Source organism: Silurus aristotelis (assembly GCF_946808225.1).
Source record: "Silurus aristotelis genome assembly, chromosome: 20".
NCBI lineage: Eukaryota > Metazoa > Chordata > Actinopteri > Siluriformes > Siluridae > Silurus > Silurus aristotelis.
The window spans coordinates 13028509-13310515 of NC_139593.1; the positions used below are offsets into that span (position 1 = coordinate 13028509).

General features: G+C 38.1%; 12 protein-coding genes and 4 long non-coding RNA genes across 22 annotated transcripts in view; 11 read left to right on the forward strand and 5 right to left on the reverse strand.

The window, feature by feature from the left end:
- The window catches only part of LOC310715855 (helix-loop-helix protein 1-like), a 1803-nt gene extending 994 nt beyond the window's left edge, over positions 1-809 (forward strand). Inside the window, exon 1 of the mRNA XM_083522544.1 lies at positions 1-809. This exon is cut by the window's left edge and continues 994 nt beyond it. The gene's annotated coding sequence lies outside the window, so the exon portion shown is untranslated.
- Positions 810-14742: 13933 nt separating this feature from the next.
- Positions 14743-93422, forward strand: LOC310715726 (vang-like protein 1). Of its 2 annotated transcripts, XM_083522388.1 has the most exons (10): positions 14743-15044; positions 45089-45360; positions 55770-55899; positions 71396-71827; positions 73407-73582; positions 78149-78282; positions 83293-83446; positions 84623-84857; positions 85167-85441; positions 93305-93422. In XM_083522388.1, the coding sequence occupies exons 2-9, from the start codon at positions 45290-45292 to the stop codon at positions 85425-85427; spliced, it is 1593 nt and encodes a 530-aa protein (XP_083378514.1). In that variant the 5' UTR covers positions 14743-15044; positions 45089-45289; the 3' UTR covers positions 85428-85441; positions 93305-93422. The 2 variants fall into 2 exon arrangements, with proteins under 2 accessions (XP_083378514.1, XP_083378513.1); XM_083522387.1 differs by lacking the exon at positions 93305-93422 and having other exon boundaries at positions 14745-15044; positions 85167-90479.
- On the reverse strand, positions 87179-91712 carry LOC310715818. The gene is made up of 2 exons (XR_014530393.1): positions 88989-91712; positions 87179-88915 (listed from the first exon to the last, which is right to left on the reverse strand). It is a non-coding gene; the product is annotated as an uncharacterized lncRNA (long non-coding RNA).
- On the reverse strand, positions 92634-101401 carry LOC310715748 (calsequestrin-2-like). Its single transcript, XM_083522420.1, has 11 exons — positions 100951-101401; positions 100166-100250; positions 99967-100067; positions 98441-98552; positions 96473-96546; positions 96090-96220; positions 95947-95992; positions 95789-95843; positions 95550-95650; positions 95377-95451; positions 92634-93575 (listed from the first exon to the last, which is right to left on the reverse strand). The coding sequence occupies exons 1-11, from the start codon at positions 101185-101187 to the stop codon at positions 93369-93371; spliced, it is 1224 nt and encodes a 407-aa protein (XP_083378546.1). The 5' UTR covers positions 101188-101401; the 3' UTR covers positions 92634-93368.
- Positions 101402-103702: 2301 nt separating this feature from the next.
- Positions 103703-111797, forward strand: poglut1 (protein O-glucosyltransferase 1). Its single transcript, XM_083522424.1, has 11 exons — positions 103703-103847; positions 104248-104338; positions 105681-105824; positions 107066-107201; positions 108004-108125; positions 108782-108841; positions 108938-109037; positions 109119-109177; positions 109351-109518; positions 110428-110484; positions 110563-111797. Exons 1-11 carry the CDS (start codon positions 103775-103777, stop codon positions 110717-110719), a joined length of 1167 nt encoding a protein of 388 aa, XP_083378550.1. The 5' UTR covers positions 103703-103774; the 3' UTR covers positions 110720-111797.
- A 1462-nt stretch (positions 111798-113259) lies between these two features.
- On the forward strand, positions 113260-120518 carry timmdc1 (translocase of inner mitochondrial membrane domain containing 1). Of its 2 annotated transcripts, none has more exons than XM_083522463.1 (8): positions 113260-113536; positions 115049-115315; positions 115796-115961; positions 116623-116711; positions 116841-116908; positions 117787-117865; positions 119916-120026; positions 120121-120518. In XM_083522463.1, exons 2-8 carry the CDS (start codon positions 115074-115076, stop codon positions 120254-120256), a joined length of 891 nt encoding a protein of 296 aa, XP_083378589.1. In that variant the 5' UTR covers positions 113260-113536; positions 115049-115073; the 3' UTR covers positions 120257-120518. The 2 variants fall into 2 exon arrangements, with proteins under 2 accessions (XP_083378589.1, XP_083378588.1); XM_083522462.1 differs by having other exon boundaries at positions 113300-113536; positions 114980-115315.
- A 2170-nt stretch (positions 120519-122688) lies between these two features.
- Positions 122689-140823, forward strand: LOC310715716 (glycerol kinase). 3 transcript variants are annotated; one of them, XM_083522362.1, is made up of 22 exons: positions 122689-122724; positions 123430-123603; positions 124355-124428; positions 125597-125703; positions 126729-126806; positions 126929-127008; positions 128564-128701; positions 129512-129621; positions 129946-130012; positions 130458-130475; positions 131860-131895; positions 132024-132091; positions 133064-133106; positions 133191-133271; positions 133406-133484; positions 134111-134207; positions 134369-134453; positions 134564-134684; positions 135146-135289; positions 135807-135893; positions 136463-136549; positions 139150-140823. In XM_083522362.1, the coding sequence occupies exons 1-22, from the start codon at positions 122704-122706 to the stop codon at positions 139158-139160; spliced, it is 1806 nt and encodes a 601-aa protein (XP_083378488.1). In that variant the 5' UTR covers positions 122689-122703; the 3' UTR covers positions 139161-140823. The 3 variants fall into 3 exon arrangements, with proteins under 3 accessions (XP_083378488.1, XP_083378489.1, XP_083378490.1); XM_083522363.1 differs by lacking the exon at positions 130458-130475; XM_083522364.1 differs by lacking the exons at positions 130458-130475; positions 136463-136549.
- Positions 140824-148791: 7968 nt separating this feature from the next.
- On the forward strand, positions 148792-152645 carry LOC310715783 (nicotinamide N-methyltransferase-like). The gene is made up of 3 exons (XM_083522481.1): positions 148792-149181; positions 149301-149508; positions 151148-152645. Exons 1-3 carry the CDS (start codon positions 149022-149024, stop codon positions 151578-151580), a joined length of 801 nt encoding a protein of 266 aa, XP_083378607.1. The 5' UTR covers positions 148792-149021; the 3' UTR covers positions 151581-152645.
- On the reverse strand, positions 152449-152926 carry LOC310715828. The gene is made up of 2 exons (XR_014530403.1): positions 152690-152926; positions 152449-152604 (listed from the first exon to the last, which is right to left on the reverse strand). It is a non-coding gene; the product is annotated as an uncharacterized lncRNA (long non-coding RNA).
- An 11706-nt stretch (positions 152927-164632) lies between these two features.
- On the forward strand, positions 164633-166165 carry LOC310715848. The gene is made up of 4 exons (XR_014530417.1): positions 164633-164799; positions 164928-164995; positions 165992-166034; positions 166119-166165. It is a non-coding gene; the product is annotated as an uncharacterized lncRNA (long non-coding RNA).
- Positions 166166-173417: 7252 nt separating this feature from the next.
- LOC310715785 (nicotinamide N-methyltransferase-like) lies at positions 173418-182431 on the forward strand. The gene is made up of 3 exons (XM_083522484.1): positions 173418-173821; positions 173962-174169; positions 180601-182431. The coding sequence occupies exons 1-3, from the start codon at positions 173665-173667 to the stop codon at positions 181031-181033; spliced, it is 798 nt and encodes a 265-aa protein (XP_083378610.1). The 5' UTR covers positions 173418-173664; the 3' UTR covers positions 181034-182431.
- LOC310715820 lies at positions 182432-195788 on the reverse strand. Its single transcript, XR_014530395.1, has 2 exons — positions 195664-195788; positions 182432-182948 (listed from the first exon to the last, which is right to left on the reverse strand). It is a non-coding gene; the product is annotated as an uncharacterized lncRNA (long non-coding RNA).
- Positions 195789-197450: 1662 nt separating this feature from the next.
- pwp2h (PWP2 small subunit processome component) lies at positions 197451-219452 on the reverse strand. The gene is made up of 21 exons (XM_083522298.1): positions 219294-219452; positions 218445-218557; positions 217329-217423; positions 217152-217251; positions 216912-217055; positions 215462-215597; positions 214476-214750; positions 213926-214069; positions 213714-213784; positions 212495-212631; positions 212242-212390; positions 211975-212122; positions 211704-211854; positions 210565-210745; positions 204745-204892; positions 204477-204585; positions 203999-204064; positions 203336-203554; positions 198720-198870; positions 198036-198110; positions 197451-197858 (listed from the first exon to the last, which is right to left on the reverse strand). The coding sequence occupies exons 1-21, from the start codon at positions 219309-219311 to the stop codon at positions 197684-197686; spliced, it is 2805 nt and encodes a 934-aa protein (XP_083378424.1). The 5' UTR covers positions 219312-219452; the 3' UTR covers positions 197451-197683.
- Positions 219453-221911: 2459 nt separating this feature from the next.
- On the forward strand, positions 221912-224100 carry LOC310715813 (thymosin beta-11-like). Its single transcript, XM_083522527.1, has 3 exons — positions 221912-222058; positions 222855-222967; positions 223158-224100. Exons 2-3 carry the CDS (start codon positions 222868-222870, stop codon positions 223187-223189), a joined length of 132 nt encoding a protein of 43 aa, XP_083378653.1. The 5' UTR covers positions 221912-222058; positions 222855-222867; the 3' UTR covers positions 223190-224100.
- A 40401-nt stretch (positions 224101-264501) lies between these two features.
- tceanc (transcription elongation factor A N-terminal and central domain containing) lies at positions 264502-271251 on the forward strand. 2 transcript variants are annotated; one of them, XM_083522422.1, is made up of 2 exons: positions 264502-264848; positions 267710-269589. In XM_083522422.1, the coding sequence occupies exons 1-2, from the start codon at positions 264728-264730 to the stop codon at positions 268783-268785; spliced, it is 1197 nt and encodes a 398-aa protein (XP_083378548.1). In that variant the 5' UTR covers positions 264502-264727; the 3' UTR covers positions 268786-269589. The 2 variants fall into 2 exon arrangements, with proteins under 2 accessions (XP_083378548.1, XP_083378549.1); XM_083522423.1 differs by lacking the exon at positions 264502-264848 and adding an exon at positions 267189-267315 and having other exon boundaries at positions 267710-271251.
- A 114-nt stretch (positions 271252-271365) lies between these two features.
- rab9a (RAB9A, member RAS oncogene family) lies at positions 271366-277607 on the forward strand. Of its 2 annotated transcripts, none has more exons than XM_083522506.1 (2): positions 271366-272702; positions 275413-277607. In XM_083522506.1, the coding sequence occupies exon 2, from the start codon at positions 275435-275437 to the stop codon at positions 276041-276043; it is 609 nt and encodes a 202-aa protein (XP_083378632.1). In that variant the 5' UTR covers positions 271366-272702; positions 275413-275434; the 3' UTR covers positions 276044-277607. The 2 variants fall into 2 exon arrangements, with proteins under 2 accessions (XP_083378632.1, XP_083378633.1); XM_083522507.1 differs by lacking the exon at positions 271366-272702 and adding an exon at positions 272753-272909.
- Positions 277608-282007: the final 4400 nt, after the last annotated feature.

The following is a 282007-nucleotide window of genomic DNA, read 5'->3' on the forward strand; positions in this document are numbered from 1 at the left end:
TGGTTTTATAGTCGCAATAGTATTTTTTAATATGTACATTAATGCTGGGTGTTTGTAATGTAGGCTATCTGTGAACGACGTTACCATACAGTATGTGTTAGACTGTGAGGTTCCAATTTTCACACCCATACACCCCCCCCCCCCAACACACACACACACACACACACACACACACACACACACACACACACTCACACACACACACACACACACACACACACACACACACAAATGTTAAAGTTTAAAAAAAAACAAACATGACTGCACTTTTTTTTGGTGTTTATTTATATTTAATATATATATTGTGATGGAAGAAAAGTTTTTTTTGAGATTAGGCTACTCTGAAAAGAAACTTAGAAAATAATAAAATGTCCCCTTTTTGTCAGTCAACTGTAAGTTCTCCAACTCTGAAGTAGTTTGTTGTGAAAGAGTTCAGGCTGCTGTAATAGCTTAAATTAAAAAACAAAAACAAAAACAAATAAAAAAAAACACGTGATGTAATACATTTTCCAGCAGTGATCCCCCTCGTGTGATATAATTACTTAGTGGGAGTGAAGGACTTCCTGATCCGACCAAATATTATAACATCGCAAGGTTTTTATTTGTTGTTTTTTTTTCGTGTTTTTCACGTGTTGCAGTATGAATTGTTTAATTTTCATAATAATACAATATGTTATTTTATAATGGGGAAAAAATACATATCTGCTATCCAAAGAATTCTCGTCTTTTCAGGGTCTTGCCCTTATTGCTTTATGCACATATTTTGTAGTAGAGTTGCCGTGACAGCTGGTTTTTAAGCAAAGAAGAATTTTTTTTCATATTTTACCCGTGGGATGTTTTTTTTTTTTTTTTAATAAAATAATAAGAAGAAAAATAACAAAATGTCTCCTGCATTTTTGTGTGTGCTTAGTAAAAGGAGAAACCACCCAATGGAGTGTGTGCCATGGGTGTCCATTATCACATTTTTCAAGTGCAAAAGTGAATAAAATTGCCAAAAATTTGTGGGTCAATTTATTATTTTTCTGTGCTTCCATGTATGAACGCTGGAGAAATAATTCATCTGCAGACTATAGGCTGCTTTGGTGTTTCTGTTCCAAACCTTTCAAAATATTCACTTTCACAAAACATCAACATGGAATAGAAATGATCATTCATCCAGATTTTGCTTCGTAGTGTGACTTTAATTTATTAGTAATTTTTTTTTTTACCCTGCAAGTGTTTGCTCCTTGTCTTCCTCCCTCTTGGCTGAAAGGCCATTTCCCCAGAGAGGGGGCAGGTGTTACTCCAGACGAGCCAAGACAACCAAATTACTGGCCGTCTGGCACCTCCCGTGGGAAACACACACACACACACACACACACACACACACACACACACACACACACACACACACACACACACACACACACACACACAGGAAGATGGAAATTTATTTGTATAAAAGAGTCCTGTATCATCCATCCTCTAAAATGATTTCTATGATTTAACTGGGCGCTCTATAGAAATAAATGCATTGCACCTACAGCAGTGTTAGGGTACCTTCTGATTGTTTTGATCTTTTGTGAATATGAGGGATGGTAAATATTTGATGCAGGTTATGCAACACGGATGTAAACATGGCGGTGTAATCCTGAGGGAAGCAAGCTTTAAAGGGACAGCACTTTGTCTCAAATTCATGAAGTTTGTGGATATGTTTGAGTTACATAAAATAGAAACTGAAAATTTTAAAACTGAAAAGGTTTGTTGTGTTCACTTATATAGGATTACCCACATCTAAAAAATTTTACATGCTCTAGGAACCTATCAGACTCTCAGGAAAAAAAAAACCCTAGATACATTCAAAACCCTAAAGAACCCGTTCTGAACCAAGAGGCCCAATGGCTTCAAGAATTCCATCTATCAAAACCAATTTTTCATTTCTATTAGAAACTATATAAAGATTTTTAGGACACGTGCAAAAATGTAAGCGAATATTGTAAGCTATATCTATAATCCTCTTGCAGTTATATAGCTACTGTATGCAGAGATAAATTTGGGAAGCTGGAGGTATTTCTGTCCACAAAAAAAGTTTCAGTTTCCCAGGTACCTGGTTTGATCCTGAACTTTAAATCAACTGAACTGAATTAAATTAAATTTCTATAGAGCTTTTAAAAATGGACAAATTGATACCTATAATTTTTTCCAAAATGAGCAAGCTAGACAAAAAAGATGGCAATTAAAAACTTTTATTTATGAATGATTCCCTTCTATAACATATTAGCATGCAGCTGTCTAATCAAGAAGTTCATTTTACTTTTCAATCAATTGTGGCAATTGTAGTCCAAACTCATCACAGTAAACGTGTTGGCATTAATTGTAGTTCAAAGCCATGGTCATGGATTCTAAGCAGTACCATCTACAGTTATCTCCAGATGAACAGGGATGCTGTTCAGAGTTTCACATGTTCTCTGTGTTTCCTCCCAGTTCTCATTGGTTTCCTCCCACTATCATGCAGGCAGGCAGATTGATTAAGCTAAATTGCCCATAGATGTAAATATCCCATCTGGACTGAGGTCTCCCGCTTTGCGCCTGAGGTCCTGGGACTGGAATCCACTGTGACCCTGACCAGAATAAAACAGTTATTGAAGCAACTGAATGAACAGTTACACACTCTTGAACTTTTAATACAACCGCTTAAGAGTTTAATAGTGTTCAGGTCAGGCCATTACATTACAGAGAGTACTCCAATCTTCCTGTAAAGAAATCCCACAGTCTCAGGGCATGTTTAAAGTCGTTGAATAAAATGATTGGAGGGTTTTTGTGTAGTGTATATATATATATATATATATATATATATATATATATATATATATATATATATATATATATATATATATATATATATATATATATATATATATACATATACACAAAAACCCTCCAATCATTTTATTATATTTCTATCTATCTATCTATCTATCTATCTATCTATCTATCTATCTATCTATCTATCTATCTATCTATCTATCTATCTATCTATCTATCTATCTATCGATAGAGAGAGATTTTAGGGCTGTCAAAATAAAACTCTAACGCAAATTATTTTTAACAGCACAAATATTATTAACACGCAATTAATGTAATGTGCATTTCTGTTTGACTTTTTTTATTACAAATATAATTAAACAATATGAAAGAGCCGAATTTAAAACTCCACCTAGTCACTTTTTAATCACTAAACATTTTTACTGCTGCGGCAAGTTTTAAATCAAGCACCAAAATCCGCCATGACGCACACATCCAGCAATTAAAACCGTCCGTGTGGAAACATAGCAAAAAATTTAGTTTGGTGTCCTGATGATTTAAATCATTTAAAACACCATAATTACTTTAAAACAGAAGAAAATTTTGTCTTCATGAGTTTGGTTTCACTAATAATAAACATACATTTGCATAAAGCATCCGTAATTGTCCATGCCCATGTTGAATAGAGTATTAAAAACTTGAAAAAATATTAATTTTAGGTACATTTGATACAGAAAAAAAATGTGTGATTAAGTGACGATTAATTAAGAGTCAACTCTGACAATCATGCAAGTAACTGCGATTAAATATTTTATAAATTGACAGCCCTAATATATAGATATAGATATAGATTTAGATATAAGTATAGATATAGACTTAGATATAGGTACACTATATTGCCAAAAGTTTGCAGATGCCTGGTAAGTACGGTATGTGCTTTTTTAGCAACGTATTCCACATTTAGTCCCATTTTGCTCTTATAATTCCCTCCACTCTTCTGGGAAAATGTTCTACAAGATTTTGGTGTTCTTGTGGTCATTTGTGTTAATCAGCCACAAGGGTGTTAGTAAAGTCAGGTACTGATGTAGGTCAGGTGAGTAGACCTGGGGTGCAGTCAGTGTTCCAATTCATCTCAAAGGTGTTCAATATGGATGAGATCAGAACTCTATAGCAGGGAACTCAAGATCTTCCTCTCCAACCCATGTAAACTATATAAACTTTGTGCACAGGGGCATTGCCATGCTGGAACAGGTTTGGGTTTCCAAAATCAAGTAAATGCAAAATGTTATTATACTGCATCCAAAGACATCCTTTACAAGTGTGTGCAATCAGCTTTGTGGTAACAGTTTAGGAAAGAACCATATATGGAAGGAAAAGTCAGGTGTCCCAATACTTTTGTATATATATTTATATATAATCAAAAGTTCTGCATCATGCAAGCTGAAATGTCCAAGAGTGTAGATAAGCTAACAGACATCAAACTAAAATAATACATTTGTTTATATTTGTTTCCCCAAAACAATTAAACATACAAACAATCAAACAAACGAACAAAGATGATCAAGAACCAATATTCCTTTGTAGCTTTATTTAAATTGTGATTACACACTAACAATCACACACTGATTTACTTGCCTACACAAGGCCACCAGAGAGAGTTTGAGTGTATCTCTGGTAATCCAGGGCTTTACATGCTTTTAACAGGACAGTTCTTTAAAGAAGTTCTCGAAGGATTTAGTCAGCCATGTGCCAATGTGTTTCATTTGTATTTTTTCAGAGACTCTAGAAAGACACAGAGACAGAGGCGCTTTACCAATAAAACAAAGATGTGCTCAACGGAGAGTTCAGAATCTAGACTGGGTTTTTTTTTGGTTGAATGATTCATTTGGAAGAACACCAGTCTTCTGTTTTTTTTAAGTCCACTGCAAAGCAAGCATGTTGCCGATACACTTTCTACATGAGATTTCTAATGAAGGCTACAGTGTGTAGGGATTTTCAAATTAAACCAACCATTACTGAGCATGTCAGGTGAGAAGGAAACACAGAATAATGCAATGTTCCAGTGTTTCTTGAGTTACCCTGAATATCACGTTTTTCAGCATACTTCATATGTCAGCTGAGATAGGTCAAATGTCATAATGTCCCTATATGCAGACACTAGAGAGGTCTGAGGTGACAGACAGCCAATCAGAGGAAAGACGTTGTAAGAGTGTCACCAAAACAGGAATCAGGGTAAGAGTCCACATACTATACTTAGAAAAATGTAAACTTTGTACTGAGTATACAGAGTGTACCACTCTGGCTAATTTCCAATGTTTATGACAGACCCCTTAAACAGATTAAATCAAAATAAAATACACACACTACAATAAAAGCATCCAAAGTTGAATTTTCTATGCTAAATTTCTAATAGTTAGCTAGAGCTAGTTGGTTAGTTTAGTCTCCCGCTGTGAGATACGTATGGAGCTGTTATCGATTTATATAGACACAAGCCTACACAGCAGTAGGGCCACCAAGAGGCTTTAATCTGTTACACAGTATTCAGTAATCCATCTGTCATCAGCAACATTAATGTGCACAATAACAAGAACATAAGCAGATCATTCTATGCTAGGAATCATAAATATTATTTTTAGCATTTGAGTCCCAGACTGTATGTGTTAGATGCACTCCTGTGCAAAAAATGGGGGGAAAAAATTGAAATGGCAACAGTTTACTGGTCAGAAAATTATAAAACAATTAAACAAATGCACTCCTGACACTGCGATGTGTAGGGGGAAAGCTAGGGACAGGGGAATTTCATTATATACTGTAGTGAAAAAATGAAATCCATATGAATCCACAAGCATAAAATCATGATTTGCTTATGTTTTCTATAAAAATTCAGCACATCTGGGATCACAAAATGTATTTTAGCTACTAATCAACTGTGAACACTGAATCTTCTTCCTAAAACAAAAAAGCAGTGTTCAAGTTGACCCACAGGACATAAACATTTAAGGACATTAAAGGGAAGTTTGCTAACCAAAGATCTGTTGTTAAAGCCATTAAAACCGTACATTTAGATTTTATTTCTCCAGAAGTGTGTCATTACACCATTGATGCATTACTATTTATTCAGGAAATAATGTTTAGTGTGTGTTAAACTGTCGGTGGTACAGAAATGAATAGTCTCTGAATGTGTATTAGCTTAGCAATAGTGAAGAACTCAGCAATGGCATTGGGCTGAAATGTTGAACTATTTCAATTATTTGGATCTCCTTTAACTTTGAAGCATTTTCTCGAGGTGAAGATAAGGAAATCGTTTTGCAATTCTTTCTTTGCAAGTCAACATTTAAGCTAAAATAAAAACGGCCCAAGGTCTAACCCAAAACAACAATCAGCATTTTGCACAGTTTTTTGCATTTTGTGTTTTCTTAGCGGTGGATGTACAAAATCCAGTAATGAGTAATAATAAACTATATAATTAAAGCGTGTGTAGAGAATGAATAATGATTACGCAATGACTATAGTGATATACAACTTCTCGTCTGCAGTAATCAATTAGCACTCGAACGTATTTCTTCTTTTATCTGTTAATATGTTCCTCCTCTGGTTTGGCCTTGGTATGGTTAGCCATACATTTATTCCTTCCGTGCCTTCTCTCATCCAACCCAAAGCTCCTGCCAGCTGTAGCCCTGCTGTGGGCAGTAGCAATCTGCCAGTGTGGCCCACATGAGTGTGTATGTGTGTGTGAGAAAGAGCCATATTGCACCTCTTTTCACCATGGATTATGTAATGGCAAAGGCCTACAAGTGACCATATGTCAGAAAGTGTACAGACGGACCCACAACCATAATCACCATTGTCTCTTTTTTTTTTTGCGAGCTACATACTCTCTGTTCATTCAGGTGGACTTGGGCAAAAAACCTGAAATGGGCCAAGAGACACATTTCCCCTTTGTTCCTAAGGGGAGCGTCTTGTCTTCTGGCTAGAGGAGAAAACATGACAACAAGCAGCCATATGTCCACAGGTCTAGAAAAAAGCATCTCAGTGCAAAGGGGAGGACGGGGTGTGGGTTGAGGGGGGGTGAGATGTAGTTCTCCTGTCTGTGTACCTTCATTATAAGTGTGTGCTGTCTTCAATGCCTCTGAACTCCCCTCCCCACCCTGCTTTTTCCTTTTCTCTTGCTCTTCGTAGCCATCAAAGGTGCTTCGTTGTTGTAGAACGTGAGTTCGTACGTGTGTGCGGTGTGCGCCATACAAGCAGCAAGACACAAAGGCAGATCCATGTGTTGAAATGTGGCCCCCGGGATGGACCACATTATGCCTGCCTACTTCACCAGCAGGGACCCAGGCTGGAGCTGGCTCATAGCCCTTTGTCTCCAAACAGATGGAAATAGATTGAGAGGGGTGAGAGGAAGACAGACAGTGAGAGAGGAGAGAGAGAAGAAAGGGAATGTAGAGGGGGAAAAAAGAAAGTCAGTCTGTTCTCATTAACTCGCATATTGAAAGAGGCCGGATAGACTCGGCCTTATTCAGGCTCACGCTCAGACCATCTGTACACACTGGACCCATGCATGCATTAACGCTCACACTCTAAATACACACCACGTTAACAATTCAGCGTAGAGTTTTAATTTACTCTCGCCATTTTTTTTTTTTTTCAAATCTCCTGTTCACTCCATGGGCTTATTAATCTATTATACCTTTTATTTCTGCTAAACAAGTGGAAAAATAAATGTACCTTGAATGGAGACACTGCAGATTGCATAAAAATGACACATACAGGAACAATCGGTCCACAGGGAAGAATTAAAGGATATAACGCAGATCTGAATTACATTTTTTTTTTTTTTTTTTATGTCCATGTTAACTTTCAGGATGGATAAGTTTTTTAGACACTGTCAAAATAAAGTGTTCATGCTTAAAGAAAAGCTCACTATACACTAACAGCTACTCTATTTGCATTATTAAAGGTGCAATGCCAGCAATAATTAGGCAAACAACACCGCGTGGGAGATCGATACGCATGCTAGCAATTCTTCAACTATTTAGAGGACGTTTACAATCCAGCAACGGAGTGCAGTTGAAAAAGCCGTGACCCGGTGCAATCGGTGCATATGTGTGGCCTCTAATTTCTTCCCACTGCCTCTTAATTGTGCGTGGCCCTTTTTGTAAACCTGCGATCCCTAAACTCATAAGACTCGTGTCCTCGGGCAGGGGGAGTCATTCATCTGCCGCGCGCTGATGAATGCGGTGACGTTCAGAGGACGTGCTGAATAGCGGCCATCTGCCCACGCGGACGACGCTCTAATGGAAGGCCCGATTGACGTTGAAACCTGTGGCCTTAAATGCACACGTTCCTCTTTACTCGCGTGACTTTGACTGTGTCGCGATCGCCGATGGCGCGTGATGAACGCATGAGACAGAGAGTTTGCAGTGATAGCAGGCCTCTAAGTTCCACCCCATCTAATAATGACTTTAATCAAGGCACCAGGAAAACACCAGGTTATGCAGAAAAACTCAACTGTGCTGTACAGGAGCTCAAAAATCACTAAATGATCTTAAAATACTTATTGATGATTTAGTCTTATATGGTCTAAAGTTTTTGGATACCTGACCATCACAGTGTTTGCTGTGGGTCTATTTCAGGTTTGAGTCCCTCTTTGCTGGTATATTATTGTACACTTTTTTTTGTCTTTCCACTAGATTTTGAAGCATGGCTTTGTGAGATAAGGAGGGCATTGGTGTCCTCTGTGCTCCTGTACACTTGAGGGTTTTTGCATTTTCTCCACTTCAAATTTGACACACCATGTCTTCACGGAGCTGGACACAGGGGTATTGTTATGCTGAAACAGGTTTGGCTCCAGTGAAGGGAAAAAATATTAATTTTCTATTATACAAAGTCTTTCTATACAATTGTGTGCTTTAACTTTTGGGACAACAAAGTTGAGCACATATGGGTGTGATATTCAAATATCCACAAATCTCTGGCCATAGTGTCTCATTTACATGGAAAAGTACACAAGGTGCACTTTTAAGTAGCTTTTAGCAAAACAGATTAACTTACAAAGCTTTGAGAAATGTATGCTAGTAATCCTTTAGTAAGAATTGTGTACATTAACTGGCAAACCTTTACAACTTGACAGTTCAACATTTGTTCATGTGCTCAGGTTACAGGTTCGAAGTTTGTGTACTTTTACACATTTAAATGTTTTAACTGTGAAAATGTTGCATGCTTTCCCCATATCTAAGTCAGTTAGACTGGAAATTCTGTTGTCTTGATGCTAGTGAGTGTGTGAATGTGTGTGCATGGTGTGTTCAACCCCATGCAGTCAGTGTCCCTGTGCTCCAAATCCACACTGATCCTGACTAGAATAATGCAGTTGAGGAAGACGAATAAATAAATGAATGAATAAACTTGACATTTTCAAGAGAAAGGTACATATCAAAGGAACAAAAATACATGATGCCTAATAGGTAGCAACTTGGCAGCAAGGACAAGTAGCCCTACAATGTATTATGATTAAATATCATCTTACAAAAACACTATTGATTACCACCGTACTAAATACAGTGTCAATACCATGCCAATAAACTGACTTGTACAAGTATTAGCCTTTCTTGTGCTTCATTCTGCTCATTACTTACTTTAAAATGATGATGTGAAAATGATTCCTGAATTTTAATATTAAAACCATGTGATCAAAGTCACATAATGCATGAATCACAGGACAAAATGTGTAGAACATGAGCAAGTTATTAATGACAGAAGGCTTTGTTGAATGTATATAACTAAAAATCTGACAGAAATAAAATATGGTTCCTGATTGCAATTTAAATTTATGTTTGTCACAAGTATGAAACTGTCCAGACAATTATATTGAATACATTTATTCAAATATTATCGCAATATTGTAGGGTACTGGACACAGGTCATTAAACCTCATCACAAACATTTCAAGTTTGGAACAGTGCAGGTCACTGAAACGAGGCCAACCTGCTGGAATGTTCCTGAATTTTTTCTGTAATGATAAGTGTCTTGTGTTTTGATGCGTTCTCATGCTGAAAGACATGTCTCTCCAGGTGATAAACTGTAGCTGTGGAAAAGTAAACTTGACCAGCACTGTGCTGTTCAGACATTCTCCAGGGGATCTTGAAAATAACGGTCTACGGTGTGTCATTTCTATTCACAGCATTTACACCGTAGTGTGTCGTTATGCTATGATGCACTATACTTCCTTTTTAAACAGTGTATTAAAAAATTTCTTCTTTTTTTTTAATGGAACACTGAAACTTGACATGTATGCAGTGCGGTATTTAAATAATACTTTTATTAATTTATCATTAATACATTTATATAAAAGAAGAATATAACTATTAAGCAACTGCAGTATAACATTATGAGCGGTGAAGTGAATAGCACTGATTATCTCTTCATCATGGCACCTGTTAGTGGGTGGGTTATATATTAGGCAGTAAGTGAACATTTTGTTCTCATAGTTGACGTGTTAGAAGCAGGTAAAAATGGGTGAGCATAAGGATTGTAAGCAATTCGACAAATTGTGATGTCTAGACGACTGGGTCTGTATTTAGCTCTTGTGGGATGTTCCTGGTCTGCAGTGGTCAGTATCTATTAAAAGTGGTCCAAGGAAGGAACAGTGGTGAGCCGGTGACAGGGTCATGGGAGGCCCAAGGCTCATTAATGCACGTAGGGAGTGAAGGCAGGCGGTCATAATGTTATGCCTGATCAGTGTATATATATGAAATCAAGTTACAAAAAAATAGTTAGAGATAAGAATCAATGTAGAATCATGTAGAATCCCACAGAAAAACAAACAAACATATACATAGATATAGGTGATCTTATTTTAAATATTAATCCAGTTTGTATGTATGGTTTTTAATACATAACGAGAAACTGTATTTTCCCAGAATGCCTTACTGGCTGTGGTATTGAACTGTAAAATACATTAATTGTTCTCTGCCAGCGTTTATTGTAGAACATACAGAAATTTTTGAAATATGTGCCAACAGAACACCAACACCTGCACACACTGATGCAAAAAACAAACCAAAAACATTTGTCCAGTCAGGTGATGTCTGTTTTTGTTGCTCGAGCTGCTACTTGTTCTTTGCTGATAACATCCTCATCTTTTGTTAAGGTTTTACACCATTTTCATATCAAAATACATCACGCATTAAAGGCTCCCTGTTGCGGTCTTTCACTAGTGCCAATAAAATGAAAGATTTAATACTACTTTTTATTCCTTGTGTATTCACAGTAGTATTAGGGAAAAAATCCAGGATTTTGCATATGAAGGTTGGATTTATCACACGACAGGAAGTCCAAAGAGGTTATTTGCCTGTTTTTTATGAGATTTTACCAGAGGTGGAAAGTAATGAAGTGCAATTACTTTGTTACTGTACTTAAGTAGATTTTTTCCTGTATCAGTATTTTACATCACTTTATTTTTCAGACAACTTTTTACCTTCACTCATTACATTTCATACACAATTACTTTCTACTTCTTACATTTTCAAAACTCATTACTTTAGTTTTAATCTATTTGGTGACATCATCAATATTTTTTCTTTGTCACTGCGCTGCTTTTCCAATCTACCACCGGTGTATCATTTCCAGGCTCTCACAAACCACAGATGTTGGCTAGTTTACAAAGGCAACAACGAGCAATGCAAAAGGCAACAAGAAGTTTGGGGTCAACGTGGATGGGACAGAGGGAGTCAGTGATGTAAACATGACTGAAAACAGAGACCTTCCTGATCACCTGATCATCATCTTTTCTCGGCTTGTGTTCTATATGGTGGTTGTTCAGCCTGTACGCATTCATTAGATAACAACATTTAAAATTATTTTGTATTCATATATTAATATGATATAAGGAGCAGTTATCAGCCTGACATTAAAACATGTAGTAGTAATGACTACTTTTAACTCAATTACAAGTTAGAGGCCATACTTCTTTACTTTAAATTGAGTGAAAAAGTGTAGTCAGTACCTTAACTTTTACCAGTAACATGAGTAAAATGAATTACTTTCTACTTAAAGTAAAGAATGTGTGTACTTTTGCCATCGTTGCATTTTACATTTTAGTAGTTTTACAGAAAACAAAACAGTGTCACTGATTTATTGTGAAGTTGCAGTGCCCTCTATAGGCCACAAAAGGTAAAGACAGTGATATATGGCAATAACGTGGTTTAAACATCACTGTATATAACAAAATAAAAACCTTTGAGAATATATATATATATATTTTTTCAAAATGATAAAAAATAAGTCAGTTCATGATACCTAATCCATATAGTTTGTGTGCAACAGCTGAGAAAAGTTCTGCAATACATACAATTTGCCATAAGGGGGAAGTCTTTCCTGGTCCAAAAAAAAATTGCAGCTTATAAATTGCAGGGTCTGATCAGTAGAAGCTATTTCAAAGTCTGTGTTGAACCGAAGACACGTGTACAAAGCAGCTTGTGTGACAGAGCTACAAAAGCCGGCAGATGAAGAGGGGTCAGGATAGCTTACGCGCTCTAACGGCTTCACCCCAATTATCATCCAACGTCTTCATTACTCCCCGTCTCGTAAAAAAAAAAAAAATAAATAAAGAGCACACTGATTAACTCGACGGTGGTTAATTCAAATGGCCCATCATGTTTGTGTGCCCCTTGAGGGTTGAAGAAAGGAAATGTCATAGGTCATGAACTCAGTACGACCCCGACCTCTTTTAATACCCTGTCATAAATAACACGCATGCAGGATGGGCGCTGTGGAAAGTGGAAGATGCTCGGTCTCCAAAGAAGAGCCTTATGTACTCCACAAAACCACTGACACAGCTTCACCCTGATTTAATCCCTGGCAATAAATAACACATCAGGGGGTCCAAAGGGAAGCCGGATAAACTTTGTTTAGCTTCCATAATAAAAACCCCAAGCGTATAAAGTTTGCATTCATTTCTCATTGGCTTCACTGTTGGAAACGACATCTTAAAATGAATAGGCATTTGATTTCTACGATTTTCTATAGCCAATACTAATGTATCTAATCTCAAATCAGCAAGAAAAGGTCACCAGGGTGGTTAAAGCAGACTGAAATGCAGACAGGTAGGTCTATAAACGTCTCGAGAGATCCCGAAAGATAAAATTATCCACATTCCATTTTTACAGCCCTTTAGGCTTTTAACCCTTTTTTTAAATTCAGTGTATAAACTATGCCTAAACGCCTAAAATGTGCATGATCAGGGCACAGAAAAGCAACACAGCTACAATGATGAGAACATATGGAACAGAACAATGTATATTTAATCAGAACTTCTTTTATTAAAAACATTTATACAGTAGTAGTGTGCTAGGTCTGAGGAGAAAACATGTCAGATACGTGGTTGGAGAATATTGTTTTAATTATTTTTTTCTCCCGTCTGAACCACATACTTTGAAAAAGAAAATTCACCGAAAGTTTCTTTAGTTTGAATTCATGTGTGTGTATATTCCAAAAACCCTGTCCTTCAGTGTAAATGAACCACTCGATGGTCACCACTGAACAGATATTATTCAGGTGGAGGTTGAGTCTGAGTACATTATAAAATGGCTAGATGGCCCTCATTCAAAAATATCTGCTGAGAGTGCCGTCAGTGATGTGCTCAGAATGTGACATTCATGATGGGCTCGAGGGGGATTTAGTCTATACTCAGATATAATATTAATAACTGTACACCTACAAGTAGGTTTAAGAGGGCTGGTGTGCTATCTATCTATCTATCTATCTATCTATCTATCTATCTATCTATCTATCTATCTATCTATCTATCTATCTATCTATCTATCTATCTATCTATCTATCTATCTATCTATCTATCTATCTATCTATCAATTTGTATGTTTATCTGTCTATCTGTCTGCCTGTCCATCTCTCTATCTGTATATCTGTCTGTTTGTTTATCTCTCTGTCTGCCTGCCAGCTGGTGTGCTTGCTATCTATCTATCTATCTATCTATCTATCTATCTATCTATCTATCTATCTATCTATCTATCTATCTATCTATCTATCTATCTATCTATCTATCTATCTATCTATCTATGTCTGTCTGTCTGTCTGTCTGTCTATCTGTATATATGTCTATCTATCTATCTATCTATCTATCTATCTATCTATCTATCTATCTATCTATCTATCTATCTATCTATCTATCTATCTATCTATCTATCTATCTATCTATGTCTGTCTGTCTGTCTGTCTGTCTGTCTGTCTGTCTGTCTGTCTGTCTATCTATCTATCTATCTATCTGAATATATGTCTGTATATATGTCTGTATATATGTCTGTATATATGTCTGTATATATGTCTATCTATCTATCTATCTATCTATCTATCTATCTATCTATCTATCTATCTATCTATCTATCTATCTATCTATCTATCTATCTATCTATCTATCTATCTATCTATCTTTCTATCTATCTATCTATCTATCTATCTATCTATCTATCTATCTATCTATCAATCTATCTATCTATCAATTTGTATGTTTATCTGTTTATCTGTCTGCCTGTCCATCTCTCTATCTGTATATCTGTCTGTTTGTTTATCTCTCTGTCTGCCTGCCAGCTGGTGTGCTTGCTATCTATCTATCTATCTATCTATCTATCTATCTATCTATCTATCTATCTATCTATCTATCTATCTATCTATCTATCTATCTATGTCTGTCTGTCTGTCTATCTCTCTATCTGTATATATGTCTGTATATATGTCTGTCTATCTGTCTATCTATCTATCTATCTATCTATCTATCTATCTATCTATCTATCTATCTATCTATCTATCTATCTATCTATCGCTGTCTGTCTGTCTGTCTGTCTGCCTGTCTCTCTCTCTCTCTCTCTCTCTCTCTCTCTCTCTCTCTCTCTCTCTCTCTCTCTCTCACTCATTTACTCTCTGTGTCTGTAGAAGAACCATGTAGCGTTATAAAGCGTTATAAGGCTGTAGTGGAGGAAGACTCTGTGCCCTGCTCCCCCTGGCGCGTCACCGCTGTATTACACCTTCCTCTCTCTCCCTTCCACACTGAACACTGCCCCCGCTGTTACTCCTAATGTGGAGGAGGAGAGCCCATTCCGCCGCCGGGGCTTCCCAACCGGTGCTCGAACACAGTGCCAGCTGTACCTGGGGATTACCTTCAGTCTAACAGCGTGCTCACATGGCGTGGAGGAGAGACAGAAGAGAGAGAGCGAGAGACGCCCGTGTCAGGATGCCACACTCCGGTAAAGGTGAGTGGATTCTGCGGCTCGTTTCCCCGCGCGCTGTGCCGGAGCGCGTGCTCGACCCGGTAACGCAGGCGGCGGTGTGTTTAGCAACGAGCAGCGCGTGCAGCTTCACCTCCGATCTCCTTATTGTCCATTATCCTTTATGTAATTACACCGACTTTATTCTGATACCGTACAGAACTCCGGCATTATTTCTCCTTCTCCTCCCTCCTCCACTCCACCACCAGCTAGCAATCACGTACACACAAACGGATTAATAATAAACAAGTCGCTGTTGATTGTTTTTGTTTGGTCTGTTTTGCGCTTTTAAACATCTTCAGCGCTGCAGAAGAAGCCGGAGTGGGTTTAATATCAAGAACATCTAAAGACTTCAGAGCAAGTTTTATAAACTGTCCCTGACTTGTAAGACGTTATAGCTGCAGGCCTTTACACCACCTAACACCGCTAGTTTATACACCATGTACTAACAGGTATTAAACTCTCCATAGAAACCCCAGGGAGCTCCTCAAAGCGCCTTCAGGTCTTTACACTTTGTCAACGTCCCCTTCTTCTTCTTCTTCTTCTTCGGGTGTCCTCCGGCGCTTGGCCAGGGTTTTACAGCTCAGTATGTCTTTCACCCCTCTCGCTTTCATTTATACTCACGCTGGTTAGTCCAGAGGTGTGTGTGTGTGTGTGTGTGTGTGTGTGTGTGTTTCTGACTTGGTTTCTGGAGGCCTTGAGGAGACCGCGGAGTTTCCTGCTGCGACCGCCATTGATTTGGAGTCTACAGGTAGAACAGGGAGTTGGCAAAGAGACACACACTGCTGCTGCTCGACTGCTTTTTTTTCTTCTTCTTCTCCTCCTCAACTCATTATGAGAGAGAAAATCCACAACTGTAGAGGTGGAGTGAAATGTGAATCCCTTCAAATATCTTCAAATAGCTGTCAAGGTGCCTCAAAAGTCACTGAGGAGAAAAGGGTCTGGTTTTGGAAGTGACTTCTATTCTTCATCTAGATCAGGAGTCTTCAACTGAACAGCATTGAGGTCCAGTAAATGAACCCTCCTCATCAGCTGAGACAATTATAGACCTAAAAACATGACTTGATGATGTTTGCCAGACTGAAAAAGAATTTTTATTGGACACATGATAAAAGAATACATCAAAGGAAATGCGCCTTTGTTTCTGTTTGAACTGAGATCACAGATCATAAGTAATGACATCACACGTATTGTCGTTACCTGACTGAATGTATCTAATGTTTATTGTTGTTGTCTTCGATACGTCATGTTGCGTTGATAAAATATCAACAGCAAAATCATTCAGAAACACAAACACTATCTTCCCCTATTTTTTAAAATGCCATTGTTTTTTCACTCACTGAAAGTTTCATCTTTTGCACGTTTCTCTCGTCTTCACCGCACGCTCAACTGCACGTCTAAACAGTGAGCATAGTAACTAGGGGACGGGAGAAAAAAAATCGATTCACCGAACTATCGCGATTCTTTTTAAAACGATTTTTGAGATCGATTTGTTTACCTCAGAATCGATATATATTTAAAGATTTTACTTTTCCAGAGAGGTGGTGGGAAGACGTTACCGCTTTTGATCCGACAGAGAGCGAAACGTATTTTGTTGTTGTCTGTATTAGACGACGTCGTATCCGTTTTAAGATGGCGCGAGAAAGCAAAACCATGGCAGAGGAGCAAACCTCTTTGAGAATTGTTTTTGCACCCTCACGTTTTAAATCACAAGTGTGGAAACACTTTGGATTTTACACACTGCCAGAAAGAGCTGCCCTGGACATGACTAAAACGGTATGCCAACTCGGCCATAGTGTTTGCATATTGGGGCAATACCATGCTTTTGAACGGCAAAAAATACCTGCAGCATCTCAACAAACTCTGGATGTGACATTGAGTAAATGACCATGAACTTCGGAGAAGGCAAAACGCATCACAGAGTCGAATGCTCTTTTTCTCTGCAAAGACATTCGTCCTTATAACTACAGAATCGCAATATGTATTGAATCGGCACAAAAGTATCGGGATAGTATTGAATCGCCAAATTAGTGAATCGTCCCAGCCCTAATAGTAACAGTAGTGGGGACCCGTGGCGCCGTAGGACCCAAACATCTCTACTGAGCCCACTTTGATGTGATACAAATTTGGATTTATTAGAAAATAGCGTTTTGCAAATATTAATTTGATTATGTGAAAAGGCTTCGCAGTCCGACCGGGCGCATTTTGCGGTCCGGATTTGGACCGGAGTCCGCCAGTTTGAGACCCCTGATCTAGAAGCACACGGCGTATTCAATCTAAAGCCTTTGAAGACTTGCAAGAAAAAACAATAAGTTCCACGATATCATTGCGTTTGTGTCCTTCATCCTGTCTGAGAAGCTGAAATGGAGTTAATCTCACATGTAAGAAATTGTCAGAAGCTTTAATCATCCAAAGAACCCACAAGAGACTTTGTTTTCAGGTTGCTCCTGTGACTTGTAGTTTGTCTTGTGTGTGATTGGTGGGTCCTTCAAGGAAGAATAGTTGCTTATAGGTGTTAAAGTCATGAGCGGGGAATTGAAGAAAAGTGGGACCACGAGGGCTCAATTTTTACAGGTCGAGTTTTTGAGAAAGTGTACGTTTGTCTATTAAAATCTAATAGAAATATCCAGATTATTAGGGTACCATTTGAGTTCCTCGATTCCACAAGCTACAGTTTTTAAACACACTACATCTGGTCTTGGATACAATTTAGTAGAGATGGTAGGCAAATTACGAAGTAGCACATATCAAATTTGCATAGGGTTAGCCAGCATGATGTGTATTTATATATATATATATATATATAGCTATTAATATATATATTAATAGCTTTCTTCATTTACTTTGAAAAACAAGTCACATAACACACCAGGGACGTGACCTGATTCCCACGGTACTCTCCACGTGTGCACAGGTAAGCAGCGGCCGAGTCTCCAAGGGCATTTGCTCTGCAATGTCTCCCCTCTCAGACGTGCTCGAATGAATAAAGATGAATCTTCGCAACCGTGAAATATTTTATCCTCCAGTCAATCTTGCATTTATCTCTCTTCTCTTTAAAGACCACCTTGTGCATCGTAGCAGACAGCTACCCCCCCCCCCCCCCACACAACTCTCTAAAGGTTTCGTTCCGATATTCGCTTTTGTGGTGAAACACACCCAGGCGACGAAAGAAGAGAGTGAGAAAGAGAGAGATAGAAAGATATCTTCTCTCTTCAGTAGAAAAAAAGGTTTTCCGTCTCGCCACTCAACGAATAATAAAACAGCGTCAATTACGATTTTTTATTTATTTATCGTGTAAGCCACGAATCTGACGGCACAGAGAGCGCGATTATTATAGCTGGTGTTCACAGGGGGATTTGAAAGCACACATTCGGAAAAGTGTGTGTGTAGGTGTGTGTGTGTGTGGATCTCACCTATCTTATTGTGTTGTGAGCTGAACCGTTCTAATCCCTTTTCTTTTAAGAAGTCGAAAAAATTCTTTTTCGTTCTCATGGATAACGAGTTCTCAGAGGAACCTGATTTACAATGCCTGTCTCATATATGTATTTAGAGCGTTAGGCTGGCTTTTCCCACGTTTTCCAGGTTTTCCTCTTAGTAATGATGTAATACTTGGCACACCATTACACTCCTGAATACTAGCACTTATTCCACCTATCATAATTTTGACTCTTTTGATTATTCCTAAATATATACTGCACATGTTTCTGGCCAAAAAGGCAGTAAATACAATTTGGATCCTGGAAGTAATCTTTTAAATATTTTTTTATGCCATCATTTTTTTCTCAATATTGACTTTATTTGATATGTATCAGTGTAGGAATTTGTAATTCATTTATCAATTAGTAATAATTTCATATCTTTTAAACTATTTATTATATAATGGACCAACTTTGTTTTAATCCCGTCTACACTGGCTGTTTTTCCATAAATCAAATCGAATCAAATTTAATTAGTCACATACACATACATACAGAGTACGACATGCAGTGAAATGCTTGTACGACCGTCCAACATTTAAGCATAAAAAAGGAATTGAATTTAAGGAAAATAAATAAATTAAGTAGATTAACAAAAAATAAAAAAATTATAGAAAATAGATGAAAATATATGTACATACATGAATGCGTATGGCAAATATTGGAAGATATTAAAGTGATTTAATGATTTGATGATGTCCTTAAAGTGTTGAAGTGACGGTCCGGGGTTATTTTGCTCGTCTGCAGTAAAATGTCTAAAAAAAACATCCACGTCCTTATAATGCGCAAACGTGAAAACGTAAGAAGCTTTAACGCATGCGAAATCCGTCTCTCGGAAGTCAAGTGCTAGTCGACATTTTGTCCTCTGAGAAAAATGCAATCTGTAGGCTGTACAAAGTGACATTAATCTTTAACAACCCTATCAAACTGGACAGCCGGCACAAAGACTGCAATATAACGTCCACCCTCGCGTCTGTCCTGAGTGCAACGGGTCAGATGACTAAAAATACGACATTGGATTGATTTTTTTCACGCGTGCATTAACACCGAAACGGCGTACTCACAATAGCTCCCAATTTTAGTGAACATGCACACTGAGGAAAAACGTGTTTCTAAATGTAACTGGATTATTGTGGACGTAGCTCTAAAAATCCTTGAATACGTTTACACTGGTCGTTCCAGTGTAGTTAGATGCATGTATAGAATAGCCTTTATTTGTCACATATACTTCACAGCACAGTGAAATTCGTTCTTCGCATATCCCAGCTTGCTCAGAAGTTGGGGTCAGAGCGCAGGGTCGGCCATGATATGGCGCCCCTGGAGCACAGAGGGTTAAGGGCCTTGCTTAAGGGCCCAAGAGTGGCAGCTTGGCAATACCAGGGCTTGAACCCACGACCTTTCGATCAGTAACCCAGCACCTTATCCACTGAGCAACCACTACCCCATGTGATCTGATGGTTACCTTACTTGGGTTTTTCTATTTAATTGTAGTTTTACCAATGCAAATGCATATCTACCTGTTTACCGTTTACCTGTACCAAATGTTTTGTTCAAATCAAATACGATGTACGAGTTCGATGTTCGATGACTTAATGATACTGCATCACCCTTTATTTCTTTTCGATTGCACTGAAAACCCCTTTGCATGGGTAAAAACATGTTACACAGGAACAAAATGCAAACTAAAACAAAACTATTTTCGGCTATTCACATGCTTTTTTGTCTCACAGCACCATCTTTTCTCTTATAGTGTATAACAGCAATGTGATAAATACCGACATTCTCAGATATATTTAAAAAAAATGATGATCAATACTGTGATTGTTTCGATTAGTTTATTGTCTGGGGAACATTTCAAACCTTCTCGATGTCATCAATGTGGCCTCGTGTATCAGGAGTTTTTTAGAAATATAAAGTATTTCAAACTTATATGGACCGATTTCTACATTTAAAAGTTATATCTGTAATCTAGTTCATTTTGTAAACCTAGTTTGGGACAGTGTCTATTACTTTGAATCGAATTGAATGAAATCGAATTGAATTGAAAACAATGGAATTGTTGAGAACCATTTGATTCACTTCAGTTGGTGATTCAGAAGTGTACACCTGAAACCTGAATTTGGTTTCCTCTCTTGTTTCCGTTCACATTAGATTAAAAAGTACATTAGCTTTACGTATTATGTTCCTGGATTTAATTTTTTCAGCCTCTAGGAAAGCTTAGCTATATAAAGTGTGTACAATGGTGTCTCTGAAAATGGAGCCCATTCTCTCTGTTTCTTATTTTCTCTCTTCTCTCTCTCTCTCTCTCTCTCTCTCTCTCTCTCTCTCTCTCTCTCTCTCTCTCTCTCTCTCTCGCTCTCTCTCTCTCTCTCTCTCTTGCTGCCATGCTCTCTTTTCGTTTGTTTGCGGGTTTAGTCTCTGGGACACGCCGGAGCCAAGGAGGGTGTAAGTTTGTGTTGGAGGCGAGCCAGCACCTTTTCCTTTGTGCCCTATAGTAATTTGTCTCTCTTCTCTTTTCACTTTCACTCGCACTCGTCCTACTTCCCGTCTTCAAGTCTCGATTTCATCGACAAAAATCAATATAAGTCTCTTCGATCGTCAGTGCAAAAATCCACACATAAAGGAAGTTCCTTAACATGTCCATCACACACATAAGCTCCCAAGATTAAACTCGAGATGTTCTCGCAGCCAGCTGTGAATAGATCTCTAGTTCTAATGCGGGACACTTTCCCCTGAATACCAAGGCACGGCGAATCGATTGCCCCTTCTGCTGTTGTGCATTTCATCTTCCCTCTCATGCGAGCTAGTTTCTTTTATGGTCCTTTTGTAAGCAGGCGTTCCGCTCAGGGTAGGAAATCACCGCTCGTTTTTGTCCGTTTGTTTACGGAGCTGTTTTGCATATGCTTAATGAGGTGGCACTAACGACCGTGACGCAGACAATTGTTACATCTTCCACTATTATTGTTTGTTTTTGTTGTTTTTTTCTTCTTCTCGCGGGATATTTTTTGCTTCTCTCACACGCACAGTTGTAAGGCAGCGTTGGGACAGGGGGTAAATATCAAATGACTTTCCCTGCCAGCTATTTTGCTTTAACGTCGCCCCCTCGTTTCCGTCATTACAGTTGAGATAAACCGAATGTTTTGTTCCAGACTGAGCTCAGTCAATGTTCTTCAGTCTTTTAATAGGAGAGTTCCTCAGGAGTTTTGGAATGTTTTCAGAAAAGGTGTGGCAGGTGATCATGGGAGGATGTTTATGCAGGGAAGAAGGAAGTGGCAGAACGGATATAAGAAAATAAATGTGGGATTTAGTGAAGCCTGGCAGGTTTCCAACAACATCACAGTGTTGGATTGATAGAACCATTGACTGGATAAGAGTATTTTAGAGGACTTTTTGTCGGTCGTTTCCTCTCAGCCGTGCTACTGTGCAGTAGGTTTGTACTAGCAAGTGTCAGGTGACTCATTTGATTTGTAGATTTTGTGAGCAAGTCGTCATTTGTGGATGTGTATTGTTTTTGTTATGTTAAGAAACAGTAGAAGATATGCTTGTTTTATGGCTGGTAACATTGTTACAATATAAAGTTCAGTGGAAATGGATAAAAATGGTTGCTATATATTACTATATAAATCCATATGTCTTGTCAAGTCAAGTCAAGAAATTTATTGTCATTTCAACCATACATAGCTGATGCAGTACACAGTGAAATGAAACAACGTTCCTCCAGAACCCTGGTGCTACATAAATCAACATAAAGCTACATAACAGAAAACACAGGGCTAAGGACTGGTAAGTGTCCTCGCTTGCTTGTGGTGCTTCCCCAAATTTGTTATCTTTATAGGCACAAAATTGTATAGGATGTCTTGGATGTGGTACCTTCAAATAGTCTATTCACTTTGAATAGGAGACCCAAAACTGTTTTTCTTGAGATCTTAAAGATCTTGGAAACCTTTTGAACATCTTTTGGGATGAATTGTAATGCTGACTGTACCCCAGGTTTCCTCCCCCTACAATATTGTGCCATTGTGGCACAACCTAGTGGAACATCTTCCCAGAAGAGTGGTTTTTGTAACAGCAAATTGAGAACTGCATGTGAAATGGAGCGTTCGAAAAGCACATACAAATCAGTTTTCCACAAACTTTTGTCTATTAAATGTATCTTGTACAAGCTGTAATAACGCTCTAACGTTAATAAACAGTTTTTTAAAATCGAATTTTAGAACTGTCGCACACCCAGGTTTGGCAAAACCTTGTTTTTACAATATTTCGAACATTTCCTGTCTCACTGCATAGACAAGCACTCACACTAATTCACAAATAAATGCTGGTCAGCTTACAATGCACATCTTGGGAATGAAACTAGAGTACCCAGTGGATTCCCTCGAAAACTTCATGCATACAGGGCAGAGACGGAGTACAAACCCACAAAAATTTCCAATTCCAATAAACCACACTATCACTTCTTCCAGATTGTTAACCTTAAGTTAACTGCTTGTAATACAGAACGAATGGGTCAGTGAGCAGCACATGCTGTCAGGGATACTCTGAAATTTTGCCTGCCATGATACATGTAACAGACACTCGCCAGTCGTGGCTTTATTTTTACACGCACATGCTCGCACAATCTCTCTGATTACGCTGCAGTCCGTCTAGTCCTGGAACCGCCCCCACGTTGCCCTTCGACGGTAGACCTGGACACAGAACAGCCAATCACAATCTACTCTTTACATATCACCACAGTACCTTAATGTCATGTTCAACCTGTCTGAATTCTCCTTCAACGCCTGTCAAACTGTAAAAATGTCTCTTATAGCTCCGTCACGATTTGTCATTGGTAAGAAGATTATTGGATTATTTCTGACTGATGATGACGGCTCTTCAACAGACAGCTCCATATTCCTTACAAGAAAAAGTTAGTCCTCCTCGGTCCCCTCCCCCCACAGCAGCAGCGGTCTTTTAGCTTTTATGAGTAGCGGTGTAGCTCGAGGGCACAGGATGATGGTTAGAAGTTTGACGTGACGTTGACGGCCATGTTCATTTGAGACTTTTCATAGTTGTGCCTTCGCAATTTGTAGACTTCAACTCGAACATTTAGACGGGGATTACAGAATTAGTACAGAGACACTGACAATGTGCTGGAGGTTTGGTTTCATAGAGAAATGTGGTTTGCCGAGCGCTGCCTGTAACCGTCTGGTGGTTTTTTTAAATCATGTGTGGGCTGCGAGGCTCCCTGTAATTTCCCATTTATTTGGTATGAATGACAGCAAACTGACTTTTAGTTTAGTATGATGGAGGAGAAAGGATTGAAATATATTTAAGCCACCGATGCCAATCTGTGCTGTGACATAATTTATAATGCAAGCGATATATTGTTTTATGATGCAACTTTCCTCTTACTACCTTTTCCCATAAAGTTATTTATGCTAGCTTGCTGTTCTATGGATTGCACTTTACCAGGAATATTTAAATGATTACATTAGCCAATTTATCGAGACCGGGAACATTACCATGTTTATTTTATTTAGCTAGCTAAAGTTACATAACCGAATGAAAACACATAACTAGCATTGGCTTCATACCTAATTCTCTTGTTTTCTGAGGTGATATGCAGATTGGAGTTTGTTTTTACTACAGTGTTTTGATGTCATGATCAAATTTGCCAGTTGAGGTTTAACAATTAACATCAGCTCTGAACCCTACTTATATGTGTTCACTTTTGCAGAGATTTCTCAGTTAAGCTTTCCCCCCCCAAAAAAAACCTTTGACGGTAATTTCTGGTCATCATTTTAAGCAAAATATTGCCGAAAAATGTAGCTGACATATTTTAATACTATGTGGTCATAGTGTTATGACAGGACCCATTGCTGTAAGCAGGAACAGTAGTGTGCGGTAAACTGTGGTCTAGTTTGTGCTGTTAGCTGGAGTCGTCTTTTTTCTCTAGGTGGTCAGATTAAAAAAAAAAAAAGCTACGTTCACACATCTCGCAGTGGCAAAGAGACCGGAGATCATTCATGGTCAATGACATACGCTGACTTGAGCAACAGATACCATAGGTGACTAAATGTAGGAGTCCAGGGGGGAAAAGTCTTATTTCATTGTGCAACTAATATAAATATATTTTTTTATATCATAATCTAAATATGAAAGCACTTGGTGCAATGGCTGTCAAAAAGAGAGTAAAGACATAGATAAGTTACCACAGCAATAAGTTGTAGGAACTTCAAGTGGTGACTGTGTGAACACAGCATGAGTGATGTCCAGTGGTGGACAGTAAGGAATTAAATAATGCGTTAAATAAAATGCGTTAATAAAAGTAATGCGTTACTGTGCTTGAGCAGCTTTTTGGCGTATCTGTAATTTTCTCAAGTTTTTCCCATAAACTCAACCACATTTCATAAAATCAGTTGTTCCTTTTTATTTATGAGGGGATAAAAACTTAACTGGTCAAGCACACAGCAAGCCACTGATCAGGATTGAGCCTGATTTAAACTTGTTTTGATTGCCGTTCGGCAGTGGCAGATTTAGACAACATGGGCACAGGTCGTCCACCCAAAAAAAAAAAAAAAAAAAAGATTTATTTATTTATTTTTAACCAATCTTTTTCATGTTTCATCAATTGTTATATCATGTCATGTTGAATGAACCTGGTCGGGACTCTGAGAAGTTCCCTCACTCATACACTCAAGTACAGGTGACTTCACCTCAGTTTTCAGGGTTTCCAGTAGGATAACTGACAAGACCTGGAGTGATGTCACATCAGTAAGGAAAACTGAATCCAAATTGAAATTATGGGTGACAAAAAAGGTCTAAACCCTCAGGAGCCCAATTAAAAAAAAAACACGTGCAAAAGATAAAGGTGTGTATGCAGCTCATCTCTCCTTATGAAGATAGTATAAGCTAATGCATTTAATGAAATGTACTAATAGTCATATTATGTATATCATATTATAATATCAGTTAGGTTCTGCTGTTCTACTGTACACCATCATACTGACAACATGACCAGACATATTGACGATCTTGTTTGTGAACAATGACAAAGGGATTTTTTATTCTGATCGGGAATGAGATGTTCATTGACTGAAGATTGTGGACCTTTAAAGAAGTAGATGTCGACCCTGCAAACATCCCGAACCATCTAAAGACGTACCAGTGCCAATTGGATCCCACTTCATGTGGAGTTTTGACATTGGACCTACTTGAGTGTTTAAAGGCTCTGGCATGGAGAAGCTGGTGTTGGATCTGTAATGATCGCAAATGTTGAGCTATTTTATGAGTTGCTCAGTAGCTCCTAGTTTTATAACCACAAATGACTGTAAAAGACTGTAGAAAAAACATTACTCGTAATCTTACACTCCAGTTTGGATGGGTTCCCATTTTGAGTCTGGTTACTCTCAAGGTTTCTTCCTCATTACATCTAAGGGAGTTTTTCCTTGCCACAGTTGCCATGGCTGCTCATCAGGGATAAATACACACCATTCACCTTAACTCTTTCGTTGCTTTCTGTAAAGCTGCTTTGAGACAATGTCTGTTGTGAAAAGCGCCATAGAAATAAACTTGACTTGACTTGATACAAATACTTACTTTTGAGAGAAGGAGAAAAGGATTTTGAGGAAAGTACAGGCTTTTGCAAGAAATCCAATGTTTTGTGCTGTTTGTACAAATTGTTTTGAGAGTGGTTTGAAAATATTAAGGATGATTTGAGAAATTTTTCAAAGCAACTGAGAAAAACTGTAAAAGTCAAATTTAAAAGACATTATAAGGATATAAATGCTGTATGTATCTTATAGCTACAATTAGTCAAGGAGTTGTTTGTTCTTGGTTCTGAAATTGTGCACAATGACGTATTTAATTGCGCAATAAATGCGTTTAGGGTGATATTAACAGTGGTGTGAAAGAGTGTCACACTAATGTTTTAGATCAATAAACTAATTTAAAAATTTCAGAAAAAGATGAAGAACACAAGTGAACACAACATGCAGTTTTTAAAGGAAGGTTTTCATTATTGAGGGAAAACAAAATCCAAAACTACATGAACAAACAAAACAAAAAGTGTTTGCCCCCCTGTTAAAACTGTGGTTTATTACACTTGAGTGTAATAAGTGAAGTAGACCAAAAGATCCTCAAAAGCTAGACAGCATGCCAAGATCCAAAGAAATTCAGAAACAAATGAGAAAGAAAGTAATTGAGATCTATCAGTCTGGAAAAGGTTATAAAAAAATTTCTAAAGCTTTGGGACTCAGTGAGAGCCATTATTCACAAATGGCAAAAACATGGAACAGTGGAGAACCTTCTCAGGAGTGGCCGGCCGACCAAAATTACCCCAAGAGCACAGCGAAGACTCATCCAAGAGGTCACAAAAGATCCCACAACAACATCCAAAAAACTGCAGGCCTCACTTGCCACAGTTAAGGTCAGTGTTCATGACGCCACTGTAAGAAAGAGACTGGGCAAAAATAGTCTGCATAGAAGTGTTCCAAGACTATAAACGCTTCTAAGCAAAAAGAGCATAAAGGCTCATCTCAGTTTTATCAGAAATCCACATCTTATTGATTTCCAAGACTTTTGGGAAAATATTCTGTGGACTGACGAGACAAAAGTTTAACTTTTTGGAAGGTGTGTGTCTCATTAAGTCTGGCGTAAAAAAGTAACACTGCATTTCAAAAAAAGAACATCAGAACAACAGTAAAATATGGTGGTGGTAGTGTGATGGTCTGGGGCTGTTTTGCTGCTTCAGGACCTGGACAACTTGCTGTGATAAATGGAACCATGAGTTCTGCTGTTTACCAAAAAATCCTGAAGGAGAATGTCCAAACATCTGTTCGTGACCTCAAGCTTAAGCGAACTTGGGTTCTGCAGCAGAAAAATGATCAAAAAACACAACAGAAAGTCCACCTATAAATATCTGAAGAAAAACTAATTAAAGACTTTGGAGTGGCCTAGTCAAAGTCCTGACCTGAATCCTATTGAGATGCTGTGGCATGACCTTACAAAGGCGGTTCATGCTGGAAAACCCTCCAGTGTGACTGAATTACAACAATTCTGCATAGATGAGTGGAGCAAAATTCCTCCACAGCGCCGTAACAGACTTATCGCAAACGCTTGATTGCACTTGTTGCTGCTAAGGGTGGTCCAACCAGTTTTTGGGGGCAAACATTTTTTTCACACAGGGCCATGTAGTTTTGGATTTTGTTTTCCGTCAAACAAAATTGTGTTATCACTGAAGCTGAAGCAGAGAGGAGCTTTTCAATGATGAAATTATTTAAAAGGAGGGAGACATGGTTCACCCAGGGCCTCATTCAAGCTAAAACAGCCACTGCTGCTTGGTGGTTACTTACTTACTACATACAGTGTAGTAATGTGGGAGAAATTCCCGGCTCTAACTTACCACAGCACATTAATAAAGTAGCTAAAAAGAATGTTTTGGGCTCATGATAATTTATTAGATATCAATCAGTGTTTGACTCATTAACATCATTCTATTAGTAGATCGGTGTTCTGAGAGTAACATTTAGAGTCTTTTTTACATAAACTGAGTTGATTAAGCAAATATTCTTGTGATAAAAATGATAATAGGAACATTATAGCCGTAATTAAACCTTAGTGCTTAAGTACATTTAATAGCAAATACTTTTGTACTTTTACTCAAGTAAAAGTTTAAAGGGGGCACTTTTACTTTTACCTAAGATTTTACCTATCTCTACATTTACTCAAGTACATGCTATGTGAACGTCGTCCGCCACTGGTGATATTGATTCTCAGTACCTGCAATAACTATTTCGCAAGCTGTAAATGGAGTTTTTGTTTTTTCATGGATCGTTTTGTACAATGAATCATTGTTCTGAAAGGCTGAAAATCATGTTTCAGGCTTTGGAAGTTCTTGTTCAATATAAAGTGACCGGGTTTTTCTCAGGGCAAGAAATTTAATATGACACCTCCTGGGTGCTCCCATTCGTCATAACAAATGGGCTATAACTGTCCCAGGATTTCTACATGATCACTTTCAGTGTGTTATCAATTACAAAGACCTGTCCTCTTGCTATATTTGCTGTGTCCTGCACTCTTTAGTATAATATTGATTATTATATATGGAAATGTGTAATTCGGAACGAGCTGTAAAGTTTAAAACATAGAGAGCGTGCCAAATAAATGCCTGTATTTGTTGCATATGTTCACTCAGACCTGCATAAATTACACTCCGCTGTGATTAACAGTGTGTGGTTGAGCACAGAGGTGAGATTTGATACGGCTGTTTGGGTACCAGTATGAGAGGCACTTAACTCCATCATCAGACACTTAATCCTGACATGTACCCCGGAGGTCCCTCCAAAAAAATAGAAAACACAGATACTTCTTTTTCCAGGTAGTTGTGATGAGCCAAGCTAAACAAGGGTGCCGTGTTGTAGCAGCTTGGGGGTCAAGTGATTTGGTCTGGAGCACAACACTGGTTCGGACCAGTAAGTGCAGTTAAAAATATATGAATTGTGAACAAAGTGAGGCTTGAGTAGGTATGTTTTGTTTTTTTTATATTTAAGATATGCTACTTTGTGGCAAAAAGAAACCATATGAATCACTTTTCTTGAAAAAACTCATCCAACTCAATCTCAAACAGGTAAATGAAAAAAATCATTTCAGAGGATTGGGATGACCAATTCAAATTCTGTGGTTAATGAAGCATTATGTGTGGATTTGAATATTGCTCTACTGGGGCAATAAAATCCACAATGTACAGCATTACATTCATTTACAGCATTAAGACAAATGCCCTTATCCAGAGCAACTTACACTTATATCCTTTATAAGACTGAGCTGTTGAGGGTTAAGGGCCTTGCTCAGGGTACCAGCAGTGGCAGCTTAGTGGAGCTGTGACTTGAACGCATGGTTTTCTGATCAGATGTCCAACATTCCAAACACTATGCAACCACCTCCCTATTCAGATATCCATTCATATATCTATTTCATATATGGCTTCTCTTGCACAGGGTCATGAAGTGTAGCTTAACCATGGGAACTCATAACACACCTTGGATGTCCAGGGTGGACAATTTGGTAAATGCTAATGAGTGTGAAAGGAAACCATCATACCCAGGGGAAACCCCCAAAGTACAAAAAGGACTTAACTCAGTGCACACAGGGTGTAGGCAGGATGTGAGACCCCAAACTTTTAAGTGTGAGGCAAACATGCAACCAACTAAGCCACTGCATCCCCTGACACTGTAGATTTAAGTGCAATTTACAGGCCGCCTGGGGTGCCAGTAAAGTACTGTAAAGTTTACAGTAAAATATCTAACATAGTATAAAATATCATGTAACCATATACATATAAGCTTCTTGGGTTAGTGATTTAAAAGATTTTAAAGTTCAAGCCCCATCACGACTAAGATGCCCCTGAAAGGCAATATTGAAGATGGGCACCGTCACATGACTAGAAATGTGCAATTGTTTACGAAAACGCTGTTTTCAAATTTATCCACTTTGGAAAGCATTTTCAGAAAGCAAAATTTTTGTTAACTAAAAACACCATGGGTGGATGGAAGTCCAATACAGAATTATATGCGTTTTCAAACGTCTCAGCGTGGACATGGCCTTAGAATGAGTGCATTAATAGAAATTGTGCAGCTGCTGCAACCGGGAACAGAGAATTCAGCGCTGTTGTGTAAGGAGTATTAAAGAAGTCATAACACAAGCATTTACGGTTTGTAAATTAGTCACATTTCGGATTTAGCTTTATTTCACACTTTGGATTAGATAAACTAATCCAAACCACAGTAACAGAGTATTAATTACCTACTGCCACTGCAACCATGTGTTCAGCTCTGTGGTTTTCTCTTTCAAGCACAGGACAGGATGAATTTGTGGTTCTGCGTTTGACTGTGTGGTTGCCATATGAATTCCACAATAGATTCGATGGCTATCAAGTGAACGGATTAAATGTCTTTCTGAAAGCATGTCTGTAGCCTCAAGATTGTAGCTGTGCTCAATTGTGTATCTATTTTTTTCTGGTAGCCATAATAATGGTTATTGTCGTCTGATTTTAGGGCAAAGCGGCAAAACATCGTTCTCTGAACCATTTCCGTTCATATTTTCCAGGGTTTCTTCAGAACAGAATAAGAATCAGGTTTATTACAGTAATCCCCCACGCCAAACGAAAAACCGTATAATCGTATTTTATGTATACAGTATTGTACTGTATTAAGATTTTATTTAATATTATTTATAATTTGATTTTGATAAATACATTTTATTATTTCAACATAAAACTCAAAACAATTCCCTATAAGTTGTTTGGTCTATGGTACTATCCGCAAGACACCGGGAAAATCAGCTAAACAAATTAGTTATGTGGCAAATGCAATTACGGGGTAAACCGGGGCACGAGATTCGAACTGCAGTAAAGTGGGCGATTACTGTATTATTGTTGACACCCACAAGGAATTTGGTTTCAACTGGTGAAAATACATACATAAATAACATTATATATTTAGCTTAGACTACACAAGACAATACAGACAATACAAGACAATATAGATTAAATAAGAAAATATAATCTTCCCGTGGGCTCACCACCTGCAGGAGGGACCGTAAGGGACGGTGCTGTGAGGATTGGGCAGCAGTCGAAGGCGGGGGCCTGCTTAGACTGCTGCCCCCGCGACCCGAATTACGGATAAGCAGGAGAAAATTAATGAATGAAGAAAATATAATTAAGATTTTATTCTTTTTTGCTCTACACAATTTCAGTAATCATCATCTGGTCATTACTTAGTTATAGCTAATAGCTTGTTAGGTTTATTTGCTGTCCCATTTATCATTTTGTAAGCATTCCTGATCTTATTATAGTGTTAAGCAAAAAAAGAGCAAAAAGAGCAGCTAGAAGCTACAGCTGACTTGTACCCAGCATAACCAACAAAGCTGGCTACTGAACTGGAAGCGTTACTTTCAACTTTCAAAAGCACCACAGTGCTATGGTCAATTAGTGCTAGTTAGACATTGCAACTGGGCAAAATATATATTACACCCAAGCTCACAAAATGGCTAAATCCTGTTATTTGTGACTTTCCTTGACTAAAAGAAGGGGATGGATGAATGTTGGCACCATCAAATATTGATCTGTTTTGGAAAAAAGCAATGCATGCAAAGCTTTTAATACACAGCCTTTGATTTCTTTTAACCCACTCTGCAGTTGTAAACCTCCTGCTGCAGTTTAATTAATCGAAGCAAACCCACAAATCACACGCCACAGCAGCACTTCGATGTGTAACACCGTCAGACCATCTCATTAATGCGCTCCATTCTGCACAGCTGTGTAGTCTCCACCTTCGGAGTCATTTGTTATTTCTTTTTTTTTTCCTTCAATTTGACTATTTGGACATTGGAGGCTCGCTTTATATCTCCCATGGTTCCAGTCGTTATTAATGATTGGAGTTAATATTTGCATATTCCTTTGAAATATTAAAATATGGGGATGAATTTGGGTTCACTGCTTCCACTCGCTTTAAATCCTTTCCTGAGGGATTCAGCAGGAACTTCTGGTTGAAATTTTAGCTCCAGAAACTTATTCCTAACTATATACATTATATAGACAAAAGTATTGGGACACCAGACTTCTCCAACCATATGTGGTTCTTCCCCACATTGTTACCACAAAGTTGCAGGCACACAATTTGCATGCTCTCCTTGAACTGGGAGAAGCAAACCTGTTCCAGCATGACAAAGACATATCTCCATGAAGATATGGTTTACTTGAGTGAACCTTAACCCTACTGAGTACCTTTGGGATCATTTGGAATGCTGGATGCAACCCAGGCCTCCTTACTCTACATCAGTACCTGACTTTACTAACACTCTTGTGGAAACGAATTTCTTCAAGCACACTCCAAATTCTTCTGGAACAGTTTTGGGTCTCATGGTAGAAGTGAAGGAAAAATGCAATGCTCCTTATATGCAAGGACATCTTGTACAATTATGTGCCTCCAAATTTGTGGTTACAGTTTGGGGAAGAAAAAAATCTGGTTGAAAAACTCAGGTGTTCCAATACGTTTGGCCATATACATAATACATATTATCTGGAGCTGGCAAAATTCTATACAGATTCTGTAATTGAATTGATATGTTATTGTGTCAGGCAGTTATTAGGCATTTCTCATTGTGCATCACAATCATATAATGCACACCAAGCCATGAATTATATCTTAACTCATTTATATAATGTGAAATCAGGACTATAATCAGGTCAGTCATACAGTAAAGATGTAATGAAGCTATATTTCAGTGAGAACATTTTCCAACAATGAGAACATCCTCCAACAATGAGAACATCCTCCAACAATGAGAACATCTTCCAACAATGAGAACATCTTCCAACAATGAGAACATCTTCCAACATGATTTTTTTTTATCTTTTATAAGAAAGGGCATAGATAATAGAATATAACTAATATCTCTGGAAAAAAAGAAGCAGTGTAAACTTTCCACCAAAAATCTATATAAATACACTGCTTTTATCCCGAATTCACATCAGAACGCATTGAGAGACGGACGTGTGGTGATCATTCATCGACTCTGAAGCAAACATTTTACAAAGTACTAAAACAACCGCATGGGATCCTCACTGCACATTAGGATTTATTATTTTTTTTTTATGTGATTTTGTGAGTTTAATGGATTTCGATCGACTTTACTTCTCTCTCCAAGAACAACTTGATAATATCTACGTGCTGTCACTTTTTACACACCTGTCAGAAACACATGGTTCATCAATATGGACTTACTGAGTGATGAGCCATTCCGCGTTCTGTTATTTGACTATAGACCACGTTTTTGTCGATGGTAACTACACATACATTACACAGATTTTTTAAACCAGTAGAAAAATTTGATTGTTAAATACGTACATATTTTGCTACATAACTATTAGGCTTGTATTGATTTTTTTCCCCCAGAAATCAGTGTAGAAGAGAACAAGCATTTCCCCTCTTCTGCTTGAATGAAAAAACAGTGGCAGATACTAATATTGCCAGCTGTACAGTTTGAAACTGTGGCAGTCTTGGAAACTCAGCTGGATGGTGGATGTTTTTAAGCGATTCTGCGCTAGCTTGAGAAATACAACGATAAAAAAGCTATTAAAAAAACAGCAAAACTTGATTTACAGTCGAAGTCTAATGTTCACATAGGCAACATTTTCTTAATGTTCACCCATGATCTTAAAAAGAAAAGTAAAAAAAAGACTAAATTATTCTGTAATGGTTAATAGTTGAAAGCTCTGTTGTTAAAATTTCCGGGTCACTTTTTGTTTTGCATTTGAACCGTAAATACATGATATGTAAGGATGGCAATATTGTTATATAAACAGCGGATCCTCCGCATTTGGCACATGTTTTTATGCTGGATGCCCTTCCTAACGCAACCCTCCCCATTTATCCGGGCTTGGGAGTGGCTGGGGTTGGTTTCCTGAACGGGGACCGAACCCGGGCCGCAGCGATGAGAGTACCGCATCCTAACCACTAGACCACCAGGGAACCTATGGCAATATCGTTATATCACAAACACAAACCCTGAAAATAATTTCTAGCTTACCACATTCTCTGATTTATGATTTTTTTTAAATAAATATAGTTACCTAGCTGTAAATACATGTTTAATGTTGGATAAGTTAAACACACATGACTAGATTTGTCTTTACATCCTCTATTCAGCTTGAAAGAAAGTGTGGAAGCCTGCAAGATAAGAGAAAGGGGCGTGGCTTACAGGAAGGCTTCTCAGTGGCTCAAATGTCTCGATTTATTGGAGAAAATAATGGCGGTTCTTGTTCTTTGGTGTATTTTTGATTGATAACTTGTACAAGTACAGGATGTTTTTGTGCAACGCTCCTTTGACCAGACTGGGAATTTATTATATAATCAGCAATAAACGTTGTTGATTATAGTGGCTGTGTTGTCAAGTGACAAGGGTGACAATATTGTTAGATAATTCGAGTCTAATCCCAACAATCACTGCCCTCTCACCAAATACGCTAACTTATGAACCTAGGTTTGGTGCAAGCAACAGTAAAGAATGAAGCCTGTAAGATCAATGAGACACGGATTACCATGACAACCATGCTGTAAACAGTCTAATAGAGCAAGGAGTATGGGAGCAATATGATGCAAATTATTATCATAATTAACATAATTTTCCCACTAAAGAGCATAATTAAGCTCCTCAACAACTCGCCATGGAAAAACACATTTCCCAGGCCTGTACATGAGAAAATAAAGCTCTGTGTTTCTGACCTGCGGCTGTTCAGAGTGGCTGAGACCAGTGTAATGGGAATCGATATGATCTATCAGAGAGATTTGCTGAAGCGGGAGGCAGAGTGGCAGAATGAATCCACCAATCTCTCCTCCACACATTAACTACTACAGCATCATATCCAACAAGTCACGTTACAGGGAAACGCAATGCACAGGCTTTCCAGACACAGACGGCGCAAATTTGGAAAGCGTTCTTTGTTATGTCTGTGTTGATAGCAATCTCTGTTAGTCTCTCTTTTACAGATGCACTGAGCCACAAATGTAAATACAGCAAAAAGTAAATCAACAAGCTGCCGGTGCTGGAGATACGATACTGTCAGCCTCAAATATTTCATCTGTATCATGTAATGAAAGAGCAGCAAGTTCAAATCCTAAGAATAATTCAATCATAAATATTATTAGACTTTGAAAAGGACAGAGAGCTTTAAAGTGTAAAAAAAAAATAAAAAAGAAATGCCACCAGAAAATGATAATGAATTTTTGTCTAAAAATCTAATAAATAGTAACAATGACAGTAAGAAGATACTATCAGATTTAAAATATATATATATAGACATAATAAAAATGTGAAAAAATTAAGTAATAAAATACTTTAAATAAAAAAAAATTAGGAATTAAAGCTAGTTTAAATTTTATATATATATATATATATATATATATATATATATATATATATATATATATATATATATATATATATATATATATATATACATACAGTATCTCACAAAAGTGAGTACACCCCTCACATTTTAGTGTCTCTTCTCAAGGGACAATACTATAGAAATAAAACTTGAATATATTTTAAAGTAGTCAATGTGCAACTTGTACAGCAGTACAGATTTACTGTCCTCTAAAAATAACTCAACATACAGCCATTATTGTCTAAATAACTAATAACAAATTTGAGTTTGGCATCACTTTAAGTGAACACATTTAAAACTGTGTCCAAATTGACAATATTTTGTGTGAGCAGCAGTGTTATCCTGCACTGCCTCAATCCTCCTGGGCATGAATTCACCAGAGCTGCACAGGTTGTTGCTGGGATCCTCTTTCACTCCTCCATAATGACATCACGTCGCTGCTGGATGTTAGACACATGGAGCTTCTGCACCTTTTGATTTAGGTGCTCAATAAGGTTCCGGTCTGGAGACTGTAGTTTCTCAGTGACAACCAAAAGGGCAGTCTCTGTGGAATGTGGTGCTTTGAAGCCAGACTGATTGGGCTCTTGGAGGTTGTTCTCTGAGAGATAGACACACAGCTGGTTAAAAACAGTGCATTCCAGAGTTTTAGAAAGAAAAGACAAAAGTGATACTGGTCTGTGTTGTTGATGGTTCCAGAGCAAGTTTCTTCAAGATAGGAATACTCTCGCTCACTTAAAGGTAGTTAGATGCTGAGGATCCATTGATGATTGTGGTGATGATTGAGCATAGTGGGATTGGATCCAGCAAGCGGGTGGTGGAATTGCAAGATTGGATTACGTGCAGCACCGCTTCTGGGGAGGGAGTTGAAGGTCTGGCAGATTTCCTCAATCTTCTTATCGTAGGGAGGTTGAAGCAGGTGGAGCAGGACGGTCGAGTAGTGAAGAAAAGATACTGTGGAGCTTACGAGGATTTTCTGATATAAGATTTTCTGAACCATAAGATTCGTATGTGTTTTTTGAACATCCCATTTCCACATTTAGTCTCCATTTTCTGTTATAAGAATCTCCACTCTTGTGGGAAGATGTTCCACTAGATTGTAGAGTGTACTTGTTGAAATTTGTGTGCATTCATGTAGATATGGCCTGCATGTAGATTCGGGTCCAGCTGTTTAAAAGGCAGCACATTCAGTTAGAATGGTGATCAGACTGACTTGAACTACCAATGGATTAAACACACACCTTTCAGCCAATCAGAATAGAGTATTCAGATGTACCATGGTAAAAAAATGTCATGCAACTTTTCTCAGGCTTTGAAGTAAATAGGATTTCAGGGTTTTTTTTTCAGTCACCTTTACAGTGTTACCAGTGTTTTCTTTCTCTCACACACACTTTCACTTTTCACCCATTCTCTTTCTTTTTCCTTCCCTTCCCTTCCTGCACTTTCTCAAAGTCTTGCTCTGTTGGACAAATTAGCAAACACAAGGAAATTCACAAGCCACGTCTTTTTTAATAACCTAATCCTCGACTTTTGTCTCTGCGTGAGGGATATCATCTTACCAAATATTTGTTCTGTGAATCAAGAGAGAAAAAATGTAAAAATACAATGGTAGCAATTGTCATAGCACCGATAATTAGCAACACGAGCTAGGCTCATTATATTGGCAAATACAAAATGGCCGTAGCATCTGCTATCCTCTTATCAGTGGTGTCAGATTCTCCTGTTAAAATATCAGGAGCCACATGGTGCTGCAGTAATGAAGGAGTAATAACCCACTCATTTGTTTTTGTGAATGCAGTGTTATCAGATTAAGCAGCTGTTATTTATAGCATGAGGAGAGAATAGAACTGTTGTTGTCCCCCCAAACATAATGCGTTTACAAGGACCATGTGGTATCTTTTAAAAAATGTGCATACCAGTGATTTCAGTCAGAACAGTGTGCTGGTGGAGAATTCAGGCTGTTTCTTACAAATGATGCTGTTGTCTGTTTAAAAAACAACAACCTGAGATAATATTTTGGTTCAACGTGTTTATTTAAATCAAGCGTCAGCCAGCAAGGATACTATGAGTAAAGAATACAGGCTGATGTTTAAGAGGTGGATAGACACCTTAAAGCACTTTTCAATTTTCATTCAAAGATTCAGCGCAAAAATCTAGAAATAAATATAATGTTAAAAATGTTAAATAAAATCCAGTGCAAAACATCTCAAATTCAATTCAGTGCTAAAATCATTAATAAATTTAGTGCTAAAATGTTATAATTAAATCCAGTGCAAAAATTCTATAACAAAATCTAGAGCAAAAATCCCATAATAAAATTCAGCGCTAAATATCTATAATTAAATTCAGTGCTAAAATCTATAATTAAATCCAGTGCAACAATTCTACTGATAAATCCAGTCCGAAAATTCGATAACTAAATGTAGTGCAATAATATAATATTTACTTCAGTGCTAAAATTAGTAATTATCTACAGTGCTAAAATATATAATTAAATCCAATTCAATATATATATATATATATATATATATATATATATATATATATATATATATATATATATATATATATATATATATATATATATATATATAATTTAATTCAGTGCTAAATATCTATAATTAAATCCAGTGCAACAATTCTATAACTAAATGTAGTGCAATAATATAATATTAACTTCAGTGCTAAAATAATTAAATTCAGCGCTAAATATCTATAATTACATTCAGTGCTAAATATCTATAATTAAATCCAGTGCAACAATTCTATGACTAAATGTAGTGCAATAATTTAATATTAACTTCAGTGCTTAAATCTATAATTATATCCAGTGCAAAAAATCTACAATTATAATCATATACTTTTAAAAATCTATAATGAAATACTTAAAAAAAAATCGTTAATGATATACTTTTAAAAATATATAATTGCATTTAGTGCAAAAATATATAAATAAATCAATTCAGATTTCATCGTACCATCCAACCCTATTCAATGCATAACAGTAAGGAAGATCATAATACACTGTAATAATACAAATGCCTTCATGTTAACTAATGTTAATCGTCAGTATATGCTATAAAAAATTATATTTTCTCTCTCTGTGTGTGTGTGTGTGTGTGTGTGTGTGTGTGTGTGTGTGTGTGTGTGTGTTTGTGTGTGTGTGTGTGATATTTCCGTAGTTGTGAAGTTTGTTGTGTACTATCTCTTCAGGAATGCAGTTATTTTAAGCTCAGACTGTAGAGCAAAGGTGTTGTGTGTGTGTGTGTGTGTGTGTGTGTGTGTGTGTGTGTGTGTGCGCACTTAGTAGTGCTGCTCTCTCTTTCTGTCTCTCTCTCTCTCTCTCTCTTTCTCTCTCTCTCTCTCTCGCTCCCTCTTTCACACACACACCTTAGTAAAATATTACCACACACACACACACACACACACACACACACACACACACACACACACACACACACACACACACACACACACACAAACGTTCACATTGCAGTTTATAAACAAGGCTCAGCTTGTCAGTTCCTGCCTGAACCCTTAATATTTAGGTTTAGATCTCCACATGGAAAGCTGGTTTGCACGTTTCAGTCCCTTCTGCTTTCGATCTTTCCTTCATCTCTTTATAAACAGAAAGTCATTAAAGGCCTTTAAACTCACAGCTGAGCATCTTGAAAAACACCACAGGCCCCTTTGTACGTTTAATTTAAACTGGGTGGTCTGTGGGTTTCCTTTTTGTATGATAATAACGATCATAAAACACACCACAGAGAAGTGGGGTTGTTTCTCGCCACCTCAATCCTACATAGACACACACACATGCACCTCTTGTGGAAAATTGGGCACCTGCGTCACAGACTCTTTCACAATTCAGCAATAATAATGAACATTCCAGCTAGCAATTATAACTATGTCTATTCAGGAAGAGTCTGAGTTCAGTGAATCAACAAGAAATGAAAGAGAAAAAAAGCTGAAATTGTGTGGAGTTATGAAGAAAATTCAAATGGTCTTAACAAATGAGTGACAGATGATCGAACTTCGCACATGAATGCTGTCTGATTAGGATGAATCAAAGTTTAACATCGAAGCCATTAAAAACAATCTGTTCAGAATGAAGCATCTATGAGGAAGTATGTGTTGCCATTGTAGTGTGACTTGGTTCCTGGCTTATATCTGGAGGTTTCAGTGAGATCTGTCACTCTCTCTGTATGTCAGTGACATGATGCTAAGGCATCCAGGTTGATAAGTTGATGCTGTAAAAGTGCTCCTATAGTATTCGTCCCATTCTGGCAATGGTAGATTTTTGTCATAATGTGACCCTGTGCATCATGCTCTATTCATGCTGCCTTTCCAAATACAATGTTATGATTTTCATGTAAAAAGTTAATATTCTGTAAACAGTAAACAGGTGAAAGCCATACTGAGAGATTATTCTCAAGCATCTGGCCAAAATGCATTAAAAAGGTGAAGACGCTGCCATCTAATAGATTATTTTAATGCTAATGTATGGAATAGACATATTTGTCATATCAGTGTTTTGGTTTCTGTGTATGTTGCGTTCATTTGTTATTTGTTTTAAAAATGAAAACAATATAAAGGCTTTTCCTGGCTCGAAATGTAAAATATTTGAAACATTTATAACTTCTTATAATTTTTTTTATTTGATTTAATTGGGTTTGTGATTCTCTTAAATGACTTTTAAAATAACTGGTCATCAGCACATAATATTAATCAGAGACACCAAGGAACTAGCTTGGACAGGTCTGAGATGGGAGACATGGAAGGCAGGGTGAATCCGTTGGGCATTTTTGAGTCGAATAACATTCGGGTAAATGACCTTAGAGATGGGGAAGGGTCCCAGAAATCGTAGGGCAAGCTTATGGCATACGGCCTACGGTAGATTCCGAGAAGATAGCCATACCCTTTGGCTAATCTGGTAGCAGAGCACAGGGTGGCTCCTATGGTTGGCCCAGCGGGCAAAGCTCCGGGAGGCCTTAAGGAGAGCTGTGCGAGCCTTCTCCCAACCATGCCGGCAGCGTCGAAACAGGGATAACACTCAACTTCTTCTGTGATAAATAAAGGTGGCTGGTAGACTGTCTAAAAGGGGATATTCCTGTGGCAGTGGTGGAAAGGGAGTTATGAGCATACTCCACCCACAGCAGCTTGGAAGAACAGGAGGAGGCATCTTTGGAACACAGGACACAGAGTCCGGTCTATAATTCCTGGTTGAGCCTCTACATCTGGCCATTAGTTTGGGGCTGGAAACCAGAGGAGAGGCTGACACAAGGTGCCCAGAAGGGCAAAAGTGCTTCTTTCAAAAGTTGGCAATTAAGTGTATTCCAACTAAAGTAATCCCACCAGACAGTCCTTGAGGTTCTTGTGGCTACAAAGTTATATCCTTCTGGACAGTGGGCCACCAGAATTATGGAAGCTAACTTAGTAAAGACTATCCCCCTGAAGCAGCTTGAATGCCCTATCCATAAGGGGAAGCAGATAATGGTTGTTGATAGTAAAGGCGTTGAGTCCCCCGTAGTCAATGCACGGGTGTAGGGTCTTATTCTCCTTCTCCACAAAATGCACCCAGCTGGGGAGGAAGAAGGACGGATGAGGCCCGCAGGGAGGGACTCTTAAATATACTGCGCCATGGCTTTTCTTTTGGGTTCCGACAGGTGATACCGCCACCAATGTGGGGGTGAAGTTTCCGGTAACAGGTCAGTGGCACAGTTGTAGGGGCCGATGGGGAGGCAAGGATGAGGCCCTAACCTTGCTAAACACTGCCCTTAGTTCGTGATAGGCGGGCATACTCTGTTACCGAGCGACTGCAATTGGAAGCAGAGAGCAGTGACTGAGCTACGGCCTTCCGGGGTGGTGCATGAATCAAATACCTTGCTGATCTCCCTGGAGAAGCTAGTGAAGGAAAGCAGTTGGAAGACTAATTTTCACACCCTGTGGTAGCCCAGTGCCGGTCCTTTTTCAGATAACAGAAAAATTACGTAGGCCAGCGTTTGGGTTCTCTTGGGAGCGATGGCGCGAAGAGAGGGCCCTGTGGAGTCGTCGGCAGAGACGGTGGAGGTGGCGGGATGGGTGTAGCAGCTGTTGCTGCAGCGAGAGGGTGTTCCAAGTGCTCCACCAGAGATCCCTGGGATCTATAGCTCGCCAGATTGTTCTGTCAGTAAATGACAGGCTGAAGGACCCAAATACAGGACATAGACTCATGTATGCATCAAACTGTCTTTAATGAAGGCATGGAGCAGAGTAAAACCGACTGTCAGAAATATTTTAAACACCTCACTTAAAAATCTGAGGACAATATAACAAATAATCCAAAAACCAAACCTCGTGTCAGGGTGGGGCAGAGAAAGAACACAGTTCGGGAAAACAGTTCTTGTATCTGAAAGCCAGAAAACAGAGCAGGAGAGAAGCAGCAATATGAGTCTGAGGGGAAGCGAAAGTTCGGAAAAAAAAGAGATATTAAAAAAACAAGTAAAGTTTCCACAAGGAGAAAAATGGCTGGAAGGTCTCAAACAAAACGGGAATCCGAAGAGACAATCTGGCAAAGGAGTAGAGGAGCCGGCGTTTATTTATACTTGACGAAGATGGCCTCCACGCTGGTTGCTCGATGCTGCCGCAACAGAAGCGGAAGTGAGATTTCCAGAAGCACACACGCCGCTGGCTGACACATATGTAGGATTCATATAATTTTATATATTGTGTAACACCATTCATGATAGATTAAAGTAGAACATAATACATGAGATACCTGATGGTGAGTTATAGAATTAGTTACTATGTGAAAATAGTGTTACATATATTTTAATGTAGAATTTGCCCATAGGACTTTTCTACACTGATACACTTCTAGAGAATAATTTTAGAGGTCAGTCTTGTGCTTATCTTAGGCATCTTTGCTGTTGGATGTAGATCCACCAAATGCATATGAATATACATGTACATTACATGTATATGTAAATGCAGGGGAATGAAATTATTTAAGCTTTTCTTAGAATAGAAGCTAACAATTCAAATAAGATATATTCAAAATGCTATGAGATATCTATTATTGTTTCAAAATACTCTTACATAACATGAATGTAATGGATCCGAAACCAACCTGATCAAATTATATTCACTATTCCCGATTTGCTGCCGGCCTTACAGCTGAAAAAACAAAACACACAAAAAAAAAAACAATAAAACTCTAATTTCAGCAATACTGACTCAGTGACAAGGAAAATTAGCATGAAGCGATTTGAAGATTTTACAAGGTAAGATGTTTTCTATATTTATAAATGATTTACACTTTAACATCAGCTATTTTATTTATTTACATCATTGGTTAGCTTTAATAAAAATCTTAATTTTGCCTTGACTGCAGTTTTGGGCGAATTAACTTAAATAAAAAGTATAAATATACATATAAAAAAAAAAAATATATTTTAAATACATTTTCTCATTATTAGATGCACTGTTGACTCACTACGTGCGTAATGTTTTACAGATTATGTGTTTGTTTTTTAAACTGCTTTGTCATCTCGAGGTACATTTTATTTTGCTAATATGCTAACTCAAACAAACATGAATGCTTTCCAAATGTAAAAGATATACTGTCGCCTTTATGCATCATATTTAAGCAAATTGCCAAAATGTTGGACAAGCCCACTTAATCGATTGTATATAAAAGTTATCCACATTAAAAGGTTTGATTTCATATTAAAACAAATTGTGTTCATGATGTAAAACATCCCTTTTTTATCCATTTTTCATTACAAAAAAATCTAACTATTATCTATTTTTACAAATTCAAAGACCTAATTTGTGTTACACCATTGCACATTTCTGCATTTTAGACTCTGGTTTGGGACAATCACTAAATTACAGTATGTTTTTTCCTTTTTAAATTCTTTTTTTTATTATACTTAACTTGTGGGTTTTTTTGTAAAAGGGTTGATGTCTTTGTTTTTTTTTCTTTGTTTTTTTTTAATACTTTACTTAGATATGTGAGATTTGGGAGTGACATTATTCCAAAATTTTGTACACCAGTTTAGGACAATAAAGCAAATGCAGTGTTTCAAGTTCCAGATCAGGGAAAAGTGCAAATTGATTACCAGACCATGCAATGATGTCACAATATTACTTTGAATATGTGAAAATATCATGTTTATCTGTTGCAATGTTTAAGTTTTGTTGCATTATGTTTAATGCTAGATTTGGTTTCTTGTTGATCCCTGGTACTTGTTGGCACACAGGTTTTACATTTTTTTTTAAAGCAATTGTGAACCAACAATAAATGCTTGAAAATTAAACATGTTTTTGACCATTTATTTAATGTGTTTGATGTGTGTGTGTGTGTGTGTGTGTGTGGGTGTGTGTGTGTGTGTCTGTGTCTGTGTCTGTGTCTGTGTATTATAAATACAAGGACAAACATCTTTTACTCATATATGAACTTGTATTTTATACACATTTATGTGTCATACTGTATATATGTGTATTTGGGAAAATATTTTACATATGTAAAAACGGTCTAAAATATATTTCTATAACTGTAAAATCCAAATGTAAACATATACACAAGGTATGTGCTTTGCATATATTGCTATATATCAGATTTCTGTATGGGGCACTTGCCAAAGTCACACGGATGTTATTTTATTTTAAAATTATGATGAATCCTTACATGATGAAGATTGTAGTTTTTGCTTACCGTGCTGATGTTGTGCCTTCATCTGTGACACCAGTGTGTTTTCATTTCGTGTGCTCGTGCATCACAGTGGTACTTCAATGCGACACAAGCTTCGCTTTGCATAAATTCCAGGTTACAGTTTTCTTTGTTGCGTTTAATATAAAATGCTCCCATGCCTGGATGATTTGGGATGCACGCTTTTTCATGCTGTTGTTTGACCTGTACTGTCCGCCATGTTTGCTAGTGGCTGTGTTATCTTGCTGTCACACTAACCTGTAATGTGAGCAGCCCAAATATTCGATAGTAGATTAGCGAAATTATTCTTTGACAACGAATTTCATTATAAATAAATAAATAACTTGACTGACCTTTAGCTGAATCTAAATCACTAAATAAGATTAGACAGATTGGATATAATGCTCCTTTTCCCAGATCTGCAAATCTGGGAAGAACATTTAGCATTCTTGTTTCAACCTCAATATAACATACTTGAATATTTGATTTGATTTGTGTGTATTAGTTGTAACTCATTAAATATAAAAGAAAGTATTTGCTTTCCATGGTCTAATTCTTAAAGACAAAAGGAACAAGAATGGTTAAATTGTGAAAATGGCTGTTGGATAACTTCATTTTTTACTGTTCTACAGTTTTGGAGCTTGCAACACAGTAGTATTATTTTCCTTTGAATTGGGGGATTGATCTTATTTACTGTATGTATTTATTGATGGAGGTGTGTTTACAAAACGCAGTGTTCTGATTTGCCAAATTTATTTACTGGTAGATCACCCACTTTGGGTTCCTTGGGTTCCTTGTTCCTTTTATGTAATGTAATTTTTATGATGTCAGATATAATCACGTTTAATGCGCTCGCGATTAGAAAAATATAAATTTCATATTCTATTGTTAGCTTGTTCACATTTTTATTTTTATTTAATTTGAATTGTCATTTCAGATTGATGTTTGATGGCTGGGAGCCTAGAGGCTCACATCCAAGATTGACACTCGACAGCGCACGCTCGACACCAATCTCCTGAGTGAGTTCCACCTACTGCCAGATAAAAACACCAACAAGCCCTTGCTACACCTGCCCACCACCAAGCCGAACAACATACAAAACGCCTTCAGCCAATCGCTGGGGCAGGAACGTGTTACCATGGACACCGAGTCCACCTACTCCGGCTACTCGTACCACTCAGGACGGTCGAGAGGATCCCACAGGCACGGGTAAGAAATTAATGCAATCAGATAAAGAAGCTGTTTACTTCATTTGGACTCACTATTTAAACATGTCTCATCATCATGACTAAACAGTTCGAGTTTTTTTGTGAATGTGGAAGCTTCCTACAGGTAATGAAGTTGTAAATGTGTATTTTCTTTTCAAAATGGAAAATCAATTCAAAGCCCAGTTCCAGAAATGTTGGGACTGCAAATTAAATGTTAATAATATAATTAAAAAATATAGAAATGTTAATTTAGGACTAATAGCTATATAGCAAGGTGATTTATAGGATACAAGGAGCCTCTAAGAAAGGTCAAGTCCTTTAGGAGAGAGTTCTGTATAAATCATGACATGAATTTGCCAAGAGACGAGTCAGCGAATTATCCTGAATTTTTAAAATAGCTTTCCCAAAGGCATTAGGATTTTGTGCATTTTACCCTCTGCAGTGAATCCAGTCATATTAGTGTGGTTGAAAGATTGAAAAACACTAATGAATGTACGTCATTACTGATTTTTTTAATTGCACTGCCTTAGAAGGTTTCTGTAATAAATATCATGGTACAGCATTGTGAATATGTGAATACACCTATGTGAATCAGAAGCCATACATCAGCTTCTGTGTGCTTGGTCTAATCTGAGACACATAGCAGCACAGGGCTAGAGTGAAAACTATTGCTGCCATGTTATCTTGGGTCATACAAGAAAATTAACCTGAAAAAACTGTTATCAGCATCAGGTACAAAAGCCAGCCTGGTACCAGACCTGGATCTGGTATTTAGGTGTGTCAGTGCCTATGGATTGGGGAACCTACACATCTGTGAGGGCTGAAGCTGTTGGTGAAACATACAGTATGCTGCCATTCAGATGCTGTCATATCCAGGAGGATGACGGCAAATCGCTTTCTGCTTGCGAAACTTAACAGCGATGTTACTATGATTTAAACATATATAACTATCCCATTTTTGCAGTGTTACAGTTAAAATAAGTGTATAGGGTAATCCCCAAATTGCGATGATACAATCGTAACTTAAAAGTACCATAAGTCGAGACATGGGCTAGCCCACCTAGAAGTCTTAAAGAATGGTGATCGGTATGGGGTAGTATACTAGGTTAGTATAGATTGAAGACCTACCTCTTCCTGAAACACTTAAATTAGCACTTTCCAAGTTTGCTTTGTAGAATTCAAGAGTTATATTTATATTAAGTTTGTATTTTTGCGTACCAGTGTAGATTCATTCATTGCTAGAGACTCAAAGCACTTTTGTACGTCGCTCTGGATAAGGGCGTCTGCTTAATGCCGCAAATGTAAATGTATACTGTAATTTAGTAAAACAGAGCAATTTACACTACGGTACTGTATAAACCTTACAGTATATATGTATGTGGCAAACAGGGTGTGAAAGAAAGATTTTAGTTTTTGGTGACATCGATAAAAAGAAGGGCGACGAGAGCTAAAGTTGGGCTTTGAAACACCAAAAACACAGGAAAAAATACACGCTTTAATACCAAGACAACTAAGCTCTGTCGATCGTCCCAACGTAGCGTACTGTGGGAAAAATCATTTAAATGTGGTAGGAACAATTTAAAATATTTTACTATTTATTTCACTGTCATCATCATAAGGTCAAAAAATCAATTTAAACCATCGTAACTCTGAGACCTACCTGTATATTAAATGGGAAAAAAAAGGTTTTATATAAACTGTATAGGTTTGGGTGATGATATAATTATATACTAATGGGCATGTATACGCATTATATAAAAAACACCACATGAAAATCTTTCAACTATGAAGATTTTAAACATATTTTCACTCAAGACGTATAATACTATTCTTGCAAAGCACTGGATCATGGTCTTTGAATGTCTCTTTTCTTTTCTCCGCCTTTTGTTCTTCCCTGCTGTTCGGCGGGTTAGTTTTCTTTGGGCTATTTACCTTTCAGTGGGTAAATTGTTCTGACTGACAGCTTTGGGAAGTCAGTAGTAGACAGGTGTTGAAGTAATGTGGATACTAATCCTTCCTTTTTTGTATCACTCTGCTCTCTCTCTCTCTCTTTCCCTCTGGGGTCAGTACACCTCTATCTCCATGTCTTTTCTGTCTTTATCCTTGCACTGGCACTTGCACTGCCTTTTAGGCTTTGGAGGCTCGGGGAGATGAATATTTTTTCTCTCTCTCCTTCAAAATGTATTCACCAGATCCCTCTTTGCATTTCCTTGAAGACATTTGCTTTTCCTCAGCAATGGGCAAATCATGAATTTCTTTGCTATGCCACCAGGCAGGTAAAAGCTCCAATGTGCTTCCCAGACTTGTGGTTTGGTTGGCAGCAAAATGACAGGAAGTGGTAGCTAATGCAATATTATAACATGGTGATTTAGCTGGTTAGTTAAGTGCAATGCAGATATAAGAAATAAGCTTATAGTTGTGGTATTAAGTGTCTAATGGAATGTTCTCAGGTTTGTAAGTGTTCCCGCATGTTTTGGATTCGGAGAATATTGACTGTCCCTGCACACTAATTATTCCACATAGTAAAAAAAATGTTTTACAGACAACCATCTCACACATCAGCTAATATATGTGTGGTGCAGCAGGCCATGGAATTCAGAGCAAATAACCTATGCTAAAATTATGCAATCAAGGTGATTCACACGAGTGAAACCCAGTGAGAACCAAATACAAGAGTGACTTGTGAGGGGTTTTTTTACTAGCTGAAAAATACCTGCTTGTGCCCTGGGTGAGAATGTAAAGGACACATTTGTAAAAGGGAACAGTTAGAATAACCTCCAAACTTTTGGGAAGATGTTCCACTAGATTTTGGAGCGTGTTTGTAGAGATTTTTGAGCAGTCAGCCACCAAAGGCATTAGTAAAGTCAGCTACTGATGTAGGGTGAGGAGGTCTGGGGTAAACTCTATAGCAGGCCACTCAACATCTTCCAATTCAACTAATGTAAATACTTTGGTATTTACCAAAACACTTTGGTAATACTTTGTTAGGAACCGCATATGCCTGAAAATGTCATGTCTCCCAATGCTTTTGTCCATATGTCTCTCAATCTCAGTCTAAACTGAGTTTTTTTATTTGATCCAAGTTTTCGGCCAAGCCCAGATCTCAGGGTTTGAAGATATAAGCAGAACTCAGTATGTTTTTTAGTGTTGTTTCTATCATTAAAAGCTCTTCATCATATAATGTGACATAAAAGACGTTATTACAGACTGCTATAGTAGTAAGAAATCCATATAGACTATCAACAACAGTAGAACACACACACACACACATATATATATATATATATCTTTTACCATGCTGGCTGTGAGAACAAAAAAAAATCCCGCTCTGTACAAGACCAAACACAGAATCACTTCAGGGTACTTTTTAAACCTGAAGTTATGAGGTACAGTTGAATATCCGAGCAGCTTATAAATCAGTGTTTGTTTAAAACGAGTTATCCTGGTTTCACCAAGGTGATCGCGAACAACCCCGAGCATTTCAATGACAAATAATTTACTACCTGACCAGAGTCATAAATGCTTTAGTGTGTTATGCGTTGGCATTCTGTGATGCAGCTTTTTAAAGAGTGAGACTTTTTTGATTCGATGCGGAAATAGTTGAAATTGTAGCTGAGACGAGCTGAGTGCTGTTGAAAACTCAAATCTGATTGTTATGGAAGGTGGGCTTTTATTTTTCGGCTAGCAGCACAGGCAGTTTGGGAAGTAACAAACATTAATAACATTATTACAGTATTAATGCGCTTGTGATATTGTATTGCTTTCATATTAACTTGATGCATTGTTGATCACAGAGGCACTTTTAAACTATAATCATTAATGAAATTCTTCAGAAAGCATGCTGTGTTGACTTGTCATGTCTTGTGATCACAGGCCGGTATTATGTTTCGAAAAACAAATGAAACTCTAGTTGCGGTTTGCTAAATATAAGCACGCCCATAGTTAGGTCATTTTGTCCTTTATACTAATGAGGTTCAGGGTCCTGCTAGCTAGCTTGTGTGAAAAATTGGAGCTTTCTGATTTGCCTAATCCTAATTATACGCTTCCCAGAACGAATGAAATATCCCAGTGTCAAAGGCACTAATCTTTCAGGGGCAAAGGGGAGCTTAAAAGTTACACAAACCCGTCTCGCTGGATGGCTGGAAAGATGGCTGGAAAGAAGGACGGCTTCTTTGTAACGGGAAAAAATGCAATGCATAGTGTTGGTGTGTAAGCCTTGCGTTTCTACACGCCTTCTCTTCTATCTGTAATTGCTTTAATTGTCTGACATGTTCGAAAATTTGCCAAGGCAGTTCATCACCTGCACCACAGTCTTTTAGAAACTGTTTACTGTCACGTTCGAGAAGAATTTCAGGTGCTTTTTTGTATAGGAACGAATCAATTATTTGCAGCTTTTGAAATGAAACGTTGATCATTAGGTTGAGTTCTGCCCTATAGTGAACCGGGCCGTATTTTTATATATTCTTAGGTTGTTATAATAGTGTTATCGCAGTACTATGCATAACGCATAGAATTTACCCCGTAATCCTTCTCAGAGATCAGCATGTGCAGGTAGTAATAGAGGCAATAAGAAGCTCTTAACTCTGCAGCAACACAGTAATTTAGTTGAACACTGAGATTCGGCGAGATCAGAACCGCCCGCTCTTTCATTTCCGAGCATTAGCTTGCTTACAATAAGCCTCAGGCATTGTTGGCCTTTTTAGCTAACGGGCAGATCTCTTGGAACAAACTAGTAGTTTTCTTGCTGAAATGCTCAAGTTGGCATGAAAAAAAAAAAAGGAGATTTATGATTTTCTTTTCACTCGACTCCTGGATATGAGTGGAGTTTTATTCACAGTGCTGGCCCAGCGTGAGGGAAAAGCTGGCAGAAGCCCCAAATCCCCACAGGAAACACGTCTACTTTGCTCTAATACCTGTATTTGGAAGCAACACTGGAAGTCAAATGCCATTAATCAAGCCTTACAGCGTCTCCTACTGAATCCAAAATGAGCTAGCTGCTTTCAAGTGCTAATTTATCTGCCACTGTAGCCATCAAGCGACGGCCGGCTTTGGTGCTTGGCGAGGAAAAAATCGATGTAAATGAGCCCAGTAGACTGGATATGTTTTAACACATTCTTAACACTTTTTTTTTTTTCCCCATATGGGATTCCCAGTGTCCTTCATGAATCCCAAGAACTCCAATATAATTGTACAATTTCCACGCTGAAGCGGAAAATTAGTAGAAAAAGAAACAGACACTATAAAAAGTTTGACATTTGTATGTGCTGTATTGAGATTTAGGGAGTTTAATTGTTAAAGGATTCATGTTCATGTTCATAAACATTAGTAAATATGTTTTATATTAATTGGAACAACATAGCATTCTATTCCTGAACTGGAATAGAATCAAACAGGACACATTCTAATGCTTTATATCATTTGTTTGAGAGCTTTTAAGGTTTGGATGAATTGAAAGCAATTCTATTCGAAGTCGCAGTCACTATAAGAACTATAAGAAACCTATAATAGACCTAAACATTAGCTTGATAATGGTGAGTCCCGGGGTCCTATTTCACATTATACATTAGTAAAGGCTTAAACTGTCCCTAAAGATTCAGCCTTAATCTGAAAAGGTTTATGTATTGAAGCCTGTTTTGAGAAGCTGAAAGACCAACATTTGTCCAATTCTGGAATATTACCTGTGTTGTTTTGATAATTATAATCACTACATTGAAACTGATGCTTGTCATGCGTTACTCATCTTGTCTAATCTGTTTTTGGGTTGAGGTGAGTCACTTGGATCACTATAATGTGGTTACGTCCCAGTAAAATAGAAGCATAATTTCTTTTTAGTCACTCACTTTATGTAGGAAAAGGTTTTGGCTTTTGGTCCTCTGAAGTAATAGAAGAGTCTTTCTGTAAACCATCAATAGTGACATGGTATGTTTTAAGAACAGCGGTCTCTAACCTTTTTTGCGCCACGGACCGGTTAAATGTTGGACAATATTTTCACGGGCCGCCCTTTAAGATGTGGCGGATAAATACAACAAAATAAAATGATACGATCGGCATAAAAAACGGTATTTTCTAATTATAATAATAATCGTGAATCTACTGTGTTGTTTTTTGTTCATTTTGCTAGCTTGGGGGTTTCAATTTAGCGGTAATGTATTATGTTACCGGCCGGAGCAGCCCCTTTAAGAAAGTAAGGCAAGCATCTTGACATGCATCAAGAGTGAGTCATAGACAGATGTGGAGGAGAGAATCCGGTAATTTTCCGAAATAAAACATTGTTTAGAATCAGATAATAAATAAAACGGAAATAATGTAAGTTAGGTATTCTTTCTGTGCGGCCCGGTATCAGTTGACCCACGAACCAGTGCCGGTCTGTGGCCCGGGGGTTGGGACCACTGTTTAAGAACAATAGGCCAAGTGGTGAAATTCCAGAGGAGCCCCCTTTGAGGTTTCTTAGTATGAACCTGGAACACCTGCATGTTTTTTTTTTTAACTTTCACTCTTTTCGTTTAATGATTTTAAAATGGCAGAGTGCAAAAGATTTCTGGCTTCGCTCAGGTAGGGGTGTGGAACATTTAACACTCAGGAGACATAACATGTTTATTAGGGCGTTTCCACCAGTTCTAGTTATAACAGGTGCCCTGAATCAAAACAGCACAGGCAGAGCAGTTTATCATGAGCACTTTCATAATCTCATCCAGAGTGTAAAGCAAAAACTTTTTCAGGAAATATAAAGGCAAAGCTCTAAAGCCAAAACTTCAATGGTTGGCATATTGATTACGAGTTGAGGTTAATTCTATAGTATATATTTTGTAATATATTGTTTCAATTCTCAAATCTAATTGGCCAGAAGGGTTTGATTCATTTTCTTTAACAGCAGCTCTGACAGTGGGTCCAGCTGTGAGGTTTATATTATTGATCCCATTCTAACACTCTATGTTATTTTTTACATGGGAATTACTAATTTAGTGTAGTTTTCTGAAGGTAAATGGACAGTTTTTTGGAAGGGGTCTCCTGTGTCACCTGTGTCAGGGAACTTTGTAGCAATCAGAGCTGAAGAACTTCTAACACAGCAAAGTCTTCACAGTGAAGTATTGTGCTTTTTTTTAAGAAAAGTGCTTTTGTGCTTTTGTCTCACAGAAAAGTGTGTAGTGGAGAAGCGATAAGGCAATGATATGATCTGATGTTATTGGGAAATAATCAGTCTTAGGTGTGTGGTTGTGGTGGTGGTGGCGGTGGTGGTTTGGTCTTAACAGAAACTCTTTTATTGTGCATAAGGGTACATTATGCCATCACCTAGCCCAGCATTTGGATGGATTCCTACCTATAAACTTAGATGATATAATGGGACATAAAAAGTCTACACAAATTAAAATTGCAGGTTTTGGTGAAAATAAAACCAACATAAATCAGGTCAAGTTTTTTTTTTCCACAGTGTAAAATTACAACATATAAAAATGACCTGAAAAACAATCAAAAACTTTTTAGGGTTGTTGCACATGTTTGAACACCCCATCAACTAATAATTGGATGGAATTGTTTTTGATTATATGACACCACTCAGTCTTTTTGGGTCTGTCACAGTAGGACATCTTGACTTAGCAAGATCTTCCTACTGCTTTAGGTTATCTCACAGAGCTACGTTTTCTGGATTGGTCATTCAGAAACAGAAACATCTTTTTGGATTTTGGGTGTTATTTTTGGGTAATACATCTGCTCAAAGGTGAATTTCCTTTCCAGCTTTAGCTTCCTAGCAGATGACTTTGCACCAGAATCAAATGATATTTGTAGCCATTCATGATTCACTCCACTTTTAAAAAATGCCTCAGGAATGGCTGAAGAATAGCTGCCCAAATGCATGATGCTGGAATTGGTTTTGTCAGACACATTTTACCACATGGTTTGGTTTTTTTTTAACACATTTTAGTGATGATTAAATAAGCTACAAGCTATATGATTATTTTTAGGTAATCGTTTGGTTAACTGGATCATATTCACATTATACAGATTATAAAATGTATGCAATTAGATATTTTACCTTTTTTCCATTGTTCTTTCCAAAATATTTAGAATTGGTTTTCACAATTCTTATATGTTGTAATTCAACATTAAGGGTGGAAAGTTTCTGACATGATTTATAGTGATTTCCTTATTTTTCACACAAACCTATTATATTACCATTATTCTTCAAAGATCTATTCTATTATGGCAAATAACTTATTAAGGACTTGAGAAAAAAAAAACATTGGAGATAAAATAGTTGCAGCTGTATGATGGTTATGAATGGGGCCTTGGCCCAGTGTACCTCACAGTCAGCACACTTCCTGTTTTCAATATCCATGTGCACATTATGCATCTTACTTAGGGAATGGATGAATTTGAAGTTCTGTGCTGGGGAAAGGGAAGCGGGCGATGGAAATCACAACATTTAAAAGCACAGAGTAAGCAGGATATCCCCTATATACCTTGTTTATTTTTAGGGTTTATATAAAGCAGCCTCAGAATGCTTCCTCACTGTGGGGATTTTCATATTTGTCGTCGTTTTTTTCTATTCTCAGATCAGTCCAACACTCGAGAACGTTTCATTTTGCAAGATTATGCGCCACCACATTATGCAACAAGAAACAAAATGTCCTGACAAGTCCAGCGTCAGACAGGGTTGTGTGAAATTGTCCATTGTTTTCAAAACTGGTAAAAAAATGGTCTGTGGGGAAACACAGTTCTGTGTGTAGTTCAATGGCCTAACCACAGCATTGAGGCAAATAAGTTAATGATTTTTAGTATTCGAATTACTTGAGTTGCTCGAGGAATCGTTTCAGCCCTAGGTGTTTGAGTTCCAGACAGCTAGAACCAGTGACGCCATTTTGTTCTGATCTCCCTCGGTCATCAAGAATCGTGCATTTTGATCTTTGGAATGAATTTTACCCAAAGCTCTTGAGCCACTTCGCCATGATTTGGTGTTACATAATTGGTTGTTCGGATAATTGATTGAAAGAAAAAAAAACAGGCCAGTGGGTGGACCAAACAAATGAGTGAAAATTTGAAAAGAAATGTTTCAACTAGTTTGGCTCCTTTATTGGCTGGTTTGAACAGCTGCTAGCTTTCTGTGTTTCGGTGTCTGTGTGTTTGAACTGATACAGTAAGTGAGTAAATAAATAAATAAATAAATAAATACATACATACATACATATAAAAAGACAACCACTGAGAGATTATGGCTGCGTTGGCTCCCTGAATAGTTTACATTCTTTCTATCATGGCTAAACTATGCAGTGTTTGTGTGGGAATGAAAAAAGACACCGCATGCTATGACAAAGAATCCAATGAAAACCAGACAGCTCTAAACGCTGCTTCAGCCCTTTCGCCATCGTTCCAGTCGCCTTTCTCTATTCACTACAGCGTGATTTCCTCCCAGCCACATCGCCTACACTAAGCATCCACGAAATACGTTAACGTTTCTAACAACAAACGCCTCCTTTTATAACGGCACTGATGATAATTATGTAATCTTACTGCAGTCGACAATTCCAGCAAGTGAACACCGAACAATCACGGCCTTCCGGATTCGTCAGTACGGAATTCAGACCCGCTGTACCATTTTTTACAGAATATGCATTTAATAAAGCACAACAACCAACATGGCTTCTGGTCTTAACATTTTTTTGTATCTGGCTTTACTAACACGCTTGTGGAAAATGTCTCCACAAACATACTCCAAAATCTAGTGGAACATCTTCCTAAATGAATGGAGGTTATTATAACAGCAAATAGGGGCCTAAATGTGTAAACAGGAAAAAAGATGATTTTCAAAAAAGCTGATGTTCTTATAATCTGGTGTCCTCAAAGGTTTGTCCATATTTTGTTCTGTTTACTACCATTTAAGTTTACATTTTCCTCCAGTGAGCAAGAAGGTTCATCAGTTTGTCAGAAAAAGAAACAAGTCACTCTCATGTTTTTAGTTTGTTTGTCACTGCTTAAACTTCACACCGGTGTGAAGCACCTTGATTGCATCAATATATAGAATTTTGCACAACCTGCTGCACCACATACATCAAGGTGTGGGTTTACTAAGAAGATTATTTAGTGTGTACAGTCAGTCATTTTCAGATTGAACCTCCTAACTCATTAGGTGTCCACAATCATTTGTCCAGAAAGTGTAAACTGTGAAGGTTTCCAACCAGTGAGAATCAACCAGTGAGCTCACAAATTAGGGATAAACTTTCTATTATACGGAGCAAACTTTTAAGCACTAAACTTCTACATTCTTTTATTCAACTTTATAACCGCTTTATCTCTGAACAGCTGCTTTGAGATAATGTCCATCGTTAAAAGCGCTATACAAATACCAATGAATATCCTTAACCATTAAATAGATTCACGCATTGTCACACGTTCACATTTTCTTTTTCTTTTCAGGGAGCGCAGCAGAGACCGACACAAGTCTCGCAGTAAAGACAGCAGTCGCTCGGAGAAGTCCGTCACTATCAACGCTCCTCCTGCAGAGCCCCTGCTGGGAGACCAGTCTATGCGAGGAGATGAGACACAGGTAAGCTATACAGTAATCACTGTGGATTTATACCTACAGTCCACATGTTGTACATCAGGGAACTAAAGAAACAAGTTGTTAGATTTACAGTTGTTTATATATAATAGGTGTGTATTGTGTATATTACTATCACAGAATGCCTATCACTTTTCTGTTGTTTTGAGTGGTTTTAAAATCTAGCTTTTAAATGTGAAGTCGAATGCGAGTCATTTAAAAGAGCAGTATTGAGACGCCAAATGTACAGTGCTCCCCTTTACACTTCACTAATGTTTCAGTTTTTGTGGTTTTTTTTTTTTTTTTTTTTTTTTTTTTTTGCAATAATGCAAACGCAAACAGCATCATTGTATTTTAGATCCTCGTGTAAGTTAAATAGTAAATATAAATAAAACACAGTTTCAGGACAATGCTGAGATTAAGCTGTTATATTTTTGGGACTTGAGCTTAAAGACAGACTGAGACTGATTCAGAAAAGGCATGAAGAAAATTTGGTATTTGGCATAAGGGTATAATTTTGTGATTTGTTTTTGTCTCAAACGAGGGAATGAGTATGTGAAGGGAAGCACGAGAGAGCCAAGTGTTCTTTTTTACTTTTTTTCCCAACTTCTTAGATAATTAGTACTGCTCATATAGTTATAATTAGAATCATTACAGGCACAGAGGATTCAGTAGGGTAATGTCACGGCCATCATGTCTTTAACCCTCAACCCCTCCTCTTTCCTCTGTCAGTCCTACTCTCACTCTCACTCTCTCTCATTCTCTCTGTCTCTCTCTGTCTCTCTCTCTCTCTCTGACCTCATTTGCCTTAGCTGCTTGAGTTTTTAAGGTAGTAAGCATACATGCAGTGTAATACTGATGTGTCACTTACTGAGAGTAAATGAATATTTACATCGCTGTGGTGTCTCTGTTTCACACTCAATGTACAGGCTGTAAATAAGTGATAGAGGTCACGCTTCCTCAGTTTGTTTCTTTGTTGGCTTTTAAGTGTTTTTGTAGGTATTTTTTCTTAATTCATTCATTCATTCAATTTGTTGATTCATCCAATCAGCTGCTTGTAGTTTACAAGCTAATACACCTGCTAGTAATAATACTAATACTAATACACCTACTACTAATACTAATACACCTACTACTGATACTAATACACCTACTACTAATACTAATACACCTACTACTAATACTAATACTACTACTACTAATACTAATACACCAACTACTACTAATACTACTAATAATAATAATACTAATACACCTACTACTAATACTAATACACCTACTACTGATACTAATACACCTACTACTAATACTAATACACCTACTACTAATACTAATACACCTACTACTAATACTAATACACCTACTACTGATACTAATACACCTACTACTAATACTAATACACCTACTACTAATACTAATACACCTACTACTGATACTAATACACCTACTACTAATACTAATACACCTACTACTAATACTAATACTACTACTACTAATACTAATACACCAACTACTACTAATACTACTAATAATAATAATACTAATACACCTACTACTAATACTAATACACCTACTACTGATACTAATACACCTACTACTAATACTAATACACCTACTACTAATACTAATACTACTACTACTAATACTAATACACCAACTACTACTAATACTACTAATAATAATAATACTAATACACCTACTACTAATACTAATACACCTACTACTAATACTAATAGTACTACTACTAATACTGATACACCAACTACTACTAATACTACTACTAATAATAATACTAATACACCTACTACTAATACCAATACACCTACTACCAATACCAATACACCTACTACTACTAATATCAATACACTACTACTAATACTAATACACCTACTACTACTACTAATACTTATTCACTACTACTACTACTAATACTAATACACCTAATACTACTACTACTAATACTAGTACTAATACACCTACTACTACTAATATTAATACACTACTACTAATACTAATACACCTACTACTACTACTAATACTTATTCACTACTACTACTACTAATACTAATACACCTAATACTACTACTACTAATACTAGTACTAATACACCTACTACTAATACCAATACCAATACACCTACTACTACTAATATTAATACACTACTACTAATACTAATACACCTACTACTACTACTACTACTAAAACTAATTCACTACTACTACTACTAATACTAATACACCTAATACTACTACTACTAATACTAGTACTAATACACCTACTACTAATACCAATACCAATACACCTACTACTACTAATATTAATACACTACTACTAATACTAATACACCTACTACTACTACTACTACTAATACTAATTCACTACTACTACTACTAATACTAATACACCTAATACTACTACTACTAATACTAGTACTAATACACCTACTACTACTACTAATACACATACTACTACTAATACTAATACTACTAATACTAATACATATACACCTACTACTAATACTAGTACTAGTACACCTACTACTACTACTAATACACCTACTACTACTAATACTAATACACCTACTACTAATACTAGTACTAAAACACCTACTACTACTACTAATACACCTACTACTACTACTAATACACATACTACTACTAATACTAATACTACTAATACTAATACTTATACACCTACTACTAATACTAGTACTAGTACACCTACTACTACTACTAATACACCTACTACTACTAATACTAATACACCTACTACTAATACTAGTACTAATACACCTACTACTAATACTAATACACCTACTACTAATACTAATACTAATATACCTAATACTGCTACTAACACTATTAACCCTACTGCTACTACTAATACTAATATACCTACTACTGCTACTAACACTACTAACCCTACTGCTACTACTAATACCACTACTACTTGTAATAATAATACTGATAATAATTATGTGGAGAGTCAGAAGTGCCTGTAGTAATGCAATGCACATTCACTGTCATGTCCTCATATTGAACAGCTCTAGTATGTGTATTTGTATTAATAATGACGGTCTGTAGCTTGTGTGTGTGTGTGTGTGTGTGTGTGTGTGTGTGTGTGTGTGTGTGTGTGTGTGTGTGTGTGTGTTTGTGTGTGTGTGTGTGTGTGTGTGTGTGTGTGTGTGTGTGCGCGTGTGTGTGTGCGTGTGCGTGCACAGCTGTAGGTCTTCAGCCTGGGACTTGCTCCAAATCTCAAGACACAGGCCATTCAATATTCAATGAATCCTGGTGCTAGATTATTATTTAATTCTATATTGTATATATGAATGCCAAGCAATGCTTGCTTTTAACTTTTATTATATTCATGTTTCTTTACACACACACACACACACACACACACACACACACACACACACACACACACACACACACACAACCTTTTTTTTCCCATTTAAACGGTTTTTTCCACATTTTTTGAAGTTGAACAGAAAAAACGGAAAAAATAAGAAAAAAGTAAGCCACCGTTCTGTTAAAATATGAGTGAGGTTCTGGGAAAGTGTCAAATTTTGAGGAACATATTTTGTCCAATTTCTACAGTTTGTTTTAAAAACTATAAGATCAGACTGATGGAAAGTTTGATGTCTTTTAAATTTGTATCGTGTATGTTTTTTTTTTTTTTTTAGAGAAAACAAATTTTACAATTTGTACAATTTATCTACAAAAATCACAAGCAGTGTGTGTGTGTGTGTGAGTGTGTGTGTGTGTGTGTGTGTGTGTGTGTGTGTGTGTGTGTGTTTGTGTGTGTGTGCACGCATGCCTGTTTTTAAGTCAGCCAGTACACCACTAGAACTTGTATTGTTGACTTAATAAGGATGTCTGCAGACATGAGTCATTCTAGGATGATCATCTGTAAGCAGCAGCTGTTTGTGTAATTCATAGATAATGTCCTGATAGAATTCTGGAAAAAAGAGTTCATATGAGTAAGACGTCTGACGCGTTGGTGTTTGTAACTGAATGTATGAATTATAAGCTCACCGGCAACACCTGTACACATACACATACACATTCAGGTCATGATTTGTGTTCACATTAAAGAACAGAGAGGAGAAAATGGGATTTTAGAGAGTGTGTTAGTGCTTAATGGGTTGGTTTGAGTATTTCAGAGAATGCAGCCTCTGGAGAATAATAGATATAAGGACTGGTTTCTTCGTTTGTTGATGCGGAGGTCAGAAGAGAATGGCCAGCCTGGTTTAACCTGAAAGCATGGTGGATCATGGTTTATAATGATAAAGTATATATATATATATATATATATATATATATATATATATATATATATATATATATATATATATATATATATATATATATATATATATATATATATATATATATAGCCTAGGAAATCTTAAACAATGGTGATCAGTATGGGGTAGTATGCTATAATTACTAATTTAACAAATTACAGTACATACAGTTTGTTGAACAATAATATTTTTACAAATTACAGTACATAATTAAGTAAAGCAGCAATTTATAGTACCTTACAGTGTAAACGACGAGCCCTGGTATATAGTAACAAAAAAGTTACATTTCACATGAAAGTAGCACAAACGTATTTTCTCAGTCTTGAAATCATTTATAGTTTGTAAAGTATAAACTAAGCAGAATTTCTTCATCCTCAGTTTGTGATAAATGGTAAAATCTAAAAATCCATTCTCAAGTGTTATACTGTACAGTTCAAACTCGTGGCGCACAACATGTTGTATAAGGTCAGGCGTCGGGCAGCAGTGACAGCTGCAGCTATCCCACCTCATATTCTCCACATGCAGCATGTCAAACAGACGGAGACTGTAGGCTGTAACTAGGTTGTGTGTTTGTAATTAATGTAGCTAATACAATGTAAAGAGCATTTAACCGGAAGGCAGTCAACTGTGAGAACCTCAAAGATGACATAAGGCTTCCATTCAAATGCTACTCAATCTGTAAGCAAATGTTTAGAGCCAGCACAAAAAAATAAGTTATAAGTAGAAATATACAGAAACAATTATATCAAGATGAAAGCATAAAAATAAGTTATGTGAGACATGAAAAAAAGAAATGTCTGTAGAGTCATTGGAGAAACAAGTGTATTGTATTAAGAGGTAAAGTCTTGGCAACTATAGATATTGCACAGGGTTTTTTTATGATTATATATATATATATATATATATATATTTTTTTTTTTTTTTTTTTAATGCAAATCACCATTTAGTTACGGTACATATAGTTATATAAATTAAAAGTTTCAGGATGAAGCCACTAGAAAATACACTTATCAAGAATAGAAGATCAAGATGTCTTCTTTTATTTGTATTAGTCTGTTAGACAGATTTACTGGAATTTTAGTTTTGGTTTTAGCACAATTACATCAGAATACATTATTGATCCCACAGGGAAAATGTTAGGATCCAGTTGCACACAGTACAATTAAAGTATAATAAAGAAAGAATACAATATAAGAAATTTTAAATGAGACATATACAGTGAGGAATATAAGTATTTGAACACCCTGCTATTTTGCAAGTTCTCCCACTTAGAAATCATGGAGGGGTCTGAAATTGTCATCGTAGGTGCATGTCCACTGTGAGAGACATAATCTAAAAAAAAAAATCCAGAAATAATAATATATGATTTTTAAACTATTTATTTGTATGATACAGCTGCAAATAAGTATTTGAACACCTGTCTATCACCTAGAATTCTGACCCTCAAAGACCTGTTAGTCTGCCTTTAAAATGTCCACCTCCACTACATTTATTATCCTAAATTAAATGCACCTGTTTGAGGTCATTAGCTGCATAAAGACATCTGTCCACCCCATACAATCAGTAAGAATCCAACTACTAACATGGCCAAGACCAAAGAGCTGTCCAAAGACACTAGAGACAAAATTGTACACCTCCACAAGGCTGGAAAGGGCTACGGGGAAATTGCCAAGCAGCTTGGTGAAAAAAGGTCCACTGTTGGAGCAATCATTAGAAAATGGAAGAAGCTAAACATGACTCAATCTCCCTCGGACTGGGGCTCCATGCAAGATCTCACCTCGTGGGGTCTCAATGATCCTAAGGAAGGTGAGAAATCAGCCCAGAACTACACGGGAGGAGCTGGTCAATGACCTGAAAAGAGCTGGGACCACAGTTTCCAAGGTTACTGTTGGTAATACACTAAGACCTCATGGTTTAAAATCATGCATGGCACGGAAGGTTTCCCTGCTTAAACCAGCACATGTCCAGGCACGTCTTAAGTTTGCCAATGACCATTTGGATGATCCAGAGGAGTCATGGGAGAAAGTCATGTGGTCAGATGAGACCAAAATAGAAGAAGAATGATGAGTACCATCCCAAGAACACCATCCCTTCTGTGAAGCATCATGTTTTAGGGGTGTTTTTCTGCACATGGGACAGGGTGACTGCACTGTATTAAGGAGAGGATGACCGGGGCCATGTATTGCGAGATTTTGGGGAACAACCTCCTTCCCTCAGTTAGAGCATTGAAGATGGGTCGAGGCTGGGTCTTCAAACATGACAATAACCCGAAGCACACAGCCAGGATAACCAAGAAGTGGCTCTGTAAGAAGCATATCAAGGTTCTGGCGTGGCCTAGCCAGTCTCCAGACCTAAACCCAATAAAGAATCTTTGGAGGGAGCTCAAACTCTGTGTTACTCAGCGACAGGCCAGAAACCTGACTGATCTAGAGAAGATCTGTGTGGAGGAGTGGGCCAAAATCCCTCCTGCAGTGTGTGCAAACCTGGTGAAAAACAACAGGAAACGTTTGACCTTTGTAATTGCAAACAAAGGCTACTGTACCAAATATTAACATTGACTTTCTCAGGTGTTCAAATACTTATTTGCAGCTGTATCATACAAATAAATAGTTAAAAAATCATACATTGTGATTTCTGTATTTTTTTATTTAGATTATGTCTCTCACAGTGGACATGCACCTACGATGACAATTTCAGACCCCTCCATGATTTCTAAGTGGGAGAACTTGCAAAATAGCAGTGTGTTCAAATACTTATTTTCCTCACTGTATATTGAGTTAAAAATTAAGCATAGATGCTGTACAATCAATGAATTTCCAATCTTATTGAAATATTCTGTATAAAAATGTTTAGCAGCACTGAAACAGATTTTACAAGATATTGCACATGTAATAATTGTGGCACTGAGATTATTGCAAATAAATTGCCCAATATATTTAGTCATTAAGACCTTAAGTGTGGCAAAAAATGAACACAGTGGAGCAGACCCATATTTCCTCTAAGTTTCTTTCCAAGTAATGTATTTTTAAAAATTCATGCTTTTTTTCCCTGTCAGATTTTATGCTTTACATTCATTTTTATTTTCAAAATTCACACAAAGGTGAAACTCATCCATTTATAAGTTGTTTACTGTAACATATTTTTAATATAATATATCACGGTCCAGCCATGTGAGTTTGTAATTTGAAGAGCTATTTCTCAAGAGGTGAAAGGATGGGTTGTACAGTACATATATATGGACACACTCTCACTCACTTTCTTCGCCACTCAGCCATCCCATGTGACCTGTCTACTGAAAGCTCTCGCAGTAACTCACTGCACTGCACTCCTGAAGGCATTACATGATGGGAGTAGTTTTTTTATTCGGACACTAAAACGCATTAAAGGCAGTACTTGCTTCACGAAACACATTTGTCTGGCTGTTACTTTGGAGAGAGGCCGCTCAAAAACAAACAGACAGTGATGGAAAAGCTGATGTTAGAAAGCCAACCTGCAGTGCAGGATCTGAGCTCACCACCATCTGAGCCTCAGGAGGTAGGACCCCTACCCCCAAACACACACACACACACACTCAGTCAGTGCTAGATGTTATCTTCTCATAGGCCGGATCTCTGTGAGGCACATTGGCGCTCTTAGAGAACACAGAGCTCAAACAAGAACAGGTCGTTTTTATGATATGGATGCTCAGAGCTATGAGGTAATTTGGTTTGCCACTGCGTCAGCTGAACATTTCTGAATAACCAGACCTTTGTATTGTAATGCTATGCATAAGGCTTCTTCAGGATTTTTCAGATGCCTCTAAGATTTGTTTGGATTTGTTTTAATTTGTAAGTTTGTTTATTTACTCATGATTTCTCAGTGGTCCAAAAAGATGCATTTGAGATCCTCCATCATCCTCCTATTTTTATTACTTTATTTGTATTTTATTTTTTCTAATTGAAAATGTCTACACTTTATCAAATATATTGACTGTGCATGGATTTCCCATTCTCTTCCCTTTTCACATGTAAATGTATTCCGAACAATGCGAACAAGCTTTTTCCTGCTCGTGTCTGTGGATATGTTTTGTAAAGCAAATTCATGTTTTCCTGCCAGGAATAAAAGCAGCTTCTTTTTTCCGCTTCACTCTTTATTCTTTGTGCTATATATTTATTTATATATATTTATTTTAGGGGTGTACCAATGATACACATATTCGGTACAGGGCTTTCGGCGTACTGAATGCAATCCTTCATACATGCGGAACGCAGAACATAGTTAAAGCCACAGTGACTCTGTACCGGAAATAAGATTTGTTTTGTGCACGCATGAAAACGCTAAAGAATCCATAGCGTTAGCATTAGCCGCTAGCCACTTCCAGGTTAGGGGCTAATGCTAGCGCTATGGATTCTTTAGCGTTTTACGTCCAGCTTCAAGAATTTCTCTTAAAAGGAGAAACTCCTGACAATTCCACATATCGAGGGAGTAAATTATTGAATGATAAAAGGATTGAAGGCATTTGTTAAAGTATGCTGAAATAAGTAGAACAGTTAAGTAGATCATATCTTAAGAAAACAAAATATTAAAAACACACACGCACATCTGTATTACCCGAATGGGGTCTAACAAATGTAAACTATTTCATTGAATTACTCCATTTATTAAATTTTATTGAATCAATTTAATATGTGGCAATTCAATTTATTACTCAATTTAAACAATATAATAAAATCATATTGCATTCATTTGATTTACTATATATTATTTTGTTTAAAATATAAAATATAATTTTATATATTATTTAACCAAGTAGGCAATTTATTTAAACTTGTAAAAAATCTAAACTGTTGTTTACAAATGTTATTAATAATAAACTGCATTAATATAAACAGTTTTATAATTGAACAGAACCTTGGCTTAAAAACTGAGAACCATGAATTTTGTGTACTGTTACACCCCTATTGTGTATATGTGTGTGTGTGTGTGTATATATATATATATATATATATATATATATATATATATATATATATATATATATATATATATATATATATATATATATATATATATAGCTCCTACATTTATTTTTTCTCTCTGTCTTTTTTCTCCTGCTCTTATTTACTCCCATGAGCTTGTGGAGTGCCTGTGTTACACTTTTCAGCAAGTAACTTGTAGTCAGCAGTTTGTGTGTAAGGTTGGGTTGTGTTTTACAGATATTCTTCATTATGACAAGTAAAAAAAAAAAAGGATATCCAAGATACTAATAACACGACGGTTCAAAGTTTGCATCTCTTTTTTGTCTTGATATAAATATTATTTCGTAGCTTGAGAATAGAAATATCTACCTTTTTCTTCTTTATTTGGCTGCTCCCATTAGGGGTCTCCACCGCAGATCATCCGTCGCCATACCCCCCTTTCCTCTACATCTGCCTCTTTCAACCCAACTACCTGCATGTCTTCCCTCACCACATCCATCCTGGTGGCTCCATCCTCAGCATTCTTCTACTGATATACCCCATGTCCCTCCTCTGCACATGTCCAAACCATCTCAATCTCGCCTCCCTCACCTTGTCTCCAAAACGTCCTTCATGCGCTGTCTCAACCTTTTTCATCACCACAAATCATTTCACTGAAAATTAGACATAGAGACTAATATAATAACAACATTAATTCAAAACTGGACCAGATGAACTTGCTTTGTACAGTAAAGAGCTCTTACTGTTCATTTCTGTAGTGGGAGCTAACACGACGTGGTGAAGTTCCTTGTGAGGAGATGTTAATTTAGCATTTTTGAAAGAAGTCTCCACTCTCAGTGCTTGAAGAGCATGAGATAAAACTGTGACTCCTGGTTTTCCGCAATGGGAAACTTGGTCAAATTATATAAAGTGGCTTTGTCATGTTTCCAGCCCTGTTTTGTGATAAATATTTAATTTGCCTCTATGATTTTTTTTGTGTTTGAAGCACTTGAGTTACTCGAAGGAATAGTTTCAGCCCTACACAAAAATAATTTACATTTTGGGTGAAGTCAGTGTTTCCGTGTTGTTTCCGTGTTGACCTCCATTCAGCCTTTCCAGGAGCATTCAAAGAAAACTATCTCTGTAGTCTGACACCTCGCACTGTATCCCATGTCCTCTCAAGGGTTTCCATTTTTGGTGTGTGTGTGTGTGTGTGTGTGTGTGTGTGTGTGTGTGTGTGTGTGTGTGTGTGTGTGTCAAGTCAAGTCAAGTCAAGTCAAGTTTATTTGTATAGCGCTTTTTACAACAGACATTGTCTCAAAACAGCTTTACAGAAACCAACAGTTAAGGTGAATGGTGTGTATTTGTCCCTGATGAGCAGCCATGGCGACTGTGGCAAGGAAAAACTCCCTTAGATGTTATGAGGAAGAAACCTTGAGAGGAACCAGACTCAAAAGGGGAACCCATCCTCATTTGGGTGACATCAAGTGTGTGTGTGTGTGTGTGTGTGTGTGTGTGTGTGCGCGTGCGCGTGCGCGTGCGCGTGTGCGTGTGTCAAAGGATGAGCAACTGGCAGTAATAAATTCACACAATCATAATCATTATCATGCTGTTAATCACTGTCTCACATCTATTTTACGTCGATATTTTTAAAGGGGCTATAATAACTAACCCTGCAGCAGTATAAGACATATTGCAGATTTTCGTCTCGCTCGTGTAGCAAAACATTAGCAGTATTAACTTGTTCCTGAACAGATTTTTCAGCTAATAAAATTTGCATTCATATATAGCTAATAAATGTTTTTGATCAGTATTAGATGAAATGAGTTGAAAAAATTCTCATTTTCTTCATTCTTTTCTGTTACACCCTCTATTCTTAAAAATTCTTTATCTCTCTCATTGTTCCTATCTATTGTCTCTACATTGCCCTCCGGTTAACTAAAGCGCTCAGCCAGTTCGGTGCACGATATCACCCTCTCACTCCCCTCACATCATCGGACACACACTCAAACACCACCGTTCCTCTTGCCTTTGTACATGAGTGTTGTTTTAGGACCACACACACACACACGCACATTGTGATGACACGAAGGCTTTATCTGTACTAATCTAGCGCACGGTTTTTATTTTTGCAGGAGCTTTAAACTGTTAGGTGGACAAACAGTACTTATTCGGTTCTTTTTCAGCTAATCAGGTCTTTTTTAGTTTTGTTTAGCTTCCTTTTTATTATCAGCTCCCATCAGAAAGATTTGATTATACCTTGATGTAAGAAATTTAAAGAATGTGCTTTATAGATTTTTGCAGCTACACCCTAGAATTTATGCAAAATAATTGATTTCATTTATAATTATTGCTGCTATATTTAAAGTACAGTAAAACCCCGTTGGACGAGCATAATTCGTTGTTGATAATTGCTCGTAGGTCCATTTGCTCATACGTTCGAACTAATTTTCCACATAGGAATTAATGTACTGTATTTTTCTGACTATAAGCCGCTACTTTTTTCCCACGTTTTGAACCCCGCAGCTTAAACAACGAAGCGGCTAATTTATTAATTTTCCTGGGTTTTTCCCGGTTTCACAAACTTTAATCCAAAAAACTGAACCCCATAACATAAGACCAATGAAATTTCCGAACGGAAACGAAAAAACGCACCTCACCTGTGTTCTGAGCTGCACGGCATCAGGAGAAAAACTTCCACCGGCACGACGATGCCAAAAGATAAACTCCCGAGAGAAATACAGTAGTTGTAAAAGGAAGGAGAAAGACAGTGAACAATGACTTTCTTGGTAATCTACTGTTTAGATACAAGCCGTTGTAACGCGTTGAGTCTGGGTGAAGGGAGTAACTAACTCCAGTTGCAACAGAAATCATATAAGCACAGACAGGTTTCCAAAACTCGTGCTTTTTTATTTTTCTTGGCAACAGCGTTACGGGTTAGTCAAAGAAACTTAGAAATGAGCATCAGAAAATAATGAGCACATAATCCTCAGTCTCACACACACGCAGTAATACCGGAAGAATGCAGTGACGTGCTGTTCCCAAAATGGCGCTCTGCTCTTAAAGGAGCCACAACATATTTCACCTGTTACACCGTGTAACAGACACTGTCTTTCGGTAAAGCCTGTGTAAAGTTCAATAGTTTCAGTGTAGACCTGCGGCTTATACACAAGGTGCGGCTTATTTATGTTAAAAATAAAAAAAATTCTAAAATTCAGTGGGTGCGGCTTATACAAGGGTGCGCTTTATAGCCTGAAAATTACGGTAAAATCGATTTAATCCGTTCCGAAACCTTATTGGATCACTTATTTCTGCACTTAAAAAGTATTTGTAGCCTATTTTAACAAACAAATACACCACAAATTACCGTAATGTAAACATAATTTAACACTTACCCATGTGCTATTGGTTGATTGCGAGTGTCAGACACGCACCACGCTCGTAACCTTCTTGGTTTCCATGGTAATTCTATTTACTTTCGTTTTCAAAGTAACATCACTGATTTTCTTGGGAGACATTTTTCAAGATTTCTAGTAAAAATATAACACTATAAAAAGTTATGTTTTTGCTGCACTGAACAACGAGAGCGACCGAGTGATACGTCATTAACTAAGCGACTGATCCGACCCTCGGCCGAAAACGGGGAACTGGCAGCGTGGGTTTACCTTCGAAGTTTGCTCGTGAAACAGGGTGAAATCTTGCGAGCGAGGCCGCTTATATCTCCGTTTGCTCTGTATAATAAGTTTTACTGTATAATTAAATAAATGTTAAAAAAATACAACTGCAAGGTGAAAACAAGGTGATACAATTATTATATACGTTTACACGTATTAAAATCCAGGACCTTCCCAGGCTGGTCATTTAATGTTGTCAAAACCTGGTACCATTATTCAGGGTGTTCAACCCCAGTAATAGTTTACGCTCTGTAATACGTAATAGCCGTTTATTTCAAACTTGTTTTCTGTTTTGCAATTTGGTTCAATCAAACAATCATCTGGTCAAAACAAAACTAAAATCATGTTAAAACAAAAATCACAAATTATAGTTTGGTCATCCTTTTCTCGAAAAATCATGTTAAAACAAATGTATTTCACAATTAGTGGTAATGCTAGAAATTTTGAATAAAATTTTACTGAAAAATATTTCTACCAAGGGTGCTATTAAATTTGGAGCTTACTGTACGAAAATTCAGGGTTTGTATCGGCTAGAATCCGGGGACACGAAACGTATCACAATACAGGGGTTGCGGTACGATATTTAGCGATTCATTGCGAAATTGTAAGATATTTTTTTGTGCTACTTATGCTGTTTCACTGCTACTTCAGTCTGGTTAAATGCATACTGAATTGTGTTGAATGTTTGCTAGTTGGATACATACGCCTCCTTTCTTTTGTATGTACAGTAAATGGCGTAAAAAAGCACACACATTAGAACACACACACAAACACACACACACACATACACACACACACACACATTTGTTTTACTGTCCTTGTGAGGAAATTGTATTGATATCCATGTAAAAATTGTCTGAATTTCTAATCCTTGGGGGACATTCGGTCCTTATCAAGATTTAAAAACAGGCCTACACACACACACACACACACACACACACACACACACACACACACAAACACACACGTTACATAATTTATGTGCTCATGTGAAATTGTTCTCTCTGTAAACAAGCTATTGAGTTGTATTATTTACCTCAGAGCTAGAGTGTTAGCCTGAAGCGCTAACCACTTCAAGGTCTGCTATTTTCCAGCCATTTTCTATGATTTTGTTCATTGTGCGATCATTGTGAAGGAAAGTTAACAAACAGCACAATTGTAGATTATTAGTAAAGACTGCCACTTTCATTTGTCTACATTTTGATTTCAGAGTCCTTTATTATCATGATTTGTGTGTGTGTGTGTGTGTGTGTGTGTGTGTGTGGGGGGGGGGGGTGTTCTGTTTTCTCCTATAGCTTTTTACTGAATACATATTTCTGTGTATCACTTAAAAGACTGTGATATAATTTGTGCTGTGAATTGAAAGCTAGTATTAATATGAGTGTTTTACTATGTAGACATCAGTGTTGGGTTTTGATTGCAGTTTAATCAGGTCCTGTTTAGAAAATCTCTAATTTGAAGGCACTCCGCTTGGATCTAATCTGTCTTGGAGGTTGTTTTTTTGTTTCATAATGAAGTGTCAAGATAAAACTAATAAATAACTTAAATGGGCCTGTCAATCAATTAAAATATTTAATCGTAATTAATCGCACGATTGTCAGAGTTAACTCGTGATTAATCGCAACAGATACATTGTAATCTGTTCTAAAGGTACTTTAGATTAATACTTTTCAGGTTTTTATACTCTAATCAGCATGGGCATAGATAAAAGTGATTTATCAGTGAAAACCATACTCAACATAGAGCATGAAGACTAAATATTTATGTAAATGTTTTAAAATCTTTTTTTTTTATTTTTTTTATTACGTAAATCATCAGGACACCAAACTGAACTTTTGCTATGTTTCCACACGGACGGTTTTAATTGCAAGATGTGTGCATCATGATTTTTGGTCTGGGGAATAGGGATATAAGTCTCTATAGTCTCTATAATGTTTTAGTATGTTTTTAGCTCTAGTATGTTTAGAGTGTTGTCTATAACGATTTAAAATTAATTAAAAATTAATCACGCAATAATGAAGTAAGTGCCTTTAAAATGAATTTGAGTTAGCAAATTATTAACGCGTTAATTTTGATAGCCCTAAACTAATATTGAGTTTTAGTGCTACCTCAAGCAAAAAAAAAAAAACAAACAAAAAAAAACTTGTTTGTAGATACATACATGTTTTTTTACATTTAATATGTACATTTTATATGTTTGTACTTATACTTAAACATACTTTAACATTCTTTCACTTTTGCACTGTTATGGTCACTTTGATTTAATACCCTTCTATATTTAGCTTCCCATTTTTGTAATATATATTGCACTTTTGCACTATTATAATAAGTTTATTGTATATTTGTATATTTATGTATTTATATACATTGCTATTTGCACTTCTGGTAAGATGCTAACTGCGTTTTATTGTCCCTGTACTTGTACTCAGCACAATGACAATAAAGTTTAATCTAATCTAATGTAATGTAATCTAATCTAATTTAAACATTAAAAAAAAATGTGCGGCATTGAACGATGAAGGTCGAGGGTATAGAAAGAGAACTTTTTTTCCCCACATTTATCTTTATACCTCTCTTTGCAGGATGACAACTGGGGTGAAACGACCACTGCAATCACAGGCACTTCAGAGCACTCGCTGTCCCAGGAGGACATCGTGCGCATTAGCAAAGACCTGGACGACAGCGTGGGTCTGGACTGTAAACGCTATTTAGTTGTCTCGTTTTCTATCATCTTGAGTCTGCTGGCGCTCCTGACGCCGATCGCGTTCCTCATCCTGCCGCGACTGCTGTGGCCCGATAAGCTGCGTCAGTGCGGCACGGCCTGCGAGGGCCTCTACATCTCGGTAGCATTCAAGCTGCTCATTTTGTTGCTAGCCATGTGGGCGCTGTTTTTCCGTCCATCCAAGGCCACCATGCCCCGCATCTTTGTCTTACGATCCCTTCTGGCCATGCTGGCGTTCCTGCTCGTGCTCTCTTACTGGCTGTTCTATGGAGTGCGCATCTTGGACACACAGGTGAGGCGTGTAAACAATGAAATTCCTATTTGCATACAGTGGACGAAGGGGAAAGGTCACAGAGATCAGAAAGATATGTAGATGTGACTATAGGGAATATTTGTTCATTCTTATCACTCATGGGTACAATGGACAACAAAGGCAGTCCTTTATTGTCACATATAAACATGTTCACAGTGTAAATGACTTTTTTTGTTTGGAAACCATGAAAAGAGCACAGGGTTAACATAGGGTTTGATACGTACCTCGATTTAATTTCACTACAGATAGGGGGAAATGCAAAACATAAAACTGCTTGTTTTTTTGTATTATTATTATTATTGTCATTTATTATTACCATTTGTGAACATCAACAGTTTGCATTTTAAAACGATTTTAAATAAAATGCCTGCTTGGTTAAAATAAAATACAGAAAAAACTAAAATATAAAACAATACACTTTTTATTATCTTGATTATTTAAATAGGCACAAATGTATTTAAATAATAAAATAAAATAAAAACATTTCAAATTTGCAATTAAATCAGTGGAAAAATTTAATTAAATAGTTTACATTTGTTAGACATATAAAAAAAATACAGATGTGTATATTAGTGTCTAATGTCTTTTTTATGTTTAATATTTAAAATTCGAAAGATATTTCTAAAAAATAAGTAACATGGAAGATATATATTCATGGTACCATCAGATGTATTCATTCACTTTATGTGTTTCATTCCTTCCATCCTTCATCCATTCATTCATTTCCTCGTTATGCAGAATTGTCAGAAATCTCTCCTTTTAGGCGAAATTATTGAAGCAGTGCATAAAACGCAAACCAATCCATATCAATAGACTCTAAAAAACAGAGGGGATGACAGGAAGTGGCAGCGATTATGGCCATATTGGGAATTGAGCTCACAATATGAATTTTTTTTATATACAGTTTTTTTCTCGGCACCATATCAACTAAAATAAATTATAAACTTGTAATATATAAATTATAAACTTGGAATAAATATATATATATATATATATATTATAAAACTTACTGAGACTTATTTATGAATTGAAATAAATGGTAATCATGATCTGCTAATTTCTGTAAGGTTTCTTTATCGTTAAAAGCAAAATGCAAATACAATTGAATTCACCAGTGTTATTTGTTAATGGTCATTAAGCAGTGTTTTCCAATATTTTGTTAAATAATAATTTTAATCATTATTGCATTTGGCATTATAAATTTCACTTGCATCACATAAGTCACATAATTTTCAGTATTTTGGCGAGTCATATAATGTGTATTCATAGTAATTTTGCAGTATAATTTATACCAAATTGGATCATAATGTTCAGATTTTAATATGTGGAGGTTTACGGGTGGCTTTATATCGGACACATGTTGCAGTAGTATTACTGTACAAGGTGATTTACAGTGTGCCATTGCAATCCAGTGTCACAGGCACAGGAATCTGTGTCGTGAGCGTATTTTAATTTTAATTACCGTCAGCCAAGAATCACATAATTATCAAATGCGACAAATGTTTATCTGTAGTGCGTTTAGAGTTTTACTATCTTCAAATTCTTCCTGGTTTTCCAGGATGAAGATTATCAAGGAATTGTGCAGTATGCCGTATCCCTGGTGGACGCACTGCTGTTCATCCACTATTTGGCTATAGTGCTGCTGGAGCTGAGACAGCTGCAGTCCTGCTTTTCTCTCTGTGTCACGCGCTCAACAGACGGAGAGACCCGAAATTACAACCTGGGTCAGCTCAGGTGAGTGCTTTTTCTATACAGGATCAACATTTCCCTGGGGAGATGAAAATGTGGTAGCTTTTTTAAGTTCATATCGTTTTGTTTTTCTGAAGCTGAAATGTTAACCAGCTGAACATTGATGCGATACAAAATCCAAGACTCAAATCAGAAGGTGGTGAATGGGCAGCTTTTACAGACATTGTACAGGGTGTAAGTCTGAGGACGTTAAAGACAGCGTTGTTGCTTTGTTTTCTCTTAAAACACAAATGGCCCAAGACCTTCATTTATAAATCCACACACATACATAAGCACACAGAGGCATCCCAGTCATATGCATCCCAGAGAAATGGACCATTAGCAACAGAATAATCATCATGCTTCTTGACATAAATCCTTCCCCTCCCCTTAAAATACTATTTTTAATGCACCAGGCATGCAAAGATATCATGTTCTTTTTAAATCAAAACTGATTGTTCTTAGTTATTTGTTTAATCAGTGATAAATAAGAAAGTATAACAGAAAAGTACACCGTTTGTCTATTCTCCAGAATTCATGGCACAGAGGTAAGCTGCTCACATACAGAGGAACAATAGACGAGTAGATACAGCCGACAGCACCACAGCTCAATAATAATTAGGTTTAGTTTGATTGTCTTGCTCTTCGTAGCAACATGAATATTTAATCAGAGGAACTGTGGTGCTGCTGACCGAGCATGAAACTTTTGCTTGTCTTTCATTGGATACATTGAGGAAGAATAGTTTTTCCAATAAAGGTTACATTTTTCAAGCGTTGTCAGAGCAACTATCTTGTCTCTTGGTCACTCAGTTTTCGTTTCTCTGTACGTTCTAGGGCCGATGTGTACAGTACCTGTGGGTTCGTAAAACTAGCAAGCACATGCTTCAGGCGCATGGCGTGTTTTTAGGAATTAAATGAGCGTCCCTTAAAGCATGACACAAGCTGCTGGGTGGGGCATGTGGCTTAATAGTGAACGCTCGCTGCAGAACACATGGATTTACAAGCGCATACCAGTGCAGTGTTCAATACTGCAAAGGAGATTTGTTTCATCAATGAGAGCAAATGAATGAACCAAAAGAAGGGAAAAAATCAACACCCAAATGCACACCAAACAGGATTGTGTGTTCAGACACAGTGTATATACTGAGTATGTAAAAAAACCCTTAATACACTTTGCATTTACATGTATGGCATTTGGCAGATGCTTTATCCAGAGCAAACTACATGTATCTCATTTATAGAACTGCGTAGCTACAGGGATAAGGGCCTTGTTCTGGGGCCCAGGCTGCTTGGTGTGGCAGGGATTTGAACTCACAACCTATGAATCTACTAAACTACCACTACCATTAGAAGTACAAGTCCACTTGACTGGTGTAAGACCAGCCATCCTGATAACAGGCCATCGGTTATCTTTATACTGAACACAAGACTGTGCCATAGCTAAGTGGTATTTGATGTAGCTGTAGTTGTTCAGGATTGCATAATTATTTTCAGCACTTGTCCTTTAAGCTGTCAGATGTTTTAGTTGTTATTTAACAAACAGTTCGTAACACAGGATTTACTGGCAGAACAAGTTTAAGGCTGATTGCAGCTTATTATCTGAAGACTGGAAGCAGCTGATTTACTGCTTATTATCAAACAGTGTGCTGCCTCAGTGTGGCCTGGAAGTGTGTCTGTGACTAATGCACCATTATCAGTTTGTGCATTTATCTTTCAGTTTATAAAGTAAGATAAAGTTTAATACTGTAGGGATCCACCCAATAGCCCAACGAATCCACTGGGGTGGGTAAAGGCATGCTGCATGTGAGTCTTTTCCCTGCTATAAAAGATTACTCAAATGAATTGCAATTTATTTCATGAATCCAATTTTTGACTAATAACTCTAATCTGACTGCAATTTATATTTAGACATCTAGATTTAGCCACTAGAAATCTGCTGGTCGCAGACGTCGTGCTCTTTGCTCCATCTGTTCATGAGCCTTCTACTCTCCTGGTCATAGATTCGTATGTAACAACAGACAGAAAAAACAGACTACATAGACTACATATCTACTAGATATAAATGATTTCAGGAAATGACAGAATTAATTCAAGAATTTTACATTTATTTGCCAGGAAATAATCAATAAACAAATGTCACATTTAGAACAAATAACAGAAGTAAGTAAGAAAAGGTTACACAATATAATCAACATTAAAAATATATATATATTTTAACAATGCAGTTTATAAAAGAATTGTTTAAGAGACTGTGTGGGAAGTTTTGACTACAAATGCTTCAAGACAAGACAAGACAAGACAAGATAAAACCCTATTAATCCCGAAGGAAATTCTTGTACCAGAGACTGTTCCAACAAAGAATGCAAACAAGTAACAGTTATAGTAAACATATAGTTAAATAAATAATAATAAAAAATAATAATAATAATACCCGAACCACCACAAACACTCTTAAATTCAAAGTAATAAAAGCTTAGCAAAACCTTTGTTGGGACATTAGGCGACTAAAAACCAATTAGCAACCACGCTAGAAACCAACACCTGATAAAGATCTTATTCGGGACATCTCTCAAATCAGTAGGATAGAATTTTCCCCAAACCTGAAATCTTTATTTTAATTCATAAATTCCTAAAAAAATAATAGCTACATTATGCAAGTATAGTAACTACAATTTAAAACTTCAACTTCTAAGTCACCTTTCAATGACCCGGGGAAGGGTGAAAGAGAATGGGTGAAGGGGCAACTGAAAAATAACTTTCTCTTCTCAGATTAAAAAGTTTATTGTTTTGTTGCATAGCAATTCTTCGGGTCTGACTAATGGAGAGATCTGACCATCCTTACAATACAGCATGGTATTTGTCCAAGCACATTGCATCGGATAATCTCCCCAGGGTCCTACACAAACCGGAAACACCCACCTATTCCTTAAGGTCCTCTTAATCTACAGAATCGTGCAAAACAGGAAACAAACGGGAAGCGAAAGAATAAATAATTGTATTACAGTGCGTCTAACAACACGTTTCATCTCGGGATTACGAGGGTTTCATCTAAAAATGCAGAAATTCAGAGCACTGCCAGAAATGAAGAATTAGAAACAACAAAACAAAATATCAGAGACAGGACCAGAGGTATGGCATGGATTGACAATTGGGCAGGAACATGAATCAAAGCTGATATTGGACAGGAGCAGGTCTCTAGGCAGACAAAGGGACAGGAGTTCTAACTTATATTGAGGTGTACCAGGTTGTTAGTGACAATGAAACAAGAGCTTGACACAAGCTAGCATGGAGAATAGCATGAGTCTTACACAGAGGTGAAAAGAGTTATAAAATATGCTACTCAAGTAAAAGTACTGTTACTTCAATACAATTGTACATAAGTACAACTAAAGTTACCAGTCTTAAAGTAAAAGGAAAAAAATAGCTCATTTAAATTGTTTTACTTTTTGGAGTTACTTTTTTTTTTTAACAGCGGGGGTGTTGTTTTTAACTGAAGAAACACCTTTAACAATTAAAGTGCAATAAAAAAAAATCTAATAAAAAACACAGTTTCCTTGAGTCTAATGTGAGTTCGCGAATGAAAGATTCAGAATCCAGACAGCGAGCGCACAAATTAAACAACTTTTGATTTTACGTCATTTCAGATTGTGTCCTTATTGTCCATCTCCATCTTTCTTTCTTGTAAATTTAGCACATCTGTTCTCTGCCCATCGACCAATCAGTGCAATAGTTTCCCCTTGCATTATTTATTTATTCATTTATTTGACTCAGTAACGGATATGATTTAAAATGTAGTTAGGTACAATATTTTAAACAAAACATACTTAAGTAAAGGGAAAATTGCAGATGTAAAAAAAACTTCTTTAAAAAGTGGAACCAAAAACTACTCAATTATGGTAACTCGAGTAAATGTAATCTGTTACTTCCCACCTCTGGTCTTACATTAGTACAGAAGCACATCTAAAGGCTGGTACTTAGCAGGAGCATGAGTCAATCCTGATACTGGCAGGGCCATGGCTCAGAATTGACACTTAAACAGATACATGGTGAATACTTCACACTGCAAACGATGTGTGAGGCAGAAGAATAGCTCCAAGCTCACATTATGTAAAGAATTGCATGGTCTCCTTTTACTCATATCTTCCCCAGTACACCATGAGGGCAGGGTGTTCCTGTTTTTTTTATTAAGACAAGGATGTTCTAATTAAAGTAAATTAAGAACTAAAACAAGAAGCTCTTTGCTGCTGCCAAATAGAAACAAGCCTTAATGAAACTGACGTTATGAAACCTTTCAAAACAGATTTAATCAGGAAATTCTACAAGAATGACAAAGCTAATGCACTGGATACCGTTTTGCTAGTTTTCGCGAGTTTTTCTTTTCTTTACACAGCACACTTTAGAAATCCTTCAACTCGAATGGCTAACATTACTACAATAGCCAGTTAGTATTATCCAAACTAAATCTCAATTGTGTTTGCTCATCCTTCTCCATGTTTATCTTGACTTGGATTTATTTATTTTTTTATCTTTTTCATTATCTAACCCTTATTTATTGTCCTTTTTCCATTCCAGCATCCAGAGAGCAGCTGTGGCAATCTTAGAGAACTACTACAGAGATTTCTCTGTACATAACCCAGCACTGCTCACAGCCTCCAAATCGCGTGCTGCCAAACACCTGGCTGGCCTCAAAGTTTACAACGTAGACGGTGAGTTAACAGCTTTTTTTGTGGCTTTCGAATTGAACCAAAGAGGCCCTTTTAAGAACGTTCACTGGGTTTATGTTCTTTCTGGTTTGGAATGATCTTCTGTGTCGTACTTTATTGTATAACCAGATCATTGTGTTTATTTAAACTGGTATTTAAGCAACGATCAGGCATAACATTACGACCCCCTGCTTGATACCAGTCGAGTATTAGCGGCATTAACTTCTTCAGCAATTTGAGCTATAGAACCCTGTTTGTTGGATCGGAACGCACAAGCCAGACTGCGCTTCCTACGTGCATCAATGAGCCTCGGCCGCCAATGACCCTGTCGCCGGTTCACCACTGTTCCTTCCTTGGAGCACTTTTGATAGATACTGACTACTGTAGACATCCCACAAGAGCTGCAGTTTTGGAGATGCTCTGACCCAGTTGTCTAGACATCACAACGTGGGCCTTGTTGAACTCACTAAAATCCTCACGCTTAATATGTTACACTCAATAAGACTTGCCATGATGGAGAAATAATCAGTGTTACGATCATAATGTTATACCTGATCGGTGTATGTAGAAAATGAAACAGAGCATGGAAGTTAACATGGCTTAATTTTGCCATAAACAGTTTTTCATTCGAGTGCCCATCAGTGAACAGTTAATGACCTTAACAGTGAGGGAACTATAATAAGTGGACATTTTGTGTCACCCAGATGAGAATGGGTTCCTTTTCGAGTCTGGTTCCTCTCATGGTTTCTTCCACAAACATCAGTTTTTCCTTTATCACCACTGGCGTTCTCATTAGGGATAAACTTAAGGGACTCATTTATAAATGTACATTTTATATTTGTAATTTTGTGAAATTGCTTTGGGACAATGTCCATTGTTAGAAGTGCTTTACAAATAAAATTGAGTTACGTTCATGCTAATTATTTGTTTTTCCATATTGCATTTGGCAGGTCTCTTTTCCTGCAGAGTTAGGTTTGCATGCTAGGTTTAGAATTGAAACCATGATGGGAAACTTGATCTACCCATAGTGTTAATTCCAGTACACAGTCAGTCAGTGCTGTTATTTATACTGCTTACATAAAATGTTCTGGTTTGCTGTGCCCCTGCCTCAAAAGAGAGCTTAACAACTAAGCTGAAAGTGTACCTTTGGGATAGTAAGTGAAACTTTTAACTATGTTCACACATTTATGAACACAAACGCACTTTATTGTGAGTCTGACAAGACTGGCACATTTACCACTTAGCACGATCGTTTCAACAACTTTTCCTTTTTGTGTATTTTATCTGCTATAGCATGCTGTATGATCGGCTAGATTTCCCAAAATGTATTAATATTCAAACATCATAGGCTATAGTGCCTGTATAGTCAGTTCCCTCTTTCGTGCCTTTGAGTACAGTTCTATTCAGTGCATGTATAATCATTTTTTGGCCAATCTAACCACTGTGATTTCGATGGACATTGTATTGTGCTTGTTTTTTGTCCTGATATTTTCATATCTTGCATGACTCACAGATTGACTATCTATGAAAGGGTGGCCTTATCAAATATTGAATAGATGTGAATGTATCACTTGTGCTCAGCTCACACGTGCTGTGCTCACTGACGTGGAAACCAGATAGTCTTATTATCCGATGCCAGTTGAAATATTTCAATATACACTGTGTTGTTTGTGATCGCATTTATAATTTTTTTTTATAATGGCACTATAATAAATAACAGTTTGCATCTAATCGAAAAACCTGCTTGGAACCCCACTGTATTATAATAATAATCCTAATATGAATTTATGTGTGAGTTGGGGTTGTGTAAGGCAATCAGATATTTTGCACTCCATAATTTAGCATTCGAGAACTACGTGGGCTTCACTGCGGCTCACTGAAGAGATCGGATTGCTTCTCTTGCTGTTAAAATGCCTCTCTAGAGGATTTCTTTCTCCAAAACATTTAGAAAACCCTTTAATTTTTTTACTGCTTCTAATGTTTAAACACGTCCTTGACCTTAAGCGTTGCATGTTTCGTCTTAAAAAAAAAAGGCCCACGGAGGAAAAAATAAATATCATGGTTCCTGACAGCTTTTTGAACTGAAGCAGAACGCCAGATTCGCATCAGCATTGGTCTTCACAATCGCTTTGATGCTCCACCTGATGGCTTTTATCTGTCGTTCCTTTCGTTTCTTTCTCTTTCAGAATTTCTTTATCTCTCTCTCTCTCTCTCTGTGTGTTTGAGCAAGACGGCAGTTGTGTCGGATCAATAGTTCTCATATGCTTCAGTTCTAGAGTCAGCCCTGGGGAAGTGGAAATCCCCGAACTACTACTCACTGCTGCCTGAGGAAGTGTGTCACGTTCCTACTCTCCTCTCATTTCTTTTTCTCACCACTCTTTTTATTCTAGAAGCACGTTCAAAGCTCGAATCCGGAGAGACAAAAATAATCTTTTATTAAGAATGTGCATAGTTTTAACAGTAATTTTGTATAAATATACGTGTATTTGTTATTTCAGTGTATTTCACTGAAAACTAAACCAGGAATCATGCGTAGTGCTTTTCACAGAAGATGAGGAGCTTCCGTACATTGAAGCGACACCACCGCAAATCAGATTGATCTTCACTGTGTCATGTAATGGAGGACGTGGCGATGCAAGCACAGAACTTTATGGTGCCACGTTAGGAAAAAACCAAATAAAGATTTGTAATACGCTGTTATGATTGTTGCTGGTTAGACTGTACGAACATGCTCACCATGTCACACTCTAGGATCTACGATCTCATAATATCATATGACACTCAAAGACTCATCAATCCGTGACACGTTCAGATCCGCGTTCTCGCTAACGGTAGCTAGCAACAAACAAAAACAATCTGTAGCGCTAATTTTGCTCGTGACGTGTCTCGATAAAAAAAACGTCATACTCTACATTTTCCCTGAGGTAGTGTGAAGCGCTAATTACATCACCAGGTTCGGCTCACTGGCCGCAAATGATCACAACAGCCAATAATCATGTCAAACAAGTGATCAAACACTTTAGGTTTTAGTTTAGGATTATAGGAATCTTTTAGGATTTTCAAAATGTAAAATTCGTAGCCAAAATCACACAGTGTGCACCTGGCTTAAGGCAGTATTTACAGAGCAGATACATTTACAAACAACGGAACAAAGAGACACGGCATCAACAGAAATTTCACAAATACTGGAACTGAAATAGTGCAACACGAAAGGTGAAACCAGAAACAGGCGTGTGTGATTCGTGACACGTGACATGCAGGGGCTGCTGGGAAATGTATCTCCTGTCGTGGTCTTGAGTTTTTTGGCTTAATGAAACCCGCATTATCATCTGCTTATAATCAACCGGATTCCAGTTCCATGCTGGACACCATCTGCTCTCTAACACAACATTCCTACCCAAGAATAACTTTGTTTGGGAGCTAAATCCCAGGGATGGGCAGTATTTTTAATGTATTTCAAATTAGTAATTTTAATATAACAGGATTCTGTCATTTGTAATTGATAGGGTTGACGAAAATGGCTTACTAATTTGTATCAAAATTCTTTAGCGTTTTGTATTTTTGTAGTTTTAAAACGCTGTGACACACTTTGTAAGAAGTCTACATGATGACATCATACAAATGCGGCCTCTGATTGGTGCTTACTCAGCAGTTTACCCATTCTTGTTGAGATGAGAACAGAAAATCGATTCATAGTTACGAAGGCGGTGAAGGTGAGAAACCTGCCAGCTTTCAAATAGGTGTCCAAAGTTTTATAGTTAAATATTTGAACACATAAATTGTACACTTATTGAAGTAGCTGTTTAGTAGGATCAGGATTTTGCATACCATTGCATGAATATGCCTGACATAATATATTATTATATTTACCAATCAAATGATTAATTTGTTAGAACATAAATAAAAATACAGGTGCGTCAGTTGTCTTCTTACAAATGACTTGTTTGTCATTGAGTCAGTGTTGCGACGTAAAGTAGCCCTTCGTCACCAAACACCAAGTTACTAAATTAGGATACAATTATGAGTCATGCGCACACTGTAAAACATTAAGCTGTTGGTTACTTTAAAACTAACCTTCATCTGGGAGATCAGAGGGAAATACCCTGCAGAATCAGCTATGTAGCATTAAAAAACAAACAACTGTAACTATAGGGTCCATATTTTAAAAAGTGCAACATTAATCCTACATTAGTCAGCATTTACATATTCCATTTTTTCAGCGCCAGAAAGTCTCCAGCTGCAGAGTAATTCATACGCAGACATCACTTATAGATGACGCTCAGCCCTCTTTTAACCTACATTACCATTATCTCCAGGAAACGCAGATCCCTGCTGCTGTAACATTGCTTTAATTAGCAAGCATCCAAACAATGTCTTTGATGTCATGGAAGAAGTTTATGAAGACGGACACTTGTGCCGCCCCAGAGACACCGAGATCCAGGGAAAAAGCAGAATAGCTGAATGTTAATGAATCCTGGGCGCGGAAACAGAATTCGGAAAATGTAGATTAGACTTTTAGATTAGGAGGCTGTATCTTCGTGAATGTTTAAATCTATGGAATGTGAGCACTGTTTTCCTTTATGGAAAAAAAAAGTTTCTGTGGTAATGGATGAGTTTTTTAAATAGTTTCCATTGTTTTGTTTTTTATGTACAAGAGGTACAAGATGGTGATCAGATCGCTTTGCCAAGAAACACACTTTCAGCACAGCATTAAGCTGAAAAGTCTGCATCCAGTTTTTGTTGCATTTACTCTCTATGCGATGCCAAGTTTACCACCTCAATCAAATGAAATATACTTTTTAATACTCCTCTATGCTCTAGATTTCATCCCAATATTTAGTTTAGCACAGATTTCAAATAAAACCAGAGATGCTGTCTATTTCATTTATTTAAATAATAATAAGTTCACAGTTACAACCAAAACCATCCGGTCTCAGCCCAGGCCACGGGCTCTTGTTACGGTGGTTTGTTACTAACATTGCATGAGTCTCATAGCTCTGCTGCTGCGTTCAGGTCCCGGAGGCAATAACGCCGCTGCCGCAGGAATCTCTCAGTCCCAGTCTCGCGCCATGATCGCTGCCGCTGCCCGAAGACGAGACTCCAGCCACAACGAGCTGTACTACGAAGAGGCCGAGCATGAGAGGCGTGTCCGTAAACGCAAGTCCAGGTGAGAGATCCAAACCCCAAGGCGTCGCATTTTGCTCTATGTATTAGAAAGTTTCGAGACTAATGGTGCTAATTGAACAGAACAGAACAGAAGGTTCTTTATTTGTCAAATATACATTACAGCACAGTGAAATTCTTTTCTTCGCATATCCCAACTTGTTCAGAAGCTGGGGTCAGAGCGCAGGGTTAGCCATGATACAGCGCCTTAGGGCCTTGCTCAAGGGCCCAAGAGTGGCAGCTTGGCAATACGGGGGCTTGATCCCCAGACCTTATAATCAGTAACTGGTGATATTCTGACCATGTGCGTTACCACGTCTGTGATTTTGTCACGGACAGAACAAATGTGTAATTCTGCAACACTGTGTAACACTGGACAAGGTGTTTTGAGCAGCTTCAAGAGTGGAAGAAAATCACTGGTAGACCACGAGAGATCAGGAAGTCCTTCAACGAGCTCAACCCCTGAACATGTCAAAAGCATTTGCCATCTTGTGCGTTATCCACACAAGTTATTACATTATATTATATTATATTACATTACAATCGGCCATCTCACTTCCGCACCCAGCCTACTCGCCAGATTTGGCTCCTGCCGACTTCGTCCACAAGATCCGGCTCTCATTGCTGAGATTCACCATGAATCACAGAAGGTGGTGCTTGACTTCCAGGACACATTCCAGAAGTGGCAGGACCACTGAGCTGAGCGCTGTATTGCTGTGCTGTGCAACTATTTTGAGGATGATAGTGTGTAAATGAAAATAAATAAAGAACTTTCTCGAGTCGGTCTCAGTATTTTGGATTTTATTCTGCTTGTTATTGACAAAAACAAGTTTAATTTCAATTGAGCAGACATGTGCATCATTGTATACAATGTCTGCACTTGTCTGATTTGTATATCGCAATGAATTAAATGTGATCAGTTGCCCTATTTGTGGCCAAACGCAAGTGATTACACATTAAGTTGGATATTATTTCCAACATACAAGCATGTAATCAAACAAGACAACTGTAACAACAAATGAATCAATGACAGAGGTCACATGATACATGTAAACAAATCTAATCCGCTTTCTTCACTTACAGATTACTATTACTATACTATTACTATACTACAGTTTCCCACACATATTGCCCTATAATAGACATTTTCAGACACACTGGGTTGTTTTTTCTCCTCTAGACTGGTAGTGGCCGTGGAAGAGGCGTTCACACACATCCGGCGCTTGCAGGAAGAAGAACAGAAGAAGTCTCCAGGAGACGTGATGGACCCGCGCGAGGCGGCACAGGCCATCTTCCCTTCCATGGCACGAGCGCTACAGAAATACCTGCGCACCTCACGCCAGCAGCACTGCCACAGCATGGAGAGCATCCAGCAGCACCTGGCTTTCTGTATCACACACAACATGACACCAAAGGTAAAGAGAAACACACACACACACACACACACACACACATATGCACACATAAACACACAAATACCAAACATACAGTGTGAAATATTTAGACTGATACAGTGATGTTAAAGTTAAAAGAGGGAATAGGGACTTTATAAAGGGAAAAGGTAAATGGGGACAGGTGTAGGTGATTAGTAGCAGGGAGAGGTTATGTGAGAGTGTGAGCCTTGGAGGGAGGCGTGGCTTGTGGTTCTCTGACATATATATATGTGCGTGTGTGTGTGTGTGTGTGTGTGGTTTATTTCAAATTGGACCATATTTTTTGCACAGGCGTTTTTGGAGAGCTACCTGACCCCCGGCCCGACGCTGCAGTACGGACGCGAGCGCTGGTTTGGCCGCCAGTGGACACTCATCAGCGAGGCGTCTGTGAACAGCGGCCTCAAGGACGGCATCGTCTTCCTTCTCAAGTGTGTAGACTTTAGCCTCGTGGTCACCACCAAAAAGATCCCCTACATCCGGCTGTCTGAGGAGTTCATCGACCCCAAATCACACAAGTTTGTCCTGCGGCTGCAGTCGGAGACTTCAGTGTAGACCGGCGGCCTGTGGTATTGTCTCTGTTATCGGTCATTCACTATTTTTTTCTGTTATTTGGGGGTTTTCGCAGTTTTATTATGTTGTTTTATATATTATATATTATATATATATATATATATATATATATATATATATATATATATATATATATATATATATATATATATGTCTGTATACCACATATTTGAATATATTTCCTTTTTATTGTCGAATGTTTTTTGGTTAAACTGAATGGACATGTTGATGTTCACAAAGGACATGCAAAAAATACCATGAGGGATAACATGATATAAGGTAAAATGTCCTTTTTCTAAAAAAAACACACAAAAAAAGAGAGAGAGACAATCCAAGAGAAAAGAGGAATAAATACACTTGTAAGCACCCAGTGGACCACTCCTGACCATGGACAAAACAAGACACATTCTTTCTGCTGTTATTCTGCAGCTCTGACAGACCTGTTCAGTCAATGCACTGTAAATCAGAGCTAAAATTCCTCTGGACCAGAACTCCCAGAATGCTCCTCGAGGTGTAAATGACAGCCTTGTTTTTTCTACTGTAAGTGCAAACTAACTCTTGGTGCTCTTTCAAAAAGATGTGGTTTGTATTTCTGCTGAAGATGATCATACGCATCATAATCACGTTTTTTTTTTTTGTTTTGTTTTGTTTGCGACCTCTCTTTTCCCCACACATGCACAATGTACAGATGTGAAGTTTAGGTTTGTATCTATTGGAGTGTATTCAGACAAGTTTTCTATTCAGCCGGTCACAATATATGATTGTAGGTGGTGTGGTGAAAGGAGCGGGTTTGTTTGGTCAGCTTTTAGTTTGATTTGAGTGTGGTGTGAGTTTTAAGTCTGAGATTTCGAATAAAATCCAAAGCTTGGTGTCCAGTGCTGCAAAATCAGGAAGGGGTCTCAAAACCAGGTTAGTTCTGAGTTCAGAAATGATAATACATCATTCACCCTGACTCCTTAAAAGATCATTGACCAGCATTTACAGTCTGATTGAATCATATTGTTGTCTATCAGCATTATCACTGAATTGAGTTCAGATTCAAGAGACATATTATCAAAGGGATACCAGGATTCATATTATTGAAGAGGAACCAAACCGCTAACAATCTGCACCATGGACTTCAGAGACATTCCGACTGACATCAGGAGCAGAGACAGCCAGCTCCTGCTCACTCTCCACTAACTGTCGATGTTAAACATATAGCCAAAGATAAGGACATGACCTGATTTTCTTTATGTGTTTAATAGAGTTTATCGTACGGTTTTTAAAAAAGCACTTAACATGATTGTAGAGGTTATGACTAAACACTAATCACCATGAACTCCATTCAAAAAGTGGTCACTGATAAACAGGGGAAATATAAAATGGAGTCAATATCAAATTCCAGTGCGTTTAATGCATTGTTTGTATAACGTGTTATTCAATGCAGCGTCATGCAATGTGTTATCGGTGGAACAGTGTGAAGAATTCTTGGGATGATAACCATAAAGCGGTTTCTGGTATAAATCGAATATTTATATACACACTGCCGTTCCTTTGTAACCCAGTAGCTATGTTACAGCATTCGATATTCAGATAGAAACATTCATCCCGCTTCATCACTAATGAATACATTTTCCCGTAACAGCAAATCCAAATTATTTCGTTTTTTCTTTCTTTTCTTCTTTTTTTTTTTTTTTTTTACAACACTGTGATCTATTTATATTTTTCTTTTTAAAATAAATACAAACGTGAAAAACAATACAGATGTTACCCGAGCTGAAAAGTTACAGCTGTACAACTGACTGTTATAAAACACTGAAACCGGAGACTCCTTCCGAAAAAGTCTAAGCATCTCCTTAGGAAAAAACTGAGTAGATCGGTTATTACACGCATTTGAAAAAAATCTGTTTATGAAACACCTCTGTAATACTGTGCGAACTGTTCCTATAGCGTCGCTAATGTATTCGATTAAATACAGCCTGTGATTTCTTATTGTCATTGTTATAGAAAATGATTTAAATGACCGATCCGTCACAAGAACTCATCAGGACGTCAGCACATTTATGAATTGAGCACATACTGTAGCAAGAGGGAAGGACCGAGATTTACTCAAATTCTCTAATTTGGAAAATATTCAGATCCTGAAATATTCTTGCCGCCTTTTCAGTGTATCCAAATGAGCTGTTTTTTTGTTGTGTTGTGGTTTAAAGGGATTCACTTCTTCACTTAATACTGGAGTGATTGCATTTGCTGATTACTGAAGCTTCAGCATTGGAATCTGGAAAACGGTGTGTTATTGATTATTCATGAAGCACAACACGTTATTTTGTTCAGATCACTGTTACTGCATGAGTTAATGCCCTTCTTTTGCATAGTTACTGGGTTATTAAAACTGGAGTCACACTTTCTTCTGAAACCTGCGGAGAGGTTTGTGGACACCTGATTATCAGATTCATACGTGCATTCTAAACAGCCCATTCCATATTTCGTCCTTATTTGCTGTTATAAAAAACTTTCACTCTTCTGGGAAGATGTTCCACTAGATTTCTGTGGAGATTTGTGCTCATTCACACACAAGGGCATCAGTATAGTCAGATACTGATGTAGGGTAAAGATCCCTGGGGTGCAGTCAGCGTCCAAATTCATCTTCAATAACAGGCCACTCAAAATTTTCCACTTCAACCTAGTAAATCCATATGTTCATGGAACTGGGTTTGTGCACAGGAGCACTGACGTGCTGAAACAGGTTTGAGTCTCCTAGTTCAATTGAAGTGAAAATTGATTGCCCCATCCAGAGTCTCCAGCGTTGTGGTAACAGTTTGAGAAAGCACCACATATGGGTGGAAAAGTCAGGTGTTCCAATGTTTATATCTATTATATGACACGGCAACTTTTTTAGATGCTGATGTTGTTTATTTTTAAACCTGTGTTGTATACAGCAGGATGTTGTGAGACCTCTGTAATCAGTGTTGCCTTCAATTTGTATTTTCTGAAGAGGTCATGTGGTGATGTATCGATCTTTAATTGGTCTTCACATGAAATGAATTTGCAGGTCAGAATACACTAAACTTGATCTATAAAGTGCATTGTCATGAGAAGCTTCTCAAACAGGAGTCAGTGGAACGAATAGTGTAGTGTGACTACAGCAGCTTACAGAACTGTACCGTAACATGTTGCCCACAACATGATCAGTTTACTGAGGAGGCGACTAAACAGACTGTTACCATGTTTTCTGTACTGTAATTAGGCTGCTCTATTTTATAGAGTATTGTGTAGCAAAAGGCCACACTTCACATTGATATTAGTGTACTATCATCCTTACATACTGTTTACACCCCTGTTTTTTATCATCACATGTTTTAATAACTAATGCTGCTTTCACACAAGGCGTTTTTCTTTCCTAGTAGCCCAAACAATATGGACGCTCCAACCGTAACATGGCTGTTATGCTTCTGCTTCTCTAACTATTCGGAGAGTCAAAGATTGCCCTGAACATTTAAATCACTATGCATTTATTTCATTATTAAAGAGCAGAATACATTTTTATCCATTTATAGTTACAGTTAATGTTATAAAACATCGAGGAAACAAGGCCTCAGGTTTCATTTTGTCACATAAATTAAAACGGTAGTAAAAAAAAATGGAAAACATTCCCTCAGAGACCCTCTTTCTTATTTTCAAGCCTGTTCTGAGCAACTGTGCTTTTTAATCGGATCGTGTCGGCGAGTGAGCACTGTACAAGACCCTGTGTAAAAGCTAAAGCGTATAAGAATGAGTATGTTAATAGAAACTTGAAATTCTGTGTTAATACATGAACATACAAAGATTCAAGATTTCAGGCACTTAGTCCTCCTGATTCGTTTGCACTCGTTTGCGATAAATAAATGAATTTGGCCGTGTTACAGTTGCATTAAAAACACTGTGGCCAAAACGGAGTGGACACATGCTGGAAGCGGATAATTGTACGTCTTTGTATGCTGTAACTGTGAATTTTCCCCATCACTGGAACTAAGAAGTCCAAACCTCTTCCAGCATGACAAAGCCCCTTTGCAGGAAGACATGCTATGCCAAGGTTAAAGTGGTTTCCTCTGGGTGTTTTGCACAGATCCCTGACCTCAACCCCACCGAACACCTTTGACTGTACACCAGGCTTTCCAAGTTGTGACTTCAAATCCCAGCACCACCAAACTGCCACAAACTGGCACAAGGCCCTGAACCCTCAACTGCATCAATGAGATCATTGTAAATCATCTCTGCCAAATACCATAACTATCTAATATCTAATCTAATAGCATAAGAAGTGTGATTGATCAGGTGTTCACATACATTTGGCAATATATCTAATGTGGGTGAAGGTGATCTGAAACGAATTGGCACAGAACTGAGAAAATCTCAGTCCAGATCCTTTGAATCATGCTGCCATATTACTTGCAGCATTCTGACTTACTATTGAGAACGTGCCATAAATGTGTGCTAGCAATCAAGGAAAAAACAACACCAAGTGTGAAAGCAGCTTTCAGCGAATACCATGTGAAGCCTCAAAGAATAATTTCTACAATAACCTGCCCTTAAAAAACAGACATTAACGTTCTCTCGGAGAGATCACTGAAAGCATCGGCCTCCAGCTGGCCTGCTTAATTATTAATTATATCTCCTAATGTCATATTGATTTTTCTCATTTCCTCCTCAGTGAATTTTTTTCCAGCCACTAAAAGAAACTGTGCGAATGTTTTTTTTTGTAGCAGCAACCGATCCTTCTTTGCAAAAAACAAGCATTTTTTTTATATATGATTTTAATGATCACTGGTGTACTTTGTAAGAACCTCTCTCACAATGTGACTGTGCCTCTGGTTTTAACACGGTGTGCTTGTATTTATATTGTATATGTGCATATGAAGTCATTCCTACTAAAAAAAACAACACTTCAGTCACAGCTGACACGCTTCACCCCGTTGCTTTGAAAGCCAACATTTATATACCTGATGCTACATTGTAATAAATGTTTCGAAGCTCACAACACGCATTTGTATGAAATAAACATTTGTATGAACAGCAGGGTTTTAGTGGGTTTTCTTTATCAGTGCGGTCCGAGTTTGAACGAGTCACGCTGGCGTATTAATTTATAGCTATTTAAATAAATTCGCTATAGAAATAAACTTGACTTGACTATTTAACAAACACATCGATACGTGTTCACTGTCTGACCTTTGACTGGGATTGATGGGACGATGTTTTTGCACTAGTTTTTGGTGTGTGCTTGTGGAGATTTGTGCTCATTTAACCACCAGAGTGTTGCTAAAGTCAGGTACTGATGTATCTGAGGCAGTGGTGGATGCAGTAAACAAACCATGTACTGTACTTGAGTTAAAGTAGAGATACACTCGGTCCAATATTACACTGGGTGAAGTGCTCCCTTAAGTAAACTTTCACTTGAGTAAAATGTACTTAAGTATCCAAAGTATTATGATTTATTACGGCTGTAATGTTCCTATTATCATTTTATCACAAGACTCTTGAGTTTATGTGAAAAGACTCTGTTACTCTCAGCACAATAATCTATTAATACAATGATATTAATGAGTCAAACACTAATTGATATCTATTCAAATGATCATGAGCCCAAAACCAAAAGAGTCGTGCAAATAAAACCACGGTTATTTGTTTATTCCTCTCAAAATGTTCTGCTTGCTGCTGAACTGATGCTCAACTGTATGTTTGTGCTAAATAGATACTACCAAGCTGCAATGAAAAACAAATTCAAAGCAAAGTGCGTGCTTTACCCTGATTGGTGGATTGCTGCGTGTTCAACAAGTTTTTATTTGCGCATAATTGAAAAGAAACAGCTGATTTCACAAAATGTATTTGAGTAAAAAGTAAGTTATTTGAAATGTAATGAAGTCAAAGTAAAAGCCCTGGAGTGCAGTCAGCGTTCCCATTCATCCCATAGGTGTTCAATAGGGTTGAGGTCAGATCTCTATAGCAGGCAACTCAAGATATTTCAATCCTTTTTCTTCTTCTTCTTTTTCTTCTTCTTCTTCTTTCAGCTGCTCCCATTAGGGGTCGCCACAGCATCCGTCTCCATACCCCCCTGTCCTCTACATCTGACTCTTTCAAACCAACTACCTGCATGTCTTCCTTCACCACATCCATAACATCCATCCTTGGTCTTCCTCTTTATCTCCTTCCTGGTGGCTCCATCCTCAGCATTCTCCTACCGATATACTCCATGTCCCTCCTCTGCACATGTCCAAACCATCTCAATCTCCCCTCCCTCACCTTGTCTCCAAAACGTTCAACATGCGCCATCTCTCTAATAAACTCATTTCTGTCCATCCTCGTCACTCCCAACGAAAACCTCAACATCTTCAGCTCTGCTACCTCCAGCTCCACCTCCTGTCTTTTACTCAATGCCACTGTCTCTAATCCATACAACATCGCAGGTCTCACCACAGTCCTATAAACTTTCCCTTTCACTCTCGCAGATACTCTTCTATCACAAATCACTCCTGCTATCACTCTTCTCCACTCACTTCACCCTGCCTGCACTCTTTTCTTCACTTCTCTAACACACTCTCCATTACTTTGCACTGTTGAACCCAGGTACCTGAACTCCTCCACCTTCTCCACCTCTTCTCTCTGCAATCACACCACACCACTCCACTGCCCTCCCTCTCATTCACACACATGTATCAAGATTTTTCAATCTAAATAATGTAAATCATATCTCCATGTAGCTGGCTTTGTGCACAGGAGCATTGTCATGCTGGAACATGTTTTGGTCTCCTGATTCAATAAATGAAAAATGTAATGCTATCAAATTCAAAGATGTTTTTTATCATTGTGTTCCACTGTAGTAACAGTTTGGGAAAGAACCACATACAGTACGTCTGAAAAAGTCAGACGTCTCAATATGATGTGTTATTATTTAGACCTGAGGTACAGTTTTTTTTATTCTAAAACTCGTAAAATCAGTGCATCAGCCTCAGTGTGAGATCAACCATTCCCAAAGACTTCATCATACAGTTGATTAGTCGCACGCCTGGCTTTCATGCCATAAATTAGAGACGGGAGGATATTTATGAGGAGATAATGGTGTGTAATTCAGTGCAAAATCTTGTATGAATCATCTTCATCCCCTTTACTTATGCACAGTTAAAGGTTTCTACGGAAGTAGAGATCAAGGATGAGATTCCCACTGCAAAGATCTGCTTTCAGCCCACAGCTTTAATATTATGTTAACATGAAGCTTTTTAGAGGACAGAGTGCATGGAGCATCTAATCACTAGCAGATACCTAATTATAAAAGCCCTGTAGAGATGTTGAAAGCAAGCCTCTCTCACACACACACACACACACACACCAAGACACACACACACTGTTATACTACACGGTGTATTGCTTTATCGGGGTTTTTCTATTTCCAACGAAGAGTTGCTAAGGCTTTTTTGTAAGTGTGTGTTTGTGTGTGTGAGAGAGCATGCTTTACAAAACTACAGATTTTATAAACAAAAAAAAACCCAAAAGCCAAACGATTTCTTTTAGGCATTTGAAATTAGTGTTAGTTTAGATCTAGGTATTAATAGTCAGTACCAAGTTCTTCACAAGGATCTTCAGTATATAGTCGACTTTTTAAATCCTGTTTACATGAAGCATTTTTGAAAGAAGTAGTAGATCTGATACGTCTAACTGATCAGAGTCTAAATTAACAAACATAAACATTTTTAAATATTCTACATTCCCTACAAAACATATAATATAAGTGTATAATATTGTCTCATAAATCATTAATTGTCAGCGGAACTGTATTGTAATTATTGTATTAATTGTTCCTATTATTATTACCTTTAATGAGTGATTTTATTCTACTTGGATTCTAGAAATACTGCAACAGATGTATAAAATCTACTAAGTTGAACTAATCATCAGTGATATATCTGGCAATCAATCGTCATCGTCTTCATTGTCGTCATCACTGTCATCATCATCGTCGTGTTCGCCGTCATCATCATCATCATTTATATCGTCTTCATCAAGGTCATCATCTTCTGTGTTGATCTTCCCTGAGAGGACATCCTCGATCCAGTCCTCCAGCTCCTCAGCAGTGGGCAGAGCCTCGTCGTTACCCATCATCAGCCACACACTGTCTGCCTGTGACACACAAACACACACACAAACACACACACACACAGTTTGATACACAATTCTGAAATAACAAATTTGCTCAATATTTAATTAATGATATTCATTTATATCTAGTCATCTATATTTTAATATTGTCATTTTTTAATTCACACCAATGTAAGTGTGATTTTGTCAGGGAACCACCAGCCACGCCTCCCTCCAAGGCTCTAACTCTCACTCAGCCTCACCCTGCTCTAATCACCTACACCTGTTCCCCATTACCTTTCCCTTTTATAAGGTCCCGATTCCACCTCACTCACGGTCGGATCTACTTGTTGCCATGAGAGATCTACCAGACTTCCTACCACTAGTATTCCCTGTACTTCCATGCTCCTGGCTCCGCTTCAGCAGAAGCACTCAAGATAGGTTTGCCTTTAACTGTTCCCATTGGTGATCTTTCCTAGACTACCCGCATTATGGATTCTACCCGCTCTCCAGTTTGTACATCTCCTCAAGCCTTTGCCTTGTATATGTTCAGACTAAATAAAGACAAGGTGTTTAACCATACTCTGGTTTCCGACTCTTGGTCTATCTGTGACAGATTTAAAAAAAGAATAGCAACAAATATAAATTAGATGCAGCTTACTGGTAAGTGGCGCTATGGTGAGCTATTTTTAGAAAATAATTATTTTTTGTGGTGTCCCCTGGTTTACACATTCAACAAACCATTCAAAACGAAAAAATAATTAATCTTATTGGTAGAAAGTTACTCATTATTTTGAATTTAGTGACAGACTGTGGATTTCTGTTACAATTGAGTTTTTAGGAAACACGTTTTCTAACAGTTGTAGCAATCACCTATAAGGTACATATGAACTGAAAAGGTGGGAAAATGTTCATGTCAGCTGCAAGGATTTCTAGTGTAACTATATTATGTCCCTAAATTTATAGATTAAAGGTATTCTTAGTATGTGACCTAGTGAACCAGATAAAAACTTTAAAGAACTTCAGAACTCTGGATAAGGACATCTTCCAAATGCCATAAAAGCCAATTTCTGTTACTTGTTGACCGGGAATAAACACCAACTGAAAAGCAACACATTACAATTTTAAAAGTAGACTCCATTCAATTGTACCCTGAATGGACAAAGGTTTGTGTGTGGACACCTGACCATAAGATATAAATGTGTTTTCAACATCCTATTCCACATTTAGTTCCCATTTGCTGTTATAATAGCCTCCATTTTTCTAGGAAGATGTTCTGCTAGATGTTAGAGTGTGGTTGTGGAGATTTGTTCTCAGCCACGAGGGTGTTAAGAAAGTCAGGTACTGGTGTAGGGATGAGGAGACCTAAAGTGCAGTTAGCATTCTAATTCAACCGAAAGGTGTTCAATAGGGTTGAGGTCAGAGATCTAGAGAAGGCCATTCAAGAGTTGGGTATGTGCACAGAAGCATTGGTATGTTCAAATTTGTTTGGCCTCCAAATTCTTGTGAAGGGGAAGAATAATGCTATCACATTCAAAAACATTTAATGCAATTGTGTAACTTCAATTTTGTAATAAAGGCTTGTTGTATGTATAATATGTGGAAGAACGACACATGGCTAGAAAAGTGAGGTTTTCCAATACTTTTGTCCATCTCAAACAATGTTCACAAAACAATCTGAGTTTGGGTTTATGGTAGATGTTTGGGTTTATAGTAGCCATGATATCCAGGAGAACCAACCTAAAAAAAATATTCCTTCTTGAGAAATGTCATATTCAGGCATCATGTGTAACTAATGCATCATTTGTATCATGATGAGTCAGCAGAACTGAAGCCAACCTACATCTGTCACGTTGACCACGCCAATCTGAGGTCTGAACAGGTCCACTTTAAAGGTCTTTTCCCAGTAGGCAGTCAACTGTGTGGAGAACAGAAGCAGTCAAAACTCTGGCACATTTGCACTAGTTTTAAAAACATGGACTGCTACTGGGTTGCCAAAGCTTTTAGACATCTCACCAAGGGGAAGTCATCAGGGTCAATCCACATGATACTCAGATCTGGGTTCTTGGTGTTGTCTCTGGCAACATCTTTTAGTATCTCCAAAAATTCATACCCATCTAAAATAAAGAAATATTGGAACGTATTTGAAAGATACTGCCTGCTGAATTTAAGTTCAGTGTCAGATGAAAAGATGTCTCTCCATAATCCTGACAATTGTTTATTTTCTCAGTCATTAAAAAATAGAGCTAATAAACCTGGATCCTCTTCCTCAGCGAAAGCCACAATGTGAATCCCATCCATGTCGTCCTCCTATAAACAGTAGAGTAGAATGTAAATTTCTACGAATAAAATTTTTTTTAAAAAAGAGTATTTTTGGTGACAATCTGAATTTCTAAATTTATGTTCTTCTCACCCAGGTTTCAAACATGTCCTCTGCACGTAGTTTCCTAAGAGTTGGTCTGAGCGGAATGGATTAAATAAACCGAAATATCTGTTATATTAGAAACATTACTGATTTAGTTTCATTGATAAATAATAGTTAAAAATATCTCTTACCTCCGGTGTTGATTGACAAAGTCCACTATCTCGTCCTCTGAATTGGGTTTGCCCGGGATGGTGACTGGCTCGTCCATGAACGGCTCGTAGAAATCCACTTCATTCATTTTAAGAGTCAGCTGCTTAGCCACCTGTAGCAGAGCACCATCATTCAGCACTTCCACACACGCACACTCCAGCTTTTATCCTTAATGAAGTGCTCTGTGAGTGTGGAGTCAATTCTCTTTAAATGCAGGCGGTTCAATTCAATTCTAAAGATGAGCTCACCTCAATAGATGTATAGGGTTGTTTTCACAAAAGAAACCTCTCTATTTGAGATCTTGCCTTGCAGAAAATGAATATCCATCTGTTTCATTAGTGCTTTAGAAGGAGCTGCCACTCACCCCTTTGTCACACGTGGCAAAAAACTTCACGTAGGGCTGAAAACGCTCCGCCGCCCCCTGAAAAGCTTTGTAGTCTGGAAAAAAAGGGGAAGCTTTGGATGAGAAAGGCAGGGAAAAAGTGACAGCCGGAGAACCAGAAAGGCCAGTGCACCCTCATTTTCCAATCCATCAGAAAGTGATAATGTGGAAAACTGGAAGCAGTTATATGCTGTCACAAGCCCACATGTGTAAGGCTGTCATAACAATACAAGGGAAGGTCACAGCAAAGGCCTCTTCAATCTCCTCTACTTGAAATGGGATTTTTAATAAAGGCTCCGGAGCAGTCATAAACGAGATTAAATTTCTCCTCACGCCTTACAGTGGAAAAGCTCTATAATGGCTCCTAAACTATACAGTAAAGTGCATGAGAGTCAGATGGATGGATGGATAGATGGATGGATGGATGGATGGATGGATGGATGGATGGATGGATGGATGGATGGATAGATAGATAGATAGATAGATAGATAGATAGATAGATAGATAGATAGATAGATAGATAGATAGACAGACAGACAGACAGACAGACAGACAGACAGACAGACAGACAGACAGACAGACAGACAGACAGACAGACAGACAGACAGACAGAAGAAAGTATTGAGACACCAGACTTTTTCAGCCATGTGGGGTTTTCCCCAAACTTTTACCACAAAGTTGAAGGCAAAAAACAATCTCTTTGGACATTGTCAAATTAAATTTCCCCTTTTCACTTGAACTAGATGGAAGAAACCTGTTCCAGCATTACAATAACTCTGTACACAATGCAATCTCCATTGAGATATGTTTTTTAAGGGTTGGAGTGAAAGATCTTGAGTGGCCTGCTCTAATGCTCTGACCTCAACCCCAGGCATCCTCACCTTACATCAGTACCTGACTTCACTAATGCCCTTGTAGCTAGTAGAAGAGAAGAAGAGTAAAAGAGTGTCCCACACTGTCCTGTTACTGTCTTTTGACTTGCACTGTTTGCACCAGGTGGCACACAATGCACTTTATGTGGCGAGGACAACTTACTTAGTCCTCAGCTCTGCTTTCTGTTATGTCTGTTGTTTAATGTAGCACCAGGGTTCTGAAGGAACAGTGTCTCATTTCACTGTGTACTGCATTATATGGTTGAAATGACAATGAAAGCTTCTTGACTTGACTTGACTTATGGTCAGGTGTCCACAAACCTTCGTCCATATAGTGTAGATATATTGATACATAAGTAAAGAAATGAACAGGAAAACTATAACCAGAGCATCAAAACAGTGAAAGACAACACCTATAAGTGACAAACATGAGACAGAGTGTGATGCAAGGTGAGTTTTTATACAAGTGCTAATTAGCCAAGAATGTGATGTGCCATGAAACATCGAGGTGCAGTGGCTGATGGGTAGTCATAGCTTTAATCTTGACAGACAGAACGACAGTTGCTATTGTGATTCTTTTTTTTTGTTTGTTTTTAACTCAGATCTGTTATTGACAGCTGCTGAAATCTACATTTTATGTTCTGGCTCTCATCTAGAACCATTCTTCCCCAAATGAATAGCTGGAATTACTGAAATTAAAATACTAACAGAATGCTTTACTGCTCTACTCCATATTCTGGGAAAATGATGAAAAAAAGCCTCTCAGCATTACATTTCACTCACTAAAACATTGTTCACACAGTTATCATTGTTTATCTAGATAATTCATATTTACTTACTAATAATTAACTGTAGTTAGATTATAGATTTGAACAAGAATTCACTGTTTTATTACTGTTATAAATCTTTTAGCATTTACCTATGAAATAACTACAGTTACACTAATAGGAAAACACTGTAAATAATGTACTGTATTGTAGGTACAGGACAGATTTGCTGACTGCTTCTTTACAGGAGTGATTCTACAAGTACTCTTTACTACACATGCTATAGCTTGAGTAGGATTTATAAGGCTCACGTTCGGAATCTTTGCCCTTGAAGTAGCCGATAAGACGGATGTCTTCGTCCATCCTCTCAAAAGCACGCAGCTCCATTGGGTTACTGATGAGCTCCACTGCATCCTCTAGAAGCTACAGTTCAAACACACACAGACACACATAAGTGTGTGTGAGAGAAAAGAGGGAGAGAGAGAGAGAGAGAGAGAGAGAGAGAGAGAGAGAGAGAGAGAGAGAGAGAGAGAGAGAGAGAGAGAGAGAGAGAGAGAGAGAGAGAGAGAAGTTTTGCTGGCTTTACAGTCTCATGTTTAATATTAAGGGGTCAGATCACCTAAGGGTCATTTGGGGTCACTTTATTATGTAATACGCTATTTGGACTATAATTATTTCTATTTGTTGGTATAAGCTTTCATCAAGTCAAACTAAGAAGCCATGGACACACAATAATGTATCTGATTTATTTAAAAGTTTGATTGTATATTATAGCCTTAAGAAAATCTGATCATAGAGGGAAACGTATTAGTGCAAATAGGTGTTATTTATGTTTGGCTATTGATGGCCTTCTTCTTCTTCTTTTGGCTGCTCCCATCAGGGGTCGCCACAGCGGATTCATGCTATAAATCTGCAGTTCTCAATTCTAAATCCTAATTCTAATCCTAAATATGCTTAACCCTTAATTGCTAATAAAAACTAGTTAATTACAAATATCTAAACATAAAACCTCCTCCGATACTCATTATTCCTGTTTCACTTCAGCACTTCTTACCTCCAGGACCATCTCCCTCATATGGAACTGGTTCAGGAGGTTCATGGTATAGCAGGTACAGCATGTCATACTTCCTTAGTGCCTTCTTGTAGTTTCTCTCATTAATGTTTAGCACTCGTTCCTTGCCATCAAAGCTCGGGAATTCCAGACCTTCTTCTGCAGAACTTTCAAAGGGGAGAGTCGCCACAGCGGATCATCCGTCTTCATAATCCCGTCCTCTACATCTGCCTCCTTCAAACTAACTACCTGTATGTCTTCCCTCACCACATTCATGAACCTCCTCTTTGGTTCTCCGCTTTTCCTCCTTCCTGGTGGCTCCATCCTGAGCATTCTTCTACTGATATACCCAGTGTCCCTCCCCATGTCCAAACCATCTCAATCACGCCTTTCTCACTTTGTCTCCAAAACGTCCTACATGTGCTGTCCCTCTAATAAACTCGTTTCTAATCCTTTCCATCCTCATCACTCCCAACAAAAACCTCAACATCTTCAGCTCTGCTACCTCCAGCTCCACCTCCTGTCTTTTACTCAATGTCACTGTCTTGGCCTCATTCTTCTCATTCAGGCAGATCTTTACTCAGACTCTGTCAGGTATGTTCACTAAGTCATCTATTTGATCTGAATTTTTTTTTTTTTACTGCATGTTTGGCCAACGCTACATTACATACTATATAAAATATGCTGGGCACCAGTGCGACTGGTACATCTCTAAAGAAATGATGTCCGCTTGCACCCTCTAATGGTGACACCATGAAATAAATAAGGCTGAATTTTTATACTCACATCTAGCAGGAACTCGACCAAAGTGTCTGCAGAGAGCTCTCCATCAAACTCAATCACACGTTCGTCCTTAAAGACATAGATGCTGCCCTCTTCCTCCAACCCTATAAAAAAAATTAAAGATATACAGTGTACATGGAATCGGTCCTGTGAGCATTTTACCTATTTGTCCATCATTTTTGTCACATGGATTCAACCTTACCAAGCTTCTTGGCCACCTTGGCATCCTTATGAGAATCGACCAATCCAAACCCTATATCTCGGTTCTCCAAGATTTGTGCAGCCAGCTATAAATTACAGAAAAAGAGACAAGATGGATAGAAGGCAGAAAACATGTAGACTTATACTATGCAAGTACACAATTTGAAATCACATGCCATATGTTATAGCTAAACAGAAGGTTATTTATAAGCCTCAGCATTAGTCGATGGCAGTCCGGTTTCAGATTGCCAGATTGACTCCAAATGGAATCACTTACTGGATCAATGATGCTTTACCGAATTATGTGGCTTAGATATAAAATGAGAGGAGACCAATATGAGACCCCTAGAGAAGCTTTGGCTCTTTTTTCAGCTTTGGAATCAGGTCAGTACCTCAAAGTTGCACACCAATTATCCAAGACCTAGAAGATGCTGTGGGCAAACTGTTCACATCCTCAACTGTAAAGGCTTTACAAAAGGTATTTGGAGAAGAGTGTTAATTTTATACTGATCTGAGGTCAGTTTGGTGTTAATTTCACTATTATATAAGTTGCCATATAATGCATTGTCCATTAAGGTTGGAATCTAATCAAAAAATAAAAATAAAATAGTGATATTTATTGACAGCTTAAGAAAAATGTTTGACATGCTATAAATCTGCAGTTCTCAATTACTAAATATGCTTAACACTTAATTGCTAATAAAAAACTAGTGAATATCTATCAATATCTAAACATAAAACCTCCTCTGATACTTATTATTCCTGTTTCACTTTAGCACTTCTTACCTCCAGGACCATCTCCCTCATATGAAACTGCTGCTGGAGCTCCCTGTCAGATGGCAGAGGTTCATGGTAAAGCAGGCACAGCATGTCATACTTCCTTAGTGCCTTCTTGTAGTTTCTCTCGTTAATGTTTAGCACTCGTTCCTTGCCATCAAAGCTCGGGAATTCCAGACCTTCTTCTGCAGAACTTTTGAAGGGAAGAGAAAAACAGGAGAGAAGGACAAGCCAGAGAAAAAACATGTTCCAGAGAACAGATTGTCCAAGCAGGAGGAGAAGATGAGGCAACTAAATAAAAATGCAAATCCTAGAGGGACAATAAGCCTGAAAGAGGTCAACTCCTTGACGTAATGGAAAAAAAGTGAAAGAAAAATAAGTCTGTCCCAAACAGCTGTGGTGAAGCTCTAGCATCGAATCTGATCTTAAGTGAAATAAGAATCTGAGGATGTCACTGCTTTGTCAGATAACTAGACAGATCCCACACAAGTAAGTCCATTCTCCTGGGATTGAAAGTCATTTTAGATGGCCCCCTTGTTTCTAGGATAAATATAGATGACGTACTGATGAAAATGGGGACAGTTGCGAGCGCCACTGGGAATCACTGACACCTCAGACATGAGAGGAGATTAAAGTTTGAAGTTGAATATCATGAGCTATGAGCTAGGACTTTTAACAAAACCAATTGATCAGATCTAGCTTTATTTAGAGCAGCAAAGCAAGAGACCAAGGAGTAACCGCCACCATGCTTTAGTGAGAGGTAGTAGTTTATGGTTATGTGCATTGTAGGGATTTGTGCAAAAGTGTTATCAGACCAGAGGATTTTCCATATTTTGTCCAAGTCTCTAACACTGAGCAACACATTGGAAAAAAGTGATTTAGTGTAGCTTGACATTCTTCTCTATGTGGTCAGGCTACTGATGACCTATAAACAGATCTCTAATCTAAACTTCTACATAGTCTTGACTTTTTACTAACGCATGGCATTTTCTTATACTGTGGCATTCACAGGACTACAATGTTAAATACAAATGAATGATCAGGTTAGGTAATACAAGTTTTTTAAATCATAGATAGTAATACAGTAGTGTGTAATGTTTAATACAATAGCAGTAGCATTTTTGTTAGAGTTGTATTGAATGTTTAGTAAAGTGGTATTTAGTATTAGTACTGTAGTGTGAGGTGTTAAGTTCAGTAGTGTGTTATGTTTACTACAGTAGTAAATAATGTTTGGTACAATTGTGTGTGGTGTTTTGTACAGCAGAATTTAATGTTTAGTACAGTAGTTTGTGGTGTTTAGTACAATAGTAAGTTGTTTAGTTAGTTAGTATTGTGTGGTGCTTAGTTCAGTTGTGTGTAGTATTTAGTACAGCAAAGTGTGATGTTTAAGTAGTATGAGGTGTTTGGTTGAGTAGTGTGAGGTGGTTAGTTCAGTATTGTGTGGTGTTTAGTTCAATAGTGAGAGGGGTTTAGTTTATGAATGTAAAGTGTTTGGTTCAGTAGTATGTGTTGTTTAGTTCAGTAGTGTGAAATGTTTTGTTCAGTATTGTTTGGTGTTTGGTTCAGTAGTGTGAGGTGTGTGGATCAGTAGTTTAAAGTGTTTATTTCAATAGTGTGATGTGTTTAGTTTCAATCATGTGCTGTGTTTCGTTCAGTAGTGTAAGTTGTTTTTTTTCAGTAGTGTGAGGTGTGTGGATCAGTAGTGTAAAGTGTTTATTTCAATAGTGTGATGTGTTTAGTTCAGTAGTGTGCTGTGTTTTGTTCATTAGTGTGCCGTGTTTTGTTCAGTAGTGTGAGGTGTTTAGTTTCTTAGTGTGAGATGTTTTGTTCAGTAGTTTGAGGTGTTTTATTCAGTAGTGTGAGGTGTTTTGTTTAGTAGTGTGAGGTGTGTGAATCAGTAGTGTAAAGTTTTTAGTTTAGTAGTGTGATGTGTTTTGTTTAGAAGTGTGTAGTGTTTTGTTCAGTAGTGTGAGGTGTTTAGTTCAGTAGTGTGAGATGTTTTGTTCAGTAGTTTGAGGTGTTTTATTCAGTAGTGTGAGGTGTTTTGTTTAGTAGTGTGATGTGTTTAGTTCAGTAGCGAGAGGTGTTTTGTTTAGTAGTGTGAGGTGTTTTGTTCAGTAGTATGAGGTGTTTTGTCCAGTAGTGTGAGGTGTTTAGTTCAGTAGTTTGAGGTGTTTTGTTCAGTAGTGTGAGGTGTTTTGTTCAGTTGCGTGAGGTGTTTTGTTCAGTAGTGTGAGGTGTTTAGTTTAGTAGTGTGATGTGTTTTGTTTAGAAGTGTGTGGTGTTTTGTTCAGTAGTGTGAGGTGTTTAGTTCAGTAGTGTGAGATGTTTTGTTCAGTAGTGTAAGGTGTTTAGTTCAGTAGGTTAAGATCTTTAGTTCAGTAGTTTGAGATGTTTTGTTAAGTAGTGTGAGGTGTTTAGTTCAGTAGTGTGAGGCGTTTTGTCCAGTAGTATGTGGTGTTTAGTTTAGTAGTGTGAGGTGTTTTGTCCAGTAGTGTGTGGTGTTTAGTAGTGTAAGGTGTTTTGTTCAGTAGTTTGAGGTGTTTAGTTCAGTAGTGTGAGGTGTTTTGTTCAGTAGTGTGAGGTGTTTTGTTCAGTAGTTTGAGGTGTTTAGTTCAGTAGTTTGAGGTGTTTAGTTCAGTAGTGTGAGGTGTTTCGTTTAGTAGTGTGAGGTGTTTTGTTCAGTAGTTTGAGGTGTTTAGTTCAGTAGTGTGAGGTGTTTCGTTCAGTGCTCTGTGCCTTTAAAGGGACGCTCTGAATGCAGTCAGACCAGACTGGTAGATCACCGAGTGCACGATAAAGTTTCTCAGTCTCAACTAATCTATACATAAAAATGGAGATTCTTTTGCACATACCAGTATTTCTTTTGCTTCTGATTGAACCTGAGATTAGCCTGGCAGATAAAGGTAAAAGTAAAAAAATATATATATCGCAAAATACTAACTTTAAAGATAATCAGGCGTGATTTCGGGTGCTTGATGAAACCAAGCCAAGTGTTCATTCATTAGCGATAACTGTTACTGAAATCCAGATGTCATTATGCTTCCTATACAGATGATCAACATCTAGCATAAAAGATGGGTCATGTCATGTACTGAACTCATTGTGGAAGAGAATTCTGTTTGGGTTTCAGTCGCTGTTTTCTTTTCCTGAAACCCTCTCGAACGATATGAATATGTGGAAAATGTAAAGACTATTAGCTAACAGGTGAAGTTATACATAAGCATTGCTTTATAAGCAGAGGCAGGAACCAAACATGTTCTGTTCCAGATGTGTAAAACTTGAACTTTTCTTATTTCACATCAGGATCAGGATGGCAGAAATATCTCACTCAAATTTCCGAGGCCACCAGAAACTACCAGCCATGCAGCCAGGAGAACTGCAGCTGCCACATCAGGTACACATCTGTGAAAAATAAAAACAGTCCACCATTGGGATAAATAATATTCATCAATATGAGATAATATTCATATCTGAGTCCTGGACTCTGGATTGGGTTCCTGAAATCCTAAAACCACACGTACCTTTTTTCATAAAAAAGGAAATAAAAATAAGTTTAATATAATATGTTATATTTTATCATTCCTTTACCCAGACTCACATTTCTTGGCTTTTAGACTTTTCTTCTTCTTTCTGCTTCTCCCATTAGGGGTCGCCACAGCAGATCTTCCCTCTCCATACCCCTCTGTACTCTACATCTACCTCTTTCAACCCTTTTTTACCTGCATGTCTTCCCTCACCACATCCATAAACCTCCTCCTTGACCTTCCTATTTTCCTCCTTCCTTCAGCATTCTTCTACCGATATACCCCATGTCCCTCCTATGCACATGTCCAGACCATCTCAATCTTGCCTCCCTCACCTTGTCTCCAAAATGTCCTACATGCACTGTCCCTCTAATAAACTTTTTTTTTAATCCTGTTCATTCTCATCACTCCTATCAAAAACCTTAACATCTTCAGCTCTGCTACCTCCAGCTCCCAACGTGCATCAATGAGCCTTGGCCCTCTCGTGAACCTGTCGCCGGTTCACCACTGATCCTTCCTCAGACTACTTTTGATACTGACTACTGAAGACCAGGAACAGCCCACAATAGCTGAATTTTGGAGATGCGTCAAAGTCCTCTAGACATCACAATTTGTTGAACTCGCTTCAAATCCTTACGCTCGCCCATTTATCCTGCTTCTAACATGTCAACATTGAGGACAAAATGTTCTGCCTAATAATATCTCACCCACAAACAGGTGCCATGATGAAGAGATAATCAGTGTTATTCACATCACCCGTTTTAAGGTTATAATGTCATAATGTTATACCTGATTGTGTGTGCGTGCGCAAAGGTTAGATGTCCAAATACTTTTGACCTAAACGTGTAGATTAGTCCTGAATTATAGTAAAAGTTTATATGGCATGTATGACGTGAATATTCATAGCTGTACGCTCACAACTGCTCATAATTTTAGCATGTATTAGTTCTGTTAGATCTTACAGTATATAGTTAGAGACTATAAATATTTTCTAATTTTACTATCGGGTGACACTCAGAAAAGGATGGATTCTCTTTTTTTGAGTATGGTTTCTCTCAAGGTTTTCCTGCTGTCTCATGTCTTCTTGCCACCGTTGCTTTTGACTTGTTCATTAGATATCCAAATCTATTTCTAACAGCATTATAGCAATAATTTCGAATTGCATTTCATATGGATATATACATTTGACACCATACTCTTGCCATTTCCCAGTGTTCTGAAGGAGGACCTGAAGCCGTTTAGCAGCGGCATCACGAAGGAGCTCATTATGGACACAGTTCGCCGTGGTGTGGGCACACATTATCAGATCATCAAACACAAACTATACAGAGAACCAGAGTGTATGTTTCCAGCCAGGTTGGTGCAATATCCTTTTTTATATAATGTCATTTGCCATGACACTCAAAGTTAAACTCATGTGCATCCTGTTTCCACTGATCATCCTTGAGATGTTTCTACATGCTTTGAAGGCACAGACCTGTTTATATATGGTCCCACAGTTAACAGTGCATGTCAGACACAAACCAGGCCATTAAGTTCAAGGAATTGTCTGTAGACCTCTGAGACAGGATTGTGTGTGTGTGTGTGTGTGTGTGTGTGTGTGTGTGTGTGTGTGTGTGTGGCTCATACTGACCACTGAATGTTCAACATGGAACCTCATCGGCTATAAGAAGATCTGTAACACCCTGAAACTTAGTTACTGTACAGTGGCCAGGGTCATACAGAGTTTTACCAACTCGGGTTCCACTCGGAACAGACCTCGCGAAGGTCCATCAAAGAAGTCAAGTCCTGGTGCTGTGCGTCAGGTGCAGAAGCTGCTTTAAAAACGCGCCATCAAGTCGGTTTGCATGGCCTGTGTCCCAGAGGGAAGCCTCTTCTGAAGCTGGCTCACAAAAAAGGTCTCAAAAAGTTTGTTGAAGACCACCTGTCCAACAGCATGAATTACTGGAACCATGTCCTGTGGTCTGATGAGACCAAGATAAACTTGTTGATTTAAAATGCTGACTGCACCCCAGGCCTCCTCATCCCACATCACTACCTGATGTAGTGGAAACTCATTGGTTAAGGTTCTGGGTTACTGATCGGAAGGATGGGGGTTCAAGCTGCCAAGTTGCCTCTCATGGGGCTTGTATTTTGGATGAGACTGCACTCATGACCTCAGCTTTATAACATCATTGGGGTTTGCAAAGTAAGAATTTCACTCTACTGAAATAAACATGTGACAAGTGGCAAGGCCCCTTTACCCCTTCATTATAATACCTTTGTGTCTGAACGAGCTCAGACTGGAGGTTATTATAACAGCAAATTGAGACTAAATGTGGAATGGAAGGTTCACAAGGTGCACATACGAATCTTATGGTCAGGTGTTCACAATTTTTTGTCTGTATCATGTTTTTTTTTTTTTTTTAATTGTGTTAGAATTTTTAACATTATTATAACCTATTGTGAATTATAATTATTTTCTATATTTATTTAGCATATATACATTATATTTAAGATCTTGCAATATCAATATTGCATACTGCGTTATGTCATTTTCTTAATTGTTTTTTCACAATTTGTGAAAAATACCTATAGTTCTTGTCTATTCTTTGCAGATGCAGTGGAGTCGAGCATTTTATCCTAAAAGTGATTGACAGGTTGCCAAATATGGAGATGGTAATAAATGTGCGTGACTATCCTCAGGTGCCATCATGGGTTCAACCTGTGCTTCCTGTTCTCTCCTTCAGCAAGGTGTGTCATGTTGTACAGATTTGCTCTTATGCAAGTTTTATGAGTCTCTGATATACAGTTTAATTATTATAATTATAAACATTTGTTTGTTCATAAGAAACGTTTATCTACATAGTTTTTTGCTTGACCTACAGTACAGACCAAAAGTTTGGACACACCTTCTCATTCAAAGAGTTTTCTTTATTTTCATGACTATGAAAATTGTAGATTTTCTATGAATTAACACATGTGGAATTATATATGGAATTATATACATAACAAAAAAGTGTGAAACAACTGAAAATATGTCATATTGTAGGTTCTTCAAAGTAGCCACCTTTTGCTTTGATTACTGCTTTGCACACTCTTGGCATTCTCTTGATGCCTACTTTGAAGAACCTACGATATGACATATTTTCAGTTCACTTTTTTGTTATGTATATAATTCCACATGTGTTAATTCATAGTTTTGATGCCTTCAGTGTGAATCTACAATTTGAAAATAAAGAAAACTCTTTGAATGAGAAGGTGTGTCCAAACTTTTGGTCTGTACTATATATATATATATATATATATATATATAAACTTTTGGTCTGTACTGTATAATATATATACAGTACAGACCAAAAGTTTGGACACACAAGGTTTGGTCTGTTCTGTATATTAGGACACTCTTAGAGAGTAGGACTGAAATATTTGACAGTAGGAAAACTTAAAAACAAAATCTTGACACTTTTCATTACTCACATTGAACTAAGTTCCACTGAACAGATAATATTACGGTAAGATTAAATGTTTAAAACGCACTGCCGTATGCTTTCAGACTCCAGATTACCACGACATCATGTATCCTGCCTGGACGTTTTGGGAAGGAGGACCTGCGGTCTGGCCCATTTATCCCACCGGATTGGGTCGCTGGGACCTGATGAGAGAAGATCTGAAAAAGTGAGTTCATTAGTGTGTGTAGCAGGAAAGGTTTCTTTCTCTTACACCACCCAAAAGCAGGTTGACGAAGATGGATATGTATAATTGGTGAATGTGGAGGGGGAGATACGAATGTGTAAGAAAATAAGGATAAAGAAAAAAGGATGAGGATACATATGGAAGGATGTATGTGGAAATAAATAGATGAAATAATAGATTAACAGTATATCAATAGAGGAGGATTAGAGGATGTATGGATTGGAACAAATAAGGATGGAAGCAGACGGATTGATATGAGGGTGAGATGAATGAATAAAGGCAAGTATGGAGGACAAAAGACAAAGATGTATTTTTGATTCACAGTGAATGATGCATGGGTAAATATGAATCAATTTGGAGGGATGACAGGATGGATAAATGGTGAATAAGTATATACAGGTGATGAATGGACAGATGGATAGAAAGTAGACAAGCAAAGGTGTGGATGGATGGATGGATGGATGGATGGATGGATGGATGGATGGATGATATATAAATAGACGAATGGTTGTGTATATGTATAGATAATAAAAACAATGAAAGCAAATACAAACACCATTCATACATATAGATATTTAGACACAAATGCAATTTTATTCTAAAGCATTAAACAACTATTTTATCCAAAACTCTCTCAGATCAGCAGCTCGATGGCCATGGAAAAATAAAAGCCCCAAAGGTTACTTCAGAGGCTCCAGGTGAGGCAGATATAAACATGACACCACTTATAGTAGCTCGCTGCTCTTATATGGCGATGCTTTATTAGTGCGTTTCATTTTTCACTCCTTATTCAGGACCAGTCCAGAGAGAGATCCATTGATTCTGCTGTCTAGAGAAGATCCAAGTCTGGTGGATGCAGAGTACACAAAGAACCAGGCGTGGAAATCTGAAAAGGTCTGTCAGTTATATGGTTTTTAATCACAACTGCTGATATCTGTACTGATATTTATTTATTTATTTCCTGTTCTCCTGCAGGACACACTGGGCAGACCCCCAGCCAAAGAAATTCCCCTGGTTGATCACTGTAAATACAAGTCAGTGCACATTTTATTTATATATATATATATATATATATATATATATATATATATATATATATATATATATATATATATATATATATATATATATATATATGATATGAATGAAATGAAGACATAAACAGTAAATACATACTGGATAAGCTTTTTTTCTCTCTTCACATTAGGTACCTTTTTAACTTCCGAGGTGTAGCGGCCAGCTTTCGCTTCAAACACCTGTTTCTCTGTGGCTCACTGGTCTTCCATGTCGGAGAGGAGTGGCTGGAGTTTTTCTATCCTCAGCTCAAACCATGGGTTCACTACATCCCTGTGAAACAGGACCTCTCTGACCTCAGGTGATCCATTCAATTTCATATACAGTACTTTAGGATCAAATTAAAAAGAAATCAATAGGTTTTTAAAAGGGGTATGGGGTGTAGTGCTGCAAAGGGGCAGAACATGTCTGGTAAATTTCCAGGAAACTTTCCAGAGACTTTCCATTGAAACACCATCAAGTTATTAATTTACCAGGAATTTATAGGAATTTATGGGAATAAATTACACATTTTGAAACTGTATCGTATACAAACATAAATATCCACATTTTGCCCGGTCGTAAGCTGTTTTGCATGCAAACTAATACAGATTTTGGTTAAATTGCTAGTATCATTTTGTCGCACAATAGCTTACACAGCACAAGGTAGTTACATTTATGTAATATTTATGTAGTTTATGAGAATTCTTGACATTTTGGACATATTTTGTGTGCAAGATTCAAGAAATTCTCTCTGCTATGTTATGGATGAATACACAGTGCATGTAGGGGGCGTGGCCTTTGTAGCCCTGCAGTTAGTGTGCTCCGTGCATGTGATTTGATGAATGTAGAAATTCAACTGAAATTGCATTAAATGGTTGTTTTAACCAAGATTTTCCTCCACGATTTCTTTTTCAACTTCCCTGTTATTGGCTAATCTGCAATTATGTAAATTCCCAGAAATTCGCATTAATTCCCATGGAAAGTTTCCGGGCTTAAAAATTCCCAGAATTTTGCAATCCTGATGGAATGGGAGGTGGGAAAACCACCAGCACTATTTTGATTTAATACTAATCTTCTAATTAATCAAAAGGTGTTAAATCAAAAGGTAAAAAAACATCAGATCTCGAACAGTCATACGGTATTTTTTTCTGAAAATTGGACAAAATGTAGTTTTCACCTATGCTGCAACTGAACGCTTCGAAACTCTGATTAGTTGATATTTTTTCAGGGAGCTGCTGCACTTCGTCAAGGAAAATGACAACGTGGCAGAGGCCATCGCACTAAGGTATTAATTAATAACGTTAATCCCTGATTGATTACATCTTTGTCATGCAAAATGTCACTGCATGGTGTGTGTCTCCAGGGGCCAGGAGTTCATCGAGGATCACCTTCGTATGGAGGACGTGTCCTGCTACTGGGAGACCCTCCTCACTGACTACACCAAGCTGCTTAAGTTCGAGCCCAAACGCAAATCCAGCTACAACCAGATCACCCAGAAACCAGACAGGTCTGAACTTTGACCTGCACATGATCGTCTAGTGTCTGGAAAACCGTTCGAATTTAGCACTTGTTTCAAAGTAGATCAGGTAGATAGAATAGAGAAAATATGTTTACTATACATTTTGCTTACTTGCCCAATATTAGATTAGATAGGATGCTATTAGATTAATTCAGTAGATTCTGGGTGGTACAAATACTAGTGGTGCAAGTATTTAATTAAAGGCAGCTCTAATGACTCTGTGCACCTTTTTTCATGATTTTCTTCATCTTGTGTTATCCTGTGTCCCAAGACCTTTGGTCAGGTATTGTTTATAAATACAAACGTGTTCGTATTTTTCAGCTCGAACAAAAGCCGAATTGGGAAATAATATTATTAAAGCATCTTGGAAATGTGAAATAATCTTTAGTAATGTTGAATAAATTACATTTTTACTGCAGACATCCTAAAATATTAGCAGCAATTTTTTTTCCCAGTTAATTTACTAAAGCAATCAAAGCAAATTAAAGATGAGCACCGCTTTTTTAATGCCTGTTATAATAATTATTCACGATTCAAGTACATTTACTTCACAAATACCAGGGCATACTGCCCTCTCCTGGTTGATCAGGAAAAACTTATTCTTGCACACATCTACACAGATAAATCTCCTTGTAGATATTTTCCTACTCAGACACTCATGAACAGGTTTCTTTGTGTTCCCCTTCAATATTCGCCATCGTATCGTAGCCAAATTCCTCCCTCCTCGTTGTATATATCTGCATAATCACCAGCAAATCAAGCTCACATGAGTAGTTGAGCTGCTATGTGTATTAGAGACGCATTTAAGAAAATACCATATCTGCAGACAACATTAAGTGCCACTGTAATCTGAATGTGAACATTATTCTGCCATTTATAACATTCCAAGCATCATATCCATGTTCTTCCATTTAGATGATGTGCTATAGAGCCTCGTTGGCACTTCAGTGTTGAATATGTTCTAGTATTCTTTATGTACATCAGCAATAAACGTGTTGGAGTCCAGGGGTTTACGTTGTGCTCCATTTTTGTTATCCAACTGAGTAAAGAAAATGAAAGAGGATATGCAACTATCTTGTGTAGACATACAGTACAGACCAAAAGTTTGGACACACCTTCTCATTCAAAGAGTTTTCTTTATTTTCATGACTATGAAAATTGTTGAGTCACACTGAAGGCATCAAGGGCTATTTGACCAAGAAGGAGAGTGATGGGGTGCTGCGCCAGATGACCTGGCCTCCACAGTCACCGGACCTGAACCCAATCGAGATGGTTTAGGGGTGAGCTGGACCGCAGAGTGAAGGCAAAAGGGCCAACAAGTGCCAAGCATCTCTCGGGGAACTCCTTCAAGACTGTTGGAAGACCATTTCAGGTGACTACCTCTTGAAGCTCATCAAGAGAATGCCAAGAGTGTGCAAAGCAGTAATCAAAGCAAAAGGTGGCTACTTTGAAGAACCTAGAATACAACATTTTTCTGTTGTTTCACACTTTTTTGTTATGTATATAATTCCATATATAATTCCACATGTGTTAATTCATAGTTTTGATGCCTTCAGTGTGAATCTACAATTTTCATAGTCATGAAAATAAAGAAAACTCTTTGAATGAGAAGGTGTGTCCAAACTTTTGGTCTGTACTGTATGTGTGTGGTGTTTTTTTTTTGGTTTTTTTTTATGTTGTTTTTTTATGTTCATCCATCTGCTTTTCAGACCGAATAAATGCTATTTTTCAAATGTTGCGTTTATTGTTTAATTCTTCCAAAAACAGAAATGTAATGCTAATCATATGACTTGAATGTTTTAGCAATTAGTTTGCTGTGATTTTTTTGTTAATACTATAAAAGGTCGCTTTCAAATTTTTTTAAAGGGGAAATTGGGTTATTTCTTTAGATTTTTATATATAATGTCACTTATATTTATATATATATACTGTGTGTGTATATTGTTCTTATATTTATAGGTGCACTAATCGAAATAAAAAACAGTTTAAAGTAAACTGAGAACTTTACACATGTACAAGAAACAAAGTTATACGATTTCATACTTCCTGTATATCTTGAATGACAGGTGTCTCGTCCAATGATCGGTAAGTGTTCCATTCACAAACTATAAATATTTTGTGTTAATTTGTTTTTGCATTTGTTATTTTGTTTTCAGATTTATTCATGTGTTTTCGGATTTGTTGTTTTGTTTTTGGATTTATTTTGTTTTTGCATTTGTTATTTTGTTTTCAGATTTGTCGTTTTTGCATTTGTTGTTTTGTTTTCGGATTTGTTATTTTGCTTTCGGATTTGTTATTTTGTTTTTGCATTTGTTATTTTGTTTTCAGATTTATTCATGTGTTTTTGCATTTGTTATTTTGTTTTCAGATTTATTCATGTGTTTTTGCATTTGTTATTTTGCTTTCGGATTTGTTATTTTGTTTTTGCATTTCTTATTTTGCTTTCGGATTTGTTATTTTGTTTTTGCATTTGTTAATTTGTTTTCTAATTTGTTAATGTGTTTTGCACTTCTCGGCCACCGTACCTTCCACTTCTGCGACATGTAATGCAATCCTGCATCACTCATGCGCCCATTTTTTTTGAAGCAGCTTCTGCACCTGACGCACAGCACGAGAACTCAACTTCTTTGATGGACCCTTGCGAGGTTGTTTCGAGTGGAACCCGTGTTTAAAAACTTCTGTATGACCCTGACCACTGTACTGTAACTCAGTTTCACAAATGTACATGTCCTCCGGCCACTGTGAGGCGCTGTGGGGCGTGTACTTGAAATGAACGCGCTGACATTGAACCGGCTACAGGAGGAACCTCTAACAGCAGGTAAGCAGAGCATCTTAGTCCATTTGAAAGGTTACAGGAATGGTCTGGGATCTTTCACAACATGCAAACACGTGTTAGGAATGTAGTGAAGGCTGAGATTCATCTGCAGCAGCCGGGAGTAGTGCAGGTCTGATCCTCACACATCAACCCAACAGCACGTATATATGTATTTCACAAGCCACTTCTGATCTGAAAATATTGATTAATGTTTAATAATTAAACAAGCAGACATTACACATAAACAAGGTTCTGATTTCAGGCAGCTTTTATTAAAAAGAAAAAAGTACATTCCTGTGTAAATAGGAACTGAACATCTACCTTTACTTCTTAACGATGTCCACACATCTCTGCCCTGCTATTGACTTTATATTAATTCACTGTACATATCTTTGTTTTTATATATATATATATATATATATAAAATCACATGCTGAAAATATGCTATTTATCTGCACTATTTGCACGATTGCTACTTTTTGCACTTTTGGTAGATGCCAAACTGCATTTCGTTGCTGTGTACCCGTACAATGGTCTGTCTGTTTGTCTGTCTAATTGTATGTTTTCTGTCCGTCTTATTGTATGTTTTCTGTCTGTCTGTCTGTCTGTCTAATTGTATGTTTTCTGTCTGTCTGTCCATCCATCTAATTGTATTCTGTCTGTGTGTCCGTCCGTCCCTCTGTCTAATTGTATGTTGTCTGTCTGTCTGTCTGTCCGTCCGTCTAATTGTATGCTGTCTGTCCGTCCCTCTGTCTAATTGTATGTCTGTCTGTCTGTCTGTCTGTCCGTCCGTCTAATTGTATGCTGTCTGTCTGTCCGTCTGTCTATCTGTCTATCTCTCTCTCTCTCTCTCTCTCTCTCTCTCTCTCTCTCTCTCTCTCTCTCTCTCTCTCTTTGCTGTCCAACATTAGAAACTACTGTTCACCTTTCTAACAAAACTCTGATAAGAACTGGTTTTGACAGTAATAGTTTGAAAACAATGCATATAGTCAGTTTTTACTAATTAACTTTTCTTAATTTTCTTTACATGTTTTTCTTGAGTCATGAATAAGAGTACTCAGTGAGTTTACCTGAACATGTTTACACACTGTCATGAAGAACATGAAGGAAGCTATAAAATGTTGCTACAGAGGTTTTGGTGCGATCTAAATTCCCGAATGTGCTTAAAGATTTCCTCTGAGATGTTTTTGTTTATAGTAAGTATGAGTAACATGTGAAAATTGCATTTCTAGTGCATTAGGAGTGTAATATAAATGTAAGAATAGTAATGAAATCCAGCTGCTGTCAAGGCTTTTGCTCACTTTCTCACCTTTGCTTGTTTCTACACGATAATCATTTTTCTATACTTTCTGTACAGGAAGAATCCTTCATCTAAAGCATATATTAAGTTTGAAAAACAACAACACATTTATCATTTCCCTAACTGTCCTTGTCATTTCTTCAAAGGCTGTTTGTTAACATGAGATTGTGGAATACAGGAAACATCCTTACTCTTGGCCACGTGTTTCCCCGCAGTGATTAAACTGCTCGCTAATGCGTAATGCTCCCTTCGGCCAAGTGTACACACACAATTCAGTGTGAAGAGAAAGACAGAAATGAAGATTTCACCAGCCCTCGAGCCGTTCAGACTGGACTGCTGAAGGCACTTCATATGTTCACCCTTCCTCAAGTGCATGCAGCTGTTGATCCACAGTCAGGTCTTCAGTCTTTACCAAAACATGTGGGCAAGCCAGAGTTTCCAGACACAGGATGGGATCGCATTAAAGACCTTTTCAACCAAGGGTTCGTTCCTTTCAGCTTCTTCTGCATGTTATGAGGAGTAATTTAAATTTCTAGTGTCGAACAGGTCATAGTTAATTTGAAGGATAAGGATGCAGACCCAATGCGAATTCGCCCTCATGCACAATGGTTGCACCATCGGCTCCCAAAAATTTGACCTTAGCTACATTTGAAGACTCCTGAATCATCAGGCTGCAGTTTACCATTTAATATAACTGGAAACAACCAACATTACAAATAAACACATGATATCATAGGGCAGTGGTTCAAGTTGATATTAACCTGTTTGGCTGATTATTTTCCCCTGAACCGTTATTAACTTCTTACAAGTCAGTCTACAAAAAATATCAACAAACTTTGTGTTCTTTTAATAATAAGGTCCAGAATAAATGCATGAGCTTTATATTTCTGTATAGCGATGTTTATAAAACTGCAAAGAAGTTGAAGTTTAAAACTGTTCCTTCATCTCCATTTCCCCTCCAGAAATGGACAGATGTACCCAGAAGAAGTGAGGAACGTAGCTAAGAGTGCTCTCACAGCGGCCTTGGTGGGACTGTTGTATGGAGGCCTGCCTGGAGCCCGACATGCACGTGAAAGATTCATCCATCTGAGTCAAGCCGAGATCTACCGCAGCAGAGTGGATGCAGTGGTAAGAGAACAGACAAAAAGACACCTGACTGTAAGGTTGGTGCATGTTTCTGAACATCACATTCCACATTAGGCCCCATTAGCTGTTATTTGTTGTGCTTGTGGAGGTTTGTGCTCATTCAAACACAAGGGTATTTGTGAAGGCAGGTATTGATGTAGGTGTAGGAGAGGAGGTCTGAAGTGCAGTCAGTGTTCCAATTCATCCCAAAGGTGATCAATAGGGTTGAGGTCAGAGCTCTGTAGCAGGCCACTCAAGATCTTTAACTCAAAACCATGCAAACCATATCTTCATTGTGCTGGCGTTGTGCACAGGGGCGTTGTCTTGCTGGAACAGGTTTGGATCTTCTAGTTTGAGTGAAGGCCAAATTGAATGCTACTGCATCCAAAGACATCCTATACAGTTGTGTGTTTAATTTAGTTGTAACAGTTCGAGGAGGAACCACACACGTCTGGAAATGTCGGGTGCCCCAATAATTTATACCCTGTATAGAAAATTTGAGTTACTATTAATAGAATATTAACTCTAATATTAATTCTGTTAACTGTAATAAAGTTCTATTTATAAAAATGACCATGTCAGTGTGTAAACCATGAACCGTGTAACTCAGAAAAACAGACAAATACTTTCTTGTTTCTTGGGTTTTTTCTTCTTCTTTTTTTAGCGTTCGGCTCATAATGCGGCCATCAGGGGCTTTGTGCGATACGGCTGGAGGTGGAGCTGGAGAGTCGCCAGCTTTGTTACAATTTTCAAGTAAGTCCCTAAAATCACACAGACACACACACACACACACACACACACACACACACACAGAGAGAGCTTAATTAAAAAGAAGTGTATCATATGTAGCTGACCTGCTGTCTTTCTGTTTCTTTCTAACAGCACTATCAGTACAGGCATTTCTGTGTACAGGGACAGTAACGCCTTGAGCCATTTCGCCATGGCTGGGGGTAAGTCGCATCTTATTCTGTTTACTGTCCTACGTGCACAATAAGACTGAGAAAATCTCCAACTGTATTTTATTAGCTCTGTACATGTACCTTGCACAATGACAATAAAGTTGAATCTAATTTATCTAATCTAATTGAATGACACCTGTGGTTCTTAAACCTTCTTTTTCAGGAATGTTTTATGGCAAATTTTAAGTAACTATCGAGAAAAGAAAAAAAAAAAAGCCTCCATAATTATTCATAAATATCAGGCGAATCTAGATTATTTAGAAAAACAGCTTGCTATAAATTCAATTCTTTTACATTGATAAAAAAAATGCTGATCATACACTATATTGCCAAAAGTATTGGGTCATCTGGTTTTTTATGTGATTTTTGAGTATTGCATTCCACATTGCGTTTCGATTTGCTCTTATAATTCCCTCCACTCTACTGGGAAGATGTTTCACTAGATTTTGGAGTGTGCTTATGCATTTTTGTGTTCATCAGCCACATGGTTATTACGAAAGTCAGGTACTGTTGTAGGAGAGGTGAGGAGACCTAGGGTGCAGTCAGCATTCCAATTTATCCCAAACGTGTTCAGTAGGGATGAGATCAGAGCTCTATAGAAGACCACTCAAGATCTTGCTCTCCATGGTGTTTCAAGTTCAGGTAAATGCAAAATGTTATTATAGCGCATCTAAAGACAATTGAGTGCCTCCAGCTTTGTGGTAACAGTTTGGAAAAGAACCACATACATCAGGAAAGGTCAGGTGACCCAATACTTTTGGCAATATAGTGTATGTAATATACTGTAATGTACTATTTCTAAGGTACATCAAGGCACACATGTCCCCTGTTTGAGAAAACACTGATGTTTAGGTCTTTTCTCTGTATAGCTGTAACTGGAGGTGTGTTCCGGATGAATCTGGGCCTCAGAGGACTGGTGGCAGGATCGGCTATTGGAGCTGCATTGGGGTGAGTCGAAAAAAAGAGACTATCCCCAATGTGTTTGTAAATGTTGATCAGCCGAATTGTGTTTAGTGTCTTAGAGTTGCTTCTTTTGTTTTGCCCTGAAGCTACAAAGCTGATATATAGATAACAGCTTAGAGGAGGTTTAGGTGCAGTTTTAACATTATTCATTCACTGGGTTGTTCAGGAGCTCAGAAAGACTTACTACTGTGTCTTTTTGTGAAAAATATATATATATATTTTTTTTTAAATGTTTATTACATTGCCAGGCATACTTCAAGATTTTATCATTGGACTGATAGCCACAGTTTCAGAAGTTGCAGAAGTTATTGTACAAGTGATGTCATTACTAATTTAGCCCTAATTGCTGATAAAAAAAAAAAAAAGGCTCACATTTGACACAGGTTTTCATATCCAAGTCATCGAATTCGCACTGATTTATGAGAACAGTCAGTGGTAGAACTGTGTAGAAGACTGTAAAGTAGATGGTGGACCAATGCATCCTGTCCCAGCAGGCTATCCAGCTCCACCATGGAGAGGCGTAGTGTGTTTGCTTGGCATTCACAAAGAGGAGGGTCCACCTGCACCTTGCCACTGTCCCTGGCGTACACGTTGTTTCGAACAGCTTGTCTGCTGCACCATTGTACAGCTCCTGTAGATTTGCTTTCCAGGAGGCAAACCGTAGCTGGGCTCACCTAAAGAGCTCCAACCTCGTGCCTTTTTGATGATTGATACATCTGTCACAATGTTGTCCGAGCGGACCGACGTCTCTGAACACTCCGTTCCACCTGGTTGATCTAACACCAGGGGGCTTGTGGCACCACACTGCAATTCAGGCAGCAAGGAAAGCGTCCTTGATGACTGTCTCATCGCCTTTTGTCTCCAAGAGGCTAGAGCGTTGTCTCTGCCTTCCCAACCCACTTCTGAACATCTCGTAGCTCCAGCTGTAGAATCTAAATGTGCGGTCTTGAGTTCTCCACAGGATTTGCCAATCATTCTACAGCGATGTTCCTGCCCTTTGGGAATTCTCCATTCTCTCTTGACACAGTGACACATCCACCCCTGCCCCCCTTTGTGTGGGGTTTCTATTGGCCAGCTGCTCCCTTCTAGCAACTCTCTCTCACACACACACACACACACACACAGCCAGAGGAACCCATGTGCCATGCAGAAGGCCCAGATCTTTAGGGCAGAACGGCATGAGTGCCTAATCCAACAGCTGCACTGCTTTTTTTAAATTTCCCTGTCAGCTTTGTATTCCAATTCCATCCATCCCTTGATCTCCACATCTCCTCCTTCTGGCACAGTCCATCCAATTTCATTTCATCTCATCTCTAGGTTAGTCCCGAGGACGGGCTCCATCATCCTCCCCTTCATTTGGCTCTGTTTTTCTTATTTCGAGCCGAGACCTTTCCAGTCGTCCTTTCCATCCAGCAGCGCTATCAGGATTAGCACCTCAGACGGCGCTCGGCTCTCTCTCAGTATGCTGGCAGGGCCGGTTTTGGCGTGCTGACTGGCACCTGGAGCGCTGCTTTCTGTGTATGTAAACATCCCCAGTGCCCGGCTAGGTGCAACGAGGCGGGGTGCAAAATCAAACCAGGCAGCTAATCAAATCGGCACATCACGCTCTAAATAGCAGCATGCTGGGAGAATTCTGAGGGTTTTTGGGGTATTTGTGGGGGGGGTAGAAGGTCGGTTGTGGAGTGATGGAGAAGATGGTTTGACATGTGAGTCCTGTATTAGCGTGACTCAATATTCATATTCAACTTAGATCATATATCATGGTTTACAATGACAAATGTAAGAAAAATTATGTTCTCATTGTCCTGCATTATGCAAAATATGTGCTCCAAATCTTAAACATTGTTGTAAAGAAATGCACAAAACATATACAAGCTAACGACTGAGGTTCATAAATGTAAAAGCTTTCGAGTATAGTGACAGTGGAAACAAGAACACCACCCTAGTGGTTTATGAAATGATTGTATGCTTAAGTTTCTGGAGTATTTTAAGGGTGAATTGCTGATTTTAGCTGATAGACTCAGTGTTGTTGCAGTGTGCCTGCTGGGGCGTTAATTGTTGGGCTGCAGAAGCTGGGAGGAGAGACCATGCGTGAAAAGCGACGACGGGAACGAAGAGAACTGTACGAGCTAAGGGTGGCTGAATGGTATGGTTCCTAGCGCTATTATATTAAAATCACGTTGTTCAGTCAAACCTATTTCCAAGAATTTACATTCTTTATTTCGATTGAATTTTTACAGGAACGCACGACTTCAGCTAACGGACAATATAGTTAGTGAATTTAGTGGCCGGGACAAAGACACAGAAGGTGACCTTCAGCGGATCGAAGAACTCCTGAGTCAACCAAGGAACAAAGAATCTGCAGAGGAGTCTTAACCGTTTGAATTATAATGACTGGATATTTCCAATATAACTTCTAATGCTCACAAATTTATGTTGGATCTTCAGATGGAAGATTTATTTACAGGATTTGAGCTTGAAGCTAAAACGGTTGATCGCATACAAACCAGAAACCATGTACAGTAGCACATCATGAGCTGGATGTTTTTGTGATTTGTACAGCAAAGTTCACTTCTGTCTGGTGTTTTACATTGTTCAGACTGTTCATCTACTCATTAAAAAAAAAAAAGGAATGTAAGTCGTTTTTCTGTGTCTTGCTAAATTCGATCGGGAAAGAAAAAAAAAATAGAAAACTTAAAAGAATTGGTAAACCAGAGACCTTTCAATAGTTTGTTTTATTTAATAAGTGGAACACAGACGCACAAAACTCAGTGTGTGTGTGTGAGTGTGTGTGTGAGTGAGATAGTGCTGCGAGCTTGTCACATGCCTTGGCCCCCTTCTGGAAACAAGATTTGAGCAGCTGAGGCTCCTCATTTCAACATGTGGATGAATGCAAACTCAGACCTACAGCACCACCAAGAGAACAAAGTCAGAGTTACATGGGTTTATACATTTAATTTTAAATTCATCTTTTTGTCTTTTACAAGGTTATTAGAATGTCTTTCATACACAAGATTAATAATATCATACTCGCATAGTTGTGGTCAGAGATGGACGTGTATAATATCTATAAAAAATGCCTTTTCATGAAGGAAATTCAAAATAAAGAAAGAATATGAACAACTGAACAATCGCTTGTAATGTTTTACCCTTTTTCTGATTTTAAGTATTCAGGTTTGCTAATTAGCTGCTTGAAACATTTGCTTTTTTTTTTTTTTTTTTTCTCCTCATCTGGATGTGGACAGTGAAATAGCAAACATTATATACATGAATAGTGAGAGCATAAATAAAAATAAATCATGAGCACATATAATTTAGTATTTAAGGCTTCATATTCAAAACATCACAATAATTAAATAATCCACTATTTTTCTAGTATTTTGCTTATCATACTTGGTACATTTTACTATTTCAATATAATAATTGTGTAGTATGTAGGGAGTCAAGCATGAGGTAGCAAAATATAGAAAAAACACTCAATGGCAGGGTGTTTTGATGTATCTATGTATGTGAAGCAGTAAAACAGCACGTGAAAGTTGGTTTGTTTTTGTTTTATTGCACCACCACAAAGCTGACAACCGTTTTTTAATTTACAACACAAAAGATAAATAGATACAACTTTACTATAATTGCATAGTACAATACATTGCATAGTACACAGCAATGAAATGCAGTTTAACATGTAACAAAACTGCAATCAGTTGCACTGTGCAAGTTAACATATATGTATATGTATATATATATATATATATATATATATATATATATATATATATATATATATATATATATATACACACACACACACACACACACAAATATATATATATATATATATATATATATATATATATATATATATATACAGTATATATAAAACAGTATATATAAAAATCTAAAGAAATATAAGGTCTATAAGAAACTATTTTATGTTATGTGCAAGATGTGTGTATGAGATGTATAAATTAACAATATGAGATGAGAACATTGTATGTACAACAGCACAAAAGTTATATATTGTACATATACAAACTTGCTGTTAGAAATGAAAGTGTTTAGATTTTTGAAAAACAAAATACAACGTGTATACTGACTTGCAAGTGGAGGATATCTACTTTAATCTAAAACCAACAACACATGATGAATTAGGATTGAATATAATTTAGTAAACAAAAAAAACAAAACAAAAAAACCCACATTATCTAGCATTGAATTGCACCTTCTTGTTGCAGCTAAAGACAAATTATAAAAAACAAAATGAGTAACTTCTCTCTTATATCTTATGGCTCTTTTGTCACGTGATTCCCATCATTATTGTTACAATATTGTCAAGATAAAGAACAAAAAAAAACCCCAAAAACGAATCAACTGCATTGTGTAGCTTCTATGGGAGTCACGTGATACAAGAACGACCTAAAATGAATGAATCGCTCTATGAGACTACTCGTTCTTCTGAGTGACGTTAAAGAATAAACAGTGCCCCTCGTCTCTCTACAGTCTCACAACCCCCTGCAAATACTGCACATCCTGCACATCTCGTGGTATTATCTCTAAATCTATTTGAAGCTGTAGTACATTATTTATAACCTGTTATTTCACTTTCTACAATCTAATAGAATTTACTTAAAAGTTCGATTTATTATTAGCATAGACGTACAGAATTACTCTACCATCCAAGTGCCATGCACACATCCTCGGTTACCTTAGCAACCAGCCAAACAATGTTAGACGCTTCAATTCTCACCAGACACAAGATAAACATCAACCACATTGTATGACCAAATTGCAACTTTTCTGCTAAGGAATTAATGGTTATTTAATTAATGCTCAGATTGCTGAAGAAGGTAATGTTGTTAATGGGTGAATGGTTCAGGACTGTTTTGGCAGCGGGGGGGGGGGGGGTGTTAATATTAGGCCTGATCAGTGTATATAGTACATAATCTAAGATATGATGTGTTTTTTTATAGTGCAGTTTATTGTCATTGTTTCTAAGAGTTTTATAGTCATTTTATAATGTCTGTGAAACATCTGTTACCACCAGCTTTTACAGCAGCTATACATAATCGTTTCCTCACCTACTCTTTAAAAACAATTTATAGGACCACTGGAACTGTTTTTACTTTTTTACACACAAAGCTTCACCATATAAACACCTAATTTTATATAATGCGCTGTAACTATCTAAAAATTTGTATATTTATATTCAATCTTTTTACAATATTAAAGCAACACTTTCTGACCAATCAGATTGGAGAACTCTGTTGTTTAAACACTATTTATAGGACCACGGGTCCAGTTTTACTTTCTTACACGCAAAGCTTCACCATATAAACACTTAATATTATATAATGCACTGTTTTTATATATAAAAAAAAAACAGTATATTAATATTCAATCTTTTTACAATATTAAAGCAACACCTTCTGACCAATCAGATTCGAGAACTCGGCTGCTGGGGACCAAACCCGGAGCTAACTCATTTGAATAGCCCCGCCTTATACTTCCGCCTTTGTGTGTTTGTGTGTGTGTGTGTGTGTGTGTGTCGTCAGCCGGTTGCTGTACGCATGCGCAGTGCTGCCTGTTACGCTGTGTCAGATTTGAAGCGAGCACTCTTTAGCTGGAATTCTCCAATGAATGGCACGATGGCCGCCTCGTCTGATAGGATCATGCTCGGGCCTCTGGTAGGGGCAATCGATCAAGGCACGAGTTCCACTCGATTCTTAGTAAGTATAGAGTATCTGATCTGTATTCGTAATGGCGTGTTGTGTGTAATCTTTGGCTTCTTTTGGCACGGAGAGTCCTGGGTGTCCTTGTCGGTGTGTAAGCTCAGCTCAGTTCAGCAGGACTACACAACTATGTAGACTGGTTCAGATAGTATACTATACCCTGAACCTCATACCACTGCACCAACGCCTGGGTCTGATTACTAACGCTTCAGCCATTAGTTTTTTTCTAGTTAGGCTTAGTCCTGATCCATGTAGACATCTTTAAAACCAGCACCGACCTTTAGACCTCCTTAGGTGTTATATAACCATTTTAATAATGGACTCCAGGACAGATTCCAGATGCTGCTGTGCATTTAGATAACGTGAATATATATATATATATATATATATATATATATATATATATATTCAATTATGCAACAGCACATGGGCTAGCAGGACACACTGGTCATGTCAATGCCGCCATTCATAGTGAACACAACACAGCAGTAAGAACCGCCCACTCCTCCTGAGATCTTTCAGCATCTCATCTGACACTGCTAAGACTGAGGCTCCTGACCAATGGGGGGGGTAACAGAGAAGATACACTGTGAAAAACTATTCGGGTCATTTCTTGACAAGTTTTGAAAGTTTTAGTAGTGATTGTAATGAAAAAAGAAGAGAAGAAAAAAAAATTTGAAATTCTGATTAACATGTACTGTTTTTACATTATTCAGTGATGTGTGTTTTTAATTTCTTGTTCCTGCAGGTGTTCAATGCAAAAACTGCAGAGCTGCTCAGTCACCATCAGGTCGAGATACAGCAAAGTTTCCCTAAAGAGGGGTGAGTATTGGCACACTGAAACTCACTGCATCTGGTGTCAGCACTGCAGAGACAAAACACAGCTGTAAACAACCTTCAACAGATGTTAGAGGAGTTCTTTAACTGTAGTTGTTGCTATTATTTGTATTAGTTATCACCATATCGGTAAAAAATGCTTCCTCCGTAGAGCTGTATACAGTGGCTGAGAAGTGCAAAACACTAACAGATGCAAAAACAAAATAACAAATCCGAAAACAAAATAACAAATCCGAAAACAAAATAACAAATCCGAAAACAAAATAACAAATCCGAAAACAAAATAACAAATAAAAAACAAAATAACAAATCCGAAAACAAAATAACAAATAAAAAACAAAATAACAAATAAAAAACAAAATAACAAATCCGAAAACAAAATAACAAATAAAAAACAAAATAACAAATGCGAAAACAAAATAACAAATCCGAAAACAAAATAACAAATAAAAAACAAAATAACAAATCCGAAAACAAAATAACAAATAAAAAACAAAATAACAAATGCGAAAACAAAATAACAAATGCGAAAACAAAATAACAAATGCGAAAACAAAATAACAAATGCGAAAACAAAATAACAAATCTGAAAACAAAATAACAAATGCGAAAACAAAATAACAAATGCGAAAACAAAATAACAAATCTGAAAACAAAATAACAAATCTGAAAACACAATTCAGACAAACCGGAAAAGGTAGGTATAGTTTGTAAATGCAACATTTCCCGATCATTGGACGAGACACCTGTCATTTAAGATTTTCAGGAAGTAGAACAGTTTCTCCTTGCTTGTCAATGTTTACTTTTGTTATTATCTTTTATTTAAAGTAAAGTAAGCGGAGAAATTTACACATGTACAAGAAACAAAGTTATAAGATTTAATACTTCCTGTATATCTTGAATATCACAAACTATACCTACCTTTTCCATTTTGTCTGAATTATTCGTGTTTTCGGATTTGTTAGTGTTTTCTAATTTGTTAATTTGTTTTCCGATTTGTTAGTGTTTTGCACTTCTCAACCACCGTAGCTGTCAGACTTTTTGCCTTACTTTAATCAGAGTAATCCAAGTAATTGCAGCTTATCACAGAAACTACAGTTATATCGTTAAGAGCATGGGTTCACTGACATGTGTGCTGATTTCTGTTTTGCAGCTGGGTGGAAGAGGACCCCAAAGAAATCCTGAAATCTGTGTATGAGTGCATGGACCGAACCTGTGAGAAACTCACGCAGCTCAACATCGACATTTCCAACATCAAGGGTATTTTCCATGGGTCTTTTTTTATGGGATTTTTTTATGTGTATGCTGCAAATTATGTATTTACTTTTATTTAGAAATAGTTGCATTGTTAACTTGCTGTATCAGTGTGTACATAATATTTAAAACGGTACAGCCTACATGTTTAAGTTCAAATGATAGCATGATGTTTCCACAGTTTTGTAATAACAAATACTACATTTTTTAAATAGGTTCAAATCATAGGTTGTATAAGTATATCATGGAATTTTGGTCATATTTATAGCTGTGCCATTCCCAAATTTGTAATTCTTCAAGTTTATCAGCTTTAATCAGATTTTATTCATATTTTCTCTCTAACATTGTTTTACGATTACTACTATTATAATTTTATTAGAATGCATAATAATTATAACAATAATAATAATTATTATAATGCATTTTTTTAATCATGGTGTGCAAAGTGATCGCTTTTACATGATCAGAAGTAGCTTCTAAGTAGTTAAACAGTTTTATTTCAACTGTACTGTTGAACTGTTAAAATGCACTCACAAAAAAAAAAAGGCCAGATAAAGTTTTTCCCGTCTCGCGCTGTATAGTTTTGGTGCGCCGTTGTTCATCCTCTTTACCTCTTCTCTCATCAGCACCACGTTTCCTTCTTGCAGAACTGCCACTCACTGGATGTTTTTTGTTTTTCGCACCATTCTGTGCAAACTATAGTGTATTTAAAATTTCCAGGAGTTCAGCTGGTTAAAATATTCAAATCAGTTGGTCAGGTTAGGGGTCAAATTTGACCAAGACTACATTTCTATCACTTCTTCTGACTTTTGTTAAAGAAATGATCTAAAGCTCTTGACTTTCACTGCATGTGCACACGTCTCATGATGCAGCTGTTGTGGGGGTTTTTTTGGCCATTAATTCAAAATCCTGTTTTCAGTTCACATTAAAGCCTTCCCTCATCTTATCCATCTTGCTTGTATGTTGAATGTTGTATGAAATATTTTTTCATTACCAAATTCATAAATGACATTTAAAAAATTTCTCCTTAGCAATTGGCGTGACCAATCAGCGAGAAACCACACTGGTCTGGGACAAAGAAACAGGCGAGCCACTCTACAATGCGATTGGTAAGATCAGATCGGTTTGCTAAAATAATCAATGAATAGCCTTAAAAAAAAAAAAAAAAAAAGATTTGATTTGGTGCTATGAGGTGTACAGTGATGTTAAATACTGGTGTTGATTTGTGCAGTTTGGCTGGACCTTCGCACCCAGTCCACTGTGGAGAGACTCATCAACAACACACCAGGCAGAAACAAAAATCACCTGAAGGTAAAAACAAGTGTTTGAGGTATTAGTGTGAGAGGTGATACTTTGGAGGATATGTTTAGATGAGGATATGAAACAGCTGGACAGACTAAAAAGATTTTTTTTTCCTGTGGGGAAAATATGTTTAAAAATAGTATTTCCATTGCTGGGTTTAGCAGACGTTTTCTATCGCGGAGAAAAAAGTTGGAAAGAACTCGCCTTTTCAACACACACCAGGAGAGAATAAATACACACAGTGTTCGTAATGATTCAAAATGATCAAGAATATTTTTGTATATTTCATATTACTTTATTCCAACTTGTTCTTTCACATTCTTGCTTCTGATTGGTCAGAAACGAATAATTTTGACATTGCATGTTAATGCGCTTGATATAATACATTTTGTAATTATGTCTGGATCGAAGTCAGATAATAGGCACTGCAAAAACATTTAAGTGGGATGTGGTAGCTCAGTGGTTAAGGCTCTGGGTTTAAGATCCAATATTGCCAAACTGCTACTTTCAGGGCCCCTGAGCAAGGCTCTTAACCCTTTGTGCTCCATAGGCACTGTATAATAGCTTATCCTGTGCTCTGACCCAAGCTTCCTGACATAGCTGGGATATGTGAAGAAAGAATTTCACTGTACTTTAAAGTATAGGTGACAAGTATAACGCTTTCTTTCTTTCTTGAGTTCTCAATTGAGACATTTATTTAACATCTATGGGAAAAAATCTCCAGTATCTGCTTATTTAACAGCATGCGCTATTGGAGTGCATTTCTTGCACTTTATCATTAATCAGACACACAGTGTTACGCAGGAGTTCTGAGCACCCTAACATTTTTCAAATGCATTTCATTTTTGGATGTTCATTTTCTTATCACTGCATTGTTGGGGTAAAAAGTTCTGGACATGGCGTTCTCAACAGATATGAAATCTTACTGACTAAATGTTTGTTTGCCATTTAAGAAATTAACATTATTACCTTATAAACCACTTTCCAGTGGATTGAAAAGAAAATTGGCAATGAATGCTGTTATAGATTGATTGCAAAAAAACAGGAGCATGTGTGACTGTCAAACGGTGTGTAAATATTGTCTGATTCGAGACTCGAAAAGAAACACAGTAACCAGTTTCCAACCAGTTACACAATGTGTACCTTTAGACATAGCAGTCTAAAGGTACACATTGTGTAACTGGTTGGCATGTGTACCTTTAGACATAGCAGTCTAAAGGTACACATTGTGTAACTGGTTGGCATGTGTACCTTTAGACATAGCAGTCTAAAGGTACACATTGTGTAACTGGTTGGCATGTGTACCTTTAGACATAGCAGTCTGACACGTTTTAAAAAGCAAAGAGTCGTCACACCGAAAGTTGACATATTTTAATTTATGACAAACGACTGCTCCGTATACTGTAGTAGATAAATTCTCACCATTCTTGAAGGCATCAAATAGCTTTAGAGCATTTTCTTTACATGAGTCTAAGACTTCAGTACAATGTTTTACATTATTACTGTCAACCAGAGAAAAGTGCTTTATCAATCTTATTATTACTTTTATATCTCTTTCCTGCAGCACAAGACCGGTCTTCCCATCAGCACGTACTTCAGTGCGGTAAAACTGCGCTGGTTAATGGACAATGTAGAGGAGGTGCACAAGGCCATGGTTTCACACACAGCAATGTTCGGGACCGTCGACTCCTGGCTGATATGGGTACGTTATGTAGACGTTTATGCAGAACATTAGAAACAAACATAAAGCTAACACTAATAAAATTAGTGTGCTTATTAAATATACTGAAAATATTTCAGAACTGAGATCCTGAATTGCCAATATATGAACAGAAGTGTGCCCTTGTAGTACCCATTTGCTTAATAATAATCTCCACTCTTCTGAGAAGATGTTCCACTATATTTTGGTTGAGGAGATTTGTGCTCATTCAGCCATAAGGGTGTTAGTAAAGGCAGGTACTGATGTAGGGTGAGGAGGTCTGGGGTGCAGTCAGCATTCCAATTCATCCCAAAGGTGTCTAATAGGGTTAAGGTCAGATCTTGATAGCAGGCCATTAAAGATCTTCCACTCCAAACCATATCTTCATTAAGCTGGTTTTATGCACTGGGGTATTGTCATGCTGGAACAGGTTTGAGTGTGCTAGAAAATGTAATGCTACCGCATCCAAAGGCATCCTATAATGCCAGTTTGGGGAAGAACCACATAGCCTGGAAAAGTCAGGTGTCCCAATATGTTTGTATATATAGTGTATGTATTTCTGTAAAGCTGTTAAGTGATGATATATACTGTTAAAAATAAAATGGAACTGAATTAAAAATAAATGTAGTAAATCATTTATATAGACTTATAAAGTTCTGCATGCTTAACGGCATGTATTGCTTTTTAGTCCATTCTACACCATAGAGGTTCCAAAAAAAAAAAAAGATAGATATATTGATTGGAAAGTGTGTTTCCATCTTTCATTATATCAGTAAAACAATAACTAACCTTCATGCACTCGCTATTTCTCAGTGCCTGACCGGTGGGAAGAAGGGAGGAGTCCATGTTACAGATGTGACCAATGCAAGCAGGACCATGCTCTTCAATATACACACTCTGGACTGGGATCCAGACCTCTGCAAGTAATTACTTTTACATTTGGTTTACAAGGTTAATGGAGCTCATATAACATTTAAAAATAAAAAAGGCACAAATAAATATCAACAGCATTTACTATTAAAAATGTGCATATAATTTACACAATCTCTCTTTGACTTTCTCCATATGCATGCACACACACACACACACACACACACACACACACACACACACACACACATACTTAAACATGCAGCTTCTGTTATTGAATGCCACATTTGTGTTTGATGCTAAAATACAGTATGTGAAGTATTTTTACAACTTAATTGTTTGTTAAACTGTTTTGAATTTGAATTATTTTGTTTCAGCTACTTTGGCATACCAATGGAGATTCTGCCCAAAGTGCGGAGCTCCTCAGAAATCTACGGTTTAATGGTAAGATCAGTGGAACAACTTGGTGCCATTTTATAGTGTGCCGTAAATATTTACCCCCCCCCCCCCCCCCTTCTCTTCAAACCTAATCTACACAAAATTGTAAATAATATTGAAATAAGTAAAAATTTCTATAGTTTTTTTTTTTCTTTTTCAAATAAGTCGCGATTTCTTTTCAATGTGAAACCTCTTAAGTTCTGATGTGTAGATTAATGACACCAAAGCACAGTTAAGTAATTTTTCGTTGTAATTCGTAAGCAACTATATCGTTATGATTTTGATTATTTTCCTAATTCTTAAAAAAAGTAATCCACAGTGATGAAAAACTGAAAAATTTAAATGTCTATTATTTGATTAGTAATGAATTCCCATGTGGAAGTTATTTTTTGTTTTTTTATTTATTACAATCAAATCTTTGTGTCTTATCGTCTCTTGGGCTTTCTGATAGAAAATCAGTTCTAGTCTGGTGAGTAGGTTTCGAAATTGTTATTTCTGGGGGAAAATTATGTCTTTTCCCTTTCCCAAGTTGGCTATACCATTCCATCTAGCAGTGCATTTCCAACATGAACACTACACTGACTTGATTTCAGCTCTCAGCTGTAGAAGGGTCCAGAAGTCTGAGTACACAAAAAAATAAATAAATAAATAAACACTTTCTTTATCTTATTATTTAAACTGGTGCAGTTCTGGTCAAAATGATTGATTAATATCTTACAATACTACATCGACTACCTTATATTTTATGCTATTTTTCTGAAAACTACCACAATACAGTATAATAACAAAAACTTCTACAATTCATAAACTTTAAAACCAGTTTGTTCCACATATTGGACTACATGAAACTGTCCAGATCCTCCCAGTATAGGACATGGAGGGAATTTAGCAAATCTTCAAATGCTGGTGCTGTTTAAAAATCATTTGTATCATCCGCAGAACTTCCTAGTTTTTAAAAAAAAAAGTATATTTGTTCAACTATACAGAAAAAAGATATTTATTCAGATTTTATAGCTCACTTAAGTAGCTACATATAGAACATTTAGGGAAATGTGTTTATCAACTCTCCATGAAAATGTTAAATGTAATTTACTTAATAAAAAGTACAATTTGCATACGTAAAAGCAGATTTTTGGTATGTCAGAATTTTGGTGGGAAAAATATAAATTGCAAAAATCTAGAGGAATGTATATGGAATATAGAGGTTTGAGTCAGAAACGAGGTTTGAGTTCATTTCGAAAGTGCAGATGTTTGCAACACGTGAAAATAATACGGATAATTTATATCATACACACGACAACAATATTGACCAGAACTGTTGGACCAGTACGAGTCTTCATTGCTGGCAGGCTCAAGATTTCTCTTTAATAAACTGAATATAACCGGTTGTTGGAAATGTACTGGGTGATTTTATTTTTTATTTTTTTTGTTAAGCGGCACACTGGCTGAATGCCTTCACCTGCTATTAGCCACTACATTCAAAGTTGTATTTTTTTCCCCTAAACAGCACTTGAGGATTTTGTTGCTTTTTCAAGGGCACATTCTGACCCAGTGGCTGTGCTGTGGATCTCTCCTTCATATCTGTGCATGCATATCGTTATTTCTTTCTTTTCACGAAAAACAATTTTTATTTTTTTTGAAAAAGGAAAAACGGAGCTGGTGAATAATGGCATGAGTAAATCACAAAGCCATCACGGAGTATCAAAATGGTTTAAAGTTTGTGGTGGTGGAAGCTTTTTTTTTCATCTTCTACTGAAGAACACTGGGATAAATTCAGACCTTAATATGAATTGGCAGGGAAGTAACCCTGAGTTTACTATGTTGTCATATTTATTTTCTTTTTGCTTTCACAGAACTCTGGTCCCCTCACTGGTATTCCTATATCAGGGGTAAATTGATTGTTTTTATCATATTTGTTGTTAAATATATAAAATATTTTTGTTCATTTGACTTTATATGTTGTTATATGTATTACTATTTAATATCAGCCTGAAGTACTTGTGTTCTCTCCTTGAAGTGTCTTGGGGACCAATCTGCCGCTCTTGTGGGACAGATGTGTTTTCAGGAAGGCCAGGCCAAAAACACGTACGTCTCCTTTTTGTTTTTTTTAACACGCTTACTCATATCAGCTGTACATCATATGACAGTATGTACACATTATTATAAGCATTTGCATTATAAGTACTGGAGATGTTTGAGATTTAGAAAACCCAAGTGTGTCTCTATTTTATGTTGTTATTAGAAATCTAGAGTATAGTGTCATATATTTTTACAACCCCAGAATTAATCATTTTCAGGTTTAGGTGTGTTTTATTCTTCTTATGCCACAGTAATTTTCCAGATTCAAAAATATTTCCCAAATGCATTGTGTTTTTGTTGTTGTTGTTTTTTCTTTCAAAGTAATTTACAGTTCTTTTTACGTACAAATATAAAACCCGACACGTCACAAAGTAACTTTTGTTAAAAGTATGACGTGAGTCATTTCTGTGGTAATCGAGGAATACAACATTTGGGGATATGCTGCTAGAAAAAATTATCAGCATAGTGGTAACAGCAACTCAAACTTTAAACTTTAGGCTGTTTACTACTGTCAATTACTAAAACGTTAATCGTTTTTTAAAACTAAATATATAAAGGTGAGTTATGAGTGTATTAGCTGTACATTGAACAGTTGTTGCTCAGTATTGCTAGATTTTGAGACCTTTTTGTAGACTTCGTACATGATGACCATGTTCGAGGTCATTCTTCTTTTTTTAATTATCATTCTTTTTTTTTTTTACTGGTATACTAACACGTCTTTTCAAAGCATTAAAAAGCCTGTAAATTCACATAGCCAAGAGACCAGGGTCAGTGAGACGTTTGGCATAATCCCCCCCAATCAATCTCAGCAGTTTTATAATTAGAGAGATGATTTGGGGAAATACAACCAAAATAAAAGTGTGCTTGTTGTTCTGGTTATATTTGTACATGCTTATAAATCAGCAGAAATGAAATTATTTTAAAGAGAGAATGAAGAAGGATGAGTATTTTCTCAACCATGTCTCTGTTCTTTATCAGTTACGGAACTGGCTGTTTCCTGCTCAGAAACACAGGACAAAAGGTATTCCTTGTTTCTTATTCACTGATACTTGTAGATGATTAATATACTCTTTCTTTCTAATCTCTCTCTTACTTTGTTCTGCAGCCGGTAATTTCAGATCACGGTCTCTTAACTACAATAGCATATAAACTGGGTCGAGACCAGCCAGCCTGCTACGCATTAGAGGTAACGTTCTTGATTCTGTCCTTAATGCATGTTTCCTATTACATATCTAATGCATTTAAAAAAAATTTAAGAAAGTGAATGAAACAATATCCTTCAGTGCACAAGTGGCTGATTTTAGAATAATTGTTCTTTAGGGTTCGGTTGCTATAGCAGGAGCGGTGGTGCGCTGGTTAAAAGATAACCTCGGGATTATCCAAAGTTCCACAGAGCTCGGTGAGTGATCAGCTGATGAAATAAAAATAGATAGGGGATAAAATATATTAACGATTCACGAGTCACAAATATATGCGGAATACAGCTTGCAGTGAAATGTCAACCCGATCGGCCGCGCAGAAAATTTCGCATTAGATAAAAGCGACTGTAAAAAATTAAAATAGAGAAAATATGGGAAGATATAAGAAAATAAGAAAATAAGATCATGTGAGAAAATTATATGAGATAATGATTCAGTGGTATTTAAAAAGAGCAAATGTATTTTGAGGTGCAATAACGAACCAAAAACCGTAACAGAGTCAATGACAAATTAATAAATACACCATACAGTGAAATTCTTTCTCTGCAATTTCTTCAGCAGCCTGTGGCATTCATAATAATGGATATAAATGAAAACAAAAGATACAAAATACAATTGTGGAAAGAATAGGAATACATGTGCATATATAAATTGTGTACATTTTGCAATATAAACATATGACATATGCAGTACATGTGCAAAGTTTTCAGTCGATATCCATGTTGTTAACACAATACACACAATATTATTGCGCGTTATAGAAGGGAAACGCAGTTTTCTAACCCTAGTCCTGCAGTGCACTATGAAATGTCTCTCTTTTCCACAGAGAAACTGGCGGCTGGTGTTGGAACATCGTACGGCTGCTACTTCGTCCCTGCGTTTTCAGGTCTTTACGCCCCCTATTGGGAACCGAGCGCCAGAGGGCAAGTTACTGTTTCTAAATAATTCAAATAAGCTTGTGATTATGGTATCAACATACTGAACCTTGCAAGCATGAAACATTTAATACCTTTTTATTATATATTATAATTCTTTTACTAGAATAAATGTAAAATTTGCCTTTTGGTTTTGTTTCTCCAAACAGAATCATCTGCGGGTTAACTCAGTTCACAAACAAGAGTCACTTGGCCTTCGCTGCTCTTGAAGCAGTCTGCTTTCAGACACGAGAGGTATCGTCCATGTGTAAAAAAAAATATATAAATTCTCCTGTCATGTTTAGCCACGAATATGAACACTGTTATGAGAAGAACTCTATGGATGACTCGTGTCTGTGGTTCAGATCTTAGATGCAATGAATCAGGACAGTGGGATTCCACTGACTCAGCTCCAGGTGGATGGAGGCATGACCTCCAACAGACTTCTCATGCAGCTCCAGGCAGATATTCTCTGCATTCCAGTTGGTAAGTCATGAAACTGAAACCTTCTTCTGGAGTTTCTATATTACAGGTGTTTTGAAAATCAAAGACAAACCTCTGTGAAAGAGGGGAAATTCCAGATGAGTGAGCTTAATGCTAGGATCAGTAAAGTCTATTGATCTACACTTTATGGAGCAAAAGTTTGTGGACATCTGACCATAAGATTAGTGTGTGCTTTTTGAACATCCCATTCCACATTCAGTCCCAGTTTGCTGTTATAATAACCTCCAATTGTCTGGGAAGATGTTCCACTAGATTTTAAACTGTAGTTGAGGAGATTTTTTTTCTCGTTGAACCACAAGAGCATTCGCAAACTCAGGTACTTATGTAGGAGGCCTCGGGTGCAGTTTTGTCCATATTATCTTTACAGCTGTCTGACTCATCTGTTGCCTTTATTATATTTTGATATGATTTTCTTTCTAAATACACTCTGCGTGTACACACAGTGAAGCCGTCCATGCCGGAGACGACAGCTCTTGGAGCAGCCATGGCAGCAGGAGCAGCAGAGGGGGTCCGAGTGTGGAGTTTGAATCCTGAGGACCTCACTGAGGTCACCTCGGAGAAGTTCGAACCCCAGATCAACCCAGAGGGTAAGACTGCATCAGCACACGTTTATATCTGTTAAACAGGGAGGAAATGTGTAATCAAGACTTCAGGGAGTTTAAATGAATCACACATCAAATCCTTGTTATACTGTCTTTGGAAGTACTTTTTTAAAGTCTAGTATATACAGTGGTGTGAAAAAGTGTTTGCCCCCTTCCTGATTACTTATTTTTTTGCATGTTTGTCACACTTTAATCAGTTTCAGTTCATCAAACTTATTTAAATATGAGTAAAAGATTACACAAGTGAACACAACATGCAGTTTTTAAATGAAGGTTTTTATTATTAAGGGAAAACAATAAGAAGATAAGAAACAAACCAAACATATACACTAGTGTCACAATGATCCAGCCATTGGATTAATAAGAAAAACATTTTTAATAAGTTTTGGCTTTGTCTAGGCAAATCACCTTTTATTTTTAGATTCTTTTTATCATAATTTTTAGTTAGCTAACTTAAGTAGTAATAATAGTGTAGTAATGTGTTTTACTCTTTTTAAACTAGAAAGCGAATTCCGTTATGCTCGTTGGAAAAAAGCCGTCCGGAGATCCATGAACTGGGAGACTACAGAGCCAGTCAACAATGGAAACGGTTTGTGCCTTTTGTAACTTTTTTTTGTTTCTTTTTCTTCACAATCTGGCAGAGATTTTGGATAAACATTTTGGATATAAACTGTCCCATAACATGATCTAATCATTAACATACACTTCAGATAGTTTGCATGGGAAGTTGCAGTCCTTTTAAAGTCACCGGTCTCATGTTGTCATGTGTTTGTTAATTCTAATTACTAAGTAAACATTTGTGTGATTAATTATTTATCCTGGGAAATTAAATTGAAACTAATTATAATCATTAAATCTTTGAACTGAATCAAAATAAAATGAAACAAGCAATGTAGGTGCCCCGCCAATTTTCAGTAAATATGTATAGAAAACTGTCCAAACTAAATGTTTTTAATCAGTAAAACTCATTGCTAAATTTCCAGCCAGATCCTGGTATTAGCTGCTTGAGACTGCAGGAGCATGCAAAAATTTTACTGATGATGCTTGATTCAACCAATCAGTCGTTGCTTATGTGTCTCCTTTCTCTCTCTCTCTCTCTCTGTCTCTCTCTCTTTTTGACATTGCATGAATTGGACCTGGGGTTTGGACAATCTCCAGAGGAATCTAGTATCTTCAATAGTGTCCCCCTGGGCTTTTACATTCTGGGTAGCATGTTTATGTTTATCGGAGCAAAATACATTGCAGGTCAGTGTGTGTTTGACACTGAGAGTGAACAATCTTCTGTGCATGTGCTTCTGCTGCGTTTGGCTAAAGCTTGTAATTCGGAATTTCCGGCCTCTGACTAGGAAAACGCACTTTCAACTTGGGGAAAGTCAGGAAGGTCTTCTTAACCCTTATTTCAGCCCATGATGTTAGTTACAAAAGGCTGCTCAATGCATTAGGAGTAAAGAAAGTTGTAAAGAAAAGTAAAGAAAATCTTTGAGTTGTGCTGTAAGCACAGTATTTACTGTCAAACAGATGTATTTGCTTGTTAAATCTAAATTACTGACTATACAATTCATTAATATTACTTATCACTGGCAGATAGCTAGCTAGCTGTTAATAATAGATGGACCCTGAGGCATGGGAGAATCACTTTATTACATGCGGAGACGGAGGTCGGATACCGATGTAATTACAAGTTTATAACCTATGTCCCCTTTTCAGATTGAAGCCGAAGCAGCACTGAATGCGTACTATGTACAATTTGAATGTTTCGTTTAGCAATTTCAGACGACAGAATTTACAACTAAAGAATACATAAAGGCTAAAGGCGTCTCCTGTTATAAAGACCTGCATTTATCTTTTTTTTTCTTTTCTTTTTTGTAATACACCACTCTAAAACTTTACCCACTGCACATTGCTCACTGCTACTCCCTTAAATGGCTTACTTCATAAAACCATGTCGTAATTCACCAATCAGACCTTAAATTTAAGGAAAGTCTGGGGAAAACTCCTCTTTCTGACTCCTCTAGTCGTGCTGGTTATTCTCTGACCTGATGAGCTGCATTCTGTAAAATAATTGCCATCAAAACCTGTTATTGGTTTAGCCACAAAAAAGGATCTGCTACAGGAGCCATGGATGTTTAGAGTCATTGAACTACAGACAGTTCTGCCTTAATGTTTTTGCAGTTTAGTGCACTAAACAACCTTGACTGTGACTCGTTTGTTTTGGACTAAAGCAGTTTAACTTTTTTTTTTTGCCTCTTGATAGAAGTTTTTATTATCCTGTTTTTTTGGGGTTTTTTTACGGATGTTTGTTACCGTGAAGGTTGTAAATGTTATATAGCCTTATGAACACAATCCTTAAGGACAATGCTAACAAAAAAAACTTGACCATTTATATACAGAATATTGAGAATCACAAATTAACTGGATTTGTCACTTTCTAAATTGCACTATGTAACAGTTTTTTTGAGTTGCTGGGTTGTTAGTGTTCTTTTCCAATTGCTTATACCTCTGAAGTTTAGAAAATGGAAAAAAAAATTATCCCCTCAAACTTTGCTTTTGTAAACAGGACAAATTTGAATTTTTGTATTACTTAAATTCAGAACAAAAAAATATCAAAAATATTATGACCATTGTTCTTTGCCTGCTATAATACTACTACTACTACTTATTATTATTATTATTATAAAAACATTGTTCATAACAATGATCATATTAATACCAATAATAATAATTGTAGAAATCTGTGGAAAAAAAAAATAATAGGTACATTTCAAAATGTTACATTGCGAACATTCAAGATCTATTTTCCTAAACATTTCCAGACTTCTAAAACTTTCCTATTATGTAAACTGTAGTAGTATAAATAGAAAGGCCTTAAGTCCAACTGTTTAGTTTCATCTGCTTGGAAACTTTCAAGACCTCTTTTTTCCCAGGCTGTCTGAGGTAAAAGTCAAAGCATCTGCCTTTGCCACATAAAGAAGCACCCAAAGTGCAAGAAATTCCACAAGAAGCTCTCCAGAAAGGAAAAGCAGCTTGAAACAGCAGTGGTTTAGGGCTTCGAGGCAATCACCAAACTATGTGGTGAAGAAGTAAAGTTGGTGATTTATATGGTTCAGGATGTCTTTCAAAGTCTATACCATACCATATTGAAAAATTCAAAAAGAACTTGTGAACATACTCATGGGAGCAAGGCAAACATTTTTACTATTATATACATATATATATATATATAGACTAGTACTTTTAAAGACAGTATAACAAGGACTTGATTAAAGACTACTTTTGGGGGCTGCTTTATGAAAATACAATGCAATGTTAAACTTTGGGAATCTTTTATAGTCAGTTTTTTTTGCAACTTTAGCCTGATTACATGTTAATTCTGCCAGGTAAATTTCAAAATACAAAAGTTCTGCTGATAGAAGTTAAGTTTGAGGATTAAAAGCCGTTTTGTATATGTTTGAGGAACATTTACTACCCAAGAACAAAAATTGTGTTACTTATAGTATATTGTTTAAATTCTCTTATGTAACCATTTTTTATATGTAAATATTCCTCAATCTTGTTTTCTCATGCTTTCAAATCCTACATAGTATTGCTGATAGCTCATACCAAAAACCACAAGCATAAACATTCTCCAAATATCTGTCTTTGGAGAATGACAGGAAAAAAAACAGGATATTTCTTTTATCTTTAATCACTGCTTTAATTATTTCTCTAAAGCACTGCTTTTCTGTGTTGTTGGCCTGAATGTTTATTGAATTTATTTTCTTGAAGTTTTTGTTTCTAAAATTCTTGCATGCACCTCATTTATTGCCAACAAATTTTTATATTTTTTTCAATATTTCTTTGAACAGGTTACAAGTAGACTTCCTGGATCATCTTCAATGTTAAATAATGAGAGAAAAACGCTGGATTTTAGGTATGTCCTCTACTGTAACGTCACTATTACATTGTTCCAAAATGGACATTCCAGCTGTGGCTGCTAAGTTTACAGCGTCAGTCTCCAGGGAGCTGGGGACAACTCGACCATCTCTCTCTCTACGATCTCTAAACAAAGAATAAAGTTTATTTTGAAATTTTTGTACTTGGTTGCCACTGCGACTGGAACAATTTCTATGAACAAAACGCTTTGTGGCCACCTCTAAAATTGCACAGCACTGTTGTACTTATGAAGGAACATCTGGCAGCCTGAACATCTTTCATCCGACCCAAGCTGGTTCCTGTAGCTACTCCTCTATTACGATCCTATATAGATCATAACATTTTCCATGTGTAGCTCAGTGAGTTTGTCGGACTGTGTTGTAAATCTGACCAACTTTAAATTGTGCCATGTAGTAGCTATTCATTTTGGTTCAGTACTTGTCATGTCATGCATTAGACTGTGCCCATAGCAGTTTACCAGTATATTATATGTGGACAAAATTTTTGGGACACCTGACTTTTCCAGCCTATGTGGTTCTTCCTCAAACTTTTACCACAATATTGGAGGCACACATTTTTATAGGATGTCTTTGGATATGGTAGCATTAAAATTTCCATCTATCTCTTTCACAATTACTATGCACTGTACCAGTGTGAACTCCATTATGATATAGTTTACCTGGGTTGAAGTGGAAGATCTTGAGTAGCGCTCAACCTCAGCCCTATTGAACACATTTGGGATGAAGTGGAATGCTGAATGCACCCTAGGAATCTTCACAAAATCTCCACAAGTAGACTTCAAAAACCAGTGGAACATCTTCTAAGCAGAGCAGAAGTTAATTATAATAGCAAATGAGGACTAAATGTGGAATAGGATGTTCAGAAATTCCATATGAATATTATGGTCATGTGTCCAAAAACCTTTGTCCATATAGTGTATCTCTAAGAAATGAAAGCACTGAGATGGACTGTATTTGGCATTTAAATTTATTTTTTTTTTTTTTATCTTTACTGGGTTCTGTATGGTTGGTGAACAGAATTGTCAGTTACTGTTCTTTTGCTGTGAGATGCCCAATCCAAAATACTGTGGAAGATGAAAAAGCTCAGACTCTGTCTAAACTCTTAAAAGAGTTTCTACTGAAACGTCAAACATCAGTCTGTGTAACAGGACATTGCTGATAGCTGATGGCTATTATTTATAATGTATTTCTAAACAGTGATGTCTCTGACCTAAGGGACTGTGCTTTCCTATAATGCACTGTGCACATGCATCACTTTCAATGCTGAGAATATTGGATGAGAAGCAGCAAAGCGGTTTGCAAAAACCTTTGAGTTGTTGTCTAATCAAATAACCAGACATTGTTACATAATCTGCAGCAGGCCATGTTTGTTTTGTCGATGGTTAATTATTTAGGCACTTATCTCATGGATTACTGGTTATGAACTAGGCTTCCTTAAAAGAAAAAAAAAAACGATCATGATGTTATTTATTTGTGATTAAGTACAAGAATGCTTGTATGTTTGTGTTCGAATCTATGTTTAAAATCTGATGTAAGCTTAAACAGTACCATGTGTGCTAGTACAATTAAATATCGATGAAGAATGAATATTGCAGTGCTCAAACCAAAATTGATGCCATTTGTGCCTCAAATAAAATTGTTATGCATGATTGTAGGACTATATAACACCTACATAAGCTCTTTCTGAAAACTAAAATGAACCCAACATCGAACTTTATTATAGAATGATGTGTCCGGTGTCATTTGCTCTTAAGAAAACTTGAGATAATTATTGTCATGTGACTGTCAAGTGAAACAAGATTGCAAGAAACAAGATGCTGGCGATCACAGCAATGCTATACAATCATGGGTGTTTTTGAGGTCATGTATGTGGAAGATCAAAGACAGCACTTTTCTCAGAGTGTGTTGCACTGCTTTTTGAGGCAACATGAACAGCAGGTTAAAGAGGTGCTTGAAACATTTAGTTTTGAAGGAAGCATGTGCAAGCCATCCACCTTCACAGTTGTTAGCTGATGGATAATATACGAGACCTGGTTAGTGAATGAAAATTGACAGTTGATCAAATTGTGGAGAAAACAATTCTATAAAGTCAGCTATCAGGATGCTGTTCAGTTTACTATTCTTTAACTATTCGGGTGTGGAGCCATTGTGCTTAAGATACTTTGTTGTGAATGATTCATATTCATATTTTCATGAATTCATATAAAATTTTTCTTTCAAATAAGCATTTGATCAAAAAGCCAATGATCTAAATGTAAAATCTGAATAAGCATGATACACCATTTTTAACAAAGCCAACTAGTTAATTGTGTCAATATACATTTTTGTTTATTTTTTTTGTTTGTAAAAGGGACTTTTTAGACATTTTTCGTGTTCAACACATTTATAATATATACATGTTGATTTAAATGTTTTTTTTTTTTTAAATAGGCTTGATTTGACCCATCCACTGTTCTAGCACATAACAGTGGCCAGTGTTATTGAGGTATTTTGTCTCAACCATGCACTTTGCACACATTTGGAACAGACATAGTGTGTACTTACTTGGCTATAACAAATATAGTGTGCTATTAATACTCCATGTACTAGCAGTTATAAAACTGGCTTTAGACTGTGAAAGGTTTAATATATCTTTAATTAGTGAGCAATTGAGCAGAAATGTTGCGTAAGCACATACCAAAATTTGAACAAACAATTTGCGATTTTATAATTGCTGTGTAAACTATTTCAGTGCAGTGATATAAAGTGATCTGTTTATGTGATGCTACGTAACTAATGTAAAGATAAACATTGTAAGTAATTATGTAAGACTGTGTGCTACATGGTACAAGTGCATCATGCATGGTCTAAGATTATAGTGCACAGTGAAGGATTTTTTTTTGTGTGTGTGTGTGTTTTACGTTGGTACAAATTAATAATTTGTAAAAATTTTGCTCTAAATTCCCTCACGTTTAAAACTAAATAAATATTGCTGCAAATTAAAACAATGGACTTGGTTAATGTTCAGTTGTCTTAAAGTCTTTGTTTCAGTTTTTTATATTTAAAACTCTGCAGGAAATCGCATTTTGATATGTATTTGTAGGCAATTGTTATATTGATTTTGTAATGAGGTAACAGAAAATAAATGCATGCATATATATATATATATATATATATATATATATATATATATATATATATATATATATATATACACAGTGAGGAAAGTGAGTATTTAAACACCCTGCTATTTTGCAAGTTCTCCCACTTAGAAATCATGGAGGGGTCTGAAATTGTCATCGTAGGTGCATGTCCACTGTGAGAGACATAATCTAAAAAAAAATATCCAGAAATCACAATGTATGATTTTTTTTACTATTTATTTCAATTTTGTCTCTAGTGTCTTTGGACAGCTCTTTGGTCTTGGCCATGTTAGTAGTTGGATTCTTACTGATTGTATGGGGTGGACAGGTGTCTTTATGCAGCTAATGACCTCAAACAGGTGCATCTAATTTAGGATAATAAATGTAGTGGAGGTGGAGATTTTAAAGGCAGACTAACAGGTCTTTGAGGGTCAGAATTCTAGCTGATAGACAGGTGTTCAAATACTTATTTGCAGCTGTATCATACAAATTAATAGTTTAAAAATCATATATTGTGATTTCAGGATTTTTTTTTTTTAGATTATGTCTCTCACAGTGGACATGCACCTACGATGACAATTTCAGACCCCTCCATGATTTCTAAGGGGGAGAACTTGCAAAATAGCAGTGTGTTCAAATACTTTTTTTCCTCACTGTATATAGATATTTTTCTCACATTTACATGACTATATCTAACATCTATATATCTATATATTTTCTTTATTTGATTTATATATAATAATTGTGCCATGTATTATAACCAATTATAAGTAAACCTACAGGTAAAAATGTCAAACCCATAAAACTAAATTGAATTGTCCCTGAAAGTCCAAATGTAAACATTCTGTGTTACAGTTCTTCAAAAGTAATATTTCAAATGTCTCGGTGTATCTATCCATTCAAATCATATTTCTTTTACAAATGTTAGTAGGCATTGTTGTGAAATATTTTAACAATTCATATGATTTTCTCATTTGCATTTGACTCCTTTAAACACTCTGTTGAAATGGATAAAGTTTACTTTGGTTAAACACTCAATCAGAAATATCCTGTAGATTCCAGTTTCACTTGAAGTAACCCGACTAACATACACTCACTGAACACTTTATTAGAAACAGTATGGTAATACTGGGTACTTCGTTACTGTACTTAAGTAGATTTTTCTGGTATCAGTACTTTACTCCACTATTTATTTTTTAGACAACTTTTTACTTTTACTAATTACATTTTTACACAAATATCTGTACTTTTCACTTCTTACATTTTCAAAACAGACTCGTTACTTTAGTTTTAATCCATTGATTTGGTGAAATTGATTTTGCCGAACAACTGATTTCCTGTTACTGTTCAATCCGCTGGTGTATAAAGTCCTGACTCTCACTCTTTACGAAGATAAGAATCAGCAGGCAGAAGGCAGTAAGAAGTTTGGGGTTGATGTGGATGAGACAGAGGGAGTCAGTGATGTAAACATGACTGAAAACAGACACATTCCTGATCATCATCATCTTTTCTCTGCTTGTGTTCTATATGTGGATCTTCAGCCTGGACACATTCATTAAGTAACAACATTTAAATTAGTTTTGTATTAATATATATATATATATATATATATATATATATATATATATATATATATATATATATATATATATATATATATATATATATGTGTGTGTGTGTGTGTTTGTGTGTGTGTGTGTGTGTGTGTGTATGTATATGAATATTTGGCTGTCAAAATGAAAATTATTTTAAACGGCACAAAATTTTATTAACGCGCTATCAATTCAGCGCACATTTCTGTTTCCCTAAATGTAAATACATAAATAAATAACTAAATAAAAAAAGAGGCGAAATTAAAACCTTTGGTTTTTCCCTCATAATGGCAACACAAACTTAAATTACTGTCTTTAATGATCGTACAGATAAAAACAATACATCATTCAAATCTGTAAAATGTCTATAATTTTATATATATATATATAAGCTTCCTGACTTGACTTGAAAAGGTGCAATCAACAGTGAAGGTGAATGGTGTGTATTTATCCCTGATGAGCAGCCGTAGCGACTGTGGCAAGGAAAAACTCCCTTAGATGTTATGAGAAAGAAACCTTGAGAGGAACCAGACTCAAAAGGGGAACCCATCCTCATTTGGGTGACATCAAGAGTTTGATCATAAATCTTTCAACAATACAGAACACTGGAGAGTGAGAACTAACATGAGTACTGGAGGATAAGATTATAAGTAATGTTCTTCCTACAGTCTTATACAGTCTATATGGTTAGTAGCTCCTAGTTTTATGAGCTTAACATTTGTGATCATCACAGATCCAGCATCAGCTTCTCCACGCCAGAGCCTTTAAACACTCCAGGAGGTCCAATGTTAAAACCACACATGTAGTGGGATCCAATTGGCACTGGTACGTCTCTAGATGGTTCGGGATGTTTGCGAGTTCGGCATCTACTTCTTCAAAGGTCCATATTCTTCATGAGGTGGGAGGTGACTGGAGCTGGCCAAACCTCAGGATGCCTCCGGATGGGGAGGGAAAGAGAAACAGTGGAGAGGAATTAGCATAGCTGCTGTTCATGATATTAACAGCACAAGTTAATAATGTGCATGTGATCAGATGTTCTGGAGCACAAGGTTATGATGTGAGACGTATGTTATGTGTAGGCTTTGCTAAAAAGATATGTTTTTAATCTGCACCTAAACTGGGAGAGTGTGTCTGAACCCCGAACACTGTTAGGAAGACTAATCCAGAGTGTAGGAGCTAAATGTGAAAATGATCTACCGCCTTTAGTGGACTTTGCTATTCTAGGAACTACTAGAAGCCCAGAGTTTTGAGATCTCAGGGAGCGTGACAGATTGTAGCGTGTTAAAAGACTGGAGAGATACATGGAGATAATCCATTTAGTGCTTTATAAGTACATATATATATATATATCACATGCTGTAAATATGATACATGTTTAACACCTCCAAGCTGCCAGTTTTTGGCACCTGAGCAAGCCCTTAACTCACAACTGTTCATTTAGTAAATAAGATCATTAAGAGTCGCTTGGGATAAACACTTCCAACAGGAAGTGGCTATATCTCGCTATCTTTGTCTCTGTGTCTCTTTTAGTAAATGTCTCTGTCTCACTGTATATGTCTCTCTCTTGCTGTCTCTCTATTTGTTTCTCACTCTTTCTAAAGTCTGTGTCTGTGTTTCTTTGTCTTTGTCTCTGTCTTTCCTGCTTATTTACATGTCTAACAAAGTTTTGAAGTAATGCCATTAGCGATCTTTGATGAAAGACTTCCCTGGTTCGATTCTTACCTTTGGTTTCATATTGAACATTATATGAAGTTTTTAAAAACAGAACCATGAAAGGTGTTGGAGATGTAGTTCTTGTACCTGAGTCACTTCTCATAGATTTCGAGTTACTGAGAGAATGAACAGGAAGGAGAAATTTTGACCCTCTAAAATCATGATCTAAGAGAAAACAGTGGTCTCTTAACTATAGAAAACCATGAGTCTAATAAGCAAAACCTTGTTTGCCACCCCTGTGGTAGTGTAGTGGTTAGTGATGCAGTCTCTGCTATCTGACTCACCTGGTTCAATTCCTACCACTTAGCTTTCCTTTAAATTGTTTAAAAAGATTTAATAAAGAACTAAATAGGTCCTAAAAAAAAAAAAAAATCAGGTTCTTGCAGGAGATCCTGTGGCTCAATTGGAAGAGCTTTGCCTCTGTGTTGAGAGGTTGCCGGTTCAAACCCCGGCCAGGGCTCAAAGTTAAGCGTGTGGAAGGTTCCGGTGGCTTTAGTAAGGAAGGTGTCAGAAATGGCTGTGTGGAAGGTTGGCTGTGGGCGGTTTCGGAGGGCGTATCCTGAAGCAGGGGGGCAATATCCGGGCATCTGCCCCCCCAGCGTCTGAGAAGCTGAAAACAGGGGGTTATGAAGCAAAAATGTCCAAAAATGTATCGACTTAGTTTTGCATATATAGGGAAAATTGCTGCCAAAAAACCTATCACCCACACTTTTTCTGAGGCTGTGAAGCAGCAGGTCTTCACAGCCTTTGTTCATAGTCAACCACTCCATTGCTCACCACAGAGTACTTTCCACACAGCTTACCCAGTGCAGGGAGAAGCCAGATTTGAACCAGCAACCTCTGAACTCAGAGGCAAGGCTTTTATCACAAAGCCATCAAGTCCCACAACACACCTTCTTTTTTTGGGGGGTTTATCCTTCGTTTCATGCTCCAAAACAAGAAATTCAGACCAGACAGAAACACAGAAAGCAGGATTCGAACCCTGAACCCCACCAACAGCGAAATACCAGGCTTAACCCACTGAACCATTGGGAAGGACCGGCTGTGCTATTGTTTAGCGGGGTCTATCTTTTCTTTCAAACCATCAACACAAGAATATAATGCTAAAGACAGACATAGCAAGCAAACCCATAACGTGACTAGCAGGGACAAAGCAGGATTCGAAACCTGATTCATACCATTAGCAAGGCACCAGCATTAACCCACTGAACCATCAGGAAGGACAAGCTGGGAAGCTTGTTTAGAGCAGGTCTATCTTTCTTTTTAACCAATCAAAACAAGAATATGAAGATGTAGGAATCAGGAATTTAACCTACCTAATGACTAGCAGACAGAAAGCCAGGTTTGAACCCTGACCACCAACATTAGCAAAGTACCAGCCTTAACCCACTAAGCCATCAGAAAAAAAGAGGATGGGAAGCTTGATTAGAGCAGGTCTATCATTCTTTTCAAACCATCAACACAAGAACTTAACGCTAAAGAAAGATGTAGGAAGCGAATACAGATGTAAGTAGCACAAGTTGAACCCATACTGTAAATAGCAGGAAGAAAGCAGGATTCGAACCCTGATCCTCATCATCAAGTCAAGTCCAGAGGCTTTTATTGTGATTTCTACTATACACAGTGGTACACATTACACAGTAAAAACGAGACAACATTCCTCCAGAACCCTGGTGCTACACTAAACAACAACAAGCTACATAAAGTGCATTGAGTGCAACCTAGTGCAAACAGTGCAGACAAAAAAACAGTACAGACAGACAGTGCAGACAGAAAACACAAGACAACACAAGACAAGACACAAAACCTGAGATAGCACCAACTAGTAAACCTACTGTATACTCTGAATATACAGTACTGTATAAGGAGAAGTGTAAAAACTATACCCGGGACTGAATATAAACAGACACAATGTAGTGCAAAAAACAGCAGCAGTCAAGAGATGCGAAAGACAGCATGTAAACAGTATAGTATAATAACATTATAGTGTAATAAGAAACAGTAAAGGTGCAAAATTTGTTTCATGCCAGCGCAGTAAAAAAGAAGGCATGTAGGACTGGCTTTGAAACCTTATCACCAGCGTGGACTATATTAAGGACCATGTTTAGGCACAAGCCTTAACCCACTGAGCTACCACTGAAGTGCTTTTTTTTTGGTGGAGTTATCTTTCATTAACCAGGAAAATCAAGAAATTCTATCTATCTATCTATCTATCTATCTATCTATCTATCTATCTATCTATCTATCTATCTATCTATCTATCTATCTATCTATCCATCCATCCATCCATCCATCCATCCATCCATCCATCCATCCATCCATCCCTATCTATCTATCTATCTATCTATCTATCTATCTATCTATCTATCTATCTATCTATCTATCTATCTATCTATCTATCTATCTATCTATTTAATATGATGTGAGGTCCAGTTAACAGCTAAAACAGGTAGAAGTAATAACTACTTTTTACTTAAGTACATGTGAGAGCCAAAACTTCTTTACTTTCACTTGAGTAAAAAGGTATAATCAGTACTTCAACTTTTACCCGAGTATTTTGGCTTTGACAAGAGCCAGAGTGTGATGTCTAGACAACTGGGTTTGCATGTCCAATGCAGCAGTTCTTATGAAGTGTTCCCAGTTTTTAAATGGTTCAACGAAGGGCAACTGGTGAACAGGTGATGATCACGTCGTCCAAGGTTTAGTGAAGTGCATGTGGGGCCTGAAGGCCAGTCCCACAGAAGAACACAGTTTTCTGGACATGAGGCTGTGTAGATGAAGAATGTCAATCATCATAAAAATGTACAATGGGCATGTGATTTATTGAGCACTTTTCCATTCAGCAATCGAAGAAGGAAACCTTTTCTGAAGGTGTGATGAATTATGATTTTTTTTTTTACTGCAGTTGGGTGTGTCTGGGTGTGTGTGGGTGTGTGTGTAAGTCATTTATGAGAATTGTGAGAAAGATGCTCTGGGCAATGTTCTACTGGGAAACTGTTGGTCCCCTCATACATAATGAAACTGTTTCAGTCCACATATACATCTTTAAATCAACAGTTTTTCCTAATGGACGTGAACTCTTTCAGAACCCCTGCAGAAATTGCACAGGAATGGTTTGAGGAACTTCTTGACCTGAAGTCCAAGGCACATCATCCGAGCACATCATCCGTGTCTTGATGGGTCAGAGCTGTTTTGGTAACACAAGAGAAACTTTAAAATATGATGCAATGGATTTAATGAGAAGGACATACAAAGAAAACGTTGCAAAATGATTTAGGTTTCGTTTTCGTTTTTACTTCACTCTGAAGAATTGTTTGAACCAGCGAGTCCTTCACTGCTTACTGGAAGAGTTTTCATCATGGCCCAGAGCTCTCATTTCACCGAGGCTGATTACTATCAGGAGCATTTTGACTCGAGAGCCTACGTGAATAGTTTTTATTGTCGCCCAGAAGGTCACGATGACGAGAAGAGTTATCTTACGTGCATTTTGGGTTGCCTGAGCAAAACTTTTTCATCCGGTAAGATCCTTATGATTTTTTATTAAAAAAAATTTTCAAAGCTCTACTGAATTGTTCAGTGTTTGTACATTAGTGACTCATTCATTCTGATTCACGTGTGTCGCGCGCTCACGTCTCAGGTCGGTACAGAGGTCGCAGGTTGATTGAAGTGGGAAGCGGACCGACGCTGCACACCGTAATCAGCGCGTGCGAGTACTTCGACGAGATCGTGCTGTCTGATTATACAGACAGGAATCGAGAAGAACTCGAGAAATGGCTAAGGAACGAGGATGGATGCTTCGACTGGAAGCCAATCTTTGAATATTTCTGTGCAAAGGATGGAAGCAGGTGAGAGTTAAATCAATAAAAGTAAATGCATGCACCATTTCAGATCAATGAATTTTCAATGTGCAATTCACTGGTATTCTTGAGATCAAGATGCTGATGAGCATGCACACCAGCATACCCTAGAGCAGGGGTCACCAACATGATTAAAACAAACATCATGACTTTTTGAAAGAAATTCTGTATCCGTGGCCTACTAAAAGTTACAATAACATGCAAACCCTGCCATTTATATTAGATTTATGCTATTGATTTTGAGACTTGCCCAAACAAAAGGATGTTAATATTCCAAACTGCACTCCTGTAAGGTGATGGTAAGGCTTAAAGGAAAATTTGAATACAAAATTTGTTTCAAAAAGTCATGATGTTTGTTTCATAACCTTAGATGATAGTCTTGAGGAAGTCTACCGATCTCTGTGTAATTGTACAAACTCTTTGCCGAGATTCAATGTCACTTCCTATTCTGCTTTGCAGTCGAATTCTTTAAACCGTCAAAAGCAATGTTTGGATTATCTGCAGGAGGAGAAGCAAAAAAAACTTTGATAAACACCAAGAAAGCAGAAAATCAATTGATGTCTAATAGGTGCACAAGTAGCATTGAACTCAAATCACCAAGAAATCCAAAGTTGTTTGGTTTTGAAATTTATAATTAATGGTTCAGTATTTATGATCATAAAACCAGGCTCAAATTTGAACTTGATTAAATGCACATGGTCCAAATTTAGTCAGGACACTCCTTAGACCTATATAGTGCATAGAGTAATATAGGAACGGAAATAATGCAGACTCTATACAATATAAACAGTACTCAGCTTTCAGGTTAAAATGTCACAATTCAGATGGAGTATTGTTTTCCAATTGTTACTGACTGACAATTACAATAAAGACACTCAAGCACAAATGAGTGAAGTCCAAATATTCTGCATGATTGCCACTTTAATGTTTATTACATTAATTTACCCTCACGGATAATGGACACCCAATATGCCCAGTTCAGAATGGTCAGTGGTGTACACTCATTTGTAATTTCCATGGCTTTCAAAACAATAACCTAAATAAAACTTGTGGCTTTTTAACTACTTGTACCACAACTCATGAACACTAATTAAAAGGTTATTAAATCCAATTTATTTTAATCTTACTTAATTCAATCTTGTTTAATTTAAGTAAATAAGATTTAAAAAGTGTTTAATCACCCTTGTAAAAGTAAACCTCACTAAATAAGGGAACATCTTGCCTCCACAATTAAAAAATTACTTCTCAAACTAACAATATACTAATTAAATTAATAAAAATGTATATAATGTATATAAAAAAAATTACTTATTATAATAAACTAGTTCTAAGAAATAGGAGGGTTCCCTGGTGGTTTAGTGTTTAGGATGCGGCGCTCTCACTGCTGCGGCCTGGGTTCGATTCCCGGTCAGGAAACCAACCCCAGCCACTTTCAGTGCCGGTCCCAAGCCCGGATAAATTGGGGAGGGTTGCGTTAGGAAGGGCATCGTGCCAAAAACGTGCCAAATCAAACATGCGGAGAATCCTCTGTGGCGACCCCTGACAGGAGAAGCCGAAAGAAAGTTAGTTCTAAGAAATAGGAGGATTATGATGAACACTGTATAAAAAATGTCCACTCTTTCCCCAGCTCATCTGATTTGGAAGTGAAACTGAGACAGAGAGTGAAACAAGTGCTAAAATGTAACGTCCTCGCAGAAAACCCTTTCCACCCAGAGTGTGTTGAACCAGCAGATTGCGTAATAACATCCCTGTGTCTCGAGGCGGCGTGTAAAGACCATCAGTCGTACAGAGATGCAGTCGGTAGAGTGGCAAAGCTGCTTCGTCCAGGTGGAGCTCTGGTGATGATTGGGGTTTTAGGAGAAACCTTCTACTCTGTTGATAAAATCCGCTTCTCCTGCCTCCCTCTGAGCAAAGCGAATATTGAAGATGTTCTACGAAACTTAGATGTCACTGTGCAGGAATTTAAAATATTTCCAGCAGAAGATCGTGAAAACAACAAAATTTCCGACTTCGAAGCTTTTTTCTTTCTGGTAGCTCTGAAGTCTACAAAGGCGATATAGGCATGTGATCATAGGCTTGCAGGTTATAAAACATACTGCATTGCTTAACACAAATAATGTCAACTCAGATACTATGAAAATATACATTTAATTATAAGTATATAAAATTAAACCCTTAATCTTTTAGCTTTAAGTAGTGAAATGATAGATTTTTAGTAAGCTTAAATGATGGCACTTGACCAGCATATAATTAACATATATAAGTATGTAAATAGCTCAGTTATTAGCTCATTATTTCCATAAAAATGTTTCTTTTTTTTTTACTTGAAAGAAGCAAGCAAATCCTGTGTTTACTGCACTGAAATTAATGATGTGTAATGATGCTAAGGTGTGCTGAACTGTACATTCAGGTAAAAATTTTGATAAGAAAAAAAAATAATTATCCACTCAATAGTTACAAGTACAGAATAACTAATCTACATATTATTAACATAATGTTTAATAAGATAATTCATTACTTGTAAACAGCAATTTACACTAACCATTAGTCACCGGATCCGGGGCCTATGTGAATATTCGCACATTCATTCCTGCACACTGGAAAAGTTCTGGAGTTCTGGCTGGGATTTACATTTATAGTTAGTTAGCTGAATATGTGTAGAGCAAAACTGATGGAGATATTATGGCTTTTAATAAACACTAATCAAGCATTGAGCTACCGTGTGATGTGATGGCAGCTCTAGTAAAGAGCAATTCCTGCTTCTCAGCTCCACAATATATATAAAATATTTAATAACATGCCTAGTCTGTAGTCATTTAATATGCTGTAATTTGTAACCATGAAATATAACATGTTGTTCAAGCTGATCAACTAGAAATAAGACAAAAATGTTTATAAGATCTATTGCACGTTTTGCATGTTTTTGCATGTTTTTATTTTTCTGCTTGCAGTTTTTATAAAAAATGAATGAAAGTTAAAGCTGAATTTTTGGTAAAATGTGATTAATATGATGTAAAAAGACGATCAGTCACATTGTTTTTATAACATTTACATAATGCAATATCTAACATTTAATAATGCACACTCTTGTAATAATTAATAAAAATAAATAAATAAAACAAAAACTTCCTCAAAATGCTGGTGTTTTTCTGCTTTTGTGAATTACAACGATCAAACACAATCACCTTTTTTGTTTGTTCGTAGAACCTTTTAACTGTTGATACCACAGCTAGAAATGTGCATAAATTATACCATTGTTTAAACCTGGGGTGGACAATTGTTTTTCATTTAACAGGGTAAATTTAAATAATTCTCAGATATTTCTTACAAGACTATAATTTCAGTATTGTCCAAATCAACGAGCATAGTCACTAGGGTAGTTCAGGAACACAAACCAAGAAGTACACTACCCTACATCCACATGATGTAAAAACACTTCTAAATGAATGTTGAGATGAATGAATTGACTTTGTCCCCTTTTTAATTATGTCTTCTTTGTCTTAGTTAGCAAAGCATCGCACAAACACACATATACCCATCCAAGGACACATAAAACTTCAAGATAGAATACAATTAAATGGTCAGTAAGTGGATGTATGATGAACCAGTGACGGAATACAAAGTACACAATGAAAAGTGGAATTGTTATAGTAGATCTCATAAATGCACATAAGGATTTTGGCACTTCAACTGCAATTATGTATGATGTTACGGGTACCGGGTTGTGGCACCTGTAGACAGCTGTAAAAAAACTAAAAAGTGGAGAACAAAAGGATGACACAGAAACTGTGGCTTGCCTTCATTACATTTTTCTCAGTTATGAGAGAAATTTCCGGCGATGCATAGGCAAACTAGTCCCATTGCGGGACAATCTTGAAAAAAAAGATTGTATATTAAAAATAAACTACATAAAAACCAACTAATACACAATGTGGGCACACCTTCGTGGGCATCACACGCTCCCTGACAAAATGGCTCCTGGCATCCCTTTAAACATATTAACCAAACATCTTAAACTGTACTTGAATCATAAACATATAAACGTGTATGGGAATAAGTGAGCAGAAACTGAGTTAAGATAAGTGTGTGACTGTGTTGATGGTTCACCTAATGTTTCATAGGTGAGAAACTTGCCTGCCTTTCACGTGTCGACCTTCTTAGTTCTGGTGGTCTTGCTCAACAAGATGGGTTAGGGGTCGGCTTTCGGTGATGGGCTCCACATACTGGTTGCCTTCATTTTCTTTCATAGGTCTAGTAAGATTATGTAGGACCTTATTAGTGCCTGGGGTAGTTTCACTTTCTGAAGGTGCCAGGATAAAGCTTGGTGAATACTCAGGTACAGTATAAGGTGTGCTACATACAGGTTCTGGAGCTGCACAGAGGTTCCTCTGAGGCGAGGTAGATTTCTCAGGATGAGTAGGAGGCCCTGCCTCCTGTCTCACTGAAGGGGTTCTCAACCAATACCCTGGGTTGTAATCATCATCTGAATCCGAGTTATCATCCTCATTGGTGCCCATTTGTGTGGCTGTTTGATCCCCTTGTCTTACTGTGCAATGATTCTTTCCAGTGATAGGTCTGGTATGAGGTACGGTGATGTTGAGGGGTAAGTCGTTCACCAGCAACAAGAGATTGCGATGCAACGTACGGGTTCTTTCCTGGTCCCCAGTCTCAGGACAGACAATCTAAACAGGATTGTTGGCCAATTGTTGTTTAACACTGTAGACAGTCTTCTCCCAATAGGGTCTTAACTTGCCTGGGCCCCCACGTTCACTGAGATTCCTAACCAGAACCCAATCATCTGGTTGTTAAACCACTTCTTTTGCTTTTCTGTCATAAATGACCTTTCCTCTTGCACTGGACTTCCTGCTGTTTTCACTGGCAATCCGGTAGGCTTCTGACATTCTTTTGACCCATTTTTCGGCATAGCCTCTAGGTGAATATGACTCCTTGTCTTCAGATAACCCAAAGAGTAAGTCAACTGGGAGATGTGGATGACGGCCATAAAGGAGGAAAAAAGGGTGAATAGCCAGTTGATTCATGTCTGGTGCAATTATATGCGTATATAACATGTGGGAGGTGATCCTTTCACCGCAGTTTCTCACTTTCAGTCAGTGTCCTCAACATCTGGATTATGATACGGCGTTGTACTGGAGTGGGCTACTCCCGACAGTTGCTGTAACGGTTGGAACAGTTTATTCTTGAACTCACGACCTTGGTCATGATGCAGTTTGGCGGTGTGTACCCAAACCAGGGTACAAAGTTGCTAAACAGGCGTTTGGCCGCAGTCTTACCGCTCTTGTTCTTTGTGGGATACGCCTGTGCGAATCTGGTGAAATGATCAAGCACTACTAGAATGTACTCATAATCTCCACTGCTGGCTTCCAAATGCAAGTAGTCAATGCACACAAGCTCTAAAGGGAAACTGGATGTGATGCTGCCCATTGGTGCACGGATCTGGGTAGTAGGTTTCTTGGCCTTAATACATGGACATTTTCGGGTGACATAGTCCTCTATTTCTTTGCCATAAAGGGCCAGTAGAATCTCTCCCTAGCAAGGTGAAGGACTCTTTCTGTGCCCACATGTCCCATCTCATTGTGCAGATATTTCAGAGCAAGCACCCTATATTTGCAGGGGAGGACCAACTGCTTCTGTTCCTTAGTTCATCAGTAAAGGAGATCATTTTCCAAATACAGCCTACTCCATTCATGAAGCAGCTTTTGAGCCGCTCCTCTCACTGTTTTTCGGATTGCTTCCGTCAATTTAGTGCCAGACAGTTTTAACTCCCTTATCTGGTTTATGGCTTTATCCTCTTGCTGGGCCCTCACAAGATCCTCATGGTTGATGGGCAGTATGTTGGAGTGAGGCTGTTGGAGCAGTTCAGAGGAGGTCATATTAAGTGCTGCCACCCAGGCTACGTCCTTGCTCTTAGCTGCCTGACTCCCATCCCATGTTGCACGCACTGCCTCATCTGTGACTTCCCGAGTGCAAGTCATCCCATATGTCTCTATATCCAGAGGCAGGCGGGACAAAGTGTCTGCATCTACATTTGACTTCCCGGGCCTGTATTTAATATCAAATCTAAAATCAGAAAGCTCACCAACCCACCCGTGACCAACCCCATTGAGTTTTACCGTCCCCAGGACATAAGTCAGCAGATTATTATCTGTATAGACAGTAAAGTGTGGAGCATAGTATAAGTAATCGTGGAACTTCTCATACACTGCCCATTTCAGTCTAAGTAAATACAGTTTCCTACTGTGCAGATGGTAATTGCTTTCTGCTGGTGTGAGTGTTTTTGACCCATATCCTATGACTCTCAGTCTGCTATTCTGGCGCTGGTATAGGACTGCTCCAAGGCCTCGGTCTGAAGCATCGGTATGTAGGGTGAAAGGCAAGTGGAAATCAGGGTATGTCAAAACAGGTGGACTTGTCAAGAGAGTGTTCTAATCCCCTCGGCTGACACAAGACGGCCCACATACCTGACTTCTTGTTTGAATAGCTCGCATTTCTCTGGCCTTAATTTTACTCTGTGGCGCTGGAGAGCCTGTAGAACTCTGCGGAGCGCCTCAACATGTTCATCGAATATCTTTGCATAGCAGAGCACATCGTCAAGATATGGGATGCAGCACTCGTCTCTGAGAGGCCCAAGCATTTCTTCCATGCTTCGCTGGAATGCTGCAGGGGCATTCGACAGTCCAAATGGGACACCGACCCATTCATAAAGTCCCCAAGGAGTGATAAAGGCAGTGAAATAGCGGGAATCTTCAGCAACAAAACCCTGGTGATAGGCTTTGACCTGGTCCAATATGCTAAACCAGGTATTGCAACAAGGGTGTCTGTCAGGTCCTGTATCCTAGGTAGAGGATGTCGGTCAGGGACAGTCTTCTTGTTCAGGAGGCGATAATCAATGCACAGCCTCAAGCTTTCATCTTTTTTTCCTGACGCAGACAACTGGAGCAGCATACGGGGACTTGGATTTAACTATCCAGCCTCTGAGCAACAGTTCCTGTATGTACTCTTTCACCTCTTTAAAGAGTGACTTAGAGACTGAAGAGTAAGTCCTTTGCACGGGTATTGTATCCTTAAGTGTGATCGACATCTGTAGGCTTGGTATGTATCCAATATCGTTTTCGCCTTGTGCGAAAGCGCCAGCTTCTACACGAAGCATTTCACTGACCACTAACCTTTTTTCCTCGTTAAGATGTCTAAGGTCAACATTAGGTTGCCATGGAGGTGGGCTGGGGCTTCTTCTTCTTCCGGCTGCTCCCATTAGGGGTCGCCACAGCGGATCATCCGTCTCCATACCATCCTGTCCTCTACATCTGCCTCTTCACACCAACTACCTGCATGTCTTCCCTCACCACATCCATAAACCTCCTCCTTGGCCTTCCTCTTTTCCCCCTACCTGGTGGCTCCATCCTCAGCATTCTTCTACCAATATAATTCATGTCCCTCCTTTGCACATGTCCAAACCATCTCAATCTTGCCTCCCTCACCTTGTCACCAAAACATCCTACATGCGCTGTCCCACTAATAAACTCATTTCTAATCTTGTCCATCCTCGTAACTCCCAAAGAAAACCTTAACATCTTCAGCTCTGCCACCTCCAGCTCCATCTCCTGTCTTTTACTCAATGCCACTGTCTCTAATCCATACAACATTGCAGGTCTCACCACAGTTCTATAAACTTTCCCTTTCATTCTTGCAGATACCCTACTATCACAAATCACTCCTGCCACTCTTCTCCACCTACACCACCCTGCCTGCACTCTTTTCTTTACTTCTCTAACACACTCTCCATTACTTTGCACTGTTGTACCTAACCTCCTCCACCTTTTCCAGCTCTTCTCCTTGCAACCTCATCACTCCACTGCTCTCCCTCTCATTCACACACATGTACTCTGTCTTACTCCTACTGACTCTCATTCCCCTTCTCTTCAACGCATATCTCCACCTCTCCAGGCTCTTCTCAACCTGCTCCCTACTCTCACCACAAATGACAATATCATCCGCAAACATCATAGTCCAGGGAGACTCCTGTCTGACCTCGTCCGTCAACCTGTCCATCACCACTGCAAACAGGAAAGGGCTCAGGGCCGATCCTTGATGCAGTCCAACCTTCACCCTGAACCAGTCTGTCGTACCTACTGCACACTTCACTGGCGTCACACTGTCCTCATACATGTCCTGCACCACATACTTCTCTGACACACCATACAATACCACAACTCCTCTCTTGGCACTCTGTTGTACGCTTTCTCTAAATCCACAAATACACAATGCAATTCCTTCTCTCCTTCTCTATACTTCTCCATCAACATCCTCAAAGCAAATAAGGCATCTGTGCCGTCTTCCTCGGCATGAAACCATACTGTTGCTCACAGATTGTCACCTCTTTTCTCAGCCTGGCTTCCACTACTCTTTCCCATAACTTCATGGTGTGACTGATCAACTTAATTCCCCTGTAGTTACTGCAAGACTGCACATCTCCTTTATGCTTGAAGATCGGTACCAGCACACTTCTTCTCCATTCCTCAGGCATCTTCTCACCTTTCAAAATCCTGTAAAACAACCTGGTCAAAAACTCCACTGCCATTTCTCCTAAACATCTCCACGCTTCTACCGGTATGTCATCTGGTCCAACCAACTTTCAATTCAATTCATTTTTATTTGTATAGTGCTTTTAACAATAAACATTGTCTCAAAGCAGCTTTACACAGATAATGCGGTGATTAAAAATGAATATGTTCTTTATGAGTAAGTTTGTCCCTGATGAGCAAGCCGGTGGCGACTGTGGCAAGGAAAAACTCCCCGAGATGGCATAAGGAAAAAACCTTGAGAGGAACCAGACTCAAGAGGGAACCCATCCTCATCTGGGTTACACCGAATGTCCATTTGTGGCAGGTATACAATGTTGCGGGGTACAGTAATGATGATCAAAAGTAAAATGTATTCCTAAATCAGTGTAGGAGACTGTTGACATCAACTACAGTCCAATCCATCCTTAAAGCTCCCGTTCTTTCTCCGGAATTTCATGGAACCACCCAAGGTGTTGATGACAAACATACCCCAGCTGCACAGAGTGGCCTCCAGTCAAAGAGAACACTATCCAGAGGCAGGCCTGGATGAAGTGGGAAGATCCACGGAGGGGAGAGGGGCAGAAACAGTGGTCACTGGAGCCTCAGGAGCATGTTTAACTCGACCGAGAGAGAGAGAGAGAGAGAGAGAGAGAGAGAGAGAGAGAGAGAGAGAGAGAGAGGTGACAAGAAGAGAATGATATGGATTATTAAGTGTACCTATTGTTGCATGAGAGTTAAATTCACTGTGCAGTTTGGACTCCGGCAAGACTCGCTATGGCAGCATAACTAAAAGGGAGAACCAGAAGGCAACACAGACATGAGGGATCTCTGGGATAAGAGACGACCCACCACACCACCATCAACAAACCTGAGTGAACGCGTGAATGTGAGGGGACGACAGCATACAAATATCCCAGTTCACCAAACACTCTATATCAATGTTCCCTCCAGATCTGAGCCTTTACCTGAGAAGAAAATCTACTGATTAAAGGCTTGACTGAATAAATATGTTATCAACCTCGATTTAAACACTGAGACTGTGTCTGAGTCCCGAACACTGATAGGAAGGCTGTTCCATAACTGCGGGGCTTTATAAGAGAAAGATCCGCCCCCTGCTGTAATCTTCATTATTGGAGGAACCAACAGATAGCCAGCACCTTTTGATCTAAGTAGGCATGGAGGATTATACTGGTACAGAAGTTCACTCAGATACGGCGGTGCGAGACCGTTAAGTGCTTTATATGTCAGTAGTAGTATTTTATAATCAATGCGAGATTTGATTGGGAGCCAGTGTAGACCGATTAATACAGGGGTGATGTTGTCATATTTCCTACATCTAGTGAGGACTCTTGCTGCTGCATTCTGAACTAACTGAAGCTTATTTATGCACCTACTCGCACACCCAGACAGTAAAGCGTTACAGTAGTCTAATATAGAAGTAACAAAAGCATGAACTAGTTTTTCTGCATCCTGTAACGACATCATATTTCAAATTTTAGCAATATTTCTAAGGTGAAAGAAGGCGATCCTGGTAATATTATTCACGTGAGCCTCAAAGGAAAGACTCGGGTCAATAATCACACCAAGGTCTTTGACAGCCGTACACGGTGAAACAGAAACACCATCCAGAGATGCTAGGTAATTGGAAAGTTTGCTTCTAGCTGCATGTGGTCCTAGTAAAAGTACTTCCGTCTTATCTGAGTTTAGCAGAAGAAAGTTATCGAGCATCCACTGTCTAATGTCCTTTACACATTTTTCAACATTGTTAAGCTCTCTCATCTGGCTTTGCTGAAATATACAGCTGTGTATCATCAGCATAGCAATGGAATCTAATACCATGTTTATGAATAATTTCTCCAAGAGGCAGCATATATAAAGAGAAAAGCAGAGGGCCTAAGACAGATCCTTGAGGAACACCAAACTTTAACTCAGAGAGTGTGGAGAACTCACCATTTACATCAACAAACTGATAGCGATCAGTCAAATAAGACCTGAGCAAGAGAGAGCTGTTCCCTTTATTCCAACAACGTTCTCAAGTCTAGCAAGTAGTATAGTGTGATCAATGGTGTCAAAAGCTGCACTAAGGTCGAGCAAAACAAGTAAGGAGACAAAACCCTGATCAGAGGCCAATAACAGGTCATTTACCACCTTAACTAGCGCCGTCTCGGTGCTATGATGAGGCCGAAATCCTGACTGATACATTTCAAAAATGTTATTCCTAAGTAGGTGTGAGCATAACAGCTGTGCTACAACCTTTTCTAAAATTTTGGCTATGAAGGGGAGATTTGATATTGGTCTGTAGTTGGACAGCTGACATGGGTCAAGGTCAGGTTTCTTAATTAGGGGGTGGATAACTGCCAGTTTGAAGGATTTTGGTACAAAACCAGTGCTAATGGAAGAGTTTATTATTTTTAAAACAGGTTCAATTACCTCTGGAATTATCTGTTTAAAGAAACTTGTAGGCAAGGGATCGAGAATGCACTAAGAGATTTTCTATAAATTAGGAGGCTCTCCTTCCATGCTATTTGAAATACTGTTAATTTTGTTTTTGACGCCATTTACGTTCTAATTTTCGAGTGGTTTGTTTTAAGGTGCGTGTATGATCATTATACCACTGTGCAAATTTTTTCTCCCTGATCATTTTGGTCTTAAGGGGAGCTACATCATCTAGGGTATAACGTAATGTTGATTCTAGGTGTTCAGTGGCCCAGTGGAGCTCTGCAGGGTCAGACGGAGATCTATCTAATATCGTAATTTCTGGAAGATTGTTAATAAAACGTGCTGCTGTAGCTGACATGAAAGTACGCTTAACACGATAACGTGGTGAAGTAGTAATGCAATGACTGAGGCAAATTTTAAAAGAGATGAGATAATGGTCTGAAATAGCTTCAGACTGTGGAATTATGACTACGTTTTTTATTTTTAATCCAAATGTTAACAACAAATCAAAAGTGTGTCCACCACTATGAGTGGGTCCTATAACATTCTGATTTATTCCAACTGAATCTAGAATGGACACAACAGCTGCTCTTAAGGAGTCTTCCTGATTATCAAAATGAATGTTAAAATCACCAACAATTAATGCTTTGTCTAGAGAAGTAGCAAAATTTGTGATGAAATCTGCTAATCTGAAAATCAGAGTATGGCCCTGGGGGTCTATAAATAATAATTAGTGGAATTGACTGACTGGACCTGCTTTCGGAAACACTGAATATTTTATGCTGGTGTAAAGAACTTTAAATGTTTTACATTTTTGTTTAGTCTTTTGTGTTACGCTTAGATTATTATTATAAATAGCTGCGACTCCGCCTCCTCTGCCATTTAGACGGGGTTGGTGTATGTAGCTATACCCAGGAGGACTCGCTTCATTTAATGCTAAATATTCATTCAGTTTAATCCATGTTTCTGTTAAACACATTATTTTAAACTCCTGGTCGGTAATAATTTCGTTTATAGTAAGCGCTTTAGACGTGAGAGATCTAATATTCAGCAATCCTATCTTTAGATCAGAGGTGCTGGCTGTGCGTTCAGTCCTATTTAATTTAATGTTAATCAGGTTACTAAAACAGACTTTCTGAGAATTCCTATATTTTGGTTTCGCTCGGGGGACAGACACAGTCTCAATTTGGTGGATCCTGAGTGACGACTCTGTGCAGCTAGCAGACGGTCGGATTAGCCTGTCTGTCTGCTCCCTGGCCTTGGCTCTAGACAGTCACTTGTTAACTAGTGCTGTTCTGAGACTATGACCTATACTACAAGAAATGAGAGCAGCACCTTCCCGAGTGGGATGAACACCGTCCCGCCCTAACAGGCCAGCCTTGCCCTCAAAAATGCTCCAATTATTAATGACGCCCACATTGTTTTTGGAGCACCACTCGGACCTCCAGCAGTTCAGCGACCATAACCTGCTGTAGGCTACATCGCCACGTCACACTTTCTACTCTTCATCCTCTTAATCGCTGCTCTCACTTCCTCCTTACTAATCCTATCTACATCCTGCTTCACCAACTCCACATCGTCCAACCTTCTCTCTCTCTGATTTTCCTCATTCATCAGCTGCTCAAAATACTCCCTCCATCTTCTCAACATACTCTCCTCACTAGTCAAGACATTTCCCTCTCCATCCTTTACTGCTCTAACTTGCAGTACATCCTTCCCAGCTCGGTCCCTCTGCCTGGCCAATCGGTATAAATCCTTTTCTCCTTTCTTGGTGTCCAGCCTCTCATACAGCTCCTCATATGCCTTTTCCTTGGCCTTCGCCACATCCCTCTTTACCTGCTGCCGCATCTCCTTGTACTCCTGCCTACTTTTCTCATCACTCTGTCTATCCCACTTCTGTTTTGCCAACCTCTTCTCCTTATGCTCTCCTGCACTTCCTCATTCCACCACCACGTCTCCTTGTCTTGCTTTCTATTTCCAGATGTCACACCAAGTACTTTTCTAGCTGCCTCCATCATCACTCCTGCAGTAGTTGCCCAATCATCCAACACCTCTTCAACACCACCGAGCCTCTGTCTGACCTCTTCCCTAAACCTCACACTACACTCTACCTCCTTAAGTTTGCACCATCTTATTCTTCTTTCAGTCCTCACTCTCCTCCTCTTCTTTTTCGCCTCCAAAACCATCCTACAGACCACCATCCGATGCTGTCTAGCTACACTGTCCCCTGCCAACACCTTACAGTCTCCAATCTCCTTCAGGTTGCATCTCCTGCATAGCACATAGTCCACCTGTGTGCACCTTCCTCCACTCTTATACATCACCCTATGATCCTCCTTCTTCTTAAAATAAGTGTTCACCACTGCCATTTCCATCCTTTTAGCAAAATCTACCACCATTTGCCCTTCCACATTCCTCTCCTTAAAACCATACCTACCCATCACCTCCTCATCACCTCTGTTCCCTTCACCTTCATGCCCATTAAAATCTACCCCAATCACCAATCGTTCTTTCCTAGGTACACCATCTACCACTTCATCTAATTCACTCCATAATTTTTCCTTCTCCTCCATCTCACAGCCAACTTGGGGAGCATAGGCACTGATGACATTTATCATCATCCCTTCAACTTCCACCTTCACGATCATCACCCTATCAGAAACTCTCTTCACCTCCACTACACTCTTACTGTACTCTTCCTTCATAATCACCCCTACACCATTTCTCTTTCCATCCACACCATGATAAAACAGTTTAAACCCACCTCCAATGTTCCTGGCCTTACTCCCTTTCCACTTGGTCTCCTGAACACACAACAGATCTACCTTTCTCCTCTCCATCATATCAGCTACTTCTCTCCCTTTACCTGTCATTGTAACAACATTTAAAGTACCAACCCGAACCTCCACTCTCCTACACTGCTCCTTTCCCTGACGTCTCCATAGACGTCTTCCTCCTCTCCTCCTCCTCTTTCGGCCAACAGTAGCCCAATTTTCACCGGTACCCTGTCGGCTAATGATACCTGTGGCAGTCGCTGTTAACCCGGGCCTCAACCGATCCGGTATGAAATTCTCATTTGTGATCCGCATATTTGATTTGGCACATGTTTTACACTGGATGCCCTTCCTAACGCAACCCTCCCCATTTACCCGCACTAAGAGTGCACTGGCTTGTGCATCCATAAGGGCTGGGGCTATCAGGGGTTAAAACAGCACTGTTGATGGTTACTGTGGGTGTTGGGTTGTTGGGTTGTTCACCTTCTTAACAGCATGAATGTGGCCAAGAGCTGTCTTTCTTGGTAAAAGGATGGAGTGTGTTGTGTTGTTTCCAACAGTTACAGCTACATATGGCTTCCTTGGGTTTTGCACCTCCAACAGAGCATCGCCAACATCCAGGTCGGCCAGCAATGCGTTATCGTCAGGTTCAAACAGGAAGGCTGAATCAGATGAGTCCATGCTTGGTGGGACTTGGCATTTTATCCAGGCTACTTGACCTGCTGGAATGGCAACATCTTGTCTGCCAGTCCGTTTATGTCCACACTGTACAGAGGGTTTACTGGCCTGGATGAAGCTTACAAGAAGCTCTGCTTTATCGGTTGATATCAACATGGTGTTACAAAGTAGGGTAGTGAGTGTGGGGACTAGCTGCTCAGGCTGTGCTTGTATCATCTCCTCCAGCACATTAAATCCCAGTAGTGGCCTCTCCAGGGTAAGACTGCTGACAAGAAATGGCACAGTGACTGACAGAGCAGGATTTTCATTTCCCATCAAATTAACTGTTAGGGATATCCAGCCATCAAATGGAATCATGTCACCATTGACTGCACAGACCTTCAGCTACTCTCCATTCTGAAAAATCTCGCTAAGCAGGTTAACAATGGGATCTGGCAGGTATTTGTTTTTCCAGTCTCTGTCAATCATGCTCACCTGAGCTCCAGTATCTAGCAAAGCAGTCACAGCTAAACCATTCAGGTTACAGTAGGTGAGAGCTTTTCTCCCAATGAGTTTGGCAAGACGCCCACTTTTGCTGTTCGGTAGGATGTGAAATGGTGTACCAGAGGTTGGGTTTGTTTGTCTCTGACTTTGAACTGGTGGTGGAAGCTTTTTTTTCTTCTTCTTTTTCTACTGAAGAACACTGGGATAAATTCAGACCTTAATATGAATTGGCAGGGAAGTAACCCTGAGTTTACTATGTTGTCATATTTATTTTCTTTTTGCTTTCACAGAACTCTGGTCCCCTCACTGGTATTCCTATATCAGGGGTAAATTGATTGTTTTTATCATCTTTGTTGTTAAATATATAAAATATTTTTGTTAATTTGACTTTATATGTTGTTATATGTATTACTATTTAATATCAGCCTGAAGTACTTGTGTTCTCTCCTTGAAGTGTCTTGGGGACCAATCTGCCGCTCTTGTGGGACAGATGTGTTTTCAGGAAGGCCAGGCCAAAAACACGTACGTCTCCTTTTTTGTTTTTTTAACACGCTTACTCATATCAGCTGTACATCATATGACAGTATGTACACATTATTATAAGCATTTGCATTATAAGTACTGGAGATGTTTGAGATTTAGAAAACCCAAGTGTGTCTCTATTTTATGTTGTTATTAAAAATATAGAGTATAGTGTCATATATTTTTACAACCCCAGAATTAATCATTTTCAGGTTCAGGTGTGTTTTATTCTTCTTATGCCACAGTAATTTTCCAGATTCAAAAATATTTCCCAAATGCATTGTGTTTTTGTTGTTGTTGTTGTTGTTTTTTCTTTCAAAGTAATTTACAGTTTTTTTTACGTACAAATATAAAACCCGACACGTCACAAAGTAACTTTTGTTAAAAGTATGACGTGAGTCATTTCTGTGGTAATCGAGGAATACAACATTTGGGGATATGCTGCTATAGAAAAAATTATCAGCATAGTGGTAACAGCAACTCAAACTTTAAACTTTAGGCTGTTTACTACTGTCAATTACTAAAACGTTAATCGTTTTTTAAAACTAAATATATAAAGGTGAGTTATGAGTGTATTAGCTGTACATTGAACAGTTGTTGCTCAGTATTGCTAGATTTTGAGACCTTTTTGTAGACTTCGTACATGATGACCATGTTCGAGGTCATTCTTCTTTTTTTTATTATCATTCTTTTTTTTTTACTGGTATACTAACACGTCTTTTCAAAGCATAAAAAGCCTGTAAATTCACATAGCCAAGAGACCAGGGTCAGTGAGACGTTTGGCATAATCCCCCCCAATCAATCTCAGCAGTTTTATAATTAGAGAGATGATTTGGGGAAATACAACCAAAATAAAATTGTCCTTGTTGTTCTGGTTATATTTGTACATGCTTATAAATCAGCAGAAGCATTGACGAAGAACAGAAATGAAATTATTTTAAAGAGAGAATGAATAAGAATGAGTGTTTTCTCAACCATGTCTCTGTTCTTTATCAGTTACGGAACTGGCTGTTTCCTGCTCAGAAACACAGGACAAAAGGTATTCCTTGTTTCTTATTCACTGATACTTGTAGATGATTAATATACTCTTTCTTTCTAATCTCTCTCTTACTTTGTTCTGCAGCCGGTAATTTCGGATCACGGTCTCTTAACTACAATAGCATATAAACTGTTATGTTTGCGAGACCAGCCAGCCTGCTACGCATTAGAGGTAACGTTCTTGATTCTGTACTTAATGCATGTTTCTTATTACATATCTAATGCATTTAAAAAAAATTTAAGTAAGTGAATGAAACAATATCCTTTAGTGCACAAGTGGCTAATTTTAGAATAATTGTTCTTTACGGTTCGGTTGCTGTAGCAGGAGCGGTGGTGCGCTGGTTAAAGGATAACCTCGGGATTATCTAAAGTTCCACAGAGCTCAGTGAGTGATCAGCTGATGAAATAAAAATAGATAGGGGATAAAATATATTAACGATTCACGAGTCACAAATATATGCAGAAAACAGCTTGCAGTGAAATGTCAACCTGATCGGCCGCGCAGAAAATTTCGCATTAGATAAAAGCGACTGTAAAAAATAAAAATAGAGAAAATATGATGAAAATACAGATGTATTCGCTTGTTAAATCTAAATGACTGACTATACAATTCATTAATATTACTTATCACTGGCAGATAGCTAGCTAGCTGTTAATAATAGATGGACCCTGAGGCATGGGAGAATCACTTTATTACATGCGGAGACGGAGGTCGGATACCAAAGGTAATTACAAGTTTATGAACTATGTCCCCTTTTCCGATTTAAGCCAAAGCAGCACTGAATGCATACTATGTACAATTTGAATGTTTCGTTTAGCAATTTCAGACGACAGAATTTACAACTAAAGAATACATAAAGGCTCAAGTCTAAAGGCGTCTCCTGTCATAAAGACCTGCATTTATCTTTTTTTTGTTTTGTTTTGTAATACGCCACTCTAAAACTTTACCCACTGCACATTGCCCACTGCTACTTCCTTAAATGGCTTACTTCATAAAACCATGTCGTTATTCACCAATCAGACCTTAGATTTTAGGAAAGTCTGGGGAAAACTCCTCTTTCTGACTCCTCTAGTCCTGCTGGTTATTCTCTGAACTGATGAGCTGCATTCTGTTAAATAATTGCCATCAAAGCCTGTGATTGGTTTAGCCACAAAAGAGGATCTGCTACAGGAGCCATGGTCTATGTTTAGAGTCATTGAACTACAGACAGTTCTGCCTTAATGTTTTTGCAGTTTAGTGCACTAAACAACCTTGACTGTGACTTGTTTGTTTTGGACAAAAGCAGTTTTACTTTTTTTTTTGCCTCTTTATATAAGTTTTTATTATCGTTTTTTTTAAATGGATGTTTGTTACTGTGAAGGTTGTAAATGTTATATAGCCTTATTAACACAAGCCTTAAGGACAATGCTAACAAAAAAAACTTGACCATTTATATCCAGAATATTGAGAATCACAAATTAACTGGATTTGTCACTTTCTAAATTGCACTATGTAACAGTTTTTTTGAGTTGCTGGGTTGTTAGTGTTCTTTCCCAATTGCTTATACCTCTGAAGTTTAGAAAATGGAAAAAAAAAGTATCCCCTCAAACTTTGCTTTTGTAAACAGGACAAATTTTAATTATTTTTTATTAATTAAATTCAGAACAAAAATATTTAAAACATATTATGACCATTGTTCTTTGCCTGCTATAATACTACTACTTATAATAATAATTTTCAATAATAATAATAATAACCACATTGTTCATAACAATGATCATAATAATGCCAATAATAATAATTATAGAAATCTGTGAAAAACTCGGTAAAATAAGTACATTTCAAAATGTTATATTGCGAACATTCCAGATCTATTTTCCTAAATATTTCCAGACTTCCAAAACTTTCCTATTATGTAAATAGTTGTATAAATAGAAAGGCCTTAAGTCCACCTGTTTAGTTTCAGCTGCTTGGAAACTTTCAAGACCTCTTTCCCAGGCTGTCTGAGGTAAAAGTCAAAGCATCTGCCTTTGCCACATAAAGAAGCACCCAAAGTGCAAGAAATTCCACAAGAAGCTCTCCAGAAAGGAAAAGCAGCTTGAAACAGCAGTGGTTTAGGGCTTCGAGGCAATCACCAAACTATGTGGTGAAGAAGTAAAGTTGGTGATTTGAATGGTCTCAGGATGTCTTTCAAAGTCTATACCATACCATATTGAAAAATTCTAAAAGAACTTGGGAACATACTCATGGGAGCAAGGCAAACATTTTTACCATTTTATATATATATATATATATATATATATATATATATATATATATATATATATATATATATATATATATATATACACACTAGACTTTGAAAAGTACTTTTAAAGACAGTATAACAAGGACTAGAAGACTACTTTTGGGGGCTGCTTTATGAAAATACAATGCAATGTTAAACTTTGGGAATCTTTTATAGTCATTTTTTTTTGCAACTTTAGCCTGATTACATGTTAATTCTGCCAGGTAAATTTCAAAATACAAAAGTTCTGCTGATAGAAGTTAAGTTTGAGGATTATAAGACGTTTTCTATATGTTTGAGGAACATTTACTACCCAAGAACAAAAATTGTGTTACTTATAGTATATTGTTTAAATTCTCTTATGTAACCATTTTTTATATGTAAATATTCCTCAATCTTGTTTTCTCATGCTTTCAAATCCTACATAGTATTGCTGATACCTCATACCAAAAACCACAAGCATAAACATTCTCCAAATATCTGTCTTAAGGAAAAAACAGGATATTTCTTTTATCTTTAATCACTGCTTTAATTATTTCTCTAAAGCACTGCTTTGCTTTGTTGTTGGCCTGAATGTTTATTGATTTTATTTTCTTAAAGTTTTTGTTTTTAAAATTCTTGCATGCACCTCATTTATTGGCAACAAATTTATATTTTTTTCAATATTTCTTTGAACAGGTTACAAGTAGACTTCCTGGATCATCTTAAATGCTAAATAATGAGAGAAAAACGCTGGATTTTAGGTATGTCCTCTACTGTAACGTCACTATTACATTGTTCCAAAATGGACATTCCAGCTGTGGCTGCTAAGTTTACAGCGTCAGTCTCCAGGGAGCTGGGGACAACTCGACCATCTCTCTCTCTACGATCTCTAAACAAAGAATAAAGTTTATTTTGAAATTTTTGTACTTGGTTGCCACTGCGACTGGAACAATTTCTATGAACAAAATGCTTTGTGGCCACCTCTAAAATTGCACAGCACTGTTGTACTCATGAAGGAACATCTGGCAGCCTGAACATCTTTCATCCGACCCAAGCTGGTTCCTGTAGCTACTCCTCTATTACGATCCTATATAGATCATAACATTTTCCATGTGTAGCTCAGTGAGTTTGTCGGACTGTGTTGTAAATCTGACCAACTTTAAATTGTGCCATGTAGTAGCTATTCATTTTGGTTCAGTACTTGTCATGTCATGCATTAGACTGTGCCCATAGCAGTTTACCAATATATAATATGTGGACAAAATTTTTGGGACACCTGACTTTTCCAGCCTATGTGGTTCTTCCTCAAACTTTTACCACAATATTGAAGGCATAAATTTGTATAGGATGTCTTTGGATATGGTAGCATTTAAAATTTCCTTCTATCTCTTTCACAATTACTATGCACTGTACCAGTGTGAACTCCATTAAGATCTAGTTTACATGGGTCGAAGTGGAAGATCTTGAGTGGCCTGCTGTAGCGCTTAACCTCAGCCCTATTGAACACATTTGGGATGAAGTGGAATGCTGAATGCACCCTAGGACTCTTCAAAAAATCTCCACAAGTAGACTTCAAAAGCTAGTGGAACAGAAATTCCATATGAATATTATGGTCATGTGTCCAAAAACCTTTGTCCATATAGTGTATCTCTAAGAAATGAAAGCACTGAGATGGACTGTATTTGGCATTTAAACTTTTTTTTTTATTTAATTTTTTTTTATCTTTATTGGGTTCTGTATGGTTGGTGAACAGAATTTATTTTTTCTTTTACTGTGAGATGCCCAATCCAAAATACTGTGGAAGGTGAAAAAGCTCAGACTCTGTCTAAACTATTGAAAGAGTTTCTACTTAAACGTCAAACATCAGTCTGTGTAACAGGACATTGCTGATAGTTGCTATTATTTATAATGTATTTCTAAACAGTGATGTCTCTGACCTAAGGGACTGCTTTCCTATAATGCACTGTGCACATGCATTACTTTCAATGCTGAGAATATTGGATGAGAAGCAGCAAAACAGTTTGCAAAAACCTTTGAGTTGTTGTCTAATCAAATAACCAGACATTGTTACATAATCTGCAGCAGGCCATGTTTGTTTTGTCGATGGTTAATTATTTAGGCACTTATCTCATGGATTACTGGTTATAAACTAGGCTTCCTTAGAAGAAGAAAAAAACGATCATGATGTTATTTATTTGTGATGAAGTATGCTTGTATGAAGAATGCTTGTATGTTTGTGTTCGAATCTATGTTTAAAATCTGATGTAAGCTTAAACAGTACCATGTATGCTAGTACAATTAAATATCGATGAAGAATGAATATTGCAGTGCTCAAACCAAAATTGATGCCATTTGTGCCTCAAATAAAATTGTTATGCATGATTGTAGGACTATATAACACCTACATAAGCTCTTTCTGAAAACTGAAATTAACCCAACATCGAACTTTATTATAGAATGATGTGTCAGGTGTCATTTGCTCTTAAGAAAACTTGTAATAATTATTGTCATGTGACTGTCAAGTGAAACAAGATTGCAAGAAACAAGATGCTGGCGATCACAGCAATGTTTTCCAATCATGGGTGTTTTTGAGGTCATGTATGTGGAAGATCACAGACAGCACTTTTCTCAGAGTGTGTTGCACTGCCTTTTGAGGCAACATGAACAGCAGGTTGAAAAAGTGCTTAAAACATTTTAGTTTTGAAGGAAGCATGTGCAAGCCATCCACCTTCACAGTTGTTAGCTGATGGATAATATACGAGACCTGGTTAGTGGATGAAAATTGACAGTTGATCAAATTGTGGAGAAAACAATTCTATAAAGTCAGCTATCAGGATGCCCTACCATGTTTTTAGTTTACTATTCATTAATTAATTAATTTTTTATGAATTCATATTTCATTTCTCTTTCAAATAAGCATTTGATCAAAAAGCCAATGATCTAAATTTTAAATTTTAATTAGCATGATACTCCATTTTATACAAAGCCAACTAGTTAATTGTGTCAATATACATTTTTGTTTATTTTTTATTTTTTTCGTTTGTAAAAGGGACTTTTTAGACATTTGTGTGTTAAACGCAAATTTATAATATATTCATGTTTATTTAAAATATATATATATATTTTTTTTTTTTTAAATAGGCTTGATTTGACCCATCCACTGTTCTAGCACATATCAGTGGCCAGTGTTATTGAGGTATTTTGTCTCAACCATGCACTTTGCACACATTTGGAACACACGTATTGTGTACTTACTTGGCTATAACAAATATAGTGTGCTATTGATACTTCATGTACTAGCAGTTATAAAACTGGCTTTAGACTGTGAAAGGAGATTTAATATATCTTTAATTAGTGAGCAATTGACCAGAAATGTTGCGTAAGCACATACCAAAATTTGAACAAACAATTTGCGATTTTATAATTGCTGTGGAAACTCTTTCAGTGCAGTGATATAAAGTGATCTGTTTATGTGATGCTACGTCACTAATGTAAAGATAAACATTGTAAGTAATTATGTAAGACTGTGTGCTACATGGTACAAGTGCATCATGCATGGTCTAAGATGGTGCACAGTGAAGGATTTTTTTATTTTTTTATTTTTTTTGTGTTTACACGTTGGTACAAATTAATATTTTGTAAAAAAGTTTGCTTGAAATTTCCTCACGTTTAAATCTAAATAAATATTGCTGCAAATTAAAACAATGTTTTTGTAGGCAATTGTTATATTGATTTTGTAATGAGATAAAAGAAAACAAATGCTTTTATTTATATATATATATATATATATATATATATATATATATATATATATATATATATATATATATAATTTACATGACTATATCTAACATATCTATATCTATATATTTCATTTATTTGATTTATATATAATAATTGTGCCATGTATTATGACGAATTATAAGCAAACCTACAGGTAAAAATGTCAAACCCACATAGCTAAACTGAATTGTCATTGAAAGTCCAAATGTAAACATTCTGTGTTACAGTTCTTCAAAAGTAATATTTTAAATGTCTTGGTGTATCTATTCATCCAAATCATATTTTTGTTTTTAAATGTTAGTGAAATATTTTAACAATTCATATGATTTTCTCAAAGTGCAGTATAACACAGAATATGTTCTTATTAAGTTGATGTGTCATTTGCATTTGACTCCTTTAAACACTCTGTTGAAATAGATAAAGTGTGCTTTGGTTAAACACTCAATCAGAAATATCCTGTAAATTCCAGTTTCACTTGAAGTAACCCGACTAACATACACTCACTGAACACTTTATTAGAAACAGTATAGTAATACTGAGTAGTGCCTTCCTTTGCTCTCAAAACATCCTCAATTCTTTGTGGCATTGATTCTATTCTGGGAGCATGGAGTTTGAGGTTGGAAAACACCCCTGATAGGATGCCAGTTCATCACAACCATCGAACACATTCACATCTAGTGGCAGTGACGCACAGCCAATCCACCTACTGGCATGTTCTTGGATGGTGGAATGAAATTGAAGTGAAAAGTCTGTTCTTGAGGTTGATTTTAAAATCAGGAAACATGAAGGATCTGAGTGGCTTTGACAAGGGCCAGAGTGTGATGTCTAGACGACTGGGTTTGCATATCCAATGCAGCAGTTCTTATGAAGTGTTCCCAGTTTCCAAATGGTTCAACGAAGGGCAACTGGTGAACAGGTGATGATCACATCATCCAAGGTTTAGTGAAGTGCATGTGGGGCCTGAAGGCCAGTCCCACAGAAGAACACCGTTTTCTGGAAACAAGGCTGTGTAGATGAAGAATGTCAATCATCATAAAAATGTACAATGGGCATGTGATTTATTGAGCACTTTTCCATGAAGCAATCGAAGAAGAAAACCTTTTCTGAAGGTGTGATGAATTATGATTTTTTTTTTTTTTTTTTACTTCAGTTGGGTGTGTCTGGGTGTGTCTGGGTGTGTGTGTGTGTCATTTATGAGAATTGTGAGAAAAATGCTCTGGGCAATGTCCTACTGGGAAACTGTTGGTCCCGTCATACATAATGAAACTGTTTCAGTCCACATATACATCTTTAAATCAACAGTTCTCCCTAATGGCAGTGAACTCTTTCAGAACCCCTGCAGAAATTGCACAGGAATGGTTTGAGGATCTTGAACCTGAAGTTCAAGGCACATCATCCGTGTCTTGATGGGTCAGAGCTGTTTTGGCAACACAAGAGAAAGTTTACAATATGATGCAATGGTTTTAATGAGAAGGACGTACTAAGAGAACGTTGCGAAATAATTTAGGTTTCGTTTTTCGTGTTTACTTTACTCTGAAGAATTGTTTGAACCAACGAGTCCTTCACTGCTTACTGGAAGAGTTTTAGCGAATCATCATCATGACCCTGAGCTCTCATTTCACCGAGGGTGATTACTATCAGGAGCATTTTGACGCGAGAGCCTACGTGAATAGTTTTTATTGTCGCCCAGAAGGTCACGATGACGAGAAGAGTTATCCGTTCATGTTGGGTTGCCTGAGCAAAACTTTTTCATCCGGTAAGATCCTTATGATTTTTTTTTATTATTAGTTTTTAAACCCCCATTAATGAATTGTTCAGTGTTTGTACATTAGTGACTCCTGCCAGTCACAGGTTCTTCATTCTGATTCACGTGTGTCTCGCGCGCTCACGTCTCAGGTCGGTACAGAGGTCGCAGGTTGATTGAAGTGGGAAGCGGACCGACGCTGCACACCGTAATCAGCGCGTGCGAGTACTTCGACGAGATCGTGCTGTCTGATTATACAGACAGGAATCGAGAAGAAATCGAGAAATGGCTAAGGAACGAGGATGGATGCTTCGACTGGAAGCCAATCTTTAAATATTTCTGTGCAAAGGATGGAAGCAGGTGAGAGTTAAATCAATAAAACAAAATGCATGCACCATTTCAGATCATTTGATAACACGATCAATGAATTTTCAATGTGCAATTCACTGGTATTCTTGAGATCAAGATGCTGATGAGCATTCACACCAGCATACCCTAGAGCAAGGGTCACCAACATGTTGCCCCCGGGCACCAGGTAGTTTGCAAGGACCACATGAGTAGCCCGTGGGCCTTTTCTAAAAAATAGCTGTTTCCTACTTTGTTAAATCATTGTTGATAATTATTATGAGAAATCATTAACATGATCAGTGTCTTCACATAGATGAATATCATTAATTATTAGTAATAACATAAAAAAAGTCAATTGAGCAAATGTGTTATTACCAGTTTGATACACACTTCTGAAATAACATTTGCTCAATTTACCTTTTATTATATGTTATTATGAATAATTTATGATATTCATCTATATCTAGTCATCTATATTTTAATATTGGCATATTCAAATCTGCACCAATGCAAGTGTGATTTAAAAAAAGAATAGCAACAATAAAAAATCCGATGCAGGAAAGTGGCAATATGGTGATCCATTTTTTTTAGAAAAGGCCTGCGGGCGACTCATGTGGTCCTTGCGGGCGACCTGGTGACCCTGCCCTAGAGAATCATAGGAATTGCAGAATTGTATATTTAGCAAAAATGTTTATGAAAGTTGTCATAGATTGTAGCAGGACAGATTTTAGGGAATATAAGGGTGAGATCAAACCTCATGACATGCAAATGTCTTACTGAGACTCATACATCTTTGGATTTCTTGGTGATATGAGTTCAATGCTACTTGTGCACCTCTTTGACATCAATTTCATCCTATAGAAGATTTTCTGCTCTCTTGGTTTTTATCAAAGCTGTTTTTTTCACTACTCCCCCTACAGATTTGCCAAAAAGTAATTAATCCAAACATCTTGCTTGTGATGGTTCAAAGAATTCGATTGCAAAGCAGAATAGGAAGTGACATTGAATCTCAGCAAAGAGTTTGTACAATTACACAGAGATCGGTAGACTTCCTCATGACCATGGATTAAGGCTTTAAAACAAACATCATGACTTTTTGAAACGAATTCCGTATCCGTGGCCTACTAAAAGTTACAATAACATGCTAAACCTGCCATTTATATTAGATTTATGCTATTGATTTTGAGACTTGCCCAAACAAAAGGATGTTAATATTCCAAACTGCACTCCTGTAAGGTAATGGTAGGGCTTAAAGGAAAATTTGGATACAGAATTTGTTTCAAAAAGTCATGATGTTTGTTTCATAACCTTAGATCATGGTCATGAGGAAGTCTACCAATCTCTGTGTAATTGTACAAACTCTTTGCCGAGATTCAATGTCACTTCCTATTCTGCTTTGCAGTCGAATTCTTTGAACCGTCACAAGCAAAATTTTTGGATTAATGACTTTTTGCCAAATCTGCAGGAGGATAAGCGGAAAAAAACTTTGATAAAAACCAAAAGAGCAGAAAATCAATTGATGTTGTTACGCGGCGGATATGGAGGCGGAAGCAGGAATAGGAGCAAGCGTGTTTATTCAACAAAAAGGCTGAGTCAACACAAAAACACCCGCAGAGAACGGGATAATCCGGCAAAAGGCAGTCCTTTAAATAATATCCACGGTGAGGGGCCGAGGAAGCGCAGTGCAGAGGCAGCGCCGGAGAAGCGTCGGATGTCCGAGGTGCGCTGGGGAAGGTAACCGCTACCGTGGAGAGAGCAAGGAGTCCGGGAGGAGGAGGAGTGCAGGATGATCACAAATTGTTCTGTATTGTTGAAAGATTTATGATCAAACTCTTGATGTCAACCATATGAGGATGGGTTCCCCTTTGAGTCTGGTTCCTCTCAAGGTTTCTTCCTCATATCATCTAAGGGAGTTTTTCCTTGCCACTGTCGCCACGGCTTGCTCATCAGGGACAAACGCACACCATTCACCTTCACTGTTGTTTTCTGTAAAGCTGCTTTGAGACAATGTCTGTTGTGAAAAGCGCTATACAAATAAACTTGACTTGAGTGTAGTGGGAGACGCAGACACGAGGAAACACACCACCATGAACCTGCACAGACACACACGAACATACAATAACGGACAACCTGTGTAGGTGAGTGTGGGGTTTTTATAGGCGGTGAAATGAGAGAGTGCAATGAGCATCAGGTGTTTCCTATGAAGCCCGATTGCGAGCAGCTTCGTGCGGGCGGGGCACGCACGAGAGAAGGAGCAAGGGCTTTGGGAAATACCGAGGGTTGACAGCCGCCGAAGGGGGTGTGGCAGGGGAATTCCTGACACCACCCTTCCCCGTGAAGGGGCGACGTTCGCTGACGCCTGACGCCCCCAACCCATAGAAACCCCGTCGGGCCGGGGCACTCGGAGGAGGGCCCCTCCGATCGTCTAGGGCCTAAAGGGACCCGGCTGGAACCGTCACTGAGCCGGGGAAAGCCGGGAAGGACCCGAGGCGGAGCGACCACCCTTGAGGAGAGCTGGAAGGGGACCATGGTCACAGCGAGACCCAGGACCGGAGCAAGGCCCAACGCGGCGGCCCGGAACGGAGTGAAGCCCTTGGCGTAGACAGGGGTGGAGAGACGTCACCCACGGAGACCAGGAGCTGAACAACGCCCACCACGGAGGTCAGGAGCAGAACGACGCCCTCAGTAGAGACTGGAGGCCGAGAGATGCCCTCAGCGGAGGCCGGAGGCGGAGCGACGCTCTCAGCAGAGGCCGGATGCGGAGTGATGCCTTCAGAAGAGACCGGATGGGGAAGGACGTCCACCACGGAGACCTGGGGCAGACCGACAACACCCAGGACGGCCTGGAACGGAGCCTTGTCCACCACGGAGACCTGGACCGGCACGATGACCTTGGTAAAGACCGGAGGCTGAGTGACGACCACCATGGCGCCCTGGAACGGAGCGACGTCCCCCAAAAAGGCCTGGAAAGGAGCCTCTTCACCCACAGGGACCTGAAAAGGAGAGACAACCCTGGTGACTGCTGGAGGCGGGGTAGAGCAGATAGCGGGGCTTAACGGCTAGAAAACCCCCGCAAACAGAGGCCGTGTGATGCCTTTGGGAGGGTTCATCGGTGCGCCGTCACTCTCCGGGGAGCTCAAGGGGGGCCACGTTAGTTTCCAGGAAGCCCGGAGTTGGGACGTTGCCGTGAGGGGGGCTCTGAGGCGAGACGTCCCCATGGGAGGTGCTCGGGATCGAGACGTCGCCGGGGGAGGAGCTCGGGAGCGAGACGCCATTGTGGGAGGAGCGAGACGCCATCGTGGAAGGAGCTCAGGAGCGAGACGTCGTTCTCTGAGGAGCTCGGGAGCGAGACGTCGCCGTGGGAGGAGCTCTGTGACGAGATTTCGCCTGGAGAGGAGCTCTGTGATGTGGCGTCGTCCGAAGAGGGACTCAGAGGCATTACTTCGCCTTTTGTGGGTAGAGCCGTCGCCTTCAGGGAGACTCTGGGGCGAGCCGTCGCCTTCGGTGGAGGCCAGGGGCAGCGGTTCGACGTCCCTTTCGCAGTCTCGGAGCTGAGTTGAGTGTTTTGGGGTCCCCTTGGGCGGAGAAGAGCTCACGGGGACATGCTTGAGCTTAACTGATCTCTCCTGGAAGCCTAGGAGCGGAGAGGGGCTCGCCTGGAGACCTTGGAGCGGAGGGGAGCTCGCCTGGAGACCTTGGAGCGGAGGGGAGCTCGCGGCGGTCCTGTGACGGAGCCGAGCCCTCGCGGAGGTCCTGTGGCGGAGCCAAGCGGAGCTCTCCTCGGGACACTGGAGCGGAGAGGAGCTCTCGAGGATTCTCTGGAGCTGAACCGAGCTCTCGGGGACTCTCTGGAGCGGAACCGAGCTCTCGGGGTCGCTCTGGAGCAGAGAGGAGCTCACGGGGTCGCTCAGAGACAGAGAAGAGCTCACGGGGTCGCTCAGAGACAGAGAAGAGCTCACGGGGTCGCTTGGGACGGAGAGGAGCTCACGGGAACGCCCTGGAACGGAGTGGAGCTCACGGGAACGCCCTGGAACGGAGACCTTTGCGGAGACCTGGAGCGGGGCGGAGCTCTCTGCGGAGACCTGGAGCGGGGCGGAGCTCTCTGCAAAAACCTGGAGCGGAGCTCTCTGCGGAGACCTGGAGCGGGGCAGAGCTCTCTGCGGAGACCTGGAGCGGAGCCGAGCTCTCCAGGAGGTCCTGGGACGGGGCCGAGCTCTCCGGGAGGTCCTGGGACGGGGCCGAGCTCTCCGGGAGGTCCTGGGACGGGGTCCGAGCTCTCTTCAGGAATCTGGAGCAAAACAGAACCATCCCGGAGGTTCTGGAGCAGGGTAGAGAGCTCCTGGAGCGGAACGGAGCCGTCCTGGATGGCCTGGAGCACGGAGGAGATCCCTTGGAGAACCTGAGGCAGGGCCGAGCTTTCCTGGAGAGCCTGAAGCAGGGCGGAGATTTCCAGGAGACTCTGGTGCGAAACAGCACTCTCGGAGGCAGGAGAGAGGAGATGGAGATCAGGTTTCCTATGAAGCCCGATTGCGAGCAGAAGGAGCAAGGGCTTCGGGGAATACCGAGGGTTGACAGCCGCCGAAGTGGGCGTGACAGGGGAATTCCTGACAGATGTCTAATAGGTGCACAAGTAGCATTGAACTCATCTCACCAAGAAATCCAAAGTTGTCCAAAATTTTAATTCATGGTTCAGTATTTATGACCATAAAAACAGGCTCCAATTTGACCTTCATTAAAAGCACATGGTCCAAATTTAGTCAGGACACTCCTTAGACCTATATAGTGCATAGACTCATATAGGAACGGAAATTATGCAGACTCTATACAATATAAACAGTACTCAGCTTTCAGTTTAAAATATCACAATTCAGCTGGAGTATTGTTTTTAAATTGTTACTGACTAACAATTATAATACACTCAAGCACACATTAGTGAAGTCCAAATATTCTGCATGATTGCCACTTCAATGTTTATTACATTCATTTAACCTCACTGATAACACTTAAACCAACATTTAAAAAAATATTTCACAAACATTATATGGAAAAATTGTAAGAATCCTGCCCAAATGGACACCCAATATGCCCAGTTCAGACTGGTCAGTGGTGTACACTCATTTGTAATTTCCATGGCTTTTAAACCAATAACCTAAATAAAACTTGTGGCTTTTTAACTACTTGTACCACAACTCATGAACACTAATTAAAAGGTTCAACCATGTAGTAAAACCTCACCAAATAAGGGAACATTTTGCCACCAAAATTTAAGAATTACCGTAATTTCCGGACTATTAAGCACACCCATATATAAGCCGCACCCACTGAATTTGACAATGATTTTTATTTGAAACATAAATAAGCCGCACCTGTCTATAAGCCGCAGGTGTCTACATTGAAACTAATGAACTTTACACAGGCTTTAACGAAAGACAGTGTCTGTTACACGATGTAACGGGTGAAATATGTTGCACTTCCTTTAGGAGCATAGCGGTATTTTGGGAATAGACTGCTGCTGCATTTTCCGCTATTACTGCATGTGTGCAAGACTGAGGATTATGTCCTTATTATTATGTCCTATGTTTCTTTGACTAACCCGTAACGCTGTTGCCAAGAAAAATAAAAAAAGCACGAGTTTTGGAAACCTGTCTGTGCTTATATGATTTCTGTTGCAACTGGAGTTAGCGAGCTCTCCCATGACCCAGACTCAACGCGTTACAACGGCTTGTATCTAAACAGTAGCCGACCAAATAAGTCATTGTTCACTGTCTTCCTCCTTCCTACTATTTCTCTCAGGAGTTTATCTTTTGGCATCATCGTGCGTTTAAAAAAAAAAAATTTTCTCCCGATGCCGTGCAGCTCAGAACACAGGTGAGGTGCGTTTTTTCGTTTCCGTTCGGAAATTTCATTGGTCTAATGTTATGGGGTTCAGTTTTTTGGCTTGAAGTTTGTGAAACCGGGAAAAACCCAAAATCCATAAATAAGCCGCTTCGTTGTTTAAGCCGCGGGGTTCAAAACGTGGGGAAAAAGTAGCGGCTTATAGTTTGAAAAATACGGTACTTCTTAAACTAACAATATACTAATAATTAAATTAATAATAATGTATATATTTTTTAAAAAAATACTTATTATAATACTCTAGTTCTAAGAAATAGGAAGATTATGACGAACACTGTATAAGGTCCCCTGGTGGTCTAGTGGTTAAGATGCTGCGCTCTCACCGCTGCGACCCGGGTTCGATCCCCGGTCAGGGAACCATCCCCAGCCACTCTTAGTGCCGGTCCCAAGCCCGGATAAATTGGGGAGGGTTGCGTTAGGAAGGGCATCCAGCGTAAAACATGTGCCAAATCAAACGTGCGGAGGATCCGCTGTGGCGACCCCTAACGGGAGAAGCCGAAAGAAAGTTATGACGAACACTGTATAAAAAATGTCCACTCTTTCCCCAGCTCATCTGATTTGGAAGTGAAACTGAGACAGAGAGTGAAACAAGTGCTGAAATGTAACGTCCTCGCAGAAAACCCTTTCCACCCAGAGTGTGTTGAACCAGCCGATTGCGTAATAACATCCCTGTGTCTCGAGTCGGCGTGTAAAGACCATCAATCGTACAGAGATGCAGTCGGTAGAGTGGCAAAGCTGCTTCGTCCAGGTGGAGCTCTGGTGATGATTGGGGTTTTAGGAGGCACCTTCTACTATGTTAATAAAATCCACTTCTCCTGCCTCCCTCTGAGCAAAGCGAATATTGAAGATGTTCTCAGAAACTTAGATTTCACTGTGCAGGAATTTAACATATTTCCAGCAGAAGATCGTGAAAACAACAAAATTTCCGACCACGAAGCTTTTTTCTTTCTGGTGGCTCTGAAGTCTACAAAAGCGATATAGGCATGTGATCATAGGCTTGCAGGTTATAAAACATACTGCATTGCTTAACACAAATAATGTCAACTCAGATACTATGGAAATATACATTTAATTATAAGTATATCAAATTAAACCCTTAATCTTTTAGTTTTAAGTAGTGAAATGATAGATTTTTCGTAAGCTTAAATGATGGCACTTGACCAGCATATAATTAACATATATAAGTATGTAAATAGCTCAGTTATTAGCTCATTATTTCCATAAAAATGTTTCTTTTTTTTTAACTTGAAAGAAGCAAGCAAATCCTGTGTTTACTGCACTAAAATTAATGATGTGTAATGATGCTAAGGTGTGCTGAACTGTACATTCAGGTAAAAATTTTGATAAGAAAAAAAATAATTATCCACTCAATAGTTACAAGTACAGAATAACTAATCTACATATTATTAACATAATGTTTAATAAGATAATTCATTAATTGTAAACAGCAATTTACACTAACCATTAGTCACCGGATCCGGGGCCTATGTCAATATTCGCACATTCATTCCTGCACACTGGAAAAGTTCTGGAGTTCCGGCTGGGATTCCCATTCATAGTTAGTTAGCTGAATATGTGTAGAGCAAAACTGATGGAGATATTATGGCTTTTATTAAACACTAATCAAGCATTGAGCTACCGTGTGATGTGATGGCAGCTCTAGTCAAAGGCAATTCCTGCTTCTCAGCTCCACAATATATATAAAATATTTCATAACATGCCTAGTCTGTAGTCATTTAATATGCTGTAATTTGTAACCATTAAATGTACCATGTTGTTCAAGCTGATCAACTAGAAATAAGACACAAATGTTTCTAAGATCTATTGCACTTTGTATTTTTTTTGTGTGTTTTTGCATGTTTTTATTTTTCTGCTTGCAGTTTTTATCAAAAATGAATGAAAGTTAAAGCTGAATTTTTGGTAAAATGTGATTAATATGATGTAAAAACACGATCAGTCACATTGTTTTTATAACATTTACATAATGCAATATATAGCATTTAATAATGCACACTCTTTTCTTGTAATAAAAGAAAATAAAAAATATTTCCTCAACATGCTGGTGTTTTTCTGCTTCTGTAAATTACAACGATCAATTTTTGTTCGGTTGTAGAACCTTTTAACTGTTGATACCACAGCAAAATATTTGCATACATTATATTATTATTTGATATTGAGCCTGTGGTGGACAATTATTATTCATTTAACTGGATAAATTTAAATAATTCTCAGATATTTCTTTACAAGAATATCATTTCAGTAGTGTCCAAATCAACAAGCATAGTCACTTGGGTAGTTCAGGGACACAAACCAAAAAGTACACTACCCTACATCCACATGATGTAAAAACACTTCTGAATGAATTTTGAGATGAATGAATTGACTTTGTCCTCTTTTTAATGGTGTCTTCTTTGCCTTAGTTAGCAAAGTATCACACAAACACACAAGGACACATAAAACTGAATGTTTTCAATATTCAAGATAGAATACAATGGTCAGTTAAAGTTAAAGTTAAATGGTCAGTAAGTGGATGTATGATGAACCAGTGACGGAATACAAAGTACACCTTAACAATGAAAAGTGGAATTGTTATAGTAGATCTCATAAATGCACATAAGGAATTTGGCACTTCAACTACAATTATGTATGACACACTACATGGACAAATGTATTGCGACACCTGATTGTTCCAAAAGGTGAAAAAAGTTGAAAAACTTAGAGGAACACAGTTGTATAGACTGGCTATGGAAGTGGTACCATTACATTTTGCCCTCACTTGACCTAGGAGACCCAAACCTGTTCCAGTTAGAGTGGCCTGCAATAAAGCTCTGTTCTTAACCCTGTTAAATACCTTTGGGATGTATTGGAACGCTGAGTGCACCCCAGGTCTCCTCATCTTGTCAGCTGAATGAGTACAAATGTCCACAAGCAGTGGAGACAAAAGTGAATCAAGTGCTCTTACACAGCTTGTCCTCTGAACCAGCTGGTGCTCTGGTGGCTAGCAGGGGAAGACATTGGGGTATCTACAGTAAGTGCTGCTGAGCTTACAGGTGCGTCTCAATAAATTATCATTAAAATGTTGATTTATTTTAGTAATTCAATACAAAAAAGTGAAACTAGTATATTATATAGATTCATTACACACAGACTGATATATTTCAAGTGTTTCTTTCTTTTCATTTTGATGTTTATGGATTGAAAACCCAAAAATCAGTATCTCAGAAAATTCGAATATTGTGAAAAAGTTTCATATTGGAGACTCGTGGTGTCACACTCTAATCAGCTCATTAAATCCAAACACCTGCAAAGGTTTTCTGAGCCTTTAAATAGTGTCTCAGTCTGGTGGAGGCTACACAATCATGGGGAAAGCTGCTGACTTGAGAGTTGTCCTGAAGACGATCAGTGTTGGGCAACGTTACTTTTAAAACTAATGCATTACAATATTGAGTTACTCCCCAAAAAAGTAACTAATTACATTACTTAAGTAATGGAAAGTAATGCGTTATATTACTTTTGTGTTACTTTTGCGTTACTTGTATCTCTTTTACATTCACTCAATTACAACCATTCACCTTCACTGTTGTTTTCTGTAAAGCTGCTTTGAGACAATGTCTGTTGTGAAAAGCGCTATACAAATAAACTTGACTTGACTTGACTTGACTTTTACGCCTTACAGGTGTAACAGGTGTATTATAGATAATTGCCATTAAGAAATAAGTTATATTAGACATTTAAAATGTTTAATAACTTCTTAGAGAACAATAAGATGATCGACTAACTTTTGACCACAAGGCTGAAAACTTTCCAGTCGCACTTCTGTACACTGCTTTTTAATCTGCCTTCGCCGTCAGGAATGTAACTATCGTTCGTGTATATAAGGTTAAGGGTGTGGGCTGCACACCGGTGATGTGGAGGGAGAACATACCTTTCGCTGTCATCTCATAATACTTTGTGCAATTCTGTAAATATGACCTCGTCCTCGTCTACATCATTCTCTGCTTCATCATCAGCTTGAAACATTCTGAACGCTTTTACAAAGTTCATGCTATTATCAGTGACCGTGGCAGTTTCTTCCCACTTTCTTTCTTTCTTTCTTTCTCTCTCTCTCTCTCTCTCTCCGCTGTGATGGCATCATACATGTGTCTCCCACGGAAAACCTTTATTCTGAGCAGTCTATAGATCTGCAGTGGTGGAAAGTCGGCAAAAGTTTTCTATATTTCTGTCTCCATTTACATATATGCAACATTGCATAATGTTAAATATATTCAACATTATGCACACGCGCGCGCGCGCGCGCACACGCACACATCTGTAGTGCTGTGCTTTGCATGCAGATGTTTTTTTTTTTTTTTTTTAGTGGTATTTTTCTGCAGTTGGCAAGAGCTTTTCACCAACACATAATCTACACTTAACCATTATTCCTTTCTCCTTTTCCTCGACTATTTCAAAATAATAAGAATACTTCCATCACAGTAATGTAATGCCTAGTTTGCCATCTCCGCTTCTGACCAGCTTCTGTTCCCGCGGTTCGCACGTATGAGTGCGCGATTCTACGTGACTACGTTTATTTTAATTCAGTATTTATTTTTTTATGCAAAATAATTTAACTGAAAAGTAACTCGCATTACTTTTTTTTTTTTAAAGTAACCCAGATATTAGTGTGTAAATTTATAAAGTAACGCGCTACTTTACTCGTTACTCCAGAAAAGTTATATTATTACGTAGCGCACGTTACTTGTAACGCGTTACCCCCAACACTGGTAATAACATATAATAAAAGGTAAATTGAGCAGATGTGTTATTACCAGTTTGATACACACTTCTGAAATAACATATTTGCTCAATTTACCTTTCATTATATGTTATTAGGAATAATTTATGATATTCATCTATATCTAGTCATCTATATTTTAATATTGGCATATTCAAATCTGCACCAATGCAAGTGTGATTTAAAAAAGAATAGCAACAATAAAAAATCCGATGCAGGTAAGTGGCGCTATCGTGATCCATTTTTTTAGAAAAGGCCTGCGGGCGACACATGTGGTCCTTGCGGGCGACCTGGTGACCCCTGCCCTAGAGAATCATAGGACTCATAGGAATTGCAAAATTGTATATTTAGCAAAAATGTTTATGAAAGTTGTCATAGATTGTAGCAGGACAGATTTTAGGGAATATAAGGGTGAGATCAAACCTCATGACATTATGCAAATGTCTTACTGAGACTCGTACATCTTTGGCTTTTTGCCAAATCTGCAGGAGGAGAAGCGAAAAAAACTTTGATAAAAATCAAAAGAGCAGAAAATCAATTGAGTCTAATAGGTGCACAAGTAGCATTGAACTCATCTAAAGTTGTCTGGCTTTGAAATTTTTAATTAATGGTTCAGTATTTATGACCATAAAAACAGGCTCAAATTTGACCTTTATTAAAAGCACATGGTCCAAATTTAGTCAGGACACTCCTTAGACCTATATAGTGCATAGAGTAATATAGGAACGGAAATGATGCAGACTCTATACAATATAAACAGTACTCAGCTTTCAGTTTAAAATATCACAATTCAGCTGGAGTATTGTTTTCGAATTGTTACTGACTGACAATTACAATAAAGACACTCAAGCACACATTAGTGAAGTCCAAATATTCTGCATGATTGCCACTTTAATGTTTATTACATTAATTTAACCTCACTGATAACACTTAAACCAACATTTAAAAAAATATTTCACAAACATTATATGGAAAATTTGTAAGAATCCTGCACAAATGGACAACGAATATATGCCAAGTTTAGACTGGTCAGTGGTGTACACTCATTTGTAATTTCCATGGCTTTTAAACCAATAATCTAAATAAAACTTGTGGCTTTTTAACTACTTGTACCACAACTCATGAACACTAATTAAAAGGTTATTTAATCAAATGTATTTTAATCTTATTTAATTCAATCTTGTTTAATTTAAGTAAATAGGATTTAGAAAGTGTTTAATCATCCATGAAGTAAAACCTCACCAAATAAGGGAACATTTTGCCACCACAATTTAAGAATTAACGTAATTTCCAGACTATTAAGCACACCCATATATAAGCCGCACCCACTGAATTTGACAATGATTTTTATTTTAAACATAAATAAGCCGCATCTGTCTATAAGCCGCAATGTCTACATTGAAACTAATGAACTTTACACAGGCTTTAACGAAAGATAGTGTCTGTTACACGGTGTAACGGGTGAAATATGTTGCACTTCCTTTAAGAGCATTGCGGTATTTTGGGAATAGCCTGCTGCTGCATTTTTTCCGGTATTACTGCGTGTGTGGAGACAGAGGAATATGTCCTTATTATTTTCTGATGCTCATTTCTAAGCTTCTTTGACTAACCAGTAACGCTGTTGCCAAGAAAAATAAAAAAGCACGAGTTTTGGAAACCTGTCTGTGCTTATATGATTTCTGTTGCAACTGGAGTTAGCGAGCTATCCCATGATCCAGACTCAACACGTCACAACGGCTTGTATCTAAACAGTAGCCGACCAAGAAAGTCATTGTTTACTGTCTTCCTCCTTTCTTTCACAACTATTTCTTTTGGGAGTTTATCTTTTGGCATCGTCGTGCGTTTAAAAAAAAACTTTTTTTCTCCCCATGCCGTGCAGCTCAGAATACAGGTGAGGTGCATTTTTTCGTTTCCGTTCGGAAATGTCATTGGTCTAATGTTACGGGGTTCAGTTTTTTGGCTTGAAGTTTTGGTTTATTATAATACACTAGTTCTAAGAAATAGGAAGATTATGACGAACACTGTATAAAAAATGTCCACTCTTTCCCCAGCTCATCTGATTTGGAAGTGAAACTGAGACAGAGAGTGAAACAAGTGCTAAAATGTAACGTCCTCGCAGAAAACCCTTTCCACCCAGAGTGTGTTGAACCAGCAGATTGCGTAATAATATACCTGTGTCTCGAGGCGGCGTGTAAAGACCATCAGTCGTACAGAGATGCAGTCGGTAGAGTGGCAAAGCTGCTTCGTCCAGGTGGAGCTCTGGTGATGATTGGGGTTTTAGGAGGAACCTTCTACTCTGTTGATAAAATCCGCTTCTCCTGCCTCCCCCTAAGCAAAGCGAATATTGAAGATGTTCTACGAAACTTAGATGTCACTGTGCAGGAATTTAACATATTTCCAGCAGAAGATCGTGAAAACAACAAAATTTCCGACTTCGAAGCTTTTTTCTTTCTGGTAGCTCTGAAGTCTATAAAGGCGATATAGGCATGTGATCATAGGCTTGCAGGTTATAAAACATACTGCATTGCTTAACACAAATAATGTCAACTCAGATACTATGAAAATATACATTTAATTATAAGTATATAAAATTAAACCCTTAATCTTTTAGCTTTAAGTAGTGAAATGATAGATTTTTAGTAAGCTTAAATGATGGCACTTGACCAGCATATAATTAACATATATAAGTATGTAAATAGCTCAGTTATTAGCTCATTATTTCCATAAAAATGTTTCTTTTTTTTTTTAACTTGAAAGAAGCAAGCAAATCCTGTGTTTACTGCACTGAAATTAATGATGTGTAATGATGCTAAGGTGTGCTGAACTGTACATTCAGGTAAAAATTTTGATAAGAAAAAAAATCATTATCCACTCAATAGTTACAAGTACAGAATAACTAATCTACATATTATTAACATAATGTTTAATAAGATAATTCATTAATTGTAAGCAGCAATTTACACTAACCATTAGTCACCGGATCCGGGGCCTATGTCAATATTCGCACATTCATTCCTGCACATTCATTCCTGGAAGTTCTGGAGTTCCGGCTGGGATTCACATTTATAGTTAGTTAGCTGAATATGTGTAGAGCAAAACTGATGGAGATATTATGGCTTTTAATAAACACTAATCAAGCATTGAGCTACCGTGTGATGTGATGGCAGCTCTAGTCAAAGGCAATTCCTGCTTCTCAGCTCCACAATATATATAAAATATTTCATAACATGCCTAGTCTGTAGTCATTTAATATGCTGTAATTTGTAACCATGAAATGTACCATGTTGTTCAAGCTGATCAACTAGAAATAAGACAAAAATGTTTATAAGATCTATTGCACGTTGATTAATATGATGTAAAAACACGGTCACATTGTTTTTATAACATTAACATAATGCAATATCTAACATTTAATAATGCACACTCTTGTAATAATTAATAAAAATAAATAAATAAAACAAAAACTTCCTCAAAATGCTGGTGTTTTTCTGCTTTTGTGAATTACAACGATCAAACACAATCACCTTTTTTGTTTGTTCGTAGAACCTTTTACCTGTTGATACCACAGCTAGTAATTTGCATAAATTATACCATTATTTAAACCTGGGGTGGACAATTGTTATTCATTTAACAGGGTAAATTTAAATAATTCTCAGATATTTCTTACAAGAATATAATTTCAGTATTGTCCAAATCAACGAGCATAGTCACTAGGGTAGTTCAGGGACACAAACCAAGAAGTACACTACCCTACATCCACATGATGTAAAAACACTTCTAAATGAATGTTGAGATGAATGAATTGACTTTGTCCTCTTTTTAATTATGTCTTCTTTGTCTTAGTTAGCAAAGCATCGCACAAACACACATATACCCATCCAAGGACACATAAAACTTCAAGATAGAATACAGTTAAATGGTCAGTAAGTGGATGTATGATGAACCAGTGATGAAATACAAAGTACACCTTAACAATGAAAAGTGGAATTGTTATAGTAGATCTCATAAATGCACATAAGGATTTTGGCACTTCAACTGCAATTATGTATGATGTTACAGGTACCGGGTTGTGGCACCTGTAGACAGCTGTAAAAAACTGAAAAGTGGAGAACAAAAGGATAACACAGAAACTGTGGCTTGCCTTCATTACATTTTTCTCAGTTATGAGAGAAATTTCCGGTGATGCATAGGCAAACTAGTCCCATTGCCCCCCCCCCCCTATAGGCGCATGTATGTGTTACTGTTTTACATTGCATGTTATACAAAAATAAATCTTGAAAAAAAAGATTGTATATTAAAAATAAACTACATAAAAACCAACTAATACACAATGTGGGCACACCTTCGTGGGCATCACACGCTCCCCGACAAAATGGCTCCTGGCATACCTTTAAACATATTAACCAAACATCTTAAACTGTTCTTGAAATCATAAACATATAAACGTGTATGGGGATAAGTGAGCAGAAACTGAGTTAAGATAAGTCTGTGACTGTGTTGATGGTTCACCTAATGTTTCGTAGGTGAGAAACTTGCCTGCATTTTACGTGTCGACCTTCTTAGTTCTGGTGGTCTTGCTTAACAAGATGGGTTAGGGGTCAGCTTTCGGTGATGGGCTCCACATACTGGTTGCCTCCATTTTCTTCCATACGTCTAGTAAGATTATGTAGGACCTTATCAGTGCCTGGGGTAGTTTCACTTTCTGAAGGTGCCAGGATAAAGCTTGGTGAATACTCAGGTACAGTAAAAGGTGTGCTACATACAGGTTCTGGAGCTGCACAGCGTTTCCTCTGAGGCGAGGTAGATTTCTCAGGATGAGTAGGAGGCCCTGCCTCCTGTCTCACTGAAGGGGTTCTCAACCAATATCCTGGGTTGTAATCATCATCTGAATCCGAGTTATCACCCTTATTGGTGCCCATTTGTGTGGCTGTTCGATCCCCTTGTCTTACTGTGCATTGATTCTTTCCAGTGATAGGTCTGGTATGAGGTACGGTGATGTTGAGGGGTAAGTCGTTCACCAGCAACAAGAGATTGCGATGCAACGTACGGGTTCTTTCCTGGTCCCCAGTCTCAGGACAGACAATCTAAACAGGATTGTTGGCCAATTGTTGTTTAACACTGTAGACAGTCTTCTCCCAATAGGGTCTTAACTTGCCTGGGCCCCCACGTTCACTGAGATTCCTAACCAGAACCCGATCATCTGATTGTTAAACCACTTCTTTTGTTTTTGACCTTTCCTCTTGCACTGGACTTCCTGCTGTTTTCACTGGCAATCCGGTAGGCTTCTTTCGACCCATTTTTCGGCATAGCCTCTAGGTGAATATGACTCCTTGTCTTCAGATAACCCAAAGGGTAAGTCAACTGGGAGATGTGGATGACGGCCATAAAGGAGGAAAAAGGGTGAATAGCCAGTTGATTCATGTCTGGGGCAATTATATGCGTATATAACATGTGGGAGGTGATCCTTCCACCGCAGTTTCTCACTTTCAGTCAGTGTCCTCAACATCTGGATTATGGTGGGGTTTGGCCGCTCAGCTGGGTTTTCTTGCGGTTGATACGGCGTTGTCCTGGAGTGGGCTACTCCCGACAGTTGCTGTAACGGTTGGAACAGTTTATTCTTGAACTCACGACCTTGGTCATGATGCAGTTTGGCGGTGTGTACCCAAACCAGGGTATAAAGTCGCTAAACAGGCGTTTGGCCGTGGTCTTACCGCTCTTGTTCTTTGTGGGATACGCCTGTGCGAATCTGGTGAAATTATCAAGCACTACTAGAATGTACTCATAATCTCCACTGCTGGCTTCCAAATGCAAGTAGTCAATGCACACAAGCTCTAAAGGGAAACTGGATATGATGCTGCCCATTGGTGCACGGATCTGGGTGGTAGGTTTCTTGGCCTTAATACATGGACATTTTCGGGTGACATAGTCCTCTATTTCTTTGCCATAAAGGGCCAGTAGAATCTCTCCCTAGCAAGGTGGAGGACTCTTTCTGTGCCCACATGTCCCATCTCATTGTGCAGATATTTCAGAGCAAGCACCCTATATTTGCAGGGGAGGACCAACTGCTTCTGTTCCTTAGTTCATCAGTAAAGGAGATCATTTTCCAAATACAGCCTACTCCATTCATGAAGCAGCTTTTGAGCCGCTCCTCTCACTGTTTTTCGGATTGCTTCCGTCAATTTAGTGCCAGACAGTTTTAACTCCCTTATCTGGTTTATGGCTTTATCCTCTTGCTGGGCCCTCACAAGATCCTCATGGTTGATGGGCAGTATGTTGGAGTGAGGCTGTTGGAGCAGTTCAGAGGAGGTCATATTAAGTGCTGCCACCCAGGCTACGTCCTTGCTCTTAGCTGCCTGACTCCCATCCCATGTTGCACGCACTGCCTCATCTGTGACTTCCCGAGTGCAAGTCATCCCATATGTCTCTATATCCAGAGGCAGGCGGGACAAAGTGTCTGCATCTACATTTGACTTCCCGGGCCTGTATTTAATATCAAATCTAAAATCAGAAAGCTCACCAACCCACCCGTGACCGACCGCATTGAGTTTCGCCGTCCCCAGGACATAAGTCAGCAGATTATTATCTGTATAGACAGTAAAGTGTGGAGCATAGTATAAGTAATCGCGGAACTTCTCATACACTGCCCATTTCAGTCCAAGTAAATACAGTTTCCTACTGTGCAGATGGTAATTGCTTTCTGCTGGTGTGAGTGTTCTTGACCCATATCCTATGACTCTCAGTCTGCTATTCTGGCGCTGGTATAGGACTGCTCCAAGGCCTCGGTCTGAAGCATCGGTATGTAGGGTGAAAGGCAAGTGGAAATCAGGGTATGTCAAAACAGGTGGACTTGTCAAGAGTGTTCTGATCCCCTCGGCTGACACAAGACGGCCCACATACCTGACTTCTTGTTTGAATAGCTCGCATTTCTCTGGCCTTTATTTTACTCTGTGGCGCTGGAGAGCCTGTAGAACTCTGCGGAGTGCCTCAACATGTTCATCGAATATCTTTGCATAGCAGAGCACATCGTCAAGATATGGGATGCAGCACTCGTCTCTGAGAGGCCCAAGCATTTCTTCCATGCTTCGCTGGAATGCTGCAGGGGCATTCGACAGTCCAAATGGGACACCGACCCATTCATAAAGTCCCCAAGGAGTGATAAAGGCAGTGAAATAGCGGGAATCTTCAGCAACAAAACCCTTGTGATAGGCTTTGACCTGGTCCAATATGCTAAACCAGGTACTGCAACAAGGGTGTCTGTCAGGTCCTGTATCCTAGGTAAAGGATGTCGGTCAGGGACAGTCTTCTTGTTCAGGAGGCGATTATCAATGCACAGCCTCAAGCTTTCATCTTTTTTACCTGACGCAGACAACTGGAGCAGCATACGGGGACTTGGATTTAACTATCCAGCCTCTGAGCAACAGTTCCTGTAGGTACTCTTTCACCTCTTTAAAGAATGGCTTAGAGACTGAAGAGTAAGTCCTTTGCACGGGTATTGTATCCTTAAGTGTGATCGACATCTGTAGGCTTGGTATGTATCCAATATCGTTTTCGCCTTGTGCGAAAGCGCCAGCTTCTTCACGAAGCATTTCACTGACCACTAACCTTTTTTCCTCGTTAAGAAGTCTAAGGTCAACATTAGGTTGCCATGGAGGTGGGCTGGGGCTATCAGGGGTTAAAACAGCACTGTTGATGGTTACTGTGGGTGTTGGGTTGTTGGGTTGTTCACCTTCTCAACAGCATGAATGTGGCCAAGAGCTGTCTTTCTTGGTAAAAGGATGGAGTGTGTTGTGTTGTTTCCAACAGTTACAGCTACATATGGCTTCCTTGGGTTTTGCACCTCCAACAGAGCATCGCCAACATCCAGGTCGGCCAGCAATGCGTTATCGTCAGGTTCAAACAGGAAGGCTGAATCAGACGAGTCCATGTTTGGTGGGACTTGATATTTTATCCAGGCTACTTGACCTGCTGGAATGGCAACATCTTGTCTGCCAGTCCGTTTATGTCCACACTGTACAGAGGGTTTACTGGCCTGGATGAAGCTTACAAGAAGCTCTGCTTTATCGGTTGATATCAACATGGCGTTACAAAGTAGGGTAGTGAGTGTGGGGACTAGCTGCTCAGGCTGTGCTTGTATTATCTCCTCCAGCACATTAAATCCCAGTAGTGGCCTCTCCAGGGTGACAAGAAATGGCACAGTGACTGACAGAGCAAGATTTTCATTTCCCATCAAATTAACTGTTAGGGATATCCATCCATCAAATGGAATCATGTCACCATTGACTGCACAGACTACTCTCCATCCTGAAAAATCTCGCTAAGCGGGTTAACAATGGTATCTGGCAGGTATTTGTTTTTCCAGTCTCTGTCAATCATGCTCACCTGAGCTCCAGTATCTAGCAAAGCAGTCACAGCTAAACCATTCAGGTTACAGTAGGTGAGAGCTTTTCTCCCAATGAGTTTGGCAAGACGCCCACTTTTGCTGTTCGGTAGGATGTGAAATGGTGTACCAGAGGTTGGGTTTGTTTGTCTCTGACTTTGAACTTCTGTCATGCCTTGTGCTTGAGCTTGAACGGCTGTCACACTTTGTGTGTCAGGCTCATTGGTATGGCAGGTGTGTGTCTGGGACTTTAGGGATCCAGTCACTGTCTGTCCCCCAACAGGGACTGGCTTTAGTTTTCCTGCTGCACCGTTTTCTTCAGACATCCCACTACTCGATGACCGTCTTCGCCACTACGGAAACAGTGAGTGCAAGCGGAGTATTTCTGTTCAATAAACTTTTGACATCCATATGGTTTCTCCCTCCTGTCGTTTGTCTTACCTCTCTGTGCATGCCTGACTTGTCCCGGTTTTTGTGTTTGTACTGACTGTTGCATAACCTCTACAAGGCTGGTCAACTTCTCAACATTTTTCTGTCAACTGTTGGATCACATCTGTTTTTTTATTTCTTTTCCACTTTTTCTTCCTTGACACCAGGAGACTGAATGACATTTGCTTCAGCCTGAGCACTGTGCACAGTCGTGACCCTTTGATGGGTGGCCGGACTTAAACGCTTCTGTCTTCCACTTTCATCACTCATTATAGGAAAACATCCTGAACTGTGCTTGGACTGTACCTCACATCTGTATCAGCATGTCTTGAGGCCAGCAAGATTTTTTGCTTAAGCCCTATTGCTCTATACAGGTATTTTTGAGGTGTCCCATTGTCCCTCTGTTTGGTGCACATGAGCTCCTGGAAAAGCTCCAAGGTGTTTTGCTCACCGAGGTGCGAGTAAAGGAAAACTTTGAACTCTTCGATAGTCAGATCTTCCTTGTTCATAAGCATATCTTTGAAGTTTCCAGGTTTTATTGCCCTGAGGACAGCTTTAACAATTTCTGCATCACTAAATTGCTCCTTTACCCCTTCTTCAATCTGGCAGCAACCATTGTTATAACTGATGTCTGAACCATGATCTCCAATCTGACCACCCTGAATCTTGAACTCTCTACGATGTAGATAGGACAACTCTCTTAAGGAGACCAACTTGTCATGAGCAACAGTTGTGGGATATTCACTCAAACGTCTAATGTTCAATGTGTCCCTATTCTGTGATGTGAACTGTGACTTTGCAGGTGAATGGAGTGTAGACTGCAGTGTGGAGGTGGGTATGTACTGTGTGATCTTCTTACTAATTTCCTCATAGCTAGCCAGTAATTTCTGAGTTGTGTGTGTTTATAGCTGTGTTTGCTAAAGGGTGTATTGCATTAGCATCAACTGCAACAGTCTCACCATCAACTGGATTTACATTAACATTAGCTTGAGTTTCCTCACCAGTGATATCAACTTGTTAGTTTGACAGTGGAACATGTGAGACAGGATCACCTTTTACACACATTTGTATGCCAGGCATATGACTCTGAATAGTTACATCAACTACCTCTTTCAACTCTAACAGGTGAGCTAGGCCTTTATCCTCAAACTCTTGACAGTGCTTACTGTGCATGAAACTGCTGATGTAGTCGAAACAAGCCTCCTCATCCATAGGTGCCAAACGAGACTGGTCCACCCCTGACACAGGACCCAGCGACTTTGCAATCTAGAACAGTTCATCTGCAGAAAGGGTGAGCAGGCCTTTCTTGATGGTCCACACCAAGCTTTTCCTCTCACTGTCTGCCATGAGTGCTTCCCTCTTTCTCGCAATGGGTCACACGGCCTGGAACCGTATCGAATCTCTCTCCCCAATGAGTGGCTAGTTCCCTGGCTGGTCACCTTTGGTCCCAGGTGTCTGTATCACCGGATCATCTTCCACCCTGACAGCGGAGAAGATCCCGGAAGAGCCCCCAATAAACTGGTAAAGGTACCGGTTTGTGGCGCCCGTAGACAGCTGTAAAAAACTGAAAAGTAGAGAACAAAAGGATGACACAAAAACTGTGGCTTGCCTTTATAAAAATTTTCTCAGTAAACTAGTCCCATTGCCCCCCCCCCCCCCCCCCCTACAGGTGCAGAGGTATATTTGCATGTATGTGTTACTGTTTTACATTGCATGTTATACAAAAATAAATCTTCAAAAAAGAGTGTATATTAAAAATAACCGACATAAAAAACAACTAATACACAATGTGGGCACACCTTCGTGGGCATCACAATGACACACTACATGGACAAATGTATTGCGACACCTGATTTTTCCAAAAGTTAAAAAAAAGTTTAAAAACAGAGTATGTGGTACCATTACGTTTTGCCCACACTTGACCTAGGAGACCCAAACCTGTTCCAGAGTGGCCTGCAATAGAGCTCTGTTCTCAACCCTGGTTAATACCTTTGGGATGTATTAGAACGCTGACTGCACCCCAGGTCTCCTCACCCTGTCAGTATTTGACTTTACTAACACCCATGAAGCTGAATAAGTACAAATCTCCACAAGCAGTGCGGATAAAAGTGGATCAAGTGCTCTTACCCAGCTTGTCCTCTGAACCAGCTGGTGCTCTGGTGGCTGGTGCTGCTGAGCTTACAGGTGCATCTCAATAAATTATCATTAAAATGTTGATTTATTTTAGTAATTCAGTACAAAAAGTGAAACTCGTATATTAAATAGATTCATCACACACAGACCAATATATTTCAAATGGTTATTTCTTTTCATTTTAATGATTATGGATTAAAAACCCAAAAAACAGTATCTCAGAAAATTAGAATATTGTGAAAAACGGAGACTCGTGGTGTCATACGCTAATCAGCTAATTAAATCCAAACACCTGCAAAGGTTTTCTGAGCCTTTAAAGCAGGGGTCTTCAATCTTTTCCAGGAAGGGCCAGTGTGGGTGCAGGTTTTCATTCCAACCAATCAATGGTCACACCTGATAGTCATTGAAAATTATCATTAGATTTGAACAGGTAGAATTTGGTGTGGACTTGCTTGGTTGGAATAAAAACCTGCACCCACACTGGCCCTTTCTGGAAAAGATTGGAGACCCCTGCTGCACATGGAGGGTAAGACACAAAAGGTCATCACTAAAGAAGCTGCTGTTCACAGAGTTCTGTATCCGAGCACATTAACAGAAAGTTGAATGGAAGGAAAGCATGTGGTAGAAAAAGGTGAAACAAAGCCCATTCAAGAATTTGGGGAAATTCACAACGAGTGGACTGCAGCTGGAGTCAGTGCTTCAAGAGCCACCACGCACAGACGTATCCATTTTGCATTTCATTTGGAAATCAAGGTCACAGAGTCTGGAAGAAGAGAGAAGAGGCACAGAATCCAAGTTGCTTGAGGTCCAGTGTAAAGTTTGCACAGTCAGTGGTGGTTTGGGGAGCATGTAATTTGCTGGTGTTGGTCCATTGTGTTTTATTAAATCCAAGGTCAGCACAGCCGTCTACCAGGAAGTTTTAGAGGACTTCATGCTTCCCTCTGCTGACCAGCTTTATGGAGATGCTGATTTCATTTTACAGCAGGATTTGGCATCTGCCCACACTGCCAAAAGCACCAAAAGTTGGTTAAATGACAATGGTGTTGGTGTGCTTGACTGGCCAGCAAACTCACCAGACCTGAACCCCAAAAAGAATCTATGGGTTATTGTAAAGAGGAAAATAAGAAACAAGAGACCAAAAAATGCAAATGAGCTGAAGGCCTCTGTCAAAGAACCCTTGGCTTCCATAACACCTCAGCAGCCCCACAGACTGATCCCCTCCATGTCACACTGAATTGAAGCAGTAATTAAAGCAAAAGGAGCCCCACCAAATATTGAGTACATGTGAGCCAAAATCATCAAAATGAAAAGAAATAAACACTAGAAATACCATTCTGTGTGTAATGAATCAATAGAATATATACAAGTTTCTCTTTTTGTATTAAATTACTACAATAAATCAACTTTTTAATGATATTTTAATTTATTAAGATGCACCTGTATATAATGAGAGCTCAATCCAATGGACTTGTAGATAATGGACACTCACATGCATTTTTTTTAAGTAAGCTTTAGGATGGTTGCCACCTCCTTCAAGCACAGACTGATTCTCCAGACAGTCAAATTCAAAGGTCTGCAACCAACTAAAAATAAAAAGGTCCATCTGGTGTACCAGGGAGGACGTTTTTCCCCAAAATAGACAACAAAAATGCTAACTGACAAAAAAAAAAAAAAAAAAAAAACAATGATAAAAGGTATTGAAGTATTTAATTGTTATACACACAAACATGAACTGTAAAAAAAAAAACTGATGGTAAATAAATTCCGTTATCAACATATCAAAATATGATAAATAGGTTCAGACAGGGTGCATGTGTTCAGAAAGAGCTTCATTTTCCTGAACTTGTGGTGCCACCAGATTTTATATTGTTTCCCTGCAGTTCTTGGTTCAAATGATTTTCATACTGTGTTTATTTTCTGTTCAGTTCTCAACTATTAGTGACTCAGTCATCATATCCTCATCTTCCTCCTCTGAACCCATGACATCTGAAGAAGCCTCCTCGTCCTCATATAGGGAATCGGTTGCCGTCCTCTTCATCCCTCTCTGTTTGGACAGAGCCATGGTGTAGCGAATAGTGTACATATTCCAGTCACAGCTAAGGGGAAAAAAGCATTGGTGTAATCAATAAAAAATTTTTTAGACATTTAAAAGTCACTTATCTGTAGTATACTTTAGGCCTTAATGAAATTAGAATCTGGTGCTATTTAGCTTTAGAAAAGTATAATTTTTTTTTATTTTTATGTTTTTGTGTCAGTGGAGTTTCTGGACTCACAGTTTGGAGAGATCATCGTGGTGTTTCTGGTTGCTCTTCATCAGCTGCTGTATAGTTGGGAGTATTACTGATGACCTGCCAAACAAATGCGCTGATTAAATCCGCAAATATGAATTATATTCTACAAACTCATCGGTGACATCACAGTATCATTATAGGGAGAATTTTTACTTCACTACGTTTTATGTGGAACATCTGACTTTTTACTTCACTGTGTTAAATAATAAATGTCACAACATCACAAGCGAAGCCCCATGTTTCATGAGAGAGTTTGTGAGGAGTGAGGGTTCTCTCACTGTAACTGCCTGTAACAACAGAAACCTCCCTTACAACAATTGCATGATGTACAGGAGAATGAAACACTGCATTGCATATGTTATTAGAATACAGCCCTCGTAAAGGAGTCCTTTTGATATCTAGGTACGTTCTAAAGCAAGTTCTTTGGTCCAAATCCAATTAAAAAACATATCCACATCCAACTGAAATCACGAGGCATTAAAGAGTTAATCATTCATCCACTTCCTGCCAGGTTGGACCCTGGTTATGTAGAAAGACATGTTACTGCACACTCTGCACATCGGGTAAATCAATGTTCCATATTCTGATTTTGAAAACAATAAGTCAGTTCTAACAAAGTCAACTGCACAGGACTGAAGAATGTTGAATACTGTTGCTACTCCTTACTTGTTCTTGAGCTTCTGCCCGTGTAAAGTTAGGAGGTTCTGCACCCACGTGAGGTAGAAATGCAGATGCCTGGACTTCTCCAGAGACGTAGCCACAAAGTCCAGCAGCTTTTCCACGTACACATCTGGCAGGGAGCTGGACACCACTTCGACTTAATGAGCAAGATAGAAGCCCACAGTTAAAATATGTAATCTTTTCCTTTCTGAACTGTACAACCTAAACACAACACACATATTACTCATCTCAATCCATTCCACCACCATTTATTTATTATTTATACTTAACCATATTATACCGTTTACATGCTGGTTTTTGCACCTCTCGACTGCTGCTACTGCTGTTTTTGCACTGCATTGTGTTTGTTTACGTGTACAATTGGTCATAGTCTTTTATATCCTTTTCACAGTACTGTATAATCAGAGTGTACAGTAGGTTTGTGTTATGTGTATCTGTCCCACACTGTCTTGTGTTGTCTGTCTGTACTGATTTTTGTCTGGAGAAACATTGTGTACCACTGTGTATGGTAGAAATAACAATTAAAGCCTCTTGACTTTTTCTGAAATCAAAGTTCCAGGACTGTTGTGTCCTAACAATTCAGCAAGATCCTTAATCATCTGACTACTCCAAGATTAGCCAGGAGGCTCTGGCACAACAGGATATGCATGAGAATTAATCTAACGGTCAAAATCTACATTCCGTAACACTTCTCTTTCTTAACAATTCTACTTGAATGTAGAGCAGTTAGTCTTCTACTGACTTGCAGCATATTAAATTGTACATGGTTTTGTGCTACAGTTAGGCTCTTACACAAATATATGTGTGGAGTCAGAACATACGCCAGTTTGTAAAATACGCCTATGCTACAGAGATACTACAGAGATTGTCTTCAGGATAGAGGCTATGCTTTGCAGTTACTCTTTGACAAGCTGTGTAAGTGCAGGGCACCATGGTGGTCCATGGTTAAGGCTCTGGGTTACTGATCATAAGGTCAGGGGTTCAAGCCCTAGCACTGCAAAGCTGCCACTGTTGAGCCCTTAAAAAAGGCACTTAGCCCTATCTGCTCCAGGGGCGCAGACAAGCTGGGATATGCGAAAATGGGGGAGTGGTAGCTCAGTGGTTAAGGTGCTGGGTTACTGATTGAAAGGGTTCAAGCCCTGGTATCATCAAGCTGCCACGCTTGGGCCCTAGAGCAAGGCCCTTAACTCTCTGTGCTCCAGGGGCGCCGTATCATGGCCGACCCTGCGCTCTGACCCAAGCTTCTGAGCAAGCTGGGATAGGCAAAGAACAAATTTCACTGTGCTGTAATGTATATGTGACAAATAAAGCTATTCTTCTTCTTTATGTGACGAGGAAGCCCATCTGACAGACCTTAACATTAAGTGTTACTATAAAACAGTAAAAGTATGACTATTTAATTCATAAATTAATGTAATCTTTGTGGTTTTGTTGTAAAAAAAATAGTAGTTTTCTGGCATAAGGCGTAGTTTGACATCCAACAATGAATGACTAGCGGTTAATTCCAGGCATTTCATTGCCCCATTCTTTTGTGAAATCTTAGCATTGAACATGATGTACAGTGGTACCTCGACATACGAGTGTCCTAACATACGAGTTTTTTGAGATACGAGCGGTCACTTGGTCGATTTTTTGCTTTGATACGCGAGCAAAAACTTGAGATACGAGCTCGAGACGCCGCTGCAAGATGGCGAATCAAAGCCAGAAAGCGAAGATTGTGACGAAAATTAAGATAGTGTTGCATTAGAGGGAAAATGAGAGCTGTTTCTTTAAGGCTACTATCTCTGGGTATTGAAGTCCAGAGTAAAATGCATTATGGGTAGTGTAGTGCGGGAAAGAAGTGTGCGGGCTGGATGTTTTTCCTGTGTGCGATTTATATGATTTGTGTTCTGCAGTGCGGTCGGTTAATCCAAGTTTATCCACCTGGGAGTTATATTATACTGTAACCCTGCAAATCTATCTTCATAAAAACAAGTAAAGTGGTATGCATCGGCTAATGTTGCCCATCTCATCATTCCATGAGCATGAACTAATATAAAGTAACAATAAGCAAAGAAGAAAAAGTAAAAATTTAAAGTTTAGGGATATGTAGTGGGCAGGAGTGATTAGTAAAAAACTAGTTTTCCCTCTTCCTCCGCTTATCGCCTCTACCCCAGCTCCACAAACACACACACCCCCCACCGGCGTTTTCGTTAGCTCAAGTCGTCTCATCTCCAAGGAAAATACACTGAATAAAACCTTATTATATCTTTACATTCTCTTTTATTATGTTTTTATATAATATTTGTAATTTATAAAAAAAAAATTCTTATTCAAAAACACAAACAACTGGGGTCGCATTTTGGGGGCTGGAACGGATTAATGGCAATTCAATTAATTTCAATGGGGAAATTGAAATTGAAAGCGTACTGTGAGGGTCTGCTGGGAACGTTTGGCCGAGCCTCCTGTCAGAGAGATCTTCAACTCCCACCTCCGGCGGAGCTTTGACCAGATCCCGAGGGAGGCCGGAGATATTGAGTCTGAGTGGACCATGTTCTCCACCTCCATTGTCGAAGCGGCCGCTCGGAGCTGTGGCAGTAAGGTCTCCGGTGCCTGTCGAGGCGGCAATCCCCGAACCCGGTGGTGGAAACCGGAAGTAAGGGATGCCGTCAAGCTGAAGAAGGAGTCCTACCTGGCCTGGTTGGCTTGTGGGACTCCTGAGGCAGCTGACGGGTACCGGCAGGCCAAGCGAACTGCAGCCCGGGTGGTTATCGAGGCAAAAACTCGGGCCTGGGAGGAGCTCGGTGAGGCCATGGAGAAGGACTATCGGCTGGCCTCGAAGAGATTCTGGCAAACCGTCCGGCGCCTCAGGAGGGGAAAGCAGTGCCCCACCAATGCTGTTTACAGTAGAGGTGGGGAGCTGTTGACCTCAACTGGGGATGTCGTTGGACGGTGGAAGGAATACTTCGAGGATCTCCTCAATCCCGCCGTCACATCTTCCATTGAGGAAGCAGAGGCTGAGGGCTCAGAGGCGGACTCGTCCATCACCCAAGCTGAAGTCACCGAGGTAGTAAAAAAACTCCTCGGTGGCAGGGCACCGGGGGTGGATGAGATCCGCCCTGAGTACCTCAAGTCTCTGGATGTTGTGGGGCTGTCTTGGCTGACACGCCTCTGCAGCATCGCGTGGCGGTCGGGGACAGTGCCTCTGGAATGGCAGACCGGGGTGGTGGTCCCTCTTTTTAAGAAGGGGGACCGGAGGGTGTGTTCCAACTATAGGGGGATCACACTTCTCAGCCTACCTGGGAAAGTCTATGCCAGGGTACTGGAGAGGAGAATACGGCCGATAGTAGAACCTCGGATTCAGGAGGAACAATGTGGTTTTCGTCCAGGCCGTGGAACACTGGACCAGCTTTGTGGATTTGGAAAAGGCATTCGACTGTGTCCCTCGCGGCGGCCTGTGGAGGGTGCTCCGGAAGTATGGGGTCGGGGGCCCTTTACTAAGGGCTGTCCGGTCCCTGTATGACCGAAGCAGGAGCTTGGTTCGCATTGCCGGCAGTAAGTCAGACTTGTTCCCGGTGCATGTTGGACTCCGGCAGGGCTGCCCTTTGTCACCGGTTCTGTTCATAATTTTTATGGACAGAATTTCTAGGCGCAGCCAGGGGTCGGAGGGTGTCCGGTTTGGTGACGACACGATTTCGTCTTTGCTCTTTGCAGATGATGTTGTCGTGTTGGCTTCATCAGACCAGGACCTTCAGCATGCACTGGGACGGTTTGCAGCCGAGTGTGAAGCGGCTGGGATGAGAATCAGCACCTCCAAATCCGAGGCCATGGTCCTCAGTCGGAAAAGGGTGGCTTGCCCACTTCAGGTTGGTGGGGAGTTCCTGCCGCAAGTGGAGGAGTTTAAGTATCTTGGGGTTTTGTTCACGAGTGAGGGAAGGGTGGAACGGGAGATTGACAGACGGATCGGTGCAGCTTCTGCAGTAATGCGGTCGATGTACCGGTCTGTCGTGGTGAAGAAGGAGCTGAGCCGCAAGGCGAAACTTTCGATTTACCGGTCAATCTACGTTCCTACTCTCACCTATGGTCATGAGCTCTGGGTCATGACCGAAAGGACAAGATCCCGGATACAGGCGGCCGAAATGTGCTTCCTCCGCAGGGTGGCTGGGCGATCCCTTAGAGATAGGGTGAGAAGCTTAGTCACTCGGGAGGAGCTCGGAGTAGATCCGCTGCTCCTCCACATCGAGAGGGGTCAGCTGAGGTGGCTCGGGCATCTGTTCCGGATGCCTCCTGGACGCCTTCCTGGGAAGGTGTTCCGGGCGCGTCCCACTGGGAGGAGACCCCGGGGAAGACCTAGGACACGCTGGAGAGACTATGTCTCCCGGCTGGCCTGGGAACGCCTTGGTGTCCCCCCGGAAGAGCTGGAAGAAGTGTCTAGGGAGAGGGAAGTCTGGGCATCTTTGCTTAGACTGCTGCCCCCGCGACCCGGCATCGGATAAGCGGGAGAAGATGGATGGATGGATGGATGGATGGGGAAATTTGCTTTGAAATACGAGCAAGGTTACGGAAGGAATTAAACTCGTATGTCGAGGTACCACTGTACATGAATGAAAATTTCTACTTACTTTGGTCATAAGGCACAGTTTCCAGCACTTCGCTAATGAGAGCCGTCTCATTCAGGCGGAAAGCGAGCACAATTGCTGATGTCCACTCTTTCTTTCTCAACTGACGTCGGATGCTGTTTGGGGTGACGTCCATGTCCAGGTCATAAGGGTCAAAAACTAGCGAAGCCTCTAGGGAGTAAATAAGCAAACCTTCCGTGGTGGCCGCCGCCCAGTTGCGTCCTGATTGAAAAACATTGACAATATGATATGATTTTGCGTTCCAACAAAGATGTGCCATGATTGTAGAACAGAAAAGCGGCAAAAATAGTATAGGATATATATAGGATGAAGAACTTAGATGCATCCTGATTGCTAGAGAAATGAAATACAATCCAATGGCGTTATTTCCTGAGGTGGTCAAAGTGAACAAAACTGGCTTTAGGAGCTGAACTCTGGACTATTTTTTTTCTACCTTTTTTTTTCAACAACCAGATTATCAGATTTTAATGGCGAAGTGTACATGTAGTGACCATGTAAACCTGTTAATACTAATAATCAGATTTAACAACGTTCAGCGTTAGAGCTTCTGCGATTTGACTCAGCTCGCTCAAACTGCTGTAAACTGAACGCATACATGTTTATTTTTTTAATTTTAAATCCACAAGAATATTAAAATGTACGTACCAGTGGGGGAAAAGCGGAGCGAGGAAACACGAATCTCTGGCTTGAACCGTCTTGAGCTCATGTCACCTGAAAGTGGGGTTTAACCGGTTAGGGATTTTATAGTAGGACTTTCTTTACTTACAGTATATAATCTTATATGACATTTCAATCTGACGTAATTTTCTGATATAACAAATGCAGCACAGAGTCCTTCTCTCCATTAATAATCACAGAAAGTCTCTCTACAGTGTATCCATGAGATTTTCATTTTGCTTTGTTACATTACAAAATGCATTCGTCTGATTATTATTAGTCTTAAATTGCATGAAGTTCCTACACAAGTCCTTGCATAGTAGCAGTTTCTATAGAAACAACAAATGTATTAACAAAAATGACTACAATTCATAATCATGATGTAATCTTGTTTATGCTGAATAAGCAGGTTGATCTTATATACTTACCTTCCTAACCTCTAAAAAGTTAAAAATGTCTCTCTCACCTCTTCTGACACCAGGCAGGCTGAGTTTAACTCCATCCCCATCCCCTGTGCCTTCATCCACTAATGCCAAGCTACCGAACTCGGTCATCTTACGCCTGTCGAGGAACTCCTAACAGTCCATGGTGACATGCAAGAGTTAAAAAGGACAATGAGAGCTGAGCCGACATCAGCAGCCTTAACAATAATCTAAATGACAGAAAATATCAAATGCAAAAAAAAAAAACAATGTCCTATTCCAAGAAGTAAGATGATCATTATATGACTGTACCTCCATGGCATCTAAAGACATATTGCAGGAGATTTCAAATTTCTTCATGAGGATCTGCTCCTTGATGTTGTAAATGCAAACAAACTTTGAGTGGCCACCGGCCAACATGGACTCTCCATCAGCAGAGTAACACAGTGAAGTGAAGGCCCTAAAAAATTTGAGTAGAGAGCGTTTGGATTATTTATTTTTTTTTAAATACTCTCGTGTTCAATAAAAAAAAAAAACTTTCAACACAAAAACACACAGATGAAGCGCTTCTTCGTAACTTTACTAAATCATTTTTGAATTTTATACAGCTTTTCTAACACTTTCTGAGTAAAATCCTTTTTTTTATTATTATGATTAAATCCTATTTGATCTTGATTTGAAAAGGATCTGTATGTAAGATATCCTTGATCACTAGTCTTAGATGAGGTTGACCCAGAACACTCAGTTTTCATCTATATCCGCTCTTTATATGCTTACGCTGTGAGAACACCTTTTGGTATGGCTAATCCTCGGCTAAACGAATAACATGACCAGATGTGGAGTTATTATCGTTAACCGTTTTTATGTTCTCACAGTATGGTAATATGTATCTTGTTGCCATTAGTAATTATAGTAATTCTGCTGTATGCTTCTAGAATATACTTTTTGTGTATGTTTCTGTTGACCATACCCTGAACTATCCATTTGTGGCATGATGTGTTACTTCGCTCGTACAAACAAAGTGGTTCCTTTATTTCTGTTTTAGGCTCATCTTTTGCAGGCCCAACATGACCTTGTGGGATTGTCTGTCTCACTCACTCGCTCGCACACTCGCTCGCACACTCGCTCGCACACTCGCTCGCACACTCGCTCGCACACTCACTCCTGATTCTGCTCCTCTGTCATATCTTTCTAACATGAACATTAACAACTGTTTTCTCTCTACCACACAGAAATTACCACTCCCTTCTTCACTGGAAGGATTGCCATCTCTCCTCTGGGCAGAACATAAGCACGATGTGGGCTTGGTTCATTGTCCTCCTTATGAAGCTAAACTAAAATATTTGCATCCTGTGTTTTTCAAACAGTATCCTCTCTCTGAATCGAAGTTGCAGGGAATAGACAAAATCCTGACCAGGGTGTGATCAAGCCGTGTGTGAGTTCATACAACACACCCGTTAATCCGGTTCCTAAGCCAGACGGCAGTTGGCGCTTTACTCAGGATTTGAGAAAAATAAATGATGTTGTGGTTCCTGTTGCACCTGTTGTGCCCGATGTGGCCTCTATTATCGCTTCAATTCCATGCAATCATACACACTTCTCGGTGATTGACTTGTGTTCTGCCTTTTTCAGCGTTCCTGTAAAAGTGCAGATGCAGCCTCTTTTCGCCTTCACGCACAGGGGGCTCCAATACATGTGGACACGTCTGCCACAAGGATTCATTGACTCCCCGGCAGTCTTTTTCGCTGTGGTAAGGGATGCACTCTGTGATCTTGCCCTCCCCTCTGACTCTGTTGTCTTACAGTATGCAGATTATCTCCTGATCTCCACAGTCTCTGAGGACCTCTGTGAACGAGCCTCCCTGTGCCTCCTGCATCATCTGGCAAGAAAAGGATTCAAGGTATCCAAAACCAAACTACAGTTTTGTAGAACCACTGTGAAATACCTAGGGTTCGAACTCTCTCAAGGCAGCAAACGGCTCTCTAAAGATCGTATACAGGTCGTTCTTAACACAAGGTGTCCCTCCACAAAGCATGCCCTCATGGCTTTCCTGGGCCTGATTAATTACTGTCGTCCATGGATACCTGACTGCTCTTTCCACGTCTCCGCTCTGCGATCTCACACAACGATCCTTTGCAGCACCCGCTAACGTGGACACCCGAGATGTTTGGGCGTATGAGGCTTTGCGGTCGGCTCTGTGCTCAGCTCCTGCTCTTGGACTTCCGAACTATCATTAGGTTTTTCACCTTTATGCGTGTGAACAGGACGGAACTGCCTCTGCTGTCTTGGTGCGGGAGCATGGGGGGGGGGCATGAGACCATGTGCGTTCCTGTCCAAAACACTTGACACCGTGGCTCAGGGTTTACCTGCGTGTCTCCATGCGGTGGCTGCCTGTGCTGTGATGGTTCAAGACGCTGAAAAACTAGTGTGTGTCTCATCCTATGATCTTGCATTCCCCACATCAGGTGAAACAAGTCCTTTAGAACCTACACACACAACACATGACAGCACAGAGAAGATCCGGCTATGAAACTATCCTTTGCTCGACCAGTAATCTGGAAATCAAGGCCACCTCCTCTTTCGATACTTTAGGTCATGCCCTTGCTCGTTTGATTAATGCACAAGATGACACTCTGCCCGACACCACACATGATTGCTGCTCCGAGGTCGTTCACTCTACTTGTATACGCCCTGATTTGTCTTCCACTCCTTTAAACAGGGGTAAGTCACTTTTTGTGGACGGCTCATGTTCAAAGCCGTATGACGGTAAATTTCTGTGTGGTTACTCTGTCTGTTCCTTACCTGATGTCACTGTTGAAGCTTACTCTTTGCCTTTTTCTTCTGCACAGGCCGCTGAACTCTTTGCCTTGACTCGTGCATGTGTCCTCTCAGAAGGAAAAGATGTCACCATCTACACTGATTCCCGATACGCCTTTGGTATTGCGCATGATTTTGGCCGCATCTGGCAATCCCGTGATTTCCGCTCGGCTGAGGGGAAATCCATTTCTCATTCGTCCTTAGTTCAGGACCTTATCACTGCTTGCTGTCTTCCTCGCACACTGGCCATCATCAAAACATAAGCCCATTCTTATGACAACAATGTGGAGGCCAAAGGCAATTCCTTGGCTGACAGAGTGGCAAAAAAGTGCGGCTCAAGCTCAGGTATTTTTCCCCTCTCTTAGCACTCCTATTAATACCCGTCTTCTTTCCTCCGCTCTCATTCCTGATTTACATTTGCCATCTGTCCAATCCTCAGCCACCCCGAATGATTCTCCCTTTTGGCAATCACACAATGCCTACGTGGCCTCCGATGACTTTTGGTACAGTGCAGATGGTCGCTTATGCCTTCCACTCACTGTGTTCCTTTCCTCGTGCGTGAGTTTCACGGTGTTACATATCGCGCAAGAAGGGAGTTGAGGGAGGATATGAACCGATTTTTTTGTATAGCTAACAAACTGCATGATAGACTCGATTTTATCCAGATGTCTAATCTGTGCCCAGAATAGCATCACCAAGAGCGCAGCGAAACACGAGTGCCTCCCACTACCCTCTGCTCCATTCTCTGAATGGCAGATTGACCTGTGGTCCATTCAAGTATCTCCTGGTGATGGTAGACAAATTCTCAAGGTGGGTTGAGGCTTTCCCCTGTCAACGAGAATATGCTACGGTTGTCACACGTATCTTAGCCAAAGAGATTTTACCACGATATGGTGTTCCTCACGCGATTGATTCAGACAAAGGAACACCATTCACTGCAAAGGTAACGCAGGACTTATGTAAATACCCATCCCTGTCATGGCGTTTCCATGTTCCCTATCACCCTCAGTCCTCCGGTATCATAGAGAGAACTAACCGGACGCTTAAGGACAAACTGACTAAGGCCATGCAAGCTACAGGTAACAAAAAATGGGTAGGCTTACTACCTGCAGTCCTTGCCGAAATGAGAATGACTCCGCGAAAAGACGTCCACCTATCACCACACGAATCTATTTTTGGGCGACCATTTCCAACGCCCTGGAAAAAAGGTAAACCAGCGATAGGTACAGCTGATCTGGATGTGCACATCGCCGAGTATTCTGCTGCCCTGATTGATACACTTTCAAAACATTATGAACTGGTCTCTAAATCTATACCTGTCATCCCTCTGACACCAGCCCATCCCTTCCAGGTGGGGGATGCTGTTCTGGTTAAATCTCTGAAACCCAGGCGATTGGGTGAATGCAAATTTGAGGGGCTAGCAGAAATAGTCGCGATCACACGCACAGGTGTATTAACTGACCTTTTTCCACAGTGGATCCATGCTACCAGAATCAAGAAATGTCCCACTGGAGGTGATCCCTCTTAAATATTGTGTGTACATGTTCCCTGTGTATCATTATTTTTCCATATGTTACAGAAGCATAGCCTCTTAACCTCCCTATGAATTCTCTAGGAGACGTGTATCGGTTTCTGTCATCATCTATCGAGGTCCAGGGACAACTCCTCAGACCTTTCTGTGCCAACTCTTCAGGCATCCTCACAACTGCAGGATGTGTCAAAAAAAGCTGCGAGGAACGGAACAACAACCTCTCATCAATCCAGGGAGGTAACACAACCAGTGATCAGTATGGTTGTCCTTTTTCTCCTAATCGTCAGCCTTGGGGCTGGGATTCCCACCCAGGCTCACCCACACGACAACACCTTCTGGCAATACGCCAACTGGACGGCTCGTCAGCACACAGCAGGTCCATGCTATGTGTGTCAGCAGTTACCATCTGCGGTAGGGTCCAAGTCCCTAATACCCAACTCCCGGGACGAGACTGAAATCCTTAATGCTACTGAATCCACCTGTATGAATGCCTTCTGTCTGAATGATCCTGTAATCCCAGATACTCAGATACACAACCTTACACCATGTACTTATCAATGTATCCAGCAATCACTCACCTGTATGCTTTCTGGTTATCAACCTGTCCCTCGTGTTTCTGATTATTATCCTATTTCTATGCGACATGTCTGATAGTTTAAGTTGTGATTTATCCATTCTAATTTATCATGGATAAAACGGGGGAATTGTAAGATATCCTTGATCACTAGTCCTAGATGAGGTTGACCCAGAACACTCAGTTCTCGTCTATATCCGCTCTTTATACGCTTACGCTGTGAGAACACCTTTTGGTATGGCTAATCCTCGCTTTGTTGCCTCTGCTAAACGAATAACATGACCAGATGTGGAGTTATTATCGTTAACCGTTTTTATGTTCTCACAGTATGGTAATATGTATCTTGTTGCCATTAGTAATTATAGTAATTCTGCTGTATGCTTCTAGAATATACTTTTTGTGTATGTTTCTGTTGACCATACCCTGAACTATCCTTTTGTGGCATGATGTGTTACTTCGCTCGTACAAACAAAGTGGTTCCTTTATTTCTGTTTTAGGCTTATCTTTTGCAGGCCCAACATGACCTTGTGGGATTGTCTCACACACACACACACACACACACACACACACGTTTTGGGGGGGGGGAACAGTGAGAGAGGCCCGACTGAGATGGTTTGGACCTGTGCAGAGGAGGGACATGGGACATATATTGGTAGGAGAATGCTGAAGAAGGAGCCACCGGAAAAAAGGAAAAGAGGATGTGGGACACTTGTACTGAAAAATGTTTCAAGAAAATGCTGATAATTTATAAAACATGAGAGCCAATGGTGTTCCAGCATTCTTTTGCATCATAATTAAAAGAAAAGGGGGGTTGCTGTGTGAAGGACTTGATTTACCTATGAGTATAAAAAGGCATTTACTGGTGTATTTTTCTGCTCTTATGACTAATGTAGACCCAACAAAGCCCTCAACTGCTTAGTTGTATAAATGAGAAGTCGAATTGCACCTACTATATGCGGATTTCCAACATGAAGATTTTAATTTTTTGGGTTGAGTAGGTGTTTTTGATCAGTGTAATGAATGAACTTTTTCTAGACTCTGCCCCATATTCCTTTTCAGAGCTGCTCCTTGTAATTATTTGCCTTGCAAACTATGAGTCTGTCAGTGCTCCATTAAATAAAGGCTTTAGTGCTTTCAAATGAAACTCTGCAAAGTCATACATGGCAAGAAATTCTGCCCTGAAGCTCATTTAAGCCTTAGAACTACTCACTTGCCCTTGGCTGATTGTTTTGCTGTGATCTTGTCGGTCTCTTTGCGACCCATCTGCAGGTCATGTCGTCCGGCGATGGAGCCGGTCTGAGCCGCTGTCTGAGGATTCCAGAATGTGATCTCGCCATCCAGAGTGGCCACGGCCAACTCCTGGCCATCAGGACGATACGTCACTCCCAGACCTGGACAGAAGGGAATAGTCTGATGCATACTCTCCAGGACGTGTTCTCTTACTTAACTCACTATCTACTTATTATAAACACACAACTTCTAAGTGCTTATGACCTTGTTTCCTGAAAGCCCTATTAAACTTTTAGCAAAATGTTGTTTCGCTTAAATTAAATACTAGATAATAGAATTTCACATTGCAAAGTTAACAATCTGGAATATATTTTAAATATTGCATACAAGTAATAAGAATATATTTAAACATGAAGTTTAAATTGCTGCTTCTGGTAACTTTAGTTCTGCGATATAACTAATATAGCATAATCCGCAGCTAATAAAACACCTAAATGAACTTTATTACCGTACTTAAGTAATTTTTTCTCAACTTTCTAGTTTACTGAGTCTACAAGATAAGTAACTTAATCTCTACTGATCGATATTTATGATTCAATATATGACTTTTTACTATATTTCAATTGACAATGACCAATTACATTTTGCACAGCAGTTGCCATGCCTTAACTATTCTGCAGAAGAGGCGATCTCGCAATCGACATTTAAGATACCTTTTTGAAAGAATGATTCATTTGCGTTGATCTCAATTAATGCAGTGTTGAAGTGTACAATTTAATAAAACCTGAATAAAACCTCACAGCTGTTTTCAGCTTTTCACTAAAATGCGTCTTGGTATTGAGGACTACGAATAAAATACTCAAGTACTGTTGAAATTATATACTTTAAGACTTTTACTCAAGACATATTGGAATTGATTTTCATGTACTCTGTACACTTCTGATAACCATGCTAATACGTATGAGCTTAAACTTGCCATGTCCTTTTTGTCCATGTCCATTTTGTCCTTTTCTGTTAAGTTTGCAAGTTGTCCTCCCAACTCTTCCTCCACACCCTCACACACCTTGTTCTAAAGACTTCTTTTTAAATAAAGTAACATTCCCCGTTTTTGTGTTTTACCATCAGAGGTGAGCCGTAGGATTTCTCTGGTTTGCCAGCTGTCCCTCATGTCCCACAATCGGACTGTTTTGTCCCAGGACACACTGGCCAACACAGACTGTATAGGACTAAAGCACAGGCTGCTCACTGGCCCCTCGTGACCACTCAGCACCTATCAAACAGACAACACACACATTTCACTGCTACTATATTTGCTCCACTACCATTCTACATTTTACAGTACTAACTGCTATTAGCCATTATTACAGTTTACAAACAAGTTCAGACTGACCTCCAGAAGCCGCCCAGTCTGCATGGACCACAGGAAGATTTCAAATGAATCCTGAGCTCCAGCACACACAAGTTCCCCACTCATATCCACTGCCAGTGAGGAGAACTGTTTCGGCCGAGGAGAGGTTAGTGTTCTGAAGTTGCGGTACCTAAAAAGAGAGAAAACAAAATCTCAATACACCTTCACTTAAAATTATCAAGGGAAAAAAATAGACATCAATTAATAATTGAACTGGGCATGAAAATGTGTTTTTGTATATTCAGTTACCTGTGCAAATCGAAAGCTCGGACAGTGCCATCTAGCGAGGCGCTAATCACGACAAAGCCACTGCTAGTAAAGATGACGTTAGTTATGCTGCTCGTGTGCTCTGTAAATGTGACGAAACACAGGCCGCTCGTCGTGTTCCACACTTTCACCTGAAAATGATTAATGGTGGATAGAACCGAATTAGTTATATACAATATAAACTCAATGCACGATTAACTCATTTTACATCAGAAATTTTAAGAAATGAACTCACCTTGCCATCATCTCCGCCGGTGACCAGATACTGTCCATCAGGAGAGTACGCGAGAGAGGCCATGTTGTTGAAGTGACCTTGCTGCTTAAACACATAGGATTCACTTTGCCACTCCCAAACCAGCAGCTGTCCAAGACCTTTTGAACAGGCAATGAGGTAAAGATGTTTATAGACAGCAAACCATTTCACTATATAATCCTTATGTGACAACAGGATCGTTCTAACAGGATTAGATCACTGCAGAAAGATCAGTAATGCCATTTGAAACTGGCTCGATTGACTACATTATTTTCTTTGGATCTCTGCATCAGTCACAGAGATAAGATGTATTCATGACATATTCGTGTTAAACACACAAATAATTCCACGTGTAACACGTAACCCCCTTTTAAAATAAACTGTTTTAAACATGTCTAACTAAATAACTTTCTAACAAACCCTAGGAAGTGTCACTTCTCTCAAAGCCCTTTTAATGTGTCTATATTTTATGCATCAGTGCTTTTAAATCCTTCGGTTCTAGAAATGACAATTTAGGAGCGACTTTAACACCACTGCACATTCATGCCGGTACAGGAAAAAGGTTTTAGGTAATGTCTGGGATTTTCACACACACAAAACAAAACACAATACTAAATAATTTAAAACATCCCCTGAGTGATCTTGCTGATGAGACATGTCAAAGGAGAATGGCCAGTCAGGTCTGAAATTCTTTTTCTTCTTTCGGCTTCTTCCATTAGGGGTCGCCATCCTCAGCATTCTCCTACTGATGTACCCCATGTCCCTCCTCTGCACATGTCCAAACCATCTCAATCGCACCTCCCTCACCTTGTCTCCAAAACGTCCTACATGCACTGTCCCTCTTAATAAACTAATTTCTAATCCTGTCCATCGTCGTCACTCCCAACAAAAACCTCAACATCTTCAGCTCTGCTACCTCCAGCTCCACCTCCTGTCTTTTACTCAATGACTGTCTCTAAACCATACAACATTGCAGGTCTCACCACAGTCCTATAAACTTTCCCTTTTACTTTTGCAGATACCCTTCTATCACAAAGTCTGAAATTATACAGCAACTAAAATATCTACATTTTACAATAAACAGTTGTGAGATGCTGAGCTGAGAACATCTCAGAGCTTCTCTTACCCACCTCACCATCACCCCTTTTTCCCATAACTAAAAGCAGGTGATAATGTGCTACTATATAGGTCAAATTTTTACCTGAACATCCAAAGCCAATCCAGTCTCCAGTGGGGTTCATGGATATAGCTGAAATCCTCTGATCTGAAATACTGGTGGTTTAAACCAAAAGAAAAAATGAACAAGAAATAAATTGCATTCAATGATATAACAAAAGTCTTGATATTAGCTAAACACACACACACAGGTCACAGAGGTTAAGAATTCCAGCATCATGGTACATTTGGCCAAACCTGAGTGAGTGAATGAGGTTGAAGTCCGGCAGCTCATGGAGGTGGAAAGCTCCCGAGGCAAAACCCGTCACCAGAATGTGCGTCTCCTTGTGGAAAGCTGCTGCTGTCAGGTTGTTGTATTCACCCTCTTTGTTAAAAAAGTGCCTGTGGTTAGTAAAAAAAAAAAAATTGGGTGAGAAAATAGACAAAAATTAGACAAATAATAAATAACAATTTAAAATCAGTATTGGAAAAAATGTGTTTAAATGATATTATGAATCTTAAATTCCTTGAAATCCATCACAGATTTGATTATGAAAGTTTAGTCACAAATGCATATGATATTTGCATTATTTAATCTATCATTTATCATATATAGACGATTATTATAAAAAGTTCAATATGATAACTGTTTTATGTTAACACTGGAATTTATATATTAACATGCATTGAATCACATACTGTGTATTGTATTGGCTTTTTAACACTCCACGTGAGTCAACATTTTTAAAACCTGCTGTTCTATAAAAGTAGGATGTGGAAGCAAAAACAGGCGAAAGGCTGCACATACTTGCTTTTCTGCTTGTAGCGGACGTTTTTTACACCATCCACTTCTTTCGGCGCATCCGTGCTCCCTTTTATAACCTCTCCCTTTGGCTGTCCATCTTCTCCCATCAGTTCCTCGATTTCATCGTCCTCATCCGCTTTGGATTCTTCTTCTTCCCGTTTCTTTCGTTCCTCCTGCATCTTCTTCCTCTCGGAGTATTTGGGTCCTTTGAACAAGCCATCAAGCTCGGTGTCACTCTCCCACACACACAGAGTGCCGTCCTGACTCACGGTGTACAACTGCGTAACAAAAAAATATGCTAGCTCTGTGATGACTTTTTCCCCTCATGTACTTTAAAACAGCAGTCCCCAACCTTTTTTGTGCCACGGACCGGTTTCATGTCAGACACTACTTTCACGGACCGGCCTTTAAGGTGTGGCGGATAAATACAACAAAATGAAATGATACGAGCGCCAAAAAAAATAGTATTTTCTAAATAAAATAATAAACGTGAATCCACTGTGTTGTTTTTTGTTCATTTTGCTAGCTTGGGGGTTTCAATTTAGCGGTAATATATTATGTGTTAGCGGCCTGAGCAGCCCCTTTAAGAAGGTAGTTGATATAGGTAAGACTTGTGACCGAGGCATGCATCTTGACGTGCAACAAGAGTGAGTTATAGACAGATGTGAGGAAAAAAAAAAATCGGTAAATTTTCCAAAATAAAACATCGTTCAGAATCAGATAACCGGTGCCGGTCTGCGGCCCAGGGCTTGGGGATCACTGCTTTAAATCACATATACTTAAACATCAAATAAATGCAGCTGGAAATTTATCTAGTTTGACTGTAAAATAATTTCAGGTAACTATATTTGTGTGTGTGTGTGTGTGTGTGTGTGTGTGTGTGTGTGTGTGTGTGTGTGTGTGTGTGTATTGGAGTAACTGAACATTGGGAAGTTTCCCAATATGTTCACCACAATCATGTCAGCAAACACGAGACACTAAAAACCTACGTCCAAACTGTCCTTCTCGAAGAAACATCCCATAATGATGTCCTTATGTCCTCCTATAGAGTAATAGATCAGATTCGCCCAACGTTCCGCTCCGAATATCCACGTGCTCATGTCTTTACTCCCCACTGCAAAGCACCTGAGACAACAACAAACAGATTAAAACATCACCATATAAAACTGAAACATGTTTTTGGTAGTCAGTTAAATGCTAAATGGATTAAAAATAAACAATATGTACAGGACTCTTTAATAGCATTGATCTATTTAGAAAGTAAAGGTGGGTGATATTGGTTAAGAATTTTTCTCTGTCCAGTCACTAAGATAACGGCCCAGAATTCGTATATATGAATTCATTATATCAATCTCTCCGAGAGAATTCTGGTTAGCATCATACCTCAAGAATTAGCAGCTGTGACACTTATAAAAAGGATAAACAAACAGAATTTAATGTCAGGAGCAAATGTGTCTAAAGTCTTTTTTCTTTTACGCCTCCCATCTCGTTTAAAGTCAACCATACCTCCGGACAACACTCTCCTAATATATGACAGCTTCCGACTTGGAAAGGATCAATTCTAAAACATGCTTCCTGGTGGAGACGTGTGAAGACAGATGGACCCATTTTTTTCAACTGTGCCCCAAGGCAGTTTAACATACATGGAAAAAAAAATTATAAGCCAGTCTCTGTGTACATTAACTCATCAACGCCCATGTTTGGCTAGTATTGCTATGATTGCCGAGAGCGAGAGCGAAAGAGAACACTCCCACCCAGACAGCATGGTCTCAGCATGGATTGTTGGAGCATTTCAGAATTTAAACAATTTATGTGAATATTAAATCCAGTTCCCTGGTGGTCTAGTGGTTGGGATGCGGCGCTCTCACGCTGCGGCCCGGGTTCGATCCCGGTTGAGGGAACCAACCTCAGCCACTCAGTGCCGGTCCCAAGCTGGGATAAATGAGGAGGATTGCATTAGAAAGGGCATCCAGCGTAAAAACATTTGCCAAATCCTACATGCGGAGGATCCGCTGTGGCGACCCCTAACGGGAGAAGCCGAAAGAAAGTTTTCTGTGAATATTAAATCCAAAATGGAAAAGAGTGATAGCAGGAGTGATTTGTGATAGAAGGGTATCTGTAGAAGTGAAAGGGAAAGTTTATAGGACTTTGGTGAGACCTGTGATGTTGTAGGGTTTAGAGACAGTGGCATTAACTAAAAGACAGGAGGCGGAGCTCTAGGGGTGGAGGTGGCAGAGCTGAAGATTTTCATTGGGAGTGACGAGGATGGACAGTATAAATTAATTCATTCAATAAACTATAAATCCTTATATTTGAACATTTTCTTGTGATTCTTAATACATTTGGATGGCCTTAATCATAATCTTAATTCATTCAGCCCTTGTCTAAAGACAGTATGTGCTAGCAATAGGAGTGTGTTGCTTGGTTGTGGAACTGTACTTGGAGTCATCGGTCCAGTCAATGCAGGTCGTCTCATCGAAAGGTCCATAATAACTCTTATCCAGAGAAAATGCATTAAAAGCCCGGTTCTTTCCAGGGGCATGGTACATCAGAGCCACATTTTCTTTAGTAACCACAAACTTCCTATAAAAAAGAAACAGAGAATATAATTAATAAAACGTTGGGTAAATAAGTAGGCTCTGATCTTAAGTGTGTTTAAGTGTGTTCAGATCGACTTACTTGCCATCTGGAGAGAAGCGGATGCTGTTAACCGGTTTGTGAAAGTGATGATGGTGAAGCACAGCTCGAGTCAACAAGCTGACCAAAATGGCCGCTCCGTCTACAACACATGAATTAACATTAGGGACCCGTTTTCCACTTCATTTGTCACAGAAATCATAAAATAAACATGTATACCTTCATCGACAAGTATGGCTGTATTTCCATCGGGCGAGAGTCCGACACAGGTAATATTCTTATTGGTGCTTACGGGTAAGGTCTCAGACTTATTACTGCAACAACAGGGACAGTGTTAGTGTTCATTGCCTGAATGCTGATACCAGATAATATGCACGAAAAAAAAAAAAAAAAAAAAAGCAGCATGAATCAGCAAATATTTAGAGTGTGTACCATTCAACTTCTTTGTTTATAAATCAGTTTATCATGTAAACAAATTCAGACAATCTTATGGACCCTCGTTCTCTACACATTGAGACAATGAGGACTTAAAGTTCTGGCAACATGAGTCATAAAATCACATTTCTGAATGACAGGCAGGACCGCGATCTTCTTGAGATTTTTCTGTTTTATCAATCATCCTAATTATACAAAATATTCACGTCTTACATGTAATAAAAAACGCAGATGATTAAGCTAACATGTATAGACTTTTTTATTTATTAATTAAACTAAGCATATACAGAACATTACAGTTAATAATTTAAGAACCACAACAACTATTACCATCATTTCAGGCTTGTTTTTGCTTTCTAAAATGATCACGGAAGTAGAAAGGACAAAAACTCTTTCATAAAAAAAAAGAAAAAAAAAAAAAGAAAACAGCATGGATTTACGGACTATTACAAAGCACTCATACTGGAGACTTTTTTTTTTTTAACAAAACCTACATAATGAAAAAATAAATTGCGATAGATTATGATGGAAGTTCACATACAAGTCCCTGTGAATGAAATTTTTTTTTCAAAATGATCATATTTAAAATAACAATAATAATAAATCAAGCACATTAAAATATAAATTTTTTTTTATTATAATTATATTATTAAAATATAAAAAAAATATTTAAATTTTTTTTTTTATATTATATAATTATATTATAAATTATATTTATTATATAAACCTGAAATTTGTCTGGCAACCATAAATATTGTTAATGATACTCTAATGAAAAATGATCACTTTTCACTTTTTTTGGATTTGGCTGGCTGGATAGCTGGCTGATAAAGCAGCATGTTTTCCACTGGAACATTATAAACCGTGATGGTTAGAAATGATCAAACGTCCGTCACTTACTTCTTCAGGTCGAACACAGAGATGCGGTTTCCAACTGGACTGATGACTGAATTCCCATCTTTAGAGAACGTCAGATTTCCGTGACGATACACGGCCCCGAGTAAGTTGGAAAACTGCAAACAAAAACAAAACAAATGTGTCCCACCAATTTCCAAAAAGTTCATTCATAACCCAGGATACTAATGGAGTTTTTATTATTATTATTATTATTATTATTACTAAATACTTCCACACTACAAAAAGGTTATTCATGAAAATCCTGTATATTCGGAAAAATTTGTGTCCCACTCACACTCAGTGCAACTAAGAATTACCAAGTACTGATTAATAGATATGTTTATATGTCTTATGTCTATATTATATAAATAATATCTGGCTTTATATTGAATGCATGTCAGATTTCTGGTACAAATTGGTGTTTGTTGCCTTTTATATCACTGATCCAACAAAACTATGATCTTGTACAATGTTTTGATCTGAGCTAAGACACTTCTCAGACATGATATTCAAGCTGGATCCGTTTTATTCTCTAAAATAATTCAATACGTCTCTTCTAAAGCACTTTTCAGATGCTCACAGAAAGATCAGTACTGTTAATAGAGACATAAAACGGAGATTTATAGTTGTTGGTTGAATATAAAGTGTCTGTAATTTTGTGATCATCTTAAAAGTCTTTAGACTGATTTCCCTTTATAATGTTTTTATGCAGAATCATGTAATAAATGTTGATCCTATAATGTAACTCTAACTAACCTTATGTTAGCTAGCTAGCTTACCGAGCTTTCTCTTCTACCCTACAATAAAATATTCACTGTATTCATATTTAACTTTTTATGTGTCAAAACTTACCTTGTAGGCAAACTTCATCTTGGTATCAAAAGGCGTTTATATATTTACATTATCCACGTGTAGACATGAGCAGAAAGCCTGGGGTATACAGCCGCCTGTTCCTTCCAGCACAAACACGTGTGGATCCGTGTGGGTCTGTTGACGAGGAGTGTTTCCGGGTCAGACTTTTCAACTTTGACAAAATAAAATGTCACGATAACGTTTTACGAAATCGATTTAAACCCAACATTTCATACAATTATAATAGATTTATATATTTGATCCAACATACACAGTGCGAGGGTACATGTGAAACCTCAGTCATGTGCAATAGTGGATGTAGATGTCGTGAAATCGTGAAATATATTTATATATATATATACACACACACACACACACACACACACACACACACACACACACACACACATATTATATATATATATATATATATATATATATATATATATATATATATATATATATATACTGTGTATATTCACTCACTTACACACACACACACACACACACACACACACACACACACATACACACATATAAATATATATATATATATATATATATATATATATATATATATATATATATATATATATATATATATACTGTATATATTCACTCACTTACTCTCACACACACACACACACACACACACACACACACACACACATATATATATATATATATATATATATATATATATATATATATATATATATATATATATATATATATATATATATATATACAGTTGTTTCACACTTTTTTGTTATGTATATAATTCCATATATAATTCCACATGTGTTAATTCATAGTTTTGATGCCTTCAGTGTGAATCTACAAGTTTCATAGTCATGAAAATAAAGAAAACTCTTTCAATGAGAAGCTGTGTCCAAACTTTTGGTCTGTACTATATATATATATATATATATATATATATATATATATATATATATATATATATATATATATATATATATATATATATATATAAAGGCTCGATTTGTGTTTATTTGAAGTGACTATGTGCACGTTAAATATGTTAAAAATGTTAAATATGAAATATAAAAACCTAATTTCCCCTCACTGTGTGGCTATTTCACGACATCTACATATATGACATATTGTCATTTATTTTCTAAGATAGCACTGTCTCACACCCTCACATACTGTAGCACTCCCCTGCCAGTATAATTGTTGGAAGCCACTGTGTAAACACTGGGATTTTTTTTCTCTCCTGAGGTCATTGCTGTTATCTACACAAAGCTTAGAGAGAAACCATTGTGTATGTGCTTTGTGCAAAAGAATAATGAGTCACTATTGCGCTTAATGAAGTCACCAGTTAGACATTTTGCACTAATGAGTGAGATAGAGGAAGACCGATACATTGTGCATAGCAGCATATGAGTTTAGGGTCAGCATGGTGGACCAAGTGCCACTAACCATAACTCCAGAGTCCCCTGATCTGTGGGGTCAATCTGATCACCTCAGTCCTCCTGCTAGCACAAAGTTTTGGGACACCTGAACTTTCCTACCATATGTATTTCTTTTTGCGTTCACTTAAACTTGGAAACCCAAACCTGTTTCAGCATGGCAATGCCCCTGTGCACAATGTGAGCTCCATGAAGATATGCTGTGCATGGTTTGTAGTGGAAGATCTTGTGTAGCCTGCTATAAAGCTCTGATCTCATCCCTATTGAATACGTTTGGGATGAATGTGAACGCTGACTGCACCCCAGGCCTCCTCATCTCACCTACATCAATACCTGACTTTACTAACGCCCTTGTGGCTGATTAACACAAATATCCACAGGCGCACACCAAAATCTAATAGAGCATCTTCACAAAAGAGTGGATAAAATTGTAAGAGGAAATTGGGACTAAATGTGGAATGCATTGCTCAGAAAATCACACCTTATGACCAGGTGTAGTGCAAAATCTAGTGTATTGTATCTAGTGTTTCTGTGTGGGGAAGCCTGTTTTTTTTCCAGTAAGCGATTGTCTACACTAAATTTCCCAGAGATGAGAATAACTGGTTGTGTATGGCGTCCTGTGGTAGACTGGCTAAACCTAGACAGCCGTTACATCCTCACACTCAAGATCCGGCTCCACTAAGTGCTATCACCTGACCAAAATAAATCAGCTACTGAAGATGATGATGATAATGGTGATAGTGCACATTTGCTCTTTTCCTGAGATCATTTCTCAGCTGTCATGTCTGACACACCCAATCATGATGAGATCACTAGTACTGGATATTGTAGCTTTTATATAAATAATGCAAGCAATAAAAAATGTGGTAAAAATGTAACGTAAAAATGACTCATTTGATGGGTGAACATCATAAAAGAGACATTTCTTGTACAAGGTCCCTCAGAAAGTAGCACAAAAAAAAAAAATCAAAAAGATGATTAGCAGTAGTGACCACCAGGTGGCGTCTGGACACTTTAAAAAAAAATTCTAGCTCAAAATAAAACTCATAAACAGCCGACAGTAAATTTTGTACCATTCAGTATAAACAACTGGGTTTTTTACACTTGTGTCAGTGGACATCTTGTTGAAATGTTGATAAAATATAAAGATCCGTAGCGTTGAGCGGATGATCATATGAAATCAGTTGATCCTGTTACAAGGCGGGGTCTTCGGAGTGACGTCACTGTCTCATTTGCATACCCCTCTGCATATATTGGGCTCTGCGCAGTGGCGCGCCACATTGCTGCAACCCCGAGATATCCGAAATCGCAAACGCTAACTGGTCTACATAGGTATGCATTCTGATTTCTTCCCCCTTGTTATCTAATAGTTGTATTCATATTTGTGCACGGTGGTACAGATGGCTTTTTTTTAATCCCTATGATGTGATGCATTTTTATTTTTTTGCAAAAGAGTAGAGGAATGTATATGTGACGAATGACGGCTGTTTCCATTTTAATCTCGCTATAATGTTACATCCTGTTTTATTGTGCGTGCAAATGTGTAAATGTGATCCGCTGACACGTTTCCTTTGTTGCACCTATGGTGCGCCTTTGTGTTGTAGGCTGTTTTTTAATGCATGCTGATTAGTCACTCAGGCGCTTTCTAACTATAAATGCATGAAGAAGATAACAAGACTAGGGTTGTGCATGTGGCAGTAGGGGTTTGGGGTGTGCCAAAAACGTTAGATTGCTTTTTTTCTTTTCTTTAGAGATTAACTCCGTATGGGCGGTGGTTCCTTGTGCGCGAGCCTTGAATTCGCAAATCTTTGTGGGCGCACGTGCTCTAAAATGTCTAATAAAAAGGGTTATGCTAATAACTTATTGCATTTGCATACGCTTTTTTTGGGGGGGTTCTTACGCCATGATTTCGCAGTGATCTGGACTTTTAAAAATTTTCTGGGGTAATTTTTTTTTCCCAGACGCCATTCAAAAAAGGGTGCGGTTTTGTTCTCGTGTGTGTGTGTGTGTGTGTGTGGATGGACAAAAGCTCACCATGTGTACTGCATAACGTGGTTTAATTAAAAGAACACTGTAGGTGGATTGAAATAATTTTTCAGAAGAAACTTTTTTTTTTCCCCCTACTCAGACACTCTGCAATCATGTCTGACAAACCAAATCTGGCTGAGGTCGAGAGCTTCGACAAGAGCAAGCTGAAGAAGACCGAGACTCAGGAGAAGAACCCGCTCCCTTCTAAAGAAAGTAAGGAAGTCCTGTTTTTAAGTTGAAACCATGTTACAGGAGGCTGTGTAGTCTGATAACCCTGAAAGAGAGGAAGTGATTTCCAGCATGATTGTGCAACATATTGCGCCTTGTCCGAAAACCTGCAAAGAACAATGGGTGTGTGCCAAAGCCGTGATGGCATCTAATTACTTTTTTTTTGCTTCTGCAGCCATCGAACAGGAGAAGCAGGCGTCATCGTGAAGACCCCACGCTGCCGTCATGCACTGTGCACACCCCCTTTCCCACACATTGCCTTCTTTTTGTTCACTTCTTTTAGCTGTATAACTCTGTAACCAAAATGTAAAAAAAAAAAAAAAACACAAATGGGGGAAAAAATACGCTGAAAAGAAAAACCTGAAGATGCCATCAACGTTGGGTGGACCTGAAATCATCCTCCACCAACGGACAAGACAAAAAACCATCCACCCACCCCCTTTTCCAAACCAGCAATGAAAGAGGGCTTCCAACCCTTGACGCATGTAACTTGGATCCATCTGGCTTTCATGGCCTTGGCCATTGGCGTTTGACAGAAGAGGGGCAAAGGACAAAGGGGGTGTGGCTTTGGAATGTGGACATTCCCTAAATTTTCATTGACCAATCTGGGTATGGCTTTGTCAACGTGCGACCAGCTTACTAATTTGTGGCGTTGCATTTCTTTCTTTTTTTTATTGAGAAATTGAGTTTTATGGTAAAATGCACAATTTGGTTTTGTAAGTCATCAATGATCTACCTTCTTGTTGGCACTGCTTCAATCAAATGTCTTTTGATTGACCCAAAAGAGGAAGTGGTGGAATTCACCTAGATGGGGATATATTCCTAAGGCACAAGAAGGTTTTTGTTTTTAAACCGATTGTACCCCTTTTTTTTTTTTTTGTACGTGTGGTTTTTTTGGGGGGTTGCTTTGTTTTGCACCCAATCTCAATTGTCCTGTTGTATGGAAGCTGTTAATTCTGGCAATGAAATATTCCATATTGCTTTCAAGTGTTGACAATTATTTTTTTTTCTTTCTCCTTGGGGTTCTGTAAGCCTCAGCAAACCATGTTATTTTGCCACAAACCCATTCTCAAAAATGGAAAAAGGAACGTGTTGTAATAAAGCCTTTGTTATCAAAATGATTTTCTGCTGTTTTTCACTACACTCTGACACCAGGAATTTGCGTATAGCCGGGTTTTTAACACAGCAAAAATGTTTTGCTAAATCCACAGCAAGGGCAACAGTTGCTAAATTGTAATGTAAAGGTGAACTGCTATCTGGACTATACAGATATGAGTGCAACTCTTCATGATTACAAGCCTGCTTCCTAGGATGGTTTATCTGGAAAGCATTACCTGAGTAAATGTTTTCTATGATGTTCTACATTATGATTCAGATCAATCCAATTCTATGAAATCCCTAAATTAGTTACAGCCAGAATTGCTGCTTTATGACTTATGAACATAAGTGAATTTTGATCTATGGCGTATGACCAAGACTGATCCTGAAGTCTCTTGCTTGAGGAGTCAACATCACAATGTAATGACTAGCTTTTTATAATTTACCATCAATCTCAAGTTATTTTCTTAATTTTTAAACGGTAGCCTAGCAGTTAGCAGCTTTAACTCTCCCTGCAAAACCCAACAGCTAATTAGCCAATTTGTAAATTAACAATTTACATTGATATAGTTTTTCCAGGCCATGTTATCAAACTCACAGGCCTCTTATCTATGGCTGGCTAACTAGTAAAAATCAAATATACTGTGAAACAGGAAATGCTATGTTAGTAGAATCATACAAAAAATATAGTAACTAGCTAGCTAATGTTTACCTTGAAACAATTTTAGCTAAATGATATTTGAGAATTTCCCAAAACAAAGCTATCTGATGTTAGCAGTACAGTAGGCGTGATGTTTGGGTGTGATCTAGTTGTAGAATTATGTACAGTATCTCAAAAGTGCGTGCACCCCTCATATTTTAGCAACTATTTTAGTATTTCGTCTCAAGAGACAAAACTATAGAAATAAAACTTGGATATGTTTTAGAGCAGGGCCCCCCCCAACACTGGATCATTTGGCTGCAAAGAAAAAATGTCATGGTTAAAATGATAGTTAATTTTTTTAGTTAATTAGTTAGTCCTCTGGATCTTTTTAAAAAAACGACTGTTCCACCCTCACCTCACTACTGCACTTGACTCTGGCATGCCATTTTACGCATCAGCGACACACGCTAACCCTTGAAAAAAAAACAATATTCACTGTAGCGCTTTTTCAGAAAGGAACGAGCAAACGATGGGACAGCAGAAGGGTCACAGACTGCCAGCAAAAAGAAAGTTGCATTTAAAAAGAAAACACCAAGATTCCTACCCAAGTTACATGTTCATCGCAACAGGTTATACACAAGCTCCACACATGCTATGCATAATTTGCAGTGACCGACTAGCCATGAAACTCTCAAAACTGCTTTGCCACATTGAGACAAAACACCCTGCGTTAAAAGACAAGTCCTTGGAATTTTTTTAGAGAAAGAAACGTGAACATGAAGGACAAAAACAGTCATTGAGGGCCACCACTTCAACAAAGGTGTCTGCGCTGAAAGCATTATTCTTAGTTGCGGACCGCATTGCTAAAGCTAAGAAACCCTTTACTACTGGGAAAGAATTGATTCTGCCTGCTTCTAAGGACATTTGCAGTGAACATTTTGGAGAGGCTGCGGTGAAAAAGGTAGCAAATGTCCCCTTTTCGGCTAGCACCATGACAAGAAGAATTGATGAAATAGCGGAGGACGTTAAGGCACAGTTGTTAGAGAGGATAAATGAGTCACCGTGGTACACAATTCAGGTGGACGAATCTACTGATGTTGACAACAAGCAGTATTGCTCGTTTTTGTGTGATCTATTTTTTCAAGATGATGTGCATGAAGATTTGGTATGTGCACTACTTTTGCCAACCAACACCACAGCTTCAGAACGATTTGAGTGCTTATATATCAATTTACGATTACATATTAGGAAGACTTAATTTGGTCGTTTTGTGTTGGCCTATGCATGGATGGAGGCTTTTCTCTGTTCTGGCACCAAGGTGGTGGAATGAACTTCCCCTAGATGTCCGTATAGCGGAGTCCCTTGCTATCTTCAAGCGATGGTTGAAGACCTACCTCTTCCTGAAACATTTAAATTAGCCCGTTCCTGGTTTGCTTTGTAGAACTCGAGTTATATTTGTATTAAGTTTGTAATCTTGCATACCATAGATTTATTAATTGCTAGAGACTCAAAGCACTTTTGTACGTTGCTCTGTATGAGGGCGTCTGCTAAATGCTGCAAATGTAAATGTAAATGGAGTGGCTGCGATGACTGGATGGCTTTCAGGTCTGACAACACGGATCAAGGAGGTCGCTTTCAAATGTGAGTCTACTCACTGTGTCATCTATAGAGAAATGCTGGTGAGGCAAAAACTGTCACCTGAGCTTAACAGTTTTTTGCAAGATGTGATTAAAGTTATTAACCACATCAAAGTACATGCCCTTAGTTCGTGTCTGTTCGAGCAGCTCTGTGAAGAGATGGAGGTAGAACACAAACAAGTTTATATCATCAAGAGTCTAATCAGACCACAGGACATGGTTCCAGAAATTCATGCTGTTGGACAGGTGGTCTTCAGCAAACTGTTTGCAGGATTTCTTGTGAGCCAGCTTCAGAAGAGGCTTCCTTCTGGGGTGATGGCCATGCAAACCGACTTGTTGCAGTGTGTAGCGTATGGTCTGAGCACTGACAAGCGGATCTTCCGCTTCTGCGACCTCTAAAGCAATCCTGCAACACTCATGTGTCTGTTTTTTGAAGTAGCTTTTGCACCTGACACACAGCACAAGGACTCAACTTCTTTGATGGACCCTTGCGAGGTCTATTCCGAGTGGAACCCATCTTGGAAAACCTCTATATGATCCTGGCCACTGTACAGTAACTCAGTTTTGTGGAGTTATCGATCTTCTTATAGCCTGGGCATCTTTGTGGAGAGCAACAATTTTAATTCCCAAATCCTTGAGTTCTTTGCCATTGGGTTCCATTTTGAGAATTGTACTCAAAGCACCACATTTTAACTGCTCTAATACAAGATACACAAATTTGTATGGTCTTGTCAAGCAGACAAAAACATGAACATGTTGAATAGGACATGTAGCATAGCATGGTTACACAATGTACAGCTGTTATAAGGGTGCACTCACATTTGTTGCCAGTTATGTAGACAATAATGGCTGTATGTTCATTTATTTTTAGAGGGCAGTAAATCTGTACTGCTACACAAGCTGCACACTGACTACTCTAAAATATATTCGAGTTTCATTTCTATAGTATTGTCCCTTGAGAAGAGACACTAAAATGGTTGCTGAAATGTGAGGGGTGTACTCGCTTTTGTGAGATACTGTATCTTTAAGTGTAAATCGGTATAGTTGTGATTCTGATTATAACTGAGCCATCAGTATATTTCTTTCATGCACTTTACACGGTGGTCTGTTCCTCTTCCTCGATTATGACGTAATAAGCTTTTTCTGCTCTGTAACACAATCTGACACACTTACCACACACATAATCTCATATCCCAGAGTAAGTGGATTGGTCTTAAGTCAGTTACTTCTAATACTGTATTAATCTGTTGCATGAGTGGAACTGTAGAGCTGGAGCTGGATAGATAGGACCTGGAATGCTCTTGAGTGAGTATTTATACATCAATTTTACAAACAGAAAGCTTGAAAAACACCTTCGGCACCCACAAGTCTTTCTGTTTTCGTCCTACTTTCTTGCACACCTTTTTTCCACACCCCCGTCTTCCATAGAAGATGGTAATTAAAGATTATTTGCCTGCGGCGAGCTTCTCACATGTACAAATCATCTATAATAGCACATTACACACCCTTTTACAGATGTGTTGCAGTGACGAAGACAAGAAGTAGTAGAGATGCTTCAACGCCAAAAGGTAACAGATCCAGACATGCCCTAGGAATTTAGATAGATCTATAGAAAAGGTCTTGAGGAAAGTAGAGTGTCCTCCTGAGCTTATCTAATTACTTGAAATGGACAATCTTTAGTTTCATCAATTTACTTCCTGATTTCATGTATTTAGTGGAATTGCAATAATTGAAAACCAAAAGCTAAAACTATTAATCTTACTGCTCACTGCTGGTTGTAAACTTTTCATATTTTGATTGTCTGAATTATTATAAATTTGCATTATTTATACAAATTAAGGAAGAAAATAAAAATACTTTCCTGTTATATGAAACTAATCCATGCCGATGAAATGTTGGGCCTGATGTGAAATCGATTGTTTTTCTTTTTAACCAATTAGAATTACATTTAATGTCATGGAACATTCATGTGTCAATTTATTTTCATTTATATATGTTATTTTTTTTATATGACATGAAATGAAATGTTGTAATGGCACTGGATACTCCGTCTATTACTCTTTAATAAATATCTCCATCAAAATCTCAGTAATCTGATGTTTTTCTTTGGTAAATAATGTCTTTTTTTAACCATACAGTTTTAGTTTATGCGGAATATGCACAGTACAAGTCCTGTAGTAAATAAAAAAAATTAACATATTGGAACGACTGCATTAGTATGAACCTTTTGTTTACATTATATCTGGCACTATTGTCAGTTATGCTTACATTAAATATTTGACCAATCAAGTTTAATTTACACTGATCATAGAAAGTGGATATTAAATGGATATAAAACTGTCTATAATTTGTGTGACTTGAATTTACATTTTGTGTACAGTCACTGTATGTGTACATACAGTCGATGAAAGACTACCAAATGACCTCCAGTTAAAATAGTTTTTTATTGATAATAATTGCCTTTGCAGATTACCAATCTGTTCACAAAGACAGAGTTAAAAACTAGTTCTACCGTTACTTGCAAATTCATCTTCCTTCTCCATCTCAACCAAAGCCAGTGGGAGTCCACTTAGCTATTCATGAGCCTTTGCACACAGTATTGTGGCTCAGTGCCATTTCATGACTAATGTTTTGGTGCCAACTGCCAAGAATATCTGTCTTTGCTTTCTGGCTCTAATTTCATTTTATACTGATCTCATTTACTTTTGTCACTGTTATAGTATGCAATTGTATAAACGCCATTGGAATTATACTTTTCAAGGTGTTGCCAATCACTGATATGAATTGAGCTGAGATTAATTCATATTTTTACTTAAAAAAAAAAAAACAAAGCGTTCAGGACAATCCAAGACAAATTGAACAAACACTGAAAAAATCTATTCAGAAATGGCCCCACTCTCGTTACCATTCCTATAGCTGCTGACTAGTCACGACTAAAATATTAATCCCGTCATCCTCTGCTGAACATCGTTCCATCTGTTGATCATGATGGCACACTGAATTAGCCAAAGTAAACACAGAGCTGAGCTCTTGTTTCCATGGTGACTCGGGGCAGAAAGCATCCTTGTTGCAGTCACATTCAGAGTGGATCAGAGCAGCCACTCCTGCGTCTGCACATGCCATAGCTCTAGCATACAGGAAATGATACTGATGAAGAACTGTATTCCAGAATGATCACCTCATTACAGAAGTGATATTTTCAGTTTCACAAAGAAATTATTAACATGGCTAAATTTTCTCATCTGATTTTTAAAAAAATCTTGTTTATGGTATTAGAGTCCTAGCCTATGTGCTCTGATTGACATGCTGCTTCTATCCAGATAAAACTAGATGGAGGTAGTGATCCTGACAGCTACACTTTAACTAAATCAACCCAAAGTTCTGAAGGTTCTAATGAGTTTCTTCCATGACCCTCTTGATTTGCATTCAAGCGGCTGATTTTGTCTGACGTTTCATCTTGGGTTTGTTACAAAACAGACAGCAACTGAGCTTTTTGCAACAATTAAACCACAGCAACCTTGTTTTGTTTTTCATCATTATAAACTGTGCTCTAAGATCAGAGTGAGATAACCTTTTACAACTACACAGACAATTGCATTTATGATAATGAAAAATTATTAAATAAAGCCTTTAAAAAATGGTAGAAAAAAAATTAATTTAAACATACAGCAAAAAATATGTATATATTATTACAGGATTTTATGTTGTCCAAAAGGCTATAATCCAAAAATATCTGTCAAAGTCAAGTTTGCTTAATAGTTTATAGTTGATATAGTATTTGGATGAGAAATTGAGTAATAAAAAATAAATTGCACTCTGATATATATTGGATTTTGAATTTGAATTAAAAAATATTGCAAGGTTTTAAATGACTTATTAGAATAATTATTTTGGGTTGCTCAAAGAGTCTTTTGATGTATACAGTGGAACCTCGATACTCGCCAACCTTAACACTCGTGACCTCGATAGGCCTTGACTTTTTATTTGAAACTGGACTAAGAATAAAGCGAAAAATCTGATAGTTCGTGAGAAGCTGCGAGTGGCTCGAAAGTTCGGAGTAACATTTCAAAACAGAGTTTGTACTAATAACTTACATAAACATTTTGCAATTTTGTAATTATAGTATTTTTCATTTAAAGTAGTAAATAAAACATTTATGTTCATGTTCACATGCTCCTGATTACTAATCATCCACACCTGGATACTAATCACACACTGTGTAGCAATCAAGCAATACAGAATTCATAGCCTCCATTTGATCAGCCGAATGTGAAGTCACAACCAGAGTTCTTACACCTAAATAACTTAAACTTTCATTGTTAGTTGCAATTCGGGTTCTAGATCTTTAATAGATCCTGTTTTTTGATTCACCGGTTTTGCCCTTCTTATGTGATTTGTACTTCGCTTGAACTTTGCATGTTCCTGGATTATGACTTTGCTTAACATATTGGCCTGTTTTATACTCATTTAAAATAAATCCAGCACAAGAACTGCTGAGGTATCACTTTGGATATGTATTTGTTCTAATGTGTCTCCAGGGCTCATCCTGCCCTTGAGCCTACACGTTCCCTGTCTTGGGGTGGTGGCATGTCTGTAACTGCATTAGAGAAAAGTGAAAACTGCTGATGGTTCGTGGGAAGTACTCAGAATGCCATCTCTTTCCCATTAGTTCTGACCGAGATGAACAGTGGAGCAGTTATGGGATGGACAGAGTTCTGCGGAGTTAATGCATCGCTGGCAGGAAATAGAGATCAATAATGTTGATTTGGACTTTTAGTTCAAGAGCTACAATGCTCTGTGGTCCCATAGTCAGGAAATGTTTTTTTTTTTACATTAAACACACTGTTGGTTGTGTTTGAGTTTGTGTGTATGAGTTTGTGTGTGTATATGTTTGTGTGTCCACTTTTCCGCTGGTCATACTTCAACACAGTACAGTTACTAACATGAATCCTGAATTAGTCATAGTTTAAAAGGTATCTGTAGGCCTACTTATTTCCATAACTCTATCCCTCAAAGTAACTCAGGGTATTCCCAAAGTCTACAGTTGTTGATCTGTGTGGATGTGTGTTTGATAACTAGGTTCATGTCAGTCCATGTTACTCATTTACTCCAGTTTCCTCTTCACACCAACACACTTCCTTTGCTTTTTGTTTTCAAAATGATGGTGTCGAATTGTATCACTTCCTGAACTTGATTCCTTTATAATTTACCCCTTCTAGAAATGTGTCCTCCTTGTACCTAGTCTACACTGTATTAACTGTAAATGGGATTAATGCAGAGTTACAAATACACATTTGCTGATATAAGTGGCTAAGTAAGCATGATGGCAGCATGAATCTTTCTGAAACCTGAAGTTGTTAAACATTCTGAAACTAGAGACCAAAGAGATAGAGGCAACTCTGGCGAGTGCCACATCGGCCTTAATCACGTCGAAATCCCGTGTCTGAGAGAGAGAAACTGTGGGCATAATTACCCGCAAGCTGTTTAATAGCAGTGCTGGAATCAGACTTTAGGCTTTAATTAGAACAGTGCAAATGGCAAGTGCACTTTGTGTCATCTGATGTATAGTCTTTGATTATCACTCCCAGGAACGAGGATATGCTTTGGAGAGAAGCAACTTTAGCCACACCCAAGCTTATTGAATCAACCTTTAAGCAAGGAGCATTTTTTGAAAATAGAGTGCATATTTATTGCACCGAGGCAAACATGGCCACTCAGTACAACTATTTGCAAATAGTTTAAAGTTATTGGCTAAAACACCCCACACACATTTATATAGTCAAATACTATCATTATAAACATGCACACAATTGTTTGGCAACAATAACTAGCATGTTACCCAAATTTAAAGGCATATCTTATCCCTTAAAAATTCCACTTTGGTCTGATCAGCTACACGATAGCTTACTTCAAGACAACTCTATAGCTAAATTTGCAACTAAATTAGTAATCTAGTTAGATATAGAATGTCAGGTTAAGTGTTCATAAAATCTAAATTAGTGTTTTAAAGCTATACTGTATCTGGAAAAAGAAAGAAGTAGACATGTACATTCCCTCATTTTTATTTTATATTTTGTCATATCTGGGAGACCACTAAACATATTCTTAAATACATATTTGTGAAAATCTTTGTGATAATCTAGTTCAATTTTTTTTTTTCTAGAACTACATTGGTCCTGTACATGAAACCAGTCTCCTTAATCAGACTCCATATTTAGCCTGTTCACCAAGTTACTGACAGCTCTGGTTGTGGTGTATTTTGAACACTATTGTTTGCTAGGTAAATCACAATGACTTTCTGTTTCATAATAAAATATTTTGCATATAGAATCTAATCATAGCTAAAAAGCTATTTGGTATGAAAATGAACTATTAGGGTTATTCTTTACCTTGGAAGCTCCATCCTTTTGTAGACTTTTCTGTCCATGCTTCAGAATGCTAAAGTATGGCTAGTGGTTATGTTATGTTATGTTATGTTATGCTATGCTATGCAATGTTATGATAGCATTAGGTAACCTAATGTTTTGTCATTTATTAATCACTTTTCATTTCACATGGGTGCAAATAGTAAATGACTTGAAAAGTATACCTACCTTTGCAATATCAGTTGAAACCTTTTATGAATGTTTTTTTATTGTAACTTAAACAAGGTTATTCTGTTTTTCTGTAGTTCAACAAGCCATTGGACTTTTTGCGTACTATGCTAACATGTAAATGATAGAATTAGGGTTATTTTATTTTACATTTGTAGCACATTTAGGGAATCAATTCTAGTAATTTTATTTGGTAATGCTCAGCAGTATAGGATCAACTCAGAGACACTGATTATACAAGGCTCATACACTTTAACACTGTGCCGAAAGTCATTTAATACCTGACTCCAGGAGACAAATGTGTTTGTCATAACTCTGGCTGGCTTGGCTGGAACTTAACAATTTATTATTTATCACTTGACATTTACACATCAGCATGTGTGTTCGTAGTTACCGACACCAAACACTCAAATAGTAATAATGATATCCTTTCCTATGCTGTGCTTACATCTTGTAAGGATAGGGTTAGAGTTATTCTACCGTTTTATGTCAGAAGATTTTTGTGAGTCTCTGGCTGTATCCCCAGATCTGTAAAACACACCATATCTCATTCTGGAGCTAGGAAGATGCTGGGTAATAGTGCAAGTAAGTTTAAAAAACTTTGTTGAGGTTTGAAATAATATGTAGACAAAAGCTTTTCAATATTATATACAGCCCCTGTCTAAATCAAAAGTAAATGATTCAGCTTTGCAGCTAATCCTGAGAGACTCTGCAGTGCAATTACACAAGGACTATTTTGTTGCTTCATACATTTAAGCTGAATGCAATATTGCAACTGTTACATAATGTGAGTTTACTGTCTCCTTTGTTAGAAGTATTAATGTTCAATATTGTAATGGCCTGCAGAGCAAAGCTGACCTGTAACTATAATGTCAGGGAATGACAGAACTGTTACTATTAAATTTTCAGCTAGTGCATTCAGTGGTACTTGCTAGGTTAGTTCGGTTGCTACAGTTAGTATCAAATTAACTATATGGCTTATTTGTAAAATCCCCAATATATCCATTTTCGGAGAGTTAAAAGAACAGAAAAAACAAACAAACTAACAAAACAACACTAAGCTACTAAGAAAGTAGATGAGAATATATGAGGTAGTAAAATATTAGCATATGAAACAATAGGACTGACAAGCTTGGGGATGCGTGTTGTTATTTTAAGCCTGGTACTGATGAACTTGTTTTGTATGTGCTTTGGTTATTATGCTTATCTAGCTGGCATCTAACGTTCAATGTTAACTGTGCTAACACTGCCAACACCAAGCACATTCCAGTGGCACAAGTTAATGGCTTCAGAAAGTAATTCTTTTCGAGTCATAAATTGAAAAATCTCTAGAACTAAACATGGCTCTGGTGAAACTGAATGGAAATTTTTTTGTACATTATGACCCACTTTTAGTTTGTATCAAAGACCTAAAATATAGGAGTATCGCAGTATCTCAAAACACTAAAGAAATAAATATTTATAGCTATTATCGTAATTGCTTAGGAATTAGGACTGTCTCAGCGCACTATAGGAAAATAAAAAAGACTTTTTTTTATCATCTTACATGTTCAGTAAAGCTACAAGCTTTGGGATTTTGTTAAGGCAGTAGAACGGACCACGACGCTGCTTTCATTTGCTATTTAGTGATTTTCTGATGGTGGCACAAACACAGGAAGTGGCACTGCTCCAGATCTGGCAGATTGTATTCATTACCTTCCTCCTACAGGATTTTTTCTTTTTTTTTTTTGATGCAGTGCTGTGAATGAAGCTAAAACCAGACTGTAGATTAAGGCAGGAATGTTCTTGAATATAGTACTGACAAACCAGTGGCCTATAAATTAAAGAAGTGCTGGGTTTACTGTATAACATAGAATCTTAAAGAATATAGATTTTTATATGGACTGCATTAGAGACCAATCCAAGGTAAACGTGTTTTATATTACACCTCCCTTTACACCAGGGTTCTTAAAGCAATGTTCATTGCACATAACGCATTTAATCCTCAAAATGTGTTAACATGTTAACTGCAAGGAGCTGTTTGTTTTCTTACATCTCAGTGCATGTGCAAACCTGCTCACACACTCTCTGCCTTGTATTTGGAAGCAGCAAGGCATGCAAGGAATTGCACAACAGATTTTATTTTGTCTGAGCTAAGAGTGGGGCTTCTTATTGAAAGCAGGTTGTATCTGTCTGAGTGCAAGGTTTTGTTGTTAAGCCATATTACAGTAGCAAATTACTCTCTAATGCAGAGGGTTTTTTTATGTTGTTTTTTTATTTCATTTATGTTTTTTTTTTTTTTGGTTTTTTTTCTTGCAGAGTTTGACCTTCATGCCATAGTTAGAACTGTCAGGAGATTTAAACATGGTGTAAACAAGATCTAAAATAACACCTTTTTTGAACATGGACAGGGCAGGGCAGTAAAATAGTACAACACATGTAGACCGCATTAAGAATAATCCAACACACACACACACACACACACACACACACACACACACACACACACACACACACACACACATACATATATAAATATATATATATAAATATAGTGTAAGCCTACATATATATTGTGCATTGCAAAACAGATGGCAAATCCCATGTTATAACAGATTTGAGGTATGAATATTGTTGATAGCGTAGGTTTTCTACTGGCTCAACGACTCTAATTGTTACGTGTAAACAAAACCTGCATTGAGGTTAAAGTGCCATGTATTGTGGCTCATTTTTTCCCATGCTTAAATAAAGCTCTTTACAATAGGTAAATAATACCAAAGCAGAAGTCATGATTTCACTTCCCCTGTTGTCACAATGCGTAGTATAACTGGGACGTTGTCTTGTATTATATAATCATGCTGCACCCCCTCCAGTGACACAAGCTGCTTGTGTATGCGAGTACAAAATGGTGGCAAGGATGTCACCCAATCAAAGAGCATTCTGTCTTATATGACAGAATGCTCTTTGATTGGATGACATCCTTGCCACCATTTTTGCCGAAGAGAAACAGGAAGTTTGGGGGAGTCAATGCAGCATCAGTTTGTGTTGTCTCTCTGACTTCCTCAACCGATCAGGGATCTGCTAGCAGCAAGGTCCACCCTTGGTGCTGTTACCATGACTCTGTTAATTCCACTAGGCTGGCAAATGATCTGAAGGACTCACAAGCTGTGATGTGGCTGAATGTTGACCTCAGCTTTTTGATCTCAGCCTGAGTTTTGAATAGAGTTTAAAGCTCTAATGATTCAAGTATGGCAAGGAACCACTACGCATAACAGTGAATAACACTTGGTTGCTCCCTTTCCCAAACTCCAGAAATTCTGAGATCATTCTAATCAAAAGGTAGTTTTAAAATTCAAGATTCAAACTCACCCTTCCCCTAAAATCATGACCACAACCAAAAAACGATGTCAATAATATAGACTAAAATGAATTGCTGTGCCAAACTAAAAGGCAATAAGAGACACATTGTTATTTAGCATTGTTGGATGTTGGTATCCCTTTTTTACAGAAACTATATAGTTAGCATAAAGTTTTGCTGAGCAACAGTACCTTAAATGTAATTCTTGCTTTCAGAGAAATACAATGAAATATGCCTGTGACTCATGAAAATAAGTCACACCCAATGGATCGCTAAAAGAGCCCAATGTTTACTCAGTTTTGTCTCAAAGTAAAATCCAGGTTAATTCTGACGATCAGACTAACCATGATGACGTAGCAAACACAATGAAGTAATCTAAATCTGCAAATCTGGTCAACATTGTCTGTTATTCATTTCATGGCCTTCAGTGTTCAGAGCCATGAAATGAATAACAGACAATGTTGACCAGATTTGCACTTAAAGTTAGTCTTTTTTAATTACACTTGACCTGTTCAATATTCTATGCATTGACCACAGACAAGACGTATAAAAAAAAATTCTGTTTCTGATTATTATTCGGTAACAAATTGATCTCATGACACATGACATCATTTTCCTGTAAACTGTGTCTGGCTAAGATAATATCATTAGACTGATGCTAATTTGATAGTCTTTGTTAGTTTTGAGTGATGCTAATTTGCCAGTGTGTGTAAACAAATTCAAGCTTATCGCTGTTTTTTGGCGTGTAAACATCTTAACTGCTTTAAAAAGAGTTTTTTGAGAAAGTGAATTCCTGCATTTATTGGTATATTTTGTGCAAAATATTACTGGTATTCATGGGCATAACTGACAGTTTCACATTTTAAGCTAAAGTACTGTTTCATCAAGTTCTTACAGGGTTTTTATATTTTACCTACTTCCTCTTAACTCTCAGTAGATGTAAGGTGACAAACATGCTCATACAGTAAATGGAAGTAGACAACTGGTTTGAGAAGTGGAATGTGTTCCAAATGTTAAACCATCTATTGACTTAAACCCTAAAGCTACCAAAAAAATCCCCTTTTAAAAATAATTTTTTAAAAGTTGATTCGACTCACTCAGTTGGAAGTGTGTGTGGAGAGGCCTGATTGCACTTCCTGTTTTGGTGTTACATTCTTTGGCAGTGGAACAGAGACCGTGTTCTTCAGCTCCCCCTCACCCCTTTATTTCCTTTCTGCAGAGCCGTGTATCAAACGCAAAGTGCACATGAAAGAGTAGCTCTGTGTGCTGTAAAACATAGGAAAGGATTTAATTACAGCATCACACCTGGATTTTTTTATTGCATACATTAAAAGTAGCAATTCAGGTTAGATAGGATGTACTGTATATTTCTTAACAGTATGGCTCAAAATTGCATCCATATAGTTTGAACTGACATAAAAAGGGGTCTTTAACAGCCATTTTGCAGCTGGGCCTTCAATAGGAGACAAAACAAAGCGTAATCCAACGGCCATCAGCAGCTGCTACGCTCATGAAAGCGAACTGGCCATTTCTCTGTGAGCTTTTGAGGTGGAATTGAAGCTCACAGCCTTCGCCTTGTGCATGCCTTATGCCCTGCATGCCCACAACCTACGCCTCCTCAGCCCTCCTCCCCCACACATACAGACACAGCAAAAGACAAAAGTCTGGCTGGCCCCAGGCCCAGTCTGGCTCCCCTGAAACTTACATCATGGCTGTTTCTGGGGCTGGCACTCTATCCTACTTACTGCAGGGTGCCCCCTATTCTCTGTAACACTTTTTTCATTTAAAGCAACATTACCCAAGATTTGGCAGAGCATCTAATTTCTTTACACGTAATCACACTTCATTAACAACCATAGACAGAACATGCATGAATTTACATACAGGCTCATGTTAAAAGGCATACTATAAATACATACATTACATATTATTTTTTATAAACGATAAAAATTACATTAACCTTTATACATTAACAAAATGAATTATTCAGCGTTAATAACAAACAAATTAAAGAAGTAGACAACCATTGGCCAAATGGGATAAATGAAAACAAATGTGACTAAATCTGTGACCTTTAAATTTGTATGGTCTAATAAATTCAATAGAGTTGCAAATGAATGAATCCTAATATAGTCACTAGTACATTTAATTACTTCAAAATCATCAGAGTAAACCTGTGCATGTCACACAAAGTATAAAAACTATAAAAAACTGAGACAGATGTTCCTTCACAGATTGTTCTGTTGCTTATAATGTGTTCACCATCAATTACTAATGTTGACCATTTATAATCCATATAAAACATGAATATGAAGTGCATTAAAATGCCATTTAAAAACATATAACCGTATGTAACCTTTTATAAATGCATGTTAAACACCCTAATAGGGTGCAATATAGGCATAAGGAAATCAAAGCATGCTATCTAATTATAGTAATTTGTGATTTCCGTCGCAAATATGCAATGGATAGAAAAGTAGGAAGGGTAATGGTCAGCAGCTGTCAGACAGGCCAACACAGGACAGAGAAAATCTGTAAATAAGTAAAAGGCTGTGGTCAAAACACTACTAAAAACAAACACATAACTAAGATACAAAGTGTAAAAAAATTAATACCAAGAGTACTGGGAAATTGTATGAATGCAAACAGGGATTTGTCATTAGTGATCAGTAGTTTGGAGACATAGATAGGAGATTGTCTTGAGGTTGTGTAAGATTGGCAGTGTCAGTAAAACCCCACACATGGGAATTTAATGGTACTCTTTTTAGGTTAGGTTGGATCATGACTGAAGCACTCCGTGTAATACCATAATGAATTTGTCCTTGATGATGAAGAGAGTCAAGAATAGACTCTGGAGAATATTATTTTGGTGTCTAGCAGTGAAGGATAGTTTCACTGGACATCATTTAGTGGACTAGAAAGGACAGGCTTGAGAAGGTATATGTGGAAGTTTAGTGGTAGTTGTAGCTGGTTACTTGTTTATTATTTCAAATAACCTTAACAATTTTATGTTAATGTTTCATGAGTTTCTTCCCAACACTGAATGACCTCAAGTCCTGTTCAAAAGCCAAACCAAGTAATATGGTTTACAGGTAATGGAAATGTAACAGAAGTGGTTACATTAACATTTACATTGTACATTAAGTGGTTAATATTCAATAGTACATTTAGTGGTTTATATTCAATAGCTCACTGAAAAGTTCAGATCTGTGTGAATGGTGTGGAAAGTTTTGTTAATATCACAAAATTCTAATCATTTCTTCAGGTGATCATTACATAATGGAGTTGACCATTTTGTTGTCTGTTGTTGCAGAGATTATATCCAGAGATCAAACTATCACTCTAAGCTTCTTCATAAATGCCCTCCATACTTGCTCACATAATATCTCCTGGGATAATGATAAAGCTGAAAACATGCTTTTTGCAATTTGGTGTTTGAAGTATTCAAGGTTGATTAGTGTAATCTACAAAGAGGAAATAATCTTCCACCTTATTAGTGATGGCATATACCATTACTTTAAATGATTAAATTGAACCGTAATGTTGTAGAACTAGACAATAAAGTTGTAGATTGTTGTAGAGCCAAAATGAAAGCTGGTGAAGTTGGTATGTAAGCACCTTAAATGCTAAATGGACTTTACATACGCTGCCCTCTAAGTTCCTAAGTAACTGTTACACCTGCATTATCAAGAGAACTCTGATGGGAAGCACCACCTTGTTTGGAAACAGCATCCAGCAGGATAGGTTGGCTCTGCAAAAGGTGATGAGAGCATACCATCTGCACTAAGCTCCCTGACCTGCAGTCAATCTACAACAAATGGTGCTGGACCAAGTCCAGGTAGAGAGTGAAGGACCTCAGCCATCCAAACAATGGCTGTCAAGGAAGCACTTCTACTCCCTGAAGGCCAACACATAGCAGTGCATGTCTGACCACCTTAGCCTGAAGTTAACATTACATACTGCACAACTGCATATGCCCATACTTTATTCAAGTACGGTCGTCTCTTTCTGACATCACTACTTACATACATTTAGTTTTTTTAGTTTGCTTTGAGGTCTGGTAGACTTGAACAACTGGTTGCTACATAGTAGTTATTTGATCCAGTCCTAAGTGATGTGTGATGTTGCAACGATACTGAATTAATCATTGGAAGAAACAATAAACATCTTGGGCTTTTATAGTTTTAAGTGTAGGCCATTCTGCTAAAACTTGCGTATTTGACATTTTCCCACTTCTGAATTTTTTTTTTGTGTCTCTCAAACATTTATTTGTCTTGGATGTGCTGGGATAGTGAGTTAGACTTACCATTTATCTATAGACAGCTACAGATTTGATGTCTCTGAGGATATTTATGAAGATCTGGAAGAAAAAGGGCAATTCTTTTATTTAAACATGGTTACATAAGATTGAGCTTGGTGAAAACGGTGGCTGATTTCAGCTTTTCTAGATCGGAGAGTATCCATCTTGTTTGCACACTACTGGGCTATTAAAAGCACTGAGTGTCAATATTACTCTGTGACAGCATGGCAAGGAGATATATGAATAGTTCCAATAAAAATATTTACAGGATACCCTTAAGGCATCAGCTGAATCACTGCAAATTTTGGCATTTCACAGACAACCTGCCCAAACAAGGGATAGCATACTTGCCTTCAGTGCACAGTTTAACCTGTATTTCATATTTCACTTTACCATAACTTTGTGCGTTATTAAAATCTTTCTATCGCTGGATCACAGCTAGCCCTTTACAACTGTGTCATGACTCATTCTGATACTTAAAACAGGGCCAACTTTAGAAATGGCTCAACATGTTAATCTTGTTAAAAACAGAAGATAGATTTGGCAAACTGATTAACTAAACATCAATAACACATTTGTAATATTAGCAAGAAAAAAGAAAAGGAAAACATCCATCCATATTTGTTCTTGGCTTTTATCTGCTGAGGGAAATGGATGTTTTGGGACAGGCTGTATTGAAGACTATGAGTGGAATATTACTAAAATGGCTTCACTCCCATAGGAACTCAAGCAGGAAATACCAACGGATTAAGAAAGAATGAAAGTAAACGGAGCCAGTAAAAGAGGAGTCACAAGAAAAAGTAGCTCATCACTAAAACCATCGTTGAAAGGGCCTTTAAGGTCGCTTAATTCCAGGGTCAAATTTAGGGCTACTTTTCACACCCACACATTCAAAAGAAAAAAAAAAACTCCTACAGCACAGCGCTACACGGAGCACAACGTGCTTCTGGACATTGATGTATAGGTGATATGTTTTTGACATCTCTTCAGCCTTTTTTTTCACTCTGCAACCCTGCTGAGGCAATGTATCAAAATGTCCTTATTTAGGCAAGTGGCAATAAAAAGCAAAACATATATTGATTGTTGTATCGTAACAATGACCTAATGAGTTCTTGTGAATTGCAAACCAAGCTTAACAGGCAATCCAGAGACTCTAAACACATTCTCAATATGAAAATGATTCTAAAATAGCTACTTAACAGAAAGTACCTTGAGTTACATTATCTCAAAATTGCAACACATACATACCTCTGTGATGTTTTGAAAAAAATGCACCACAATTCGAGTGGAAAGCCTTCAATTCAATTTAATTTAATTAATTTTTATTTGTATAGCACTTTTAACAATGAACATTGTCTCAAAGCAGCTTTACACAGATAATGTGGTGATTAAAAGTGAAAGCCTTAACAAATGACATAATGTAAAAGATATTGGTTAAAGGTGGGCCAACAAGATATTAATGAATATTGATCCAAAAAATTATTTTTATATTATTAAAACTTTATATTATAACACATTATATAATAATATTAATATATATATATATATATATATATATATATATATATATATATATATATATATATATATATATATATATATATATATATAATTATTATTATATACTTTATATTATTATTAAAACTTTATATTATATAATAATAATAATATAAATAATAATTATATACAGTATAGACCAAAAGTTTGGACACACCTTGTATACAAACCCGATTCCCAAAAAGTTGGGACACTGTACAAATTGTGAATAAAAACAGAATGCAATGATGTGGAAGTTTCAAATTTCAATATTTTAAGGGCCCGAAGATCACGGCAGAGAGGGCACAGAGATTGTTTCAGATTCTCTAAATTTTTGGATTATGTTATGCTTTGTAGATGATGATAACTTCAAACTCTTTTAAATTTTTCTCTGAGAAACTCCTTTCTGAAATTGCTCCACTATTTTTTGCCGCAGTATTGGGGGAATTGGTGATCCTCTGCCCATCTTGACTTCTGAGAGACACTGCCACTCTGAGAGGCTCTTTTTATACCCAATCATGTTGCCAATTGACAATGGTTCCTTATATGTACATTTAAATTTTTTCCGGCCTCTTATTGCTACCTGTCCCAACTTTTTTGGAATGTGTAGCTCTCATGAAATCCAAAATGAGCCAATTTCAAAATGTCTCACTTTCAACATTTGATATGTTATCTATATTGTAAATAAAATATAAGTTTATGATATTTGTAAATTATTGCATTCATTTTTATTTACAATTTGTACAGTGTCCCAACTTTTTTGGAATCGGGTTTGTATATGAACATTTTGGTTATGTATGAAAAACAAAGATATTCCTCTATTCATTGTTGTTCATTATCGAATAGAGACAATGACTTAACATGAAAACATGTGTATTGAACTATGTACAAACTGTTTCAATTTTGTTATGCTGATTATTATTTAAGTTAAAATTTGTGTTTAGAAGTACATATGTGTGTGTGTATGTGGATATGAATTGTGTGAGCTAGCTTCTAAAAGTGTACCTATGAGTCCTGAGAAACTCAAGTACAGTATGTGTGTAAAGGTTGAGGTAAGGGTGTGGTGTTAATTCTCTATTAAATGACCAACCTGATTTAATGATTAACCTTTAACTGTAACCTTAAACATAACAATAAACCCCCCAAAAACTTGAATATAATAAACACTGCTACACTGTCACCAGTGTAAGTGTGACATAATTATATAGCTGGAAATGTAGTAAAAATGCCTGTAAGGTTAACACTTAGACATTCAAAGTGGCTTGTTGATGAATGCCAGGCATGACAAGAATGTTCAAGCTGTATGTCAAAATACAAGTAAAATGCTTCTTCAAGATCGGTCACGTCAAAATAGACCAATGTTAATATTTTGATTAGCATATACTAATATCATATCAATTTCATAGACAGTGTGGAGTAACATTTCTATACACAGGTTTATAAAATATGCAGTATGTTTACAGTAGTAGTCACCTTTAATCTTTTTTTTTATTCTTCTGAAACATTTTTTATCAAAAAGATAAATGAAGTAGAATAATACATACAACAAAATCCATTAATTAGTGCAAAATATTGCCATTATCACATTTTCTTTATAGTTCAACAGAGATTTGGATACAATAAGTTCAACTGTACAATAATTATAATTATACAGTCACTGAACAAGAGTAATACTCCGAGATGTGATTTCAGGCACGAATTGTAATGGGTACCATCTTGTGCCATGCATATGCACAACTTTACTCAAGTGCCCTAAAGTAACTTTCTGGCAGCCCTGCGATTTAATCACAGCCTTCTCATCGCGAACACAGAAACTGAACCACCTGTAATACATAACTGACAGTTTAATCATAATGTTGATGAAACTGCAAAAAATACACACCTTTATAAATTGTCTAGAGAGTCTTTCTCTCTTCCTCTCTTTCCCGCAGGTAATATAGTGACAGAATATAGGTCAATAAAAAATGGCATTATCAGACAGACATTGTTTAGTTTGATTGCTCCTTTCATGTCTCTCAACAATGACCAATTTCCTGTAGTGATAATGAGGTGGAGACTATTTCTGCTCAGCCCTAACATTCAGAATACTTCAGTTTCAAAGCAAGGCAGCTGCTTGTGTGCCAGAAGAAGTATTATTCCTTTAACTATTTACTGGTGTTATATTATACACGCTTACACAGCAGTATGTAACTTAATTGGGAAAACCTAATACAGTTTTGGTAACCACTTTTGGAAACCAGTTATTAAAGCTCTGCCAAAAATAGCTCTTATTGAAATAATAGCAACTTGATACACATCTAGTAAGTATTATGATTTGTGATTGGCTACTGTCTGACTCATATACACTGTCCATATTAATCAAAACAGATTTAATTTACAATGAGGTGCAAATCAGGTTCATTAAGGTGGGAAATTCCAGTAAAGCCAAATAAACTAACATGCAATAGCGAAACACAATGTATCCATGTATCTGTGGCTGTTCACTGACTTTGTATGTCTAGAAGATGGATTATATTTACTTGGGTTAAAGTTTTATATAACACATTAAGGGAAATGAAATATGTTAAATCATACTTTGTGCTTCTAGGAATTATAAATAATCTATAATAATAATTCCTAGAAGCACAAAGTATGATTTAACATACTTTAGCATCCAATCAGTCAAACATGTTGTTTGCCCATTCAGAAATGTTTAATTTCATTTCACATCAATGACATTCAATTTTCATGTCATTTTAGCCTTGGTTGTGCTGCATTTATTTGAATTTTCAAACCACCTAATTTCAGCAGTCTTCCACCATAATCCCTAAGTTTAACTTCAATGCACTCAGTCTACAGTCTACAAAGTCTCCGTCTCCCAATCACATCCAAGTAAACAAAAACTAGCCTTTTGTCTAGTTGTTTTGACAGTCCTATGTGTCTGATCGCATGTCTCTTGTGTGTGTGTGTGTGTGTGTGTGTGTGTGTGTGTGTGTGTGTGTGTATTTGCGTGTTTACAGTAACATGTAGAGACAGCTCAGCCTGCAGGGCCCTCATTCCAGTCCAGTAGATTCTGACTGAGGTTGACGTTATCTGTTTATGCAATAATCAAAAACAGATCAGAAGCACGCACACACACACATACACATACACTCACACACACACACACACACACACACACACACACACACACACACACACACACACTCACACACACACACACACACACACACACACACACACACACACACACACACACACACACACACACACAAATACACACACACACACACACACACACACACAGGTTCAGCAGATTTAGCAACTGGTAATTTTGCTTAACTTGTTTGCAGGACTTAAGATATGCAATATGCGAGCTCGATTTGTCAATGTAGTCTAAGCTTTCTCTTGAATCAAGATTTGTCAGTATTGGTGTATTTGAATATATATATATATATATATATATATATATATATATATATATATATATATATATATATATATATATATATATATATATATATATTTTTTTTTTTTTTTTTAATTCAATGACTGTGTTCACATACCTTGTTAATGTTACATGTGTTTCAAAATGTTAATTAATGCAGCACACATTTAAACAAATGTACAGCTTTACCCACATCTTCAGTAGCCTTTTTTTTATCCAGATGGGCTTACATATAATCAATCAGGTGATAGTAGAGATGACAAGAATACAACAGTAGAGGTTGGTGATACTGTATAAGAATTCAAAGTCGTAACTATAGAGCCAACAAAGCTATGTCTCTTTTGGATAAGTAGCAAAGAAGCAGTTGGGCAACATTAACTGACTAAAGTCAACAGGTTTTTACCAAACAAACCAGGAAGTGATAAAAAGTCTAGTGCACTGCATAAAACCTTCTTTTCCTACTTCATAATAATCTTCATTTTATTTCCTTTCCATTACTCTGGTATGAAGTTAATCTTGTTCAAGTAAGGCAGAATAAGTCAGCTGCCTTTCTGTTCTAGTGTTATCAGCTGTTTGCATCCTGAGATAAACCCACTGTATTTTTATTCATTAAGGCATCTTTTGATTGTAGTCTTTGACAGTGATATGCCTACTTCCTCAAGAGTGTACTTGGTGTACTGGATGTTATTAAGGGGTTTCACCATAGAAAAAAATTCTGCATTATTTGGTAATCCACCATGATTTCCAGCTTTTGATCATGCAGGCCTTTTGGGGTTTGCTGAGCTTGCCAGTGCATTCGGCCTTGCTTTCGGTCCACCTTGATCCAAAAAAGAAACAAACAAACAAACTTCCTTCTTTTCAGAAATATACTAAATTGGGCCACAAATGGTCATGAATCAACTCCTTAGATAATTGTGCAATTACTTGTGAGCATGTGAAAAAGGAGGTATTTTGTAATTAAAAGTGTACAGTTTAACCACAGCTTGATTCATTTCAAATTAATTGTTATGGTGTAGGCAAAAGGTTACAAATTGCTGTCCGAATACTTTTGCACCCTGTGTATATTTATTAGCGTTCCCAAAATACTCGTTGCTTTCTGATGACATTGACAGAAAAGAAAGATACAGTTTTCAACTAAACAAGTAAATCAATATTGATCCTACTTTAAGCTATGATTCATTATACAATATTTCTTTGAAAACTCTGGTCTGTGTGCTTCTTTGATGCTGAATAAGAGCTATTAATACTTTAATAATAGACCATCAGCATCCAACCAATCAGAGCAAGGAGGTGTTACCTGTCATTCATATTGCTTGGCAATTCATAAATCTTATCCTCTCCAAAAAGCATCCAGGTATTCGAGCCTAGGCATGTGTTGAAGCTTCTGAGGAAAATTACTGACTGCTCCTTTAAGAAGTGCAACTACAGTAAAAACATGTGACGATTGTAGTGTAAAATAAAGATTCAAGTTTCTGTGCCTGATATGAGATTCTTACTGATTTGGAAATCTTAGTGAAGCATACTATTATACTATTTACCAACTGTCACTGAACTTCTTCAGTAACACAAAAGCCGTTCCGCACCATGAAAGCCATTTAACTTAGTTATTTAAGCTTGTGATTGGTGAAAAACTTGATATCATCTGCAGCTACAGACAATCTGTCCATGTCCCGAAAGGCATGTTTATTGCACACATTGGTGTCACTTTCCTTATAGTTTTGTTACGGTGCGATCACATGTATGCATTTCTTATCGCCATGTCAATATATGACATTCTCATCTGTAAACTGACAGACTACTGTATAGGTATAAGTCTATGACTAAATAAGTCATCAACACACTGACATGAGTAAAATTAATGCTGCTGTAGTGGTAATTTCCTTGAGTAAAAGAAGTGATAAGAAAATGAGTAAGAGGTATGAGTATAAAAAACATTTTAAGCTGGCTAGCAAACTTTGAGTGTTTCAGTAGGTTTGTGACATCTTTACTATATAGCAAATATGCCCCTTAAACGTTATACTGAGTGTTACCTATTGGCTGTAGCAGCACTTAAATATATTTGACACAACCTGGCAACTGGAAACAAGCATCTTAAGTATAAAGTTTTATACAAAAAAAAAAAAAAAAACAACTAGCTAGCTATTTTAGTTCCCATTAAGCTCATTGTACGGTTGGATGATGACCTATGAAATGTCAAAGCATCTATCTGTTTTCTGGATCACATAATTTGCAGATCATTATCACAAGAGTATAGGCATTAAATTACAGTAGGCATATAACTAAATTTATATATATAATATGGAATGAACACACAGTGGTTTGTACTGTAAATGAGTACAAATACGGATATCAGTAGTAGTTATTTATCCTTTTTGTTTATTTTAAAAAGTTTGATATTGAGATTAGGTGAATACATCAAAACTGAGACGCTTTAAAGGTTGCCAGGTTTCAGGCAAAAATCTACCCCAACCACCACTCAAAAAGCCCACAAAAACTAAGTCAATCTAATCAGAGGCTGGTGGAGGTACATTATGCTTTGTTTGTTTAGCAATTGTGGATACACATTACTGATATTATGTTCATTGGACGTCTTAGCCATTCTTTGATTGTCCTCTAACATTGTTATGAAAGGAAAATCTTGTGTAATTCTGCTTATATTTCCCCAGTTTAACTCATTGCAACAATACATTTCGAGTTGAAAAATGACAGTTTATAAAAATGTTATTAAATGGCTACACAGGACAATACTTCCCATAATTTATCTTTCAGGGAAAGTGTATAATAATATAAGAAGTGTATATAATTGTTTGCATAAACTAAATCTAAACAAAGGTTTTCTACCAGAAAGTTTCAGGAACGCTGATTTTCTTCATGTTCATGGATGCATCTCTTAATTAGGGGGCCAAGGGATTTAAGTTCACAGGAAGCAAGATCAGGTAAATGCTGAAAGAGAGAAGTGGACCTTGTTTTGACTCAAATTTACACGACTAAATATATTTAAAAATATTATCAACAATAAGTAAATCTTCAGTTGAAGCTCCTGTTGACTGTGGTCATTGTGCTTGTAATACCAGCTTAAATAAAACTTTTCTCAAACTCACACCAATAGAAATAAAAAAAATCTTCAGTATCCTAGAAGAAAGATGTAAGCTTGATGCAAAGATGTGTAAAATGTGCAAATACAATGCATATCCATTTCTAAATATAAATTAGTTGCACTAAAAAGAAAAGGTTGAAATATAATATATACTAAATAAAGCTTAGTTGTCACAAAACCTGAAAAGAAAAAAAAAAAACAGCTAGAATGCAGGTCACCACAGGTTTGTGATCTGGAAACACCACACCATGTGCAAACATGTTCACCATTTAAATGATGCAGATGCAGATAAAAGATTATCACTTATGTTCTTTTTGGAAGGTCATTAATTTTTTTCTGCCAGAATCCCCAAAACACTCTATTATATAAAATCTTCTTTTCAACTTTTGAAATTAGAGACTTCATTACAAGCTCCCTACCATGTCATTACTAAATAGCCAATTCCATTTTACATGGCCCTTAAGAAATCCCTGGTGTGGTTTAAGAAAGTGTTAATGATGTAATTATAAAAGTGTTGATGGTGCAATAAAAAAGGTTCACATAGATCCCACTATGTGGCTCTGAAATTTTTTTTTATTTTTAGCACCAAACCACAGTGGGGAAAAAAATTTTACCAACCCCCTAGAAAAACAGCACATTCTTGGAACAGTGCCAGTTTGGCCAAATGTACACATTTTGACAGCAATACAGACATGGTGCTGTGAAAAACCAGACGTGAAAGTGCTGGTTGCATAATAGAGGCCTGTAGAAAAACAGTCAGTAAAAGTCAAAATCCTGAAGTCAGACATGAGGTTGGGGCTGCAGCGGGCTGTAATTGCAAGCATTCCTCGAATTGAAACATTCCACTGACGTTAGTCTTTTCCTCTCCAATCTTTCTCTTTTTTCTCGCACTCTCTCTTTCCACCTATATGGTTTTTACTGGCCTCTGCACAACAATGCCATTTTGTTCAATCTCTGTCTACTGCGTAACATGTGTGGAATCATGATGCAATAATCCCTTACTGCCATAAAAAGTAATGAAGGCCAGGTGCTGCTCTGAACAGCTGCTTAGCTGAATTTGGGCTTCTTGTATGCATGTATAAGTGATTGTCTTATTGGGTTGTGAGTTATGCTATCTTTGTTCATATGTCTGGTTATTTATAATGTATAAAAAATGTATCCAAATTTGTGGACTGCTCTGAGAATATGTTTGACTCATCCAGTGACGGTAGCTGAAGCAAAGAGGAGCTTTTCAAAGCTGAAACTAATCAAGGGGGGAGACATTGGGTCATGGTGTTGTTCACCCAGGGTGTCATTCAAGCTAAAACAACCACTGCCACCTTGGTGGTATCTACTTAACACGAACATACAGTTCAGCGTCTGTTGAACAGCAAGCAAAACATTTTTAGAAGAATAAATGATGGGAGAAACTCCTGACTCTTACTTGCCACAGCACCTGTGGCCTTATTTATGTGATTATTTTTGAAGTCGTTGAGAAAAAGGTTTTGGGCTTGTGATAATTTATTAGATATCAATCGGTGTTTGACTCATTAATATCATTCTATTAATAGATCAGTGTGCTAAGAGTAACATTAGAGTCTTTTCACATAAACTAAGCAAATAATAAATGGGACATTATAGCCATAATAAATCACTTTGTCTAATCAAATACAATTGAAGGCAAATACTTTTGTACTTCAAATGTACTGGAAATGTTTAAATGGAGCACTTTTACTGGAGTGAGATTTTACTGGGTGTATCTCTACTTTAACTCAAGTAAATGGTTTGTGTACTTTGTCCACCACTGGTGTGGGTTACAATAATTCATTGCAAACAACTTCATTAACATGCAGAGATTCATTAGACAGTTTCAGGATTATGCCAAGAGACATAGAATAAACTTCGCATCAGCCATTGCAGAGTTTTCTGTCTGTTTTTTTTTTTTAACTGATTTACATTTTCCTATAAGTAGCTCTAGTATACATACCACATGATTTATTTTTATTTGTATAATGCTTTTAACAATGGACACTGTCTCAAAGCAGCTTTACAGAGATATAGCAGTTATAAAGTTGTATAAAAGAGTGTATACATTTAGTGCCTATAAGTTTGTTCCTTATAATTGTTATATATAGTATAGTATAGTATAGTATAGTATAGTATAGTATAGTATAGTATAGTGGAAAGGGAGTAAGGCCAGGAACATTGGAGGTGGGTTTAAACTGTTCTATCATAGTGTGGATGGAAAGAGAAATGGTGTAGGGGTGATTCTGAACGAAGAGTACAGTAAGAGTGTAGTGGAGGTGAAGAGAGTTTCTGATAGGGTGATGAACGTAAAGCTGGAAGTTGAAGGAGTGGTGATAAATGTCATCAGTGCCTATGCTCCACAAGTGGGTTGTGAGATGGAGGAGAAGGAAACATTCTGGAGTGAGTTAGATGAAGTGGTGGAAAGTGTATCTAGGAATGAAAGACTGGTAATTGGAGCAGACTTTAATGGGCATGTAGGTGAAGGAAACAGAGGTGATGAGGAGGTGATGGGTAGGTATGGCCCTATGGAGAAGAATGTGGAAGGGCAGATGGTGGTAGATTTTGCTAAAAGGATGGAATTGCCAGTGGTAATGTATACGAGTGGATGAAGGTGCACACAGATAGACTATGTTCTATGTAGGAGATGGAATCTGAAGGAGATTGGCGACTGTAAGATGTTGGTGGGACATCTGGAAATTGTAAGAAAGACAAAGAGATGTGGTGGAATAAGGAAGTGCAGGAGAGCATAAGGAGAAAGAGGTTGGCAAAACAGATTTGGGATCAACAGAGTGATGAGAAAAGTAGGCATTAGTTCAAGGAGATGCGGCAACAGGTGAAGAGGGATGTGGCAAGAGCCAAGGAAAATGCATATGAGGAACTGTATAAGAGGTTGGACACTAAGGAGGGAGAAAAGGATTTATACTGATTGGCCAGGCAGAGAGACCGAGCTGGGAAGGATGTGCTGCAAGTTAGAGCAATAAAGGATGGAGATGCAAATGTGTTGACTAGTGAGGAGAGTGTGTTGAGAAGATGGAGGGAGTATTTTGAGCAGCTGATGAAAGGAAAATGAGAAAGAGAGAAGGTTGGATGTTGTGGAGGTGGTGAAGCAGGAAGTGGATAGGATTAGCAAGGAGGAAGTGAAAGCAGCGATTAAGAGGACGAAGAGTGGAAAGTTGGTTGGACCAGATGACATACCGGTAGAAGCATGGAGATGTTTAGGAGAGATGCAGTGGAATTTTAAACCAGGTTGTTCGACAAGATTTTGTAAGGTAATAAGATGCCTGAGGAATGGAGAAGGAGTGTGGTGGTACCGATCTTTAAAAACAAGGAGGATGTGCAGACCTGCAGTAACTACAGGGGAATAAAGTTTATCAGTCACACCATGAAGTTATGGGAAAGAGTAGTGGAAGCCAAGCTGAGAGAAGAGGTGACCATCTGTGAGCAGCAGTATGGTTTCATGCCGAGGAAGAGCACCAAAGATGCAATAATTGCTTTAAGAATGTTGATGGAAAAGTATAGAGAAGGTCAGAAAGAGTTGCATTGTTGTTTGTGGATTTAGAGAAAGCGTACGACAGGGTGCCGAGAGAGGAGTTGTGGTATTGTATGAGGGAGCCAGGTGTGTCAGAGAAGTATTTGAGGGTGGTGCAGGACATGTATGAGGACAGAGTGACAGCAGTGACGTGTGCAGTATAAACGACAGACTGGTTCAAGGTGGAGGTTGGATTGAATCAAGGATCGGCTCTGAGCACTTTCCTGTTTGCAGTGGTGATGGACAGGTTGACGGACGAGGTCAGACAGGAGTATCCGTGGACTATGATATTTGCGGATGATATTGTAATTTATGGTGAGAGTTGGGAGCAGGTTGAGAAGAGCATGGGGAGCTGGAGGTACGTGCTGAAAAGTCAGTAGGAGTAAGACAGAGTACATGTGTGTGAATGAGAGTGAGGCCAGTGGAGTGGTGCGGTTGAAGGGAGAAGAGGTGGAGAAGGTGGAAGAGTTCAGTTACCTGAGATCAACTGTGCAAAGTAATGAAGAGTGTGTAAGAGAAGTGAAGAAAAGAATGCAGGAAGGGTGGACTGGTTGGAGAAGAGTGGAAGGAGTGATTTGTGATAGATTCGTATCTGCAAGAGTGAAAGGGAAAGTTTATAGGACTGTGGTGAGACCTGCGATGTTGTATGTTTTAGAGATAGTGGTATTGAGTAAAAGACAGAAAGTGGAGCTGGAGGTAGCAGAGCTGAAGATGGTGAGGTTTTCGTTGGGAGTGATGAGGATGGACAGGAATAAAAAATAGTTTATTGGAGGGACAGCGCATGTAGAATGTTTTGGAGACAAGGTGAGGGAGGCGAGATTGAGATGGTTTGGACATATGCAAAGGAGGGACATGGGGTACATCGGTAGGAGAATGCTGAGTATGGAGCCACCAGGAAGCAGAAAAAGAGGAAGGCTAAAAGAGGATTTTTATGGATGTGGTGAAGGAGAAAATGCAGGTAGTTGGTTTGAAAGAGGCAGATGTACAGGACAGAGTGGTATGATGATCCGCTGTGGCGACCCCTAATGGGAGAACCCGAAGGTAGACAAAGAAGGGGTATACTATATATAGTTTATCCATAATGAGCAATTCAGTGGTGAAAGAGGCAAGGAAAAACTCCCTGAGATGGCATGAGGAAAAAACCTTAAGAGGAACCCAAATCAAAAGGGAACCCATCCTCATCTGGGTGGCATGAAATGTACATTTATTACAGTTACATTATTGTTGAGGTGTACAGTGAATTTACAGTTGCTTAAATGCAAAACTGTTCATGCAACCTGTGGTCCTGAGCCATTGTTGAAGACTGTTGTTGACATAAATTACAGTCCAAATCCATCCTCAAATTTTTTCAGTTGCTTAGTAACTTCATAGATCTTCAGGCTGTTGAGGTGGAACCCTCCCCAGCTGCACAAAATAGTCTCCAGTTGAAGAGAACTTCATCCTGAGGTAGGGCGTAATGGTGAGTTGGGCAGATCCGAAAAAGAGAAAAGGACAGGAACACTGGTTTCACCTCAGGAGCATGTTTACCTCTGCAGAAAGTGTGTGTGAAAGAGAGAGGGATAGAGAGAGAGAGAGAGAGAGAGAGAGAGAGAGAGAGAGAGAGAGAGAGAGAGAGAGAGAGAGAAAGAGAGAGCGAGAGAGAGAGAGAGAGAGAGAGAGAGAGAGAGAGAGAGAGAGAGAGAGAGAGAGAAGAGAGGTGACAAAAGGGATTGTGAAGCATTATTTCATAAATATTTAAGGACACTGTACAGTCTGATCAGAAAGCAAGTAGAGGAAAAAAGGAAAATAAATCAAGAAAAGGAAGGGAAAACAGGAAAGGAGGGAAAAAAAGGAAGGAACTAATTGTTCCAACATTTAGAAGTGTTTAGTGGAATTACAGCAGTGTAATAAATTATTAGCTTTAATTAAATAGCTGCCAAATCAATTAATTGTACTAAACTTTTTCAAATCAAGCATTAGATCATTGGTACAGAAAAGCTGATGTTAGTGATTACATATTGTGTTACAGTAAAACCCACTACTCTACCCCTCACTATAACTTTTTACTGCTGGTTCAAATTAAAATACCAGTAGCTGGAAATCTGATCCCTTTCTCTGATTGGATGTTACAAAAGTCACTGATTCGGTGGAACCAATTACAAGCCACGAACACCAAACCTGGCCTGACTATACCTAAATCTCGTTCTAATAGCCAGTGAGATTTATGGAGAGAGATGTGGTGAGAGCAAGAGGGAAGGAAGAGAGCAGATGTCTGTAAATATTGTGGTAAAAGAATTGCTAGGCTCCTATTCGGTGCCACCCAGGCAGAAACAAAGGAGCAGAGAGTGTAACAGATGGGCTGTACGTTCATACAGCATGCTGTGCGTTCATACATCACACTGCTGTTTTAACGTTTTCACAACCTTTAGCAGTATGTTCAAGGCCACTAACTCAGTTGCAACTTTGCTAGATTGAGGGAGGTGAATAAGAGAAGTTACAAATGAGAAGGACTACACAGTTAAGAAACACACAGGAAAACTAACATTTACAATGTAGGGGTTAGAAAATGCCATACTAGGCCATGAAGCAACTTGTGCTTTCTTCCACTGTAGGAATTCAGCTCTTATCACTTACTCTGCTGATAACTTGATCCTCCTGCTTATGCTTAAAAAGAGACCTGAACCACAAGTGAAGCATGTGTGAGACTTGTGCATAAAATGGTATGAACTTAAGAGGAACCTGTCAGTTGCTGGTCGACTATGAATATAACTAGCTCTTGAACGATAAATGACACCTGCCTCAAAATAGTAATCAGCAGGAATCCTGTTGTATTTGTTCAGCTGTATGAGATTTTGAAGGCCAATGCAACCAAAGAGGAAGCTTCCTTGAGACCAGCATCTCTTAGTAACGGATCAAAACTATCTATTGTTTTTGACTTCCTCATCATTGTCCTGGAGTACTTTAAAATCAGGTTTTGGAATTCAAGCAAATTGATCCAAATATATGATTGTATCATTGCCAAATGGTATCATTGCCAAATGAATAACACTGTTTTATCCGTGGGTCATGGGACCAAAAGCATTGCCAGTTTTTATTGGGTGGGGTAAAGCAAAAAATACACATTTTGAATACAAAAATGCCATAACTCACATAATGTTAGGCTACAACTTATAAAGAGTGCTGCCATAATTAATTCAATAGCTTTAGCTAACAGTAGCTAATGGCAATGTAAAGATATTCAATGTTGTGCATCCAAATAATCAATTCACTGACCAACCAGAGAGTTTCAACCCTTCAATGCGTTAATGCTTCAAATGAAGGTTAAACATTAGCTACACCCGTAGGACTGACAATCATATAACCCTGTCATGGTAGATGAGCCTGAGCTGCTACGTCAGCTTGTATCCGGTTGAAATAAATTTTTTTGGAAATAATAGCTGCTGTATAATATGACGCCATGTCAACTTAGGTCACGTGATAGTTATTTCTAAGTTTCTAAAGCATATGGTCTTTATGACAGGTTTTATTACAGTATGTATACTTTAGAAAAAACATTACAACATAAGGATACTTTATTTATTTATACAATGGATATGGTGAATACTTGTGTCAGAATGTCTCCAGCTTTCAGGTTTTATGTCTTAGAAATCAAATGCTCTGTATTTGTGAAGTATTATGACAGTGTCACATAAAATATATGTGCTAAATAGAGTACATTTTAAACCCTCGGCTTTGGCAAACATAAGATGGAGAGTTTCTAATAGTTAGTTGTTGTTTCTACCAATTCCCGGGTCCACACATTGATTCACACCTATGTAAACCACATAAGAAGTAGGCAATAGGTTGCAATCTGAGAAAAGTGCCTAATGTCAGCCCACGAAGTAAGCATGGAAAAATAGATTTGGGCCTTTTATATCCATTGGGAATGTAGCATTTAAGATTGAACATAAACCAACATTATAAAAAAAACAAAACAGCATGATTCTCAGTTTTGGATACAAAGCTTGATTAATCAGTTTACATGCATGAAAGATGAAACAATTTGTCACTGGAGACAATTTGTGAAAGACAATTGCGCCACATTTAGGGAACGATACAGCTGGACGTTTTCTACTAAGAGGGGTTATTGAGTGTCAAAAGCAATCGTACTGCTATACTATGACTCTGGCCATGAAGAATGCAAACTCTAGAAGAAATGAGTCTAATAATAGAATCTGTCCACAAGCATATTGGTGTCATAACTTTGGATAAGCTGTATAAAGAAGAACAGCCTTGTTTTCTTTAGCCCAAGTGGACTGTGAAGGCTGTTTGACCTGTGACAAATTGGGCTCATACTTGATCTATCAATAAAAATGTTTGGTTTTAAACACGTTCATTTGCTCTGATTTGTAGATTTATGCAAAGAAAAATAATTAGTGATAGTGCTCAGAATGAATAATCATTCTAAAAACTATCACTATGGGAAACAATTAAGAAAATGGAACTGGAGTTTTTAAAATGATTTATTCAAGCAACAGGTCTTGCACAAGGAAGGAAGTAAACATCTACATATAGGTTTGGTTTCCTGTCCACTAACTATGTTTAGTCCAACCATAAAACAAATCTAATTATTAATCCAGAGCATTCAACTTATAACGCAGTTTACTTTACATCTAAAGTTCGTTCTGCATTTCCATGCACTAGCAACAGTATTTTTATGCACACGTACATCAGCTTGCACACGTTGACGGCGGTACTACCTACATATGAGGTCTTATGCAAATGCAGAACAAGAACATAAAGGACCTGTGTAACCACTGATGTTCTCTCTTGTCACAAGACTCACATTGTAAGGGAGAGAAAAGAACACTTCTGCATTTGCTGCAGTGAAGAGGAAGTGGGAGGCATGGTTTCCTGTCTATGCTGAAGCTCATTTCGTGCTGTTAGTAAATGGTTTTAATGTGATTCTGAGCTTAGGTTTGTATTATTTGAAGGAGGTTAAGGAGCATTGAGTAAGAACAGCTGATTCTAGATCAGTGTACAAAGAATCAGTTCAACATTTTTGCACATAAGATAAGAGGAGTACTTTTAGGCCCTGTGCATGTTCAATCAATGGTGATAAAAAGTGGGTTTAAAGATGTCTATCCATTATTTATTACTATAATGATTATATAAAGGTCTGTGATCAAGATAGCTACCAATTGCTCTTGCCGAGTACAAACATATTTAACTGCAGTAGATGCAGTCCTGACTGACTAGTCACCTTAAAATTTGTTCAGGACAAATTACAGTGTTTCCTGATTTTAATGATCTAATTTGAATACTAATTCCAGCTTGAATCGACCTGCAAATTTAATAAAAAAGAAAACTTGAAGAGGTTCTGTTTTCATGATCCAAAAATTGTTGAATTGTCATAAATGTTATACAAAACTAATGGTTTTTGGGGTGGAAGGGATGGCAATTTCTCTTCTCGGTTAATCACAGTGACACAAGTCAACCATGGGCCAACCTGTTAGCTCAGGTATGCAGAAGAGGGCAGATAGCACTATTTAAGTATGAGGAAAAGGATAGAAAAATTGTTTTACAGAGATCGTTAGAGGACAGATAGCTTGTGATGCAACATTAACATGTCCTTGAGGAAGCATTCAGCCTTTGTTGAACTTTCAAAACTCTCAAGACCACACTTAAATGGACCACACTTAAAGTCCTCAAATATGGAGTTAAATTTTGTTTGATTGCGTAACATTTTTTTATTGAACTATTCTTAAAATTATAACTCTGCCAACTTAGTAAACAATTACTGACCATTGCCATGCAAATATGTTTTGCCATATAGAGACTCTTATGCCAGTCCCTGTAAATGACTTACTATCAAAAGAAAAACATATTGGATTAAGTGCAATAATCTTACCCTGTCATTACAATTCTATTTGGCACTACAGTCAAAGCTTCTCTTATAAAAAGTTAATCAAAACCTTCTGATCAATCAAGAATTTAATGTGTATTAATCATTGTTATCTTCTACTTTATTTTTAACTTTTAGTTAAAGATCTGGCCTACTCTTAATTTGTTCAGCCACACACACACACACACACACCCACACACACACACACACACACTGGATTGGAGGTCATGGTTGGTGTTCTCATAGAGCTTTGGTCTGATAAAAACATGCTGTGGAATTTTGGCCATTTATTGCTCATTCCTCCTCCCCTTCTCTCTACTGCACTGCCAAATATGGGCGCGCTCTCAGGAAACAAGATGCTTTTCTGGTGAGGCCTATTCGACAATTCTGTGTTTGCGATTGCACACTCAGCTGACTTTTGGGGGGTTGGATTAAAACTGATGACATCATATTTACCCCTTTATGTTTTAGTTTTTTTATTCCTTCTTTCTTTCTTTCTTTCTTTCTTTCTTTCTTTCTTTCTTTCTTTCTTTCTTACTTTCTTTCTTTCTTTCTCTTTTTCATTCACTCTTACTAACTGTCTCTCTTTTTTGGTTTGTCTTTGTTACCAGGTCAGAGTAATAGTGAATCATTCACCGCCCATGAGGAAGCAAAAGTGCTGTGGCCCCTTCCTGCTTTTCTACAGCCTGCTGATAGACTCTGCCCTAATCTCTAGGCTACTTTTACTGTTCAACTAAGAAAACTTTTTTAAAGTTAGACCACTTACATTGTTTTTCTATTCTTATCAACCCAAAACAGCTTTTGTGGGCTGTGGGTTGTTGCTGTTTTTGATCAAGGAATGAAATAATGTTCTTGCTTTCTGTGGGATCACACCCAGAAAACCTGTTTAAAGAACTCTGCATGAGTGTGAGTGTGTGTATGCGACCTCAGGGTCAAATACAAGCTAGCACAGTTAATCGCATCTACTGTATGATGAAGGATGAACCTTAACAACAGCACAATTTAGTTTGGTAGCTTTGATCTAAGCTGTTCTTTTCATTGTATTTTTCTTAGCACAGTCATCCATCTGAAAAAAGATGTACATTATACTGAAAATAATGACATAAATATAATGTAAATATATTGAAATGTGATTGTTTTTTAACTTTTCCAAAAAACTAACAACTTGATGTTTAGTGTTCATTATCTTTGTTTCTTTGTCTTATATATTTGCAATCTTATCAAGCTCTAAGCTGTATTAGCCTTCCTGTCCTGCTGAAGATGTTGCTATAAGGAACGAGCATGAACATGTCAGGTTTATTTCTATAGCGCTTTTCACTATGGACATTGTCTCAAAGCAGCTTTATAGAATTTAAGAGTTAAGGTGAACGATGTGTATTTATCCATGATGGCGACTGTGGCAAGAAAAAACTCCCTTCGATGTTATGAGGAAGAAACCTTGAGAGGAACCAGACTCAAAAGGGGAACCCATCCTCATTTTGGTAACATCGTGAGTGTGATTATAGTCTTTAAACAATACAGAAAACTGGAGAGTGAGAACTAACATAAGCACTGGAATGTAAGATAATGAGTAATGTCCTTACCTCTCTTAAAAAATAATTTTAAATTATTAATTATTGAATCAACATTAGCTCAGCGTTCATCATAGATCCAACACCAGCTTCTTCAATCCCGAGTTACTATGCTTCCTACATCCACCTTGGATATCGCTCTGCCATCCTGCTTAGCTGAGGACCACTCGGCCACTGAACATAATAGGACATGTCACAAGTGTGTTCGAACATCTTGTTTACGAGTGCTAATGAACACTTGTGTATATAACTTTGTCTTATGTTTGTCTTTTCTGGTTTTTGTCATTTTTGGTTTAGACCATGCTCAGGTTTATGTTTGTTTCATGTTTTTTTGTATTTTGTTTAATGATCTTTGTTTCTTTGTGTTAAATTGCACACAAAGCCACTACAGAAAAAGCAAAAACACAATTTGAGAGCAACACAGGAGCACATGTATGGAAGTCTAAAATATACGTGAACAAAAGAACCTGTATGTAGCAGACGTGTAAATATTAACAGCAATAAAACATTACTTTGAGTAAACACATGAAATGGGTGTGGCCTGGCCAGAACTCACATTTCCGAGCCTCAATTCTGAGATGTTGACATAAATTAAAAGATTTGAGTGAAAATGTTGACAGTGCTGACCTACTAAACACCCCCTCCCACCCCCAACACACACACACACACACACACACACACACACACACACACACAGATTTATTCTCGCCTCTGTGTGCAGGCTATCATGTTAACACTCATTGCACGTCTCTAGTTTAGAATGTGATCCCGTGCCTCCAGGAACAAAGGGCCTTCGCTACTTGCTGGGAGTCTTTTGTCAGAGGACAGCTGAAGAAAGAAAATTTCAGAACCCCACCCCTCCTTCTCTCCCTTTCTCTCTCTCCCCCCCCCTTCCTCTCTGTCTCTTTAAGACTTGCTGCTTCATGCCTTTCTCCTTTGCTCTCTTCTCATCTCATTCATTGCCATTCCATTGGCTTTGTCACTCTGTCTCTGTCTCTCTTTCCCTCTCTTACTATCAACCCTTTCTTTCTTTCTATCTCTCAATTTCTCCTTATCCTTTGAGTTGAATGCAGCAGTGTGTGTTCTTGCTTGTCAGGCGTAAGGAGGGGCTAAGGAGACTGAAAGAGAGATATACAGAAAGAATAGAGAGAGAGAGGGTGTGTGTGTGTGTGTGTGTGTGTGTGTGTGAGGAAGAGAGAGAGAGAGAGAGAGAGAGAATAGAAAGAGGAGATGAAGAAAAGGAATGTGCAGATTGTTGTGAAATCGGATGGAGGTGGGGGGAGGACGCTGCAACTTGCAACACACTCAAGAAGTGTCGCCATGGGACTTGTGCTGCATCCCTCATTCCCTCATTCAACGGATATTGTGACAAAACTGACGAGCTTCAAAATGTGGATATTTGTCATTTTATATATATATATATATATATATATATATATATATATATATATATATATATATATATATATATATATATATCATTACAAAGATTAAACATGATATAAATGATTACAATCACAACCAATTCCTGCTCCGTATCATCCGCATTTTTTTTTTCACACATAATAAGCTCACTATATATTAATTCATTATGTCCTAAGTGAGCGTGTGCACCTGTTCATGCTGTCTGGTAATTAATGGCAACCAACGCTAATTCCAGACAGTTCTCCCTTTGTCCCTCTCTTTGCCCACAGCATTCTCATGACTGTCTGCTGCGTGAGACAGCGTGTAGGAGGGGCTGTTATGGTACGAAGTGCACTTGCTAGGTCGTTTACACAGTGATTGTCTCGTTTCTATGATGTCATATATATAAAAAAAGGTCACACCAGTCATTCTTTGCGAATAAACTATGCTTTGAATATGATCTCATTCAGCACATAAGTGAGGTCATGTCATTCTGGTTTATTAATGCAAGGCAAATTTGTCTTAAAGAGGGATTTATAACCATGATGTCATAATGAAGGCATTGCTGTTATCTCAAGGGCCTTGAAAAGCTGTATCTGTTTGGACAGGATGATTAAATAATAAATTATAATAATAATAACAAAAAACATAGAAGAAAAGCTGTTTACGACTTGTAATTTTCAATTAAATACAATAATGGACGTTGTCTTAAAGCAGCTTTACACAGCAGCAATAAAATAATATATACAGTATCTCACAAAAGTGAGTACACCCCTCACATTTCAGCAACCATTTTAGTGTCTCTTCTCAAGGGACAATACTATAGAAATGAAACTTGGATATATTTTAGAGCAGACATTGTGCAGCTTGTACAGCAGTATAGATATAGTGTCCTCTAAAAATAACTCAACATACAGCCATTACTGGCAACAAAAGTGAGTACACCCTAAGTGATAACAGCTGTACGTTGTGCAACCATGCAAAGCCGCATGTCCTATTATAGTCGTGTTTTTGTCTGCCTTACAAGACCATACAAATTTGTGTATCTTGTATTAGAGCAGTTCAAATTAGGATATTTGAGTAGAATTCTCTCAGACTGACCACTGGATGTTCAACATGGCACCTCATGGCAAAGAGTCTCTGAAGATTTGAGAATTAGAATTGTTGCTTTCCACAAAGATTCCCAGGCTATGAGAAGTTCGGTAACACCCTGAAACTGAGTTGCAGTACAGTTGCCAGGGTCATTTAGAGTTTTCCCAAGACAGGTTCCACTTAGAATAGGCCTCGCAATGTTTCAATCAAAGAAGTCGAGTCCTCGGTGCAGGTGCAGAAGCTGGCATAAAAAAACAGACACATGAGTGCTACCAGCATTGTCATTATGGAGGAGTGGAAGAGGATCCCAGCAACAACCTGCGCAGCTCGAGTAAATTCCATGCCCAGGAGGATTAAGGCAGTGTTAAATAACAAGACCATAGTTAGTTCTCAGAGTCCTAGTTTAGGTTTTTTGTGATACTTGACAAGCAACAAGGTGATAATTAGCAATGAACAAAACTGGGTGCATAATGAATGTAGCCTGTGCCTAAAATAAATCTCAAAATGAAATAAATTGACATGGTTGGAGTTTTTTGTTGTTGTTGTTGCATGAATTACAAACCTAAAACACAGTGTGGTGCTTCCCTACATTGTTGCACAATAAAAAAATAAATGAAAGGCTAAAAACTATGCTGGTAATACTGCCCAGGCTGTAATAAGTGGCCACTTCTCTGCCACTGTAGTGTGTTCCCAGAAAAGAAGAAAGATTCATGGGGAGAAAAAGACCTGTGAGTCACTTGATTATAAACACAGCCGGTTTCTTTCACTCTCAGACTCTCTCTTTCTCTCTGTATGTCTCTCCATCTCTCTTTTTATATCTTTGTGTGTCTCTCTCTCTTTCTCTCCCTCTCTTTCTCACACACTCACTCACACAAACACAAACATACAAATCTCTATGAGCCTTCCCACCCCACAGTTCACGATCACAGTCGAGAAGGTCAACGATACATAAACACTAAACTCCAGAGTAAAAGTAGGAAAGGGAATTCCAGAGTAAATGGTGTCTTCACCCAAACATCACAGATAGATGAGCAGTGCTGGTCCTGCAGCTCAACATTGCACATAAAAGCATAGCACAGTTTTCAGGAAGGTAAATAACACTAATCATATAACAGTTTTAGGCAATAACATACAATAACACGTAATATTATCAAATGTTCTGAAGTCATAACACAATTAACAAGGTCTTATTGATCCAAAACCCAAACAAAGACTTGTCATAGTCAAAACTATTGCAGATTCCAATTGGAACAAGTGTTTGCGGTTTTTGAGTTTACTTTCATATAAACATAACAGAGAATAGTAAAGAGAGCGCACAGGAAAATAGGACTATAGATCTAATGGCCAAGCAAATTAGAGCTGTAACATTCTTTAAAAATATCTAAATGTTATGCTGTCCTTCTACATATATATATATGTGTGTGTGTGTGTGTGTGTGTGTGTGTGTGTGTGTGTGTGTGTGTGTGTGTGAGTGTGTGAGTGAGGGTGTGTGTGCACATGTGTGTGAAATATATAATATTTACACTAATATTTGGCCAAAAGCAGTGAAAATTTACATAGAACAGGGAGAACATGCACAACTTCACAGAAACAAGTCAAGTTCAGGTTCAAAACAGAGACCTTTAAAGCTGCAATGATAAAGAACCAGTGTTTCCAGCTGAACCACCACGCTGCCCATTGTAAATTTGTATTGTGCATTCAATTGCTTTCAATAATAATAATGGATTTGCTTTGTGTCAAAAAAGAAAATTGCAGCGACATCTAAAGTGTAGGAAGGTTTGTGATGCTTCAAAGGATTTATTTAATTTTTTTCATTGAATGAATAAATGTTTTGAATTCAAATTCAGGCTTACAGTGAATTTGTTCAGCGCACTTCCTCACAAGGTCTCACTCACAAGGTCTGTTTCACAGTGCCTCACCTTATCTTACTCTTTCTTCCCATTATGATTTGTTGAACAAGTCTCGGCCTGTTTCATTCTTTCTCTCTCTCTCTCTCTCATTTTCTTTTCCTTGCATCAGTTTTGCATTTGCAGCATGCAACCTCTCCACCTTCCACTGCTGAAATACAACTTTGGTACTTTTACAAGTTAACGTTGTCCTTCCTGTTCCCTCGGCTAATCAAGAGGCCATGCTAAGCCTTATCCAAAAAAACCCCAAAAACAACAATAATAAAGATAATCACTTGTTAATAAGCTAACACAATAAACAACACAAAGGTTTGTCATCAGATAATTTGCTTGGAACGGGATGAGCCAAGCCCCATGAAGAGTTTGTTTCCTTGACATTTTAGTGTTCTGCCTTGCCAAAATTAAAGTGAAGTGAATGGAGGAAATAGATAAGGGTACTGAAAATTGCTGCGCACTCGAGCTAGACAAGGCAAACAAGTCAGTTCTTCATCGCCTGTATGCTTTAAAAAGCGACAATGTGTGATGAAAGAGGCACGCAAAGAAACCACAGGGGAGCAGAAACAATTAAGCATTAAGCAAACATGCCTTTTGAAAAAAAAATAAAAATAAAAAACCACACAACAGTCAAAAACTTCAGTCAGAACTTATGCTGCATGTTTTTGTTGATCTGGGATCAGTTTCTGTTGTGTTTCTGAATAGCCGAGTATGGTCAGAGGTTTACAGTTTGTAGAAAATAAGTCCGAAAAATATAGTCAACTAGAAAAGTGGCTTGTCGTGATGTCAGACAAGACAAGGGGCGGCACTGCTTCATTATCTGAAGGGCAAAGTAACATTTTTATAATACCCATTTTTCCTTAGAGCAAAATGATTAAAGGTGCTGATTTTACATTGCTGGATTCACTGTGGTTATGTTACATGCAATTTGAATAGAGTTAGTGCAAGGCTGCTTTTAAGGGTGACAGCTAACCTCCAGTGCCTCCTTCCCAACCCCTATTACCCTTCTACCAGCACTACCATAACATGCATACAGAAAAGAACTGACGGCAGACTTTGCACTCTTATAACCAAGAATACAGCTGGATAATAAACTAATAGGCTAATCAGTATGTAATGAAAAACGATCCTTATCTTTACACAATTAGGTCATTGATAAATTTTGTACCCCTGCCCTACTGGCTCATTCAAACCTTTAATTTTACAATTCTCAAGAAGTTTGTAACCCTAAATGTTCTCTTAAAATGGCCGAAGTCCTAGTAAAAAAAAACCTAACTAGACATGAATTCTAACATATGGGACAGGGCCCACAAGCACAGTGAAGCAGGAAATGATTTTGCTTCTTGCATCCTCATGGCGTGGAAGAGAAAACCACAAGCTCTGATTGCCCTCTTGTGGAGTTTAAGGGAGTTTAAACGCAGTAAAATTCCACTTGCTTGCAGAAGGTCACACCCGGCAGAGCTCAGATTAGACTGCAGACACATTAGTCAGAGCCCATAGCAGGCCTTGAGCTTTTGGTGGTGATTGTGGCTCTTGCTGAAATGGCTCCAGACCTGATAAGAAATCAGATTTTCTGTTTATAAAGCTCTGATCTTTAAACAAATTCATTAAGCTCCACCCAAATACATTAGAAGTTAAACAGTAAGAGGTGGATGCTGAAGATAATTGTGTGTGTGTGTGTGTTGTAACTTGGTGCCTGTCACTGTGTGTGTAATTGTGTATCAACAAGACTGGGCTTGTGTGTTTCAAAGAATGTGTGTGTTTGCCTCTGCTGGTATTTAAACCCTTGTATATATGTTTGAGTGTCCGTGTTTGTGTATGTTTCACGCCTGTTTCTGTGTTTTTGGCGTTTATAAATGTTTATAAATCTGTGTTTGTGTTTTTTTTTTGTGATTAAGCCTGTATTTGTAATAGTGTTTATGTTTGAGCCTGTGCCTTTATTGATGTGAATTTTGACTCTGGGTTATACTCTTCAACTTTTTGTGTGTTTATAAACTTGTGTCTGTGTGTCTTTGTGATCTTGTGTGTATGGAATTGTAAGCCTGTGTGGGGATGCATTCTGTGTGTGTGTGTGTGTGCGTGCGCGCATTCCAAGACTGTGTTTGTAACTGTCCATGTGTGTGTGTCTGTACTCAGCTCTCTGTGTACATTCCTAAGCCTGTGTTCGTAATTGTGCGTGCGTGTGTGTGTGTGTGTGTGTGTGTGTGTGTGTGTGTGTGTGTGTGTGTGTGATATCAGGTTTCTTTAACCACACATTATTGGTTTCTGTATGTCTGGATAAAAGGCATGTAAGAAGCTTGTTGTTTCTTCTTTTGTCAGTGTTCTTCTCTGTGTGTGTGTGTGTGTGTGTGTGTGTGTGTGTGTGTGTTCCTGGATATTACCAACTCCCTAGCCTGTAAATACTGCAGGGGTTTACATTCACATCATATTAGCAGGAAATACCACTAGACCTTCATTCCAGGTTCTTCAGCTCTATGGCTGGTGATGAATGTTCAGCTCACTCGCCATTAAGCCTGGAGAATAAATCTACAAAAAAATAACTGCAATGTCGTATGTATTGTATAAGGACACTTGTATGCCTTATACTTATAAAACTTTCAGTCCTTGCATCACAATCTTTCCCCTTCTTTCCTTTCGACTGGTCTGGCCTCATTAATAAGGTTTTTTTGTTTTGTTTTTTTAATCTCAACAAAAATGGCTTAATGCTGTAGTGCTTGAAACATACACTGGAACAGTATGAACTTATTGACTGTAGCAGCTATTTTAGTAAATAATGATGATTGGATTTTATTTCTCTGTTTATATTTAGCATTTATATATATCGAGTATACATTGTTGTATAATAGATCTGAGCTTCACAATTGGATAAATCGCCAATGATCTGGTGTATTTTTAGGGTTATATTTAATGTTTATCTGTAAGAAGATATAGCAACATATATTTAATTTCGCTCCCATTTCTCTTCAGTATTGCAGTAACAACGTCAAATGCGTATCCTAGCACACTATGTAGTACGCGTAGTACGTTTTTTAACGGTGGGTTTCTTGGGTTGTTTGGACCATTAAAAAAAAGCAGTTTTTCTGTTTTACGATAATAAGCCTTCTTGTCTACTTGATTTATAAGCACGCAGTACCGAAGGATAAATATATATAAAAAAGCGTACTAATTTTCTAAACTCTTTAGCACGGTAGCATGCATAGTGCTAGTGTACCATTGCTGATACGCCCTCTAGTGGTGAGAGGAAAACATTTACGCAGGGTATTACAGCAAACATGGCGGCTTGGATTTAATAATTATCGGTAAGTATTTTTTAGTAGTAAAGGTATTGTGTCATATGTCGTTAAAATTTAACGACGAATAATAACATTTTGTTAAAGATTTTATTTGGACGCTAATGCTATTTGGGCATAGGTAATATTTGGTTGAAACACAAGGAACTTCAGCTCAAATAGCGCACCTAGCAGGCCTCTGGTTAAATAACAAATAGTTTCACATTTACTGCCTAAGTGTCCTTTTTAGGGAATTGGAACGGCTTATACGCCCTTTGTAGTGCACTTTATGTTTAAAAGAGACATTTTTGGGTTCAGCCTCACTTTCTGTAGAAAGGATATACAGTATGATGTATCGTTATTTGTGCAATGAATGTCAATTTACAAAATAGTGTTTCTCTTTTTTTTTTTTTTTTTTACTCAGGTGTGACAATGGAGGTAAAGGAAATTACACGTATAGCGATACAAATAGAAAAACTACTCAAGGAAAGAAATTATGAAGACATTTCATGCCTACTGAAAGAGATTTATAACACTGATGTGACATTACAGCATCTGCAGAGCACTGACATTGGCAAGAACATTTATCAGCTATTAAAATCATGTCCTGTAGAAAGTGTTAGGAAAAGAGGAAAGAGTGTGCTCTCAAAGTGGAAGCGATTGTACGGTTCGCAGCAAAAACGGGAAAATATCAACGACACAAATCGGAGAAAAGAATGTGAAGCAGCTAAGCAAGATGAACTAGAAGCAGCGGTACAGGACCTAGATCCAAAAGAGAAGGACAAAGAAACTAGTATATGCTTTAAAGTTAAAGAGAGTAATGTGGACCATGAGTCAAGTGGTTCATCATCAGCGAGAGACGCTCTCTCAAAAGCAAAAACGATAACATCCAGACTTACTTCAGAAGAAGATTCAAGGACCACCTTATCGCTTCCACTCCTCATTAGCAGCTCCACAAAATCTCCAGACTTGAGAAACAAATGTGCAGAACTCCTTATCCAGGCTCTAAACTCCGATCAAGAACATTCTGATCTTACGAACCAGCTAGCTCGTACTATTGAAAAACACGTCGATGCTCTCCACGGCTGCAATCCATCCAAATACAAATCCTGCATCAGAAGCAAGGTGGCCAACTTGAAGAACCCAAAGAATCCTCACCTCCGCCAGGGTCTTCTGACTGGCACATTGGCTCCGGAGGTGTTCGCCCAGATGTCTGCCCAGGAGATGGCTGGTGAAGAGTTACGGCAGCTCAGGCAGAGCTACACGGCAGCGGGCATCAGTGAACACCAGTTGCCACAGGGACCAGAGGGAACGACTACGTCAAAAGTGCGATGCCAGCGGTGTGAGGGGACTGACTGCAGGGTGACGCAGATCTCCCGTGGCTCGCTTTTCCTGCCTTCTTGGGTGAAGAGAGGCAGTGCTGATGAGGAAGCAATGACCTTCATGACTTGTGCCAGCTGTGGGGCGCAGTGGTACCATAACCGTTGGGTGTGCCTTTGATTTGACTCTGAAGACATTTAGGGTCTTTAAGCCTATGGGAGATTGGCATGGTGGAGCAGTGGGAAGCTTAGCCTTGTTTGATTACCTATGTAGAGTTTTGCATGTTTCCCTTTTTTCTCCAGTTTTCTTCCAGCTCAGTAATTTGTATTACAAATCACCACTATGAGTGTACGGTTCCCGGTTCCCTGTAAGGACCGTTGCTCAACGCAGGGTTTATTCCTGCCTCAAACCCAATGTTTCAAGGACTGGGTCCAGATCTATGACCAACTGGACTTGTTTGTGAGCCTGACCATGTCAAATAAATGTACCCTATTATTGCTAGAATTCATTTCTAACTAAATCAATTAATTCATTTCAGAGGGAAATTTAATAACTAAATAATAGTCCACTGTTATTTTAGTTAGTAAATTTCCCTCTGAAATTATTAGATTAATTTATCTATCTATTAAAGCAGCTGGTGTATAACATTTAGGTTCTGGGGTTATTTTGTAATGTAATATTTATATAAAGACAAAGAGACGTGCTGGTGGAATGAGGAAGTGCAGGATTGGGATCGACAGAGTGATGAGAAAAGTAGGCAGGAGTACAAGGAGATGCGGCAGCAGGTGAAGAGGGATGTGGCAAAAGCCAAGGAAAATGCATATGAGGAGCTGTATGAGAAGTTGGACACTAAGGAGGGAGAAAAGGATTTATAATGATTGGCCAGGCAGAGGGACAGAGCTGGGAAGGATGTTTTGCAAGTTAGAGCAATAAAGGATGGAAATGGAAATGTGTTGACTTCTGAGGAGAGTGTGTTGAGAAGGTGGAGGGTGTATTTTGAGCAGCTGATGAATGATTAAGAGGATGAAGAGTGTAAAGTCGGTTGGACCACATGACATACCGGTAGAAGCATGGAGATGTTTAGGAGAGATGGCAGTGGACTTTTTAACAAGGTTGTTTAACAGGATTTTGGAAGGTAAGGGGATGCCTGAGGAATGGAGAAGGAGTGTGCTGGTACCGATCTTCAAGGATAAGGGAGATGTGCAGACCTGCAGTAACTACAGGAGAATAAAGTTGATCAGTCACACCATTAACTTATGGGAAAGAGTAGTGGAAGCCAGGCTGAGAGAAGAGGTGACCATCTGTGAGCAACAGTATGGTTTCATGCCGAGGAAGAGCACTACAGATGCATTATTTGCTATTAGAATGTTGATGGAGAAGTATAGAGAAGTTCACAAGGAGTTGCATTGTGTGTTTGTGGATTTAGAGAAAGCGTACGACAGGGTGCCGAGAGAGGAGTTGTGGTATTGTTTAAGAAAGCCAGGTGTGTCAGAGAAGTATGTGAGGGTGGTGCAGGACATGTATGAGGACAGTGTGACAGCAGTGAAGTGTGCAGTAGGAAAGACAGACTGGTTCAAGGTGGAGGCTCTGGGCCCTTTCCTGTTTGCAGTGGTGATGGACAAGTTGACGGACAAGGTCAGACAGGAGTCTCCCTGGACTATAATTTACATGACAGAGTACATGTGTGTGAATGAAAGGGAGGGCAGTGGAGTGGTGCGGTTGCAGGAAGAAGGGGTGGTGAAGATGGAGGAGTTCAGGTACCTGGAGTCAACAGTGCAAAGTAATGGAGAGTGTGTTAGAGAAGTAAAGAAAAGAGTGCAGGGAGGGTGGAGTGGGTGAAGAGTGATAGCAGGAGTGATTTGTGATAGAAGAGTATCAGTAAGAGTGAAAGGGAAAGTTTATAGGACTGTGGTGAGACCTGCGATGTTGTATGGTTTAGAGACAGTGGCATTGAGTAAAAGACAGGAGGTGGAGCTGGAGGTAGCAGAGCTAAAGATGTTGAGGTTTTTGTTGGGAGTGATGAGTATGGACAGGATTAGAAATTAGTTTATTAGAGGGACAGCATATGTCGGACGTTTTGGAGACAAGGTGAGTGAGGCGAGATTGAGATGGTTTGGACATGTGCAGTGGAGGGACATGGGGTATATCAGTAGAATGCTGAGGATGGAGCCACCAGAAGGGAGGAAAAGAGGAAGACCAAGGAGGAGGTTTATGAATGTGGTGAGGGAAGACATGCAGGTAGTTGGTTTGAAAGAGGCAGATGTAGAGGATGGTATGGAGACGGATGAGCCGCTGTGGCAAACCCTAATGGGAGAAGCCAAAAGAAGTAGAAAAATATTATTTATATAAAGACATTCAATATTATTATTATTATTATTATTATTATTATTATTATTATTATTATTATTATTATTATTTTACAAACTCTTATTTTGTCCATTCACATTTAGGATAAATTCCAGATTTAAAATATGGCTGGAGTTTATTTATTTTTAAAACTGTGCATTAAACTCCACTCCACTCTGACCCTGACCAGAAGAACGCTTCTACTGAAGACGAATGAATACAAATCACTGTCGCGAATCATAGCAAATAGATTTGTTTGTCCTTTAAATCTCTACAGCAATAAAATGTTTAGTCTTTTAATTGCCTTGTTAATTATCCGTCTGTGCATACTAAAATGAGAATACCTCCTGCCTTGCAAAGTTGCTATTTCTGAAACACAGATCTCCTGTTGTGTATGTAGTGTCAGTTTTTAATTCTGATTATAATCAGTAATGCTGATTGAGCAAAATTCACTTATGAGGAAAATTACTTTGCAATTACTTACAGTTACATAAACAAAAAATGTAGAATAAGAACCAGGAAGGTTCAATGAAATGGGGGATATTCACATGCTAGCGCTAGAAATGTGCTCAGCAAATTTCAATATACTCATATCAAACAGAATTTTAATGTGTGCATAATTTACAAAGTTGAAGAAACAACGTTCTGATGATCACGCTTGAACTCCATCACCTTCCTGCAGCCATGTGACGCAAAGTGTGCCACATGTGCAGTGAGCATGTGACTCTGTAATCTGCAGTCTGGGGGCAGTTTTCCCAGGATACTTTGCTGCACAGTGCATCAATGCACAGCCTTTGTACACTGTAGGCTTGTAACTTTTCAGTGATCTGATATAATGAGTCTTGATTGAAAGCACTGTGACTTAATATATTATTTGTTGTACTGTTTATGGAGAAATAGGGGAATTAAGTTTTAGTATTGTGCAATTGCTTGGGTGGAATAAAAATATATTAGTGAGAAATTGACTGGTGGATTGAGTCGACTATAATCTATAAATCTCTAGCCTTGAAAATGAGGCGTTTTCTTTTTTTTTAAATGCTGTTTTGGACAGCGCTATCAATGACGCGGAGTCGATTCCGTTTCAAATTCCGAGTCGATTCATTTGGACGCTATTCCACAATCATGATCATCTGCCTCTTCAAGTCAGGAAAACTAGAGTTAAAATCTAGATGAATTATATTAGCCTAATTTAATTTACTACATTTATTTATCCTTAGATTTAATTAATTTAGTCGCATCATTCCCATTTGACTTTGGGTAACTTGGAGAATCGACTCTTTGGAATCGACTCTTATCCAAACTGTAATAACTTGTATTTTATAACAATGCAATTGCATTCGTGCAATTGATATCCACCTCAGCATTAAATGCATAAAGAAAAAAAAAGATTAAGCAAGGCTTTTATGTGCATTAACGCTGGTGCCATTGCACGTCAATAAGACTTAATGACTGATAACAGGGCGCTGTATGTTTGCTGAACAGTTATAAAAATAAACAAACAAACTGATAAGAAAGAAATCGTTGCCTCACACACGCACCTTACTGTCTAAACGATTTTTACAGTATTTTACAAGATTAAGTAGGTTTAAAGTCCCCCGGTTAGGAAGCAGTGACCCCTCAGAGGTAAAAGATCTGGTCATATGAACATGAGGGGAGAAGACCGGGGCGCCATGACTGGGAAAAATCCCCACAAGACCGGAGGAATGGCGCTGCACACACAGCTCTTCGACAATCGTCGATAAACTATAAAGGTAACAAAAATCTTTCTTGTAAAATAGCAATCTAATTTAGGGGTATTCTTGTGAACGTGTGCTTACTGTTTAGTTTCTGGAGCATGACAAGTTTGTATAAAAGTTGGATCAGTTTGCTGTGTAGCTAGCATGAATGCTAAACCAATCCAGGAAGCTTGGTCCAATCGTATTCGGCATATGAGAGCTAACTTGTAGTCATTACTTTGGGTAAGATATATTCCCTCTGATATTTTATTTTTTAAACATTAGGGTAAATGCAGAGCTATAGAGTTATAGAGATTATAAATCAAGAACTATAGAGTTAGCTAAATGTAGTGGATTAGCTTTTGGAGTTCACCTCCCTGTAATGTTGTCTGTCAAGAAATTGCATGTTGTTGGTTGTTTTTGCTAGTTCGCAGGTAGTTTTTATTCTTCGGTATTTTTTCCTCGTGTTATCAGTTCTAACTTTACATTTTCCTGCATTATTGAATGCTTAAAATCACAATTTTACTATGTAAATAATCCCCCTTTTCAAACAAGAGAAACATTGAATCAGAATCCTCTTTATTGCCAAGTATCATGGCTACAAGGAACTTGTCGTGGTGTGCTGGGACTGGAAAACATAGAAAAACTAGGAAAATTAAACAACAAATAAAGACAATAATGAACATACATGAACCTGATCTACTTTCCAGATGAATAAACTGCTGTCATGAATTCATCCAGCAAGCAAAGTCTTGCAAATTGTCTTTCAATTTGTCATAAAATTTGTATATACAAATGTAATACAAATATATGTATTTTGTTTTTAAGATGACTTTGAGACTGGTACTGGTTCATACGTTCACTGGTCACTTTACTTTCTACACATCACTTTGTGCTTTTTACGTGTCTCTGTGTACAGTGTATCAGGCCTTATCTTTTGGGAAAAAGTGGAATGTCTCAGTCACTGAATGCTTATTGTTTGAGCTGTGGAAGACTATTCTCAGCACAACCACCAGACTGACATGGTCGTGAATGCGGAACCGGTCTGAGTGTCTCAAGTGTAACCGAGTTGTCAGTTTCTAAGCAATATGTCTGTTTATTCCTGATTTTTTTTTTTTACGCTTCACCAGAATCGTTTTAGATCGTTCGAAGCAAACTTTGGAAAGCTCTAAAAAAAAAAACATAACTGTGATATTCTCAGAACTTTTTGCCTTGATTAAGAATAAGAAGTAGACTTCACATATATACCTTCTAGGTTGTCTCCAAAAGGTTCTCCAAGAACATGAGAAAACATCAAGCAAGTTCTGGATCTGTCTGGAACATTTGAAGCAGTTCAGATGAAGCATAAATGTACACATTGCTTAGAAATCTGAAAACTTCGTCATGTTTGGGAAACTTGTACCAGTCCCACATATACGAGCGTGTCAGTTTCATCCTTATACACAATTTCAGGATCTGTTTCTGAGCACTGGGCCGATATTAACTAGAAATGTATTGATTACAAACTGTTGCTCAACCTAGAGATAGATCTGAACCTGCGTTTTTTTTGTTGAACATTTGTTCCTTTTTTTAAATAAACGCAAATGTTGTACAAAGTGATGTTATTTTTTATAAACACTTTCAAACTGTCCGGCTCTTCTTTAATTAATTGGGTCGCATGACTGAACCACATGACGAAAAATACTTCATCGTTTTTGTTTTTTCTATATTTTTTTTCAATCCACACTACAACCCATTAAACAGCATTTTCAAAAGAATCCAATCAGGAAGAGAGTTTTATTGGAATATATGTTATTCCTGAACTGGAAGGAGTGAACCAACTCATGATAGGATTTAAAACTAAATAAGAAATAGACTTTACAATTATAGTTACCTTCTCGGTTGTCTACCGAAGGTTCTACAAGAACATAAGAAAACATCAAGCAAGTTTTGGATGTGTCTGGAAAATTTTAAGCAGTTCAGATGAAGTGTAAATGGTGCATAAATGTACACAAAAATGTGACAACTCCATCAAGCTTGAGACACTCGTACCAGTCAAACACAGGGTTAAATAAAAAAAGAAAGCTGCGTTTTTATTTTTTTTTTTGGGCTAAAAAAACAACAACGATACACTCTCAATGTGGGTAGATGATGGGGAAAAGATGTTTTTGTTTTGTTTTTTAAGTATCTGGATTAATGTAGATGTCGTCGAAGTTCTTCGAAATACACCAGTACAAAAACACTATCCTGCCAGTGCTGTGCTGATCCATGGAAAGAACAACTTCATGGTCACTTGTCTGACAAACAGGATAGAATGGGTTCTGTCAATAATTGCACACCTACAGTTTGACCTATATGGTAGTTTTTGCTGATGAAAATAACAACAGAATCAGACAGTGTTTGAAGTGTTTGAAGTTTGAATCCTCAATGCTAAAAACATACCCAGGAGCTAAAAGAGCTTTTTGGGTGGATAGACTCCCTCTCTAACTGTGTGACACTACCCAATCACAGGGGTCTATAAGCTGATTTATGAAAAGAAGTTTAGATATCACGCTGTTACACTCCTCACCGGGTCTGGTTATCTGATTATTAGCTGTTGTATTATAATAGGAGACAGCTGACTAGTGGGTAGGAATTGGTAGCCAACAAATTGAGGAGAAAATGTTGGGGAGAAAAAAAAGAATGATCTATTGCGAGGTGATTAGGAACATACCCTATATGAAAAGTCTTGCTTACAAATGTTCCTGAATGTTTCTTCTTGTGTCAGGTTGAACATTAATATCATCACCATGGCAGCCAAGTCATCTCTTCTAAAGGTGATCCTGCTTGGTGACGGTGGCGTGGGCAAGTCGTCGCTCATGAACCGATACGTTTCGGACAAGTTCGACACGCATCTCTTCCACACTATCGGCGTGGAATTCCTCAACAAAGAGCTGGAGGTGGATGGGCGGCGGGTGACTCTGCAGATTTGGGACACCGCTGGTCAGGAGCGCTTCCGTAGCCTGCGCACGCCGTTTTACCGCGGCTCCGACTGCTGTCTTCTTACGTTCGGCGTGGACGACTCGCAAAGCTTCATCAACCTCGGGCACTGGAGGAAGGAATTTGCCTACTACGCTGACGTGAAAGAGCCCGACAGCTTCCCTTTCATCATCCTTGGCAATAAGATCGATGTAATGGATCGGCAGGTTACCAGCGAGGAGGCGCAGAGGTGGTGTTATGATAACGGCGGCCACCCGTATTTTGAAACGAGTGCCAAGGACGCAACAAACGTCGCTGAAGCTTTTGAAGAGGCCGCAAGGCGTGTGCTGGCGCTGGAGGATCGTCAAGCTCACGTCATGCCTTCAGACGTTGTGGATATGCGTAGGAAGCCACGCTCTGGCAGTCGCTGTTGTTTGTAACAGCTGGATATTATGAAAAAGTCAATCCATGGACCATATAAAGCTGCATAATAGACTTTGAAGGACTTACTAGAGCTGCTCTGTTACTCCTTTTTTGACATCCAGGATGTATTGTGTCTAGCAGTAGTAAGTCAGAGCAGCTGGACATTAGTTATAATTGTTAAAAATATCGGACCACATGTTGGTTCTGGTCTGTGAAGCTTAAATCATTTAGTAAAGTACCATTAAAGGCTCTTGTACGAGTGTTGAAACATTATTACACAAATGAATTTGACTAACTGCTCTTACACACTTGAAATGACCCAGATTGCAGAAAACCTCTAGAGCTTCTCCGTAGCAGGTGGCGCAAGGGTTTGGGATTTTGTAGCTTCTAACCAATAAGTCCTACAGGTTTTGTGTTGGAGGCCATTTTTCAGGCCAGTAAACAAACAAACACTTACAGGGAATAGAGTTTAATTACTGAATTACTGCAACTAATGTTTAAAATGATTAAATGTGTTTATAACCACTTTCTGATTGATTTTAATTTGGTCAATTTACTTATAAGAATTGCAGTTAATCAATTTAAATGACTTTGCAAATCAGGATTGATGATTATATTTAAGTGAATGTCGATTAGACGTCTTGGGGAAACCCTTGTCAGGAAAAAGGCCTTTTTTAAAATAAAAAAAAATAAAAATTAATGAATGAGGAAGTTTTTAGATTTGAGAAATGATATAACATGGTCATGGTAGCAAAAAAAAAAAAAGCTAGGAAGTGTACTAAAACCATCTTGACTGAACATGTCTTTTGAGCACTGGATTTCTTTTCTCCACTTTGCCATTTTACTTCTGAAGGACAAATATTCATTCAGGCAGCTTTAAAAGACACTCAGACGAACACTAGTGTAAAACGAAACACTCCTGTGCACTGCTTTTAGCATCGCGTCGCGTCGCACAAACACCCTGACAACCAATTATAATAACTGCCTAATCGAACTTATGTCTAACTTAACAACTTGCGTGTACGTGCAGGACGCTTTCCTTGATTCATCAGTAGGATCAAAATGTAACGTAAATTTGTATCACATGAATATAGAAGAAAAAAAACCCATGCTCTTCCCCCAAACACACTTTATGCAGATGGATATTTCTGTGCTATTTCAAACTAAAATAAAAACTATTTGTATTTTAAATACTGTTTTTGCTATTATGATTTTATTAAGCATGTCAGTCCTAATAAAACAGTAATCACTTTCCAGGTAAAGGCCATATTTGAGATTAATTTATGAAAATTTGTTGATGTTTGTTTTTCTCATAGATACTAAAATCTAAATGTATGTTGTAGATTTTCCTCATTTAAAACCCAATGTCTTTTTTTCCTGTTATCTATTTTCTAACCTGGATGGATTGTTGCAAATAAATATCGGGGTGGAAAATGTATGCATATACAGGCTACATAAATGTGCCTCATCTCCTACACATCATTTGCAACATAACTGCGAAAGTTCAAATACTGAAACCCAACACCCTAATAAATGATGTTTTTTTCATTGTTGGGTAAATCTAATTAAAATATAAGTAAACGACTCTCTTGTTGTGATTTTATTTTTCTTTCCCTGTGTGGAGAAATACATATAAATTCTTCTCACTCTCTTTTTTAAAATTTTTTTATCAGTTTATGATTATGGTTAATGTCGTGGAATGGCTATGTAACAGATACGCTCCTTTTATCGCTTATGTTAGAGCAGCTGTCAATTAACGATTCCTTTTTTGATGTTGATTAAAAAGGAACATAAAGATAAAGCGTAACATCTTTTGTCCTGAAGGCTTTCATGGAGGTAAAGTTGCAACTGACACTGAAGACTCCTTCCAAAGATTTTAACATTTTGCAGAAAAGAAACACAAGTAGATGCTTTCAAGGGGGGCTACATGGAGACTACATGAATTGTCCCTTATGGATCTCTGTCAAGTTTTGAATACTAAAAGGAAAGCAAATCAATTAACCATCAGCTTGCATTGGCCAATATTTTTAAATCTTTGATCACTCAGAAGAGGTCATGAATATTTTATTAGAAATTCATTGACATTCAAATATTGGAAACCGTAATGCAATTAAACTGGTTTCAAAAGAACCGAAAGCATTTGCGTTGACATCCTCAATCTCTAGACGTTAAGTAATGGCATTATAGGCCATCTTTCAGAATTATAAAATGGTGTCGATTACAAAGCATTCTTGCAGATTTAGATCTGAAATGACAGAAAGAATGGGTGGGTTGTTCACACAGACTCCTTACTGTGCACAATGGGATAATTTATCCATTTCTGTGAAGCTTGGCAGAATAAATGATCCTTTGTAAAAACGTGCTTTTTTGTCTTCATGATTTTGTCTTGAAAGCAGGCGAAAATCATCAGTAAACTTCTCATTTGACACAAAGAACGATTAATTTTGAATATTGTTTTTCTGATTCTCTTTTGCACTTTTTCGAAATGATTTTAGATTTATCATTTCCCCACAAGATGGCGACAAAAGTCCACCTGTCAGTACTGCGAGTGCAGCCATCAACAGTCAGTACTGCGTGTGCAGACACATCTCTTTTGTAGTGTTTTTCAGTTATGTAGATAATGTTTTTTTCTTATCCAGCATCCCATTACTGAATCATTCCTGTTAAGTGTATTTATTTTCAATTGATGGAAATACAGTTGTGAAAGTTGTTTTGGTCTTGGGTATCACCATCTGAACATTTTTCATTGTTAAACATGCAGAGTGTTGAGGATGAAATGCTTTTGGATTTGCTGTTACTGCATTTGTTAAGTCAACCATTATCATTTTGTATTTATTAATAAGGGACATTATACATTTTATTTTGTTATTGTTATAAAACAATTGCAAGGAATTATCACTCAATTTGTGTTGATCATAAACAAAAAAAGATTCTTGCTCCTGTTTGCTTTTCCAATGGTGTAAAACCTCAAGAAACAACTTTCGATTGTTACAAAACACTCACAAGCAAATCCTCTTCAGATAATACTCAATAAACATCTGAATATCAACATTCATATCAAGCTTCATATCAGGAAGAAACAATTCTACTTCTCTATTTGTTCAATTAGAACCCTGTGTTACTATATAAACAGTAACATGTTGAAGTACATTATTATAAACCTGTGATGTGTCTTGACGCTTGCCCTGTTTTACAGAGCTGTCAGACCCATCAGATTTAAGAATTCAACTGCACCGTGGCAGAAATGTTTATACCGTGTTAGTGTGAATTTAAGGAATGAAACCCAAAACACATTCAATTTTCTCTGTGCTCTGAACACATGCACTAAGAAGGTAAGACGTGTTTGTATTCCTTAAGACAGATTTCGACTTTGCTTTGTGCTTGAAAATTCTAATGGGATTTTTTTCCAAACCGGTAAGCAATTTTCAGATGGAAGTGACCAAAAAAACAACCAAACAAAACAAAAAATCTAAAACTCTGTTTACACATGGTTGTTTAACACCTCTTGTATTTACACTGACACGATTTCAAGACAATGCATTTACACTGCACAACTGCAATTGCATCCAGGGCCATGGAAGGACCTCTTGCTGATAGGATTTAAAATACAATTTTATATGCCAAAGTTTGTGTTTAAATCAAGAGAGTCTATTGTGACTATGAATATGAAAAGCCTTGCCCTGTATCTACTGGACAAACAATCAATTTTACTTACCTGTGTAATTTTCTGATGGCACCCATGTAGTTCACGCTGCCTTAAATAAATAAATCAATTATAAAAGCCAAACTGTTAAAATTTGACTGCTGTTCTGTCTAGAATCAGTTCATAAATATGCTAATTGGTTCATTATATTCGGGGCACCAGCTTGTTTTTGTAGCTGTTTTTAAAGCTCAGTTTTGTGTGGATTTTTGTCATAATTTTTCAAAATCATGAATCATAATAGGCTTGATGGAATGAAGTACAGGGTGTGTAGTGCAAATTGTTTAGATTAATGCATCGATTTAAAAAGCAGACAGAAAGAAATGAAGATAACATCATAAATTAATTATTACTGATTATAAATTAATTATTACTAAAATTATTCAGACAACTGGTGCATAAAATATACTACACTGATTTGCCTATAACTTTTCTCTTCTGTTTGCAGGTTACAAAATAAAATCGTATCCAGTCCTAGCAGACACTGGTATTGCCAAATTGTCGTGTTATGAATCTAAATTGTATTGTATTATGTAAGGGGATGAGATTCACATACCCGGTTGTTAAACAGATAGAAGAGACAGATGCATTAACACATTACATTCTACACAGGTTGCTAAAACGTCTTAACATTCAATCTACTTTAATTGTATAAAAATAAGTAAAATAAAAAGCAAATAAAAAATATTACAAACAAGAATTGACTCAAATGTTTTACACAAAACACAATAGTTTTCAGTGGGAATAAATACTATTTCTAGTTTCTAAAAATCAGTGTTAACAATAGTCAAATGAACTTTTATAGGAGCATTTTCAAGCTTGAAATAAAATAAAATATGTAAGAAATGGGTTTTAATAATCTAATATATGTGCTTACTCTGATCATAAGACTAAAAAAGATTTCTTCTAACTTCTAACTCATTTTATATGATAATCAGTAAGTGTGAAAGAGGACTAATGAGCTGAAAAGTCTAAAACTATAATTTAATTTATGTGGATTTTGAAGACACAAATTTTAAACACATTTTGAGGCAAAGCTGGTATGTTGAATAACGACCAAAGGCAGAATGTGTTGATCATAGAAAATATCATTTTTACTAGAGAAGGTTACAAAAATCACTTTACAGGATTCATAAAACTTTTCAAATCAAATGGACTATGAAACATCTAGGACTACAATCCCATCAACGTACAATGGCTAATTATTTTCAAGGGACGATCAGGGAGAAAGGAGGGAAAACACCGTCTATTATAATTCATCAGAACAATGGACTACACATCACCTACAGAGTGAAAAAAAGAGGACTATCATCTTTCCATCATGCAATAACGAGGGAACGATAAAACATCCAGGCACACATCTTTTTATAAAAAAAAACGTACTCGTGGGCACATCCCTGCAGTCACGTCCCCTTATACCAGAACAGAACACAGAGCAAGAAACTTCAATATTCAGCACTGAATGAGTGGAAAACACTAACATGCTTTCAAAAAAAGATGTCTGAAAGAAGAGCGAGAGAGAAAGTTGAAACTGGTGATAAAATGATTTACACTACTATAGTATATATAAACGCTGTGAAAGCAAGGTTTGATTATAAAAATCCATAAATCATGAAAAAATCCTGTACTTGTACATGGCAGTTTGTTTTTGTTTATTTATTTATTTGTTTGTTTTTGGGGGGAGGGGATGACATTTATATGCACATAATAAAGAGAATCACTGGTTGAATCACAAAAATTGGTAAATATCAAGCCACGAAAAGTTCCACAAGAAGAAAGCAAAGAACCACTAAAAGCATATTTATAAAAGTTAAATATTCTAATGGGAAACTGAAGGTCCAGCGTTTTAAACATTTTTTCCCCACTATCACTATAAGACATTTTACACATTTTGGTCTCACTTTCTACTAGAAATGTCACATGATGCCACATAATTTCAGCTTTTTTATAATTTCTGTGCTGGCCGTTGCAATGCGAGTTTCACTCCTGGATGAACATTTACAGCTGTGGGGAATGGGAGGGAAAAATGCACCCACCTGGAGTCCATTTATTAATTTTCACATGCAGTATTTTAGCTCATTTGTTATATTAGTTTAAAGTAGTATTTATTTAATTCCACTGTTGATCATATTAGTTTTTCATTGTTTCATTTTAATACTAATACTAACATTTTTATTATTAAAATCTATTTTTTACATTCATATTGGTCCCTTATTTTCTCAGATCAAATTTAACATTCGTTATTCATTAAGATTTTAATATTTCCACTTAATTGTTTGTA

Coding starts and splice junctions, on each gene's coding strand:
- LOC310715785 (XM_083522484.1), top strand. CDS start 173,665: ATGACCCTGAGCTCTCATTTCACCGAGGGTGATTACTATCAGGAGCAT. Junction 173,822..173,961: donor GAGCAAAACTTTTTCATCCG/GTAAGATCCTTA, acceptor CTCACGTCTCAG/GTCGGTACAGAGGTCGCAGG. Junction 174,170..180,600: donor TGTGCAAAGGATGGAAGCAG/GTGAGAGTTAAA, acceptor CTCTTTCCCCAG/CTCATCTGATTTGGAAGTGA.
- LOC310715716 (XM_083522362.1), top strand. CDS start 122,704: ATGCTCAGATTGCTGAAGAAG. Junction 125,704..126,728: donor CGACATTTCCAACATCAAGG/GTATTTTCCATG, acceptor ATTTCTCCTTAG/CAATTGGCGTGACCAATCAG. Junction 134,454..134,563: donor TCTGCTTTCAGACACGAGAG/GTATCGTCCATG, acceptor TCTGTGGTTCAG/ATCTTAGATGCAATGAATCA.
- LOC310715813 (XM_083522527.1), top strand. CDS start 222,868: ATGTCTGACAAACCAAATCTGGCTGAGGTCGAGAGCTTCGACAAGAGC. Junction 222,968..223,157: donor CCCGCTCCCTTCTAAAGAAA/GTAAGGAAGTCC, acceptor TTGCTTCTGCAG/CCATCGAACAGGAGAAGCAG.
- LOC310715783 (XM_083522481.1), top strand. CDS start 149,022: ATGGCCCAGAGCTCTCATTTCACCGAGGCTGATTACTATCAGGAGCAT. Junction 149,182..149,300: donor GAGCAAAACTTTTTCATCCG/GTAAGATCCTTA, acceptor CTCACGTCTCAG/GTCGGTACAGAGGTCGCAGG. Junction 149,509..151,147: donor TGTGCAAAGGATGGAAGCAG/GTGAGAGTTAAA, acceptor CTCTTTCCCCAG/CTCATCTGATTTGGAAGTGA.
- LOC310715726 (XM_083522388.1), top strand. CDS start 45,290: ATGGACACCGAGTCCACCTACTCCGGCTACTCGTACCACTCAGGACGG. Junction 78,283..83,292: donor CAAAGTTTACAACGTAGACG/GTGAGTTAACAG, acceptor TGCTGCGTTCAG/GTCCCGGAGGCAATAACGCC. Junction 83,447..84,622: donor GTCCGTAAACGCAAGTCCAG/GTGAGAGATCCA, acceptor TTTCTCCTCTAG/ACTGGTAGTGGCCGTGGAAG.
- tceanc (XM_083522422.1), top strand. CDS start 264,728: ATGGTCAGAGGTTTACAGTTTGTAGAAAATAAGTCCGAAAAATATAGT. Junction 264,849..267,709: donor TTCATTATCTGAAGGGCAAA/GTAACATTTTTA, acceptor TTTTTTACTCAG/GTGTGACAATGGAGGTAAAG.
- timmdc1 (XM_083522463.1), top strand. CDS start 115,074: ATGCTCCCTTCGGCCAAGTGTACACACACAATTCAGTGTGAAGAGAAA. Junction 116,909..117,786: donor CCATTTCGCCATGGCTGGGG/GTAAGTCGCATC, acceptor TTCTCTGTATAG/CTGTAACTGGAGGTGTGTTC. Junction 117,866..119,915: donor GCTATTGGAGCTGCATTGGG/GTGAGTCGAAAA, acceptor GTGTTGTTGCAG/TGTGCCTGCTGGGGCGTTAA.
- LOC310715748 (XM_083522420.1), bottom strand. CDS start 101,187: ATGTTTTTTCTCTGGCTTGTCCTTCTCTCCTGTTTTTCTCTTCCCTTC. Junction 95,844..95,946: donor AGGACATGTTTGAAACCTGG/GTGAGAAGAACA, acceptor TACTGTTTATAG/GAGGACGACATGGATGGGAT. Junction 95,651..95,788: donor CGCTGAGGAAGAGGATCCAG/GTTTATTAGCTC, acceptor TCTTTATTTTAG/ATGGGTATGAATTTTTGGAG.
- poglut1 (XM_083522424.1), top strand. CDS start 103,775: ATGGAGATTCTTTTGCACATACCAGTATTTCTTTTGCTTCTGATTGAA. Junction 104,339..105,680: donor AACTGCAGCTGCCACATCAG/GTACACATCTGT, acceptor GCCATTTCCCAG/TGTTCTGAAGGAGGACCTGA. Junction 109,519..110,427: donor CAGGACCTCTCTGACCTCAG/GTGATCCATTCA, acceptor ATATTTTTTCAG/GGAGCTGCTGCACTTCGTCA.
- rab9a (XM_083522506.1), top strand. CDS start 275,435: ATGGCAGCCAAGTCATCTCTTCTAAAGGTGATCCTGCTTGGTGACGGT.
- pwp2h (XM_083522298.1), bottom strand. Junction 211,855..211,974: donor AGACTGGGCGGCTTCTGGAG/GTCAGTCTGAAC, acceptor TCTGTTTGATAG/GTGCTGAGTGGTCACGAGGG. Junction 204,586..204,744: donor TGTCTTTAGATGCCATGGAG/GTACAGTCATAT, acceptor ATGGACTGTTAG/GAGTTCCTCGACAGGCGTAA.